Source organism: Typopeltis vanoorti, chromosome 11 (assembly GCF_054136105.1).
Source record: "Typopeltis vanoorti isolate ZY-2024b chromosome 11, IOZ_Tvanoo_1.0, whole genome shotgun sequence".
NCBI classification, from domain to species: domain Eukaryota; kingdom Metazoa; phylum Arthropoda; class Arachnida; order Uropygi; family Thelyphonidae; genus Typopeltis; species Typopeltis vanoorti.
In genome coordinates this window covers 126165050-126391738 of record NC_143559.1, presented here as the reverse complement: position 1 = coordinate 126391738, position 226689 = coordinate 126165050, and the positions used below count along the sequence as shown (strand labels likewise).

The following is a 226689-nucleotide window of genomic DNA, read 5'->3' as shown; positions in this document are numbered from 1 at the left end:
AGATGCTTGACATACCTAAATATATATCTGGCTACTATATGTAAAAGGGATGCATGCCAAAGTCATCTTATATGCAGAAGCATAGGAACGTTATGGAATTGGGCTGCTGCCAATGGCGCTAGTAACTGGATATTTTATCAGTTATGGAAATTGTCACACTGAAAAAAAAAAGTTTGTACCTACGAATTTGTCCAGCATCTAAAAAAATTCGTAGGTAAAAAAAAAAAAATAAGCTAACACCTTTTTGTTCCCATATAGGGAGTAGGCGAGGCCGTTTTTAAGCCCCATCTAACTTTTGGAGACAGAGTGAGCTGTTCAATCTCTACTGGTAGCCAATCAGAGATAACTGGCTAATTAACAGGCTATCACTAATTAATCGGCACGCAGTGAAGAAGGCGGCTAGTAAGTGCCGACATCTGGTGGTCCTTAACCCTAACACAATATATTTAATGTCTGAAAATGGTGTGGGTTCGACGGCCGATTTTCTTGAGTTTACGGGACGAAAAACCCGAGTTTCCAGGAGGAAAAACCTGCTAGCCCGTGCCAGAGCTCGACAAATTCGTAGGTACTCACCAGTAACCTAGCAACAGCAGTGCTTATATGTTATATGCGCATAAATATAGTAAAGTTAGAACACTCACTCACGTAAAAAAATACAGTTTAAAGAATATATTAAATTTCCATATTTATTAATAATTCCAACTGTGTTTTTAAATTTTTAGCATCCCACGACAATTTCCTGAATCAAGGAAATCTGATCCCAGTTGCATTTCAACCAGGCATCCCTAAAATATTATTATAGGAATATAAAAAATTCCTAATCTTGGTGTTTTATGAATGGATTATGATTAGTTTATAATCGTAGAGTATGAATTCATAATAGGCAAAGGTGTAACATTTGTTCGTATATATATATATATTTACTTTTTTATCGCTACCATTCAGCTTGAAATATGAGGATTTTTAAGATATATCAATTATTACTGTTTATGTTTCTTATCAAACGATGAAATTACTAAATTTATAGCCTTATGTTAATTTATAGTTTAATTACGTAACCAGTTATTTTTGTAACGGACCGTTCTTTCTTGCCATAAGCTAATACTTGTGACGTTTCCTGACGTCATGGATTTCTCTGCTGGTAAGTCAGTTGGAGGATATAGAGGTATAACTTACTTGGCCCTGAATAAAATGGCGTCGATGCAGGAATTGTTTCAACTAGATATTCCAGAGAAACAAAATAGTGAGCAGCAAGAAGATGAACTGTTGGTGTTCGGCTACTCGTGTAAAATATTTCGTGATGATGAGAAGGCTGTATATATTGAGCAAGGGAATCATTTAATTCCCTGGATGGGCGACGAGAAACTGATGATTGACAGGTCCGTTCCAGTGAAACAATGCATCTCATCTCTTGTGGAATTGCGATTTTTCTCAATTTGAATAAGGTTTTTACCAATTATCATTACGATGCATTAATGTATTATTGGATGTATTTTATTGCTCCTCGCTTTTAATCTCTGTGTAGTTCTAGCACCTTCACAGGTTTCTGACTTTTGAGCGAAGAAATTGAATTGGATCTTCACGATACCTTGGACGGCACCTCGTGTACCAAGATGGCGTGCCTGCAGACTCCGGATCGAGCCTTGGGCAATGAAGCTGCTAATCTCAGAGAAATCACAATTGGAGGGGTTTTATATTAGTTATTAGAATTTTTTTCCCTAAATTTATTTATGCATAATTAACATAAATGCATTGTCCTTAGTAATTAACTGTATGGCTTTTTTTTTTTTTTTTAATATAAGGGTTTCTTTCTGATATAGGCTGTATACACATTCTCCTTATTTTTGTGTATCTAATAGATTTTTGCCTGTGCTGGTAACAACATTTTGTCCAGTATGATTATGATCGCTGCTGATTAGTTATCTATGTTTATTCCTTTGAAATGATTATTATTATTATTTTTTTTTTAATTTTGTTTTGCTCAATGAAGCATTGATTGGATCGATCTTTATTTTTATCCCCCCCACCACCACCATATTGCGCAGCTCATATCAGTTAGGAACCATTTGAAGTAATATATATTTCCAAAATTGTAGACCTTAATGATATAAAGAAAAATTACAAAATACAGTAATATGCAGTTGGGCTGCTGCCTTAAATTAACCACTATATTTCTTTCTTTAGATGTAAAGTAGAGTTAAGTATTCATTAATACGTTTAGTTTGTTTTTATTAGTTAAATAAATGGTAGGTTGGTTGCAAATAACATTAGTCATGCATTTATATTTTTGAGTACTTTTTACTCCATTTAATCAAAATGTGCACATATTCTTGAATGCATAATCATAAGGCTGCGTATTTATTTCAGTTATATAATATATCAGAACTAGAGCAACTGCAGTTGTAATAGGTCACAAAAAACGGCTCCACCAAATCACCCTCAACAGTGCCCGAAGATGTAAGATTTAGTTATATTTTAAAGTCTGTAGGAAGGTTAATTTGAAGGGCTTCACAAAATAAATAAATGGTGGAAATATCTTTTGTATCTTCACTTACTTGCTGTAAGTAAAGATAGCCTCATATCATGCAGTTACTGTATTATAAATAATTTTTTTAGAGATGTTCTGTTTCATTAAGAATTCACTTACACTGATATAACTGATTTGTATAATGGAAAAATTAAATATGTACATTTCTAAATTTGCATAATTTATAAATGCATTATTGTGGTCATTTTTTTATATATATAAAAAAAGGGGCTCAGTTATTTAGGATTATAAACGAAATAAAGCTCATAAATGGAGTTTCCCTCTATTTAGGAAAGTTATAGAGATATAAAGAATGAAGGAAACATTTGACATGGGATTTACATATACTTTTGTATTATTATTATTATTTTTTTTTTTTCACCAGTTGCATTAACATTAGGCAGTGACAAAACTGAAACGCTTTCGTATTAGGAAATATTTTTAATGTTCTGTGTAACAGAGAATAACATGATCATCAAAAGATAAATCATGCTAGAATCACTTCTATGATATCTATTAGTATCATTATGACATATATAATGATACTAATAGATGATTAGTATCATTATTATTTTATTCCAAGCTCTTAACTAGTTTGAAGGCAGCATAGGTTTTTTTTTCCCCTGAATATACCCAATATTGCCTTATTTTTGGTACTATTTTATGGGTTAATCATTCCTTAAAACTTCTGTGGGGTGCTTAAGGGTCAAAACTGTATAACTGAGAGGAGACCTCCACATAATCTTCAGAGGAATGCAGAGAACCGACCTGGGCTTCTGACCTAAAGTCCAATCCTCATCTTCTCGTGGTGCACGAGGATGGGCTGGCAATTTGGGATTTAGCTGACCAAGTTGTATTCTTATTGGTTTAAACCAAAATTTCAAATGATGGTACAACATGACAGAATTTCATGCCGGCTGGGGCATCACTCAGTTAAACAAGGCCTCTGTTGTTTTCACCCGGGAACCAGGGCAAACAGCGAAAAGTCAGCTACTGGAGCAAATCTGAAAACACACCCCAACTCAATATCACCAGAGCTAAAGATCAGTGCTATCAACATTAGAAGCCTGAATCACAAACAAATGGAACTAGCTGAGGAATTAGATAAGTACCAGATCGACATAAGAGGGGTGACTGACACAAAAAAGACAAAAAATGGTGAGATCCTTCTGAGCAATAAATACAAAATGTTATATTCAGGCAATGAATATAACAATTTGTATTTATTCATTCAAGGAAAAGAAGGAGTAGCCATAGTGTTCAACGCTAAATACGAGGCTAATCTTCTTGAATGGCAGGCAATTTCAAGTAGAGTGATGTGGGACATATTTGTGTCTATGGTCCCACAGAAGATTCTACTAAGGTAGAAGTGGAGGAATTTTTTGAGGCTTTAGAGAAAGCAACTGACACAATGAAAAAGGAAAAGTTGGTCCTTGTTGGGGATCTAAATAGCAGAGTAGGAAATGACTGTCAGACATACAAAAATATTTTGGGAAAATTTGGAGAAAAGAGCAAAGCTAATAATAATGGTAAATACCTGTTGATTTTCTGCTCAGGACATGGACTGGTTATTACTAACACAAGAGGAGAGAAGAGGTAAGGAATAAGAAAAGTCTCATTGACTATGTTATTGTTGATAGTGATGTTTTCTCCCTGTACAGGACATCAGAGTGTACAGAGGATTTGAAATTAGAAGTGATCACTATTTAGTCTTGATCAGGATAAAATTGAATTTCATATTGAAAAGAAGAACATGTAAGAAAGTTTTAAAGCAAATAAAAGTTGAGCAGCTCTCAGATGTGAACTGTAGACTAAAATACAGAAATATTATTCATGAAAAAATGAAGGAGTTTGAGAGCATTAATCAAACCTTGGAGATTCAGTGGCAAGTCTTGAAGAAAACACTGATTGATTCGGCCAGAGAGGCATGTTGCGAGATTGTGTGCAAGGATAAGAAAAACCAGAACTCCATGGTGGACACAGGAAGTTAAAGAGGCAGTGAAAGAAAAGAAGAAAGCATATCAAAAGCTCCTGGCAAATAAGTCAGCTTATGATCTTAGAGAATACAGAGACAAATATACGAAAGCTAAACACTGTATAAAACTGGCTACACAAAAGTCATGGAAGGACTTTGGCAAGAACATAGAAAATAAATATCAAGAAGGAGGCTGTTGAAGAAGCTCAGAAAGGGAGGAAAGAGTGCTGCAAAAGGAATTCGAGATGATGAAGGTGACACGAAAACAGGAGAAAAAGATATCCTTGAAGTATGGAGTAATTACTTTGAAAAACTGCTAAATGGAACAAGCAGTGATGACAGCACAGTTGTAATAAACAGTGACCAGGCATGCAATCAGGAATACATATCCATACTTGAAGTAGAAAAAGCCATCAAAAGCCTGATATGTGGAAAGGCAGCAGGAGTAGATGATATTCGACCAGAAATGCTCAAGTATGTTGGTATAAAAGTCTTACAGTGGCTGCACTGCATAGATCAGAAAGCCTGGACAGAGGGACGAATTCCAAATGATTGGAGTAAAGCTTTCATAGTACCCATATATAAAAAGAGAAATAAAACTTATGTGAGAATTACAGAGGTATTTCCTTATTGAGTGTTCCTGGTAAGATATATGCAAGTATACTTGAGAAACAGTTGAGAAGGATTGTGGAAGAGAAGCTTAGTGAAGAACAAGCTGGATTTAGGCCAAATAGAGACTGTCAGGATCAGATCTTCAATTTACGACAAATAGTCGAGAAAGCATGGGAATATAACAAAGATCTGTATTTAAGTTTTGTCGATTTGGAAAAGGCATATGACAAGTGCCAAGAGAGAAGCTATTCAATACGCTGCAGTTATATGGTGTCAATGGGGCATTATATCAAGCAATACTTAGTCTTTATTTGAGTTGTAAGTCAGCAGTTAGAATTGTAGGAAGTACAGGAAGATGGTTTAATATTAAATCAGGTGTCGTGTCAGACAAGGATGTATATTATCCCCTCTGTTATTCATTATCTATATGGATCACATTATGAAGGAAAGTGGTATTAAACCTAATATCAAAATTGGAGGTGTTAATGTCAGCTCTTTGCTTTATGCAGATGATGTTCCACTACAAGTCTGCAAGGTTCCCTGAGTAAATTGAATAACTGTTATAGGTATGGTATGAAGGTCAGCATTAAAAAGACAGACAATGAAAATAGGCAGAAACATTGAAAATATCAACTGCATTGTGAATGGAGAAGGTATAGAACAAGTAAAACATTTCAGTTACTTAGGCACGATTTTTAGTGAAAATGGTGAGTTAAATATGGAAATAGACAACAGAATCAACAAAGCTGGTATGGTAGGAAGTCAACTGAATAAATTTATATGGAATTAGAGAGAAATTAGCCAAAACACTAAATTAGCTGTATACAAGACTATGTTTTAACCAATTTTAACTTTTGGATCTGAGAGCTGGGTTAAAGTAAAACACTTGACCAAGGACTGGATACTGCAGATATGAGAGTCCTGAGAAAGATTAGGGTCATGAACAGATTTCATCAAGGGAATATCATATTAAAAACAAGGATATTAGGAAAGAACTTGATATTGTCAGCATCCAAGAATACATTAGCAGAGCTAATCTCAGGTGGTATGATCACTTAAGCAGAATGGGAGAGGAAAGATTAGCAAAACAAGTGTTTTCTGCGAGGTTGGCAGGAAAAAGACCCAGAGGAAGACCAAGATATAGGTCGATTGATACAATAAAAAGTGCCTTAGAAGACAGAAATATGAGACCTTATAATATTCTAGTCTTGACATTTAACAGAATGATTTGGAGGAAAATTGTAGATAGGAAGTTGGTAATGATGTAAATTTTTCATGTAGTACTATCATATCCTGTACACCCCTTGAGGGTATATATTAGGAATTTGATGATGGTAAAACCTCTGCTGGAAGGGTTCAAATTGTAGAAAATTAGGATTTTTCCTTCTGGTGTTAATTTTTAAAAAATGGCGTAGCTTTATTTTCTTTCGTATAAAGCAGTTGGTACTTATTTGGAAAAGGAATATCATATTTACATGGCAATAATATAAAGTATTTTATGTAATTTTCTGTTGAATAGTTTATTTTGTAAATATAATATCCCTATATAGAATTTTATTCCCTCCCTTTTATAGTTTCTTTTGGATAATAGTTGCCAACTTTTAAAAATAAAACCTAATATAATCTTCTTTGAGGGAACTCATTCATCATACTTAATTATAGGATTATAAGATTAAATTTTAAATTAAAAAAAAATTGTTGTTTTGGTTGTAGTTTGAATCATCCGGTTTCCTTCTTTCTCCCTGTTAAATCTCATTAAGTAGTAGGGTGAATTTTCATGTCAATTTTGTACCAGAGATGTGAAATTTTTTGCTAACAAAGCAAGTATATCTTTCCTGTCTTATATATTTATTATTTCATTTCATCTCTACATATTTTGTGTGGACCTTGAATAGTCTCAATGCAGAGATAGCTTTTAAAAACTAATTTTCTTTGTAGTCTTAGTGTATATGCAGTGTAAGTCTACATGTACACAGAAATATTGCTTTGTGAATTTGAAGCTAAGTTTTTTTTTCTTCTTTCAAATGGTATATAAGTATTTTTTTTTTTTTTTAATTTCAATCTAATTTACTTGTCATATTTGCTTTATTACTTTAGCCACATTCACTTTAAAATACACTTTATCAGTCATTTTCTTGTGTAGACCTTTTGACAATGGAAAAAACTTGTATAAATTGCAAGGACATTTGACCACCAAATTTTTCCAGTGATTTTTTTAAGTACCTAAAAATGTTTTTCTTTCACTTGTTTGAGATAGTCTCCCAGTGTCCTAAATTAAAATTAGTTAAATGAAGCCATTATTCTTTTATTTATATTTGATTGTTAACAAGAAAAAGCTTTATTTATAGAACATTTTAGCTGCTTTATGAGAATATAGTTTTTGTTTTGAGTAATTTCACTGATTTCAGGTGAGCTATTTAATATAGATAGAAAATACAGATGGTAATTGCCCATCCAGTTGAAAGGACATACTTTATTAATTTGTATTAAAGGGAGCACAAAGTTGTGGTTAACAGGCCCCTAGATTATTATTATTAGTTATTTGCTCTGTGTATTAGTCAAGCTCTTATATAAGTAAAAACGTTATTTTATAAATTAATTTGAAAGTGTTTAACATTTTTTAATATATTTTTATGTATACAACATATTAAATAATGAATAGAGATTATGTATAGTTAAATGTTTCATCTTGCATATGTAGGAAGCATAAATGTTTTTATTCTAGTTGCTTTATTTTTTTTTAATATTTACATATGCATATTGTAGTATTTTAAGCACCTTAAATATAAAAATAGACAAGGTTAGTGTGTACATGTTGAGCAGCATGGTTATTGTATGATAAGTTCTATGCGTTTTAACATAAAGCCTGAAGTTATTTCACTCTCATATTGCACAAGAATGTAGCGCACAATATAAATTAAAAATACAGTAGCAAAATTTTATTATTTGCTATTCCTGTCTCTTTCACATGCTAATTATTGTATTAATTCATAAATGAATTATACATAATTAATATATTCCTGTCGTTACTGCCAGATTCTGTTTGAAATGAATTGTGGCTCAGGTCAGTTAGGGCTAGTAGGTCGGAACAGTGATTTATGAAGAATGAGCAATTCAGATAAGAACTGATTAGAAATTTTTGATTTCATATCTTTTCACTTATTTAACTTTTCTTTTCTAGTTGGATATCAACATTCTTAAGTGCATTTTGCAAAATTCTTAGATGTCCTGTCTGTTTCTCATTCTTCTTGGACTGACTTGATAAATTTTATTCAAATTTGATATATGGATTACACAATTTTTCAAGATAAATCAGGCAATTTGCAGGATCAAAATATATCAGTTATATATTCTAATAACTGATTGACTGGATAGAATTAATAAAATTTGGGATTTAGAATATACACAATTAGTGCCTTTATGGATCTGTTTAATCATTTGTCTCAGTGGAATTTAAAATTTGATAATTAGAATCTCTATTTGAAATGTTGGTTTTATAAATTTTGGATTTAGTCATACTGTTTGCAGTGTGCTATGCTAAAACTGGGTTATGTTATCTGCTCTATAACTTACAACACACATTAGGTTTTTACAAAAGCTCATTTTTTACATTAGAGTTTTACACTACTGCTCAAGAGATTTCTTCAAGTAATATAAATTATTGCATATATCATGATAGTTCTCATAGAAAAACAATGAAATATTGTCACTTAAAAATTGAACTCTGAATTATTTCAAACTGTATTGGAAATAAATGATAAGATTCTGTTAATCTATTGATTTTGATGAAAGTTTTTATCACCTCCTACCTACAATAGTTTTTTTTTTTTTTTTTTTGTAGCCTATAGTACAATAGGACTGTGGATTAGACTCTTTTGCTAATTTTATTACTTTTTCATGATTTTTGTTTTTTACATAATCTGGAAGCCCTGCTTTTAGAGACCAAACATGAAAAATTTTCAAACCACTTCAGGCCTCCAATAAGCTGGGAAGTGGTCTCACATTTGGGTGATGAAATTCATCATGAAGTTAGATAGCTAGGTTTTCGCTCTTAGGCCAAGGTGAGTACGGGGAGGAATACAATCAATACCATGAGTTTTACCTGTTTTGTTTTGAGGACTGCATCAACTCTAAAAGCCTGGATGGCTCTGTTCATATTTTACTAGAAGGATACTACTTTTGGATGACCAGTATGGTGTGTAGGTCTTTCTGAATCCTCTGTGTTTGTCTTTTGCTATTTGCGATGAGAAGTTTAGTGAATTTTTCATAGTTATCAACTGTAGGTGGAATTATGTTGTTTCAATGAACTCGGTGAATTTTGGTCACTTGGGTTTCCTGAGATTCCATCAGTTATTTGGACATCGTTAATTCTGGGAATTATAAGTCGTATTGTAATTAGTTAGTTTCTATGCTGGATGTTGGGAAAAGGAGGTAGTACTTGATCACTTGAGGTGATAGATGCTCCTTCTGTATCAATGGTGGTAAAACAGAAATCAGGAGTTACCTCTGATCCTCATCTTCCAGATTTGAAAGTTCTAGGTTGTTTGCTGCGAGAGAGAGAAAGGTGGCAGTTGTATTGCAGGCCTGGTTTGTTGTTATTATAATATTCTCATAATATAATGTGTGACTTAAAATCCCTGAGGATGTGCAAGACATGGCCAGTTGAGTAAAGGAGGCTTATATATATATTACAGATGAATGCCAGTGGAAAAGTCACTTTTTTTTTTGGGTGTTCCAGGGGATCAGAGATGCTTTCTAAATTTGCTTTTGCACAGATTGCTGATGTAGCCAGGAATGGCAATAGCAAATTCCTCAACATACAGTTGGAGGATAGTCAGGCAATTCCTATTGTTTTTGTTCAATTTTTAAGTGATTAAAAGTAATTTGGCGACTGTAGTAAACTACAGGAACATTGTTGTTCCTAAAAACTACATACAGAGTACTCACAAACTTATTAGCTACAAACTCCCATTACTATTATGCGAAATTGATAAATACAGATCATTTGACACCACATTTTGTGATGGGAACCAAAAAGAGTTTTAAGCTTTTTTGATAAGCAGGCCAAGAAGTTACTCCCTTTATTTGTATATATTATGAAATAATATATACAAATTGAATTAAACCAAGAACCAGTAAGAGAAAAAATTAAAAAATATAAACATAAATGGATGGAATACGTTCAAAGAATGAAAACAGAAAGATTAGCAAAACAAGCCTTAAAGTACAAGCCATTAGGAAAAAGAAAACCAGGACGTCCTCTTAAACGATTCAACGATGACTTCTAAGGCTGGAACAGGCCATGCTAGGCCTAAATCCTTGATACGTATGATGATGATGATTTGTATATATTTATATATATATACTTTTTTATTTTATAAATCATATAGTTGCTTTTCTATGTTTAGTAATAAGAGAGAAGGATAGGTTGCGGTATTGCAAGGTACATACAATAAAATCTCACTCAACAATGGCTGAACCACTAGGTTGCTATGAATGTTTGAAGATACAGGAAATTGAAAACTAAACTGAGAATGGATAATGATTGGCATCTCATCTGTGGAATTATAGATGATTATAGATTATAGTGAATGGAAGTATAGCAGGTATCTGCTTAATGGGTTATTACTTATTATGACAACAGCATCACTTATGATGTTTCTTTTGAAGTGTATTAAAACAAAGCTGTGGTCAAAACAAAGCTTTGCTTGCCTGTGATTTTCTGAGGCACATTTTTTAATGCTCTACCTCAGAAATTAGTGCAGTTTCATGCTGCCTGTTAGTGACAAACAGACATTGTGGAATAAAGCACTGAACTTGCTGTATTTTGAGCCACTTTTTTGTGTATCATGGTCAAGTGCAAAAGACATTATCATGGTTAATAAGGACTTGCAAAGCATGCCTAAGAAATGAAAACAGCTTATCATAAGTGGGTTGAGACAGAATCTAAAGCTTCATTCATAGCCAATGCTAAAACCTGAAATACTTGCAGAATCATCATCGACAGGGCTAAATCTGACTTTGAAAAGTGAAATGTAGGAAAATAGCTACTTGTTCTTTTTACCTTTTGATATGGTAATAGCAACCTAGTCACTTTCATTGCTTTTAAAATAGTTTTATCCTTTTTTTTCTCTCTGACAAAAAGCCTTGGTTCTTCTCCCCTTGCATTTTTAATAATGCTGAAGTTAATAGTCTGTACCAATCAAGTCTCTCTTCACAGACTGACTCAGCCTTTTCTGACATAATCATATCACTTCTGGTGCATCCTCAGTTTCCAAAAAAATTGGCATCCTTTTTCATTTGTCCTTACTTTTCAATACATGAAGTATTCAGACAAATATTTATGCAGGAGTAGCTATGGTATTTAACACTAAATACGAGGATAATCTTAAGTGGCACACAATATCAAGTAGAGTGACATTGAGAAAATTGAAACAAGGTATTAGACACTGAGACTTATTTATACCTATGGATCGCTAAGGAAGAATCAGAGGAATTTTGTCATTAGAGAAAGCATCTGACACAAAGTTAAAAAAAAAAAAAAAAAGTTGCATGAAAATAAATGCTTCACATCTATATTTCACCAAATTTGGAGAAAAGAGTGAACCAAAAAAATAATGGTAATTTTCTGTTGGTTTCTGTTCAGGACATGTATAGTAATTACTAATAACGTGTTCCAGTATAAACGTGCACAAATTCATGTGACATGAAGATATCGCTATTAGCAATAAAATCAGTGAAACTTTTCTTATATCTTCTGTCTACTAGGGTATACACAAAGGTATACAAGCTAATTGAAATAGGATTTGATTCCCACGTAGTTTTAAGCTGGATAAAATTAATATCATATTGAAAATAAAAGTAAGAAAGTTATATAAAAAAAATCGGAGCTGAGCAGCTTTCAGAGATGAACTGTAGACTAAAGTATGTAAATGTTATTCAAGAAAAAAATTAAAAAGTTTGATGATGAGAATCAAACCCTGGAGAGTCATTGGCATACTCTGAAGAAAAGATTAATTGATTCAGCAAAGAAAGCATGTGGTGCAGTTGTCTGCAAAGATAGAAAATCAGAACCCCAGCATTAACTCATAATGTTAGAGTTCTTCAAGAAATCGTCCTTTTTTTTTAAAAAAAAGGAAATTGATAGAACAAAAAAGCATATCTAAGATTCCTAGCAAGTAAAAATCAGCCTGTGCCCTAAGAGAATACAGAGAATAAGAAAGTGAAGCAATGTGTAACAGCAGCAGAATGTAAGGAATGGAAGACTTTAGTAAGAATATAGAAGATAAATATTGTTCATATGACAAAATGTTCTGAAGGCTATTGAAAAGACTTAAGAATGGAGGTAAATAATCGGGGTTTTACTGTGATGCATCAAGCATCACAGTAAAACCCCGAAGTTACGCGGTAAGTGGGACCAACAAAAAGCGCGTAAGTCAAATTCGTGTAACTTTGGGTATAATTTTGCATGTAATTTATATGTACAAACATACAATTGGGATCAAAGGTTTACAAAACCTCATATTTTTTAAGAAATATAATCATAATTGTAGTTTTTCATACATAAAAAAAAGAAAGTTATTTCGATGTCAATGGTTTCATAAAATCTAATAGATTCGTCTGATAGCATAATGTCTTTTTCTTGTCACGCAAAATTTCTTCATAGCAAGCTAATGATTTTTTTATTCCTTGCCTTATGGCTACAATTCGTTCCTCGTTAGAATCTATGTCCTCCAAAATCTGTAAACCTTTCTTTTATGATTGTTCTTACTGTGGATTCCTGTAGATCGAACCTCTTTGCTAGCTCACAAGTTTTCATTCCGCCTTCAAAATCCTTAATAATGTTGAGTTTTGTTTCCAAAGTCAAAGTTTTTCTTTTCTTGCTAGCAGTAGAGGAATCGGACTTGCTTCTTTTGGATGACATTATTATTTTTTATGTGATAAAATTTTTATCAAAAGCATAACGTTAAACAATCGCAAGGTTTGTAGACTATAAAAATCATGTATGAATGGAGACCGCGTGAAACACGTCAGTGCTTGTTCACAGCATGTGTGGCACTGGCGAATGCGGCCGGCACCTGAAAGATATGACTAGTGGTGAGGCGTGAAGCGGGATGGGAATACGTACATATAAGAAACCGTGTAACTCTGGATTCGTGTAAGTTGGGGTATGACTGTACTGTAAAAGGAATTGGAGACTGCAAAAAAGTACACCAAGTTGTTTGGTGGCTGCAGAAGCTGTAGTTGAAATGTGGTTGTGCCAGGAAAGATTCGAGGTGCAGGTCAATCTAAGAAGAGAAATCTGTTCGTGTTTTTCTCAGTATTACTGAAGATAAGGGGAAGGGATTCAAGCTTGCGTTGAAGTTTTCAAGGTTGTCCTTGCCCCACTGGGATATAGTTAGGAGATCTGAGTTCAGGTCACTGGTTGTGGTAGATCTTGAGAATTCTAATACTTGAGTAATACAAGGTTTGTCGAATGAAAAGGAGGAATGTAGTGTACTCTCATCAGCAAAGCTATGGATAGGATATGAAGTCTGAGAGCAGGTAATTTATATACAAGAGGAAGGAGAGTGAGTGAAAGAACAGAACACCTGTTGTGCTATCATAATATCTTGTACACTCTTCAGAGTACATATCAGAAATTTGAAGACAACATTACATTCCATTTATTACTCTACAAATCCCTAAACCTTTGAATTTTGCTCTCATATTTGGGATGATGCACCTAATATCTCTAAAAGTGCTTGATGCTGTTCCAAAGAGAGTGGTTCAGTGGATTGACAACTTTTCTCTTTCTGTCTCTCTCTCAAAATCTCTTTGGCCACTGTCTCATGTAGTCTCAGATAGTTTCCATTTTGTCTCTTACAGATATTTTCATAGGTGTTTAGCAGAACGTGCATCATTTCTGCTAAACTTACAGTAGCATGAGCAACAGCTTCCCACCACCATTTAGCAGTTGAACTGCTGACTCACTGAACCTTCTACTCCCAGTCATTTTTATTCATCTACCTCAGTTCTGTAGAACAACCTTCTCCATGAGATATTCCCTGACAATTGTAACCTGCAGTCTTCAAGAGCAACATTAGATTACTTGCTCTCCCACACATTGCATTCATGTGCTTATGGCCTTTCGTGCAGAAAACTCCATTAGTTTTTCAGCGATAGAGGCATATTTTACTGTTTAATGAAAAGAAACTGCTGAAGTGGTCTGCAGACAGACTGAAAAATATATATAATTTGTCAGCAAAAATGATTTGTGAGAAGAGAATAAACATTCTTTGGTCACATCAGGCATTGCGCCCAATAGAGAGAGAGAGAGAGGCAGGAATTGCATTTATAGAACACAAGTAGATATCCAATTTTAGGATTTCAGAACATTTGAACAGTTATTATTCTTAAAAATGAGCTTTTAATGATTTAGTACAATTGTTTTGAATCAATGAACTCCTCACCTAGTTTGACATTTCCACGAAAAAGGAAAAGTGATGTTTGTGAAATTATCAAAAAAAAAAAAAAAAATTAGTGAGCCTAAAAACTTTATATGGATTTGAATACAATTTTTTTTTTTTTTTATCATTTAACAAGCTGAAAGAGATTAATGTGCTGTTATTGCACATTGAATTAACATATCATAGTCATCTGTAAAAAATATTACTGTTCTTGTACATCACCACCAACAATATCGGAATAGAGGTAAGTGCTCTGCTTTTTCCATCTAAAAATAAACAGAGTGATTTTGATCCCCAAGCAACTACAAAAATGACTGAAGGACTTTGTTCATTAAAAGATTTTATAGGGAATAGTTCTCACCAAAGGTGCCCGCACTATTCGAGTTAATAAATTGCGATTTCATGCCAAAAGAAGCTTTTTTTTTTTTTTTTTTTTTAATATTTATATTCAAGTTTTGTTTATTAAATATAATGGTTGGTAGTGTTATTTTGTGTTTTGAGCAGATTTTCAAAAAAAAAAAAAAAACGTAAGTTTTTTCTTAAATTGTGAACAATTTAAATGAAAGTATAATTTACAGTTGTCTATTGTAACATTTTTGGATAAAGAAAGTCACAAAAGCATTTTTGCAAATTTTTTATTACAACACCATTTGTTTATTGTATCATTTATAATAGCAAACATTTAGATAAATTTGTGGGGGAGAAGGGCTCTACTGCTTGCCAGTTGCAAAATTTGGATATCACTTTTTTTCTTTTTTTCAGTCTGTTCATCACAGTAAATGGACATCTACTGTATTTGTAAGAAAAAACACATTTCATAGTGAGCATGTATGTGCTAGAGAATGGCAGGAATTAGTTGAAATGAGATAATTAGTTAGTCTGATTACTCTGAAGTTCATTCAGGATTTTTAAAGTTACTTTTGGGAAAAGTAACTACCAAATTATATTATTATTATCCCAAGACCTCATGGAGTCAAAGACTCATCTGGGAGGTCCTTTTATCACACACAGCTCATCATACCTTGAACACATTCAAACTCCTTGTGGACACACTCTCAGGCTAGGAATTCCAATCATTCACAACTTTGCATGAAAAAACCTGCCTCTCACTCCCCTGCTCTCACCCTCTTTATACAGTTTCCAGGGATGACCTCTGGTTCTCCCCTGATCTCCCACTATTTTCTGTAGAACCTCTCCAGCATTGATCATATAACAACCCTTAATAACTAATAGGTCTCTATCATATCTCCCCTCTTCCTCCTGTCCACAGACTCTGCAAGTTGCATCTTCTCAATCTTTCCTCATACTCGACATTCCAGAGGTCAGAAACTACCTTAGTCAATTGCCTTTGGACCCTTTCCAACATCTCTTCATCCTTCTGAAAACCAGGTGACCAAATCTGGGCAATAGTCCATGTGTGGCCTAATCAAAGCCTTATACAATGGAACAAGAATCTCCCTACTTCTACATGTCAATGTCCTCCGCATCATTCCCAGAAGCCTTTGGGTTGTCTTCACAATTTTGGCTATGTGTCCCCTAAATTTCAGATCTGTATCCACTATCACGCCAATTATTTTACTTTGAAATTCATTGAGGTTTTGCTTTTAAATGGTCTCCCTTTGATTCAAAATTGAAATAGCATTTCAAATACCAGATTTTATCAGAATCAAGTCAAGTGTTTGCATGTACAGATCAATGTTTGAAAATCTGCTTTTGCTTGAAGTAAGATAAGGTAAAGGATTGACAACAGTTGAAGATGACTCATTCATTCTTTTTTATTTATTTAATTTTGTCTATTTATATCTTGCATCGCTTTGATAATTTACAGAGGTTTATTTCATAATGCCAATACTTTCAAAGCATCCTCTAATCTGGTTATATCAAAATTTTTTTTCTAAGGTCAATGAAATATGTAAATATTGGTTTATTATATTCTGCCGATTTTCTACTTTTTTTTTTTGTTTTACAACAAATATGGCATTAGTATGTAACTTCCCTTATGGAATCATTATTCATCATTATAATTCAGTTGTGATTCTAATTCTTGATCATTTTTATGCATATATTTAAGGTAGCACAGTAAATTTATTCCTCGGTAATTTTTTGCATTCAGAGTTTACTTTTTTTATTTATATATTGGTGTTGTAATCTCCATCTTCCATTTGTCAGGGATTCTGTCTTTTCTTAAAGATAACTTTTTTTTTTTTATGTTTTCATTCATTTATTTTTAAATTCATATTTTAGTATTTTATTATAAATAAAATCATTTCCATTTGATATCCTTTTTTTAGTTTTGAAATGACCAATTCTATTAAATTATTTCAATTTCTTCTGTATTTTTTGGCTTTAATATTTGTAACATTTTTCTTTGTCTTCATATAATTTGGTTGTGTCTCTTTCAGTAACTTGTATATATATTTATCTACATTTTGTTTCTTTGTGCTCGCACTCTGCAAATCTTCATCTGAGATTTGCTCTACTTACACATACCTGATTGCTAGCAATGTCAAGTTCCTGCCTAGTATCTTCATTTTTAATATAATTCTGCCATGGATGCTATTTCTTCCGTCTTCAATTTTTTAGATTTTCATCTCTTTTAGATCCATAAATTAAAACTGGTTTGATGACTGCCATGTATACAGTTACTTTAATGTTTTGAATAATTTCTCTCTTACTCAATATAAATTTATTCATTTGACTTCCCACCATTTCTAGCTTTGTTAATTCTATGTTTTGGTATTATTTAATTTGCTATCTTCACTAAAAATTGTGCCTAAATATTTACTGAAATGTTTTACTTTCTCTACAGGTTTCCAATTTCAGAATGCAACTAATGTTTAATGTTCCTGCCTTTTTCGTAGTCTTTGCCTTTTTATTGTTGTTATCCTACTACAATTTTGCGGCAGTTATCCAGTTTAGTTAAATAAGCCTGAAGACTTGCATTGGATTTATTTAATAGTATACCATCATCATCTACATAAAGATAAGAGCTGAGATTAACATCTCCAGTTTTCATATCAGGCCTAGTACTACATTCCTTTGTAATTTAATCCACATGCATAACAAATAACAGTGGAAATAACGTACACCCTTGTCTTACACGTGATTTAACATCAAACCATCTTCCTTTACCTTTTTCATTTAGAACTGAAGGAGGTATAGGGAGATGATTTACAACTCAAATATTGACTCTCTCTCTCTCTCTCTCTATATATATATATATCAGTGGCGTCGCGTGCCCATTTCGGTTGGGTGTGCTGTCATGTGGGTTATGCAACCCGCACTACAAATTTCACGTTAGTTTGGCTGTATGCATGGGCGTGCATCTACAGAAAATTTTCTGGGGGGAGGAGCTTGGAGACAAATAATTACATCGATAAATTTTTAGAATTATTGATTTAAGTAAATAATTACATCGATAAACATCTTTTAGCTTTTTTTTGATGTAATTTATTATTTGTCGATGTAAACTATAAATACATTATTTTCATTTTGCATCGATTTTAATGATCTTTAATTCTTGGGGGGGGGAAAGGTATTTATAATTAATAGTTTTTAGCACAATTTCATATATTAAAAAAATTGACTGGCATATTTTATTAAAAATCAACTAATTAATTAATCCTAAATTAAATTGTTTCAGTTTAAAAGCAAAAACATCATAAAATTAACAAGTAAAATAATATTAAATTGCATACACTTACCTTTTAAAAATGTATTTTTTTTTGTTTAAATTTGTTTCACTATAAATTTACAGTTCACACTTCACTCTGTAACTCACTAGACACAGAGGGCAAACTAACCGGTCACTGTTCACAAATCAGAAAAAGATGAACCAAAAACAGGAAGATGTGTTTTATTGCTGTAATAAAACACGTGTTCTGTGGCTACCCCGCAACAGGCCAACCCATAATTAAATTTTAGATCCCGGGATCTACTAAACATATATCAGATGAATTCTGAGACAAGCAGGCAGTTGGATTGTAGTTCTTTTGAGGCAGTCTGGTTGAGTTAAGACCAATAGGACAAAATATAGTTATCGCTGCTATAGGCCAGGGGATTCCAGAGATGATGTGGAAGACATGGATCAGCAAATCAGTACAATGAGTGCAGGTCAAATAATTGTTATGGGGGACTTCAACTATGGATACATAGTTTGATGACTGCCATGTATACAGCTAGGAGGAAATGGAATTTTTACATGTACTTAGAAATAATTACTTGATGCAGCATGTGATGGAGGTGATAGGATATGAGAATGTTTGATCTAGTCATAGGATTGGAAGAGCTATCCTTAACCAAAATGCCCACATTACCTCTGATTGTGGAGGATGATTATGCAGTCTTGACTTTGGGATTACAAAATGTGAAATTTTCTATCAAGAGGGGATATATGGAGAACTACGGGCAGGTCATTATGACAAGCTTAGAAGGAAGCTTGAAGCTGTGCCATGTCATAAAGCTTCCTTCTAAGCTTTATGGACTGCTGACATTTGTCCCTTGCAGGTCAAGGGGTATCTAGAGGAAGTAATATCAGATTGTGTACACCAGATTAGGAGGGTTAATCAGGTAAGGGTTAGGTTGATTATTAGTATCATTAAGCAAGAGCTCAAAAAAAAAAGTGTTGTGGAAAGTATATACAGAGAAAGGCAACCAGCAGTACAAGGGGGTCATGAAGGAAAGGCAACCAACATTGCAAAGTAGGCAAAATCAGATTATGAGGAGACATAATCAAGCAGGCCAAAGAATTCTTTAGCTACATGGGAACTAAGAGGAAGAGTGGCGATGGAAGAATAACCTCTTTTTAATTTCCTTCCATAGTCCTATTGCTTGGCTGATGGTAGTGAGGTGAGAGATGCAAACAAAATAGTTGAGTTACTGATTGACCAGTTTGCAAGGGTATATCACCAAAGTGAGGCTACTGATGTGAAAACAAAGGTGAATGAATTGGAGGTTCTCGGGATATTGAAGAATCTCAATATAAATATATGGCTGTGGAATGTGCAAGGAAACTGGCAGTGCCTTGGAGGTAGCTTGTTAATTGAAATCTCAGCTTTGGTAGACTCCCAAGAGAGTGGAAAGAGGACAAAATAATTCCTTTGCATGAAGAGGCTCATCCATGGAGTCAGACTCATTGCAGGAGACCCAAACTATCCACACAATCATCTGTCAAACCTCTCCTTGTACCTGTTAACAAAGTTCTAATAACTTGCTTGGTAACCCATTCCATTCATTCACAACTCTCCAAGCAAAAAATCTAGTCCTCTACCTCTGCTAACCGCACCTTTTATTCAACTTCCAGGGATTACCTCTTATTCTGCCCCCTCTAGCTGAGTGCTGAAGCATTTCCCCTACATCAGTCCTATCAAACCCTTTAATTAACTTCACATCCCCCTCTTTTTTGCAGTCCACACCTTCAGTCTATCCTCATAGGGAACATTCTACAGACCACTCACCATCTTGTTTGCTAACCTCTGAATTCTCAACCTCCCAGTGATGGGAGCCATCTGCTCTTATTCTGCAATTGATCTGACAATCTGATTCTCCACCATTTTTTGCTGCTCACTTGGGATGTTGATGAAAACATATGGAAGCAATCATTTTTCTCTTATCAGCACTATGTCTTCACAGGCACCATGTCCTCTTACATGGATACCAATGTGGAAAATGGACCAGGCTAACTGGAATACATTTGCTCACCTTGCAAAATTTAATACTGAAGCAGTCATCCAAACACCTATTAATGAAACTGTGAAGTATATCACAGATTGTATTGTCCATGCAGCCACTGTAGCAGTTCCAAAAACATCATCCCAATTTCCACTCTATCCAAATTCTTGGTGGAACCCAAGTGCCAAGCAGCCAAAACGAAAGATCAGGATAGAGCATGGGATATATTTCGTAGATATCCTATCACAATAAATTTAATAGCATTTAAACATGCTCAATCCAAAGCACGTTAATGAGATGTCAGAGTCAAAAGCAATCCTGGATTAAATTTACATCATCTAATCAAACAACCAGTGCAAAAACTGTATGGGATAAAATCTGGAAGATGAAATGATATAGAACACACCATTTATCTACCTTGGAACATAATGGATGTATTGTTGTTGATCCCAAGCTATTGCAGACGCTTTGGGAGAAAACTTTGCCAGTATCTCAGTAAAAATTTTCTTTCCTCCTGATTTTTTTGATTTTGAAAGAACAACAAGAGAAACAGTGGCTAAGCTTTTGTACTGAGGAGATTGAGCCATATAATTGACCATTTGTTAAGGATGAACTGAAAAGACCACTCCTCTCTTACCCTAGCACAATTGGCCCTCATGGCATCCATTATGAGATCATAAACACATCTTCCATCATCTTCTATGGATCTCCTCCTCTTACTATATAACCAAATATTTATAGAGGAGGTGTTTCTGGACTCTTGGCATAAGTCAGTTGTCATTGCTCCAAAGCCTGGCAAAGATCTGGCCCAGGCCAACAATTATTGTCCCATTGCTCTGACAGCTGTCTTTGTAAAGTCTCAGAAAAAATGGTAAATTCAAGGCTTCTCTGATACTTAGAAAGCAACAAACTTCTTTCCAACACACATTGTGGCTTTTGTAAACACTGAACATCTCTGGCCCATTTTGTCCATTTTGAAACATGTTTAAGAAACACTTTCCTGAAACAAGAACATGTGGATTCGGTGTGTTCTTTGACATGGAAAAAGCGTATAACATTGCTTAGAGATATGGCATCTTAAAAGGCACATTTAATCTTGATCTGAAGGGAACCTTCCTGTTTTTATTAAGAACTTTCTATCCAGCTGTGTGTTCCAAGTCCAAGTGGGAAGCACGTCATATCATCAAGAAGAGAGAAGGTTCCTCAAGGCTCTTAAGTGAACTCAGTTACTGAACAGCCTCCTTTCACAGTAGTGAACACTTTCTTTCACATGTGAAATCATTGACAATTTCCTTTATGTCAATGATTTCACAATTTACTGCCATTCCTGCAATATAAGGTCATTGCAATCAACAAGCGATCGATCTTGTCTCTTCAGGGGGATCTTTGACATAAGTTCAGGTTATCTGCAGATAAAAGTGTCTGTGTACACTTCTGGAAATGCACTCCTCACCCCGATCCTGATTCAAGTATGGAGCAAACTATTATCCCCATAGTTCCATAGGCCAGATTTTTGGGACTTGACTGATAGAAAGCTAATTTTCTTTACACATATTTGTCATCTTTGGGGTAAGTACAAAAAAGCATTGAACATCCTCTGCACTCTATCCTCTATTGAATGGGATTCTGATCTATGTTCCTTGTTTGTATCATACACTTGTATGTTCAAAGCTTGATTATGGGCCCCAGGTTTACTGTTCTACAAAGGCGAGCATGTTCCGGGTGGTTGGCCCTGATCCACCATCATGGTATCTCTTGTACAAAATAAAGATCCTTAATTTTAATGTTTGATTGTGTTGGATTCCCAGCCACAGTGGAATTAAGGGAAAGGACATCACAAGTGCATTTGTTAGATCAGCTCATACTTTCTCGACATACTGTTTGGTGGTCTCTTATACTAACTAACTACACACAGGTTATAAAATCAACGTTAATTGCCCAATGGTTATACTCCTGGCCAGAACCACTGACTGAAAAATTCATGAAATTAAGCACTGGCAGTCTAGTCAACAGAGGAAAGGAAGTTGTTCTTGCTAGGCTCTGCATAAGTCACAGTCATCTCGCAGATTCTTATTTACTGAGGACTGATGACCCACCTGTATGTAAGAAATGTAACACCTCTCTTACCATTAGTCATATTCTAATGGAGTGCGAGCACTTCACACAAGAGATTTTTACATTATCTGGCCTTTACTTATATATGCTCAGGTAAATGTTATCAGACTCAGACAAATTGACATTTTTACAAATCATTAATTTATTTGCATTGTAATGCAAATTTTGATGCATTATAATTATAATGCATTGTAGATACTAAATCTTGTATATACATTTTATTTATTCATTTATCTTTTTATAATTTTGTACATATATTTTATATTATTCATTTATTTATTTACCAATCAACACCCCGTGTTCGCTATAACCTATGTCCTGGCACAGTATGACCTTTGCTGCCCTTGTACTATAAAGCTGCAAAACAATCAATTAATCTGAATCCTCTCCTACACTTCCTCATCCTCAAGAAACCCAGGAGACCAGACCTGAGCATAGTAATCCAGATGTGACATATCAAGGCCTTATAAAGAGGAATAACAACGTCCTTATCTGTCAGTGTGTTCTTCAATAACAAAGTAATCTTATGAGTTACCTTAGCAACCTCAGCAATATGTCCTCTAAACTTCAACCCTCTGTCTACCACCACCTCTAAATCCCTAGTTTCATGTATTTTCTGAAATACAGTTCCATCGTAGTGATACATAGCTTGTAATCTATTTATCCGAAAATTCATAACTTTACATTTTTTCACATTAAACTGTTAACCATTATTTTTGTCCATACTAATTAGCTCTCCACATTACCTTGATTCACTATTACTCTGCATAATTTTGCTTTATCAGCAAACAACTGAATATTTCCTTTCAGAGTATTGAACTTTTGTGGCACACCAACTTTTGCCTGGATTCTGCTTTTCTGTATACTACTTTTTGATATATGTCCAGCTATCCACTCATTTTTGAATTTTTTTTTTTTTTTACCAATTTTTCCAGTACTTTTATTGCAACTCCTGAGATTCTGATTTGCAGGTCTTAGAACCTCCCTTATCTAAGAGAATTATTTTTCTCTCTTTCCATTCCCTTGAAACTTTATCAGAGCTGAGATTTAAAGAGCCTTGCTCTTTCCTGTAAAACATGAACTGATATGACATCTAATTCCCACAGTTGTATTTACATTGAGATTTCTCCAGTTCATCCATCTCTGTTTCCACATTAGTCTTTGTCACATATGTCAGAGCATTAACCTCACTTGTATGATATGTCCTTGCGAAGTGGTCAATCAGTAACTCAACTATTTTATCCTCTTCTGTCACCTCATGACCATCAGTACTCATTAAAGTTATTCTTCCATAGTCATTTTTCCTCTTACTTGCCACAGTGAAAAAAAAAATGTTTCAGGTCCAATACTCTAACATCCCTAGTCCTGTCCATTACGTGCTGCCTCAAGTAATTATCTCTCAGTAAGTGTATAAATTCTCTTTCCTTCCTACCATGTTATCTCTCTTCCTTTCAATCTATATCTCCATAGTTTAAGTCCCCTATAATAATCGCTCAACCATGTCTTATTGGTCTTGATCTCACACCAGACAGCTTCAAATGGACAACCCATCTGCTGCTATCAGCTATACCCCCATCTGATCTTCTCTGGAAATACTAAACCCTTCATATTCTATCCCTGTAACTACATCATATGCCATTATATAAGTCTCACTAATGCCTATAACTTTTGGGGAGGTTGCATTAACTGATGCCAAAAACTCCTCCCTTTTGCTCCTGATGCTTCTGGCATTAGTATGTAGAAATTGCAGCATCCATTTAGGCCCCCAGCCACCTTTACTTCCTGATTTGACTACCTATTCAATATTTTTGTTTGAGGGACTAGATTCTGCACTTGTTGGTCATTTTCACACTCATTTGCCTCATTGGATGCCTTCACACACACATTCACTTACATCCACTTAGCGTGGATTAAGTTTTAATGAATTTGCACTTTAGCATGCTCAGTGAACAAAGCTCTCTGTAGACACTTAACACTAAAATCATTTAGATGCAGTCTGTCCCATTCAAGTGCCATCTATTTTGGAGGTTGACTACCATGATGTGACTCATGGCAGACATGTGGTGAAGCCCCTATCTCGTCCACATATTGTTGTAAGTATTCGTGACTGTAAATTCGTATGTGTGTTCACGGAGCCAGTTTGTCTGTTCTGGGGGATGAAAACCAGAGTTTCCAGGTGAAAAACCCCCTACCTTCCATATGAAACCAGCTCCTCACGACATGGACAGGAATCAAACCCAGGTCTTTCCGATTCCAAAGGGGCTTCGTGTATACCAACTGAGTTGTGCAAGCTCTCTACACTGTTAAACATATTAGTGACTGCCTTGTTGGAACTGATATGGACTTTTTTGATTCTAAACCTGAATCTTTATTATTAAATAGTTTTCACCTGTCCATGTCTACTTAACCCCAAATACCTATAAGTCTCATTTTCAGATTTCCCATTTTGAAATTTGCCCCCCCCCCCCCCCATACCGCTTCAAACTGTCTGCCATTCCAGAAGTTTACCTTTCTCTTATTGCTGTGGTCTAAATATTACATATTATTTAGCACAAATTCATCTGTCTTACTATTCTTTGTTTCAGCAGTAACACTATGTTGACATGCTACTCCTTTAATTTTTCTGATGTTGAGTTTGTTCCACTACTGACTTAAGTGTTCTCCTTGGTTACCTGAGGAAAACAGTAGGGCCTTGCCTAACTGGTATCCAAACCAGCATGATTGATCATGCTGTACCAGCATTTTGTTTTAAGCTAATACAGAATACAGTATAGTCAACCAATTTCCAAATTGCCAGCCCATCCTGGTTTGTTCACTAGCTAGGTAGATACTTACTAATGGAGCACTATAAGAAGGCAAGAATCAGACATTACAGGTTATGTGAAAGTCTCTTCCCTATCTACCTTGGCCCCTTTGATGACATATCTGATAGCTCAAAATTTACTTTGAAGCACATTTATAAGTGAAAATAGCATTTGATTCAGAAATTCATCTCAAAGAATGGAAATTTAACTCTCAATATGAAGAAAATCTCAATAAAAAGAAACAGACATATTTATGGAAAAACTTTTATTGGGATTATGCTGATCAAGTGTATATAATAAACAAATAAGTTATTTGTTTAATATAATTGGAATCGGTTGATTTTAGTTTGTAACAGTTTTTTACTTTTTAGTGTCTTATATCAGTTATGTACCCTGAAGATGCCAACAGACTTAGTTGGTGAAACTAGTTGGTATAACTTACTTGTTTATTATATACACTTGATCAATATAATCCCAATAAAAGTTTTTCCAGAGCTTTTTGGTCAAGAAAATTAAACGTTTTTTAACAGACATATTTATTCTGAAAAATAGTACAGATGACCCCAACCCTTAGTTCAGTATATGCAGGATCTGGATGTAGGAAGCATGCAAGTTAATTCAAGTTATTTTCCTAACTGCCAAACTTTCAAAAAAGTCTTATCCCAGTGTCGCAGAAAGCTTGTACTATAAAGATGACAAACAGAAGCCCATGCAGGATCTGGATGTAGGAAGCATGCAAGTTAATTCAAGTTATTTTCCTAACTGCCAAACTTTCAAAAAAGTCTTATCCCAGTGTCGCAGAAAGCTTGTACTATAAAGATGACAAACAGAAGCCCCCATGCCCACACACACTTATATTACAGAATTTGAGAAAAGATATATAAAAAAATTAAAACGTCTCAACATGTATGTTTATGGTAAAACATGCAAATTAGTAATATACGTTATTTATTTTTCATTTTATTTTGTGTGTATGTGTGTACACAACATAAAGTTGCATATATAAATATGCAGTTTAATGTAATAGATTTTCATTCTCATATTATTATCATTTCAGCCTGGTTGATTGGGTAACACAGCCTTTGCTCTCCAGTCAGTAGGTTCTAGGTTCAAATCCACTGTAGACATTGATATCTTTAAGTTTTTTTTTTTTTTTTTTTTTTTTTTTTTTGGCTCATGCACCAAGGCCTATAAGCAGATCAGTGTAAGACCACTTCTGCTCATTGTCGTCCTGAAGTGACTTAAAGTTCCATATTTGGTCTTTAGAGCAAAATATCCAGCTTATACCCAATCTTGCCATAAATGCTGTTACAACTTTTTCCCCCATTTTTTCTGTCAAACTCAGGCCATAGGTCCATAAACTCTACATCATTGCTTTTGCAATGATGTAGAGATGCAATATGTCCTCTAAGTTGAAGCTTAGAGGGCATATTGATTTGTTTGCTATCATTTGTTTGTGCTGTGTAGCTCAGTGGATGTGGCATTTGCACACCATGGCGCTTGACTGCATGAAGGAAGACTTTGTTTCGAATCTAGTCGTCGACTAGAGGAAATTTTTCTAAGCCTTTTTTCGATCGGTTCCTGAGTTAGTTGATCTCTGGCACGGGCAAGTGGGTTTTTTCCCTGGAAACTTGGGTTTTTCATCTCATAAACTCAAGAAAATCGACCGTAGAACCCACATTATTACAGACATTAAATATATTATGTTAAGGTTATGGACCAAGAGATGGTGGCACTTGTTGAGCCGTCTCTCTTCACTGTGTGCCGTTTAATTAGGGATAGCTTTGGGCCAGCTAATCTCTGATTGGCTGCCAGTGGAGATTGAACTGCTTACTCAGTCTCCAAAAGTTAGATAGGCCTCGCCTACTCCCTATACGGGAATAAAGAAAGATGTTAGCTGATTTTTTTTATTTGTTTTTGCCCCCCCCCTCCTCCTCCTCAATTCACCTCTATCATAGTGTGGCATGAGACTTACAACCTTCATCTTCTCACTCTTAATTTTTGCTTCATTCAACAACTCTCACTTGTTAGGCAGGCAGGGTCCAGTATGCCTGCCTAACAAGTATATATTCTGTTGATTAGAGAGCATTTATGCTATCTGCTCAGCCACACATATTGACAATATGATCCTTTGTGAGGAGCAGCATGACATGGTGAAAGTTGGTCATGCTTTAGTAATCTACTAACTTTTTATTAATAGTGACAGCTGAGTTAGTTAAAATGAATGGCTATATAACGATACTGCAAGAATATGCAAAGTTCATTTGAAAATATCCATGGAACTCTGTTACATAAGTTAGAACACATTGAGATGAATGTGAATCTGTTTATATACATATGAGGTTGGCTGATGGATAGATATGAAATAGTAATCTATGGAGGTGCAGAATCCAGAAGAAAGCAGGTGACTAGTGGTCTGCCACAAGGCTCTATGCTCAAACCACTACTGTTTATTTTGTACATAAATGATGTGGCTAATAATTTGAAAGGAAATATTCAGTTGTTTGCTGATAATGCAAAATTGGGCATGATAATAGGTAATTAAGGCGATGTGGAGAGCTTGCAGTATGATTTATATAACCTCTCATTATGCACAGAATATAATAGGTGTCAATTTAATACGGAATAATGTAAAGTTATAAATTTTGAGATAAATAGATTACAAGCTGTGTACCACATTGATGGAATTGTACTCCAAGACATAGATGAGACTAGGGATTTGGGGGTGGTAGTAGATAGAGTTGAAGCTTTGAGGGCATATTGAGTAGGCTCCTTTCATAGGATTACTTAGCTATTGAAGAACACATTAACAAGCAGAGATTAGGAAGTTGTTATTCCTCTTTTTAAGGTCTTGGCATGAACACATCTGGATTACCTCTACTCATTTCTGGTCATCTGAGTTTCTTGTGAGATGAGGAAGTGGTGGAGAGGATCCAGAGGCAAGTGATGAAGATGGTAAGTGGCCTGTAGAATGCTCTACATGAGGATAGATAGAGGGTTTGTGGGTTGTAAAAGTTGGTTGATAGGTAAAGAAAAAAGAGGGGATATGTTAGAAACATTTGGGGTGCTCAAGGGTCAAAGCTGTATAACTAAGAGGAGACCTCCACATAACCTTTAAAGGAAGGTGGAGCACCGACCAGCGCTTCTGACCTAGTGTCCAATCCTCACCTTCTCATGGTGCACCCTACTGTTCTACCTGGATACTGAATGAACGAGGATTTGGGATTTAGCCGACGTATAACATAATACAAAATGATCACAAAATTTCATGCCAACTGGGGCATCGTCCGATTAAACAAGGCCCCCATTGTTTTTGCCAGGCGAACAGCAAAAAGTCAGCTACTGGAACAAATCTGAAAACACACCCCAACTCAACATCACCAGAGTTAAAGATCAGTACTATCAACATAAGAAGCTTGAATGGCAAAGAAATGGAGCTAGCTGAGGAATTAGATAAGTTCCAGATCGGCATAATAGGGATGACTGAAACAAATAAGACAAAAACTGGTGAGATCTTTCTTAGTAATAAATACAAAATGTTATATTCAGGCAATGACAATCAAGGAAAAGGAGTAGCCATAGTATTCAACACTAAATACGAGGATAATCTTCTTGAATGGCAAGCATTCTCAAATAGAGTGATGTGGGCAGATATGACAATGGGGAACTGGACAATGAGGCTTATTTGTGCCTATGGTCCCACAGAAGGTTCTACTAAAGTAGAAGTGGAGGAATTTTTTGAGATTTTAGAGAAAGCAACTGACACAATGAAAAAGAAAAAGTTGGTCCTTGTTAGGGATCTAAATAGCAGAGTAGGAAATGACTGTCAGACATACAAAAATATTTTCGGAAAAATTTGGAGAAAAGAGCAAAGCTCTAATAATAATGGCAAATACCTGTTGGATTTCTGCTCAGGATATGGACTGTTTATTATTAACACCATGTTCCAACATAAAAATGCACACAAATTCACATAGAGAGAAGAGGCAAGGAATAAGAAATGTCTCATTGACTATGTTATTGTTGATAGTGATGTTTACTCCCAGGTACTTAACATCAGAGTGTACAGAGGATTTGAAATTAGAAGTGATCACTATTTAGTCTTGATCAGGATAAAATTGAATTTCATATTGAAAAGAAGAACATGTAAGAAAGTTTTAAAGCGAATAAAAGTTGAGCAGCTCTCAGATGTGAACTGTAGACTAAAATACACAAAGAGTATTCATGAAAAAATGAAAGAGTTTGAGAGCATGAACCAAACCTTGGAGATTCAGTGGCAAGCCTTGAAGAAAACACTGATTGATTCAGCCTGAGAGGCATGTGGTGAGATTGTGTGCAAGGATAGAAAAACCAGAACTCCATGGTGGACACAGGAAGTTAAAGAGGCAGTGAAAGAAAAGAAGAAAGCATATCAAAAGTTCCTGGCAAATAAGTCAGCTTGTGGTCTTGGAGAATACAGAGACAAATGTAAGAAAGCTAAACACTGTGTAAAACTGGCTAAACGAAAGTCCTGGGAGGACTTTGGCAAGAACATACAAAATAAATATCAAGTGGCAAGATATTCTGGAGGCTGTTGAAGTAGCTCAGAAATGGAGGAAAGAGTGCTGCAAAAGGAATTAGAAAAGATAAAGGTGACATGAAAACAGGAGAAAAAGATAAATGAAACAAGCAGTGATAGCAAGTGGTAAAAAACACACAACAGGCATATAGTCAGGAATACATACTTGAAGTAGAAAAAGCCATCAAAGGCTTATAATGTGTTAAGGCAGTAGAAGTAGATGATATTCGACTAGAAATGCTGAAGTATGGTAGTATAAAAGTCTCAAAGTGGATGCACTGCATAGCTCAGAAGACCTGAACACAGGGACGAATCCCCGATGATTAGAGTAGAGCTCTCACAGTACTCATATATAAAAAGGGAAATAAAACTGCATGTGAGAATTAGAGATATTTCCCTACTGAGTGTTCCTGGTAAGATTTATGCAAGTATACATGAGAAACTGTTGAGAAGAATTGTGGAAGAAAAGCTTGGTGAAGAACAAGCTGGATTCAGGCCAAATAAGAGGCTGTCGGGATCAGATCTTCACTTTACGACAAATAATTGAGAAATCATGGGAAGATAACAAAGATCTGTATTTATATTTTATCGATCTGGAAAACGCATATGACATGGTGCCAAGAGAGAAGCTATTCAATACGCTACAGTTATTATAGTATATATTATAGTATACTATAGTATATAAGGTCAGCAATAAAAAGACAAAGACAATGAAAATAGGCAGAATCGTTGAAAATGTCAACTGCATTGTGAACTGAGAACTTGTAACAAGTAAAACATTTCAGATACTTAGGTATGATTTTTAGTGAAGATGGTAAATTAGATATGGAAGTAGACAACAGAATCAACAGTCAGAAGTCAATTGAATAAACTCATATGGAATAAGAGAGAAATTATCTGGAACACAAAATTAGCTGTATACAAGACAGTGTTCAAGCCACTTTTAACTTATGGATCTGAGAGCTGGGTCAGAAGTAAAACACTTGCCCAAAGACTAGAGACCGCAGATATGAGAGTCTTGAGGAAGATTAGAGGCATGAACAGATGGCATCAATTGCAATATCATATTAAAAACAAGGATATTAGAAAGAACTTGACACTTGTCAGTATCCAGGAATGCTTTAGCAGAGATAATCTCATGTGGTATGGTCACTTAAACAGAATGGGCGAGGAAAGATTAGCAAAACAAGTGTTCTCAGCGAGGTTGGCAGGAAAACGACCCAGAGGAAGACCAAGATTTGTTGGATTGATACGTACAAAGTGCCTTAGACGATAGAAATATAAGATCTGATAATATTCGAGTTTTGACAGGTAAGACACTGAAAGTTATTGTTTGGTGTACTTGGTCCTTTTCATTAAAAATTGAAACATACTTTTTGATTTTTAACACCATGGATTTAATAAACATTTATACAAATCATCTACTAGTTTAGCTAGCTGTAACTGTTTAGCTTTTTCAAGATGAGAAAGGTTATGCTAGTATCAAATGTAAACAACAAAAGAATGAAGTAATGGTTTTAAAACATTTAGAGCTTTTTTCTATAAATATGCAGGTATTTATAGCATACCATGTACGTGTGGACTTACTTACATAGTCGAAACTTCAAGAATCCTTGAAATTCAAAAGAAGGAACATGTTGGAGATGTCAGTCATAATAGAACAGGCACCTCAGGGTTAGCACATCATTTCTCAACTTCAAACCATTCAGTAGATTGGGACAACAGTTCCATGCCATACATCGAAGAGGATTTTAGATGTAGAACCTTTAAAGAAGCTGAAGTAGTCCTACAAACAGGAAATAATCTCAGTAGAAACCAGGGAGTAATATTAAAAGACATGGAAAAATCAGTTAAATTCATTAAGTTTAACGGAACTAAATTATGCGAAAAATTATAAAACTCGACTTAATAACAATAACAATAACTAAGTCTTCACGTGAGCCTTATGCGTGTGATGTTATGCATGCTCTCCAATTTGTCTGTTTTTTAAACCGTTTCTTCATTCTTTTGTTGTTTGCATTTAATACTAGCATAATGTTTCTCGTCTTGACAAAGCTAGATAGTTACAGCTAGTGAAACTAGTTGACGATTTGTATAAATGTGTATTAAATCCATGATCTTAAAAATCAAAAAGTATGTTTCAATTTTTAAGTAACAGACTGATTTGGAGGAAAATTGTAGGTAGGAAGTTGGTAATGGTGTAAATTTTTCATGTAGTTCTATCATATCCTGTACACCCCTTGAGGGTACATGGCAGGAATTTGATGATGATGAAGTTACTTAACATGCTTTATAGGATTGATGTAGGAGGGAAAATACTTCAGCACTTGGCTAGAAGGGACAGAACAACAGGTTATCCCTCGGAGTTGAGTAAGTGTAGTTAGTGAGAGTGTGAGGACTAGATTTTTCGCCCAGAGTGAGTGAATGAATGAATGAATGGAATTGACAGCTAGAGTCATGGAAGTGCTCATACAATAATAATTCTCTATATTTGAGGAATTTTGGTCAAGTATCTTCTACTGTAGTTGTCTCACCAGATTTCAGATGTTAAATGGCTTTTTCTACCTCATGTATTGATACATGTATTCCTGATTGCATTTCTCTTGAATATATTCTTCCGCTGTTCTATCAGAACCTTTGTAACTCAGTTGGTATAGGCGAGCCCTTTGGTTGGAAAGACCTGGGTTCGAATCCTGTCTGTCAGATGAGTAACCTTTATCAGGTATTTTTGATGAAATGTTCAGTTAGCAAGTCTCATACAGAGGTGGAGTGTTCCCCTCCTGGAAACTCTGGTTTTTTCATTCCTTAAAACAAGCAAACTGGCCTTGTGAACACACAATTCTACAGGCATAAATATTTGTCCTTAGGGGCTGCAGCAAAGGAGTGGCAAACCAGCTGCATTAATTTGCCTTCAAACTCCTAATTTGGGGCCTCAACCTGCCTTGGGTGGATGGGAATTGATGATGACTTCTGTTACTTGTTTCATTTTAATACTGTTTTGTGTTTATATCCTTTGTGTTTGGCAATATTAGTTTTATTTTGTAAATGTTTGTTAAATCTTATGTTTTGGTTTCTGATAGTGATTTTATTTTTTTCATATACTCGAGTATTATACGATTTTTCTTTTTTTTATCCTATTATTTCAAATGTGGTGTTTTAAATTTTCTAATGGTAATCTGTATCTTGGTAGAGTATTGAATGAATTTTTAGTGTTTGGTAAACTATTATACTGTTTTCTCATAATTTGAATTCACATTTCCTGTCAGTAATTCCTATATCCCATTTCTATTCAACTCCTGTTCATCAGCAAAGACATTCCTGTCTTTGCTGTTGAATACCATCGCGGACATGTGTGTTGATGAATATCTAAGTTGGAAATGAATTTCATTACCTGGTGTGAGATCACCACCTCCCAATTACTGGAGGTTTAAATGCTTAAAAAAGTTCCTAGTTTGGTCTCTAGATTATGTGTGTGTGTGTGTGTGTATGTATATATGTATATGTAGAAAGTTTTTTACCTTGAGTATAATATATGTTAAAGATACCAAGTTATTTTAAATATAAACGTTTTTTTTTTTTTTTTTTTTTTTTTTTTTTTTTTTTTTTTTTTAACTCCATTTCTCAAGTAAGCAAACAGACAAGTCAGTCCAGTTTGCACCTGCAAGTGTTGCAAGTCTAGCTGACCCTGCACGTAGTGCAAGTCCAAGGCAACTCGTGGTAAAGATAGAATAAACTCTGATCACCGTTCTTAATATTTATCCTTAATGCAAAGCACATCTCCTCGAGGAGATGTATGATGCTATGTATTAAAGGCAAGGGGCCACTACCCAGACCGGTTTCGACCTTTATTGAGGTCTCATCAGTAGGAGCCAGGCTTAATCATACCAAGATTTAAGTAATACTGAGCTTATAAGTATTTTGCCAAAACAAGTTACCATAAGGTGCTTTTGACCTTATTAAATAAAAATCTCAGGATGAGAGATAGATATAGAAAGTTTTTTACCTTAGGTATAATATATGTTAAAGATACCATGTTATTTTAAATATAAACCTGTTTTTATACTCCTTGAGGAGACATCTCCTCAAGGAGATGTGCTTTGCAATAAGGGTAAATATTAAGAACAGTGATCAGAGCCACGAGTTGCCTTGGACTTGCACTATGTGCAGGGTCAGCTAGACTTGCAACACTTGTAGGCGCAAACTTGACTGACTTGTCTGTTTGCTTACTTGGGAAATGGAGTTTAAAAAAAAAAAAAAACCAGGTTTATATTTAAAATAACTTGGTATCTTTAACGTCTATGTATATACACACACACGCGCGCGAGGGGACGGGTCTGGAAAGTTCTGATAAACACCTAGAACAAAAATGATATTAAAGCAACTGACACAACCACAAGAAAGAACATACTAGTAGCAGAGTTATGAAGGTGACTTATATTCTTATATCCTCGTATGTTCTTTTTGCTTTGATATCATTTTTTGTTCTAGGTGTTTATCATAACTTTCCAGATGCATGCGTGTGTGTGTAAATAAATAAATAAATTTTCAGCCTATTTTTCTACTCATTGCATGGTGAAGGCATCTCCCATTGTGGGAGATTTTGGGTCTATTACTCCCATGGTGACCCAGTCCATATTGGGAGAAGACACTCACAAACATCCATGCCTATGTGGGATTCGAACCTGCAGCCTCTTGGCTGGAAAGCAGATACGCTAACCACTCGGCAAACCAGGCCGACTGGCTATATATATATATATAAGAGCCTGTGTAGCTCAGTGGATGTGGCGTTTGCACACCACGGCGCTTGGCAGCACGAAGGAAGACTTGGTTTCAAGTCTAGTCGGCGACTATAGGAAATTATTCTAAGCCTTTTTTTGACCGGTTCCCGAGTTAGTCGATCTCTGGCATGGGCAAGCAGGTTTTTCCTCCCGGAAACTTGGGTTTTTCGTCCTGTAAACTCAAGAAAATCGACCGTAGAACCCACATTATTTCAGACATTAAATATATTGTGTTAGAGTTAGGGACCATGAGATGGCGGCACATTTGAGCCGTCTCTTTTCACTGCGTACCGCTTAATTAGTGATAGCCTTGGGCCATCTATCTCTGATTGGGTACCAGTGGAGATTGAACTGCCCACTCAGTCTCCAAAAAGTTAGATAGGGCTAAATGGCCTTGCCTACTCCCATATACGGGAATAAAAAGGCATTAGCTGATTTATTTATATATATAAATAAATAAATAAAAAAAATGAAACAGCCCACCCACGTTACTAGTGTACTATAAGTTTTCAACTTTGTGTGGAGTTACAAAAAAAAATTTTAGAATCTAATATAGAATATTTTATATAGTTTTACTGTTTTAATTATTATTATATATTCTCGAGTAGAGATATATCTTTATTCTTTCTCTGCATCATTTTGTGTGGGGGTGGGGGGGGGGGGGGGTGGGGGGGGGGGGGGGTGGGGGGGGGGGGGGGTGGGGGGGGGGGGGGGTGGGGGGGGGGGGGGGTGGGGGGGGGGGGGGGTGGGGGGGGGGGGGGGTGGGGGGGGGGGGGGGTGGGGGGGGGGGGGGGTGGGGGGGGGGGGGGGTGGGGGGGGGGGGGGGTGGGGGGGGGGGGGGGTGGGGGGGGGGGGGGGTGGGGGGGGGGGGGGGTGGGGGGGGGGGGGGGTGGGGGGGGGGGGGGGTGGGGGGGGGGGGGGGTGGGGGGGGGGGGGGGTGGGGGGGGGGGGGGGTGGGGGGGGGGGGGGGTGGGGGGGGGGGGGGGTGGGGGGGGGGGGGGGTGGGGGGGGGGGGGGGTGGGGGGGGGGGGGGGTGGGGGGGGGGGGGGGTGGGGGGGGGGGGGGGTGGGGGGGGGGGGGGGTGGGGGGGGGGGGGGGTGGGGGGGGGGGGGGGTGGGGGGGGGGGGGGGTGGGGGGGGGGGGGGTGACTGCAGGAAGTGGATGAGATCCAATATCTGAGGGTGATGGTTTATGGGAGACTGAAGTTTAGAGAGCACATTGCAAGAACTGCAAAGACTGCACATCATATTGCTGAGGTGGTTGTACCACTAATTAAAGCACTGGTCAGATCACACTTGAACTTTTGTTCTTGATTTGGTCACCTAGTTTTCATTATGATGCGGAAACATTAGATAGGCTCCAGAGACAAGTGGCTAAGACAATATCAGGACTTTGTAATATTGGCTTTGAAAAGAGGAATGTAAATTACAGAGTTTAGGGGATAGGAGGAAAAGAGATTGATATGATAGAAATGTTTTTAGGGAAGGAATTTTATATGAATAACAGGGGGGGGGTATAAAAAAGAGCAGAAGGTGAGATGGGAAGAGCTAGAGGCCATCCCTAGAAGTTGTTTAAACGTACACTGAAAAAGGATGTGAAGAGTATGTTCTGAATTCAGAGTGTGTTATGGATTTTAAGGTTCAATATGATAAATATGTTGTTAGTTAATAAACCTCTCACATTGAGTGCTGACTTCATGAAGATGTAATGATGATTATAATATATTGTTAAATTCTGCTATGGTATATTTGTGAATGTCTTCAGGGTGGTAGATAAATTTCATTGCCCAGCATGAATGAGGCTAACATCCTTTATACAGAAATATTCCATGTTTGGTATGAAGCAGGGTTTCCAGATTATTTAATCCTTAAATTACAGAACTAATGTAAAATAGGTTTATGCTCTTCTGTTGCTGGAAAATATCTATACAACCTGCAGTTTGTTGGAAGAGACTTATTTGTCGAGCTCTTTTTGATAGAATGTTGTTTAATGTCTGAGGACTTCAAAATAGTTATTTTCCTTGTTTCACTCTTGAACCATCTCGCCTTTTCAACAAAATATATTATTGTAAAAATTTTATCTGCATGTTTGCATATATATATATATATAATCAACAATGCAGTTAAGGCTTACCATATAGCAAATTACATGATATCCAACTTCTTGTGGGAGTGGGTGGGGTTGTTATTTGGCATAAAATAAAATTTGGAATTGGATGTCTTATAACACTCATAACTGTATTTTGATGAAATGTAGTATTTGCATATCCTTACAAAAATTTACTGACAGATGGCAGTTTAGTCCACTGAACAATTGCTATACCTCCTAAAATGGCTCCAATTTATTAAATAACTATTTCTGGTATTCAATTTATTTTTCTATTGATATATTATTTACAGCTTGCTGTTATTAGTTTGGATATTGTTCTAGTTACTCTGGCAGTATTCACCTCGCTCAAAAAATTATTGTATGTCTAGCTCTTTGACTTTTGGGATTCAGGTGCATTATATTAATTTGTTTTGCAAGTGAAGATTAAAAGTTAGTGATATCTTGTAATTGTAGTTTATTTTTTTAATAATTTTTAATGGTGAGTTGGCTTAAATTTTTTTAAGCCAACTCACCATATACTTTTGACATTGGAATATATGCCACTAAAACTATAAAGATAAAAGTGGTAGTTGAATTGGAAGTAGGTAGGGAAATGGATCAAGGGACTTGTCTCCTTCAAGTTAACATGAACATTCTCCATCTCATATTAGATTCGTATTAGACAGCTCTACTAATGTATCTTTCGAAAGAGAAGAGCCTAATGTCTTCTCTCTTGCTTTTCTTGGCCAGTTCAGTTGCTAAACAAAACTAAGTTCATTTTTCCCAAATGTGTCTGACAATACAGTTGACATTTTTTTTTTGGAATGCAGGTAAATTTTTGGAATGCATCATTAGAATGTCAGATCTCTTTGTTGAGGAGGTATTAACTGATTACACAGGGTTTCAGAATTTAAGTATCTTTTGAATTAATTTCCTTCATGATGCTTTATATAGTTGTGCATGTATAATGTATTTACAATATTTATAAGTGCACATGTATAAATCTGGAATAAAATGTGCATTCAGTGAGTTGACTCCCATTCCCCCTCCCCCTCAGTTTCTTGGATGTTCACCTAAAGAATAATTATTACAGCAAATTTGAATTTAAAATCTGATTTAGACACAGTTTTGGATGCGAAGAATATTAGCAGTATATTTAATATCTATGAAAGATATCAGATTTTCTATAGTGGATTATGTTAAAAAAATAAAATATTCTAAATGTGAAAAGTCATTATAGGTTGGTTGAATCTACTGTTCTTCTTGTTCTTTAGTCTATTTTCACCCACTGCTGGATATAGGCCTACCTTTAACTTTGTCAGTTATTGTGTGTGTGGGTGGGAGATGAAAGAAAAAAAAAATTTCTTATGTGTTTTCCCTGCACCTAAAGAGGTTAGGTTCATATCACGAGGATTATTTTAGTATTTCTGATTTCTTTTCAATATATTTATTTACTTTAAGAGTATAGGTAACTCTCATTAATCATGGGGGGTTGCGTTCTCGAGAATATCAGCATGTATCAAAAATGCGTAAAATGGTAGGCTTATAACATGGGATAATAGATGTGTTCCCAAGCAAGCTAATTCCAATTTTTCAGGATAAATTTAATAAAAATGCATCTGGTTTTCATATGTATTAAGGCATAAGAATATTAAATAAAATATTCAGTGCCTATAAAACAAATAACAGGAGGCTGAAGGCTACTTTTTCAAGAACCTTTCAGTTGAAACCTGACTCGCAGTTTTCAACTTCTGATTATAACCTCTCGGTGTATAACCTATTTCTTCTATATTTGCTATGAAAAATCATAAAATTCTTTGGTGGCAATGTGATTTGCAGCCGCAGCCTTGCCAGGCATATTGAGATTGTGGAATAGTGACTTATAGTGGTCAAACCATCTACAACTTCCAGCAAAAGGTGTTGGTTGTTTTTTTTTCATCTTTTGTCAGATCTTAATAGAAATATTTTGCCTTCTCTTGTATAACTGCTTCAGACAATCATATGCTCTGCTAGTTCTGATACTCAATTCTTATAGCTAGTATCCTTTCCATTTTCTGAACTTGATGACATAGAAATTTTGTTATTCTGGTCATACTGTGATTCATGGATGATCGAGTGCTCTTGTGAATTGTATCATCCATTATCACTGTAGAATCACTCAATCATGTGGTCCTTTTGAATGTCAGTATGTTCAGCTTCAGAATGTTTAACTTCATTGCTGAATAATGGGATTTCCTAGGTCTTTTCTTCACTTGGTCTTAATTCACATTCTTATTTTCTTTTGTGTTTTCTGTTAGACATTTTGCTCAAAGGGTATAGAAGTTTTTTTTTTACAGATCTGTATAGACCAATAAGGAAGTAGGGACACAAAATGGATACTGAGCTACTGAATACAGCGAACAGAAGTAGAAAACAAGATGCATGCATGGAAGATTCCAGTAGTCCTTATGTACATAATAATAAAACCACACATATGCAAAAACATGGATAATAAAATTGTGTTTTAATGAGAGTTGCCCATACTAGTTCCCCCCAAACCTTAAAATAAATCTTATATATTACATTCACTTATCTTAGTCTCATAAATAATACAAGAGAATTGTAATAATAAAAAAAAAAGAGATTGTTTACTAATACTGTTTGTAAATTCAGATTATCTCTTTCCTCCTTAGAAGGGCTGTTCTTTATTTATTATACAAATTCTGTGAAGAATCATATTAGTGCGATTATGATTATAATAATTAATATTGTAATTTATCGTAATCATGGTTCTAATGCTCCCTTTTTATATGAATAAATAATCTGGTATTGCTGTTTGTGGTTTTCTCTAAAGCTGTGAGCAGTAATTTCTTTTATTTATTAAGACTATTTTAAAAAAGTCAAGGCATATTCCGGAAACACAATCTTAAGTGGTTCATTCTTGTCATTCATAAACTGTACAAATATTGCATGTTAATATTCATTCTCAGGTAATCTGTTTGCCTACTTGTTTGTGAAACTATATAAAAATTTAAAGTTTGAGGGATTTTCAAGGATACATTCAATCTGTTTAAATGAAGCCTAGATTATAGTCTAATATATTTTTTTTATTTTTTATGTAAAAAATGGAATAAACAACATTCAAAAGTATTACTTTTATGTAACATAAATTATATTGTCACTTATTTTCACATTGGATTAGAATAAAAATATTAAAAAAAATAAATGTGGCAATTTTTCTTATATCGGCAGTCATTTTAGATTTGCTATAATAAATGATTGCTGAGTTTTAGCTCAAAAAAAAAAATCAATATTCTTTCAGAAACTCTAGATATTTACTTTAAACACTATCCTTTTTTCTTTTTCATTTTTTAAGTAGAAGTTTATAGGCACTTTACTTTAAAAATGAAAATTGAAAATAAGTCCTTTTCTTTTAACATGGCTTTAAACCCATACCTTGCAATAAAAGAATCCCTTATTTGAACTCTTTTTGTTAATTGTTTCTTAACTTTTAATGATCCATTCGAGATTTTATCATATTGTGATAAAAGTATCTAAAAATAACATTTTTTTGTATTATCATTTAACTTCACAAGTTAAATGATAATACAAAATGTGAAGTGTTATGAATTCTATGCAGATTGATGTATACCTTTCAGAACAGCAATAAAAATATAGAGCACCAACTAATCCACATTATTTAACCATACCCTCAGTGATGGTAGTTAACCATACCATCAGAAAATGATTTCCTGCTGTGAAAGGGTAATTGAGAGATCATTGTAAATGAATGATTTCACGTGTATATTTGTTATATACAAGCACTAAATCTTTAAACAGAATTGGGGATTTGTTTATAATGTTTTTGTTTTGTCAACTGCACTATGGAAGCAGTGCAGTGTCTTTCTAGTATATTCAAATTCCATTATGAATGAAAGTATTTGCTAAGGCTTTCAAGCAGACCCAAGTTAATTTGTCTTGAGCCAAAGCAGTCCCCCCCCCCCCCCATAGAAATTGGTCCCTTTGAGACAAAACTGTTCAGCATTAAACCTGCAATTTAGAACCCTAAATGGATTAATAATTCAGTAAGCAGTTTCTCTGACTGCGGATAGAAACTAACTTTTCCTGTTTATTTAAAAAGTACATTCTGAATGATAACAGTATATCTGTTGGTTATAAAATTATATTTACAGGTGCTCATAACTAATTATGGAAACCAGAATAAAAACTTGTGATAAAAGATAAATTTCATTGTTAAAGGAATATAATGGAAGATAGAATTAAAGTTGTGAAAAGTTTTTTACCTTGGGTATATATGTTAAAGATACCAAGTAATTTTATAATCTTGGTTTTAATCCTTTTTCCCAAGTAAGCAAACAGACAAGTAAGTCAAGTTTGCACCTGAACGTGGTTCAAGATGACTTGTGGTGGTGCAACACTAAGGCAACTCGTGGTAAAGATGGATTAAGTTCTGATCACTTCCCTTAGTATTTCCCATAATGTAAACCACATCTCCTAGGAGATGTATGATGCTATATAATGTATAATATCATACATATTATATAATGTATAACATCATACATCTCCTAGGAGATGTGTTTTACATTTATGGGAAATACTATGGGAAGTGATCAGAACTTAATCCATCTTTACCACGAGTTGCTTTGGTGTTGCACCACCACCATAAGTCTTGAACCACGTTCAGGTGCAAACTTGACTTACTTCTCTGTTTGCTTACTTGGGAAAAAGGATTAAAACCAAGGTTATAAAATTACTTGGTATCTTTAACAAGAATTAAAGTTATTTTGTGAAACCCTTTTAACATTACTGTATGATACTCAGTTTTTCTTATTTTTTTATTAGAAACAAACATTTAGATAAATAGGACAAGTTTCAGATTAGAATTGAATTAACTGTAGCAAAAGTGTTTTTTCCTTTATTTTTAGACCACCAATTTGTAGGTTAAGTGTTTGCTAATCAAATAAGCAAAAAATCAATTTAATCTTTAAGAATATTGCATTTAGCCTGTAGTTTACCTTTTGTAAAACTTGGTTTCCATAGTTATCTACTATATGTACACAAAACTTATGAACATTAAGAAAATATAATTTTGCTGTGTATACCAAACCTATTTAATTTTGGAGAACATATATTCTGTTCATTCATCATAGTGATTTTTAACTAGTGTTCAAGATAGGATGTTATGCATTTTAAAAACTCATTTTGTTTTTAGAATGCTTTTTAATGTGGAGCGCTTAGTAATCTGCATTTTAATTATGCTGCACAGGTATGATGCTCGTGGCTACCTGCATGATCTGCAGGAATATGAAGCCAAACCTGATACAGATTATTTGGAACACTTCACTGAGGAGGAAAAAAGAATGGAGGAATTATGTGAAGAAGAAAGATATCTTTCATTGCACAAAGATATTACTGAAGAAGAGATGTACCATGGTAAGAACTAAGCATTACATTTACATCTTTGTTTTAAATGTTCATCTTTCTGAGCAATAATTTTTAACTAAGAGCAATAATATTGAATTTGCTTGTTTCCCAGTCTCTTTATATGATGTTTAAAAAAATATTTTATTGAATATTTAGCTCATTTGACCTAAATTATCCATTTCTTTGAAGTGTGTGCATTTTTATTTAATTTGAATTTCATTCTTGAGAATTGAACAGTGAACTAAAACATTCCACCAAAAATTGACTAGAATATCTTTCACGGTTTGAAAAACGTGGTTTGAAAAAAGACATCATCATTATCATTATATGCACCACCAAGGGGTGTTCAAGTTACTGTGACAGCACTATATGAATAAGTTTACATTATTATTAATCTCCTATCAGCAGTTTTCCTCCAAATTAGTCTGTTACTTGTGAGAACTCCAATATTGTCATATTTAATATTTTATGCTTCTAAGGCACTTTTGACTGAATCAATCAACCTAATTTAGCCAATTCAGTCAATCAACCTAATTATTGCAGGAAAGAGATCCAGAGGATCTCTTTCCTGCCATTGTGACATCAAACACCTCTTTTGCTAACCTTTTCTCACCCATTTTATTTAAGTAGCCATACCATCTTAGATTAGCTCTGCTGAGACATTCTTAAATGCTAATAATGTCAAGTTCCTTTCTAATATCTTCATTTTTAATATGATTCTGCCATTCATGCCATCAGTTCACTCCTCTATTTTTTCTCAGAATCCTCATATCTGTGGTCTCTGTCTATGATCAAGTGCTTTATTTCTAACCCAACTCTCAGATTCATAACTTAAAATTGGTTTGAACACTGTCTTGTATACTTCTAGTTTGGTGTTTTGGTTAATTTCTCTTTTACTTCATATATATTTATTCAACTGGCTACTCACCATACCAACTTTGCTTACTCTGTTGTTTGCTTCCAGATTTAACTTCTATCTTCACTAAAAATTGTGCCTGAATAGCTGAAATATTTTACTTGTTCTATAGGATCTCCATTCAGAATGTAGCTAAATTTTTCTATGCTCCTGCCTATTTTCATAATTTTGGTCTTTTTGTTGCTGATTTTCATGCCACATTTGTTACAGTTGTTATTCAGTTTAGTTAGAATCCTGGAGATTTGCGTGATATGTGTTAGGAGTACAACATCATCTGCATAAAACAAAGAGCTAAGTTTGATGTGTTCAGTTCTAATATCAATGCCACTTTCTTTCATAATGTGATCCATATAGATGATGATTAACCGTGGAGATAATATGCATCCCTGTTTTACCCGTGATTTTACATCAAATTATCTTGTGTTTCCTTCAATTCTGGCTGCTGACTTACACCATGAATATTCTATTTACCCCATATAATTGTAGTATTTTGAAAAGTTTTTCTCTGCTCACCTTGTCATATACTTTATTCAGATCTAGAAAAACCCAAGTACAGATCCTTGCCCAATTTCTCAATTATTTGTCTTAAGGTGAAATCTGATTTTGACAACCTCTATTTGTCCTGAATCCAGCTTGTTTTTCTCCAGGTTTCTCTTCCACAATCTTTCTCAACCTCTTTTCAAGTATGCTTGCATAAATCTTACCTGGAACACTTAATAAAGAAATTCCTCTGTAATTCTCACATTCAGTGGTGGGAAACATGGTGGGAAAAGATACCATCATGACCACAAGATTTTTCTGATGAAAAGCCATAGGGATTATGACACATTGCTTCTGATATGGTCGAAAATAATTTATTGTGGTGATCTATGTAGGAGTTTGGGGGGGGGGAAATGATGCCAGCAGTCAACTCTGTCTTTAGGTGTTGTTACATTAGTGCCATCTAAATAATCAGGTGGAATTACAGATGGACAGAAGTTTCACCTAATGGCCTCTACAGTGGACCAGAAGGCATTACTGGAGTTTTGTACAGTAGGTTTGTTTTTACATTTTGACCTTATTTGAGGTTTTATGTAAGATGACACTGAAGTTGGAGTTCAAGCTACTTGTAATGTGCTTATTTATGTGTGTGCTTTTATTATTATTTTTATTATTTTATTTAATTTATTTATTTTACTGTCTGGCACACTTTTGTTAGAAAACTAATGTTGGTAATTGGCTGATAATTTCAAATCAAGTAAGGAATGAATACCTGCAGTAGTATCATTTGAATCTGGAAAGCAGAAATAGTAGTTAGGTCTACTGGGTGATAATGTTATGCTAAAGGACATAAGGTTGAGAGCAGCTAAGAGAAGGTCATTCCACGAGTGATAATGTACAAAATTATGTTCTGAATTACTGAAAGGAGAAGTGACTTCTGCAGTATGCTTGCAAGGAGAACTGGTTAAGAAAACTCTTAACCATTTGCAGCATTGATCTCATGTTAAAGACTTAATGGAGTGAAAAACAACACAAGTAAAGACCTATAGCTGTTGAATGCTTCCACTATTTCACCTGCCACAGAGACATTATCAAGTAGTGTAGTATGAATTGTAACACATGCAGATACAAGCAGCATTAACTTAGTAGACTAGGTCTTCTAAGACCTTCTAGACCTTCCCAATTAGGCCTCTAATTGGGAAGGGGACCTCTCTGTGGGTGCTAGTCAGAAGCTGAGGTCGTAATGTGGGATGCCTAAGAATTAATGTTTTCCTTATTTTCAGAAGTTTAATGCATCCATATTTATTTAAATTAGGTTAGTTTATAATGCCAACTAAGAATTCTAAGAAAGGTCTCTTTTGAACTCTGCTTGATGAAGCAGTTTTTTTTAGTGTCCAAGGCATAGTCCACCAGACCTGACTACTCAGTCATGATGTATTTTTATTTTGTTTATTCATATGAATGGCGACTGATCCAATCTGTTTGTAGCAGGCCAACTTGCAGGAACAAGAAACTAAGAGAGGAAGCAGTTGGTCCTTAGGGGACAGAATAAGGGAAGCAGGGGGTTGAAGACAGTTTTTAAATTTTGACTCTTTTTTTTTTCTGATGTATCGCAGATAAAGGAATAGTGATTGCATTTGTATAATATTTCTGTAGAGAAGACCTAGGATTAGATAAGGATTAAGTATTTTTTTTTTTTTATTTTCTTGGAATTGTAACCATTAAATAGGAAGGTATGAAGTATATGGTTAAGTGGAGAAGCCTCATTGTAACTAATTGATGGCTCTGTTGGTTAGTTTCTTAAATACCTTATAGTTGGGGGGGGGGGGAGAAAATAGTTATAGGAAAGTTGGTGAATATTTCTAACTGTGAGTAGGTTTTCTATACTATAAAAAAAAAAAAAAGGTTAATATTAGGGGTGTGTCTAGAAAGGTCAGTCTATTCTTGTTCTTTTTTCATAGTAAAAGAGATTCTTGGATATTGACTATCAGGATGGAGGAATGAGTCTAATGTTATAGGCCATGAGACCAAATAGGAAACACATCATCTATTGATCTTATCCAGATAGAAAGCTGAAGAGAGGCTGAACCAAGAACATCCTTTTCATAACTTTCCATGAAAAAATTGGCAAGTGTGTGAGGGTGAGAACATTGCAGTATCCTATATCTCTTTGCAAATTTTGTTCTTCCAAGAGAGGTAACCATCTGGACAACTAAACCTGTAGACAAGATTGATATTTCTCTTATTGGGATTATCTTAACTGTCCCTCTGCTTCCACAAACATCATCATCAAATTCTTGACATGTACTCTCAAGGGGTGTACAGGATATGATAGCACTACATAAAAAATTTACATAATTACTAACTTTCTATCTACAATTTTCCTCCAAATCAGTCTGTAACCTGTCAAGACTCCAACATTATCAGATCTTATATTTCTATCTTCTAAGGCACTTTTCACTGTATCAATCCACCTATATCTTGGTTTAACTCTGGATCTTTTTCTTACCAACCTGGCAGAGAACACTTGTTTTGCTAATCTTTCCTCTCCCATTCTGTTTAAATGATATACCACCTGAAATTAGCCCTGCTAATGCATTCCTTGATGCTGACAATGTCAAGTTCTTAAAAGTTCTCCAAGGCTCTCAAAAGCTCTTAAAAGTTCACAAAGCTATATAACTGAGAGGAGACCTCCACATAGCCTTTAAAGGAATGCTGAGAACCGATCAGGGCTTCTGACCTAATGTCCAATCCTCACCTTCTCATGGTGCACCCTGTTAGGTATCTACCTGGATACTGAACGAATGAGGATGGGCTGTCAATTTGGGATTTAGCCGATCAAATTGTATTCTTATTGGCTTAAACCAAAAAAAAAAAAAAATGCTGGTACATTTCAGATTTTTAATGGCTATTTTCTGTCTCAAGTATTGATTGCATTCCTCTTGAATATTTCTACCACTGTTCTGTTTTGTTTCGTTTAACAGTCTTTCAAATAATTACTCTAAAAATCTCAGATGTCTATCTTCACTTTTCATGTTATCCTTATCATCTCAGATTCCTTTGATTATGCTTGTTTTTCCTTTTCTAAGCTTTTTCAATAGTCAAAATGTTACGGAATATTATGCCACATTCCTAATTGTATCTTTAAGAGTACAGAAGATACTCTTAATAAGAATAATCAGTGTTCCCAAGACTTCTTTAGCTACTTTTTTACATAGTGTCACTTCTTACATTTTTTCTCTCTATACACATATGGCATCTGACAACTTACATACTAGGAACCATCGATGTGCTTTCTTCTTTTTCGTGATTGCCTCTTTCACTTTGTCTGCATTGGTGTTCTGATTTTTCTTCGTTGCAGACAGCTTCACCACATGCCTTTCTGGTTGAATCAATTAATGTTTCCTTCAGAGTCAGCTATTGCATCTCCAAAGTTTGATTATCGTTATAAAATTCCTTCATTTTTCTTCAAATAATATTTGTATTCTTTAGGCTACAATTTGCCTTTGAAAACTGTTCAACTTTAATTCTTTTTTTTTTTCCAACTTTTTACATATTCTTTTTAATTGAACTTTATTTTGCTCAAAACATAACGAATCACTTCCTATTTCAAATTCCCTATATACTTTTGAATCAGCGTGAAGATATCACTATAAATATAACTGATGACTTTTCTTATTTCTTGAATATTTGTGCACATCATCAAATTCCTGACATGTGCCTCTGTTATCTGTCAAGACTTACCTTTATATTTAAGTCATTATACCACATGAGATTAGGTCTTCTAACACATTTCAGAATGCTGACGATGTCAAGTTCTTTCCTAATATCCTCATTTTTAATAATACTATATCATGTGTTAACTCCTTTAATCTTTTTGAGAATGCTCATATCTGTAGTCTCCAGTCTTTAATTAGGTGTTTCATTTCTAACCCAGTTCTTAGATTCATAAGTTAAAATTGATCTTGTATACAACTAGTTCAGTGTTTTGACTAATTTCTCTTTTATTCCATATAAATTTATTCAGCTGTCTGCCTAGTATGGTAGGGAGTATTTACTAATTTTCATATTTAATTTCCCATCTTCACTAAAAATTGTGTTTAAATAGTTGTAATGTTTTATTTTTTTTATACGTTCTTCATTCAGGATGCTATTGTTTTCGATGTTTATTCCAAATTTATTGCCACAGTTATTCAGCTTAGTCATACAATCCTGCAGACTGGTACTGGATTTATTTAGCAGTATCTGCATAAACTAAAGAGCCGAGAACCTCCACCTCCATTATTGATATCAGGTTTAATACCACTTTCCTTCATTATGTAATTCATATAGATGAATAACAGTGATGATAATGTGCAACCTTCTCTCACACCCTTCAGTTCTGACTGCTGATGTACAACTCAAATACAGACTGTGTATTGCTTGATATAATGTCCCATTTACACCATATGACTATAGCTCTTGAGTTAAGCTTATACGTTGGTAAGACATGGCTTCTAATTTTTTTAGGAAATGACATCGTAAAACTAGATTATTATTATAAAAAAGTTTAATAACTACCTATATGTCTGCAATGCTACATTGCCATCTTCAGGGATCACAAAACAATGATATGTGCACTCAGACACTCACATTTGGCAAATGAAGCTGAATAAAGGCAACAGAAGTCGGGCCTAGAGTCCTAAATGAGCGGAATTGGGTTGTCTTGGCCATTGGGCTGATGATCTTGTAATATATGCTTCCCAAATTTGGAGATCTCATTCACAAATTTGTTGATGTTTGAAGAGTTTTTCAGAGCTGAGACAGATTCAAGGAATAGTCATATTTTCATATATGAGTTGCCAAAAAGTGTCACATCTTTTTATTAAATTACTCTGGATTAGAGAAAGATGTCAGAAGTTTTTTCACTTGGTTATACAAGGGTAGTCTGAAAAGCTCTCAGCCTAACAATGAAAAAACAATTTATAATTTCAAAATTATTTTTATTTTTCAACATAATCTCCCTTAAGACTAATACATTTATTCCAGTGATGCTCCAGCACCATTATCCCATCCCTGTAGTGGTTCTCATTAAGATCTGCAAAATACCTGTCTACTGCTGCAATCACCTCTTGATTCAAAGAAAAATTCTGACCAGTGGGGAAAAGTTTTAGTTTTGGGGAAGAGATAGAAGTCAGAGGGAGCCAAATCTGAGGAATAGGGTGGATGTTCCAACAATTCATAGTGCAGACAAATTCCTTAATTTTCCCATTCTCAAAAGACTTGATTTTTTGCCAGAAAAAGATGATTTTTTTTCTTCTGCAAAATCTGAAAAGGCATATGACAACATGCCAAGAGAGAAGCCATTCAAAACACTACAGTTATATGGTGTCAATGGGGCATTATATCAAGCAATACTTAGTCTTTTCTCACAAATTTTTTTGTCTAGTCTTGTTAAAAGATCAGAATAATATTCCCTGGTTATTGTTTTACCCTTTTCAAGATAATTAATAAACTAAATGCTTTTAGCATCCCAAAACACCGATGCCATGACATTTCCTGCTGATGGAACCAACTTTGTCTTCTTTGGTGCTGAACAACCGGCTTGTGTCCACTGTTTTGACTGCTGTTTGGATTCTGGTGTGTAATGGTGAATCCAAGTCTCATCCATAGTAATAAATGGATGCACAAAATCAGTTTTATTCTTGTTAAATGCTCCAAGCACTATTCAGAGATTTTCATGCAAGTGCGTTTTCGGTTGCTGTGAGCAAGTGCAGCACCCATCATGTGCAAAGCTTTTTCATATGCAATTCTTCATGCAAAATATATCCTACACGTTCTTTTGAAATGCATATAGTCTTAGTAATTTCACACACTTGGACTTGCTAGTCATTCAATACCATATCATGCACTTGATCAATGCTTTCTGGTGTTGTTACTTTTTGGACGTCCTTCACGTGGTTCATCTTCAAGGCTGGTCCGGCCACGTTTAAACTCAGAAGAACATTTCTTAATTGTCGAAAATGAAGAAAGAGTGCCCATAAACTTTCATGAACTTTGAATGAATTTCTTTTGCTGTTAAACCTTCTTTTATAAAGAATTTTATAACTGCACAATACTCAGTTTTATCCATTTCAAGCTATACAGACAATACTTTTGCTTCAGACAGCTGTATAAAACAAACTGCTTGATAGAATGACTTGCGATTTCATATGGATGCTTATGACAGATGTACCAACTTAGAAAAAAAAAATCTCTTGCCGATAGTGTTGCCATCTATGGTCGAGGCCAGAACTTTTCAGACCACCCTCATACTATAAATTAAAGATACCAAGAAATTATATACTTGGTTTAATCCTTTATCCAAGTGTAAGCAAACAAAGCTTGCACCTGAAGTATTTTCAGGACTGGATTAACTCGTGGTAAAGGTGGTATGACTTCACATCACTTTCCTTAGTATCTCATAATGTAAAGCACATCTCCTTGTGGATATGTATAATATATGCATTATGGGAAGGGTCACTACCCAGACCAGTTTTGACCTTTATTTTGAGGTCTCTTCAGTGGAAGCCATACCCAGAAGTGATACTTGAAGTAATGCAGAAGTCACATTTTCATATACGAGTTGCCAAAAGGTTTACCAAAGTATTCCTTGTGAGATTTTTATTCGAACTCGGGACATTTACTTGCAGATGACTCTCTATAAGTCTCTCATATACAGTTTTGCTGAAGTAGGTGTTGTTTATGATGCCTACTTGCAGATGACTGACTATGAGGGCTTCTCATACAGTTTTGCTGGAACTGAAGTAGGTGTTATTTCTGACTTGCTTTCTTTAAAACATCATGCCATCTTTATTTCTACCCAAAGTGTGCCCACCTCAAGTTTGCAAACAAATGGAAGGATTGTTTCAACCTATGTAAGGGTTATGGTTTTCCTAATGTATGTAGGAGGACAGATGTCGGATTTTTATGACTTGTCAGCTGGCTGACAAGTTTATTTGGATGTTTGCTCGGGTAGTGCTTAGCAATATGAATGGCTACCACAGTGGTGTCAGCTATTTATTTGAAATTTTGCCTCTGAGAATTAGCTGTTAAATGTCATGCATGTAGATGTTGAAGAGAGAGAAAAGTTGGTGTGTGTGTGGGGGGGTACTTCCCTGTGGTATTCAGGTTATTGTTAACTGGAGGTAGACAGGTCCTTAAGACAACTGCGATGATTTTGTTTTTATCTGAAGCAGTGCTGATTAGATCTGTAAAATCCTCCAAGAGAGATGTTTCCTTACTCTTCTGGAAACCAAATTATGTTTTTGGATTGAAATTAAGTTTTTTCTGTATATGTTGCAATTAAGAAAGATCTACTCCATAATTTGGTTGATAATATAGTGTTGCTGTGAATCTAGTAACTAACCTTAATTGAATATTATTAGTATTATTGCACAGGAACTGCATAGGGTCCAAATGCTCATCAGTGGAGACCTACACAATATCTCTTATACCCCTTATTGATGCACTGACTGACAAAGTACTCACGACAGACTCTGGGAACCCATTCTACTCATTCACCGCTTTCCAGGTGGAAAATTTTAATTCTCATCTCATACACTGCCATCACACTCTAACTCGATTTCTAGAGATGACTCATTTTATACTGAGAAAATATTTCAGCATGTTTCTGTAATATTCTCCTTCTTTTCCATCTACCAACTTTTACAACACAAACAGTCTGTCATCATAGGGAGCAACTCTCCTGCACCACTCTCTCTTCCCCAGGTGATCAGACTTGAGCATAGTAATCCAGATGTGGGCATATCAAGACCTTATAAAAATGAATAATAACTTCCTTATCTTTGCTTGTTAGCATACTCTTCATTAACTGAGTAATCCTATGAGTTATCTTTTCTCTTATAATAATTTAGCACCTCTGTAGCATAATTGGAAGAACAATAGTATCTTGCAACCTTCGATTGGAAAAAGGTTAAGTTCGATTCTCGTCGTGATGAGAGGAATCTTTATGAGTTTTTTCGATTGAAGGTGAGTTAACTGATCTTGTATGGAGGTAGCAGGGTTTTTCCTTTGGAAACTTGGGTTTTTCATTCTGCATGCAGAATGAAATACCCAAGTTTCCAAAGGAAAAACACCCAATTTACAGACAAAAAATACTAGTGGTGGTGGGCAGTACATGGCATTGGTGTAGATGATAATGGTAGTTGTGGTTCACTGTAATTGGTGGATTTAAGTGGTGGAGATGGAGAGCTGTAAAGTAGGTGCCCTCCCTTAATGAGTCTTTGGACTCCTTGCAGGTGTCACATAATAATAATTTTTTTTAGTTATGGTTTTTCCCTTTCAGTCGTTTCCAACCATAGGAGACTTTGTAGGCATTGCCCACAAAGTATTCCTGGTGAGATTTTTACAGGGTAGTTCACCATTGCTTCCCCCCCTCCCCCCCATTTTATCTGAGCTCAGGACCGGCATATAATTGGGAATTATTCATGACTGTAATCCATGTGTGTGTTCCTTGGGGCCAGTTTGCCTGTTCTTGGGGGACAATAAACCCCCGACCTCCGTACGAGACTGGCTAACTCACGTTTAGTCGAAAGAGACCAGATAAGGGTTCCTCATGTCACTGATGGGAATTAAACCCAGGTCTTTCTGACCAAAAGGTTTTATCTATACTGACTGAGCTATGGAGACTCCTTTGGGACCATAGGCATAAATAAGTTTCATTTTCCAGTTCCCCATTCTGATATTTGCCCACATCACTCTACTTGAAGACTGCCTGCCATTCAAAAAGATTAGCCTTGTATTTAGTGTTGAATACCATAGCTACTTCTTCTTTTTTCTGAATCCAATCCCTGTCCATTATGTGCTTCACAGAATTTGAACACTTCATATTCACAAGAACTGAATTCATTCTTACTCTGAGTATGATGTGGCTTGTTGTTGAATAGTGCATTAGTTAATCTGATTAACTAACTTCAGATGTTTTTACACTTCAGGTATTGCTGATTTAAGGTTCTTTTCTATCTATGGATTTACCTTTTAAATTTTAATAAATTTAAATGAAGTTTCTTCAACGATTAGAAAATGTCTTTTATTCTATGTGTAATTTCAGTTTCATTCAAGAGATTTGATTTTTTTTTTTTTTTTTTAATCATAATTCATATTTTAGACTGATATATTCTTAGATCTTGAATCTTTTTTTTCAGGAAAACAGAAATATGTAGATTTGGTGTTAATTTGGTTCATTTGTTTGATGCAAGGTTAATCAGATAATAAAGCAGATTAGGTGTTGACATACCATTAGTAGGAAAACTGGATTTTATTTTGAAAGAAAGAATAGAACCCTGTGGTTCAAAATTCATTAATTATAAAGTTTGAAGATCAAGCACCTGGAAAGTAAATCAACGGCCCAATCGCAAAAAATTAATTGTCTTAGAGATATCAACAGCAATGTTGCATTTCTAAATGAGCAAAACAAATCTGCCTTGTATACATATTCTGTGGGAATACATATTGGCAAAGTGTACTGAGTATTGGCTAATTTCCAAGCTGTTTGATAATGCTAGTGGTCCTTTTTTTTTTACTGCTACCCTCAGTTTCAGAAAAAAACATTAGAAGAAATGAACAAAGAAGAAGAGTTTTGAATTGAACTGTAAAGGAGTGTTCAATAGCTGATGCATGTGTTCAATGAATTTAGAAGGGTGAGAAACTTTATGTTAGTTCAGATGAACTAACAGTATTTCATGTTAGTTCAGATGAACTAACCATGACATAGAACTTACTTGTACCGGGAACAGAATCCCTGTATGAAAGTGGGTTGAGTGAATTGCTGATAGAGAGGCCATTAATCAGTCTAATTGCCCTTTTTCATAATATTTTTTTTTTTTGCTTAGGCACCATCCCAAATATATGAACTACAGGTATCCTTTGCTTAATGCGGGATTTGATTAACTCGAAGAAATTAATTGCGAAAATCCCTTTATATACGTGGCAAGAGAGTTTTAATTAGCGCGCCTTTAAATTTACCAAAATTCCATACCAAATATGGCATCATTGCTACAAACCATAGATGTGAGCCTCACTGCAACTTTCAAAGCCTATTTTCTTAAAAAAGACATTCTTAGAGGCAGTAGAAACAACAACAATGGGAGAAAATGCGATTAAGCTCCAAGAATTTTGGAAAAATTTTAACATTAAACACGCAACTGAAAAACATTCATGACTAGTGGGAGCAAGTGTGGTGAAGACGTTGGTTTTGATGGTGTTGATGCAGAAGATGTTAAAGAATTATAAATTTAGTTTAGTTCTTTATCCAAGTCTAAGCAAAGCAAACAAAGTTTATGCCTGAAGTATCTTCAGGACTGAGGCAACTTGTGGTAAAGGTGGGCCAAGCTCTCATCACTCCTTGTCTTAGTATCTCTTGTAATGTAAAGCACATCTCCTTGCGGACATGTATAATGCTATACATTAAGGGAAGGGCCACTACTCAGACTGGTTTCGACCTTTATTGAGGTCTTGTCAGTGGTAGCCAGACCCAGAGGTGGTGATACTAAACTGGAAGTATCACCACCTCTCCATTCTCATTCACATTCTCCATTGCTTCCACTAGAGGTGGAAGCAATGGAGAATTCATATTTACCTATACGAGTTGCCAAAAGGTGTTTCACCTTATTATTAAATTATTCTGGATTTAGAGAAAGATGTTGAAAGTTTTTTCCTACTTGGTTAGTCTATAATAAATTTAGTTTAATCCTTTCTCCCAAGTGTAAGCAAACAAAGTTTGCACCTGAAGTATCTTCAGGACTGAGGCAACTCGTGGTAAAGGTGGACCAAGCTCTCATCACTCCTTGTCTTAGTATAATATAATATAAAAAACTTTCAACATCTTTCTCTAAATCCAGAGTAATTTGATAATAAGGTGTACCTTTTGGCAAGTCATATTTACCTTTGTATAGGTAAATGTGACTTCTCCATTGCTTCCACCTTAGTATCACCACCTCTGGGTCTGGCTCCCACTGACGAGACCTCAATAAAGATTGAAACCGGTCTGGGTAGTGGCCCCTCCCTTCATGCATAGCATTATACATGTCTGCAAGGAGATGTGCTTTACATTATGGGAGATACTAAGACAAGGAGTGATGAGAGCTTGGTACACCTTGGATAAAGAATTAAACAAAATTTATAGTCTAACCAAGTGGGGAAAAAACTTTCAAAATGTTAAAGAATTATTGGATTCAAATTCAAAAGATTTCAGTGACAACGATCTTGAAATTGAACAACAACGTGCATATGAGGACACCGAACAAATGGAATGTGAAGATGAGGTTCCAAAGGAGATAACAATCAAAGAACTGGATGGAATATTTCACAGTTTAGAATCACTTAAGCAGCAAGTAATGGATGTGGATCCAGATGTTAATCTAAGAATGCTTGTTTGCCTAGGTCTAGAGAGTCATTTTGCTTGTTATTGTAGAATATATGCTTATAAGAAAAAAACTAAAATGACTCTTGATAACTTTTTTGATAAAAAAGTGCAGTAACCAAGTACAAGCATTTATTAAACATTTACTTTGCATTCATTTTTTATCTCTCCTAAAAGAGTACTATATAAAACAAACTATTAAAACAGTAATCAATCATGGACGAATTGTAATTTTTAGCATTGATTATATTTGATTAACGCGATTTTGATATACGCGGTGACATCAAGGGATTAATTAATCACATTAATCAAGGGATACCTGTATATTTATTGGTTGGCTGGATTTGTGTTAATTTAGCTGTATACAAGACAGTGTTCAAACCAATTTTAACTTATGGATCTGAGCGCTGGGTTTGAAGTAAAACACTTGATCAAAGACTAGAGACCACAGATATGAAAGTCCTGAGAAAGATTAGGGGCATGAACAAATGGCATCAATGGCAATATCATATTAAAAATGAGGATATTAGGAAAAAACTTGTCAGCATCCAGGAATGCATTAGCAGAGCTAATCTCAGGTGGTATGGTCACTTAAACAGAGTGGGCAAGGAAAGATTAGCCAAACAAGTGTTCTCTGCCAGGTTGGCAGGAAAAAGACCAAGATATAGGTGGATTGATACGATAAAAAGAAGTGCCTTAGAAGGTAGATATATAAATATAAAATCTGACAATATTGTAGCTTTGACAGGTAACAGATTGATTTGGCAGAAAATTGTAGGTAGGAAGTTAGTAATGATGTAAATTTTTCATGTAGTACTATCATATCCTGTACACCCCTTGAGGATACATGTCAGGAATTTGATGATGATGATTGTGGAACAGAGGAACAGTTAAGATAATCCCAACAAGAGAAATATCAATCTTGGCTACAGGTTTGGTTGTCCAAAATAAAACTGGAAGAAGAGGATGTTTTATTTTGTGAAAAATAAAGCAAACCCCCCCCCCCCCATTGAAGTATGGTTCAGATATCGGAATTTAGGGCAGTAGATGTTGAAATTCTACAGTTTTTGTCTAGTGAAAGTGAGGAGCAATGCAGTGCGCTGTTATTAGCAAAACTACTGGGTTGTTGGTCAGCTGTAGTAAATAATTGATTTATAGAAGGAAGAGGACAGGTGACAGAACAAAGGCTTGCAAAAATTCAGCATTTGTTGCAAAATTAGAACATAAGGAACTGCTTACCACCATGCATGCCGTACATCTAATCATCAAGCTTCAAATTGCTGACATAGTCAACAATCTTGTTCCTACTTCCGGCATTAATGGACAAGCTTCTGAACAAAGGTAAACATCTGGCCAGGCTCATATGCATGATAAGGGAAATGCTTTCAAAGTTCTTAAACAAAACATCATGAATTCAGATCTCATTATTTATCACAGGTCATTCCCCAGTGCAAACGTAGGACATAAGAAATCATACATAATTTTGTGTGATTTCTTAAATGAGAAATCACAATTATGTATCCTTTCTTATGTAAGAGTATTACCAGGCAAGATGTACAACCTGCTGAAATGCAAGGTGTACATTCTGTACTTGACATATCTAGTCACACCTTGCATATCTTATTGAAATATTTCCTGATATATGGATGGCATGTGAAGAATGTATAGTATTTTGTAGTTAAGGAGAGTAGTAGGTCTAATTTCAGTTATACTATAGAAAAAAATATTTTTTTTTTAAAACTTTTACTCTAAACTAATTTTGTTCCTTTTAGGAAAAGGATTCAGCCTGATTACACAATGGAAAAATCTGTGTGCCACAAAGTGCTTTTCTTATGTTTTTTATTAATTTTAAAAACTGTCTGAACTAGTTAATAAGAATGTAAAAATTAATTTCTTTATACTTCTGTGAAATAGTGACAGTATGCAAATAGAATACATATAATACCAATAATAATTAAATACACACACACACACACACACACACACACAGTGATTTTTTTAAAAAAAAATTTTATATTGATCCCATACATGAGGACAGCCTGTTGCACTTCAGCACTGTGATTGGGGTACAGATGAAAGTTTGGAAAAAAAACATTTAAAATGTTTAAATAAATGAGCTAATTTGCTATTATTGCAATGTAATAGTATGTTTATGTAATCAGGTTTGTATAGCCTATTAACCAGACATATACATGGAAGCCACAGAAACCTAACATTAAACTTATTTACAACTTGCTGAATTGCCAGTATCCATTGATTATTCATTATTCATTTTTTAGAGGAAGAAATGAAAAGATTGAGAGCAGCTCTTGCAAAAGATGGAGCTTATCATGAAATTGGTTTTAGTTATGAACAAGATGATAGTCTCGACAGTCCATCATCACAGAATTCAAAAGGTACAGTTTTTATTATATTTAAAATACTTAGAAATATTTTGCTATATATTCAAATTTGTGTGTATATGAGAAAGAGCGAGGAAAAGATAATCACTTTCTGGTGTGAAATATATAGGGTAGATGGTTTTGGGGAGGGGGGGGGGATTATATCAAAGTTTAGAAAGGCGGATCAGCTAAAATGTCCTTAGATCTTTACTGAGCATGATGATGTAATTAATCTTTTCTCAGTGATTTGGTTGTTTTAGTTTAATCTTAACTGATAACACTTGGCATACAGAGGGTTTTTCTGAATATCGATCAGACAAAGTTCAGTAAACTTTTCTAACACTGATGATAGCAGTGGGATACTACTTTATGGGATAATGTCTGTTCTTAAGTCACAAAGAATTTTAAAGGCTTTTTCCCCATAAGACCATCTATAAAGTGAGCTGGCTACTGAAATTTTCAAAAGACAAAATTTGTCCGTTATTTATTCATTTCAGGTTTCTTAAGAACTGGAAGAAAGACTGGATCAAAATTAATATAAAATATGCCAGAGAATTTGAAATAAGAAATGTTATCATTTTTAGCTTTTCTTCTTTTTCACCCATAGTCTATGTAGACCATTGTAACACTATAAAGGCATCAATCCTAACATAATCTCTCTGAGTATTCCTGTCTTTGATTCTCCTACAAATTAGAGAATCAAAGAATTAGTCCAGTTTCTAATATTATCTATCCAGGTGATTCTAGGTTGCCCTCAGCATTTTTTACCAGACGTCAAGCCCTCTAGTGCTATTTTAGGTAAGTTGTCTGATCCAGCTATGGCCCAGCCACTGGTGCCGTTTCCAATGTATTTTAGTGACATTTTCTTGTGTGCTAGCAATGGAATGTATTTTCCTTCTAACTTTATCATTTGTAGCCTGTGACGTGTATGGTATCTTCAAAAGTTTTTCTGTAGCACTTCATCTCGAAGGCAAATAGTCTTTGCTCATCTTCCTTTAGGCGTGGCAACTCTCAAATCTGTATAGTAAGACAGAATTAACAAGGGTGTATATGTGTATATATATATGAGGTACAGTCTTGTAGTTATCTGTATTTTATTATCCTCCCAAAGTTGCTGTAACCTCTGAAGGACATCAGTAGCTTTAGCAGTGTGTTCTTTCATGTAATGTTTAAACTGGCCAACTCTGTATTATACGCTTTCCAAGCAGGTGACTTTTTTTTTCCAATTTTTCATTGTTCACTGAAATTTTCATAGGCAATGTCTTCAGACATATTGTCTGAAGACTGTTTTTGATTTGTGGATGCTTCTCTTTAATCCTTAATCACCAATGCCTTAGAAACTGTCTGTTAATTCTTGTAACTGACGTTTGTTCTCTGCTATTAGGTAAGTGCCATCTTCATATCTGAGATTATTGATTTATTTGCTACCAACTATAATTCCATTACCACTGTTTTCCAAGGCTGTTTATTATATATTCCTAATAAAGATTAAAAAGCATCATTAAAAGTATGCAGCCTTGATGCACACCTCTTTCCATTTTGAAAGGGTTGCTGTAGTTGCCATTGATTTCTGTTAACATTTCTGAGGAACGGTAAGGAGTTTTAATTAGTCATACTATTTTATTATCTTTAAAGATTGTTCAGTATTCTCCACAGTGCCTCATGCCATACTGAATTGAAGGCCTTCTGTATATCTATAAAATTTTGACATGGTATTTTATTATGTTTAATATATATTTCTCCAGTGAGATGTAAATAAGTGATGTACTCATGTTTTTATGGACTCCTGCTTGGTTCTCTGAAAGTGCGCTTTCTATTTTCCCCTCAGTCCTAAAGAATAAGATTTTTAAGAAAATTTTGCTTGGATGACTGATTAAACTGATAGTTCTACAATTGCTGTATTTTGTACTATTCTTATTTTAGGATTAGGAATCAGAACAGAGGTACACTAATCTTTAGGCCATGATTCATTGCTCCACACATCTTAACAAATTTTATGCAGGCCATCGATGATAGGCCCTCCACCCTTCAGTAGTTCTGAAGTTATTCCATCTTTGCCTGGTGATTTTTTTCCCATCTTCAAAGAATTAATTGCTGTTTCTACTTCTTTAAAAACAGGGAAGTCTCCTTCGTCCAATGTCATTTCTATTATGTCTTTAAGGTTTAATTATTAAGGCTGCTGTCTTCTGAGAAAAGGTTAGTTGAGTGCCAAATCATGCCAATGCTGCAAGAATATTTCAACCTTTCCAGTCAAAAGCTTGCCATTTTCATCCTCAATTGACCAATTTTTGAAGGGTTTGTTAATCTCCTTATTTGGAAAGTGCTTCTAGGGTTGTTTCTTTATAATTCCTCTTCAGTCTTTCTATATTCATTCAGAATCCATCTGGTTTTTAGCTGTTTTAATTTTGTTTCTTGTTATTTCATTTAGTTCTTTCTTTTTCTTTGCTATTGTTATCTTTGTTTATAGAAGAATTTAAGGTTCTTCTTTGATCACATAGTTAGTTATAAAACACCTGGTTTGATTATCCTACTAGGTTTTCCTATTATGGTATCAGTTGCTTCTAAAATAGGTTTGAAAAATAGTTTGTATTCATTATCAAATTCTCATGAATTCTTCTAGGAAGGTATTCAAGGAATTAGTAATGTAGGGTTTGTATTATTCTCTTATATGAGGTGATTCCAACTTCTCAACATGATATCTTCTTTGTTTTTGGTTCCCTTTTATTTGTTTTAATTTTAGATTCAAGGTGGCAATTACCATGTTGTGGTCACTACCAATATTGGCTCCTGGGAAAGGTCTGGTCTTAGGAAGGTTAACTGATGATTTATGTGTTGTCCAAACAAGTATATCATCAATTAAAATGTATGAAGGTCCTCATTAGGTGAAGTCCATGTCCACTATCTGGATGACTTATGGGAATGTAAAGTATCAATAATTGTTAAATTATTTTGAATGACAAAATCAATAAGTTTGTTTCCTCTGTCATTGGTTTCACCAAAACCAAATGCACCACAATGGGTGAGAAAATTCCTTCCATTATCTATACCAGCGATTTTCAACAGGTGTGCCGCGAGATTTATGAAAACAAATAGAAAGAGATAATGTCGTAATTTGCACATTTATTTATTAGTGTCTGATCTTCCATTTTCTTGTGTGTGTAAATCAATCAAAATTATGCCTTTTTTTTTGCCACATCAAAAAAATTAAAAGAATATATTTTTAGTGTGCTGTAGAATTTTAATAATTAGTCTAGGTGTGCCGTGTTATGAAAAAGGTTGAAAATCACTGATCTATACCAATTTTTGCATTCCAGTCTCCTTAAGACAGTGAGATAATTTTTCTTTATTTGGAATTTATTTTATCACTGAGTTAATTTGTCTGTAGAAGTCATACACTCTTCATTGTATAGTGAGGTAGGTGCATAGACTTTTATTATTCATACATTTATTGGTTTTTCCTTTCGGTCTGACAAGTGCATTTCTGCTATTTATAGGTTTAAAATCCATCACATATCTTTTCACAATTTTATGAATCAAAACATTAACTCCCTCTTCTCTTCCTCATTGTGTTCCTGAATGAAGCAAAAGGTTTCCCTCATGTCACCAATTCTCCTTTCTTGTGGCCATCTGATCTCACAAAGTCCCATGACAGACCAATGATAGTGTGAGAATTCATATTGTAGTAGCTTAAGCCGATCACCTTTTTGAAGTGTTTTGACATTCCAGGTATCAACTTCTCCTGAGCTGTAGAGCATTCTCTTTGTTGGTCTGTATACTACCATTAACACTTTCCACCACCTTCCCTGGCAGTCCCAGAAGGTGGCATGGTCCTTATTTGTTGACACAGAATGCTGTAAGATAAGACTGTCTCCATAGTGTGGCAGCACTCATCTCATCTTCTGTCTTTAGCCTACTAGGTAAGGCAGATAACTGGGAGAGAAGCAGACAAACTCCCACTGCATGATAAAAATAGTAAAATAGGAAACATTCACCCCAGCCCTTGAATACACGAATAGCATTGGGGGGTAGGAAGAAGGAGCAAGAAGAAAGAAAAGAAGAATAGGGACCAATCTACAGATAATTTAACAGATGTATATTACATGAAGTAAGGTATTGCACAATCAAGTAGCTTTCAGAGATATACAAAAAATAATCGGAGAAAAAATGAAACACTTTGAAAACAACAACTATCATATAATCATACACAATCACATAGACAAAATCCAAAGAAAACTAATTCAGGCAGAGAAAATTGTCTGTAATGATGGAAAAATCAGAACTTCTTGTTATAGTAAAGTGGTAATTTGGAAGCATGCTTGAAAAGAGACCAAGAAAAATTCTTAAAGAGAAAGTTGCAAAAAGCAACTGAGTTCATGCCAAATATAAGTTATCATGAACAGACTTTCACCACTTTAAGACAAGTGGTGAAATCATGGGAATAATATGAGGATTTAATGATATAATCACGTAACCACAAGAAAGATATTTATTTAACCAAATATTTCGGTCTGGAAATAGCAGACCATCTTCAGTGGTATTACAAGAACAGTTTAAAAAATACAAGCTAGAATACTAACAATAGATCATTAAAATTAGAACATGCCGCGTGATGTTATATCACTAAGTATGAAACGGAATATTTTGAAGTAGAAACATGATTGAATTTGCTGTTTAAAAAAAAAAAAAGTTAATGAAATAATTAATGAATAATCTTGATTAGACTTTCCCAGATTTTTGATATAGATATACAGTCATTACGATTCAGGTTTGGGGCGATGGAGCAAGGCCTCCACGCTTTCCTTGAACAAACGTTCAAACCTATAACGGAATCTATGTAAGAGGCGAGTCTTGGACCAAAAGATGCTGTGGTCAGTTTCAATCCCGTGCTGAGCCAATCCAGACTTGTCAGGTTTGTTGTGAAGAATGGAGGATTTATGTTCTTGGATTCTTTTTTTAAGAGAATCCAGTCTGTCCAAAATAAGAGATCACAGTTGCACGGAATTTGATAAACTCCAGGAAGAGATAAAGTTGAGTGTTTGTCTTTAGACAAACGCTCAAAGTTTCATTGAGAGGTACATTGGTATATAAAGATTCTATATCAAAGCTAACCATGAGATCTGTAGGTTGTAATGAGACATTTTTTAATTTTTCTAAGAATCTGAGGAGTTTTTTAAAAAAGAATTTGAGTTGCCAATGTAAGATTTCAATAATTTAGCTAGATATTTGGCTATACGGTAAGTAGGAGAATCAATACAATCTACTATTGGACGAAGAGGATAGTCAATCTTATGAATTTTTGGAAGGCCATAAAATCTAGAAGGTCTTGCAAAATGAGTTTTAAGTCTTTCAATTGTGTCTTTATCCAAACTGATGACTTCATCTAAGAGAGAATTTAATTTCTTTAGATGTCTGTTGGTTGGATTATAATCAATTTCTTGATATGTGGAGTGATCTCGAAACAAAAGAGAAAGTTTTCTTCTGTAATTTGCTGAGTCCATAACTACTGTTGCTTTTCCCTTGTCAGCTTTAGTGATAATGAGGTGATTATTTTTTCTCAAAGACTGTAAAGATTTCATTTCAGAAGGAGATATGTTGGAAGGAGGAAGTTTGGCCTTAAGTAGAGACGAAGCGACTTCTAGGCGAAGAGCATTAGCTTTATCACTGGTTAAGATTCCTTTCAATGTTAACTAGGAAATCTAGATATGGTATCTTATTTGGAACAATAGAAAAATCATGTCCTTTTGACAGGATGAGGGTTTTGCTTTTAGTCAAAGGACGTCTGGATATATTTACAATCCAATTATCTGGAGTTATGAATGGCTTGGATCTGGGAAAGTCTAATGAAGATTAGACTTTCCCAGATCTACTTTCCTTTCTACTACATTCTCAACACTCCACTTCATAAAATATTAAATCTCATAATTGCAACCCTCTCCAGAACAGACTACATATAGAGGTTATTCCTCAAATCTACCTCAGCCCTGAGAAACTTCTAAAGCCCAACAAATTTGGGTGCATGAAACTGCCCCAAATTTGGTTCACACTCATCATCCTCAAATCTTCAGCCTCATTTACCAAGTGTTAGTGCCTGCCAGCTTGCACATACCATTGTTCTATATTCCTGATGATGGATTTGACTTTGCTGAAATATTGGAAGTATTAATTAAAGTTATAATTAATATTCAGCATATGTTGTAATTTCCTCAAAAATAATAGACATGATTGCCGTGTTTGAGCAAGTGCAATAGTTATTTGTACTTGGTCATTTCTGAATGATTTGGATTGATTGTCTTGCAGCTACAGCATAATGAGTAAGTCTATTTTGAGCCACTTCTTGTATACTGAATATTTTACTTGGATTGCCTTGGTAGTTTGGATGATCATATGATGACCCTTTTCTTCACAAAGAACTCAAGTGTGTTTAACCACACAGTAAATACTATGAAAACCAACAGTAAAAATTCTGATGCATATAAAAATATGCTGAAAAACAGAAAAAAAATTTATCCCTGTTTTCAAGTAGCAAACCTGTAGAACAGGTATTGCATATTATTTAGACATAATCTTTAATGAAGATGCATTTAATTGCATATTTAATTTGTTAACACCATTCATTATCTCAGCAGTGAACTTTTAGCTATTTTTAGGATGTTTTGGTACTAGTTTCCATTCAATGTAGATATCTTACTGCAATGCATTGTCATAATTTTTCTTTTAGAATTCATTATAAAAAAAATTTCAATCAGATCTGCTTAATCTTGATTTTTAGAGACATATGTTTATTTCTTCACATGAAATACATCATATATATTCCATGTTTAGTCTGTAGAGCAGGGTTTCTGGACCATGTAAAAAAATTAATTAAAAATAGAAAAATTATATAAAATTGATAAAAAAAAAAAATAGAAAAAAAATCCCTTAGCCCACCAGTACAAAATGTACTATAGGATTGCATATAACCTTTCACTGGTGAGAAGAAATAAACAGTAAGGATTGGACATTAGATCAGAAATCCCAGTCAGTTCTCCACACTACACATTTCTTAAAGATGATGTGGAGGTCTGCTCCCAGTTATTTTGCATTAATCCTTGCTGTTTATTTCTTCATGTGAAATATATTAATATATATATATATATATATATATATATATATATATTGATGTATGAGGAGGCAGGTCTGGAAAGTTTTGATAAACACCTAGAACAAAATGATATTAAAACAACTGATATAACCAAGAAAGAATACTAGTAGCAGAGTTATGAAGGTTACTTATGTTCTTATATCCTTGTATGTTCTTACTTGTGGTTATATTATCAGTTGCTTTAATATCATTTTTGTTCTAGGTGTTTAGCAGCACTTTCCAGACCCTCACATATTTCAGAGCCAGCATCCAGTTAATCACAGCTAATACTTGTAACATAAAATTCCTCATGCTACAGTTAGATAGATCATCCTGCCAGTTTCTCGTTCATTGTTGTTTGAACTTCTCATTCATTTAGAGAAGAGGATGAAGTATGACTCTAGTTTTATAATTTCAAAGCTTCCTGTAAGTTTGCTAGCCTGGTTGGCTAAGTCAGTGCTTCCCAAACTTCTGGATGTCAAGGCCCCCTTTGCAAAAATTAAAAATTTCACGGCCCCCTCGAAAAAAAATCGTAATAGAGAGATATAGTATTATAATATTTATTGTATTTATATTCAATACAAAACATACACAGTGAATATTGCAAAAATCAAATGCATATGTTACATTTTTTGCCTCTTACCGTTTGGTTCTGAAAACGATGCTGGCTGTTCTGGTAAAATATGAAATACTGTCCTTTTTTTTGAGTCTGTTTCTGCTTCTTCTGATTGCTCGTGGGAATTTTTTTTTTTTTTTTTATTTATTTTTTATCAGCCACTTATCCATCTCAGGGTTAAATTTTTTAACTTAGAATAGATCAAATAATATCACCACTTACCGATACTGGCACACCACAGACTGATAACATGAAATTAGTGAATATTACCTGAATAAGGAAATCCCTGGACCAGGAAATTTTTCTCCCTTTAAGGTAATTAAGCCTAACACGAAACAGACAGCAAAGGCAGGTTATTAAAACGTGCATATGATTGGTGCGGTATTAACAAAAGATCGCACAACCGAAAGATAAAAGCATAGCTGACAATTGAGTTGAAATGCTAACTCTCTTCAACCGAATTCCATATGTGAAACTGCCATAACATTCATTATATATATATATATATATATATATATTTTACTTAGTTTTAACACTTTTACGAATTTTAACACATTCGGTTGAATTTTATTGCTGCCTTGGGAAATCGAACTCGCACACATCTAATTAATAACAATAGTTTTTAGTTAGATACTGTGTTTGTCCATGCAACATATGGTTTTGTTTCAGTCTATACAGCATAGTTTCTGTATGAGGGGACATGTGATTCATTAATTAGTGTGTTTTTATCCCAGTTGTCTCTAATTGAACTATTTGTTGAGAAATATATTACACAGACTCCTCATACCTTATTCACTGGCATAATAAAAGTACTTGTTTTTATTGCCTCTGCAGTATAGTGGCTGTTAGGGAGGACCTGTTATTTACCACTGCAAGTGAGTTACTATCTCCCCACATGAACTTGTTTAAGCTTTTTTTTTCATGTGTGAAGTATATGGGAAACTTTTATTGGTAACAGAAAACTAGCTCGGATGACAGTGATAATATAAAACGAGTTTTGATATGTATATAAAGTCAGTATCAACAGTCCCAGATTATGAACGCATGATAAAAGGGACAGGAAGATTTGGAGCTTCCCTGGAGAGCATTTGAAGTAAATACAATTAACCACTGCTTTGAAATGAAACATATGAATAAGCAATATTTACTAATATTCATTAAGCACTGAAATATGTAGGAAGCAAAGTTTGTGAACCAACACCAATGTGTGAATTTTTCCATTAAAATATAAAAAATAACAAAAAAGAAATAAAAGTTAAATAAGTTTCTTTTAAAATAAAAAAAATCTACTTAGTCTTAAAGCATTTAAAATTTGTTTTCATTATTTCATGGCCCCCTTGGGGGCCGTGGCCCACAGTTTGGGAAGCGCTGGGGCTAAGTGGTCCCCTCTCAAATCATGAAGGCTACAGGATTGAATCCTGCCATGGGCATGTATGTTTGTCGTCATCAAATTTCTGACATATTCCGTCAGGGGGTGTACAGGATCTTATGATAGTACTACATGAAAAGTTGCAACTTCCTATTAACAATTCTCCTCCCAATTAGCTTGTTATATGTCAACATTCTAATATTATCAGATCTTATATTTTGTTCTTCTAAGGCACTTTTTACTGTATCAATCCACCTACATCTTGGTTCTGCTATTGGTCTTTATCCTGTCATCTTGGCAAAGAATACTTGTTTAACTAATCTTTCCTCTCCCATTCTGTTTAAGTGGCCATATCACCTGAGATTAGCTCCGCTAACAGTGGTAAAATTTTTCCTAATAGCCTCGTTTTTAATATGATACTGCCACTGATGCCATCTGTTCAGTCTCCTAATCTTTCTCAGGACTTTCATATCTGTGGTCTCCAGTCTTTGATAAAGAGTTTTATTTCTAACCCAGCTCTACGATCCGTAAGTTAAAATTGGTTTTGACACTTTCCTGTATACAGCTAGTTTAGTGCTTTGACTAATCTTTCTCTTATTCTATGCAAATGGGTGTTTGTTGATTGGTGAGAGATGAACTTCATCACTTGGTGTAATTGGAACCACTGACCCAACAAAAGCTTCTTGCTTATGAGATGAACTTCATCAGCAGTTGTGAAATTACTATCCTGTTTATTGGATGTCTGAAGTGCCATGTAAAGAATTTCATTTGGTCTCTCAAGCAGAATTTTCATACTTCGTTTTAAAAAAAAAAAAACGCTAAAAATGGAGTGGGGGGTCTTTCCTTGTGGACTTGATCCACACGAAAAAGCCATTTCGATTAGGAAACAATTTTTACCTGTCATGTGAGAATTACAGGAATGAAGGTTTATGTATTTGAGATCTGAAGTACAGTTGTTGATAAGACTGCAGAGTAATTTCATTGAAAACTGAAATAAAGTTTTGTACTGCAGTGATGGGGTGAAAGCTATCAAAAACAGTCCAGTGAATGGGATCTCTTAGGAAGATTCACCTTGATTTTTGAACTAGTAAATTAAGTTATTACAAAATTTCAGGTTTTAAGCAGTTGTGTCACTGTCTGTCAGTAAAGGATCACTTCATAAAGGAGTACCATACGAAGATGCTATATTACTTTTTTTGTATTCTTAAATTATCAGACATTTTTATAATTTAGTGTATTTGGAATCACTGTCCCAACAAAAGCTTCTTGCTTATTGGAGAGTCCTGAAGTAGCTTGAAAAGGTCCTGGTTTGGCCTACAGAAAAGAATTATATAACTCATATTATATGCTGTATTAATGTATTATATTACAGGTTTAACTCGTTAAAGGGGGTTACAGGAAAATTCATTAAAAAACAGTTAATCGAAAGACAATTCATCGAAAAAGCAATTTGCTGAATAAACAATTCATCGAATGGCAATTCATCGAAAATATTTCGATGAATTGCTTTATAATTCATCAAAAATTAATTTTTCTTGCAAAGTATTGTTTAAAAATGTTCATTAACAATGCGGAACGTTACTCATGATACAGACAACATATTGAAGTGGTCATTGAAACGTAATAATTATTTTCTTGCATTCATTGCTTGCATACTGCTTCATTGTGCAGGTAGAGAAGACATTTCATTCTACCAAATTTTGTCACAATAACTAGTCCGACTGAAATTATAAATTTCATCCAGTCAGAGCGTAATTGCTAATATCATTTCGGAACTTTTTTTTTTTGAAATTTTCCTGGAAATAGGCAAATCAGTCCCATGAACACACACACACACACACACACAGAACATTCCAATATTCCAATTGAGACTGGTGTCGAGGCTAGCTGGGGAAAGGACATACTGTCGGAGAGCTCCTGAAAGATTTGTGATTTTTGTTGATTTATTAATATTTTGTTAGATTTAATTGTGTAATTTTAGTATATTATGGTAGTTTTATTAGTGTAGTTAGCGTACTAAAGTGTTTTATAACATAATCTATGTCAGGAAGTCGCCTCTAGAGGGATTCGTAGTGTGTAGTGTTCGTGAAAGCTCCTGATAAGATAAGCGTTATTTTCAGTTATCATTGATAAATTTACTTTAATATTGCATAGTTTTGCTTGCCTTGCTTTGTTAGTGCATTTGTTTGTGTGTTTTTGGTGTTTATAATTTATAATTTGATAAAATACATTACTAGTATGGCTCCAGTACGAAGGAAAATGGCGGCCAGTAATGATGGTTCACCATCTTTTTTCAAGAACAGTAATGTAAAGGAGATGATTCAGTGTACTATCTGCGAAATGTACGCTTTGCGGAGTGCGGTCAGAGTGTGGTTAGATGATAATAAAGGAGTGAACGTGTGTAGAAGATGTAGGGAGAATGAGGAATTGAAGTGTATTTCGGATCGTGAGTGTGATATTTTTGTCAAACTTCAGAATGAAGAAAATAGGGATATGACAAGAAATGGCGAGGTTGTACCAGAGAATTGTGAGAGTGTGAATGTAGAAAGTGTGAATGATAGTATTAATGGTTTTACAGAGAATAAAAAAGATGAGATAGATGCAATGAGTGAGATCGCGTTGTTGAATGGTGCGATACAAAGGGCAAAACAGCAGCTAGAGCGTATGAGCAAAAGTCGACTGAATGAACCAGCCAATAATAAAAAGTATGACAGGAAAAATAGGCGTATGAGTGTGAACATGAACAAAATGAAGGATAGAGCGCTGTATGGAGACTCGTTAGTACTCGAGGTGTGTTAGTAGAGGATTTGACAAAATCATACCAACCTGGTGCGACCATAAAGGATGTAACTGAGTCTGTTAGAGAGCAAAAGGAAAGGGTGAAAGAAATGATTGTTGTGGCAGGTATGAATGATTTGAAAGGAGATAAAATGGAAATGATAGAAGACCTGAATGAATTGTTTGAGGTAGCAAAAGAAAAGAGTGAGAGAGTTAGAATGATTAGTCTTTTGCCATGGTATGACAGTGAAATGTTTAAAAGGAGGGCCATAATTGCGAATGACTTTATGCGTGGGTTATGTATAACAAGTGGTGTGGAATTTGTGGATGTGTGGAGTGAGTTCGATGGGCGAAAGGATCTATATAAGATGGATGGCTTGCATTTAAATGGTTACGGTGTAAGGAGACTTGAGAAAGTGTTGCTGAATGTAGTGGATGTGCAAATTCAGGGAAACTAGATTTATTAAGTGGGGGGTAGATATACAGTCCTTAGGGAGGCAGTTGAATGTAAGAATGAATATAATATGTCCGAGCAAACAAGGACAACAAATCAGAGTGGGATAGTTAATATAAGGCATCGAGGTAGGGTTGGGGCTAATGGGGGTCTTAAATTCATGTACACTAATGCTAGGAGTATTAGGAACAAGAAGGGAGAGTTTTTGGTCATGGTTGGCACTTCCAGACCACAGGTTATTGGTATTAGTGAAACATGGCTGACTGTAGATGATATAGCTAGTGGGATTGAATGTGATGGGTATAGTGTGTTCAGGAATGACTGGGAGAATGAAATGGGGGGAGGAGTATTGTTGATGATAGCTGATGAGCTACAGCCAAGGAGAATAGAAGTTGAATTGCAGAATAGAGAAAAGAGCACATTTGAGGCCATTCGGTGTGAGATTGTGGCTAGCAGAACTAAATATACAATTGGGTGCTGCTATAGACCAGGTGATGGAAAAGATGGTGGTGACAGTATGCACAAGCAAATAGAAGAAAAGAGTGGAAGGAGGGTAATTATTATGGGAGATTTCAACTATGGTTGCATTGATTGGAGTGAGGAGAGGACACACGGGAGGAAGGAATTGGATTTTATGCGGTTATTAAGGTATAACTATCTGCGACAGCATGTAATGGAAAATACTAGGGGTCAGAGAGTGCTTGACCTAGTAATTACATCTGAGGATTTGGCTGTAACAAATATGACCACATTCCCACCATTTGGTGAGAGTGATCATAGGGTCTTGTCTTAGGAGGTGGCTAAAGGTGTGGAATTTTCATTTAAGACAGGGTACATGTGGAATTATCGGGCTGGAAAGTATGACAAGCTTAGGAGTTTGATTGGTTCAGTGCCATGGCATGTAAACTTCAAGGACTAGAAGTTGATAGTGCATGGGAGGCAGTTTGCATGAAGCAATGGCTGACTGTATACCTAGAGTCCGAATAATAAATCAAGTAGGGGTTAAATGGATGAATAACACCATTAAGCTTGAGCTGCAAAAAAAGAAACAACTATGGAGGGAATTTAAGGAGAAAGGTGACCGGCAGGCACATGAACAGTATAAAGTGCAGGCCAGAAGGGTAACAAGTGTGGTAAGAAAAGCAAAAAAGGATTACGAAAGAACATTGGCCATGCAGGCTAAAGAGAATCCTAAACAGTTTTTTAGATATGTAGCAAGTAAAAGGAAAAATGTATATGGCAGAATGATTTTAAAGAATGCCGATGGTAGGGAGGTAACTGAATCATTTGATATAGTTGAGTTACTGAGTGATCACTTTGCAAGTATATATCATCCAGGTGGTGACATTGCAGAAACGAATAAACCAGTAGATTATAGAGGAATTGTGGTGAATGAAGTGGAGGTGAGTAGTCTATTGCATAACCTCAATGTCAATACATCTGTGGGATTGGATGGTATACCAGCTCATGTTGTACGAGAAGCAGCTAAAGAATTGTCAGTACCCTTGACCATTTTGTTTAATTTGAGTCTCAGATCTGGGTTAGTCCCGAGGGGGTGGAAAGAGGGGAAAATAGTTCCACTGCATAAAGGTGGTTCCAAGACTGCTGTTGTAAATTACCGACCGATTAGCATATCAGGAATCATTGTGAAGGTCTTAGAGAAATTAGTCAAGAAAAGAATACAGGATTGGATAGATGAAAATGGGATATTGTATGGGGGACAACATGGTTTTGTGAAGGGTAGATCATGTCTCAATAACTTGCTCACGTTCTATAACACAGTGACACCTGAACTGGATAGTGGTAATGGGTTTACAGTGATACTACTGGACCTTGCCAAGGCCTTTGACAGGATACCACTTGAAACCCTAATCAATAAATTGGAGCAGATGGGGATAGATACAGGGTTGGTGAGATGAATAGGAGGGTGGTTGAAGGAGAGATACCAGAGAGTGGTTTATGCAGGAGTGGAGTCTAAAAGACGGCTTGTGACTAGTGGTGTGCCGCAGGGCTCTGTTCTTGGACCACTGCTTTTCAATTTGTTCATCAATGATATAGGAAAGGATTTGAGAGGAAGTGTTCACTTGTTTGCTGATGATGCAAAGTTGGGTAGAGCAATTGTGAGTGCACAGGATGATTTGGATAGTTTGGAGGACTGGGCTAGGAAAAATGAATGTCAATTTAATGTGGCAAAGTGTAAGGTTATGCATTTTGGAGTGAAAAGATTAGCAGCAGTATATCACACTGGAACTGTGTTCCAGGAGATTGATGAGGCCAGGGATTTGGGAGTGTTGGTGGATAGGGAGTTGAAGTTTAGGGGGCACATTACAAAAGTGACTAAATCAGCTCATCAAATCACTTGGCTTCTGAAAAATACTTTAACATGCAGAGACAAACAAGTTGTTGTTCCTCTGTATTAAGCCTTGATAAGACCCAATCTGGACTACTGTGCCCAGTTATGGGCACCAGAGTTTGTTCGTGATGGGGAGGAAGTGGAGAGGATCCAGAGACGAGTGACCAAGATGATAGAAGGTTTGTGGAATGAACCTTATGAGAATAGGTTGAAGATTTGTGGGTTGCAGAGATTGGACGATAGGTGAAGGAGGGGTGATATGATTGAGACATTCAAATTACTGAAGGGTTTCTACAAGGTTGATCCAGAAGATATTTTTGAAAATATGACTGGTGGTGGTGGTGGGAGGACTAGGGGGCCATGCATGGAAGCTGGGCAAGAGCGTGGTTGACAAGGGTGTTAGAGCTAGGTTTTTTACTTGGAGAGTGGTGAATGAGTGGAATAAGCTTCCAGAGTGTGTTGTGGGTGCTACGACCGTGAATGAGTTCAAGGCAAGGTATGATAGATACTGTGTGAATGTCGAATAGTTGTTCTTGACATGATGTTAGGGCCTCCCGCGATGAGTTTGTCGACTCCTTGGAGTTGCCCGGAACAATAATAATAATAATAATTTTCACAACAGTTATAGACAAGAAAGACGATAAGAGTCCATATTGTACTATAACTATTCCTTAGTAAAGGAGCATTGTTATACCAACAGTCATTATATTGAGGAGGATGACGGAAAATAGTATTAATCATTAATATTATTACTACTAATAATAATAACAATAAATTGATTCTTTGATGTAAATATTTTTCACAATATAATAATAAAATATACAGGAATTCAGAGTAAAAATATTGGAAAACTTGAAAAAAAAATCTTCAGGAATGATTATTTACACCTGTTTCTGTTATTCCTCAACGACAGGAGTGACACATGCACTTATCTCCCGAATAACCTAGAAAGCAAGTAATTGCAGTTAATAAGGGGAGGATTAGGCTACGAATACTGATGAGTATATGCGTGGGTATATTTCTGGGTTTTGAGGAGGTGATCGGTGCAGTTTGTTAAAAAAAAAAAAAAAAAGGTTAAAATATTCTCTAGATAACTAATAAAATAGGAATGATGAATAAAGAACCTATAAACCTCTTTGAAGCATACTCATCTTTTGTAATATTTAGATGAGCAGTAGTTGGAACTCTTATTCAACTTCTGAAGGATGCCAGTGGTCGGCAGATCGCAGTTAGAAAACACAGTGCTAAAGGAAATTGGAATTGGGTTAAGTTGTTTTGAATTAAGGCCAAAGCAACTGGCCTTAAATCACTGCATGTGTTTTCCTATTTGGTTCCATTGTTTTTCGGCAAGAAAAACCTAAGTTTCAGGGAAGAAAAAACCTTCCATCCTCATATGATGGAAAGCAGGCTGCATCGAACTAAGTCAGATAAATAGTAGTTTACTGTATATAAGTGACCTGAAAGATATATCCCTCTCAAAACAATTGAGATTGAACTAATTAAAACAAATTGCTTTTTCGATTAACTGTTGTTCAATGAACTGATTTTCAATGTATTGTCTTTTGGTTAACTGTTTTTCAGTGAACTCTCCGGATACCTTTAAAGGGGAATACAAATCAGCTTATTTAATGCTAAATTAAAGCAATCAAAAGAATTTTTTTTGTGAAATTAAGATATTGGTAAGTTTTAGCTTACCAATATCATAATTGTTATATTTAAGATGAGCATTCTTGTCAACTCATGATAGAAACTTACATGATTGCCTTTTGTGTGTATTTGTATTACTGTAATTTAAAGACATGGTATATGAAATGGAAGATTTAATTACTTTATTGTGGTTCTTAAAAAAAAAAAAAAAGACTAATTTATATCTAGTTTCGTTTCGTCTAGAACAATATTCTTTATGAAGTTTGTCATATTGTAAAAGGAAATCTTTTCTTTTAGCTGAAGAATTTGATAATGAGCCTTACCAACTTCCTCCTGGATTGGAGGTTCCTTCTGGATTATTGCTTGTAAGTTGCCTTTAAATGTTCAACGTTTTATGAATTATACTTTGAATTTTTATTAAACTGTATTACTCTTTTAGTTTTAATAATTTGGGTGTTCTAAATTTAGATCTGTTCGTGACTGCATAAAAAAGTAGAAAATTTGGGGGACCACAAATACATTGAGAACAAAAACACAAAAGAAGAATTTAACAAGAATCACCATATTAACCTGAATCGAAAGAGCTGAAGCATTTTAAAATGCAATAGCAACATAGTTATCACAGATGCTGACAGTGGATACACCACTGTATTAGATGCCAAATCCTATGAATATAAAATGAAATTGTTCCTCAGAAATGAAATACATCCTCTCAGATTAGTAAAGCTCCCAGCAAAAGTCAACTTAATAACCTTAGTAAATCATTGGATGATACTACATCCATAGATCAAGAAACCATTAAAAAACTCAGAACCTACTATGCAAGGCTCCCAACAATATAGGCACACCAAATTACATAAAAGTAATTGTCCACTCAGACCTGTTGCTGATTCCATAGTTGTCCCACTTACAAAATCTTGAGATTTCTATCTTAACCTTCTTCATTCTCCCATTGGCAACTCAGCTTCTTCGATAAAATATTCCACAAAATTTTGCAGAAGAATAAAGCATTAAACTGACATCTTCAGATATGATGGTGAGTTTTGACATCACCTCTCTCCTCACAAATATTCGTCCTACTGAAATAATTTCTAGACCAATAATTTTCATCAGAGATTGTGGACTTTTTCAATTCACAATCACTCTGGTTGCTTCACATGGAAGGATCATCTATACCAACAAGTAGGAGGGACTGTTATGAACTTGCCACTATCACCTAACCATACTAACTTTTATCTAGAACACCTGGAAGGAAAGAATCTTTGCTCTCAACCCAAAACCATTTATTTAGCTTCAGGATATAGGAGGTATCTTTGCAATTTGGAATCACATAAAACCAGAACTCCATTTCTACGAAAAATCAATAATTTACATTGGAATGTAATCATCAAGAGGAATTTTCTTTCTGAACATGCACATCAGATGGGAACAGAATGAATTACAGTACTTCTGTCTATTGAAAACAGAATTTTACAGGACACTATGCTCATAATACATCAGTTCACCATCCACCTCAAAAGTATAGTATCATAAAATCCTTAGTGTCAAGAGCACACAAAATTTGTTCCCCCCCCCCCCCCAAATCGCTCAAGCAAGAACTGGTAACTATCAAACATACAGCTTTACTAAATGGATGCAACCCAGAACATAAAATATGATTGATATAAAATAAAATATAAAAGAACATAAAATATGATTAACAACCCTCTTAGACAGTATCCAAGAAAAGGAGAATTCCGCTGGACTCCATACCTTATTTAGAGAGTGGTCTATTCAGGAGTGGAGTCAAAAAGACGTCTTGTGACTAGTGGAGTGCCGCAGGATTCTGTTCTTGGACCACTGCTTTTCAATTTGTTCATCAATGATATTGGAAAGGATTTGAGAGGAAGTGTTCACTTGTTTACTGATGATGCAAAGTTGGGTAGAGCAATTGTGAGTGCACAGGATGTCAAAATTTTACAGGATGATTTGGATAGTTTGGGGGACTGGGCTAGGAAAAATGGATGTCAGTTTAATGTGGCAAAGTGTAAGGTATGCGCTTTGGGGTGAAAAGAATAGCAGCAGTATATCGCATTGGTGGAACCGTACTCCAGGAGATTGATGAGGCCAGGGATTTGGGAGTGCTGGTGGATAGGGAGTTGAAGTTTAGGGGGCACATTGCAAAAGTGACTAAAACAGCTCACCAAATCACTTGGCTTATGAAAAATACTTTAACATGCAGAGACATACAAGTTGTTGTTCCTCTGTATCGAGCCTTGATAAGACCCCATCTGGACTTCTGTGCCCAGTTATGGGCACCAGGGTTTCTTCGTGATGGGGAGGAAGTGGAGAGGGTCCAGAGACGAGTGACCAAGATGATAGCAGGTCTGTGGAATGAACCTTATGAGAATACGTTGAGGATTTGTGGGTTGCAGAAATTGGACGATAGTCGAAGGAGTGGGTGATATGATTGAGACATTCAAATTACTGAAGGGTTTTTATAAGATTGATCCAGAAGATATTTTTGAAAATATGACTGGTGGTGGGAGGACTAGGGGCCATGCATGGAAGCTGGGCAAGAACGTGGTTGACAAGGGTGTTAGAGCTAGGTTTTTTACTTGGAGAGTGGTGAATGAGTGGAATAAGCTTCCAGAGTCTGTTGTGGGTGCTACGACCATGAATGAGTTCAAGGCAAGATATGATAGATACTGTGTGAATGTTGAATAGTTGTTCCAGACATGATGTTAGGGCCTCCCTCGATGAGTCTGTCGACTCCTTGGAGTTTCCCGGAACAATAATAATAATAATTTAGATTAAGGGCATCTCTGAACATGTGGCAAAGATTATGAAAAAATACAAACTCAGCGTTACCTTCAAACCATCAACCAAATTCACAATCTGTTACCTTCTCCAAAGGACAAATTTCACCAATGATGCTACTTGGTGTATACCAAGTACCATGTTCATACAACTTGTCTTACTATGGACAAACAGGAAGATAGTCAAGAATCCCAAGCCCATATCTGACTTATCACACCACACAAATATGACCCAGTACAACATGAAATTGAAAACACTAGCCACAGGATCCAGTGGGAAAATACCAGATTCTGCATATAAATATGAACATTTTTTCAAAGAAAGTGCTGAAGCCTTACTTCTCCGACTGAACCATAATCATAATGACTGCCTTGTCATCCCTATAGTTTATTTGGGAAATTGTTATTCTCAACTGTATTAAATAGGTTGGTTTTATTTTTAATTATTATTATTTTTCGTCCAAGTATTTTTAACCTAACAAACATGCAATGCAGAGAGAGATTCTAATTTATCACATTGTTGTTCTTCTCTCATACTGATTTTGTTATGATATGTAAGACGAAATATTTGTACAGTAAAGAACTTTTACTTTGGTACATATATGATTTTATAATTATGGAAACTCCAAAGGTAATCACTATATAAGGCATTTAATATAATGTATTATATTAAATTGCATGCAATTTGAGTAGCTTCCAAACAAACTGCAGTAGATGTGCTATAATGAAGTATAGAAAAGTCCCTATCTAAATATCATAAAACTAATGCTATTTTAAGCTTGCTTTCTGTAAAACTCGATGTAGCTTTAAAATACCAAAGCGCATTACATCGATTTTTACAGAGGTCAAATCTCATGAGAACTGTAATAAAAATAACCTTGTTTGTCTCTATGTATTTTATATTAAATATTAATGTACATAACCCTATGGGAATTGATTGTATTTACTATTTTAACTAAAGTTTCTAGAATGTCAAGAACAAAGGCAATGCTTTGCTATCAGAACTTTGTATAATTGCTATGTATAAGAGCACAAGAAAGTTGTTTACGATTAAGTGTGTGAGAAAGTTGTTTGCGAGCTCTGCGCATGAACACCTTCAAAGCTTGTATCAAAGAGGTCCACTAGTTTCAGAGAAGTTTCCACTGCCCGACAAGACAAGGAAAAAAGAGTATACGGAAGAGATGAAGGAACAGGTTGGCCTTAACAAAAGGATCAAGGAGAACTGCCGATTTCTTCGGGGTTTACAACCCTTGGTGCAAGGTCCTGAGAAGGCGAAAATAAAAAGGGACTGAGCTGAACATTGAAGTGGGCAGCTTTCGGCAGAGAACCAGAGGTAGTCGAGAGGAGAGGACAGGTCCAGTTGCTGACAGAAGGATAGGTGAGCTCCAGTCACCGAAGCAGGAGAGGTGAAGCACTGTTACCAAAGAGAGCCAGAGGCATTTTGCAGAGAACCTGAAGTAGTCTGACCCAGAGGAACAGACTTTATGGCGAACCCACACCAGAGGAAAAATTGGGAGAACAGCCGATGGCAAGTGCCGGTTGGATGCCTTTTTGCTGTGGGAAGTCAACTGAAGCCAAAAGCCATAGAACGATCTTCAAGCCTGTATGCTGAAACTTCTTGCATGAGCTTTTAAGTACCGGGAAGATTGCAGTCCAAGACCACCAATACTCCGACGAAACGCCTCCTGAAGCAAGACTCTCCAGGCGGAAACCTAAGGCGAGATGAAAGAAAAACCATAGAGACTTTGATGCAGGACTTTTGGAAGGTGTCATGACAAAGAGCCTCTGTAAGTGTGTTACGTCCTTTAATGTACATTCTTTTTGTAATCTAGGAGATATGTCATAGATGGACTGATAAGAGATAATAATAAGAAATATCTATAAGAGAGTCCTCTGATTTGTTGTTAACTGGAATATAAATTAAATTAAATTAAGGGAATAAAAATCCCTTATTATTTTACAGCCAGTATGCGAAACTCTGAAATCGAAAACTACGATCTAAGAGTTTCATGCCAAAGAACTATCAGCAAATCCAAGCGTAAGTGAACACCTGGTAGTACAACACCAAGGCAACTCGAAGCAAAGGTGGAAACTCTTAGATCGTAGTTTTTGATCTCAGAGTTTTGCATACTGGCTGTAAAATAATAAGGAATTTTTATCCACTTAATTTAATTAACTTCGCCAGAAAAAATGGCCGTTTGGCTTTTTATCTTAGTTATAATATATTATATGGGCACACCTTTCTGGCATTCGTATAGTGAAGGTATGTAAGTTCTTTTCACTTAAACTTTGATATCATCCAAGTCTACTTACTCACTGATGAGACCTCAAAAAAGATTGAAACTGGTCTGGGTAGTGACCTCTCCTCATAATGTAAGGCAGTATTACATCTTCTAGGTGCTGTGTTTTACATTATGAGAAAATATCAAGGATAGTGAGGGAGCTTGCTCCACCTTTGCTTCGAGTTGCCTTAGTGTTGCACTACCAGGTGTTCACTTACGCTTGGATTTGCCGATAGTTCTTCGGCATGAAACTCTTACATCGTAGTTTTCGATCTCAGGGTATACTGGCTGTAAAATAATAAGGGATTTTTATCTCCTTAATTTAATTTAATTAACTTCGCCAGAAAAAATTGCCGTTTAGCTTTTTATCTTGGAATATAAATTGTAAGATAACTTGCCATAGCTAGCTAATCTCTTTATGAGTAAATTAGTCTCGGAAATTTGGTTTTCTTAAGCAGAGAAGTAACAGAGTAATTTAATATTGAATGGGGAAAGTTTGTTTCTTTATGCCAAAAGGATAGGTAGAGAGAGAGAGAGAGTAACCTCCTTATCACTTATTTAATGTACTTTGTTTTTAATGTAAATAAATGTGTTTTAATTATATGTCTATAGAGTGCTGTCTGATTGTTTATTTTACGATGCACTATTCCTAAAAAAAATATCAGACTTGTGAGCGGGAAACAACTAAGGCATTAAAAGTGCGAGAACCATGGCTGTATATGTAAACTTTGTTGAAGAAATATTACGCTAGTTAGAGAGAGAAATCTACCGGTCGTTTTACCGAGTCTTATGCCGATAAAGATATACTGGCGGTGCAGTCACAATTAAATAAATTTTTCAGTGTTCATAGGCATACGACTAGTAAAATACGAAAAGTGGATAACCATAGTACGCAACAGAATAAGCAAGAAAGGTTACGAGAGAGAGAAAGCACGCTCTGCTAATTATAATAACAGTATTACAAAGGCGCAGTAACCAAGCAGGCGCAATGCTAATTATAATAATGGTATTACAAAGGCAGCGTAACCCAGCAGGTTTATACATAGTAAGAAATAGCACACAGTTTACATTACGAAGTAAAAGCTCAGAACCATCATGATGGTGCATTGAACTGTTAAATGACATCTCACAATCCAGTAGGCAAAAGGAATGTTGGGGAATTATACATTGATGCCACAGGATTAACAAGAACCAAACATAAAACACACAAAACAATAAACTGAAAATGTGCAACTGCAAACAGTAATTGGAGAAATAAATAAGAACTCCAAGACTATGAAATTATAAAAATGAAAATGTAGAATTAACATTTACATTTCAAAACATTGCATTGAAAAAACAACGCTTAAATCTTATTGCTGAAATCTTCATAATGAACTAAAATGTGCAGACTCTTCCATTAAAATCAAAAATTTAGATAAAAAAAATGAAACTCTAAATCATTGTTTTTATTTATTATTTTTTGCCCTTTTCTACTTTATGTATAAAGAATCTTTTATACACAACATTAGTTACTTATACATGCTTCTTTTCTTTTTCTTCATGTAGCTTTCTCAGCGAGAGGGTGCAGCACCATGTCCTTCCGGTTCTCTCTTTGTTGGTGGCTTTCCTTTTTGTTTCTGCATAGCTATGTGATCCTGTTCATGATCTTATATCTTCAAGCCATGTCTTTCATTTTTTACCTCTTGATCCTTTTCCCATAATTTTTCCTTCTAAAACTGTTAGTATCCTCTGTCCTGCTGAACCTCTTGGTACATGTCCCGCCAATCTCGTCTTTCTCTGGATCATTTCCTGTAATAAAGATCTCTGTGTTCTCATTCTCTGTAGGACATCTGTATTTGTCACATGTTCTGTCCATGGGATTTTCAGAGCTCTCCTATAGCACCACATTTCAAAGGCCATTATCTGTTGCCTTACTCTCTTCTTGAATATCCAGGTATCACTTCCATATGTGAAAATTGGCCACACTAATGTTCTTAATCATTCTTTTCTTTGTCTTGATACTCAGAACTTCTGAGCAGGTCTTTATTTTTCCGGAATGCATCTTTAGCTATGGCTGTTCTTATTTTTATTTCTTTATCTTGCTTTCCATCTGCAGTAAAGTAGGTGCCTAAATATTTGTATTCTGTTGTATGTTCAATTTTCATATTGTTTATGGATATTTCTGGCTTGGATCTGCTTTCTTTTGAGATTTTTATAAATTTGGTCTTTTTTTTGCATTTATATCTAATCCAAATTCTTTACCTTCTTCAATTAGTAGCTGCAGTAATTTGATTAATTTGTTTCTGTTTTCTGCTGTTAGAATGGTATCATCAGCATATCTAAAATTGTTGTATTTTATACCATTGATACTAATTCCTATTTTTTGTTTTTCAATATTTTTCATCACTGTCTCACTATAGATATTAAATGATTTGGTGAAAGGATACAACCTTGTCTAACTCCTCTTTATGCTTCATAACTTTTAATTAAACTTCAACTAAAAATACTTAATGTATGTTGGGTCATATTTCATTAATTTACAGTTCTAAGAGAAAAGTATCAGTTTTTCAGTGTGTTAAATGCTGGGAGGACATGTTGGAGAATTAATGGAGTATTGACAGCACTAAGAAAGGATTAAAAACTATCTTTAATGCTTCCAGTATTTTGTCTCTCTCACTGAGACATCTTCAGGGAGTACAACTAACACTTGTAAAACACACACACACACAAAGGCAACACGATAATACTCAATGAAAAACTGGCTATGCCTCTGAAGTCGTATTTAGTTGGTGCACCCTCTATGGGCATTTGTAGGAGGCAAATTGAGACATCTGACAATTAATGTTTATCCAATTTTGGGAAGCTTTTTGCACCCATATTTGTTTAAATTCAGTTGATTTCTGAGTGCTGCTGCTGCAGATTCCTGTGCATAGATAGCACTCACAGCACTTACCAGAAGATACTCTGAATGTATATCCAATACATGGTCTGCAAGACCAGATTGACCATAGTCATGATTGCAGATGTAAGTTTGTGTTCTAAATGGAGGGTGACTGATCTACCTGTCTGTCTTTAAGATGCCAACTTTCAGGAACAGGGCATTTTATATACTTCAGGCACTAAGAGAGGAGGGAGCTGATCTTTCACTAGTCATACCACTTCCTAATATAAGAAAAAACCACCCATTTTAAAACCTCAGTTGAACCTACTTTAAATAATACATCTATATTCATAAATGTTGACATCCCTTGTGTACCAATATTCCTTTGAATGACACTTGAATACTCTTTAAAAACGTTTTCCCTTCTGATATCTTGGATCTCTTTTCCTTTGCCATCAGTTCTGGTTATTTTTCTTGGAGGAACAAAATCTACGAACAGAGGAAACTGCTATGTGTTCTCATCTCCACTTACCAAATTTTATATGGAAAATTTAGAAAAAACAAACCCTAGAATCAGCCCCACTTCAAACCTTCTATCTAGCTAAGATATATATAAATTATTTGTTCTCTGTGTGGCCTCATGGCCCAGACACATTAGACTCCTGCCTCTGTCACTTCAAATAATACATCTATTATTTGCAGGAATATAAAATAATACATCCAAGAATCCAGTTTACAATAGAAAAGGAAAATAACAATAATTTACCCTTCCTAGACACCTTAGTTGCAGGCCTTCTGAATGGTAACCTCTCCTTCACTGTATACAGAAAAGTCCCTTACACAGACAGATACATTCACAAACTTTCTAACCACCTCTCCTCTCAACAATATGGCATCATTAAAACTCTAACTAATAGAGCCTGCAATCTTTGTTCCAGTGGAACCTCTCTTTCAACAGAACTCGACCATATACACAACACCTTCCTATCTAATGGCTATAGTTCTTACAGAATTAAAAAAAAAAAAAAAAAATAATAATAATCAGTACTCCCACAACCCTCAGCCATCCCTTCAGAAGGATTTCAGAAATGCCATCACCATCCTTTATGTCCAGGGTACATCAGAAAAAATAGCCAGGTCTTTAAAAAGGTACAACCTCTACATAAGCATCACCAGAAATTTGCTACCTTTAACTGTTCTACCAAAGCTGAGTTCCCTCCACTCTCAGTGCCTGGAGTATGTAAAGTACCCTGTTCCTGCAAGTGGCATACTTCAGACATACAGGTAGATCAGCGACCATGCATTTAGATGAACACAAAACTTACATCTGCAATCACGACTATGGTCAATCTGGTCTTGCAGACCATGTATTGGATACCAATCTCAGCATCTTCTGGAAGAATACCAGAAGACGTAGGCCTCCTACAAATGCCCAATAGAGGGCACACCACCATCTAGATAGGACTTCAGTGTCAGGTTCAGGTTTCATTGAATATTGTGTTGCCTTTGTGTGTGAACATGTTAGTAGTACTCCCTGAAGATATCTCACTGACTGAGATGAAATATTAGAAGCAATAAAAATAGATTTTTATCCTTTCTTAGTGCTGTCAGTTGTCCATTGGGTAGCTGTCCAATTAAGAAACTGACTAATTATAAAGTGGACTCATTGCTGAGGTTTCAGGCTATTTTTAATTTTAATGGTACAGATTGCACATATTTACTTTATGAAAATTTCAGGAAGTGACATTAATTTTGGATGTTTATAATTTTATAATTTCATATTTTTCTAGGTCTTTGTTATATGTCTTCCAATATTATTTGCATTTGTTATGTTATTGTTTTATATGCTTTAGGCATGTTTCCTGGTAAGCCTTTGTGTTCTTTTGTCATTGTACAGTTTCCCCAACTAATTCCATATTTTCTCCCTTCCACTCCATTTCCATGAAACAATCTTTTTTTTCCCTCTAAATTCATTAAATTCAGTATAGCAAACTTTGACACACTTTAACACGTTCATTGCCAATCACACAATATCGCGTGATGCGAGTCCTCACCAAACGGCCGATCACGCGTTATCGCGTGGACGTCGCTATCAAGTAAAAAAAAATTGGCCACCACACAAAATTCCAATTTTCAGCTTGGCAATGAACGTGTTAACAAACTATTTCTGTGGTTTAAGGGGTCTTTAGTAAGTATCTACTAAAATGAAAGCATTCTGAAGAAAACAGATCAATTTCATATACAATGAGAGCTGTTTTAGATAGTAAGTTGGTTAAAATGGCATGCATGTCTATAATATATCTGGTTTAATGTGACTTTTGAACCTAGTGGGTGACAAGTGTTAATGCCCGCTGGCTTGGTGAAATACATGAACTAAAGTCTTATATTTCATTCATTACTAGCCAGCTAACCAGAAATAAACAATGGAAGATGTTATACTTTTTCTCAAGAACTTAAACTTCATTGCAGTTTTACTTATCAGAAACAAACTAGACCAACTTTAAACTTACTAGCAGCAAGAACAATGACAGAGTCATTAAACCTAACACATTACGATGATGAAATATGTCCCAGTGCCTGGATTTCATCTTCTGAATGCAGTTAGAAGTAGTCAGGGTCTTTGTAAGTTATTTTCTGAAGAGGATGGCAGTCTGCCAGATTCTTTGTCAGTTTTTTGTAGCCATATTTAATTAGGAGTACTCTGTAAAACATATGCTGGTTACCAATAGTCTTATACTTTTAACCTGCCTTCTTTACTTTATCTTGCTGCATAGGAATATTGAGTATGTGGTTGTCCACTTTTTAATTTTATTTTTTTATATCATAACTGTAATTCTTGTCTTACGCTCTTCTTTTTGATGCATATGTGCCAATTGTACATAATAACCACGATGCAAAGATGAAATCCACTCATCTTTCAGTGGATTTCATCTTTGCAATAGTGGATAAAGGAAGGGATCCTCAATAGCCCAGTCAATATCAGCAGTGTCCTTTGCTCAGAAAGACAACTTTAATAAGGGCATTTCGTTTAAAGGTCAGGTATATGGCCCCATATTAAAATAGCAGGGTGATGAAACACTATGCCTTGTGCTTAGTGTTTCATCCCACATCACAGAGAAACTTTCCAGAAACTATACACTTTGTCATAGTAGACAATATAGATTGGATTAACCAGCCAACCATGACTTTGCTTACAAGACAAAGTTATTTTGCACTGGCAAGCAGTTTATCCTAGGTAGCACATTAGGGGGAAGGTGAAAGGTGATTTGGGAGGGGGGAGTTAAACAGTGGTTTGTAACTAGTATATGTTGAGAATTTTTTTTTTTTATTCTTTCAAGGTTCCCTGAATGAAAGGAACTACATATGTCTCTCACTATAGCAAACTATACTTACTCAGAATACCAAAAGTTCTCATATGCACAGTACTATTCTAAAAGAAGTTCAGTGTAATAATACTGTTTCTCTGGAACCTTTGAATTTGCTGTAAGGAGAGTTGAATCAAACAGTTGTCCCGAATCAAAGTAGCATTGAGAGTAATCATTATGGGAAACTTAGATTGGAAGGGAAAAAGAACACATGCAGAAGGAAATGGAATGTATGCAGCTATTGAGAAAGAATTATTTAAAACAGCTTGTAATGAAAGGAACCTGATGTTTGAGAATATTGGATCCTGTGATAGCAAACAGAAAATAACCAAGATGAATACCACTTTGTCTTCAACTGGTGAGCATGATCATGTAGTCCTGACTTGGAAGTAACTAAGCATGTGCAATTTTTAATTAAAAAGGGTTGTATGTGAAACTGTATAGCTGACAATTATGAAAACTCTGGAGGGAGTTTGTAAGAGCTGTGGTATAAGCAAGCGTAAGGGAAAGATGTTAATAGTGTATTGGAAATGGTCAAGGAGTATTGAAGGAAAGCAGTATCATTTGTATACTCAGGGTGAGGAGGATAAATTAGGTAGGAGTAAAATCACCCATACATGGTACTAATGTACTGTAGGTTGATCACCCGACTTCTCATGTATGGGCTCAACATATAAAAAAAAAAAGAAGAAAAAGGCTGAATAGTTTCATTAAGCAGGCGCTGCAAAAATATGCTGTGGAGGATATAAAATCCTCAGGCCCGTGAGCAGTAAGCACGGGCAAGAAGGTGACCGGCATTGTGAAGTCAGACTTGATGGAAATTAGAGAAGTCCTGGAAGAAATCTGAGTTATTTTGCTATGTGATGAGTAAAAGGCAAAAAGTTATTATGAAAGTATAACTTTAATGAGCTCTGATAGTAGGGAGTTGATAGCAGAAGAAATAGTTAAATTACTTCAACATTAGTTCGATAACAGCGCCCTCTAACGACATAATGTCCAAACAAGGTATAGATCATTTACTATTTCAAGAGTGGTCAGGTATTGGGAACGTTGGTTAAGGACAGATTTCAGGAATAAGATACTCTGTGGGAGAGCATCGTTTTGTAAAAGGCAATGACTTTTGCGATTGCAATAACCGGTAGCAAATGTGGGTGGACATCAAGCTGGTGACATGCATATGAGGGTGGTTGATGGATATATATATCTGGAATCAGGTCAAAGAGAAGATAGATGACATTGAGTGACACAGGTTTTGTACTTTGGCTGCTGCTGCTGCTGTTCAGTTTATGCATCAGTGATATTGGAGATGGGGGGGGGGGTATCCCAAAATCTGTACAAACCCAACATCAGAATGATTGAAGATAGGAACCATCAACATAAGTAGCATCAGTGGAATGGAAATTGAACTTGCTAACTGGAAAAGTACCATGTAGACAAAATTGATGTTACTGAGATGAAGAAGATTTAAATAGGTGAGATCCTACTAAATACAGTAACCCCCTGAGTTACGTAAGTAATGCATTCCGTAAACCTTTACATAACTTGAATTTGTAAATTGCTCAAGTGTAACTTCGGAAGAAACTGCAATATTTATTATTATTATTATACGTATGTATATATACAGTATATTATTTACACAGTATTATTTTATAAATAAAACATCATGCAGTAGTATTTACTCGGATATAAACTATAAAAGTATGAAAAATATATAAAAGAATATAAAAACAAACTGAAATAACACTTTTCAAATAAAAAAAAGTCTTGTGACAGCTAATTTAGCTTTGTGGTGGGAGAGTCGGAGCTGGTGGTGGATGGTTGTGAAGAGAAATGCTGTTCTCTGGCAACTTCTACCCCTCTGGATGTTGAAGGCTGAGTGTAGTCGGGGTTGTCTGAGTTGTCATCTTGACGTTGTTGTGAGCGGCATCTCACAAACATGTCTAAAGTAGATTGTGTGGTCACATGCTTTTTGTCATTGTAGATGGCCTTGTAGCTGGACATATCAGAATGGATACGGCGGCTAACATTCTCGAACCGCTCAGTGTTCAGATCCATCGATTCTAATTATGCTTGCACCATGTCTATCAAGTTAAAAGCCTCAGCTAGTCTCTTTGTAAAGTTCTTAACGTCTGGAGTTGGCAGTTCAATCGGCATATTATTTTCTTCGGAATTTCGGAATGCCTCCAACTGAATAAGGTCATCATTAGTAAGCTCTTCATCGTGACTCAAAAGAAGCTTGTTAACGTCAACGTTATCCACTTCCAGCTCTAATTGCTTTGCCAGTTGCACACACATCTCCGTCGCTTGCTGTAATTCTTGTGTTGTCAACTCAACAGCCGTATCAGTCATTGTCTGCTCTCCTTCCTTTAAACGATTTTGCACCATTTCTGGGCAGAGTTTCTTCCGCACAGCGTTTATTGTTGTCCACTTGACTTTATCCCATGCCACCCTGATGTTGTTGATAGCATCAAGGATATTATAATTCTTCCAGAAATCACATAGAGTAATGCCCTCACCACTATCAATGGCCTTGATTGCTTGGGAAAAACATACGCCACAGATAGTAGGCTTTGAAAGGCACAATAGCGCCTTGATCCATAGGTTGCAACAGTGCGGTGGTTCTAGGAGGCAGGTAAACAACTTTTACGTCAGAATGAAAGTCGTCCAACTCTTCCGGGTGGCCGGGGACATTGTCCAGGAGGAGAAGCACTTTAAACGGGATTCTTTTCTTGACACAATATTCCTTCACCTGGGGAATGAAGTGGTTATTGAACCAGTCTGCGAACAGCACACATGTAACCCAAGTCTTGGTATTGGATTTCCAGATTACAGGCAGCCTACTTGGGTCAATGTTCTTAAAGGCTCGCTGTCTCTGGGAATAGTACGCTGTAAGCGGTTTAAGTTTCAAGTCCCCTGAAGTGTTGCTGCCAATCATAACAGTGATCCGATCTTTTGCGACCTTGAATCCAGGCATAGATTTTTCCTCTTTTGCAATAAACGTCCGTGTTGGCATTCTCTTCCAAAACAGAGCCGTTTCGTCGACATTAAAATTTGCTCAGGCAAATATTCCCCTTCCTCAATTATTTCTGCCAGAAGTTCAGGAAATTTACTTGCCGCGTCTGTATCTGCACTTGCTCCCTCACCCGTGACTTCGATGCTGTGTAGATTCGTATTCTTCTTAAATCGTTTGAACCATCCAGCACTTGCTTTAAATGCACTCTCCGTGTTCGTGATGCCGCCCTTCCTCTTATAAATCTTTATGTAAAGACCTAGCCTTCTCCTGGATAATCAGAAAACTCAACGGTATCCACTTCTGTGTTAGATCCTTGATCCAGTGAGACAACAATTTCTCCATCTCTGAAATTGGGCCCAGCCTCTTCTTGGTAATGATTGTGTCCTTCAACATTACCACATCTTTCATGCTTTCAACAGTGCGAAGTTTATTCTTCACTTCGTATTCACTGTCGAAATAGGTCAGTTTATATCCCGAGCTATTGTTGATATAATTTTCCCGTCTTCATACATACGAATTATTTTCAACTTTTCTTCTAAAGTAATTGCAGACCTTTCGAATCCATTTTAAGGGTAAATAAACAACAAACACTAACGGTGATAAGCATATGACTAAACTAATCGTGCGAGGTATGGACTACTGACAGGTCGGGAAAGGAGGAATTGTTTATGGAGTCCTTATTTCTAATTGGTAGGTTTCAATTTGAATGTTACAGTTTTTGCACACTTGCCCTCTGCTGTCTTGATGTTTGCCGGTAACCTGTCACTGCCTGTTACTATTCGTTACATTTGCTGTGAATGCCGATCTAGTTAACATTATGTCGTTGCATACTGCAATGTATGTCAAAGCTGCAAACATGTTCATACGTGCTAGTAGTTGTAATTTTTTAGATTTATTATGTAACTGCGAATTTACGTAAGTCGAGGGTTACTGTACATAGGCTGTTACATTCTGGCAATAATGATCAATGAAATGGGCGGGGTAGTAGCGATAGCTTCAGTACTAACATAAAGATAAAACTTCTTGTTGGAAGTTTATTTTTCACTTGGTTAGACTGTAATAAATTTAGTTTAATCCTTTATCCAAGTGTAAGCAAACAAAGTTTGTGCCTGAAAATATCTTCAGTACTGAGGTAAGGTGGTGCGATATGGGAGATACTGAGACAAGGAGTGATGTGAGCTTGGTCCACCTTTGCTACGAGTTGCCTAGGGATTGCACCACCTTACCTCAGTCCTGAAGATATTTTCAGGCGCAAACTGTGTTTGCTTACACTTGGATAAAGGATTAAACTGAATTTATTATAAAACTTCTTGATTGGAAGTCAACTTCAAGTTATGTTGGCAAACTTCAAAATAGGGAAAATGGACATTGAACTTTAATTGGATATGATTGTGCCTATGGTAACATAGAAGTTTCTCTTAGGAAAGAAGTGGAGGAATTTTTCGAATCATTAGATCAGATAGCAAGAATGCGTCAAAAGACCAGTTTGGATTATGTGGATGCTTGGAGGTACATTTGAGGATAGAAGAGAGCTGTATATGAGAGATTGACTGCATTTGAATGAGGAAGGTTGTAGGCATCTGGAGAGAGAATGCTGTTGTCGGGGCAAGTGAGAGAGTATTAATGCATAGAACCTAGAGTTGTCTGGGTGGATGGAAAGAGGAATGGCCTCTTGTGGAATAGACACTTGGGAGAAACTATTCCACAAGAATGGAATAGACATTCCAAGGGAAATTATGTATTTTCCCGTTGACTGCTGACATAAAGAAAATGGGAAAATTTGGTGATCTAAACAGGAGAGTAAGTAACATCATAGTAAGTACCAGCATATTTTTGTTTAGAATATGAACCATCTTCTAGCATAAAGATGTTCACAAATTCATATTGAGAGAAGACACAAGAAAGAAGAAAAGCCTCATTGACTCTGCCATTGTGGATAATGCTATCTTCATGCTGGTCCAGGATACAAGAGCATAACAGAAGATTTAAAATTGAAAGTGATCATCACTTAGTTTCAAGTAGGATAAAAAATTAATACCATTTGAAAAGAACAGTAAGAAAGTTTTAAAAAGAATTAATTGAGCAACTTTTACAGGTGAACTGTAGACTCAACTATACAAACATTATAAGGAAAAATTAAAAAGTTCAAAACATGAACCAAACCTTAGAATCTCACTGGCAAAGTCTGAAGAAAACATCGATTGATTCAGTTAGAGAGGTATATGGTGAAGTTGTCTGCAAGATTAGAAAAATAAGAACATCCTGGGTGGGGGCAGCACAAGAAGTTAAAGGAGCAGTCCTGGAAAAGAAGAAAAAACATACGAAAAATTCCTAGCAAATAAGTCAGCAAATGCCCTAAAAGAATACAGAGAAAAATGTAAGAGAGCTAAGCTGTGTACTAAAGTAGCTAAACAAAAGTCATGGGAAGATTTTGATAAGTATGAGGAAGGTGGCAAAATGTTCTGGAGGCTATTCATAAAACTTAGAAATGGACAAAAGAATACTGTAAAAGGAATCGAAGATGATAAAATGGTGACGCGAAAATTGAAGATAAAGATAGTCTAGATTTTTGGAGTATTTTGAAAGACAGTTAAATGAAACAAGAGACAGAATAGTAGTACAAAATATTTAAAAAAAAAAATGCAAACACAAATACATATATACTTGAGGTTGGGAAAAAACCCATCAAAAATTGAAATGTTGGAAAGTCGTGATATTTGACAGGAATGCTCAAATATGGAGATATAAAAGTTTTACAGTGACTTAACTGTATAATTCAGTATGCCTGGTCAAAAGGTCAAATTACAGTTATTAGAATACATCTCTCATAGTTGCCATCTGTGAAAAATAATAAAACTGAATGTGAGAATGTTCCATCTAAGATTTATGAAAAGCATATTTGAGAAGAAGGCACCTTCTCATCTACCTTTTCAAAGCAATATATTGTCTATATTTATGGTGTATTTATATATATTGTCTATATATATGGTGTAAGTCAGCAGTTAGAATTGAAGGAAATACAGGTTTGATGTAAATCAGTTGTATCCCAAGGATTCGCATTATCTCCTTTCTTATTTATCGTCTATGTGGATCACATTATGAAAGGCAGCGACTTTAAACCTGATATTAGAATTCAAGATATCAAACTTAGCTCTTTACTTTATGCAGATGATGTTGTACTTCTAAACAAATCCTGTACAAGTCTGTATTCAAATTGAAGAACCTTGAGAAGTAAAATATTCCAGTATTTTGGCACAGTTTTTAGTGAAGATGTGAAATTAAATATGGAAATAGACAACAGAAGTTGGTGTGGTCAGGAACAAGTTAAATAAATTTATATGGAATAAGAGAGAAATTAGCCATAACACTAAATTAGTAGTATACAGGACAGTGTTCAAACCAGTTTTAAGTTTTGTATCTGAGAGTTGGATTAGAAATAAAGCACTTCATCAAAGACTAGAACACAAGAATTCTGAGAAAAAATTGGAGTTGAACAGATGGCAGAATCATATTAGTAAATATGATTCTTAGAAAGGAATTTGACATCATCAACATTCAAGAATGTGTGAGCAGATCTAATCTATCATAGTATTGTCACTTAAACACAAGACAGGTGTTTGATTAAGATGGTAAGAAAAAGACCCAGAGGAAGACTAATATCTAGATGGATTGATTCAGTCAGAAGTGCTTTAGAAGACCAAAATATTAGATGTGACAGTGTTTGAGTGCTGATGAGTAATAGACTAATTTGGAGGAAAATTGATTATAGACTAGTAATAATGCAAAATCATTTAGCACTGTCAGAGTATTCTATGTATCCCTTGAGGATACATATCAGGAAATTGATGATTGCTGAAGTATATCCAATGATTTTATGCTAAACTTGGGGGGGGGGGGGGGCAGTAGTTCATAAATGTGATGCAGAGGTCTTGTAGAATGATTCATCATCATCATCAAATTCCTGCCATGTACCCTGAAGGGGTGTACAGGATATGACAGTACTACATGAAAAAATTACATCATTACTAACTTCCTATCTACAATTTTCCTCCAAATCAGTCTGTTATGATTGATTTAAGTAGAATAATTTTTTATTATTCTGAATGATTTAAGTAGAATAATAATTTGAACTTGTAACCATTATCTTTGGCCAATAATGGATGAAAAACTACAAGCATTATTGATTAGAAGAGTGAAAGAAACTGGTGAATCTGGGTATTTCAAGTGATGATTGGTTGAAGTAGTAAACATTCTCTCTCTCTCTCTCTCTCTCTCTCTCACACACACACTGACAGCCATGGATAAGTAAATTATTCCATCTTTATTAAGGCAAATCATGTTGTGCACAGATTTGGTCAGCTAGGAGATGAAGTGTGGGATGACCAAAATTGTAACTGATTGTGGAGTTGTGCTTCCTGTGAAGATAGACTGCAGGTCTGTGGGTTAAAAAGTTTAGCTAATAAGCCAAAAAATAAATTACTAAAAGAATTTTATATAGTAAATGTGAATATAGAAACTTTTACAATGCATGATTGAGTTGGAGAGAGAACATGTGATCGCTCTTGGAAGACATGAGTGTGGCTAGCAAGGACATGGGGATTTTTGCTTGGAATGTGGTGAATGAGTGGAATGGGTTGGCAAATGCAGTCATGAGTCATTGAATGGGTGGATATGATTAAGCTCTGTGTTTGAAATGTTTAGCATGGGCCATCCATAATGAGCCATTGGACTCCATAGGAATGCCTGTGAAATAATAAGGGTGCTAATTTCATTGCACTTCATTTCTCTCAGAAATATCAGTGGTCATGAGTAGTCTACTTCATCATTTGGAATTGAGTCTACCACTTAAACAGACACCACCAATGTGAATTTTTACTCTCATTCCTCAACAAAGCAAATATTGTCCTCTGAACACAATCCATGAAAAGGTTTAGAAAAACTTGTGTAGTTGCTCTTATTCATGTTGAAGTTTCTGAAGCAGAAAACATGTGCATGTGGAATGTAAATAAATAATATATTAGCTAAAATTGTTTATTTACAAGCCAACATTTGTATGTTTGCTCTTGGCATTTCTAGATCATTTGATCAGGTCTATCGCAGCAAACGGGCATACTATGGTTTCCCTTCTACCATTTGTAATTGGGTAGGCAATCTCTTCATTTCTTAGCAATACTGAAGTTCTTCAAGGGCTCCATAGCTCCCCCATTCCACCCACTTCTTCCCTCCTGTACATAAATGATCTGCTGTTGTTGGTGTGAAATCCTATCCATAGTTTTATTATGACAGTAAATTCATCCATCCATTTCATTTGAAAAGTTGAAGCACTCAACATGCCTTGCTTGAGGTCTTTTAATTACCACATTTAAAAATAAACTTGCTTACCATTCTTTAGTGGTTAATGCCTTGTTACATTTACATGACGAGAACATAATACTTTCTTTCTTTGCAAGAAAGATCTCATGTTACACTTTCTTCTTACCTATTGATAATGCCCTGATCTTCAAACAAGATCAGATTTCTCTTCTCAGGTTCAATACACCTCTAGCCTTTCTTGATATGAGCATGCTACATACAACACTCACTATACCATACATTATTATTATAAAGTACAGTCACTCTCCAACTTGTGTGTAAATTGACTTCACAAAAATTTGGTGAGTGATGCAAAAACTTTAAAAAAAAAAATCATGGAAATGTATTTTGCATCCTGTAGGAAATAACTGGAGGACTCAACTATGCCAGCAAAAATACACAAACTGCGTAACTTCGTAAGCGTCCAGTAGTTGGCCCTGATAATGAATTGCGGTAATTGAATGGATGCTTACTGTACATCATTACTATTTCAGATTGGAAACCTGATGTTGTGCCATCAGTATTCTTTTTTAATCCCATGTCAGGCATTGCCAGTGTTTTTTAAATTCTTATTGCAATGATGAAGGGAAAGTAACCAAAGGAAAGTGTAAGTGGTGGCAGTGCTAGAAAACAATACAGAATTGATTTAGAAATGAAGATGAAAATGATTAAGAACTGTGAAGCAGGACAAATATGTGTCATTGCAGAAATTAGATCTTGCTGCTTCAACAGCAAATACTATTTTAAAGAATGGTGCATTTATAAAGAACATGTTTAAAGGATCAATGCATTTTAGATCAGCATCGAGGTGCTATATAGATGGAATAGCTATTAGTGTTATGGATGGAAAATCAGATTCAGAAGTGAGTGCTTTAAAGTCTAGTGGCCATCCAGGCAAAAGCAAGAGCCTATCCCACAGAATAGAAACAAGCATATATATACAGCACATAAAAAAGGAGATATTGGGGATAAGTATAACACACAGTGGGAGGTTATGCATCACTTGCATAGCTGCAGGTGATGCACAAGCATTTAGGGAAATTCTGACATAAATAAAATTCAATTTGTGTACATACTTTGGAACCTAACCCTTAATGCAAGTCAGAGAGTGGCTGTATTAAATGTCCTGGCCACAGATATATAATGCTATACTAAAAGGAATTCACTAACTACTATAACAAACTTCCTATGGTTCCTACTAGTTTGTTTTGCTAAGGATCAACTATGCTTACAGCTAGTTAATCACCAATAGAGTACAGCGCACCCATGGTCATTGCAGTTATTCACCCCATAAATGTGGAATGCAGATTTCTCCAGCATGTGATTGTAGGTTAGAAAATCAGTGACTATCACATTATTGAGTGTCCACTTAAAGCATTCAGAGGCAAGCAAGAAGACTTCCTTACTACTTCTCCTGAGGCAATTCAGTGACTGCAACATTTAGACCTGAAAATTGGACTTATGTTCTTATTTTGTGATTTAATTTCTTTTTTAAATCTTGTAAGTTTTGTGTGGGTATGAAATCGTTTGAAACCATATAATTTTGTATGTGATGACATAAGCTAAGTAAGTAAATAAATCGCCAATCGACTTGGTGTCCTTTTCCATTTAGAATATTACTCATTTGTACAAACTGCTAATCCTACACAAGTACAATGTGAAGATGTTAGAATATTATCCTACCAGTTGGGATAGTGCACTAAAAAACTCCCTAAAAATTGTTTCTGAAATCCGGATTAGGCCATCTGGTTAATTGGCAGTTCCTCTTTGTTTTACAGATTCATTTCATCCACTTTCTCAGAGGTCTCCCCCACCCTATTCTTATATATTGTCCTGTCAGAAGTGCTTAGCTTTACATGGATACAGACTGCAGTCATATGTAACTTGAATTTGTGTTGGTTTTGTTTCTTTTAGCCATCAACAATGAAAATTCATACTATCATAGAGAAAACAGCTGTTTTTGTCAGTCAGCATGGTGGCCAAATGGAAATAATAATTAAAATGAAACAGTCATCTAATCCACAGTTTAACTTCCTTTCCTTTGATGATCCTTTAAACCCATACTATAAACATCTTGTCAGCAATATCAAATCAGGCCGATTTAAGCCCCAGCCTTCCAAGCCTAAAGGTAAGCAATTCAATGTTATAAGGTTTTATAAACCTTTTAAAAAAAAAAAAAAAAAATTGTACATTATTTTATGTTATAGTTCATTAGAAATTTGAAATTTGAACACTCAAATTTACAGAGGGTTTGTAAATTTCACAATGAAGGCTACGTACTTATTTCATGCTTAGATAGATCATAGGTATGCATTTCACTCATGGGCATAATCGAATGCAAGCAACTCTTTTAGCCCTTATTCTCAGAAATCAATAGGTAGCTGTTCCCTCCCCTTTTAGTTGTCTGCATGTGGAATCCTCACTGTTTCCTTGAAATAGTGTTGAGTTCTACATCTGGTTTTTCTGGAATGCAGGATTAAAGCCCCCAATAACAGCTAACTCAGAAACTAAATGAAAAGGGGAAAGGCCTAGAAAAAGTTCTACTTGCTGACTAAAATCTCACCTATTAAACTATTTGTTCTGCCAGAGTAATGGAATGTAGCATAAATCTACATAGGCACTGCTAATATTCAGTCATTGCCTAAATTTTTCGGGTCTTATTTAGTTGAGTCATGATCTTTATGATAACTAGCTTTTGTTTTATTGGCATAAATAAGTGCAGCAGGAGCAGTGTGTAAGTGAAAATGAACTGAAATTCATCCACAGTGGGTGCAGCAGTAGTGCACATGATAAGTAGAAAAATATGTGAGATAAGCATAATAAATTATAGCCTTCCCACCCATGGAGTTTGTAAACCTCCAATACACAAGTACCATTCGTGAATTAAGGATTATTAATTTCCAGAAACCATACTCTAATGACCAAACATGAAACTTTATCAAGCTACTTCAGGCCTTCGTGAAGCAGGATTTGTGGTCTCTCACCAGGTGAAATTCATAGACATAGCTGAATCAACTAAAGACAGCATCACTTAAATAGAAGTGCTGTTTCATTCTTCCTAATCAGTTTAAGAATGAAATATCACTTCTATTTCAACAAAGTTTTGCATGATATTTCCACAAGGAGTTGAGATAGGAACACAACATTTGGAGACATGCCAGTTCCTCTAAAACTAAAAAAACGAGGGAAGTACATTTTATATCTAAACCTTATCTTTATCCTTTATAACAGTGGTTCTTAATTTTTTCCACTTGTGTACCCCTTTTAAATCCATTTCTATAAATTGTACCACTTGTTTTTAAAATAGCTGTTTTTAAATACTGACACTTTTTTTTCAGTGCCTATCATAATGTAAAATAGTGGAAATGAGGTAATGAGTTGGGAAAGGAAATTATTACACTAAAAGTACAAACCACAGATTTAATTTTACAATATTCGTAACACAGAAATAAGTATAGCTTCATTTTAAATATTGATAATGTTGATAGAGTATTTAACAAACTTTTGATTTATTATTATTAATAATATTTGTGTTATCTGAAAAGTTTGTAATAATTGGTATACAGATCACTAGCTGATTGAAACATTGTTGGTGAGATCGTTGAGGATGCACTTAGTTTCTTGAAATCAGGCTCAAAAGATGCAAGATATAGTCTTAAATCCAGACTTGCATTAAGCTTGTTGCGGTACTTATTTTTTTTGAAGGTGTAAGAAGAAGCCATCTCCAATAGTTCAGTATTAGTAAATGGCAAGAGGTTTTGAAATGTCTCCATTAGCAATGATTCAAACTTAACATTTATTGTTCCCTAACTAATGTTTTGCATTTTGTTTACTTTACTTTTTCTACCATTGCTGATTATTTTTCATGTACCACTGGTTGGAAACCGATGCTTTATAAGATAGATTCTTCATTCTGAGTGAAAGTAAGATTTCTTTATAGAATGGTAGCATACAACATACAAAATACAACACTGAATGTTGTTGTTGTATGTTGCCATTGAACTTTCCTTGAAGATATAATCTTCAGGAAAAGTCCTTCAACCATGATTTGGGAACTGTTTTGATGCTCTTAATAAGCAAGGATTTGGCAAATGCTCTAAGTTACTTAAGTATACTAGATAGTGATTAAAAGCCAACAGTTTAAACAGTTATTCTTTCACAAAGCTCTTATACTTCTTGTCAGTCTTGCACAGTTGTCATTCCACTTATTTATTTTGCGTGCAAACTACAGAAAATGTAAGAGCATACATATAAATGATTAAACGCATACATTTAAAGATATAGACTTTAAAGAATAGGGATTAAAAGCATACATCATCATCATCAAATTCCTGCCATGTACAGGATATGATAGTACTACAAAAAAAAAATTACATCATTACTAACTTCCTATCTACAATTTTCCTCCAAATCAGTCTGTTACTTGTCAAGGCTCCAACATTATCATATCTTATATTTCTATCGTCTAAGGCACTTTGTACTGTATCAATCCACCTATATCTTGGTCTTCCTCTGGGTCATTTTGCTGTCAACCTGGCAGAGAACACTTGTTTTGCTAATCTTTCTTCGCCCATTCTGTTTAAGTGACCATAACACCTGAGATTAGCTCTGCTAACACATTCCTGGATGTTGATGATGTCTAGTTCTTTCCTAATATCCTTGTTTTTAATATGATATTGCCATTGATGCCATCTGGTCACCCCTATAATCTTTCTCTGGACTCTCATATCTGCGGTCTCTAGTCTGGTCAAGTGTTTTACTTCTGACCCAGCTCTCAGATCCATAAGTTAAAACTGGTTTGAACACTGTCTTGTATACAGCTAATTTAGTGTTCCGACTAATTTCTTTCTTATTCCATATGAATTTATTCAACTGACTTCCCACCATACCAGCTTTGCTGATTCTGTTGTCTATTTCTATATTTAATTTACCATCTTCAGTAAAAATTGTGCCTAAGTAGCTGAAATGTTTTACTTGTTCCACAGGTTCTCCATTCACAACACAGTTGACATTTTCAATGATTCTGCCTATTTTCATTGTCTTTGTCTTTTTATTGCTGACCTTCATACCATATCTATTACAACAGCTATTCAATTTAGTCAGAGAATCTTGCAGACTTGTAACGGATTTATTTAGAAGTATAACATCGTCTGCATAAAGCAAAGAGCTGACATTAGCATTTCCAATTCTGATATGCTTAATACCACTTTCCTTCATAATGTGATCCATATAGATAATGAATAACAGAGGGGATAATGTACATCCTTGTCTCACACCAGATTTAACATTAAACCATCTTCCTGTACTTCCTTCAATTCTAACTGCTGACTTACAACTCAAATAAAGACTAAGTATTACTTGATATAATGCCCCATTGACACCATATAACTGCAGCATATTGAATAGCTTCTCTCTTGGCACCTTGTCATATGCCTTTTCCAAATCGACAAAACTTAAATACAGAACTTTGTTATATTCCCATGCTTTCTCGACTGTTTGTCGTAAAGTGAAGATCTGATCCTGACAGCCTCTATTTGGCCTGAATCCAGATTTTTCTTCACTAAGCTTTTCTTCCACAATTCTTCTCAACCGTTTCTCAAGTATACTTGCATAGATCTTGCCAGGAACACTCAGTAGGGAAATACCTCTGTAATTCTCACATTCAGTTTTATTTCCCTTTTTATATAGGTACTATGAGAGCTCTACTCCAATCATCGGGAATTTGTCCTTCTGTCCAGGCTTTCTGGACAGAGGGACGAATTCCTGCTCCATTTCTAGGACGAATTTCTAGCTCCATTTCTTTGCCATTCAGGCTTCTTATGTTGATAGTACACATCTTTAACTCTGGTGATGTTGAGTTGGGGTTTGTTTTCAGATTTGTTCCAGTAGCTGACTTTTCACTGTTCGCCCTGGTTCCCTGGCGAAAACAACGGGGAGGCCTTGTTTAACCGGGCGATGCCCCAGCCGGCATGAAATTTTGTCGTGTTGTACCATCATTTTTTATTTTGGTTTAACCAATAAGAATACAATTTGGTCGGCTAAATCCCAAATTGCCAGCCCATCCTCATTCGTTCAGTATCCAAGTAGATATCCAACAAGGTGAACCACAAGAAGGTGAGGATTGGACATTAGGTCAGAAGCCCTGGTCGGTTCTCTGCATTCCTTTAAAGGCTATGTGGAGGTCTCCTCTCAGTTATACAGCTTTGACCCTTAAGCACCACATTAAAAGACAAAAATGCCACTTGCGTGAAATATTAAGCAAAAACATAAAATGTCAAATTTCACTCATCCAGTGACTAATATACTTTAAAGCTGTTTCATTACACTGCATTAAATCTTCTCGGATACATATATTATTAACACCCCAACAGGTCATGACGTCTATAGACGTCGTTCAGAAAAATCTGGATACGATGCTGTAAAACCTATTGAATAACATGGATAAGAAGTGCAATTTGATCTCACTATTTCATCCACCACAGCTGGTAGAGAAGTTAATGTTTATTAAGCAGCATTGCAGAAGATGATCCATGGTTTTTGTTTCACCACATGAGCAGCTGTCATAGTCTGTGTAGCCCCATCTGACCATATTCTGCTTTGATCTGCCCATTTGGGACGAAGTCTATTCAATGTCTTCCATCTTTGCCAGTCAAGATATAAGCCAGAAGGAAGAGATTCGTTTAAGTTCAGCGCCTCTGGAGATTGTTCTTGCTGCATTGTTGACCTTGTAGCTTTTATGGAATCAACCAACGGTTCCAATGAGTGAATAAAACTTTTTCTTGATTTTAGCCTCTTATGTACTGCAACATGTCCATACAAAGGATGTCGTTCATCATTTAGTTGTTTCTGCTCATATCTACTCTGTGTAGTCCTTCTGATGTGAGGAGGTGCAATACCAGACAGTGAGCATAGATGATCAATTTTTGTATGCTTAAGGCAACGGTAATATGCTGACATGTTTCATTAAGATCCTTATCAATAATTTTGACGTGATGATCTTTCCCAAGCAGGGCTAGCATACTCGGCTGTCGAAAAGCAGACTACCAGTGCAGAGGTGCGCAGTACTTGTCGATTTGCACCCCATCGAGATGATGTTAATTGGCACAGAATATTATTACAAGTCCTGTCATTCCACTAAAATTGTATAATGCTCTGCCATCCCTCTTGCTCATGATAATTCTTGTAACATAATAACTGTGAAATTTGATTTTTTTTAAAAAAATAACCTTTGCAGTCTCCAAATTAGTAATACAATTTTTTCATATTTATTTTCTATAAAATACTACAATAAATGTAAGTGTATTAAAAATTACTCTGTTGTATTATTTAAGTGGTTTCGTATAATTAGCTGTAGAGCCTCCATAGCTTAGTTCATATTGACAAAGCCCTTTGGAAAGACCTGAGTTCAAATCCTGTTGTGGATGTGAAAAACCTTTATTAATACTTTTCAATTGAAGATGAGTTAGCTGGTCTCATATGAAGGTTTTAGGGGTTTTTTCATCCCACAAAACATACCAACTGGCCAGAAGAACACATGCAATTTACAGTCATAGCACACAATGCAGATAGAAGTAACTGCCCTATCATATGCAGTATCAAGTTTCTATGAAGTCAAGTTACTTGGCCATTGAGCCTAACATAAATAGGAAAGATGAAATAATAGCTATCCAGATATATATAGGTACTTTTAAAAGTTAGGAATTTACTTTTGTGTTTTACTCACTTTATAAGTGATTGAAATTAAGTATTGTTTTTTTTATACAGAGCCAAAAGATGAAGACGATGAAGATGGTGATGATCATTATCTGCACCCTAGTTTGATGTCTGGTCAAGCAGAGTGCACTCCAAAAGTAAGATTTGAAATTAAATTGGAGTGTTAATAAACATGTAGTTTATTTTTAAAACCAGTTCTTTACATATACAAGTTAAATTTTTGTCTTTACATAAGAACGTCATAAACATCTATATATTCATCTCTTCCCCATAGTTGAACATGTAGGGACCAAAGGAATGCGTAGTTTGATAGCCTTGATGTTATGGGATTTTTGTTGGGACTTTTCAATAGTTGGTAAGTGATCACTATGATGGTGTTTGTCATCGTGATAGTTGACTATATTGACAGGCCTTGTTGATGCTTTGATTATTTCTTGTTTCTAGGGTAGGGATTATCAAACTTCTGAGAGATTCACTTTTGGTGAATATTGTGAATGTGACATTGCATTGATTTTTTTTGTGTGTGTGTGGGGGGGGAGTATCAATTCTCTATTATGGAAATAGAGAATTGATACGCAGTTTAATTACTAAATATTTACCAGTGTTGGACTAGCTCAAGCTAGTGCTATCCAAGCGATTAAGACACATACAGTTAACAAAGAAAGATATGTGCTTGATGCTAGGTGTGACTATTGCAGTCCTTGCAGAATTTTCTCCAAGTCTGGAGAGAAGTTCATGTAAATAACTAGGCTGTGAATCTGGAGTTTTTGTCTCAATCCATTTACAGTAAGCTGTTTTCTTTCCTTGGACTGCCCAGTCACCCTTTTATGGGAAACCATAGCTTTGAATATAGGAGAGGAATTTTGAGGGTAATGAAGGCTTTCATTCTAACATGGATAACTTCTGTAACAATATCACAAGGATCCAGAAAATGGAAACAGTAAGCTGATTATGGAAAGGAGGAATAAAAAAAAAAACTTTGGAATTGTAATGCCAAAGCACACGAGGCTGTAAGTTGAAACTTTGCAGAATTACCAAGAGGAACTGTCACTCTAGAGTGTAGTGTACCTAGAAAGAGGATGACTTCACTGTTAGAGAATTTGGATTGTAGGAAATCAAAATTCAAGGATAAGAAGTCAGAATGATTTTCAGAATTGGAGATAAGGTAGAGACAGCAAGTGAATGATGCATAATAAGGCATGGAAATCTTAAGCCACAGAAGGTCAAAAAGAAGAGCTTTAAGATTAAGCATCCTCTAGCAAGGAATATTGGATACAAATCACAAATACTATCCTTGTGATAGAAGGAATCATACAGGGTGTAGTTTGGGTTAGATAGGCAATGGCTGTTGTTGCAGAGATTTAGGGTTTTGTCAAAAACAGATGATCAAGTTGGGATTTTTGTAAGTGATGATGTACATCATTTAGGTTGGTGTTTATATTATGAATGAGAATAATAAGAAGAAAAAGCTATAGATCTAACATGAAGCCAGGAATCTTATCATGCTTGATCACAAATGTATGAGGAACTCTTTAAATTCCCTTGAGGCAAATAAAGCAAGAGCTTGAATGGTAAAGCTTGTCTGAATATTGTTGCCACTGAAGTTGATCATTTACCCCACAGATGATGTTCACTCCCAAAAGGAATTAATGTATTGTGTCACAGGGCACATATCATACACGAATAACAGAACATTCTGGTTGCACTGTTGAGACATAATAGAATAAGATGGAATATGAACAGGATATTCATGATAGGGACTTTCACCATCAAATCCAATGAAACTGCAGAAATTCATCACATCCACCTGGAATGTATGTTGGCTTGTGGATATGTGTGTGTAAGAGAAAATGTAGATTATGATATAAAAGAGAAAATATTTTTTAATTATATCCATTACCCAATCATGAGCAAACTTTGTGTGAATTATCTTCTCGACTGGTGTACTTATGTAAAGACTGACTTCACATTCATAATCTCATTATTCCATAATTGCAAAACACACTACCTTTTCTGAAGCTGACAGTCATAATTTGAGGTTATAATCCCTCGACTCTTAGAGCACCGGTCCTGGTTCTGGTCTTCCCTGTTGCGGAGTTCTGTTTACCAGTTTGGAGCCGTGAACACCACATGACTCTCGTGTATACATAGCTTAACAATGAAAAGCATCTCTGGTACTTCTACTTCTCTCCCATGGTTACCTGTTCGTTCCCACATCACTCTTCCATGATTCAGAAGAAAAGAAGTTACCATCAAAAAATAAAGAAAATCAGAAATAACATGTACCTTCCTATACATCAAGATATCTTTCCACCTCCAGCTTGCCTCCAGATCTCCCATATGGAAGTACCAGATGATGGTACTGGTGGAGAAGAATCTGGAATTAACTGGAAACAAGTAAAAACGGATCCAGCTATCAAGCTTCCAGGATTCAATCTACTGTGAGGCCACTGTGTTCATTTGTTGCATTGGGGGGGGGGGGGGTCACCCTTTTATGTGTGTGGTGCTGTGCAGACAGCATCATATCACTAATGACTACTGCACACGCACACACACTCCTTCCCTGGAGGACTCAGGAACTTGCATTTACTCTCAGATAGTGCAATCGATTGGTTAACTGAAATCTTAATCTGTATATAGTTTTCCTCATTAATTTCTTGTATTTTTCCCAATATGCTAAATAATAATTCTCATAAGAAAGTAAATAGAGTAGGAGTGAAATGGATGAACAGTGAAATTGAAAAGGAAGATAACAACTCAAAAACAACAACTCTCTTCCTTTTCTAGACAGTGTCACACGGGGGTGCTTAATGATCATAGCTGTATAACTGAGAGGACACCTCCACATAGACTTTAAAGAAATGCAGAGAATCAACGAGAGCTTCCAACCTAATGACCAATTCTCACCTTCCCATAGTGCACCCTGTTAGATATTTATCCAATCTACCTGGATACTGAATGAATGAGGATGGCCTGGCAATGTAGGATTTAGCTGATCAAATTGTATTCTTATTGTCTTAAATCACAATATAAAATGATGGTACAACATGACAGAATTTCATGCCGGCAGGGGTGTCACTCAATTAAACAAGGCCCCATTGTTTTTACCAGGGCAAACAGCGAAAAGTCAGCTACTGGAACAAATCCCAAAACACACCCCAAGAAAATAAACATCGCCAGAGTTCAAGATCGGTATCTACATAAGAAGCCTGAATGGCAAAGAAATGGAAATAGCTGAGGAATTGAATAAGTACCAGATTAACATAATAAGAATGACTGAAACAAAAAAAGCCAAAAACTGGTGAGATCTTTCTGAGCAATAAATACAAAATGCTATATTCAGGCAATGACAATCAAGGAAAAGAAGGGGTAGCCATATCTTTGGAAAATTTGGAGAAAAGAGCAAAACTAATAATAATGGCAAACACATGTTGGATATCTACTCGGGACATAGACTGGTTATTACTAACACAATGTTCCATCAAAAATGTGCACAAATTTACATGGAGAGAAGAGGCAAGAAATAAGAAAAGTCTCATTGACTATGTTATTGTGGATAGTGATATTTTCTCACTGGTGCAGGACACTAGAGTGTAGAGGATTTGAAATTGGAAGTGATCACCATTTAGTCTTGTACAGGATAAAATTGAATTTCATATTTTTTGAAAAAGAAGAAATGTAAGAAAGTTTTAAAGCGAATAAAAGTTGAGCAGCTCTCAGATGTTGACTGTAGACTAAAATACACAAACATTATTCAAGAAAAATGAAAGAGTTTGAGAATAGGAACAAAACCTTGTAGATTCAGTGGCAAGTTCTGAAGAAAACATTGATTGATTCAGCCAGAGATACCTGTGGTGAGGTTGTCTGCAAGAATAGAAAAATCTGAGCTCCATGGTGGACACAGGAAGTTAAAGAAGCAGTGAAGGAGAAGAAGAAAGCTTATCAAAAGTTCCTAGCAAATAAGTCACATTGTGCTCTTGGAGAATACAGAGACAAATATAAGAAACCCAAACACTCTGGATGACTAGCTAACAAAAGTCATGGGAAGACTTTAGTAAAAACATAGAAAATAAATATCAAGAAAGTGAACAACTGCAAATCAGAAAGATTACGTGGAGAAAATCAGAAGCAATGCTGCCAGAAATGACAAGAGAAACTACTATCTGCTGTTGGCTGAGGAAGCTTAGTGAGCGAATGATACTGGGAATCTTGGAGAGGTTTATAAAATTATAAGACAACTTGGAGGAACCTATCAGATCAATGAATGTGGAGTTAAAGATAAAAATGGTCAACTACTAACTCAAGAGCAGGAAGTCCAACAAAAAACTGTTAAACACAACTCTATAAATCAAAATATCAAATCCCCTTTCGAAGAGATGCCAAATCAATTCGAATTTCATGTAAACATGGAAGAGATCACAGCAGTGCAAGAAATCATGGAAGCAATCGAGATCCAAAAGAATAGAAAAGCAAGTGGGAATGATAACATTAGCGCTGAACTGCTCAAAGCTGACCTAAAAACATCAGCAACTATATTGTATAAACTGTTTAATATCATATGGGCATCTGGGAAGGTTCTGAGTACCTGGAAAGAATCACAAATAGTAAAAATTCCCAAAACAAGGTGATCTTACAGAATGCACCAATTGGAGAGGAATCAGCCTATTGTCAGTACCATCAAATATCTTCAGTAGAATATAAAATAGCATTGAGAAAATTCTGAGAATAGAACAAACAGGCTTTAAAAATGGAAGAAGCACAATGAATCAAATTTTTACTCTTAGAAACATAATTGAACAGTGTTGAGCTAAACTCAGCTGTGTATCTCAATTTTATTGATTTTGCCAAAGCTTTCGACAGCATAGACAGAGAATGTCTATGGAAAATCCTGGAAATTTATGGATTTCCTGACAAAATAATAAATATTATAAAAGATTTGTATGATGGAAGTAAAGGACAAATTCTGTTGAATGGAACAGCTTCCGAAAGTTTTTACATCAAACTGGTGTTAAGTAAGGTAGTGTCATGTCTGGAACACTTTTCATCATTGTCATAGATTGGATAATATGGCATACCCTGAAAAACCTGAAAATTGGAATAAAAAAAACACTATTTAAATACAATATTAAGACAACCTTCAAACCACTGCAAAATTAAGAAATATACTTATCTCTTCCAAAGATCTTCCATACCTTACCCACCCAGGGGTTTACAAAAGTCAGTGTACCTGTAACCTATTTTACATAGGGGAAACAGGACGCATTATCCCAATTAAAAGAGATGAACACAAACACCACATTAAATACCTCCATTATGATAAACAGGCCTGTCAGACCACGCACTCAAAACATGTAACAGAATTGACTGGAAAGGCACCAAGTCCCTACACTGCACCAAAACCTAGTTTGAAAGAAAATTCAAAGATGCTTGTAAAATGCTGAAACATCTTCCAAATCTGAATGATGGATTAACTATTCCAAAAATTTGGAGGACCTATCTTCAATCCATATAGCATCCAGAACAGAAGAAAATCTTAATACAAGAGACTTCAGAAATTTTTTAATGTTTTTTATTTTTTCTCCCACCAGAGGACAGACTAGGGTAAATGATTACCAAAAATTTAGATTCATCCTAATTTTGTGTAGTGTAGTGTCATGTAGCTTGTAACCTGTACATATGTATATTTTCCTGATGATGATCTCTTTACAGAGGTTGGATCGAATGTTACTTTTTTAATGGTAGGTAAAGTAATTTTTTAACCATGTGTTGTGTCTCCATAAATTCTTCAATATGAAAGTAATTTTTTTTTTTTTAAATGAAGATGGCAAATGAAATTTTGAAATAGATAATAGAATAAACTATGCTGATATATTGGGGAGCTGGTTGAATAAATTTACACTGCTAGAAAAAAGTCAATTGACACCATAGTGTGAGGAAGAAACAGCCATGGTGCCCATCTTAATATGATGTAGGACCTCTTTTCACTGCACTGACTGCAGCAATCATACAGAGCATACTTTGCATAAGGGTACAATAGTGATCAATGTGAATTTTCAACCATTCTTCCTGTAGGCATATAATGAGGTCCTGAACTGCTGTAGGGCAGACTTCCCTTGACCTCACTAGATTATTTAGTTCATATCCAGATATCACACAGTTAACACCAGCCATATGATGTGGTGCATTGTATTCTTGAAAGAGACAATGGTCAGTTCTGTAGAAATGCCACAAAAGTAGGAAACAATGCACTCTCCAGAATGTTCAGATACCTCTCAGAGTTTACTGTTCATGCAACATCACAAACAGAGGTCTTGGGCCAAACCAGATTATATACCTATTGAAGGTTCATCTCAGGAATTTAATAACAAGGTATGGTTTATGAAAGATATGCCTACTTAACTGAAGTGCCTCCAAACAATTTTCACTGGCTGTTAGTATCCGTCAATGATTTTACATTAGTATGGAAGTCAAAAATAGCCCATCTTTGGCTATTTTCAACATCGTTACCATGCTGAGGAAGTTGCATTTCATGCAGTCGTTACTAGATCAGTTGCTTGTTAATAATTGCTATTTCTGATTGAGTATACTTTCATTTTATGCTGTAGAGTGCAACTCATTCCATAATATAGGCCTTCGTTAAATGTTGAAATAATAAGTTTGACAGCAGCTAAGTTCTGAAACATGGTTTGTGTTATGCAGATCAAAATTATTTTTACTCATGGAGGATCCTAGATTTCCATGGATAAAAGAAAAGCACATGTACTGCATATTGGGCTCTAGAAGTCACCATACTTAGAGTAACTATGAGACAAATTCTCTAATTCATGTTTTAGACTTAAATTAATTTTAGATAAATTATGGACTCTACAATTGTGTTATAAATAACTATTTTAATTTCCCAATGTTTCAACCTTCATATTCTGGAGTACACATACACACACACACATATATATATATATATACACGCACATACACAGAGACAAGCTAAATTACATTTCACACAGTATGCTAAAGAGACAATGATTTGATCAATGGTTATTCTACTGACATGACCTCTAGTGAAAATAAATTAAAATAAATAAATAAATAAAATAAAAAAACTACATCAAAGCTATATTGTATTTAAGGTAACCTCAGAGAAAATTCTTTCATATAGATAGTTTTATTACAGTAACAATGATGTCCTAATTTAACATGACAATTGTTATATTAGATTTAAGATTACCTTTGGTCCTATTTATAGTTAACTCGTAGGGAGAAACGTGAAGTGAGTAGAATATGTGCCTTCCATATTCTTGATTCTTGGGAATTTTAGACCATCATTATTGTTAAGATTAGGGTGGCTGATAAGAATCTCACAGGCTTCCCTAAATTTACGTTTTGGTGGGATGTAAACAGCAGGTGCTTTTCCAGTCAATTCTATGTAAAGTGTTCAGGGTATGATCAGAAAGGCCAGCTTCACCATAGTTATTATATTTAATGTGTCGTTTATGTTCCTTTTGTCTGATACGAATTGTGCATCCTGTTTCCCCTATATAGGGTAGATTATAGGTGCAATAAATACTTTATACTCTAGGGTGGGCCAGTGGAGTGAGTGGGTCTTTGGATGAGTTGAGTAAGTTCTTTAATTTTGCAGAAGGGTTTAAAAGTGGCTTTAAGGTTCTATTTTTGCAGTATTCTGTTTATTTTATCTGATGTCCCTTTAATGTATGGAATGGTTACAGTTTAATTGTAGTCTAGTTTATTTTTGTTTTTAAATGAGGTCTTGTAGAGAATTTTGTTGATCGTATTTTGGCTGTAACTATTTTTTAGGAAAGTATTGCTAATAACTTTCAATTTATCTTTGTGCTTGTTCATTGGAGTAAATCTTCAAAGCCCTGTTTTTTAGCATATTAATGACACCTAGTTTTTGTGTTGGGTGGTGGTAGGAGTTTATGTGTATATATTGGCCAATATGTGTCGATTTTCGGTAAACAGTGAAGAAAAGACTGTCAGAAGGAAGGCATGTGACAAGTGTATCTAGAAACAGAAGTGTGTTCTGCTTTTCAATCGTGAATTGTATGTGTTTGTGTTGTTTGTTTAGGTGTCTGAAGAAAGTGTCTAATGCCTGGTGGCCATTGGGCCAGGTAGTGAAAACATCTTCAACATATCTCAGTCAGACTTTTGATTTTAAAGGTGAGGAATCTAGAGCATGTTGCTCAAAATATTCCATGTAAAAGTTAGCAATAAGATGGGACAATGGTGAGCCCATGGCTGTGCCTTCTCTTTGTAGGTAGAAAGTGTTTTGCCACACAAAATAACCAGAATGCAATACATGCGCAAAGAGTGCTGTGATATAGGGAGGGAATTTGTCCTGTATAAGAAGGATTGTGTCATTGATATTGGGACATTCATGAAGAGGGCAGAGATTCTGACTAATAAATCATCTTTTTTCTAGTGTGATGTCTTTGATTTTGTTTACAAAGTGTTGTGTGTTTTTAATATAAGAGGGAGAATGACTTACCAACTCCTTGAGTGTTGACACTAGTTTCTTGGCTAGGTGATAATTAGGGTTGCTGTATACCCTCAACTATTGGCTGGTGTGGTGCGTTTTGTTTGTGAATCTTTGGTAGACCATAAATTCTCGGAGAATGAGTGTAGTGTGGAAGTAATTTTTTGACTGTATCTTCGGACCATGTAGTGACTGATTTAAGTAGCTTCTCCGTTTTCTTTTTTTTATTCGATTGGTTAGGTCATAGTTAACAAGATGATAGGTACTGTTGTCTGAGCCTATTAGATTAGTTTTTTCTAAATATGTAGTTCAATTTATCGGCTCTAGTAATTATGATGTCCAAATTTGATTTTAGTGATTTCAACGCTATTAATTCAGGTTTCGTTAAGTTGCTCGTTATTGTTTTCTTATAATTTAAGTTTAAAATGCTACAGGTTTCTAAACATTTTATCAGCTATAGTGGTTGGGATGAATCTTAAGCCTCTTTCAATATGATAAATGAAATCCAGTTTGTTAATCGATTTTGGTGCTACAGCAAAGTTGAAACCTTTGCTGAGTAGTGAGAGTTCCTCTTTGTTCAGGGCATGGTTGGATAAGTTGACTACATGACTGTTAGCTGAAGGCAATTGGTGGCTCCTGTTTTTCCTTGCTTCTGGTTGGTTGTTGTTATCACTGGCTTGTGGTTGGCTGTTTTAGGTCACTGCAGAGAAATTCAAATATGTTGGTTGGTTTTCCGAATATTGTTGATATTTTAGTCTAAGAAATTTGGATATGAGTTTTTCTTTCTTTGTTTGAAGGATATGGTTAGCCGAGTTGTCCATAATTCTCTCGAGGATATCCCAAATATCTGCATTCAAGTTACTTGGAAGTTCAGATTTTAAATTTTGTACCTGGTTTTGAGCAAAAACTAAGTTTTTTCGAGTAGCCTCTGTTCTGAGTAACGCCTTCTCCATACGGTGGTATAGTTGTTGTGCCTTTATCAATGAATTTTCTTTTCAGTTTGATGCGGCTCGGAATGATATTGCTGTCTCTACAACGTTTTAAAAATGCCAGTTGATTAATCAAACCAGAAACACAAATCTTCAACTTACTGTAGTGATTGCATGATTGCAGATGACCTTAATATAGTAATGTAGAGTCCATAATTTGTCTAAAATGAATGCTGATCACCTTGTAACACTAAAGGAAAGGATTTTAGACTTAAATGTTTCTTTTATTGAAAATTTTATTTTATTTTATGCCTTACATATCACTATCACTTTTTTTTTTATTCAAGTTTGTAGTGCCATCTATAACGTTTCGTCGATCCAGTGATGATTCTTATGCAGTTCTTGTCAAGAATCTACAAGATATGGTTGCTGAATCTCGGAGTAATTCTCCAGCTCCCAAATCTTCTCGTCGCAATCAAAAAAATAAGAAAAAAGATGATCACATAACAGGTATTAACTATGATTAAATTGATGTAACTAGTCTAGTATGAGAAGCTGTTATTTTCCTGGTAAGAAATGGAAAAGAAGTGTGTGCGTGTGTGTGTGTGCGTGCGTGTGTGCGTGCGTGCACGCGCGCGCAACTCAAGAAAAGTTTAACTGAATAATTCAGTTAACAAGATGTTTTCACACAATCTTGCTAGCTGATTATCACACTTCTCTATATTATTATTATTATTATTATGAGGACATCGAGGGAGTCAGAGACTCATTGAGGGTGGCCACATAGTACACACACACACCAGCTATCATACTTATTCTTGAATTCATTCGTACTGCTTGCACTCACAACATCCAAAGGCAATTCATTCTAATCACATCACCCTCTGAGAGAAAAATCTAGCCTTCACACCCTTCTTGGCAGCCTTCAGTTTCAGCTACCAAGGATACCCTCTCGTCCTTTCTCCACCCTCCATAAATGGAAAATTTCCATCAGTTGAAATCCTGTATGATCCTTTCAGAAGTTTAAGTCTCAATCATATCATCTCTCATTTTCCTGTTTACTAGTGTCTGCAGTCCACAAATTCTCAATCAGTCTTCATAATCAGTATTCCACAATCCTGGTATCATTTCTTAACACTCTCCTTTGTACTCTCTCAAGTATATCAGAATCACAACGGACACCAGGAGACCAGACCTGTGCACAGTAGTCCAAGTGAGGTCTTATCAAAGTCTTGTAAAGAGACAAAATAACATCTTTATCTTTACATGTGTACGTTGTTTCAGCATTGCAGTTATCTTTTGAGTTGTATTTGCAATCTTTGCCACATGGCTCCTAAACTTAAATTTCCTATCTATTAACACTCCAAGATCCCTAGCCTCATCAGTTTCTTCTAGCTTAATCCCATTAATATAATATGACATTGAACTGACACCCATTTTCCATTAGATTTATTATAGAGAAAATGTGTAATAAATGCATAGCAATTATCAACATAATAAGTAATCATTTCTTGATATATACTCTCAGTTATGTCCTAACAGAACAGTATCGTTTGCAAAATGTAAATTAGATTTCTTTCATCGATGTTAATTCCATAGTTTTCCCATGATATATTCCTGTATGTAGCAGAAAACAATTTGGGGTGTTATGAAATCTCCTTGTCTCACTTCTCATCATCATCAAATTCCTGACATGTACCCTCAAGGGGTGTACAGTATATGATAGTACTACATGAAAAATTTACATCATTACTAACTTCCTATCTACAATTTTCCTCCAAATCAGTCTGTTACTTGTCAAGACTCCAATATTATCATTATCAGATCTTATATTTCTATCGTCTAAGGCACTTTGTACCGTATCGATCCACCTATGTCTTGGTCTTCCTCTGGGTCATTTTCCTGCCAACCTGGCAGAGAACACTCGTTTTGCTAATCTTTCCTCAACAATTCTGTTTAAGTGACCATACCACCTGAGATTACCTCTGCTAACGCATTCCTGGATGCTGACAATGTCAAGTTCTTTCCTAATATCCTCATTTTTAATATGATATTGCCATTGATGTCATCTGTTCATGCCTCTAATCTTTCTCAGCACTCATATCTGCGGTCTCTAGTCTTTAGTAAAGTATTTTACTTCTGATCCAGCTATCAGATCCATAAGTTAAAACTGGTTTGAACACTGTCTTGTATATAGCTAATTTAGTGTTCTGACTAATTTCTCTCTTATTCCATATGAATTTATTCATTTGACTTCCTACCTTACCAGCTTTGCTGATTCTGTTGTCCATTTCCATATTTAATTTACCATTTTCAGCAAAAATCGTGCCTAAGTAGCTGAAATGTTTTACTTGTTCCACAGGTTCCCCGTTCATAACACAGCTGACATTTTCAACAATTCTAGCTATATTTATTGTCTTTGTCTTTTTATTGCTGACCTTCATACAATATCTATTAAAACAGTTATTCAGTTTAGTCAGGGAATCTTGTAAACTTATAGCGGAGTTATTTAGAACTATAACATTGTCCGCATAAAGCAAACAGCTGACATTAACATCTTCAATTCTGATATCATGTTTAATACCACTTTCCTTCATAATGTGATCCATATAGATAATGAATAACAAAGGGGATAATGTACATGCTTGTCTCACACCAGATTTAACATTAGACCATCTTCCTGTACTTCCTTCAATTCTAACTCCCAACTTACAACTCAAATACAGACTAAGTATTGTTTGATATAATGTCCCATTGACACCATGTAACTGTAGCATATTGAATAGCTTCTCTCTTGGCACCTTGTCATATGCCTTTTCCTGATTGACAAAACTTAAATACAGATCTTTGTTATATTCCCATGCTTTCTCAACTATTTGTCGTAAAGTGAAGATCTGATCCTGACAGCTTCTATTTGTCCTGAATCCAGCTTGTTCTTCACCAAGCTTTTTTTCCACAATTCTCAACCGTTTCTCAAGTATACTTGCATAGATCTTGCCAGAAACACTCAGTAGGAAAATACCTCTGTAATTCTCACATTCAGTTTTATTTCCCTTTTTATATGTGGGTACTATTAGAGCTCTGCTCCAATCATCGGGAATTCGTCCCTCTGTTCAGGCTTTTTGAACTATGCAGTGCAGCCACTGTAAGACTTTTATACCACCATACTTCAGCATTTCTGGTCGTATATCATTCCACTCCCATTGCCTTTCCGCATTTCAAGCATTTGATGGCTTTTCTACTTCAAGTATGGATATGTATTCCTGACTTATGCCTGTTGAGTGTTTTTTACCACTGTGCTGTCATCACTGCTTGTTTCATTTAGCAGTTTTTCAAAGTAATTACTCCATACTTCAAGGATATCTTTTTCTCCTGTTTTCATTTCACCTTTATCATCTCTAATTCCTTTTACAGCACTCTTTACTCCATTCCTAAGCTTCTTCAACAACCTCCAGAATATTTTGCCACCTTCTTGATATTTATTTTCTATATTCTTGCCAAAGTCCTCCCATGACTTTTGTTTGGCTAGTTTTACACAGTGTTTCGCTTTCTTACATTTGTCGCTGTATTCTCTAAGAGCAAAAGCTAACTTATTTGCCAGGAACTTTTCATATGCTTGCTTCTTTTCCTTCAGTGCCTCTTTAACTTCCTGTGTTCACCATGGAGTTCTGATTTTTCTATCTTCACCACATACTTCTCTAGCTGAATCAATCAGGGCTTTTTTCAAGGCTTGCCACTGAATATCCAAGGTTTGGTTCCTGTTCTCAAACTCTTTCATTTCTTTTTCAATAATCTTTGTGTATTTTAGTCTACAGTTCACATCTTAGAGCTGCTCAACTTTAATTTGCTTTATAACTTTCTTTCATGTTATTCTTTTCAATATGAAATTCAATTTTATCCTCCTCAAGACTAAATACTGATCGCTTCCTATTTCAAATCCTCTGTACGCTCTGGTGTCCTGCACCAGGGAGAAAATCACTATCAACAATAACATAGTCAACGAGACTTATTATTTTTCGTTGCCCCTTCTCTCCATGTGAATTTGTGCACATTTTTATGTTGGAACATGGTGTTAGTAATAACCAGTTCATGTCCAGCAGAAATCCAACAGATATTTGCTATTATTATTTGCTTTGCTCTTTTCTCTAAATTTTCCCAAAATATTTTTGTATGTCTGACAATCATATCCTACTCTGCTATTTAGATCCCTAACAAGGACCAACTTTTCCTTTTTCATTGTGTCGGTTGCTTTTTCTAAAGCATCAAAAAATTCCTCCACCTTAGTAGAACCTTATTAGAACAAATAAGTCTCATTGTCAAGTTTGCCATTATCATATTTGTCTACATCATTCTACTTGAGACTGCCTGCCATTTAAGAAGATTAGACTCGTATTTTGTGTTGAATACTATGGCTTCTCCTTCTTTTCCTTGATTGTCATTTCCTTAATATGACATTTTGTATTTATTGCTCAGAAAGATCTCACCAGTTTTTGTCTTTTTTGTTTCAGTCACCCCTATTATGTTGATCTGGTACTTATCTAATTCCTCAACTAGCTCCATTTCTTTGCCATTCAGGCTTCTTATGTTGATAGTACCGATTTTTAACTCTTGTGATGTTGAGTTGGGGTGTGCTTTCAGATTTGTTCCAGTAGCTGACTTTTTGCTGTATGCCCTGGTTACCGACCAAAAAAAGGGGGGGCCTTGTTTAACCAGGTGATGGCCCAGCCGGCATGAAATTTTGTCATGTACCATCATTTTCTATATTGGTTTAAGCCAATAAGAATACAATTTGGTCGGCTAAATCCCAAATTGCCAGCCCATCCTAGATACCCAACAGGGTGCACCACGAGAAGGTGAGGATTGGACATTAGGTCAGAAGTTGGTCGGTTCTCCGCATTCCTTTAAAGGCTATGTGGAGGTCTCCTCTTAGTTATACAGCTTTGACCCTTAAGCACCCCATCTCACTTCTCTCAATGCCAAAATTCCTTTCCTTAATGTTCTAGCTTTGTACTGGTTTTGAGTTCTGATATACTGGTTCTAATAATCTGATATATTATCTGGGATGGTCTGTTGTAAGTTGTTTATTATTTGTGATTAATGTAAAGAATCAAAGGCTTTCTCAAAATCTACAAACACTAAATATGTGCGAAGGCGGTATCATGTACGTTTTCTATGTTTGACTTACAGTGTGGATATGATCTATTGTAGAGAGACTAGTGTAAAGCCTGTTTGTATATGGTTGGTATCATCCAAAAAATCTTGTGATTTTTAAAATAATGAATATAAAAATTTTGTAGTCACAGATTGGCTCACACTTATTGATATCATTTCTGTTCCCCTTTTTATATAAGGTAATTTTTGATTTATGGCATTGCTGTATTAGTTGATTCTCAGTGCCACACTGTGGGTAGGAGGCGCCCTTGTGCAAAACTTTTTTTCAGCACCCCTATAAAATAATTTTTCATGAAAAATTTTACTTTGTTAAAAGTACAAAACAGTTTATACGCATATATAAAAATGAATGTTATTTAACAGTAGTAGAACATTGTAATCACTGAAATTCATTAATAAAGAATTTTTAATAATAAAAATTTTCAAAAATGTTTATTCCTTGATATATAAATACAACAATGTGTGTGTGTGTGTGTGTGTGTGTGTGTGTGTGTGTGTGAGTGAGAGTGAGTGAGTGAGTGAACAAAAATTACTTTTATTTTAATATAAAAAGAAATATTACTTTAATATATTACCCTGAGATATGCTTTTATCTATATGACAATTAGGATAAATGTAGATTTATTTTACATATTTATCCGTTTTGCTTTAGCCGCCACAAAAGTTTTAATGATATCTTTAATGTCTAATGAATCCATAATATTATTTTCAATTGATATAATTGATAATTCCGTTAGATGCTTTCCGGACATTGTTGACTGCAATTAATTTTTTATTAATTTCAGTTTTGAAAAACTTCTTTCCCCTGATGCTACAGATATTGGTAATGTTCAATAAATATGCATCACAATCGCAATATTCAGAAATGTGCCGGTTAATTTATTTTATATATATAATTTAAAACATCCTGAGGAGCTGACTCTTTTTTAATAAAACATTGCAAAGTTTTTAATTCCTCAAATACAGTCATACCATCAATATCGCAATTGTCAGAATCTTGATTGTCGCTCAGTTTTAAGTGCAAATCTTTACAATGTTTCATTAAATCTTCATCGCTCCAATCTTTTAATTTGCTAATGTCTCTTATAACTTTAAAGTCCTCGCTATGTTGTTTTAAGAGTATGAATCTTTCCGTGACTGAAGTTATTGTCGTGTCTAAAATTGCGAAGAAAAAATTTATTTTAAAATTTTGTTTAAGATCAACCATTGTCTCATCTGATGGTTCGTAAGCAAATATTTTTGTTTTTGTTCTTTTGCGAATGTCTGAAAAAATAGGATCAATATTAAGATCGTTTGCTACTTCTTTTGCTGTTCTAATAATATTTTCAAAATATTGGTTTGTTCCGTGAGTATTTAATTCTTGTATAACATAATCAAGATTTTCTGTAATTTTTCCTATATCAAATGTTGGATTCTGCATTATTTTGCTTGCAACATTTACGAGACTTAAGATTTCGTACCAAACATGAACAGAGCAAATAAATTTAAACGAATAAATCTTTGAAATTAAGTTGTCTGCCTGAACTCTAGAATCAATATCTTTAGGTTCATCTTTCGTAATATCAAAAAGAGTCTGATAAATTTCCTTGCTATTATTTTTAAGTGGCTTTATTACTTCTACTCTACTTTCCCAACTAGTAACAGAAAGTGGTTTCACATTTAAAACACAAATGTGTTTTTTAATATAGCCCAATGCTTCACAGATATTGAAAAATAATTATATAATTCCTGTATTAGCCCAAAAAAATTTAGTTTCACATGGCTTTCTTAGCTGCATCATTAACTATCAAATTTAATGAATGAGCAGCACACGGAATAAAAAAAGCCCTTGAATTTATTTCAAGGATTTTTTTCTGCAGTCCATTATGTTTGCCTCGCATATTTGAACCGTTATCATAAGCTTGGCCGCGTAAATCTGAAATGTTAATATTCAGTAATTTTAAATAATTTTTTATAAATTGAAATAGTCCTTGCCCAGTGGTATCTTCTACAGATTGAAAACCCAAAAAATGTTCATGAATTTCTGCTATATTTGTATCTTTTTTTTGATTAACAAATCTAATAACAATAGGTAATTGTTCTGTGTGGCTTATATCTGGAGTAGTGTCAAGAATTAATGAATAATATTTCGCCTCTTTAACCATTTCTAAACCTTTTTGTTTTATAGTTTCAGAAATTATACGGATGATTTCATCTTGTATTTTATCACTTAAATAATGAGCAATGTTCCTTTTTAGTGATGTTTTGGATGCGATGCAAGTGTTCTGCCATTATCCAATCAAATTTAGCGACAGTTTCTACTAACTTTAAAAAATTGCCGTTATCATTTCCAAAAGTTTTTGTGAAGAACCTCTAAAAGCTATACACTGTCTCGATAAATATTGTATTATGTAGATTAACCGTTCTATAACAGATTGCTAATATTTTTTCTCAGTTTCGTATAATCTTTATTATGTGCAATCAATAATGCAATTTTTAATCAATGGCATTTTAAGTTCGCTGTATTTTGAACAGTTTTTAATGTGTGCGTAACTTGTCTCATGTATTTTTAGTATATGACTCACATGTTGCCAATCGTTACAACCATATTCGTTAGTAAGTTGGAAATTTTGACTACCAAATATTTTGCAATAATAACAGAAAACCGAATTTCGTGATTCTAAATAAACTAAATAACTTCGTAAAAGTTTTTCTCCATTTGCTAAAGTTCAGTAATAGTATGAATCAGAAAACTTGTGGCTGGATTCTTCATCTTTGCGAAATTCTTTATTAACTACTTGACACGGGCAATGCTCAACTATCATCATCATCAAATTCCTGCCATGTACCCTCAAGGGGTGTACAGGATATGATAGTACTACATGAAAAAAATTACATCATTATTGCTCAACTAAACAATCTCTAACTTTGGTAGTTATATGATTTGGCCAAGTACCTGGATCATTAACATTAAAATTTAAAAGTAAAATTTGAAGTTTCATATTTCGCTGAATCGGAATCCAGTATTTCTTCTGCTGTAACTTCTGTAGACAGTCTTGTCAGGCCAGTTTCATATTTGCATATAACATTTTTCTTCATAGTTATCTTGTGTCCTCTCTTTTTCTGTAGTAGAACTACACAGAGTACTTGCTTCGTCAGAACTTTCTGTTCTTCGTTTTTTATGTGGTCCTGAAGTTAAAAATTTATTCAGCGATCCACTCAATTTATGTTCCAGTTGTACTCGTTGCAATTGTCTTTTCCTGTTTTGTGCACCATATAACTTCTTTGGCTTTTTTTTCCGACATCTGGGGGTTAACATACTTGATTAGACTTTAAAATAAGAAGAGCGTTAAAAGTTGTCCACCAAAATAAATAAATAATTGCTGAAATTTTCCCTTAAACTTATTTTTTAACTCCTTAACCAACTATTATTTTTAAGGTGAATGGCCCAAAACGGACTATTTTTTTTTTTTACTACAGAATTTGATTTTTCAGATATTTTGAATAATAAATATGCTTACATTTTAGGTATTTTTTTGAAAATTAACAAGTAGAGATATTAGGCACTGATTGATTTCTCAGTGATATTTATTTAATATTTTTTTACATTCTGGTAATTGTTTAATAATTAAGAAATTAGTAAAAGGACCCCAACCCTAATGTCTTCCAACCAGAACAAGAACAAATATAAATAAATATCTTATTGAAAATATTTGTTGGAAACAAAAGTTGAAAACCTTTTGTTTTCAAAATAAGATAATTAACTAAAATGAAACAACGAAACTGATTTTCAAACTTAGCAAAAATATAATAGACGTACTTATTTTACATGAATAATCCAAATTCACAAAAACAAGTCAAAAATTGTCCAAAAGTCACTTAAACACAGAATACACAATACACTCAATATGTTTCACATTCAAAATTGAAATAACACTGAAAAATATGTAAGTGCATATTTGGATAGACGAAATAGCGTCTATCCAAATTTGAAGCTGAATTTAAGAACACAAACGTCACGCTATACACCTATGAGACTAAATATTTGGATAGATCATTGTTTCTGAAACTTCAGATATCTGTGTACCCCTTCTTTAATTTTCATTATTACCAAGTACCTTTTCAAAATACCCATATCAAAATAATAATAATAAATAAAAATATATTTCATTTTAAATGTCTGTTTTATTTGAATTTAGATATACATTTCAACAACAACAACAAAAAAAAAAGCTTTATTTTTAATAGAACAAAATTTATAAAGATACTATACATTTTTACTTAATATAAATAATTTATCATCAGTGATGCAAGTGGAATTGCCTCTTTCTATATCTGCTATATTGCTCTCTTTTGTGTGTTTTATAAATACAGTCTTTAACCAATGATCCATACTTAAGAATTTGAAAGCTAAAAAAATTACTGTATTTACTCGACTATAACTCGCACTTTTTTCCCAAAATTAAAGCTAAAAAATCGCGGTCTGAGATATATGCGGGGATTTTCGGAAACTAAAATTTTCAGAAGAAAAAAAAACTGAAAATGGTTATGACTTACCAAGAAGCTTCTATTCTCCATCACTTCTTCTGTCCTCGAGAGCAGTTTCCTTGTGTGCAATCAAAGTTATCTACCCAAATAGAGTCATTTTCTTTCCCATTATATCAAGCAAAAATTATCAGTAATTTAAGATTTGAGTTACGTAATGAACAATCCTTGACAAATTACTAATGATAAGTGAAAGATGCGCACGATTGTACGACAGTAGAGAAAAAGCAACTATTAAGAAGTGCATATGATTGGTGGGGTATTAACAAAAGATCGCACGATCCAAACAAAACAAGCTAACAAATTGAAATGCTAATTCTCTTAAACCGATTTCCATAATATTTCTTAGTTTTAACACGTTCATGACTGGGTAGTATCAAGCAAAACCATATGGTTTGCTCCAGTCTATACAGCAGAGGAGATGTGATTATTAGTTAGTGTTTATATATTCCCAGTTGTCTCTAATTGCACTGTTTGTTGAGAAATACATTACAGTCTGCAAATATCTGTGAACCTTATTAAACTAAATGCTGTATTTTTGTAAAATATCATGTTGCCTTAATACAGCTGAATGAGCGCCGTTAGGCAGGCTACCTCTATGCTACACCCTGTCGACGGTGTGAATTCACTGTCTGTCTTAAAATTAACAATTTCCACTAAAAATATAATAAACAATCAAGAATATTTATACAGTTTTCACTGAGTCGATGCTTACTCTGTGAAATAAAATCTGTGGTAATATTGATATCGTTTCACTTCAAACAAATTATAAAAAATTGGTGATGTATTAAGTTAAAAATGTTGTTAGATTATTTAGAATTCATAATAATTTGACTGATTTAAAATTTCATTTTTATTGCGTTCACTATAATTTGTAATTGTGATATTTATATAGTACGATATAATTCAAGAATAAGAAAATTTATATATATTTTTATTATTATTTCCCGTTGTGAAATGGCGCCCCTATCTTCAAGCGGCGTTGTGCGGCGCACAATCTGCACAACCGCACAGCTCAACCCTGGTTGTTCTGTAAATTAAGATATCAAACACATTCAGTATGACCTTGTCCTATCCTATTTTTTTTGTACATTAACTACTTATATATTAATATATTTATCAATCTGTATAGAAAAAATTCATGCATTGTATAAGTGATATAAGACAATTTAATTTTTTATTAATCATACTATTTATTACATTTTCATTATAATATATCTGGAATCACTTTATGGAAAAAAATTGATCAATTTCTCTTCTTCCATTATACACAAATTTTGAAAATATGCAGTAACAAAAATTGTCAGTAAAATAAAACTACACATAACTTTATTAATGCATTTCTGAATTCTTGGCTCCAAAACATCATCGGATGGACAGGGCAAGCGATTTGATAAGTCACGACGGCAACTCGACAACATGTAGGTTAGAATCAATATAAAGAAATATTTTAGACAGATAAATACTTCTATCTCAGCTTTCCAAATTTTAATATCCACTATTAACTGCTAATTTCTGCATATTCCATCACAAAGTAAGAAATAAGCTGTTTACCATATGATGATTAATTGGTTACTTCAAGGTACTAATGAGCACTCTCTAAAGATAAAATAATGCGCCCATATCATATCCTGTCATTGGGCATATTTTCTTAGAACAAAATCTGATGATCATTATTTGATATATAAATAAATTTAATAAATAACAATTATTTACATGATAATCACATAACATTGATAATTAACAATAAGGCATTTGTAATGATCAACATTTCCCAATTAATGCTGTTAGTATGGTAAACATCCAAAATCTTATTTATGACATAAAACAGAAACAGAATTGACACTACATGAACTGTCAATTAAACTGAAACTCCTCTTCTGCTTTTTTACTTTGACTAAAAATTCTCACTAGTCATGGACGATCAGACAAGCATATTTTTCAAGCCCTGCCTATATATGAACCTGACTGTCTGCAAATTCAATTATGTAGCCTTCTATTAACAGAAGTATTGCCTTCTATTAACAGTAGTATTCTAATTACAGAAGTATTGTCACTAAAGATTCAAATATATCGCGTGATGAAGGCAAGCCACCAATCGTGTAAATAACATTGATAATTAAAATTTAAATTCATTCATTTTATAAAGTGAGCAGTTATAAATTATAATGAATACTGAGGATTTCATTATAAACGTCGATTTAGTTTTTCCTGAAAAACTTTAGTTTCTGAAAATCCTTGCATGTATCTCACACCACGATTTTTTAACTTTAATTTTGAGGGAAAAAGTGAAAGTTATATTTGAATAAATACAGTATAAGCATCTATATCCCCCACCCCAGAGGAAATACAAGCATCTGTGATACTAGGCAGCACTACTAAGTAGTAGATGAGTGTCATGCTACCACTTAGGTTATTGTAAGCTGGAAGCAACTAAAAACCCTGTTTGACCTCCAGTTCAGAGACTCAGTTTATTTTTTTCACCATTTCTTCTTCCAAGAATACAGCTTTAAAACAGTTATTCTGCAGACCATCTACAAGGAATATATTCTAAACATAACAGTAACAGAGATTTAACTATTTTCTCATGCATTCACAATTAAATTTTCTGTAATATAGTATGCTTCCAAGTCAGCTTGTTAATGTTGTTATTAACAAGCTGATCTGCCAGCTAAATCTGGATTCAGAAAGTCTGGGCAGTGGTGCATGTGGGGGGGGGGGGGGGGGGACTAAAGCGATATGATATGCAGAAGATTTACACAAAATTCTCCATGGGAGTGACTTAGTGCAGAATGCATTACTGTCTGTTCTATGTTGTTCCTCCCAATTTCAACTCACCGTAACACATTCGTTTTGGATGTATGTGGGAAGCTAACTTGACTTTGACCATGTAACATGTCCTTTCTGTGTTGTGTGTGTGTGTGCATCGTCAGTTGTGGTTACACCAGTTTTTGGAACATCAACAGATGATCAAATTTTTCATGAAGTAAAATTTACTACTTTGCAAAAATCATTGCTGTAGTTTGGAAGAAAATTATTTTAAAAGAATGTCCTTGTTCACCTTTTATATTTTAATATAAAGTAATCATGATTTAGGAGCTAATTAAGTGCTTAAGTAATAAATAATTAAAGGATAAATTCATAAATAGTAAATAAAACAAAAAATAAATTGGCATTAATAATAAGAAAGTGAAATATAATGTAAAATACATGAGTTCATCAAAATTTAAGTATTTGTAACTTCTGAAGTCCCAGCAGTTTCTGTTTGCTGGAATTTTGTTATGGTGGCTGAAGCAGCTAACATGATTGTCTTGTATACTTAGAAGAGTTTTTTTTTTATTTTTATTTTTATTTTTTATTTTTTTTTTTAAATACTGTTTTACCTTTACTCGTAAACTAATTACACTTTGTTCCTTGAATAGGTTTTTATAATTATCATTAATTTTACTGTGCCATATGCAATCTGTTCACTAATGAAGAAACTCTTTCTGTGAAGCAATGTAACCAGTCGGTGTCAAAATAAATTAAACAACATTCATATTCTCAGAAGGATTGTTTTCATTATGAAAATGTTGGAAAGAAGTCTGAATTCATTAAGTAAATTATCTTGGTCTACAACTTGTGCTAATGTGGAATCTGAATTTATAGTTATCAAGATAGTGATGTTTTTCAATTCTGTTTTTATTTAGTGCTGCCAGGACATAGACTTAAATTATTCAAATGGTTGAGTTTATTCTTGTATCTATTTTGTTACTATATTATAGAATTTATCTACAGAAAATTTAATTGTGAATGCATGAGAAAATCATCATTAATCAAATTATGCAAACAACTCTTTAGTAGTAGCAGGTAAATATTCTGTGTTATTTTATTTTATTTGTCAAAGATTTCAGTCTCTGTTCTTACTTCAAATTCTAATACATCTTGTCTTTTAATTCTCTGAAGTGTAGATAAAAAGAGTTTAATTGTGTAAGAAATTTTGTATTATTGGAAAGAAAAGCAGATTAAAAAAAAAAAAAAACTTGGTTAGTACAGTTGCACATTTATTGGTGGAAGTAAAATATGATTTTAGTCTTAAGTATTGTATTCTAAGGCAACTCCAATGTCTAAGGTTATATTCTCATAAGCTCTGGTAAATTTTCAAAACTTTTTTTGAATGAATTCATAATTCATAATATTCTCCATTTTGATACCAAATTGAAGCCTTGATGCTCTATATTTTAGTAATGATTGTCTTTCTCTTTCCAAAATAGGCAACAAAGATACCAACATGTTTTTCTGTGTTCTACTAGTTTTATATTCCTCATCAACAAATTCTCAGAACGATTTTAGTTATTCAACCCTAATGGTATAAATGCAAAAGTGTTGATAAATTTTCACAAGGATTTACTTTGAAAGTTGATTAGCAAACAATCAATCTGTGGCATTATGCATGCCTTTGTTTGTAACATGAACTGTTACTAACAACGACAAGAATACATACAAGAATGAACTCAACTGTATGAATAAATTTTATGTTGTTACTTATTAATAAGTTGTTTATAACAATAAATTAAATTAATGTTCATAACAGTAAATTGAAATAAATTATGCAATTTTTTATATCCTTTACTTAATGTTATCAGCTGATTATTGTTATAGAAAAGTGACTGTCCCATTCCAGTGATACTTCTCTTTGTAGAATTTTTATAAAGAGAAGTTTTTTTTTTTTCTTTCCCTTTCATGTTGAATCACACTGATGTATTATCCACTCCATTAAGACATGATAAATTTGTCCGATAACTTGAATTTATCCAAAATTATTAAATCAGATATTTCTTGAAGTAAATCAATAAACTTAAATACAGTAGAATCTGCTTATTGTGATCGTGGATAATATTATCAGTCGGCTATTGTTATCAAAATCAGTTGGTCTCAAAACACACCATTTAAAATGAATGAAACAATCGGTCTATTATAATCAGAGTTATTGTTATCAAAATCCTTGAATGTTTAGCCTTTTGCGTCTCAGAATGCTAAGAAATAAGGTTAATAAGGAGAAAATTTAACAAAGAACATTTGTCAAAATCTGACTTCCTTGCTAATCTTCTGTAAATCTTAAATCTTCCAGACAAATGTGTCTGGGTGGTGGTGGGGGGGTAAATACAGTCTAATTGTGATTTTTCGAGTTTATTTTCATGCACTCTTTCAGTAAGTGAATTTGACTTTAAGTCCTCGTTAAAACAGCCCCTAGCATTATGGCAGAAGCAATTAAAAAAGTAAAAATTTATCTTTTCAAGAAAAGCAAAGAATTTTGAGTGTTATGGTAAGTTGCTCAAAATGAGTCAGCATAGTGTGGCTATAGATTTAAAAATTTCACAACCATCCTTATGTAAGATCTTAAAAAACAAATCAAACATTGAAACTTCAGCTCTTACTAATGAGAACATGGAATGGAAGGGAGCCTGATCTGGTAAGGATACTCAAGTTGAATCAGCATTAAAAATTTGATTTAGTAATGTTCGCGAAAAGAATGCTTCGATTAATGGGCCATTGATGCGTCAAAAAGCAGAACTTGCAAAAACAATGGGCGAAGAAAATTTCACTGCAACTGAACGATGGTTTAACAGGTGGAAAAAGTGAGAGAATATTGTGTACAAGCATATTCATGGTGAAGGAAAAAGTGCTGATTTTTTAACAACAGATGCATGGATTAAGACCGAGTGGCCAACAATTACTGCTGAATATTCTTCCGAGGATATTTACAATGCAGACGAAACAGGACTATTTTTGTGCAATGCCTGAGCATGCTTATTTGTTTAAAAATGAAAGTACTGTACTAAAGGATTTAAATCTTTAAAAAGAGTGAGTGACAGTTCTTTGTTGTGCTAATATGAAAAGTGAGAAACTAGAGCTCCTAATGATTGGAAAAAGTAAAACTTCTCGGTGTTTTAAAGGTGTCAAAGGTTTGCCTGTTGACTACTGTTCTAGTGCAAATGCTTGAATGACTAATGACATTTTCAACAATTGGTTAGTTAATTTGATCTTAAATTAAAGAACATCCTCACATCACCGACAGGAGCTGAAGGATCTTCCTCAGTCATAGCCAAGTTAGCCGGTCTTGGGCATGGACAGTAGCATTTTTTCCCCAGTTTATCCTGGGGTTTTTCATCCTGCAAAGCAGGCAAATTGGCCTCGAGAACCAACGCTACAGACATGGGACACACTGGGGCGTTGGGTTGACCACCTTATCCTGTGAACGGTTTGAGATCCGATGATTAATAAACCCTCGACATCGCAAGGTAAAAGAGGGAAAGGAAGATGAGATTATCCGATTTAATATAGGACACTCCTTCACCAGGCATATGGTTGCGAAGCACACAGCCACTAGGCTAACCATGCAGACTTTCTTAACGAATTAATGTACACTGCTTACAGAAAACTATGCCGAGAGACATTTCAGTATGAAATATGTCCACCCTGAATTGAATGCACCTCTTACAACACTACAGTGCTCAGCACCAAGTGATTCAGGAGTTCTTAAAGCAAACTGGCCCACTCCTAATTCCAAGCAAGGACCTTGTTTGTTTTCAGGAGGGAATTTCGAGAAGCAGTGTATTTCCCTATTGCGTCACAAGCATGTTCTGTGAGGTTAAGATCTGGGGAGCATATTAGCCACTCAATTCATATCCTCAGTCTTCATAAGTATCTGCACTGCTCATGTACGATGTAGTGTGGCATTGTCATCCATAAAAATGAATTCTTTGCCTGCAGCACTACAGAACAATCAAACTTGACATTGAAGAACTGTGTTGCAATATTATTTACCAGTCATAGTCCCTTTTTTCAGCACTTCTAGCTTGGTGTGTCCATTAAACATAATACCTAAACACATCATAACCCCAGTACCACCCTTTCAAGAACATTCTCATGATGGTAAGGAGTACTACTTTCACACCAAATCAAATGCCTTCTAGACGGAAGAAAGATTAAAATTACTCTCATCTGTGAAGTGTACATTAGCTGCCCATTGGTGTCTTGTCCAATTTTTATGGATACAACACACACTGCTGAAAACGTGCTCTACGATGAGCTGTGGATAAATAGATGCAGGATAAATTGTCCCAAAAATCCCAGAAGCATTTCTGGGATTTTTGGGACAATTTTTGTGAAAACAGAATGCATGAGCACACTGTTCTAAAACCACATTTACCCTGGCATTTCTTAATTAACTTTGTTTTTATCTTGCTCTTATGAGTGCATTAATCAGACATTACTTCCTTTTCAGTTACAAATCGAATTGTTTCTACAGCCACCTAATCAGGTGCTATATATATATACTACATTTGTAATTTTGTGATCTGAAGCTTTTGCTGGAAATAAAGCAAAATGTTAGTAAGTTCAATAAACTATTTATTTTCCTCTGGTTTTAGTCATCATCATCAAATTCCTGCCATGTACCCTCAAGGGGTGTACAGGATATGATAGTACTACATGAAAAATCTACATCATTACCAACCTCCTATCTACACCTTTCCTCCAAATCAGTCTGTTACTTGTCAAGACTCCAACATTATCAGATCTTATATTTCTATCGTCTAAGGCACTTTGTACCGTATCAATCCTTGGTCTTCCTCTGGGTTGTTTTCCTGCCAACCTGGCTGAGAATACTTGTTTTGCTAATCTTTCCTTGCCCATTCTGTTTAAGTGACCATACCACCTTAGATCAGCTCTGCTAACGCATACCCGGATGCTGACAATGTCAAGTTCTTTCCTAATATCCTCATTTTTAATATGATATTGCCATTGATGCCATCTGTTCACGCCTCTAATCTTTAAGTTAAGGGGATAATAAATCCCTCATTATTTTAAAGCCGGATATGAAACTTAGAGATAGAAATCTAAGAGTTTCATGCCGAAGAACTATCGGTGAGTCCAAGCGTAAGTCAACACCTTGGTGGTACAACACTAGAGCAACTTGGAGCGAAGATGGAGCAAGCTCCATCACTATCCTTAATATTATCTCATAATGTAAAACGCAGCTCCTAGGAGATGTATTACTGTTTTACATTATGAGGAGAGGTCACTACCCAAACTGGTTTCGACCTTTATTGAGGTCTCATCAGTGAGTAGGTAGACCTGGATAATACCAAGGTTTAAGTGAACCGAACTTACATATACCCCTACTAACGAATTGCCAGACCGGTGTACCCATATATTATTATTACTACGATAAAGAGCCAACGCCTTCTGAACTATGCAGTGCAGCCACTGTAAGACTTTTATACCACCATACTTAAGCTTTTCTGGTCGAATATCATCTACTCCTGCTGCCTTTCCACATTTCATGCCTTTGGTGGCTTTTTCTACTTCAAGTATTGTCAGTAGCAGACTGGAAGTGTCTAATTATAGGCCTGTTTGTGTGTCATCAGTAGTAGTTGTTAAGGTCTTGGAGAAATTAGTGAGGGACTATATACAGCATTGGGTAGATGATGGTAATGTTATTTGTGAAAATCAACATGGATTTGTTAAGGGGCGCTCTTACTTTAGTAATATGATTGTCTTTTATAATAAAGTGACGAGCAGTTGATGAGGGGAAAGCCATATACTGCCATTTTTTTTGGATTTTGCAAAGGCGTTTGACAGGGTGCCTCGTGATAAGCTGATATTTAAGTTGCAGCACATGGGTTTAAATGTCGGGTTAGTCACATGGATTCAGGATTGGCTGACTGATAGGTATCAGAGAGTTGTGTGTGATGGGGCAATATCAAGGAAGCAGAAGGTTACAAGTTGGTTCCACAGGGCTCAGTACTGGACCTGTATTGTTCAATCTTTATATCAATGATATTGTCAATGGCTTGCAAGGGGACATTCAGTTGTTTGCTGATGGTGTGAAGTTGGGAAGGGTTATCAGTAATAATGCAGATGTGGCAGCCCTGCAAGAGGATTTCCTAAAAACTAGACAGATGTGCAAATAAATGGGATTGTTGGTTCAATGCATCAAAATGTAAAGTCTTGAGGTTTGGGATCCATTGATGGGAGAATGTGTACTCGATTGGAGGAACTGTACTGGACGAGGTAGGGGAGACGAGATCTGGGGGTGATGATTAATAGAAAATTGAAATTCAGGGAGCATATTGCGAAGGGGGGTGAGGGTAACTCAGAGGATTGCTGCAATACTGAGAAGGACATTGACCTGCAGATATAAAAGAGTTATCATTCTGTTGTATAAGGCCCTGATTAGACCACACTTAGACTATTGTTCTCAGATTTGGTCCCCAGGAATTGAAGGGGATAAATTGACCGTGGAAAGGGTACAGGGGCGGATAACAAAATGGTTTCAGGACTGTAGAATGTGTGTTATGAGGATCGACTGAGGGAATGTGGACTGTGAGTTTGGTCGATAGAAGAAGGAGAGGTGATATGATTGAGACTTTTAAACTGTTGAGAGGTGGTTACAGTTCTTTCACTTGGTGGAATGTAGGGAAGGAACAATGACAAGGGGCCATGCAAGAGGGTGAGGGGTGGTTGAACCTTGGAATGCATTGCCTGAGAAAGTGGTTGGAGTGGGGACGGTTAATGGGTTCAAGGAGTGATAGACTTTGTATTTCCTAAAAACGACCTCCCACGATGAGTCTTTTGACTCCATGGAGGCCTGGATGATGATAATAATAAAAGTATGGATATGTATTTCTGACTGTATGCCTGTTGAATGTTTTTTAGCACTGTACTATCACTGCTTGTTTCATTTAGAAATTTTTCGAAGTAATTACTCCATACTTCAAGGATATATTTTTTCTCTTGTTTTCATGTCACCTTTATCATCTCTAATTCCTTTGAGATGGAGCACTCTTTGCTCCATTTCTGAGCTTCTTCAACAACCTCCAGAATATTTTGCCACCTTCTTGATATTTATTTTCTATGTTCTTGCCAAAGTCCTCCCATGACTTTTGTTTAGCTAGTTTTACAGTGTTTAGCTTTCTTACATTTGTCTCTATTCTCTAAGAGCACAAGCTGACTTATTTGCCATGGACTTTTGATGTGTTTTCTTCTTTTACTTCCTGTGTCCAATGGAATTCTGATTTTGCTATCCTTGCAGAAAACCTCACCACATGCCTCTCTGGCTGAATCAATCAGGGTTTTCTTCAAGGTTTGGTTCTTGTTCTCAAATTCTTTCATTTTCTCTTCAATAATCTTTGTGTATTTTAGTCTACAGTTCATATCTGAGAGCTGCTCAACTTTTATTCGCTTTAAAACTTTCTTACATATTATTCTTTTCAATATGAAATTCAATTTTATCCTGCTCAAGACTGAATTGTGATCACTTCCAATTTCAAATCCTCTGTACACTCGGTGGTGTCTTGCACCAGGGAGAAAACGTCACTATCAACAATAACATAGTCAATTAGACTTTTCTTATTCCTTGCCTCTTCTCTCCATGTGATTTTGTGCACATTTTTATGTTGGAAGATGGTGTTAATAATAACCAGTCTATGTCCTGAGCAGAAATTCAATAGGTATTTGCCATATGTCTCAATCACTTCCTACTCTGCTATTTAGATCCCCAACAAGGACCAACTTTTCCTTTTTCATTGTGTCTGTAGCTTTCTCTAGAGCTTCAAAAAATTCTTCCACTTCTACCTTAGTAGAGCCTTCTGTGGGACCATAGGCACAAATAAGTCTTGTTGTTCAGTTCCCCATTCTGATATTTGCTCATATCACTCTGCTTGAGACTGCCTGCTATTCAAGAAGATTAGCCTCATATTTAGTGTTGATTACTATGGGTACCCCTTCTTTTCCTTGATTGTCATTGCCTGAATATAGCATTTTGTATTTATTGCTCAGAAAGATCTCACCAGTGTTTGCCTTTTTTTTTTGTTTCAGTTATATGTCGATCTGGTACTTATCTAATTCCTCAGCTTGCTCCATTTCTTTGCCATTCAGGCATCTTATGTTGATAGTACTGATCTTCAGCTCTTGTGATATTGAGTTGCGGTGTGTTTTAGGGTTTGTTCCAGTAGCTGACTTTTCGCTCTTCGCCCTGGTTCCTGGGCAATTCCCTCAGCCGGCATGAAATTTTGTCATGTTGTACCATCATTTTGTATTTTGGTTTAAGCCAATAAGAATACAATTTGTTCGGCTAAATCCCAAACTGCCAGTCCATCTTTCATTCAGTATCTAGGTAGATACCCAACAGGGTGCACTACGAGAAGGTGAGGATTGCACATTAGGTCAGAAGCCCTGGTCTGTTCTCCACATTCCTTTAAAGGAGACCTATGTGGAGGTCTCCTCTCAGTTATACAGCTTTGACCCTTAAGAACCCCTCCTAAAGCACTTATGAATAATACCTATGCCTAGCTGAATGTATCCAAGGGAAACAATGTGATAATTTTTCATTCCTTAGCTTCAAATTAAAGTAGGTTTACTGTAAGATGTATATATATGCATAGATTTGCCATCCTGGTTAGTCCAGTTGTTATTTTTTGAAGTGCCAGTCAGATAAGTTTGTTTTAGGATCACATTGATTTTGATAAAGATATGGATAAGAATAATTTCTTTGTTGTATATGGCTTAACCATTGTATATGTGCTCTCCAACCAGCTGGTTGCAGGTTTGAGAAAGTTTCATGTTTGGCCTCTATAGCATGGTTTCTGGATTATGTGAAAAATAAATAAAAATAGAAAAAAATTCCTAACATGGCCCACCATTAGTACTATCGTGATGTAGGTTTACAAGCTTTTGTTGGTGGAATTCACATGAAGAGAATTAATATTCTCTTAAAATATTAAAAGTAAATACGCTTTGAATTGGAAATCAGTTTTATATTTTCTTTCCTTTTACACCATTCATAGAATTAATAAAAATTCTGAAATTGTTCATGGGCATGTTTGAATATGATCTCAGTTCATTTTTGGAATGTATCACGGTGATGTTATTTTTCGTGAAACCTGTAGTTTATCTACAGGTTTAAGAGTGCATTTTTTGAAGTGCCAGTCAGATAAGTTTGTTTTAGGATCACATTGATTTTGATAAAGATATGGATAAGAATAATTTCTTTGTTGTATATGGCTTAACCATTGTTGTGAATTATACTAGGTGAGTCACCTCCAACTTCTTTCAGGATGCCAACAGAATCCTGAACATTGATAACAATGTTCAGGATTCCTTAACAAACCACACTTTAGTTTTTTTGCTAACTAAAGAGAAAACTGCCAGAATTAGTAATCCTAGTTTGATGGTTAAATAAAATGCACTCTAGTTTATTGGGCTCCCAGGTGGTAGGAAAATACTTATCCAAACACTTATATTGCTTTAACATTGAAACAGTTTAAGAAATAAAGAGATGGTAATTAAAGTTAAAGGTAAGAAAAAAGTAGAAAAGCAGTACTTATGACTTGTGCCCCCCCCCCCCCCCCCCAAACAAACAGACACACACACACATTGCAAATGTCTGTTGGTTTGCCAGTTGGTTCTCTCTTGGCTACTGACCAATGCTCTTCTTACAGTTACTAATGGTAATTGGAATACCAACTAGGACCATGAGACAATGTATTAGTCTGCTAAATGCATGATGTGCTCTCTCTCTAGTTCCCCTGTTTTCCTGATGCAAAAATCTTGACCTTTGTATGAGATCTGCTAACTCACCTTCAGTTACTTAAAAGTAAAAGAAAATTTGATTTTAATACATTACTTATGTTCAAATGTAATTCATGAGAAAACAAAACTTGCAGGAGGAAATATTTGCTTTCTTTTCACATCTCTCATTCTAAGCAATTCTTTCATAAACAAAGCAATGTGGCAATTTTCTTAACTTTGATGTGACAGGTGGATAATGTTAGCCAGCTAACTATGAAAATCATTTGTTTATACAGAAAATACTGCATAAGAGAATAAATCTTTTTTTTTTTTAATGTCTTATAGTTTTATTGTATAACTTGGTTGACTCACTATAGTGAATTTTTTATATACCTGTGAGCAGAGCTCCAGAAATCCACTCACCTGCTTGCTATAGGCAAGTAGTTATCAGAAACTAGTGGAGAGTGAATTTTTAGTCTGTCCCTAAATGCATTGATGTATTACTTTATTTTCTTTGCATAATTTAAACTTTTTTTTTTTTTTATTTTAAAACATCTCATTCACTATCTAGTTATTCAATTTTCCAGTGAATGCAATAAAGAAATTTATTTTGAACCAGGGGAATTAATTCTTTTATAGCTTGTCTTTGCCAAAAAGTGCAAACCTTGTAAACATGTTTCACATTAGTATTATGGGCAGATCAAGGGTTCTATAATCCAGAAACTCTATTTTAAACAACAAGGTACTTTTTTTTTTTTTTTTAGCCCCCTGCCATTAATGGTATATCTAGGAGCACCTCTTTGTCATAACTTTTTCTGTTTTTTGACGCTGATCCAGCTGCAAAAGTTTGGAAAGATGTATTGCATTAATAACATGTGCTGGAGATTAGATAATCCAGAAACCCTCTTTTAAAAACTGGACTTAGTACTTTTTAGTCCCCTTAAGGGTCCAAATTAACAAGATCTCAAGCTAGGCAGTGAAAATCAACTATACGCTACCACTTTGTAATGGAAAAATAGCTTTTAACACATTTTCAATTTCTTTGTGTCTTCCTTGTGAACCAATATGTTATAACTGTAGTTATTGAAAAAAATGTAGTAAGATAAGTATTATAATAAAATGGGATTACATTATTATGCTTGACAAAAAATATTCTTGTTTTATCTATATTTTATCTTAGCATAAACAAGGAAAAGTTTGCATGTGAAATATCTTCAAACTGTTAGTTTATGAAAAACATATTGAGTTGCTCTTTGCATCCCAAATTGCAGCATTCCTTCCCAGAGTATGTGTATATTATTATGAAAGTCACTTCCCAGACTGGTATTCATCAGTAGGGACCTATTGCCATGCCTCAAATTCATAATCTAGTAATATACACCATTTTACTACTTTGCGTATGAGAAATGTGATTTTCAATTGAGATGGAAATCACATTTGGCTCTCAATATCTCTAATGGATTTCGCTGATTGAGAGCTCAAAGGGGGAAACTGGTCTGGAAAGTGACTCATCTTCAAGACCTATAGGTTATTAGGTTATGAGTCGCTCCCTTCACCGATGTTATACATGTTCAGCGAAGAGAGTGTACTGTGCATTGTAGAATACAAATAATGAAAACAAAAAAAATAATTTGTCAAGTATAATATACTTTTCAACCCATCAAAAAAAAAAAAAAACTTTTATTCCAAAGAAATGTTTATGGAAAGTTAATTAACAGATACAATTTGGTCCCATTAAACCTAGCTGTTCTGCTGCTACAAATCCACACACATATTTGTGTGTACATTATGTGTATAATTTATATTTCATCAGAATTGACTCTTTACCCACCTCCTCTGCCACATTTTGTAGATGCCAGTGACTCTCCGGGCACTTCAAGTGAATGTATGTCTTTAGTCCCCCCTCCTCCTGGTCTTGAGCCTGTGGTACTTCCATCATCTGTGTCTTACAGTCAGTTTACTCCAGATGATCCTGCCTGTGTTCTTTCAGGTCAGGAAGTTAATGGTAATTATGGGGATGCCAGTGACCAGAATTCCTCTCAAGCAGCTGCTGTATCTCCTTTGCCTCCTGCATTGCTTGATTTACGACAGATTATAGACAAGATGGCAGAATATGTTGCAAAGAATGGAGAAGACTTTGAAACTATTGTTAAAAGTAAAAGTAAGTTTCCTGAAATATCATTACATTAAAATAATGTTAATTGTATATAAAGAAATATATATATCCTAAATAATATATACTGAGCCAATTAGGTTAATTTACTAAATATAGAAAACATAAATAACAGCCAAACTGATTACCAAGTTTGGTAAATGTATTAACTGGTAATTAGTTTACAGAATTAACAATGCATATAAAGTATATTAATTAAAGGCAACTTTAATGAATAACTTCTATATTTCGGCAACGTCACGTTGCCATCTTCAGGAACATAAAGATATGGTATGTGCACGCAGGCACTAACAAAAGCAAAAAGAAAGCAAGAAACTAATATTGTTCCTAAAGTCCTAATGGTGCCCTCTGGCAGGCTAATTTGGTTGTCTTGGCAGTTGGGCTGAAGTTCTCATAATGTAAGTCTCCCAAATTTGGGGTAGTTTTGTGCACCCAAATTTGTTGAGGTTAGGAACGTTTTTTAGAGCTGCTGATGATTCCTTGAGTAATCTTTCATATTTAAACTTGCTGCAGTGTATTATTTTAGTTTTCTTCCAACCAATTCTATGGTGGGTATCTAAGGCATGGTCTGCCAGCCCAGAGCGGCTGTACTGGTGAAACCGGATGTAGTCTTTGTGTTCTGAAATCCTGATATTTGCTGTCCTGCCTGTTTGGCCAAAGTAGAACAATTTGCAGCTGCAAGGGACCTGGTATACACCAGGTAGGTCTAGGGGAAGTGGTTGGTCTTTGGTAGAGCAGATAAGGGATGCCAACTTTTTATATGGTCTGTAACAAGAAGTAAGGTCATATTTTTTGAGGATATTGGTTATTTTCTGAGAGGTGCCCTGGATGTAGGGGATGGTGATAGATTTGGTGTAATCTTTATTGTGGGGGGGGTGTGTGGTTTACTGGTTTTAGTATATTTTGGGGTTATAGCCATTGGCTAAGAAAGTGTTGAGGATGTGGTTTAGTTCAGTAGTTAGGCCTTGTCATCTGAGCAGATTAATTTTGCCCTGTTATATAGTGTTTTTATAACCCCATATTGTTGTGTGTGTGGGGGGGGGGGGATTGCTGGTGAATGTATCTGCCAGTATGAGTGAGTTTTCTGTAAACAGAGAAAACCAAAGATCCATCAAGCTGGCGAGTGACGAAGCCAAATAGTGGGTTTTTGTGGGGCAGAGTTTAACGCTTTCTCTTCAGAGGTCTCCATAAAGAAATTGGCCAAGGGTGGGGAAAGTGGTGAACCCATGGCTGTCCCCTCTATCTGTTTGTAGAACTTTCCTTGCCAAACGAAATAGCCTGAGTTCATTGTGAACTGAAATAGGGCTGAGATATCGGGAGGAAACTTGGCTTGGATGAGCTCTAGGGTTTCTTTGAGTGGGACATTAGTGAATAGGGAGGAGACGTCAAAACTGACCATTATGTCAGTGTGTTGGAGTGAGAGGTTTTCTATGCTGTCTTTAAAGTGGGCTGAGTTTTTTATGTGTGATGGTGTGTTGCCAGTGTAGTGTGTGAGCGTTTTGGCTAAATGTTTGGCTAATTTATATGTGAGGGAATCAATGCCATCCACTATGGGACGTAATGGCACATTTTGTTTATGTATTTTTGGGAGTCCATATAATTAGGGGGAACTAGAGTTATAAGGTTTTAGTTTGTTAGTGACTTTCTTAAGGAGTCTGTGGAGAGTTCTAATCTGAGAGCTGGTAGGATTATATTCAATAGGGAGGTAAGTAGTACGGTCTAGTATTAAAGCATTAAGCTTACCTTTGTAGTCCTTTTGATTGAGCACCACAGTGGCGTTTCCCTTATCTGCTTTGGTGATTACTATTTTTTTTTTTTTTTTTTTTTTGTTATTCTTCATTTCTAGTAGGGCTGCACATTCGTCTTTGGATAAGTTGGTTTTTGGAGGTTTGGCTTTAGTGAGAATACCGGCTGCATCCAATCTGATGTTGTTGGCGATATGGTTAGGAAGGTTGCGAAAGTTGCCTTTAATTAATATATTTTATATGCGTTGTTAATTCCGTAAACTAATTACCAGTTATGTATGACCAACGTATAAGCCTTGCTACTAGAATGTATTAACTGTTCATAACTTTCATGCTCAAAGGGTGATGGATGCTATAAAAGTAAAAAAGAGTTTCTTATTGCTAATTTTGCTGCTATCAACAGTTTTCTTCCAAATCTATTATTTTTGTGGTTTCCAGTGTAGTCAGCTCTTACCTAAAGCATTTTTAACTACATCACTTCATCTACAGCTTGGTTTATTTCTGATTCTTTATCTTTCATTTTCATTTTTAGCATCTGCTTACGCATTGTTGTCAAATATTAATAATCTCAGATTCCTTTCTAGTGTCGTGATGTGTAAAATATAGTTCTCCGACTGATGACATCTATTCGCTTTCCTATTTTCCTCACAATGTTCATTGATCCTCTCTTCAATCCCTGTTTTATTTCTAACCCAACTGTCTGATCCATATATTATTGAAATTGGCTGTTTGGTGTCCCTCCATATCCGTAAATTATATTCTTGTTTAATCATTTAATTATTACTGGCCTAGTTGGCTGAGTGATTAGTGTACCCACTCTCCGACCAGTAGGCTGCCAGCTTGAATCCTGCCATGGACATGGATGTTTGTGATTGTCTTTAGGTTGGGGTGAATTTCATTGCCCAGTATGAGACTACTGTCCAGTTTATTTGGAGGCCTGAATGGCATGAAAAAGTTCCATGTTTGGTCTCTAGAGCAGGATTTCTGGACTATTTAAAAAATAAATTAAAAATACAAAAAATATCCCTAGCCCATCCATGGTACAAAATGCACTGTAGATTTGCAAATAACCTTTCATTGGTTTGAACAACATAAAAAAAAAAAAAAAAAAAAAAAGTGTTAGCAAACAAAGTTTATTCATGACTAGGCTACTTTATATATAGAGGCCAGTGACTTTACACCAATTGCCTTAGTATCTCATAATGCAAAACACACCCTTTCAAGTGCGTATAATGCTATGCATTATGGAAAGGGCCACTACCCAAACTAGTTCTGACCTTTATTGAGATCTCAATTAGTGAGAGCCAGACCCAGAAGTCTTTAACTGCTTCAACCTTGATATCTCTTTTGGGTCTGGCTCCTGCTGATGAGATCTCAGTAAAGGTCAAACAGCGGTCTGGATAGTGGTCCTTCACATAATGCATAGCATTATACACATATCTGAATGGATGTGCTTTGCATTTTGGGATACTAAGGCAATTAATGTGAAGTCATTGGACTCTATACACGTAGCTTGATTGTGACGATATTTCATGGACAAACTTTATTTGTTTACACTTGGATAAAGGATTACACAAGAATATAATTTCTTGGCATTTTTAATTTAATTTATAACCAAGTGGAACAACTTTCAACCTGTCCTCTTGCTTATTCTGTTATCTATTTCCACATCTGATATGCCTTCCTTACCTGGTACCATTTTTTTCCCTTAATGTTTGGAGAACTGTGACTTTTCATTTCCAGTATCTTGATTTCATATATATTTACATAGTGCTATGATAAGACAATTAATCTTAACTGCACAGTTCTGTCTGGCAGTTGCATGTGTCACTGGATCTGTTTTGCAGAGATTGAAGGATCCATCTAACTCATCTTTGGTTTAAAGTACTCATAAAGATTCCTTGCTTCGTGGACATGATTCAGACCCAAAACCTTTCAAACTAGAAAGTTCTGAGAATAGAATAGATGTTTTCATATTAACTCCTGGTGACCTGCCCCCACTGTTTTTAATGCCTTTGGAATGTGAGGCAGGTATTCATGACGGGGAGGGGTGACATCCCAGTGATGGTACTGGCCATTTCATTTTTCCTTTATTTTTTCTTATACTTCCCATATTCTTCGCTCTGCTTCTCCTGAGTCTTTTTTCATCTTCTAGATTTCCATCATTGGGATCCAATCCCTTGCTGCTGTGTTTGCTGGAGGGGAGAAGGACCCTTGCTACTTTGGCTCCTGCTTTGACAAGACAAACAGTTCTGAATGGCTCGACCAGGACCAGTCAGCTTATAGGTTTAACTTTAAAGGTTATCAGTGTTGCTGTAAATGTCCTTCTCCATCTGGATAGGGTCTAAAGCTTGCTGTTGTATCAGTATGGCATCTGGGGTAGCCGTATTGTTTTCAGGTAGCATTACTAGACAAAGAGTGAGCATCCATGTCTGGCTGCACGGTGGGTGGGGGAAGCTCTGGTGCTGAACCTCCACACTTTTGAGAATGAGTAATTTTTATGTTTATTAAGACAGGGTCATCAGAATTCCCAAAATCAATGAAAAAACTCTTTACGAATTTCTTGTTTCGGGCATCCTTTCAGAAATATTCAATTCAGAGAAACTCCTTCATGTAACATCAGTTAAGAAAATACTGATCACAGACAGGTTCATCATCCTCTCCTTACTGAAGATGTTAAGTGACAACTGCTCCATACACAACTTTGGACTTTTTTGCAAGAAGTAATATCAGAATGGAATCTCCTCTGTTTCCGATGGGATTTGCTCTGAATCAAAGGACCAATCAGTGATGGCCTAAAACACAGGGATAGACACCTAGTTCCAACCAGAAATATCATCCTTATATTTATCATTCTGAAATCCTCAACACTGATTAAAGCATGGTATCTCAATTGTTCTGTTAAGCTCTGTATCCAGAACCCTTTGTACTGATTTAAGTGTCAGAAATAAGTTATTCTCACACTGACTCCTGTTATGGCTTTTCCATCTGTGCCCAGTGTGGCAGTAAAGAGCACGAGAACAAAGACTGTTAGCGTAAAACATCAAAATGTCATAATTGTGTGAGAGAGAGAGAGAGTATCCAGCCTACTCTTCACCATCAGGAGGTGAAGAGCAGAGTATGCCAAGTCTCTTCAAGTAAACAAAACCATTATCCTGGATGGAATTCAATTTGATGACATGGATATTTTCCCTGAGATGGACAGTGACTGTCCACAATTCCATAGGAAAAAAAAAATTCAAGGTTGATGATACCAAGACTTTGCAGCTTTGGAAGCCAGGTGGATTCATCAAAAATCAAGAAGGAATTTATTTTTTATTGTGTAGTTTTTGTAGATTCTGTCAAAACATCAATGAAATGAAGACGACCCTCTTGTAAGCTGTTTGTTTTTGTGTGTTTTTTGTCTCCAGTTGACATACTAAAAGCCTGGTAATAATCCCACATTATGAAGGTGTGCTGAAAAGTTGTGATAATCACCATGAAGGAATTGAGATAGAACTGTGTAGCTTGCATGTTATTCTACATATTCCCCATGAAGTGTTACAACGCTTCATCAGATAATAATAAACAAATTTGCAACACGATTTACTGCAGTTTCTTTGTTTGATAACTTGAAACATCCATTTAAGATTGCAGCTAACAAAAGCTTTCTTGGTTTAACATTTTTGCTAACAGTTTACTGGGCTAGGACATCACTTAAATCATATTACAGAGTATATCATTGCTGTATAACAGATCAGTTCTGAGCTGTATTTTTGGATGAGGAGGATTCATCCCTTAAATGCTTCATTTGCCATTGCTTCGCGCCTCCACCTGATGCTTGTGTATGTGTGGTAAAAGAGAATGAATATCTTTGTTAGGAATTGCCTTGATATCCACTCTGAAGTAGTATAGGCATGGACAACTTGTGACAAAGCTTAGTAATACTGTCATTATCAGAAACATCAGCATGTATGTTAATTTGCATATCTGTGTATTAGAATAGGATGGTCACAGATATGCAAATTAACATTCATACTGATTTTTCTGATAATGACAGTATTACTGAGATTGTATGTAGTTTTAAGTTATGTAGGAAATCTAAATGTTTCAGAGTTGTTTGTGCAGTTACTTCTTTTGAGGTTTTCATATCAAAGTAATTTTGCCATATATTTTGTCTGGAAATAAAGACTTTGGTTTGTATTCCATCAGTGACAGAGGAATCTTTATTTCGTCTTTTTCATGCGAAAAATTAAGTCAGGCAGTAGAGTTGTCCTCCTACAAACAAACAAACCTGACAACTGATAGTGTAGCAGACTAAATAAAATTTGCTAACAGGCTGTTTGAGTTGAATGCATGAATGGAAGATGAGGCTAATTTAAAAATTTTATTCTGGGAATCTTTGGAATAGGTTTCTACTCTTCGGTGGCATGAACAACGTTGTATATATGTTACTGTGAAAGACCGATATCTGGCAAATGTCAATATTCTCCGGTGAATGTCAGCATTCACATAGTCGCTTGGTGTATGTACAAAATATTTACTAAATATCATTATTTCTCACTTACACCGGCAAATGTCGACATTCAGCATGCACTGATGGTGAATGTTGAATAAAAATATTTTTATTACATTAAGACAAAAATGCAACTTTTTAATATATGATATATGTCAAAATAGGAGAAAGCTTAAAAACAGCACGTTGCTTCTCTCTGGCTGTGTCTTCTTGGCTTGTCGTCTTGACCCACACCAGAGCTTATCTGTGCTTGTCGACATATACCGGCGATGGTTCAAATGTATAATAATATAACCAAATACGTCGGTCTTTCACCGACATATTTGGTGTGTGTCGACATTCTCTAATTTCGGTCTTTCACGGTAACATATACACAATATTTTCTATGATGACAGGACAAGTCACAAGCTAATCTAATATTTATATAATATACTAATATAGAACATAGCATTCATACCGAGTTCTTACATATTTCAAGTTAACAAAATTGAATTTTCATCATGTTAATATTGCATATCAGAAATATATTTTTTTTTTTATATTTACCTGTTTCTAAATAGCATAGCTGAAGATTTTCAGTTATTTTTTGTTAGCTACATTTTATTAATGGCTCCCTAGCCTAGTCCTTCTCAAAATTTTTTCTGTTGCTTTCCCTGAGTTTTATCATCTAGGAAGATCAGAAAATAACGTCATATAAGTTGCACAGAAAACTGTAATACTTAAAGTATCAGAATGGTTTATTCAAGTATCAATAGAAAAATATATGCTTATAACAATAACTCATGGAGTTTTTCTGTTTTTTGGTTATACATATGCAAAAAGAATTTTGCTTATGTATAACCAAAACTTGTTGGCCTTCCTGTTTTTCTGAAGAGAGCAAGAGCACTGAACATGTGAATGCTTAGATTGGTGTTCCAATCTAAGCATCCACTCACCAGCCACTCATTTGACTTCTGAATTATTTCTGTTAGAGATTTTTGCTGGAATCTTCAAAAATTACAATATTAGGAATGATCTTTCCTTGTATATCCTAATGTTGATTGAAGACATATTGTCCCAGAGCTATTAATAACATATTAATTGCACCTTTGAGTTGTGATGTGCCATGTCCATGAACCACATATAAATATGTCTTGACTGATGGTGATTTTGTATAGGCAAATTTTCACAAATCAGTGGGAAAGAAATGGAACTAGCAGAAAAATTGGATAATTAACGTAATAGGTGTGACTGAACAAGAGAAGAGAAACGGTTGAGATCTTTCTATAGTGATCAACACTGAATCTTGAATAGCAGGCAAAATCGTGATGTGAGCAAATATCAGAATGGGGGATCAGAACCACGAGACTTATTTGTGCCTATGGTCCCACACAAGGTTGTATTAAGGAAGAAGTGGAGAAATTTTTTGAGGCATTAGAGAAGGCATCTGACACAACGAAAAAAGAAAAGCTGGTTCTTGGTAATTGTTGGAGATCTAAACCTCAGAATAGGAAATGATTACCAGACATATAGAAATGTTTTCGGAAAATTTGGAGAAAAAGCAAAGTTAATAATAATGATAAGCACCTGCTCGATTTCTGTTCAGGACATGGACTAGTTACATTACTAAAACTATGTTCCAGTATACAGATGTGCACAAATTCACATGGAGAGATGTAAGAAATAAGAAAAGGCTCATTGACTATGTTATTGTTGATAATATTGGTAGTAAGAATAACATTGTTTTTCCACTGGTTCAGGGACACAAGAATATACAGAGGATATGAAATTGGAAGTGATCACCATTTAGTGTTGAACAGGATAAAATTGAATTTCATATTGAAAAGCAGAGTGTGTAAGAAAGATTTAAAGCAAATCAAAGTGAAGCAACTTTTAGAGGTGAACTAGACCCAAATACAAAAGAAAATAAAAGAGATAGAAAAACAAGAACCAAACCTTGGAGATTCACTGTCAAACCATTGTCAAACCTTTCACCACATGCCTGTCTGGCTGAAGTAAACAACGATTAATTCAGCCAGACAGGCATGTGGTGAAGTTGTCTGCAAGGATAGAAAAATTAAACTCCGTGGTGGACTCAGCAAGTTAAAGAGGCAGTGAAGGAAAAGAAGAAAGCATATTGAAAGTTACCAGCAAGTAAGTCAACTTGTGCTCTTAAAGAATACGAGGGGAAAAAACATAAGAAATCAAAGTACTATGTAGAACTAGCTAGACAAAAAGTGACAAGAAGATTTTGGTAAGAACATGGAAAACAAAAATCAGGAAGGTGGCAAAATATTCTGGTTGCTATTGGAAAGACTTGGAAATGAAGGAAAGAGTACTATAAAAAGAACCAGAGATAATAAAAGATGACAACTGAAAATAAATATATTCTTGGATGTCTGGAGTAATTACTTTGAAAGAGTGCTAAGAAAAATAATACAAGCAATGGCAGCACTGTAGTAGAAAACATTCAACAGGGATTCATATCCTACTTGAAGTAGAAAAAAAACATCAAAAATCTGAAATGTGAAAAGACAATGAGTAGACAATATTCATCCAGAAATGCCCAAATATGGAGGTATAAAAGTTTTACAGTGGCTGTGCTGCATAATTCAGAAGGAATGGTCAGAGGGTCAAATTCCAAATGATTAGTAGAGTAGAGTTCTCATACTACCTATCTACACTCTCTGTCCAAAAAGAAACCGAACTTTTCGAAAATATAAGAAACTGTTGTGCCATCTTTTTGTTGTCAAAAGCGGCAACCTTCATTAGTGTTGTGTCAACCGTTTATGGCATTTGTTTCATTAGAAGCTGAGTTATAGTGCCAAGAGTGACAGTGTGTTTTGATGAACGGTCGGAAAATGAGTTTCAAACAGATAGCTGCGATTGACTTTTGTGTTAAACTTGGTAAAAGTTTAACACAAAACGAAACGCATCGAATGCTTCAAAAAGCATACGGTGATGAATGCTTATCCCGTACTCAAGTTTACGGGTGGTTCAACGATTTCAAAGTGGCCATGAGACGCTTGAGGACGACGAAAAGCTGGGCTGTTCAAAAACTGGACTGAGCTAAGTTAACATCCAAAAAGTTTCATTAAAGAAAACTCGAAATCGTTTTCGAGTTTTCTTTGATGAAAACCCGAAAACAAGTTGACCAATGACCAAAAAATGTATCGAATTGAACACTGCAAGGGCCTCATTAAAACTGCTCATAAGGACTCGAACTTCCTTGAAATGATCATTACTGGTGACGAAACATGGTGTTTTGAGTATGAGCCCGAAACAGAGTGCTGAGTGGAGACCACCAGAAAAGGGGCATCCAAAAAAAAGTCGCTTGTTGAAGTCAAAAGTAAAGACAATGCTGATTTGCTTCTACGATTCCAAGGGCATTATCCACAAAGAATTCGTTCCACCTGGCCAAACAGTTAATGGTGAGTTTTATCGCGAAGTTTTAAAATGATTGATAGCAAGAATTCATCGCGTACGCCATGAATATCGTGATGCAGGCAGCTGGTCGCTTTTGCACGATAATGCACCATCTTATCGTTCGAACATTGTGAGACAGTTTTTGAACAAAATCCAAGTTTGTGTGTTGAATCACTCACTGTATTCACCTGATTTAGCACCCTGTGGCTTCTTTCTCTTCCCTGACTTCATTTGCCAATGAAAGGAAAGTGATACGACATTGAAAACGTTCAAGCGGCAGTAACTGCGACCCTCAATAGTATCCCAAAAACCGATATAAAAAAAAACTTATTTAACGAATTAATTGACCATGCCAAATGCTGTATCGAAGTTGAGAGAGAGTATATTGATTGAAATAGATGATTTCCATAATTATAATTGGCGTGTTGTTTATTTTCTATCAAAAGTTCAGTTTCTTTTTGGACAGAGGGTGTATAAAAAGGAAAATAAAACTGAATATGAGAATTACAGAGGTATTTCCTCACTGAGTGTTTCAGGTCAGCTTTATGCAAGTATACCTGAGAAACAGCTTAGAGAAATTGTGGAAGGGAAGCTGCGAGAAGAACAGGTCTTCAGTATCACATTTTAAGACAAATAGTTGAGAAATCTTGGGAACATAACAAGGATCTGTATTTAAATTTCGTAGATCTAGACTAGGCATAATGGGAACTGCCAAGCTGTTCAAAACACTACAGTTGTATAGTTAAATGGGAGATTCTATCAAGCAATACTTAGTCTATATTTGAGTTGTAAGTCAGCAGTTAGAATTGGAGGTACAGGAAGATCATTTGATGTTAAATCAGGTATGAGACAAGGATGTACGTTATCTCTACTGTTATTAATCTTCTATATGGATCACATTATGAAGGAAATGGTATTAAACCTGATATCAAAATTGTCTCTTTACATTATGCAGATAATGTAAATGTTATACTTCTAAATAAATCTAGTATGAGTCTGCAAGATTCCCAACTTAACTAAATAACTATTGTAATAAATTGGGCATGAAAATCAGCAATAAAAATGTAAAGAAAAGTGAAAATAAGTAGAAACATTTAAGATATCAACTGGATCTTGAACAGAACATATAGAACAAGTAAACCATTTCAGCTGTTTGGACATTTTTTAGTGAAGATGGAATTAAATATGGAAATAGACGACATAAGAAATTAGTCAAAACACCAAACTAGCTATATATAAGACAGTATTCAAACCAGTTTTTTAACTGATTTATTTTATTTATTTATTTATTCTTATAGCAATAGGAATACAGAACAGCTACAGGTCACTGTCCAGTCTGGAAAGCCTAAGAGAAATTTATCCTTTACATCCTGTAGGCCACCACCATGAAATTGTTACCTTGGGCAGTCATTCACAATATGAGTGATCGTCTGAGCCATGGGAGAACACTATAAGGGTGGTCTAACAGCCTCCATTTATGTAGCAGGTAACCACTGCCCTGGTTAATTCTGATCCTGTTGATTGATGACCAAATTTTTCTAGGAAGAGCAAAACCAGGCTGCAGAGCTCAGGAATCTTCTACCAGGAAGCCATTTGTTGGGAGATTGTTGGACCAGTATTCTCTCCACATGTCAGATGTTGATGGCAGGGCATCTGAAGAGAGTTTGCCCATGGACCAGAAAGGCTTTCTAGATTTTAGGCGAAGACCAGGTGGATTTTAATAAATTTAGTTTAATCCTATATCCAAGTGTGTGCAAACAAAGTTTGTGCCTGAAAGTATCTTCAGGACTGGGGTAAAGTGGTACAACACCGGGCAACTCCTTGCAAAGGTGGAGCAAGCTACCAACATTCCTATCTCAGTATCTCCCATAATGCAAAACACATCTCCTTGCGGATATGTATAATGTTATGCATTAAGGGAAGGGCCACTACCCAGACTAGTTTTGACCTTTATTGAGGTATCTTCAGTGGGAAGCATTAGCAAGGTCATCTCTTCCTATAGGAGCTGCCAAACGGTGTGCCACCTTTATTCATCACCAGGTGGATTTATGAGAGTCTGGTGCAGGGGCAGGAAATCTGGGTCCATATTGGCAGAAAAAAGAGCAGGCCGAGATTCCTTCACATGGTCTCTCACAGTGCTCTCTGTTATCCCTTTACTCTTTAACATCTACATGTACGACTTACCACATACCAGCTCAAGTAAGTATATGTACGTTGGTGACCTAGCAGTCCTACATCAATCTGCCTCCTTTGCTGACCTGGAATCAACCTTGAACACAGACCTGAACATCCTGGAAGAGTACTTGAAGCCAAATCCAACAAAAACTGTGTCCATAGTATTTCACTTGAACAAAGCAGAGGCAAATCGACACCTTAACCTTTCTTTCTGTGGAAAAATGGTTGAACTTGAGCCTCACCTGAAATACCTTGGAGTGAGCCTAGACAGAAACCTAACCTATAAAAGGCACATCACCAACCTGTCCAACAAAACTAAAACGAGAAACAATATCATTTCAAGGCTTGCTGGAACAACCTGGGGTTGTGGTGCAGGAGTCCTAAGGTCGTCTGCACTAGCCCCTGCATTCTCTGCAGCAGAATATTGTGCCCCTCTCTAGGAAAGAAGTGCACACACACTAACGTTATAGACTGATTGATTTGAGAGTTAGGTTAGAAATAAAACACTTGATGAAAGACTGGAGACCTAAGGCTTGAGAGTCCTGAGAAAGATTAGGGGACTGAACAGGTGGCATCAATGGCAGTATGATATTAAAAACGAGGATATTAGGAAAGAATTTGACATTGTTCGCAGGAATGCGTTATAATCACTTACACAGAATGGGAGAGGAACGATTAGTTAAACAATTGTTCTTTGCCAGGTTTGCAGGGAAAATGACCAAGATATGGGTGGATTGATATAGTAAAAAGTGCCTTAGAAGACAGAAATATAAGATCTGATAATATTGGGGTCTTGATAATATTAAAACTGATAAATTATTAACTTAATTTAATTAACTTAAAGGAAGGAATACTGTCAATTGGAATTTTTGGAACTATCATGATATGTTAATATGTTAAAATATGTTAGAATTGTTCTGTTTGTTTAGGACTTCAGTTTTTAGGTAGCTTTGGGTCCTCTGAATCTTAATTGATTAGCACAACATCATTATCTGTGAAGCAGAGACTTCTTATGTTTGACCTGTTGAATCTTCAGGAATTATTCTGTACCCTCAAACTGTGAATCTGAAGATGTAGTCATGGGTAATAATAAAATGATATGTGCTAAAGGGCCTCCCAGAAAAACTCCAGTGTGAAATAGGAAAGCTCTGGCAATTCTTGTTTTCAAGGATATGCCATAATAACTGTGAATTATGAACATCCTTTGTATATGGATAGAATTGGAGGCTTTGAAAAAAAATGTGCTATTTAACAGAAAGTTTCTCTTTTGCAGTGGATTTCAAGAATCTGCTTACCTTTAATAAAGCAAAGATATTACATATGGTATAATTTGGTTTAGAAACATTCTGATATAGATTTTTTCCTCTAATGTTCTGAGTTATTTAGATGGCCTTTCTTAGGCACTAGTGTTATTGGACATTCCCTTCATTGTGATGGGATGTTGGATGTAGCTAGAGCTGTACTGCAGATATTTCCAAAGCTACTTTCCTCTTTTTAATAGCCTCTGCCATTATGCCTCCAATTGCTTTCTCATTTTCTTTTGAATTTTTAGTGCAGTTTCTTTTGTTGTATATTGTTACACATAATGAGAAGTTCTTTTCGGATTATTATCTTTGGCAAAGTATGACTAATAGAGCTCTTGGATAACGTATTCAACGGTTTTTCAAAGTAGTTCTTCATTTTTGTATTCAAATATGTCATTTTTATCTTTTGATTCTTAGTCTTACATTCTTTGGGTACATTCAAATGTACTCAAACAGAAACAATACTACTGCAAGACTTATTCCCACCAGATACTGTGAAGTTATTTGAATACTGCATCAACAACACTTTTTTTCAGTTGCATGGCCAGATTCTGTGAACAGAAAGAAGGCCTAGCAGTGGGTTCATTACTTCCAGTGCTTTTAGCTAATCTCTTCACAGAAATATTTGAAAACCAGTCTCTGGGAAATTGCAAATGATGACCTAAACTATAGCTACAATACATGGATTATAGGTTCATCATATTGTCCTGCTTCAAAACACATCTACCAGACTCTGTTGAATTAGATTCGCTATCAAATTAGAAAACAACAGATTCCTGCCTTTTTTTCTTAGACATGCCCCTTGAAGACCTGAACAAAATAAACTTTAGGTTCTTCCATCCCATGACATATGCAGATCTTGGACATTCTCATGTAATTAGTCATCAGAGTACAACGTGAATCATGTGTACTTACCGTTGATTTATTTTTTGCTTAACTCAGTTTTTTGTCATTTCTTTAATGGAGTATACTATAATGTACTAGTAGAAGTTTAAACTCAATTAAATTTGTCAACAGTCTTTATGTGGAATTTCTACTGCATTTAAAAGTTTACTGTATGCATTTCTTTGGTTTTATATTCTGGTTTAGATGTGTCATTTTGAAAGGCAGCCATAAATATACTTGATCATTTAGTTCATCTAGCTGTTTATATAGATCATGAGCCACTTTCCTTCCTAATGCCATGTTATGAAGGAAAGTAGCATTAAACCTAATATCAAAACTGAAACTATTAAACTCTTTGCTTCATGCATCACAAATCTAGACCAGGTGGCCTGTTTCAGTCTTGATGAAACAGTCCTTTTTATGAGCTTTTGGTTTGTAGTTCAATCTTCCTAATGTTCTATCATATGCCATTATTGGTGTTTGGTTCAGGACACAAGCTACATGACTCGACATTACACAAAAGTAAGATGAATCTAAATGCTTTGTTAATTATTTACTCTAGCATGACCTCTGGTGGAAAAAAAATTAAATAAAAATATTACTAAAAATATATACAAAAATAAAAATTAATTCACAAAATAAAATATATTTTTTATCATCATCATCATCATCATCATCATCAAATTCCTGCCATGTACCCTCAAGGGGTGTACAGGATATGACAGTACTACATGAAAAAATTACATCATTACTAACTTCCTATCTACAATTTTCCTCCAAATCAGTCTGTTACTTGTCAAGACTCCAATATTATCATTATCAGATCTTATATTTCTATCGTCTAAGGCACTTTGTACCGTATCAATCCACCTATATCTTGGTCTTCCTCTGGGTCGTTTTCCTGCCAACCTGGCAGAGAACACTTGTTTTGCTAATCTTTCCTCTCCCATTCTATTTAAGTGACCATACCATCTGAGATTAGCTCTGCTAACACATTCCTGGATGCTGACAATGTCAAGTTCTTTCCTAATATCCTCATTTTTAATATGATATTGCCATTGATGCCATCTGTTCACGCCTCTAATCTTTCTCAGGACTCTCATATCTGCGGTCTCTAGTCTTTGGTCAAGTGTTTTACTTCTGACCCAGCTCTCAGATCAATAAGTTAAAATTGGTTTGAACACAGTCTTGTATACAGCTAATTTAGTGTTCCGACTAATTTCTTTCTTATTCCATATGAATTTATTCAATTGACTTCCCACCATACCAGCTTTGCTGATTCTGTTGTCTATTTCTATATTTAATTTACCATCTTCAGAAAAATCGTGCCTAAATAGCTGAAATGTTTTACTTGTTCCACAGGTTCTCCATTCACAACTCAGTTGACATTTTCAATGATTCTGCCTATTTTCATTGTCTTTGTCTTTTTATTGCTGACCTTCATACCATATCTATTACAACTGCTATTCAATTTAGTCAGAGAATCTTGCAGACTTGTAGCGGATTTATTTATCAAGGATTATTACATTAAAAAATTTCCACCAGAGGTGAGAGGTAAATGATTAACTAAGCATTTAGGTTTATCTTTTGTGAGTGTAATCATGTAGCTTATGTAGGTATTCTACCTACACAAGCTATATGATTACACTACACAAATGATGACCTCAATTATTTTCTTAGTGGCAAGCCTTAAAGAAAACACTGATTGATTCAGCCAGAGAGGCATGTGGTGAGATTGTCAACAAGGATAGAAAAATCAGAACTCCATAGTGGACACAGGAAGTTATTTTCAGGAAGAAAGTATATCAAAAGTTCCTGGCAAATAATAAAGCTTTTGCTGTGAGAGAATACAGAGTCAAATGTAAGAAAGCTAACCACCGTGTAAACCTAGCTAAACAAAAGCCATGGGAGGGCTTTGGCAAGAACATAGAAAATAAATATCAAGAAAGTGGTAAGGTATTCTGGAGGTTGTTGAAGAAGCTTAGAAATGGAGGAAAGAGTGCTGTAAAAGGAGTTAGAGATGATAAAGGTGACATGAGAAAAAGATATCCTTGAAGTATGGAGTAATTACTTCGAAAAATTGCTAAATGAAACAAAAAGTGATAGCACAGTGGTAAAAAACACTCAGCAGGCATACAGTCAGGAATACATATCCATACTTGAGGTAGAAAAAAGCCATCAAAGGCTTGAAATATGGAAAGGCAGCAGGAGTAGATGATATTCGACTAGAAATGCTGAAGTATGGTGGTATAAAAGTCTTACAGTGGCTGCACTGCATAGTTCAGAATGCCTGGACAGAGGGAATTCCTGATGATTGGAGTAGATCTCTCATAGTACCCATATATCAAAAGGAAAATAAAACTGAATGTGAGAATTACAGAGGTATTTCCCTACTGAGTGTTCCTGGCAAGATCTATGCAAGTATACTTGAGAAACGGTTGAGAAGAATTGTGAAAGAAAGGCTTGGTGAAGAACAACCCGGATTCAGGTCAAATAGAGGCTGTCAGAATCAGATCTTCCCTTTACAACAAATAGTTGAGGAATCATGGGAATATAACAAAGATGTGTATTTATGTTTTGTCGATCTGGAAAAGGCATTTGACAAGGTGCCAAGAGAGAAGTTATTCACTACGCTACAGTTATAAGAATGGGGCATTATATCAAGCAATACTTAGTCTTTATTTGAATTGTAAGTCGGCAGTTAAAATTGAAGGAAGTACAGGAAGATGGTTTAATGTTAAATCTGGAGTGAGACAAGGATGTAAATTATCCCCTCTGTTATTCATTATCTATATGGATCACATTATGAAGGAAAGTGGTATTAAACGAGATATCAAAATTGGAGATGTTAATGTCAGCTCTTTGCTTTATGTGGACAATGTTATACTTCTAAATAAATTCGCTACAAGTCTGCAAGATTCCCTGACTAAATAGAATAACTGTTGTAATAGATATGGTATGAAGGTCAGCAATAAAAAGACAATGAAAATAGGCAAAATCATTGAAAACGTCAACTGTGTTGTGAACGGAGAACCTGTGGAACTAGTAAAACATTTCAGTTACTTAGGCACGATTTTTACTGAAGATGGTAAATTAAATATAGAAATAGACAACAGAATCAGCAAAGCTGGTATGGTGGGAAGTCAATTGAATAAATTCATATGGAATAAGACAAAAATTAGTCGGAACACTATATTAGCTGTATACAAGACAGTGTTCAGACCAATTTTAACTTATGGATATGAGAGCTGGGTCAGAAGTAAAACACCTGAACAAAGACTAGAGATCGCAGATATCAGAGTCCTGAAAAAGATTAGAGACGTGAACAGTTGGCATCAATGGCAATATGAGGATATTAGGAAAGAACTTGACATTGTCAGCATCCAGGAATGCATTAGCAGAGCTAATCTCAGGTGGTATGGTCACTTAAACAGAATGGGCGAGAAAAGATTATCAAAACAAGTGTTCTCTACCAGGTTGGCAGGAAAATGACCCAGAGGAAGACCAAGATATAGGTGGATTGATACGGTACAAAGTGACTTAGATGATAGAAATATAAGATCTGATAATGTTGGAGTCTTGACAAGTAACAGACTAATTTGGAGGAAAATTGTAGATAGGAAGTTAGTAATAATGTTAATTTTTCATGTAGTACTATCATATCCTGTACATGCCTTGAGGGTACATGGCATGAATTTGATGATGAATTATTTTCTTAATTATAAGTAATTACTTCAACACACATGTTTTTGTCTCATAAATTCTTCACTATAAATCTGACCACCGTGTAACCTTAAAAGAAATTATTTTTCTACTATGGGGTTGATTCTTATCTTTAATATTTTGGCATATATATGATAAATTGTATTTAATAAATTTAATTCTCTGTAGTTGTCAGTTATTCTTACTTCCTTTTTTTTAAAAATGAGAATCAGTTACATGGTTCCAGCCATTGAGTATTCTTTCAGTAATATATATTTTATTTCAGTAATATATATATATTGGTGGTGAAATTTATTTCTTTTATATATTCTCCTGGTGATTTTTGATTTCTTTTAATACTTCATTTAATTCTTCTGCTGTAATGTTATTTGGGAAACTATTATCAGTTATATTTTCTAAAAATCTTTTAAATAGTAATTCTAACTGCTTATTTCCTTTCCAGCTTTTATAATAATTTTATCCATTGTTGGTCATCTGTCTTTCTAATATTTGTTATTTCTTTTGTTTTTTTCTGTAACAATAAAGTTAGTTCACTTTATAGATTTTGGACTACAGTTTATATATGTTTTTCTGATTTATTAATAAAATTATCCCAACTTTTTCTATGAAGTTTTCTTGTCTCTATTTTTGCTATTACTCTTTTCCTCTTATATTCTGTTTTCTCTTCCAGTTTTCTTGAGGTAAGCCCTTTAATTCTTGATTTCATCATTCCATATTCAGAGTCCTTGTTTTGTTTTCCATTTTTTTCCCCTTTTTTTTTCGTTAGTCCTTTAAAACAAGTAGCATGCTTCAGTTATTTAGGCAAAACTTTAAACAAAAATAACCACTGAAACCAGTTTTTAACTATGAATTCCTGAGAGTTTTGTGAAACAAAACATTTGATCAAAAATTAGAGATCATAGGTATGAAAGTTAAAGAAAATTTTAAAAAAATGAACAGATGGCAATGGCAATTTGGGATTTAGCTGACCAAATTGTATTCTTATTGGTTAAACCAAAATAAAAAATGATGTACAACATGACAGAATTTCATGCCAGCTGGGGCGTCTCCCGGTTAAACAAGGCTCCCGTTGTTTTTGCCAGTGACAGGGAACTAGGGCGAACAGCAAAAAGTCAGCTACTGGAACAAATCTGAAAACACCCCAACCCAACATCACCAATGTTAAAGATCGGTACTCAACATAAGAAGCCTGAATGGCAAAGAAATGGAGCTAGCTGAGGGAATTAGATAAGTACCAGATCGACATAATAGGGGTGACTGAAACAAAAAAGACCAAAACTGGTGAGATCTTTCTGAGCAATAAATACAAAATGTTATATTCAGGCAATGACAATCAACGAAAAGAAGGAGTAGCCATAGTATTCAACACAAAATACGAGGCTAATCTTCTTGAATGGCAGTCAGTGTCAAGTAGAGTAATGTGGGAAAATATGAGAATGAGGAACTGGACAATGAGACTTATTTGTGCCTATGGTCCCACAGAAGGTTCTACTAAGGTAGAAGTGGAAGAATTTTTTGAGGCTTTAGAAAAAGCAACTGACACAATGAAAACGGAAAAGTTGGTCCTTGTTGGGGATCTAAATGGCAGAGTAGGAAATGATTGTGAGACATACAAAAATATTTTGGAAAAATTTGGAGAAAAGAGCAAAGCTAATAATAATGGCAAATATTTGTTGGATTTCTGCTCAGGACATGGACTGGTTATTACTAACACCATTTTCCAACATAAAAATGTGCACAAATTCACATGGAGAGAAGAGGCAAGGAATAAGAAAAGTCTCATTGACTATGTTATTGTTCATAGTGATGTTTTCTCCCTTGTACAGGACACCAGAGTGTACAGAGGATTTGAAATTGGAAGTGATCACTATTTAGTCTTGATCAAGATAAAATTGAATTTCATATTGAAAAGAATAACATGTAAGAAAGTTTTTAAGTGAATAAAAGTTGAGCAGCTCTCAGATGTGAACTCCAGACTAAAATACACAAAGATTATTGAAGAAAAAATGAAAGAGTTTGAGAACAGAACCAAACCTTGGAGATTCAGTGGAAAGCCTTGAAAAAAGCCCTTATTGATTCAGCTAGAGAGGTATGTGGTGAAGTTGTCTGCAAGGATAGAAAAATCAGAACTCCATGGTGGACAGAGGAAGTTAAAGAGGCAGTTAAGGAAAAGAAGAGTGCCTATCAAAAGTTCTTGGCAAATAAGTCAGCTTGTGCTCTTAGAGAATACAGAGACAAATGCAAGAATGCTAAACACTGTGTAAAACTAGCTAAACAAAATTTTCATTGTCTTTGTCTTTTTATTGCTGACCTTCATACCATATCTATTACAACAGCTATTCAATTTAGTCAGAGAATCTTGCAGACTTGTAGCGAATTTATTTAGAAGTATAACATAGTCTGCATAAAGCAAAGAGCTGACATTCACATCTCCAATTTTGATATCATGTTTAATACCACTTTCCTTCATAATGTGATCCATATAGATAATGAATAACAGAAGGGATAATGTACATCCTTGTCTCACACCAGATTTAACATTAAACCATCTTCCTGTACTTCCTTCAATTCTAACTGCTGACTTACAACTCAAATAAAGACTAAGTATTGCTTGATATAATGCCCCATTGACACCATATAACTGCAGTGTATTGAATTGCTTATCTCTTGGCACCTTGTCATATGCCTTTTCCAAATCGACAAAACTTAAATACAGATCTTTGTTGTATTCCCATGCTTTCTCGACTATTTGTCGTAAAGTGAAGATCTGATCCTGACAGCCTCTATTTGGCCTGAATCCAGCTTGTTCTTCACCAAGCTTTTCTTCTACAATTCTTCTCAATCGTTTCTCAAGTATACTTGCATAGATCTTGCCAGGAACACTCAGTAGGGAAATACCTCTGTAATTCTCACATTCAGTTTTATTTCCCTTTTTATATATGGGTACTATGAGAGCTCTACTCCAATCATCGGGAATTTGTCCCTCTGTCCAGGCTTTCTGAACTATGCAGTGCAGCCACTGTAAGACTTTTATACCACCATACTTCAGCATTTCTGGTCGAATATCATCTACTCCTGCTGCCTTTCCACATTTCAAGCCTTTGATGGCATTTTCTACTTCAAGTATGGATATGTATTCCTGACTGCATGCCTGGTCAGCGTTTTTTATCACTGTGCTGTCATCACTGCTTGTTTCATTTAGCAGTTTTTCAAGGATATCTTTTTCTCCTGTTTTCATGTCACCTTTATCATTTCTAACTCCTTTTACAGCACTCTTTCCTCTATTCCTAAGCCTCTTCAACAACCTCCAGAATATTTTGCCACCTTCTTGATATTTATTTTCTATATTCTTGCCAAAGTCCTCCCATGACTTTTGTTTAGCTAGTTTTATACACTGTTTAGCTTTCTTACATTTGTCTCTGTATTCTGTAAGAGTAAAAGCTGACTTATTTGCCAGGAACTTTTGATATGCTTTCTTCTTTTCCTTCACTGCCTCTTTAACTTCCTGTGTCCACCAGGGAGTTCTGATTTTTTTTATCCTTGCACACAACCTCACCACATGCCTCTCTGTCAGAATCAATCAATGTTTTCTTCAGAGTTTGCCACTGAATCTCCAAGGTTTGATTCCTGTTCTCAAAGTCTTTCATTTTCTTTTCAATAATCTTTCTGTATTTTAGTCTACAGTTCACATCTGAAAGCTGCTCAACTTTTATGTGCTTTAAAACTTTAGAACTTTTTTTTTTAGAACTTTCTTACATGTTACTCTTTTCAATATGAAATTCAATTTTATCCTCCTCAAGACTAAATAGTGATCACTTTCGATTTCAAATCCTCTGTACACTCTGGTGTCACTTAAATTTGACATGAATACTATTCATGTCAAATTGCATTAGAATGCAATTTGACATGAATAGTATTCGAGGATTTATGAGCACAACTAATCTTATATAGTAATGGTCTTGTAAACAGAATGGGAAAGAAATAATTTTCAAAATAGGTATTTGATGGCATGAAAAAAAGCCTAGAGGATGGTGTGTAAATGAATTAGTTCATTTAATAGTTCTTTAAATATGCAGATCTGATATCAGAAACCTGACAAATAACAGATTTTGAAGAAAATTGTTAAAGGAGACCAGTTATAATGTAAACTTAATTATGTAGTACTATAACTTCTGCTTCTCAGGAAGATATAATATAATCATTACTTTGCACGATACTCAAACTCTCATTGGATATAAGGAGGATAGGTAAACTATGTTTAGCTTCTATAATATATTGAGTTATTCAACATGGAATGTATGTTCCATAGAATTGCAGCTTTTCATGATATGATTAATAAAATAAATTAATGTTACTTGATTATATTCTCATATATTTTTTATTTGTTTTTATTATTTTCATTATCATTTAGGTGATAAAAGATTTGATTTTCTCCATCCATGGAATGAATACTATCCATATTATATGTATAAGAGAACTGCATCTATAGTACATAAACAGTCATCAGAAATTTCTCAGCCTTCCTCACCAACTGAACATACTGATCCAGTGTTACAAGAACAAGAAATGGAAACTACAGATCCTATTCTAGAAGAAATAGTAATACCTGTGCAACAGAAGGAAGAAGAGGAAGATGAAGAACAGCAGCAAACTGAGGAAGAAAAAGATTTGGTAGAACAAGGGAATCAAGATGATGATGATGATGATGAGAAAGCAGTAACACCAAAGTCAACACCACCATTACCACCTGCTGCAGCAAAACCATTAAAAGGTAAATCAGTTATTCTGTTATTTCTTAATAGTGCCGACTGAACAAGATCCATTAATGATATGGCTGTTCAGACCAAGCATTAATGCATCAGTGCTTGGTTGGTTGGTACAAACCAGTCATCTGGCTGCTATTTCAAATATATCACAAATAATATTGTCTTTGTGGTAGACATCATTGTTTCTTTTGCATATTCCTTAACTTTAAAATAATCAACAGTTTTATAGCATATTTGTCAGTGATGCCTCATTCACAGTGTAGCTAGCTGAGAAGACGATTCAACATACTCTGCCACTCATATGTGAGGGTTCTGTAGTAGTAATCATCATCATCAACAATGAAGATTGTTGTACAGATTGCATACCTAGCTAGATTGGTTGGCAGAGTTGGTCCAAATCACATCACACATGGATGTTTGTTGAGTGTCTTTAGGTAGAAGATGAATTTCATTGCTTCTTTGAGACCAATACTACCCTGCTTATTTTGGAGGCCTTGAGCTGACTTGAAAAAGTTGCATGTTTGATCTGTGGATCAAACTATTTAACCCTTAGTCCATACATAGTACTGATGCACTGTAGGTTTACAACCTTTTGTTGGCAAGCTTTCTGTAGCATAAGTAAAAAGAAAAGTTCATATAATTTGCTTCATGATTGAAATGCTTAGAAGTGTAATTGTCATACTAACTTGTATGTCGAAACAGTTTCAAAACTACAATGTATATCTTGTGTGTTCATTATCATTAATAAGGGTTTAGTGAATTTGCCTTGGTTGAGGTTTGTGATTTTAAATGAATTGCCTATACTTAACAGAGTTAATGATGCTAATGCTAATAAGTTCCTTGAGGCAAGTTTGATAAAACTGGAGAAATTATGATTGAGTTGTAGAATAATGATTCCCAGCCTAAAAGTAATTGTAAGTAATAATGGACATTTTGTTATCTAAAGAGTTATATAATTTCTATCTAAAATTTAATGTAACTTTGAGATGTTGTATTCATTATGTCTTTTAAAAAAAAGTGTCTCACATGCCTAAAATATTTCTGAAATTACATCTTCATATGCTATTTTTTCAGTATAGTTGTTGTTGGGTTGAGTTTCAATCATGATGCAGGTTTTCATTCATTTTATTACAAATAAAGTTTTTAACTCAAATGCATAATATTTACCTGAATATAGATGTCAATATTAGAAGTATTATCAGAGTTAGTTTTATTATTATTACAGAATACATTAAAACCCCGAAGTTACACGGTAGGTGGGACCAACAAAAAGCGCGTAAGTCGAATTCGCTTAACTCGGGGTATAATTTTGCATGTAATTTATATGTACAAACATACAATTGGGACCAAAGGTTTACAAAAACACCTATATTTTTTAAGAAATATAATCATAATTGTAGTTTTTCATACATAAAAAAAAAAAGTTATTTCAATATCGATGGTTTCATGAAATCTAATAGATTCATATGACGGCATAATGCCTTTTTCTTGTCACACAAAATTTCTTCATAGCAAGCTAATGATTTTTTTATTCCTCGCCTTTTGCCTTATGGCTACAGTTTGTTCCTCGTTAGAATCTGTGTCCTCCAAAATCTGTAAACCTTTCTTTTATCATTGTTCTTACTGTGGATTCCTGTAGATCGAACTTCTTTGCTAGCTCACAAATTTTTATTCCGCCTTCAAAATCCTTAATAATGTTGTTTTGTTTCCAAAGTCAATGTTTTTCTTTTCTTGCTAGCTGTAGAAGAATCAGACTTGCTTCTTTTGGATGACATTATTATTTTTTGTGATAAAATTTTTATCAAGAACATAACATTAAACAATAGCAAGGTTTGTAGACTATAAAAATCATGTATGAATGGAGACTGCACGAAACACATCAGTGCTTGTTCACAGCATGTGCGACACTGGCGAATGCGGCCGGCGCCTGAAAGATACGACTAGTGGTGAGGCGTGAAGCGTGACGTGAATATGTATGTATAAGAAACTGCGTAACTCCGGATTCGCGTAAGTCAGCGTATGATTGTACTGGTAATGACCCGTACACAGTACTATGTTACAATAGTCGTTTGCGCCATTGAATTTGGGGGGGGGCTCTTTATTACTAGTGTTGCAGATATCAATTCTATTGCGTATATGTCTCTATGTTGAATAGACGCGTTGTAGTTATGGGTTCCACATTCGTAATAACAAACTAAGCCTTATATCGCATTTTCTTTTATGATTTTCTTACTTAACTTAATCTTTAGGGCCACCAGAAGATTATCCATTCCCTAAATCCTATATATTATCCTTATTACTCAAACAAATTTATTTTTTGCTGCGCCAGCTTGAGCATTAAAGTTAGGGGAGAGACTCTAGCTTTAGGTTAACTATAGAATCACAGGTGTTACTAGCAATATAATTAAATTCCTAGAAACTCGGAATCTCTGGCATAATCTTATTCTTGTTTGCAGTCGTGCCCTTACTTTCACTTGGGGTATTCCCGCGCACTCACACTTACTCAGGTTCGATTTTTATGAAGGGTCAGTCAACATGATCAGATACACATAAATTTAAAGAATCAAACATTTATTAAATCCAATTGATTTAATAAATGTTTACACAAATTAAATTGATTATCAAATTCTAAAGAAAATTCATTACCTCTCATTCACTCTCTCAGTCATTAATCAATTTCAGTATTCTACCTTAAAGTATCAGCAATTCTATGTCTCAATATCTCAGTACATAATACACTTACGATTACAATTCATTATTAGCACTAAGTTCAGAATACAAGCAAAATTTCAATAACTCAGAACATGTTACTCTTAAAGTTTACAATTTACTTTATACATAAAATTCAGATTATCAGTAAAACTCATTAACTCAGCATACATTTCATTTAAATTTACAATTCATTTTTCTCTCTAAGGCACACTCTTCGAATTCTCTTAGAACAATCAATACAGAATCTTTATCCGGTTGAAAGTTCGTCTCAAGAAAACGTAATCATTTATATTCAGATCTGAACTTTTCACTCTTTCCTGTAATACAATCTTAAATTCCACTCTCTTAAATATAAGTCAATCTCAAAAGGCTAGAATAAGTGAGAGTACTTATCTAATTCTTTTGTCTTCGGTTCTTGCTGTCCTTTGTTTTCGAATCTGGATTTCTCGATACCAATGCCACGTGGTTTACACGTGCTCGTTGGGCTGGACGCTAGTCTCCTGCCTAGATTTTACGTAGTATGGACTTCTACTACGGCCTGCGATTTTATCTTGCCGATTCTACTACGGTGGCATACTGCACTCTGTCGTAAGTCAGCCCTCAAATATGGGAGCTGAGCCGCGATGATTTCTCGAAGCACTCGGAGAGAAATTTCAGGAACAAGAAAAAATGGGGGGGGGGGATTTCCTTCCGTGTTACGGGTTATATACCATCTTCAAGAGCACCACCTTTTCGCATTTGAAATTTTCAACCGCTTCACCATTGGTCTACGTTCTGGTGACTACGCCTATTTACATATGGGACTTCTTGGTTCAGGGAACATGTGAGTCAGCATGCTTTCTAAGACATATTGCCCTCAGGTATTTTTCTGACCTTACTGCATTTAGGGTGATCTTTGCCCTATATCGTTGAAATAGTTCGCATTCTTTCTTTGCATTATTTTGGTAATAATTCTCTCTTTTTCTGACCTATATTTATTCTAGACACCCATATATAAGTTTCAAAATTCACAAAATTATTATACAGAGAGTGTTACAAACAAGAAACACATTTTTTCTGCTAAAGGATAGGTATGTAACTTTGATTTAATGTAAATTGTTGGATTCTGGAATGGTGACATCAGAAAATTCTGAAGGTGCCAATTTCAGATCTAACAACTAACATACTATAGGTTGATTAATCCACTTCTTGTGTATGGGCTCAACATAAGAAAAAAAATTATACTGAATTGCGATTTCATTGTGGCCATTCTGAATACCTGAAACCAAGGACTCTGTGAGAACAATAAATGAAAACTACAATTGCAGGATTTACTCATAGATGTATTGTAAAGATAAACTAAACTTCTAAATCAGGGGTCGGCAGACCACGGGCCACATGCAGCCAAAACTTACATATTTGGCGGCCCCATAAAAGGTTGACAATACTTACATGGCATGTGGCCCATTGTTGAATTATTTAAATAATACATTTTATAATATGAACAATAAATTTAAAATAATTTTATACATATACATCATGATATCGCCGTGCAACTTGCACGAATCAACCTTGTGACGAGTGGGTATAACAAAGGTGACTTCATCCGACGACGACAGAGATTTTGGTGCACTTTTGCAGTCGCGTTTCTGTGTCTGTCTTTTAATATAATTCAACAATTCAATAACATCAACTATTGTTTTCAGAGGGTTTTTTTTTTTTTTTTTTTTTTTTTTTTTTTTTTTTTTTTTAAATTTCAAAAGTGGGTTCAAGAAAATGTAAAATGTTATGTCTGCTGAGATTAGAATCTTACATGAATAATTTTTCTGACATGATTTCTCTATTCGTTATAATGTAACCAATTTCCAGATTTTTTTCCCTCCTGCAGACTTCATGTTATATGCAGTGATTTCTTCTTTGTACTACAAGAAAAAAATCAGATAACAGGAGAAAAATATGTAGTATTTTCTTTTCCACTGGCTGAATTTACAATGTTCTTTCTTTGTGTTTTGAAGAGAAAGTGCAAATGACTTTTTTCTTACTATTTTTGCCATTATAACATCTCATATAATTATAAGAGTGACATTTTACCGTTTTTCTCCCACACGAGAAACAGAAATAAGGTAGTAATAATATCGTTGATTCTGCCAAACTTCATTGTAGCAGAAATTTTTATTACAAAACTTTGTAATATATATATATCTCCGAAACAAAAAATTTGGAACCCATATCACATCAATGTTGACTGTTGGCAAGGTGAAAATGTTCCCGTTATTATTTATATATTTCATTTAGTAACTAGGGGGCTATGCCCAACCCCCCCGTGTTCCAGTATGGTAGACCAGTTCTTCTTCAATTGTGATAACTCGAAAGGGGGTTCTGCCCCTGAATTCTGATGACTCGAATTTTGAAGACTCGACACTCAGGGTAGCCCCTGAGTTTCAAAACGTTTCGATAAACATGACATAAAAAGGCTTATTTTATATATATATATATATATATAGGGTAGATTTTATTTCATTATTTTTTATTGTTTTGATGAAATACTTTACCTGGAATACTCTTTCCAGTTTCTCTGTATCATAAAAAGAACTTAAAAATTAGCCTTCAAGATGAAAAAGAAACAGTGCATTCGGGTATCCCTCTATCAATATTTGTAGTCCTGAAAAGGACTGTTTTGATGGCCTTGAAAACAAACCTTTTTTATTTCATACTGTTCAGAATTTAAAATTCTTGAACAGCGTGGAACACCTTGAAGCAAGGGTAAACACACAAAGCAGTTTTACACTCAGGGCACCAGATTTTTTTTTCCTTTCTGATATTTTTTTTTATTACATACATAATATTTGCATGCAGGTTTTTTTTTAATTAGCCGTTGGTGGTAGATTTTCGGGATAATGGTTGGAGTTAGCAGCGTTCAACCTCAGATGTCTGGCAGGATTTCCTGTTTTTCTGCTTGCTGAAGACGGTGCATGCAGCAATGCTTTCGCAATTTCTATTCTGTATTCTAGATATGTTATGGTAGACAAACATTTTTTCTTGTACAGGAGGAAACTGTTCCAAATAACAAAATCCAAACACTTCAAAATTCAAATAACATGTCCAAACACTTTTTTGTAATATTTTTTATGCTGTTTCCTCATTACAGAGTAGAATGATAGCTGCTGATCGCACCTGTCTACTCAACCCATAGTGTCGTTGTATGCACACACACACAGCAATGGGTTTTTCTTTCTTCAAACCATGCTTCTCCACGGATTCCGTTGATGGATTGTGCAGGGAAGATAGCAGAAAAACATCTTTTTTGGCTTTCCAATGTAGTGCAAGGACTTTCCCTCACTGATAAGTTCGGATTTCCCCCTTCGATAGCTTTCCTGAAGCCAGATCTGGAGGCATATCTCGCCTTTTTGCATTTACAGTACCATAACTATCTGTACGATGCTGTAAAAGCAAATCAGCGAGTTCAGGACACATATATAGTAATTATCCATTATAATGCAAACCTTTCCCCAGTAAAGGGTCTAGTAACTGCATTACTGCACGCATCGACAAGGGGAGATCCAAATATTTATCGTGCTCGATTACAGTTTGCTTTCCCGTATAAAGTTTGAAATCCCAAAGATATCCACTTTCCGATTCGCAAAGCATAAAAAAATTTTACTCCATACTTCGATTTCTTTTTGGGAATATACTGCTTACATTTCTTCCACCTTTGAATGGCATAAGGTTTCATCGAAACCTTTGCCATTCAAAGGAAAATCATAAATTTTGTTGAGGACTGGGCAAGGATGTGTTGCCTGATCATATTCCTCATTATTCTGAAAATGCAAATACTTCATGATGAGACTGAATTGTTTTTCAGTCATAACATCACGAAACATTGGCGTGTTCTGAATCCAGTCTGTAGACCAATACATTTCGAAAGTGGGCTTTTAAAATGTATTTCGAAACTCTGGGGTTTCCACTTTCTTTATTCTGATATTGCATTTGAAGGATGACAATGATTTTAAATATTAATTTCACCTATATTCGAATATCACATAATTTCCTGATTTATAATAATCAGGAAATATGTATATTGTCTGATTTATAATTTGCTAATTTATAATAATCACTACATAGTTTCAGTATCGAAAAATTAAAGATATGTGGAACAATTACTAGAGAAAAATAACGAATTAAATAAAAACTGTACCTATGTTTCATAACAGTTTTCGGGTGTGTGATAGTAATGCGATGGGGGGGGGTTAAACTATCAGAGGCAAAATAAAGTTCAATTCTATTGTAAAAATATGGAAATGAAATTTCACATTTGATATACATATTTTGAATGATAAAAATAAGCAAATGTATCGCTTACTTTAAAAATTGGAGAATAAAATATCTGAATTATGCAGAAAATATAAATTAAATCATAACTGTTAATTTCATTTTGTAATGACCAATTATACAAGGAAACCAAGAAAGTGAAAGTACAGATTACTATACAACATGAAGAAAAAATTTAGTAATATGATTAAAGAATTTCATGTTATTCTCTATAAAGCAAAGTTGCTCAAGCGTGTCCTAAAGGAAATCTGTTAAGTATTATTCGATTTCGATGGTTTTGTACAAAAATAAAATTAATATAATCTGGAACGTCAGCAGCCGGTTTTCTTTTCTTTTTTTAAAAGAATATTTCAAATAATTATCGTGAATTAATTTCTTCGAAAACAAAGAAAAATCTTTTGTCTAGTAAGCGATCAGAAAAAAATTAGCGCAAAAAAATAAAAAATTAAATTGGTTCTCCAAGGTAAGGCAATATTTAAGTGAAGAAATTATGCAAGACCTTTATTTTGTCCAGAAATTAAAATTGTATTGTACAATAAAAAGAGAAAACAAAAATATAAATAATTTCTCTATTTTTAGTCTATCATATATAACTAAAATCCAGTTCACCAGCATAGAACAAGAAAGTCCGTTTCTTGTTATAGGCAACTGAGAGGCAGCTACGAACGGGAGATAATCCGATTAACCGTTCTCTTCAGCGTGAGGGTTTATCACACCTTCTAATGGACATGACAGTCAAATTGCACTTCTTATCCAGGTTCTTTAAACAGGTGGGCTGAATCATACCCAGATTTAGTTGGACGTCTATAGACATCCTAGCCAGTAGGGAGGTTAAACGCTTGCGGCCCGATTATTAAAAATGAAAGTTGAATGTGGCCCACGAGTCTGAAAAGGTTGCCAACCCCTGTTCTAAACTGTTGTAAAGATTAAACTAAAACAATAAATGTTTTACTGTCTCCTGACCAACAGCTTCAACAGAATGTACTAGAGAATATACAAAAAATTCAGAAAACTTCTAACAGCAGGATTTTTTTTTTTAATGTGTAACATTAATAATAAGTAAATTAGTCACATGAATTGTTACACTAGGTTTGTAGCTTGTTGTTGGTTATCATAAGTTACATAAAGATAAGCGACTTCTATAAAAGTGATCATCTTCTACATAAGCCATCAAGTCAGGTGGCCAATCCATTTCTTATTGTCCTGAGAAAACACATACAGTGAGGTCACTTTTATCTTTTAAAGTTTTAGAGTTTAACAATATGCCTATGTTAGCAGCTTCAAAGAAACTGTTAATAGAAGTTCTTAGATTTTCTAATATGGTCATCTTCTTGATGAAGCTGTTGATTAGTAAGTAGTGAATACTAGAAGTTTCATTTATTTTTTTATAATATCTCTGAGTAAATCCTGCAATTGTAGTTTTTGTTACTTATAGTCATCTTACTTTTTGATTTTAATATGCTTACATCTCTTCAGTTCTCTTAAAGTAAAATCGAGTAGAAATTATAACCACTTTTACTGCTCAAATTTTCTTTTCACCATTTTCTTTACTTCCATGTCACCAATTATCATCTAATCCTAATGCTTGGAAGTTTTAATTTTTCATTCTTGAGGTAATTATGTAAAAAACTTAACTGCTGCACAAAACAACAACAAAAGTTATCCAGATCATTCTTTGTGATTGATAGTTTTTTTTTAAAGCAACATTACCAAACACAAAATCATTTTTGTTTAGAGAAAGTACCAATTGTTTTGTATGATGTTTGATCTATTTCTGTTGGAAAAATGTATTTCTTTGATCAAAAAATAACTTGAAATTAATAGTGATAATAATGAAAATGCTTGTCATATTTTAAACATCAAGTTAATTTTTTTTTAGTTTTTTTTTTAATACTCTGAAACAGTCATCATTAAATTTATGTTAATTTTCTTTGTACTAGTTTTAAAGGGTCCTATTAGTTTCTCAATCAAGCCTAAAGATGGAGATAATCTTCATCTGGAAAAGAACAAAAGAAAGGTATTGCTGTTAGATGATTCTGAAGATGAAGAAGGTGAAGAAAAGAAGGATCAAAACACACAAGTTGAAAAGGATAAGGTTGAACATAAGGAGGTATCACTCCCAACTTGCACTTTAAAAGAATTTATACCTGCTGTTGTTGCAGAAAAGAAAAGGAAACTAAAACCAGAGGAGTTGCAAGCAAGATTAGGTATGTCTAATCAAAAGAACTGTATAAATAATTACTTAACTAATACAATAAAAATAAATTTTGATATGTACCATTAAGTTGGTACAAGACAGTATAATAACGGGTAAGTTTTTAATGTAAACTTGACTTCCTCTTAGCAGTTGCCTTCCACATTAATCTTTGTCAGGTTTCTAGTGTGATGATATCTTCTAAACACTACTGACTATCAATTCACTTAGATCTTTTTCTTCCTTCCATTCTTTTTACATGATCCTACTACCTTAGATTAGTTTGCCCATACACATTTTTGTATGCTGATAATCTCATATTCAGTTTTTAATATCTTCATTTAATGATTCTTCCAGATATCCATCTGTAGACTATTTTTATCCTCAAATGTCAGCTGTGGTCTCCAGTCTTTAACAATTTTATTTGTAATATGACTTTCAGCCAGTTTTAATAGGCCTGTTAAAGGATGCAGTCAAAATTTTCTGAGTTTCTACTATTCCTTAGTTTTAAAAACAGGTTTTACTTAGATCTAAGTATTCCAGGAATGGATCACTCATATTATGCGATAAATAAAGACATACGAGAAAAATCAATAAACTTAAAACATTCAGTAATTATTAACTTATTAGGAAATGCCATTATCATAGCTATTAAACTGGAACCCATATGTATATAAACATGAGTCCAATTTTGATATGGGAAAAAAATCATTACTAACTTCGTATCTACAATTTTCTTCCAAATCAGTCTGTTACTTGTCAAGACTCAAACATTATCAGATGTTATATGTCTATTGTCTAAGGCACTTTGTACAGTTTCAATCCACTTATATCTTGGTCTTCCTCTGGGTTATTTTCCTGCCAACCTGGCAGAGAACACTTGTTTTGCCAATCTTTCCTCGCCCATTCTTTTTAAATGACCATACCACCTGAGATTAGCTCTGCTAACACATTCCTGGATGTTGACAATGTCAAGTTCTTTCCTAATAGCCTCGTTTTTTAATATGATATTGCCATTGATGCCATCTTCACGCCTCTAATCTTTCTCAGGACTCTCATATCTGCGGTCTCTAGTCTTTGGTCAAGTGTTTTACTTCTGACCCAGCTCTCATATCCATAAGTTAAAACAGGCTTGAACACTGTCTTATATACAGCTAATTTAGTGTTCCGACTAATTTTTGTTTTATTACATATAAATTTATTCAATTGACTTCCTACCATACCAGCTTTGTTGATTCTGTTGTCTATTTCCATATTTAATTTACCATCATCATCATCATCATCATCAAATTCCTGCCATGTACCCTCAAGGGGTGTACAGGATATGACAGTACTACATGAAAAAATTACATCATTACTAACTTCCTATCTACAATTTTCCTCCAAATCAGTCTGTTACTTGTCAAGACTCCAACATTATCAGATCTTATATTTCTATCGTCTAAGGTACTTTGTACCGTATCAACCAACCTATATCTTGGTCTTCCTCTGGGTCGTTTTCCTGCCAACCTGGCAGAGAACACTTGTTTTGCTAATCTTTCCTCTCCCATTCTATTTAAGTGACCATACCATCTGAGATTAGCTCTGCTAACGCATTCCTGGATGCTGACAATGTCAAGTTCTTTCCTAATATCCTCATTTTTAATATGATATTGACATTGATGCCATCTGTTCACGCCTCTAATCTTTCTCAGGACTCTCATATCTGCGGTCTCTAGTCTTTGGTCAAGTGTTTTACTTCTGACCCAGCTCTCAGATCCATAAGTTAAAATTGGTTTGAACACAGTTTTGTATACAGCTAATTTAGTGTTCCGACTAATTTCTTTCTTATTCCATATGAATTTATTCAATTGACTTCCCACGATACCAGCTTTGCTGATTCTGTTGTCTATTTCTATATTTAGTTTACCATCTTCAGTAAAAATTGTGCCTAAGTAGCTGAAATGTTTTACTTGTTCCACAGGTTCTCCATTCACAACACAGTTGACATTTTCAATGATTCTGCCTATTTTCATTGTCTTTGTCTTTTTATTGCTGACCTTCATACCATATCTATTACAACAGCTATTCAATTTAGTCAGAGAATCTTGCAGACTTGTAGCGGATTTATTTAGAAGTATAACATCATCCGCATAAAGCAAAGAGCTGACATTAACATCTCCAATTTTGATATCAGGTTTAATACCACATTCCTTCATAATGTGATCCATATAGATAATGAATAACAGAGGGGATAATGTACATCCTTGTCTCACACCAGATTTAACATTAAACCATCTTCCTGTACTTCCTTCAATTCTAACTGCTGACTCACAACTCAAATAAAGACTAAGTATTGCTTGATATAATGCCCCATTGACACCATATAACTGCAGCGTATTGAATAGCTTCTCTCTTGGCACCTTGTCATATGCCTTTTCCAAATCGACAAAACTTAAATACAGATCTTTGTTATATTCCCATGCTTTCTCGACTATTTGTCGTAAAGTGAAGATCTGATCCTGACAGCCTCTATTTGACCTGAATCCAGCTTGTTCTTCACCAAGCTTTTCTTCCACAATTCTTCTCAACCGTTTCTCAAGTATTCTTGCATAGATCTTGCCAGGAACACTCAGTAGGGAAATACCTCTGTAATTCTCACATTCAGTTTTATTTCCCTTTTTATATATGGGTACTATGAGAGCTCTACTCCAATCATCGGGAATTCGTCCCTCTGTCCAGGCTTTCTGAACTATGCAGTGCAGCCACTGTAAGACTCTTATACCACCATACTTCAGCATTTCTGGTCGAATATCATCTACTCCTGCTGCCTTTCCACATTTCAAGCCTTTGATGGCTTTTTCGACTTCAAGTATGGATATGTATTCCTGACTGCATGCCTGGTCAGTGTTTTTTATCACTGTGCTGTCATCACTGCTTGTTTCATTTAGCAGTTTTTCAAAGTAATTACTCCATACTTCAAGGATATCTTTTTCTCCTGTTTTCATTTCACCTTTATCATCTCTAATTCCTTTTACAGCACTCTTTCCTCCATTCCTAAGCTTCTTCAACAACCTCCAGAATATTTTGCCACCTTCTTGATATTTATTTTCTATATTCTTGCCAAAGTCCTCCCATGACTTTTGTTTAGCTAGTTTTACACACTGTTTAGCTTTCTTACATTTGTCTCTGTATTCTGTAAGAGTAAAAGCTGACTTATTTGCCAGGAACTTTTGATATGCTTTCTTCTTTTCCTTCACTGCCTCTTTAACTTCCTGTGTCCCCCAGGGAGTTCTGATTTTTTTATCCTTGCACACAACCTCACCACATGCCTCTCTGGCAGAATCAATCAATGTTTCCTTCAGAGTTTGCCACTGAATCTCCAAGGTTTGATTCCTGTTCTCAAACTCTTTCATTTTCTTTTCAATAATCTTTCTGTATTTTAGTCTACAGTTCACATCTGAGAGCTGCTCAACTTTTATTCGCTTTAAAACTTTCTTACATGTTATTCTTTTCAATATGAAATTCAATTTTATCCTGCTCAAGACTAAATAGTGATCACTTCCCATTTCAAATCCTCTGTACACTCTGGTGTCCTGCACCAGGGAGAAAACATCACTATCAACAATAACATAGTCAATGAGACTTTTCTTATTCCTAGCCTCTTCTCTCCATGTGAATTTGTGCACATTTTTATGTTGGAACATGGTGTTAGTAATAACCAGTCCATGTCCTGAGCAGAAATCCAACAGATATTTGCCATTATTATTAGCTTTGCTCTTTTCTCCAAATTTTCCCAAAATATTTTTGTATGTCTCACAATCATTTCCTACTCTACTATTTAGATCCCCAACAAGGACCAACTTTTCCTTTTTCATTGTGTCAGTTGCTTTTTCTAAAGCCTCAAAAAATTCCTCCACTTCTACCTTAGTAGAACCTTCTGTGGGACCATAGGCACAAATAAGTCTCATTGTCCAGTTCCCCATTCTCATATTTGCCCACATTACTCTACTTGAGACTGACTGCCATTCAAGAAGATTAGCCTCGTATTTTGTGTTGAATACTATGGCTACTCCTTCTTTTCCTTGATTGTCATTGCCTGAATATAACATTTTGTATTTATTGCTCAGAAAGATCTCACCAGTTTTGGTCTTTTTTGTTTCAGTCACCCCTATTATGTCGATCTGGTACTTATCTAATTCCTCAGCTAGCTCCATTTCTTTGCCATTCAGGCTTCTTACATTGATAGTACCGATCTTTAACTCTGGTGATGTTGAGTTGGGGTTTGTTTTCAGATTTGTTCCAGTAGCTGACTTTTCGCTGTTCGCCCTGGTTCTCTGGCGAAAACAACGGGGGCCTTGTTTAACCGGGCGACGCCCCAGCCGGCATGAAATTTTGTCATGTTGTACCATCATTTTTTGTTTTGGTTTAACCAATAGGAATACAATTTGGTCGGCTAAATCCCAAATTGCCAGCCCATCCTCGTTCGTTCAGTATCAAAGTAGATACCCAACAGGGTGCACCACGAGAAGGTGAGGATTGGACATTAGGTCAGAAGCCCTGGTCGGTTCTCCGCATTCCTTTAAAGGCTATGTGGAGGTCTCCTCTCAGTTATACAGCTTTGACCCTTAAGCACCCCATTTAATTTACCATCTTCACTAAAAATCGTGCCTAAGTAGCTGAAATGTTTTACTTGTTCCACGGGTTCTTCGTTCAAAACGCAGTTGACATTTTCAACGATTCTGCCTATTTTCATTGTCTTTGTCTTTTTATTGCTGACCTTCATACCATATCTATTACAACAGTTATTCAATTTTTTAGGGAATCTTGCAGACTTGTAGCGGATTTATTTAGAAGTAGAACATCATCCGCATAAAACAAAGAGCTGACATTAACATCTCCAATTTTTATATCATGTTTAATACCACTTTCCTTCATCATGTGATCCATATAGATAATGAATAACAGAAGGGATAATGTACATCCTTGTCTCACACCAGATTTAACATTAAACCATCTTCCTGTACATCCTTCAATTCTAACTGCTGACTTACAACTCAAATAAAGACTAAGTATTGCTTGATATAATGCCCCATTGACACCATATAACTGTAGCGTATTGAATAGCTTCTCTCTTAGCCACCTTATCATATGCCTTTTCCAGATCGACAAAACTTAAATATTTGTCAGATCTTTGTATTATTCCCATGCTTTCTCAACTATTTGTCGTAAAATGAAAATCTGATCCTGACAGCCTCTATTTGGCCTGAATCTAGCTTGTTCTTCACCAAGCTTTTCTTCCAAAATTCTTCTCAACCGTTTCTCAAGAATACTTGCATAGATCTTGCCAGGAACACTCAGTAGGGAAATACATCTGTAATTCTCACATTCAGTTTTATTTCCCTTTTTATATATGGGTACTATGAGAGCTCTACTCCAATCATTGGGAATTCGTCCCTCTGTCCAGGCTTTTTGAACTCTGCATTGCAGCCACTGTAAGACTTTTATACCACCATACTTCAGCATTTCTGGTCGAATATCATCTACTCCTACTGCCTTTCCACATTTCAGGCTTTTGATGGCTTTTTCTACTTCTAGTATGGATATGTATGCCTGTTGACTGTTTTTTAACCACTGTGCTATTACTACTTATTTTATTTAGCAATTTTTCGAAGTAATTACTCCATACTTGAAGGATATCTTTTTGTCCCATTTTCATGTCACCTTTATCATCTCTAATTCCTTTTACAGAACTCTTTCCTCCATTTCTAAGCTTCTTTAACAATCTACAGAATATTTTGCCACCTTCTTGATATTTATTTTATATATTCTTGCCAAAGTCCTCCCATGACTTTTGTTTAGCTATTTTTTCACAGTGTTTGACTTTCTTACATTTGTCTCTGTATTCTCTAAGACCACAAGCTGACTTATTTGCCAGGAATGTTTGATATGCTTTCTTCTTTTCCTTCACTGCCTCTTTAACTTCCTGTGTCCACCGTGGAGTTCTGATTGTTTTATCCTTGCAGACAACCTCACCACATGGCTCTCTGGCTGAATCAATCAGTGTTTTCTTCAAGGCTTGCCACTGAATCTCCAAGGTTTTGTTGCTGTTCTCAAAGTCTTTCATTTTTTTCTTGAATAATGTTTGTTTATTTTAGTCTACAGTTCGCCTCTGAGAGGTGCTCAACTTTTATTCGCTTTAAAACATTTTTACACATTCTTTTCAATATGAAATTCAGTTTTATGCTACTCAAGACTAAATGGTAATCACTTCCAATTTCAAATCCTCTGTACACTCTGGTGTCCTACACCAGGGAGAAACATCACTATCAACAATAACATAATCAGTGAGACTTTTCTTATTCCTTGCCTCTTCTCTCCATGTGAATTTGTGTACATTTTTATGTTGGAACATTGTGTTGGTAATAACTATTCTATACCCTGTGCAGAAATCCAACAGGTATTTGCGATTATTATTATTAGCTTTGCTCTTTTCACCAAATTTTTCCAAAATATTTTTGTATGTCTGACAATCGTTATCTACTCTGCTATTTAGATCCCCAACAAGGACCAACTTTTCCTTTTTCATTGTGTCAGTTGCTTTCTCTAAAGTATCAAAAAAAATTCCTCCACTTCTGTCTTAGTAGAACCTTCTGTGGGACCATAGGCATAAATAAGTCTCATTGTCCAGTTCCCCATCTTCATATTTGCCCACATCATTCTACTTGAGACTGCCTGCCATTTAAGATTAGCCCCATATTTTGTGTTGAATACTATGACTACTCTTTCTTTTCCTTGATTGTGTTGTATGATACAAAGTTATATTTTACTCATACTCATTTCAGATTTTGAATTATATTTTTGCTTCTTTCTTAAGCAGAAGCCTACCATAATAATAAAAGTTGAGCAGCTCTCAGGTGTAAACTGTAGACTAAAATACACAAATATTATTCAAGAAAAATGAAAGAGTTTGAGAACAGGAACCAAACTTTGGAGATTCAGTGCCAAGCCCTGAAGAAAAATTAATGAATTCAGCCAGAGAGGTATGTGGTGAAGTTGTCTTCAAGGATAGAACAATCAGAACTCCATGGTGGCACTGAAGGAAAAGAAGAAAACTTATCAAAAGTTCCTGGCAAATAAGTCAGCTTGTGGTCAATAATATCTGAACTCTTGTACCTTCCATGTGATGAAGGGGACTAGGATCGGATAGTATTGGACCTGGTCATAGGATGAGAAGAGCTATCCATAACCAAGGTGACAACATTGCCTCCAATTGGTGAAAGTGACCATGCATCTTGACTTGGGAAAATTTTAAAACATGGGGAATATTCTATTAAGAAGGGATATTTGGGGAACCACAAGCCAAGTGATTATGACATGCATAAGAAGAAGCTTAAATCTGTCATGGCATAAAACACTGCAGGTTAGTAGTGCATGGGAGATATTTAAGGGTCATCTAGAGGAAGCAGTATTAAATTGTATACTTAGGATAAGGAAGCTTAATCATATAGGAGTTAGGTGAATGAGTAATATTAAGCACGAGCTGCAAAGAAGAAAATGCTATAGAAGGTTATAAAGAGAAACGTGACCTGCAAACTTATGAACAGTACAAGGCTCAGGCAAGAAAGGTAACCAACATGGCAAAGAAGGCAAAATCAGATTATGAGAAGAATTTAGCCAGGCAGGCCAAAGGAAATCCCAAAGAGTTATTTCGTTATGTGGCAAATAAGAGGAAGAATGACTGTGGAAGATTAACCTTACTGAGTGACCAAGAATATATCTTCCTAGTGAGGTTATTGCTTTAACCTATGTGACAGACACTAATGTGGGAACAGAGGAGGATGAATTGGTGGTTCTTAGGATATTGCAGAATCTCAATATAAATACAGCTGTGGGATTAGATAGGATATCAGCTAGGGTTTTGCTAGAATGTGCAAGAGAACTGACAATGCCTTTGATTAAGCTGTTTAATTTAAATCTCAGCTCTGGTAGAGTTCCAAGGAAGTAAAAAGAAGGCAAAATTCCTTTGCATAAGGGAGGTTATAAGACTGCGGTAGCAGATTATAGACCAATCAGTCTCTTGGGTGTGGTGGTAAAAGTACTAGAAAAATTGGTAAAAAAAAACAAAAAAAGAGAGAGAATTCAAGAATGGGTAGATAAAAATATGATACTGTATGAGGGTCATCATGGCTTTGTGAAGGTCAATCATGCCTTAGGCATGACTGACCTTCACAAAGCCTAAAATTTTAAGTCTTATGTAACAGCTGCATTGGGGGGGGGGGTCAGAGGAATTAGAAAATTTATAATTTTTTGATAATAAAACAACTGTTATTACAAATTAGAAAGTTCTGTGGTCTTCAGAGCAGTTAAGCAAAATTTTGACAAAATTATCAGTTTAGAAAACAATCAGCATTTCTGTTGGGAATATCTGCTAATCAGTCAAAAGCATGAAACTAAAACAAAATTGCTGGCTTTTTTTTGACTATTCCTTCTGGAACATGTTCCTTCTCAACAGAAGTGAATAATTTCAGCTTTCAGCCGGTTGCTAGTAGAGCGTTATTAGGTTGTATTTCTGAGATGACTTATTCAAAAATGGCAATCAGCATCAGTAACCATACAAACTATTTTTTAAAAGAAAAAAAAAACATTAGTAATACTCAAGCAACTTTTTGGCATACAGGATTTTTATATTGGAAAAATATATTAGTAAAAATTATTTCTGCTATTTGCTATTCCCTAAACAACTGATGCCAGGCCTAGAAGGAAAAGAAGGGATAGAATAATCAAATTGCAAAAAACTAGTTCTGATTTTAAAATCAGACTAGTTAAATTGAAACTATTTAATTTATTTTTGCAGAGTGGTAAAATAAAGTATTCATACTTGAAACATTTCTTGTGGAAATTAAACAAAATAATAATAATCCATTTTTAAGCTAAAGATGTCGTCTGAAATATTTAAACAAAGTGTACATAGGTAAAACCGTATGCCTAACTGGTATTGTGACTCCATGGAGTAAAACAGAACATTGTAGAGTGATATAGGGATATAGGAATCTTTGTTTTTTGTTTTTTTTCCCCTGTGAAAACACCTCTGTATAATACAGCATGACTTGATATTAATGTTTTAGAGGAACAGCATGTTGTGTTTGTGATATTTTAATTTAAATGTCTCTCAAATGAAAAACAAGTAATGCAATTTTACATATTTATTCATAAAAATGGAACAGCAGTGCATCTAACTGTAAGCTTGATTGATAAGCCATATATTGGAATGTGATTTTTTCAACCAGAAAGTTAACCCAAGTACTATTTTGGTATATCATGTGGATTGTAACATAGCTTGTTTCTTTGTACATATATGTGTGTACTCCAGATGATGATCTTTATATGAAGATTGAAACGTTGAGAGATTATTTTAGTTTATATTAAACATAAGTTTTACTATAACACAGCAGTTGTTTCCATAATTTTTTAATAATGAATGCTAATCACTGTAACTGAAGGAAATGATTCTCATAATCCACGGAGATGTTACTCACAAGTGTTGCAGTTATTACAGCAAGCTAAAGATATGTGTTTCACTTTATATTTGCATTATACAAAAACCTGGTATGGATGCAAATTTAAAGAAACCTGTCAAATTTTGATCAACCATCCTAACTTAACAATAATGGTGGCATAAAAATCCCAATAATTTGGATGGCACACATTCAGCCCTTGTTGGCCACCGTCTGTACTGTTTTGTCTTTATGTGAGTAATTATATGAGAGCATGTTGCTCTCTAGCTTAATATATTTCCAAATTGATGATAATAATAACAAGACTATCTTTGGAGTAAGGCTTTTTTTTTCTCACCAGAGGTCAGGCCAGTAGTACTACTGGTTAACCAAATTGCTGTGACTGGCATGCCATGCAGATTCTAATGTATCTTTGTTTCTTTGTATATACTGTATTTTCTTGAATATAGCTCACCCTCACATATATCTCTCACACAAAAAAAATTCAAAACCATTAAAAAATGGATAGTGAATGTTATGGAAGTTTCAGATATTTTGAAATTTGGTTGAAGAGAATCAGCGTTTCAACTTAACAATTGTCAGTTTGCCTTTGTTGTTGAGTTGCGCAATCTTTTGCTAATACTGCTCCAATCATATGTGAGACTGGAAGTAGTGATAGCGAATAAATTACAGAAGCATTCACTATACAAATATATTGCATAATGAAGGTGAGCAACCAATCAGGTAAATGACATTGACTGTTAAAATTTAAATGCATTCATTTTTATAAATGTCAGCAATTATAATGAATACTGAGAATTTAATTTTTTTGTGAAAAATTGTAGTTTCTGAAAATCCCTGCATATATCTCACGCCACAATTTTTTAACTTTAATTTTTGGGAAAAAAGTATGAATTATATTTGAGTAAATAAGGTATGTGTATACTCCAGATGATGACTTTGGTATGAACATTGAAATGCCAAGTGATTATTTTGGTTTATATTAAACTGAAGTTTTACTATAACTCGGGAATTGTTTCCATAATATTTTAAATAATGAGCCTTTGTAGTTTAATCAGATTACCTTGAAGAGCCACTACATCAGCATTGTATCTAGTAAATCTTCTCCAAATTTAAACTAAATATTCAGAATATTCTGTTACCTAGTGATAATAAACTTGTAATTTTATTGTCATCAAATAACATTAAAATTTATCCTTCCTTACTAAAATTCCTGACAGTGGATGCAAAGATTTTGTATAATAAAATTTTTGCATTCCTATATCTTATCTATTATTATTACGGGCGACTCCAGAGAGGCCTTAGACTCATCGAGGGAGGCCCTAAACGTCATGTCCACACAACTATTCAACATTCTCACAGTATCTATCATACCTTACCTTGAACTCACTCACTGTCATAGCACCCACAACAGACTCTGGCAGCTTATTCCACTCATTTACCACTCTAAAAGTAAAGAACCTAGCTCTACCACCCTTGCTAACCACACTCTTGCCCAGCTTCTATAGATGTCACCTAGTTCTCCCACCACAGTCCTGATCTCAAAAATATCCTCTGAATTAATCCTATAGAAACCCTTTAGCAATTTGAATGTCTCAATCACATCTCTCCTTTTCTGCCTATCAACCAATTTCTGCAACCCACAAATTTTCGACCTGTTCTTATAAGGTTCATTCCATAGACCTGCTATCATCTTGATCACTCACCTCTGGATCCTCCACCTCCTCCCCATCAAGAAGAAACCTAGGTGACCAAATCTGGGCACAGTAGTCGAGATGGGGTCTTATCAAGGCTCGGTACAGAGGAACAATAACTTGCTTGTCTCTGCTCATCAAAATATTTTTCAACAACCAAGTGAGTTGATGAGCTGATTTAGCCACTTTTGCAATGTGCCCCCTAAACTTCATCTCCCCCATCCACCAACACTCCCAAGTCCCTGGCCTCATCAATCTCCTGGAGTACAGTTCCATGAATGTGGTATACTGCTGCTAATCTTTTCACCCCAAAATGCATAACCTTACATTTTGTCACATTAAATTCACATCCATTCTCCTTAGCATGGATGTCATTGCCCAGGACTCCAATCTATCCAAATCGTCCTGCAAGATTTTGACATCTTCTGCATTCACTATTGCCCTACCCAACTTTGCATCATCAGCGAACAAATGAACTGTTCCTCTTAGATCCTTCCCTATATCGTTAATGAACAAATTAAACAGCAGTGGTCCAAGAACAGAACCCTGTGGCACACCACTAGTCACAGGCCGTCTTTTGGACTCTACTCCTGAATAAACTACTCTCTGATATCTCTCCATCAACCACCCACCTATCCATCTCACCAACATTATATCCATTCCCATATGTTGCAGTTTACGGATTAGAATTCCATATGGTATCCTGTCAAATGCCTTAGCCAGGTCCAGCATTATCACTGTAAACCCATTACCCTTATCCAGTTCAGCCGTCACTGTGTTTTAAAACTTGAGCAAGTTACTGAGGCATGATCTACCCTTCACAAAGCCATGCTGTCCCCTGTACAGATCTCATTTTCATCAATCCATTCCTGTATTTTTCCCTTGACTACTTTCTCCAAGACCTTGACAACGACTCCTGATATGCTGATCGGTCGGTAATTTGCAACAGTAGTCTTGGATCCTCCTTTATGCAGTGGAACTATTTTCCCCTCTTTCCACACCTTCAGGACTAAACCAGACCCAAGACTCAGATTAAATAACATGGTCAAGGGCACTGATAATTCTTTAGCCGCTTCACGTAAGACCCATGCCAGTATACCATCCAATCCCACAGGTTTATTCCTATTAAGGTTCTGTAATAGACTATTCACCTCCACTTCATTCATCACAATTCCCATATAAACTAATGGTTCCTTCATTTTTTCAATGTCACCACCTGGATGATATACTCTTGCAAAGTGCTCACTCAGTAATTCCATTATATCGACTGATTCAGTGACCTCCTTACCATCGGCATTCCTTAAAATCATTCTGGCGTGTACATTTTTTTTTTTTGCCTGCAGCATATTGAAAGAACTATTTGGGATTCTCTTTAGCTTGCATAGCTAGTTTCCTTTCATAATCTGCTTTTGCTTTTTCTTACCATTCGTTACCCTTCTGGCCTGCGCTTTGTACCGTTCATGTGCCTGCAGGTCACCTTTCTATTTAAATTCCCTCCAGAGTTATTTTTATTTATTTATTTTTATTTTTTATTTTTATTATTATTTTTTTTTTTCAGCTCGAGCTTGATGGTGTTATTTATCCATTTAACCCCTACTTGTTTTTCTATTCAGATGCTAGGTATACAATCAGCCATAACCTCCTGTAAACGCTGCTTGACCACATATTGGAACCACATGAAAAAAATTACAAGTCAAAATTTTCAGGGAATTCAAATATAAAACAGTCGTTTTAGAACATTTATTGTATAATTTTTATGTTTTTTTATATGGAGAATATTAGAAAAAAAGTCAGTTAATTGCTTGATAGAATAACGAAAAGAAGGGGGGGGGGGTAAAAAATCAAGTAAATCAGCAACTACTTGCAAACCTCTTTTTCCAACTCTTTAGATGGGTTTGGTAAAATTTTCATGGAAGCCAGTATTTATTAACTATTTCTTTCTTGAACAATGCAAAATAATTTTTCTAAGGAGTTGGAATTTCCCATTTGATTGGGAGTAATAAAAAAAATTGGGGTTTTTGTTAGAAACAGTAAGGGAAACCAAATATAGAAAGTGAACCTAACATTCTTGTTTAGCACTTCTTTCCTCCTCTGTCTTCGAGAATCGTCAAGATGCCAGTTATTATTTAATAATTTTTTTTTTTTTTTTTTTTCAATTGAATGAAAAACCAGCAATGGATTTCACTTATTACATAATAGAAAAGCATCTGTTAGTACCAGGAATGGTCCTACTCTCTGCAGCATTCCTCCAAATCTGTGAACAAAAAATTCAATATCCCAGTGCTCTCAGATAAGCAGTGGGTTACTCTACCATGTTCCAACATGATGATTAAAATTAAGAAATGTTTAACTGTTTGTTCTTGTTGATAGCTTCACAATGGTTCAGAATATGAGTATTTGTATATTCAAAATAAAAATTATAAAATGAATCATAGTCAAGAAACTTTCACAGATGAACTGTAGACTCAAATATACAAATGTTATTCAAGAAAAAAATGAAGGAGTTTGAAAGCAAGAACCAAACTTTTGGAAACTTGTGGTAGCAAAATTTGGGGAAGGGGGAGGGTTGATTGATTGATTCAGCCAGGGAGATGTGGAAAAGTTATTTTCAAGGATGGAACAATTTGTGGTGGACTTAAAAAGTTAGAGGCCCTGAAACGAAGAAGAAACCATACTGAAAAGTTACTGACAATTAAGTCAGAAAGTGGCCTCAAAAAAACACAGAGAAAAAATAAGAAAGCTAAGTAGCTAAATTAAAGTCAGGGGTAAACTTGAATAAGAATAGAGAAAATGAATATCTGAAATATTTTTGCTACTTTTGTTGTAAATATCAAAGATGTTCTGAAGACTTGAAAAATCTTAGAAATGGGGGGAAGGGTACTGTAAAAGGAATTGCAGATGATATAAAAGTTCAAGATGAAGATATTTTGGATATCTGGAGTGATTTAAGTGGGATGCAGTTGGGAGTAAAAACTATCAGGAACAGAATAATTCAGCACAGTACAGAAGTTTGAATTTCAGATGATTGGAGTAGAGCTCTCAACCCATCTATATAAAGGGAAACATATGAGAATTACCTGGGAAGAAGATGAGCTAAATTCAGACTAAATAGGGGTTGTCGAGACAATATTCTTATTTTACAACAAATGGTCTAGAAAACATGAGAATATAACAAGGATATGGATTCTTGTGGGAAAGGCTTATGATAAGGTGTCAAGAGAAAAGCTGTTTAAAAGACGTGAATAGGACTTTTTGCAGAACAGTATTAAATCTGTAAAATTGTAAGTCAACAGATTGAAGAATATATAAGAAGATGGTTAGGTGTAAAATCAGATAAACACAAGGATACACACTATGTTCACGATTGTTCGTATTCTGTGTGCGGATCAAGGCATGAAGAAAAGTGCCATTAGACCATGATATCAAAATTGGAGATATTCATCTTTACTTTATGCAGATGTGATACTTCAAAATAAATCTGGTACAAGTTTCAAGATTCTTTATCTAAATTGAATAGCTGCTTAGCATGAAATCATTCATTAAAAAAATAAGTAGTTTGAAAATAGGCAGAAACGCAGAAAACATTAACTGCATTCTTAATGACAAACCTGTATAACTCGAGTAAAATACACTGGTTGGAAAGAAGTCAGTGGACACCATACTGTGAGGAACAAACAGCCACGGTTCCCACCTTCATAAGATATAGAACCTCTTTTTGCTGTGATGACCCCAGTAATCCTATGGGACATACTTTCCATAAGTGTACGATAGTGATCAGTGGGAATTTTGGACCATTCTTCCTGTAAGCATGTAATGAGGTCCTGGACTGGTTATGGAATGGATATCTCTTGACCTCATATGAAACTCTCTAGTTCATCCCAGAAACAAACTGCACTACAATCTACATAGTTTGCTAAAGTTACTGACCAACTGTTACAACAATTATTGGCCTGACCTCTGGTGAAAAAAAAAAAAAAAAAACCTTTACTACATCAAAACTGTAGCCCTATTATTATCTATATTAGGTTACAAAATAAAATTGAGCTGGAGAGCAATGTTTATATGTTGCTCTCCAGCCCAATTTAATTTTGTAACCCAATAGATAATAATAGGACTCTAGCTTTGATGTAGTAGAGGTTTTTTTTTTTTTTTTCCCTTCACCAGAGATCAGGCCAATAATTGCGGCAACGGTTGGTCAGTAACTTTAGCAAACCATGCAGATTGTAGTGCAGCTTGTTTCTCTGCATATATGTGTATGCTTCAGATGACCTTGATATGAAGGTCGAAACTTCGAGCATTTTGGTTTATATTAAACTAAAGTTTTGCTCTAACACAGTAGTTCTCCATAATTTTCCATAATGTACTTTCACTCTTATTGCACATGGCAGCTATTGTACTAAAGAATTATTGTTTTCTTTTCTATGATGATCGAAATTGTTTTCAAGACAATAAAATGCCTTATTTTTCCTCATATTTTGAAAACTATATCTTTGTATATTTAATAATTTTGAGTAGATTCAATTTCTTCACTGGTGAACAAGTATATATATGTTATAAACAAATATAGTTATATAATACCATTATATCAATGTTGGATAGTGTTGAACTCTTGAAATGAGTCTTTGGAAGATGCCTATATAATAATAATAATAGTTTCTTAACTAGATTTATTGAAAAAATGCAATAACATTATTATTTTATTTATTCTTTTTTTTGTTTTAATATTTTTGTTACTTTTTAGCTAAAATACGATTAAAAGACAAGCTGGCAGCAGCAGCCAGGGAAAGATTGGCACAACAGTCTAGAGAAAGACAGCTGCAGCAAGAAAGAAAACGCAAAGCTGCTCTTTTTCTTACAATGCTCAAGAAAGCACCACCTGTGACTACCTGTGACATGGATGAGTTGAATGAACATTCTCTTCCTCAGCCTGAACCAGGAACAAAAACTGAAGCAATTTTTGGACCAATGCCAAAGCCTGATCATGATATAGATCATGAAGTAGAAAATCAGAAAGAAAGTGAACCTGCTCATTCACCAAATGCCTTGTCCATTGGATCAAGTTTAGCGGGCTCACCTACTCTGAGGTAAGAATCAATCCTGCTCTGTACTATGTTAGTGTGATTTTCATTTAAAAAATAATGGAACAGTCTTTGGAACTACTTAGGAACAGTCAGTTTTTTCACTATATCATTCTGCCCTTCTACTTTATGAATAGAAAGTTATCCAGATTTGATCCTTACCCCCCCCCCCCCCAGCTTATATAGTGTTTTTATTTAGGCTGCCGTAAGGATCAAAGCTGGATAACTAAGAGGAGACCCTCCATATACCCGTTTAAACCAGGAATTTGGACCTAATGTCCATTCTTCTTTCTGGTGGTGCACCCAATTAGTACATACCTACCTCAATGCTGAATGTATGAGGGTGGAATGAATAGCAATTTGGTGCTTAGCTGACCAAATTGTATTCCTTTTGGCTTATAATGTACCATTATAATATCATGGTACAACATGATAGAATTTCATGCCAGCTGGAGCATCATCCAGTTAAACAAGATCCCTATTGTTTTCATCGGGGAACCAGAGCAAACATCGAAAAGTCAACTACCAGAACAGATTCCAACTAAACATTAGCAGAGTTAAAAATTAGCACCATCAGCATAAGAAGAATCAATGAATGAGAAATGGAACTAGCAGAAACATTTGATAAGTAACACATCAATATAATAAGTGTTACCAAAAGAAAGAAGACAAAAATAGATCAAATCTTTCTAAGCAGGCAGCAAATACAAGATGTTATATTCCAGCAACAATGATCAGGAATAAGGAGTAGCTATAGTGTCCAAAACTAAATATAAAGATGATGATCTTAAATGGTAGGCAATATCAAGCAGAGTGATATGGGCACTATCAAAATGGGGAACTGGACAATGACACTTATTTGTGCCCATGATCCTACAGAAAGTTCTCCAAAGGAAAAAGTGGAAGACTTTTTCAAGGCAAAAGAAAATGTTTGTTCTTATTGAAGATCTAAATAGCAGAATAAGAAATTAATACTAGATGTATAGAAATGTTTTGGGAAAATTTGTAGAAAAAAGCAAAGCTAATAATAATAGCAAGTACCTGCTGCATATTTGTTCTGTTACTAACACTATGTTGCAGCATAAAGATATACAGAGATTCACCTGGAGAAAAAATGCAAGAAACAGAATCTCATTGACTATGTTATTGTTTATATGAAAGAACTGTGTAAGAAAGTTTTAAAACAAATCTAAGTTGGGCAGCTTCAAATGTGAACTGTAAACTCAAATACAAACATTCTTCAAGAAAAATAAATAAAAGAATTTGAAAACAAAAATCAAATCTTGGAGATTTAGTCAGAGAGGCATGTGATGAGATTGTCTGCAACATTAGAAAAAAAATCAGAATCCTACAGTGGATTAAGGAAGTTAAAGAGACAATAAAGGAAAGGCACATTGAAAATTCCTGCCAAATAAGTCAGCTTATGCTCTGAAACACAAAGTAAAGCACTGTATAAAACTAGCTAAACAAAAGTCAAGGAAAGACTTTGGAAAGAACATAAAGTTTGTTGGTTTTTGAAAAAGCTTAGAAATGGAGAAAAGAGTACTATAGAAGGAATCAAATATAATAGATCTTTAGTTTCTGAAAACTAAAGATAAAGATATTCTAGATGTCTGGAGTAATAATTACTTTGAAAAATTGCTTAATAAAACAAACAATAATAGAACAGTGGTAGAAAATACAGGGGAATGCAATCTGGATTACATATCAATTCTTGAGGTAGAAAAGCCATCAAAAGCCTGAAATGTGGAAAAGCAGATGGTATTCAACCAAAAATGGTAAAATATTGGGAAAATTTTGAATTAATCTGGATTATTGGAGTAGAGTTCTCATAGTATCCATCAGGGACACCTAAGGGTCAAAGCTATATAACTGAGAGGAGACCTTCACATAGCCTTTAAAGGAATGTGGAGAACCGACCAGGGCTTCTGATTTAATGTCCAATCCTCACCTTCTCATGGTGCACCCTGTTGAGTATCTACCTAGATACTGAACAAACAAGGATAAGCTGGCAATTTGGGATTTAGCCGACCAAATTGTATTCTTATTGGTTTAAACCAAAATACAAAATGATGGTACAACATTACAAAATTTCATGCCAGCTGGGGAGTTGCCTGGTTAAACAAGGCCCCTGTTGTTTTTGCCAGGGAACTAGGGCGAAAAGTCAGCTACTGGACCAAATCTGAAAATGCACCCCAACTAAACATCACAAGAGCTAAAGATCGGTACTATCAACATAAGAAGCCTGAATGGCAAAGAAATGGAGCTAGCTGAGGAATTAGATAAGTACTAGATTGACATAATAGGGGTGACTGAAACAAAAAAGACAAAAACTGGTGATATCTTTCTTAGCAATAAATACAAAATGTTATATTCAGGCAATGACAATCAAGGAAAAGAAGGAGTAGCCATAGTATTCAACTAAATATGAGGCTAATCTCCTTGAATGGCAGGCAGTCTCAAGTAGAATGATGTAGACAAATATGAGAATGGCAAACATGACAATGAGACTTATTTGTGCCTATGGTCCCACAGAAGGTTCTACTAAGGTAGAAGTGGAGGAATTTTTTGAGGCTTTAGAGAAAGCAACTGACACAATGAAAAAGGAAAAATTGGTTCTTGTTGGGGATCTAAATAGCAGAGTAGGAAATGATTGTCAGACATAAAAAAATATTTGGGGAAAATTTGGAAAAAACAGCAAAACTAATAATAATAATGGCGAATATGATGTAATTCTGCTCAGGACATGAACTGGTTATTACTAACATCATGTTCCAACATAAAAATGTGCACAAATTCACATGGAGAGAAGAGGCAAGGAATAAGAAAAGTCTCATTGACTATGTTATTGTTGATAGTGCTGTTTTCTCCCTGGTGCAGGACACCAGAGTGTACAGAGGATTTGAAATTGAAAGTGATCACTATTTAGTCTTGAGCAGGATAAAATTGAATTTCATATCGAAAAGAATAACATATAAGAAAGTTTTAAAGCGAATGAAAGTTGAGCAGTTCTAAGATGTGAACTGTAGACTAAAATACACAAAGATTATTGAAAAAGAAATGAAAGAGTTTGAGAACAGGAACCAAACCTTGGAGATTCAGTGGCAAGCCTTGAAGAAAACTGATTGATTCAGCCAGAGAGGCATGTGGTGAGGTTGTCTGCAAGGATAGAAAAATCAGACCTCCATGATGTGACACAGGAAGTTAAAGAGGTAGTGAAGGAAAAGAAGGAGGCATGTCAAAAGTTCCTGTCAAATATGTCCGCTTGTGCTCTTAGAGAATACAGAGACAAATGTTAGAATCCTAAACACTGTGTAAAACTAGCTAAACAAAAGTCATCAGAGGACTTTGGCAAGAACATAGAAAATAAATATGAACATTCTGGAGATTTTGAACAAGCTTAGAAATGGAGGAAAGAGTTCTGTCAAAGGAATTAGAGATGATAAAGGTTACATAAAAACTGGAGAAAAAAATATCCTTGAAGTATGGAATAATTACTTCGAAAAATTGCTAAATGTAACAAGCAGTGATAGCACAGTGGTAAAAAATACTCAACTGGCATACAGTCAGGAATACATATCCATACTGGAAGTAGAAAAAGCCATCAAAAGCCTGAAATATGGAAAGGCAGTAGGAGCAGATGATATTCGACCAGAAATGCTGAAGTATGGTGGTATAAAAGTCTTACAGTGGCTGCACTGCATAGTTCAGAAGGCCTGGACATAGGGACAAATTCCTGATGATTGGAATAGAGCTCTCATAGTACCCATATATAAAAAGGGAAATAAAACTGAATGTGAGAATTAGAGGTATTTCCCTACTGAGAGTTCCTGGTAAAATTTATGTAAGTATACTTGAGAAATGGTTGTGAAGATTTGTGGAAGAAAAGCTTCATGCAGAACAAGCTGGATTCAGGCCAAATACAAGCTTTCAGAATCAGATTTTCAATTTAAGACAAATAGCCGAGAAATCATGGGAATATTACAGAGATCTGTATTTAAGTTTTGTCAATCTGGAAAAGGCATATGACAAGTTACCAAGAGAGAAGCTATTCACTGTACTATAGTTATATGGTGTCAATGGGTCATTATATCAAGCAATACTTAGTCTTTATTTGAGTTGTAAGTCAGCAATTAGAATTGAAGGAAGTAAAGGAAGATGGTTCATTGTGATCTATATGAAGGTCAGCAATAAAACGACAACGAAAATAGGCAGAATCGTTGAAAATGTGAACCTGTGGAACAAGTAAAACATTTCAGCTGCTTAGACACGATTTTTAGTGAAGATGGTAAATTAAAGATGGAAATAGACAACAGAATCAACAAAGCTGGTATGGTAGGAAGTCAATTGAATAAATTCATATGAAATAAGAGAGAAATTAGTCAGAACACTAAATTAGCTGTATACAAGACAGTGTTCAAACCAGTTTTAACTTATGGATATGAGAGCTGGGTCAGAAGTAAAACACTTGACCAAAGACTAGAGACCGCAGATATGACAGTCCTGAGAAAGATTAGAGGCATGAACAGATGGCACATCAATGGCAATATCATATTAAGAAAGAGGATATTAGGAAGGAACTTGACATTGTCAGCATCCATTCAGGAATGCATTAGCAGAGCTAATCTCAGGTGGTATGGTCACTTGAACAGAATGGGAGAAGAAAGATTAGCAAAACAAGTTTTCTCTGCCAGGTTGGGTGGAAAATGACCCAGATATAGGTGGATTGATGCGGTACACAGTGCCTTAGACGATAGAAATATAAGATCTGATAATGTTGGAGTTGACAAGTAACAGACTGATTTGGAAGAAAATTGTAGTTAGGAAGTTAGTAATGATGTAAATTTTTCATGTAGTACTATCATCCTGTACACCCCTTGAGGGTACATGGCAGGAATTTGATGATGATGATAGCATCCATCAGTAAAAAGGGGAAATAAACCTACATGTAAGAATTACCAAGGAATTTCTTTTCTCTACTGCACATTCCTGACAAGATTTATGCAAGTATACTTCAGAAAAGTGTGGAAAGGAATCTCTGGATCTTTTTCCTGCCAACCTGAAAGAGAACACTGGTTTTGCTAATATTTCCCCTCTCGTTCTGCTTAAGTGACCATGCCAACTGAGATTAGCTCTGCTAACACATTCCTGGATGCTGATAATGTCAAGTTCTTTCCTAATATCCTAGTTTTTAATATGATATTGTCATTGATGCAATCTGTTCATGACCCCTAATCTTCCTCAGAACTCTCATATCTGCTGTCTCTAATCTTTGGTCAAGTGTTTTACTTCTGACACAGCACACTGTCTTGTCTACAGCTAATTTAGTGTTTTGACTAATTTGTCTCTTATTCCATATAACTTTATTCAGTTGACTACCTACCATACCAACTTTGTTGATTCTGTTGTCTATTTCCATATTTAATATACCATCTTTACTAAAACTCGTGCCTAAATAGCTGAAATGTTTTACTTGTTCTATAGGTTCTCCATTGACAATGCTTCTGCCTATTTTCATTGTCTTTGTCTTTTTATTGCTGGCCTTCATACCGTATCTATTACAACAGTTATTCAATTTAGTCAGGGAATCTTGCAGACTTATAGCGGATTTATTTAGAAGGATAACATCATCCACATAAAGCAAAGAGCTGAGATTAACATCTCCAATTTTCATATCAGGTTTAATACCACTTTCCTTCATAATGTGATCCACATGGATAATGAATAATAGAAGAGATAGTTTACATCCTTGTCTGACACCTGATTTAACATTAAACCATCTTCCTGTACTTCCTTCAATTCTAATTGCTGACTTACAACTGAAATAAAGACTAAGTACTGCTTGATATAATACCCCATTCACTACACCATATAACTGTAGTGTAGTGAATAGCTTCTCTCTTGGCACTTTGTCATATGCCTTTTCCAGATCTACAAAACTTAAATACGGATCTTTGTAATATTCCCATGATTTCTCGGCTATTTGTCATAAATTGAAAATCGGATTCTGAAAGCTTTATTTGGCCTGAATCCAGCTTGTTCTTCACCAGTCTTCTCTTCCACTTCTCAAGTATACTTGCATAAATCTTACCAGGAACACTCAGTAGGGAAATACCTCTGTAATTCTCACATTCAGTTTTATTTCCCTTTTTATATATGGGTACTATGAGAGCTCTACTCCAATCATCTGGAATTCGTCCCTCTGTTCAGCCCTTCTGAACTATGCAGTGCAGCCACTGTAAGACTTTTATACCTCCATACTTGAGCATTTTTGGTTGGATATCATCTACTCCTGCTGCCTTTCCACATTTCACGCTTTTGATGGCTTTTTCTCCTTCCAGTATGGATATGTATTCCTGACTGCATGTCTGTTGAGTGTTTTTTACCACTGTACTATCACTGCTTGTTTTATTTAGCAAATTTTCGAAGTAATTACTCCGTCAAGGATATTTTTTCCACCCATTTTTATGTCACCTTTTCCATTTCTGATCTTTAACAACCTCCAGGATATCCTGCCATCCTCTTGATATTTATTTTCTATGTTCTTACCAAAATCTTCCAATGACTTTTGTTTAGCTAGTTTTACACAGTATTTAGTATTCTTACATTTGTCTCTGTATTCTCTAAGAGCACAAGCTGACTTATTTGCCAGGAACTTTTGATGTCGTTTCTTCTCTTCCTTCACTATCTCTTTAACTTCCTGTGTCCTGATTTTTCTATTCTTGCAGACAACCTTGCCACATGCATCTCTGGCTGAATATCCAAGGTTTGGTTCCTGTTCTCAAACTCTTTCATTTCTTTTTCAATAATCTTTGTGTATTTTAGTGTACAGTTCACATCTTAGAGCTGCTCAACTTTCATTCCCTTTAAAACTTTCTTCCATGTTATTCTTTTCAATATGAAATTCAGTTTTATGCTACTTAAGACTAAATGGTGATCACTTCCAATTTCAAATCCTCTGTACCCTCTGGTATCCTACACCAATGAGTAACATAGTCAGTGAGACTTTTCTTATTCCTTGCCTCTTTTCTCCATGTGAATTTGTGTGCATTTTTATGTTGGAACATTGTGTTGGTAATAACTATTCCATACCCTGTGCAGAAATAACAGGTATTTGCCATTATTATTATTAGCTTTGCTGTTTTCTCCAAATTTTCCCAAAATATTTTTATATGTCTAACAATCATTTCCTACTCTACTATTTAGATCCCCAACAAGGACCAACTTTTCCTTTTTCATTGTGTCAGTTGCTTTCTCTAAAGCAGGGGTCGCCAAGCTTCTTTGACCGTCGACTCCCTTGAAGAGTTTCTTGACTTTTCCTTGACCCCCTGTATTTTACTATTACGTAATTATAATAGGACAAGCAAAAAAGACGCTCCTGTGAGATTTCATCATCATCATCATCATCATCAAATTCCTGCCATGTACCCTCAAGGGGGTGTACAGGATATGACAGTACTACATGAAAAAATTACATCATTACTAACTTCCTATCTACAATTTTCCTCCAAATCAGTCTGTTACTTGTCAAGACTCCAATATTATCATTATCAGATCTTATATTTCTATCGTCTAAGGCACTTTGTACTGTATCAATCCACCTATATCTTGGTCTTCCTCTGGGTCGTTTTCCTGCCAACCTGGCAGAGAACACTTGTTTTGCTAATCTTTCCTCTCCCATTCTATTTAAGTGACCATACCATCTGAGATTAGCTCTGCTAACGCATTCCTGGATGCTGACAATGTCAAGTTCTTTCCTAATATCCTCATTTTTAATATGATATTGCCATTGATGCCATCTGTTCACGCCTCTAATCTTTCTCAGGACTCTCATATCTGCGGTCTCTAGTCTTTGGTCAAGTGTTTTACTTCTGACCCAGCTCTCAGATCAATAAGTTAAAATTGGTTTGAACACAGTCTTGTATACAGCTAATTTAGTGTTCCGACTAATTTCTTTCTTATTCCATATGAATTTATTCAATTGACTTCCCACGATACCAGCTTTGCTGATTCTGTTGTCTATTTCTATATTTAGTTTACCATCTTCAGTAAAAATCGTGCCTAAGTAGCTGAAATGTTTTACTTGTTCCACAGGTTCTCCATTCACAACACAGTTGACATTTTCACTGATTCTGCCTATTTTCATTGTCTTTGTCTTTTTATTGCTGACCTTCATACCATATCTATTACAACAGCTATTCAATTTATTCAGAGAATCTTGCAGACTTGTAGTGGATTTATTTAAAGTATAACATCATCCGCATAAAGCAAAGAGCTGACATTAACATCTCCAATTTTGATATCAGGTTTAATACCACATTCCTTCATAATGTGATCCATATAGATAATGAATAACAGAGGGGATAATGTACATCCTTGTCTCACACCAGATTTAACATTAAACCATCTTCCTGTACTTCCTTCAATTCTAACTGCTGACTCACAACTCAAATAAAGACTAAGTATTGCTTGATATAATGCCCCATTGACACCATATAACTGCAGCGTATTGAATAGCTTCTCTCTTGGCACCTTGTCATATGCCTTTTCCAAATCGACAAAACTTAAATACAGATCTTTGTTATATTCCCATGCTTTCTCGACTATTTGTCGTAAAGTGAAGATCTGATCCTGACAGCCTCTATTTGGCCTGAATCCAGCTTGTTCTTCACCAAGCTTTTCTTCCACAATTCTTCTCAACCGTTTCTCAAGTATACTTGCATAGATCTTGCCAGGAACACTCAGTAGGGAAATACCTCTGTAATTCTCACATTCAGTTTTATTTCCCTTTTTATATATGGGTACAATGAGAGCTCTACTCCAATCATCGTTGATTCGTCCCTCTGTCCAGGCTTTCTGAACTATGCAGTGCAGCCACTGTAAGACTCTTATACCACCATACTTCAGCATTTCTGGTCGAATATCATCTACTCCTGCTGCCTTTCCACATTTCAAGCCTTTGATGGCTTTTTCGACTTCAAGTATGGATATGTATTCCTGACTGCATGCCTGGTCAGTGTTTTTTATCACTGTGCTGTCATCACTGCTTGTTTCATTTAGCAGTTTTTCAAAGTAATTACTCCATACTTCAAGGATATCTTTTTCTCCTGTTTTCATTTCACCTTTATCATCTCTAATTCCTTTTACAGCACTCTTTACTCCATTCCTAAGCTTCTTCAACAACCTCCAGAATATTTTGCCACCTTCTTGATATTTATTTTCTATATTCTTGCCAAAGTCCTCCCATGACTTTTGTTTAGCTAGTTTTACACACTGTTTAGCTTTCTTACATTTGTCTCTGTATTCTGTAAGAGTAAAAGCTGACTTATTTGCCAGGAACTTTTGATATGCTTTCTTCTTTTCCTTCACTGCCTCTTTAACTTCCTGTGTCCACCAGGGAGTTCTGATTTTTTTATCCTTGCACACAACCTCACCACATGCCTCTCTGGCAGAATCAATCAATGTTTCCTTCAGAGTTTGCCACTGAATCTCCAAGGTTTGATTCCTGTTCTCAAACTCTTTCATTTTCTTTTCAATAATATTTCTGTATTTTAGTCTACAGTTCGCATCTGAGAGCTGCTCAACTTTTATTCGCTTTAAAACTTTCTTACATGTTATTCTTTTCAATATGAAATTCAATTTTATCCTGCTCAAGACTAAATAGTGATCGCTTCCAATTTCAAATCCTCTGTACACTCTGGTGTCCTGCACCAGGGAGAAAACATCACTATCAACAATAACATAGTCAATGAGACTTTTCTTATTCCTACCTCTTCTCTCCATGTGAATTTGTGCACATTTTTATGTAGGAACTTGGTGTTAGTAATAACCAGTCCATGTCCTGAGCAGAAATCCAACAGATATTTGCCATTATTATTAGCTTTGCTCTTTTCTCCAAATTTTTCCAAAATATTTTTGTATGTCTCACAATCATTTCCTACTCTACTATTTAGATCCCCAACAAGGACCAACTTTTCCTTTTTCATTGTGTCAGTTGCTTTTTCTAAAGCCTCAAAAAATTCCTCCACTTCTACCTTAGTAGAACCTTCTGTGGGACCATAGGCACAAATAAGTCTCATTGTCCAGTTCCCCATTCTCATATTTGCCCACATTACTCTACTTGAGACTGACTGCCATTCAAGAAGATTAGCCTCGTATTTTGTGTTGAATACTATGGCTACTCCTTCTTTTCCTTGATTGTCATTGCCTGAATATAACATTTTGTATTTATTGCTCAGAAAGATCTCACCAGTTTTGGTCTTTTTTGTTTCAGTCACCCCTATTATGTCGATCTGGTACTTATCTAATTCCTCAGCTAGCTCCATTTCTTTGCCATTCAGGCTTCTTACATTGATAGTACCGATCTTTAACTCTGGTGATGTTGAGTTGGGGTTTGTTTTCAGATTTGTTCCAGTAGCTGACTTTTCGCTGTTCGCCCTGGTTCCCTGGCGAAAACAACGGGGGCCTTGTTTAACCGGGCGACGCCCCAGCCGGCATGAAATTTTGTCATGTTGTACCATCATTTTTTATTTTGGTTTAACCAATAGGAATACAATTTGGTCGGCTAAATCCCAAATTGCCAGCCCATCCTCGTTCGTTCAGTATCAAAGTAGATACCCAACAGGGTGCACCACGAGAAGGTGAGGATTGGACATTAGGTCAGAAGCCCTGGTCGGTTCTCCGCATTCCTTTAAAGGCTATGTGGAGGTCTCCTCTCAGTTATACAGCTTTGACCTTTAAGCATCCCTCGTGTGAGATTTTAGATTGTTTATTTTATAGTTACAGTGTTTATTGTATGTATTATATAGTATATATTATTATATTGGCTTAACGTCAAAGGGATACGTTTTTGTTTTTGACGTACTTCTTAACATTACATATTTGATAGGAGGGATAAATAATATATAAAATTTAATTTAGATAACAAAATTACAATAATACAATCTTCCTTATATATATATGTGTGTGAAAATAAAACTTTTATCAAATTAGTATACAATTTACTAATGTTGTCAATGTGAAGGGTGTGCTTAGTTGCCGGGCAGGAACCACCGACATCCATTTATTGGTAAATACGTTATTTTGGCCTACTTGATTGGCTTCCGTAACTATTTTCATGACCTTGCTCCATCTTACAGGTCCTATTCATGTCACTGCTCCCACGATTCACTCTTAATTGTGTTGTCATTCAGGATGAAGGTAATCCAAGTTAACCGAATTAAATATTACCCGTAGATTGATGTCTTATAATTTTCTATCGACCCCCAGGGGTCAATATTGGCCACTTTGGCGACCACTGCTCTAAAGCCTCAAAAAATTCCTTCACTTCTACCTTAGTAGAACCTTCTGTGGGACCATAAGCACAAGTAAGTCTCATTGTCCAGTTCCCCATTTTGATATTTCTCCAAATCACTCGACTTGAGACTGCTTGCCATTCAAAAAGATTAACCTCATATTTAGTGTTGAATACAATGGCTACCTCTTCTTTTCCTTGATTATCATTGCCTGAATATAATATTTTGTATTTAGAAAGATCTCACCAATTTTTATCTTTTTGGTTTCAATCACTCCTATTATGTCGATCTGGTACTTATCCAATTCCTCAGCTAGCTCCATTTTGCCATTCAGGCTTCTTATGTTGGTACTACCGATCTTGAACACTTGTGATGTTGGGTTGAGGTGTGTTTTAGGATTTGTTCCAGTAGCTGATTTTTCACTGTTTGCCCTGGTTCCGTGGCAAAAACAATGGGGCCTTGTTTAACTGTGTGACGTTCCAGCTGGCATGAAATGCTGTGGTGTTGTACCATCATTTTATATTTTGGTTTATACCAAAAAAAAATGGGGAGGTTGATGCTGGACATCACATTAAAAGTAAGAAGCAAAACACCTGGATAAGAAGCCAGACTGACATCTTTCTTCACCACGAACGACTAAAATGGAAATGGGCCGGACATCTATCCAGAAGAGAATATGAGCGATGGACCAGCATACTAATGAACTGGATTCCTAAAGAAGGGAAACGAGGACGTCCTAAAAGAAGGTGGAGTGATAAATTGTCAAATTTTGTTGCGGACGATTGGTCAACCATTGTCACGTGCAGAGAAAGGCAGAAAGAACTGGAGGAGGCCTTTGTCCAGCAGTGGACAGAAAATGTCTGAAAAGAAGACGAAATCAGTAAGAATACAGATTGGTCGGCTAAATCCCAAATTGTCAGCCCATCCTCATTCGTTCAGTACCTAACAGGGTGCACCATGAAAAAGTGAGGATTGGACGTTAGGTCAGAAGCCTTGGTCATTTCTCTGCATTTTATTTAAAGGCTATGTGGAAGTCTCCTCTGTGTTATATAGCTTTGACCCCCATCTCCTATCAACAATTTTCCTCCTATAAATTAAAGATACCATTTATAGTACAACCATGTGAAAAAACTTCCAGCAATTTTCCTCCTAATTACTTGTCAGCACACCAACATTGTTTTATCTAACATTCAAGGCACTTCTGACTGAATCAATCCACCTAGCCCTTTGTCTTCCTATGAGTCTTTTTCTTGCCAAACTGGCAAAGAACATTTTGTTTTTTCAATCTTTCCTCTCCCATTCTATTTAAGTGACCATACCACCTTAGATTAGTTCTGCTAACAATGCCAAGTTTTTTCCTAATGTCTTCCTTTTTACTTTCTGCCACTGATGCCATCTATTCAGACTCCTGATTTTTCTCAGAATTCTCATATGTTATTTGTGATCTTTTGATTAAGTGCTTTATTTCTAACCCAACTCTCATTATAATAACTTAAAACTGATTTGATCACTGTTTTGTATACTGCTAATTTAGTACTTTGGCTAAATTCTCTCATAACTGACTCCCTGCCATGTCTACTCTGCTTATTCTGTTATCTATTTCCAAATTTAATTTGCCATCTTCTCTAATAACTGTGCTTAAATATCTGAAATATTTTACTTGTTCTATAGGTTCTCCATTGAGAATGCAGCTTTCTGAATTTCTGTATGTTCTTGCATTTCATAGCATTGGTCTTTTTGCTGATTTTCATGCCAAATTTTTGCTCCTGTTATTCAGTTAGATAATCCTGGAAACTTGCACTGGATGTGTTTAGGAGTACATCATGTCATAAAGCAAGAACTAAGTTTGATATCTCTGATTCTAATGTCAGGTTTAAATGACACTTTCTTTCATAATACAATCAGCATAGATGATAGTTACGCTTGGGGATAATGTGAATCCTTGTCTTACACTGATTTTACATCAAGCCATCTTCCTGTATTTCCTTCAATTCTAACTGCTGACTTACAACTATAGACAACATATTGCTCTTTATAATGTCCATTTATAGCATTTGAAAACTTATCTCAGAGCGTTTTGTCATATGCCTTTTCCATTTTCCAAATCCTGGTTATATTCCCGTGATTTCTTCTCCATTTGGCTTGAACTCAGCTTGTTCATTCCTAAGTTTCTCCTCCACAATTTTTTTTTTCTCAGTCCCTTTTCATGTATGCTTGCATAAATCTTACCTGGAACACTTAGTAGAGAAATTCCTCTGCATTTCGCACATGCAGCTTTATTCCTTTTTTTGATAAATGGTAATTATGAAAACTCTACTCCAATCATCTGGAATTCAAACCATGCCTTCTGAATTATGCAGTGTTGCTGCTGCTAAACTTTTATCTCTCCATATTTGAAAATTTCTTGTTGAATATTATCTACTCCTGCTACCTTTTCACATTGCAAGTTTCTAATGGCTTTTTTCAACTTAAGCGCATGCACGTGCACACACACACACACACACACTGTAAAAGGAATCAAAGATGGTAAAGCACTCTTTTCTCCATTTCTAAGCTTTTTTTCAGTAGTTTCCAGAACAATTAGCTCTTACATTTTTCTCTGTATTCTTTTAGAGCATCTGTTGACTTATTTGCTAGGAAAACTTGTATACTTATTTTTCTCCAGGACAGACTTCTTTTTAACTTCTTGTGTGCACCATGGTGTTCTTATTTTAATATCCTTGCAGACAACTCCTCCCTTATAGACATGAAAAAGTCTATAATCAGTCGATGGTTTCTTCAGGACTTGTCACTGAGACTCCCAGGTTTGGTTCTTGTTTTCAAACTGTTTGAATTTTTCCTCAATAATGTTTGTATAGTTGAATCTACAGTTTACCTATAATTCTTTTTAAAACTTTTTTACATACTTTTTTTTTTTTTTTCACTGTGATATTCATTTTTATAATAGAACTTAGAACTAAGTGATTGTCATTTCCAATTTCAAATCGTGTGCACTCTTCTATCCTGAACCAGAATGAAGATATCACTATCCACAGTGGCATAGTCAATGAGGCATTTCTTATTTTTTGTGTCTTCTCTTCACTCTAACTTGTGGGCATCTTTATATTGGAACCTGGCATTAATAATGACTAGTCGGTATCCTGAGCAGGAATTCCCTTACTTTCAAATTTTCCCAAAATGTTTCCACAAGGTAGTCCATAAGTCACAAAGGGGTTTAAACGTTTTATTATTATTTTTTTTTTTTAATAAAATACAGAACCTTCAGTTTTTTTTTAATTTTATTTTGGAGATTTTTCACTGATCACACTGCTAGAGCCAAAATGAAACTCCTAAGGAATACATTTTTGGCAAGGGAATAATTTTATGAAGATCTGCAATTAATTGGCCATCACAGCTCCCAACTATTTTCTGTGCAGTTTCCTTAAGAAAAAGGGATGTGTGTGTGTGTGTGTGTGTCTGTCTGTCTACAATCCAACAACTGAAGGAGAATATTCATGCAGAAACTAAGGTGTAGTAACCAGAAATGTTAACAGCTGTCATGAAACATAGAAAGGGTTCATCTTTGTAAAGCTGAAAATGGAAGGCATTTATGTGGTGTAGTTTTTAACTAACAAAAAAAATCTCCAGGTTCTGCATTTAAAAAAAAATAATAAAAATAATAATAAACTAATGCCTTTATACCCTTATAGGGAGTAGGCGAGGCCTTTTAACCATTTTTAGCTTTTGGAGACTGATTGGGCAGTTCAATTCCATTGGTAGCCAATCAAGGATAGTTGGCCCAAGACTATCATTAATTATAAGCAGCAGCCTATGAAGGGATTGGCAAACAAGTGCTGCAATCTCTAACATAACCCTAATAGGATATATTATTGCCTGAAATAATGTGGGTTCTACAGTCGATTTTTTTGAGTTTACCCGGTCAAGGAGAAAAAAAAATCCACTTCATCCTGCCAGAAATCCACTAACTTAGAAACCAATCAAAGAAAGACTTAAAAAGTTCCTCCAGTCAGTGATTAGACTTGAACTTAGTCTTTCTTCGAGCAACCTGGTTCAGAGAATGCAAGTTCCACCTGCACTAAGCACACAGGCTGTGCATTCTATATTTTATTGTAACAAAAAAAAAAAAGAATAAAAATAATTAATAAACAAAAAAGTTCTTGAATGTTTAAACCCTTCGTGACTTATGGGCCAACCTGTATTTGCCTGTCTGGATTCATTTCCTACTGTGCTGTTTAGATTTCCCACAATTTGTTCATTCATGCCAGTGTCTGCACATATCATCTTTTTCATGACTCCTGGCAAAATTTTAGTCATGTGCAACGCATAGTTCTCGTTTGGCAAACATTTAAAATAACTATTTTTGCATTTTTTGTAAAAATGGCAAAAAAGCAAGTTTCGTGCAGTGATAAAGCACTTTTATTTGAAGAAGTGGACGGCTGTGCAGATAAAAGGAATTAGATGCAGTTTGTGGGAACTCTGCACCATTAAAGACTATTTATTTTGGGATAAATGAGTTTAAACATAGCCATAAGTCCATCGAAGATGAACGTGTTCAGGATACCCGACTGAGGTCACCATGAAGGAAATGATTGACAAAATCCATGATATAGTTATGGAAGACCACCGAGTGAAAGTGCATGAGATTGTAGGCATCTCAACTGAACGGGTGTATAACATCCTGCACGAAAAATTGCACATGAAACAGCTGTGTGCACGATGGGTGCAGCGATTGTTGACTGTCAATCAAAACTGTGCGAAAAGACATTTTAGTGCAAGTTGGTGATGTTTAATCACAATTTGCAGGATTTTCTGTGTCAATTCGTGACTAGATGAAACTTGGATCTGCCACTACACACCTAAGTCCAAGCAGCAGTCAAAACTGGACAATTCCCGGTGAAAGAGCAAAAAAGTGAAGACCATTTTGTCAACTGGGAAGGTGATGGCCACTGTTTTTTGGGATTCCCAGGGAATTATCATGATAGACTATTTGGAAAAGGGTAAGACAATAACAGGAGTTTATTATGCATCACCGTTGGACCATTTAAAAGAACAACTGAAGGAAAAACGACCAAGATTAGCACAAAAAAGTGCACTTTCATCAGGACAATGCATCATTGCACACATCGGCTGTCATACAGTGGTTGTGGAATTGGTTCCACAACCACTGTATTCTCTGAATTTGGCCCCATGTGACTACTTCTTCCTCCCAAACTTAAAAATTTGGCTCGGGAAAATTTTTCTTCTAACGAGGATGTCATCAAGGCTGTCAATGACTATTTTGCACAATTTGACAAATCCTACTTTTTAGATGGGATGAAAAAATTGGAAACTCGTTGAACCAAATGTGTAGACCCCGATGGAGACCATGTTGAGAAATAAAGGTTATTTTTTCCAAAAAAAAATGTGTTTAACTTAATTTTTTACCAAACTTTTCAGACAACCCTCATAGTAAGAAAGAAGCCAAATATATTCCTCAAGTGTTTTAAGAAAAAAGCGAGCAATTAATAGAATTGTAAGTCATTAATTTCACATATTATGCAAAGTTCTGTATTCTAGTAGCAAGTTTTGGATATCATTGGACATTTATTTCCCCCTATTAAATTTTTCCCTTTTCTGACAGTATTTTTAACTCTGGAATCAGAGCACATTGATGGCCAATAAAATTATATTGGTATTATATATAATAAAAATAGAAAATAAATATCACAAAAGTGGAAATTGTACTGTAGGCTGTTGAGAAAGTTCAGAAATGGAGGAAAGGGTGGGTACTGTAAAAGGAATCGAAGATGATAAAAGTGACATGAAAACTGAAGATAAGGATATCCTAGATGTCTACAGTAATTACTTTGAAAGACTGTTAAATGAAACAAGCATTGACAGAACTATACTAGAAAATTTTCAAGAGGAATGCAAAGAGGAGTACATATCAATACTTGAGGTAGAAAAAGTCATCAAAAACTGAAATGTGGAAAGGCAGCTGGAGTAGATGATATTCAACAAGAAATTCTTAACCTCATCCATCCATCCATCAGTGGCTTTAACAAGCACTTAAGCACCCATAGCCTTCCAAGTATCCTTGGACTTCCCAGCCATAATATGAGGCGGCTAACCGTATGCCTCTGAGTATTCTTGTTTGTAAATTGTGTGTGTTCTACTGGCCAGTTTGCCTGTTTTGAGGGACAAAAAACCTGAGTTTCCAGTTGGGAAAAAACCCTCTACCTCCGTATGAGACAGGCTAACTCGCCTTTAGTCGAAAGAAACCAGATAAAGGTTCCTCGCGTCATGGACATGGATCGAACCCAGGTCTTTCCGACCAGAGGACTTCGTCTATACTACTGACTGAGCTACAGAGGCTCTAATGCTTAAGTATTGAGGTATAAAAGTTTTGTAGTGACTACACTGCATAATTCAGAGGGCCTGGTCAGAAGGTCGAATTCCTGATGATTGGAGTAAAGCTCTCAGAGTTGCTATCTATAAATTGAAATTTTTGGAAGTTTAATACAACCATATTTATTAAGATTAGGCTAGTTTTTTTTAAGTCTGCTACTGATTCTGAAAAGTGTCTTTCAAGTTTGTAATTGCTATGATGGAGCGTGGTGGTTTTCTTCCATCTGATTCAGTGCAAAGTATCCAAGAAATGGTTATCTAGACTTGATTGACCATAGTTGCTTCAGAGATTACATTTCTTTCAAGTTCTGGCTATTTTTTCCTGAAGTGTAATAATGACATTAATGTAGTCTTTATGTTGAGAGGGAGGTGGAAGGAACACATAACTTGTCTTTTTTTTTTTTTGTAACCATTGGACAAGAAAGTTTGATAAGTTCTACCGTAAGAGAAGCTTAGGACGGAAAACCAAAGTTGAAAGCTCTGTTGAGAATGGTTTGATGATCCCACATTGATGAGGAGGAGGATGGTAGGAAAGTTTGTAATATATCTATCTGTGTGGGTTGATTTTCTGTAAATTGAGAAAGAAAGGTTACCATTAAGCAGGCATGTGATTAGAGTATCTAAAAAAAAAGATAACTTTTTTTCAATAGTGAGCTCGTTGAATCGTTAAAGAGAACATCCTGGTTTTCTTTTTCCTAATGGCTTGTTTTGGTAATCTTTCTGTTTTCATTTTTTGAACATGTTCCATCCATTTATGTTTATATTTTTTAATTTTTTCTATTACTGGTTCTTGGTTTAATTCTTTCATAATTTCTTCGTTTCTTTTGTGATCAAATAGGGTATACTTTGCAGTTTTTCTCATAAACTTCATTTCTGCTGTTGTCAATCTTTGTTTGTCTTTTTGTTTTATTGTCCAGATTTCGCTTCCATACATTAAGACTGGTAGGGCTAATGTATTGTATACTTTTAGTCTGGTTTGTTTTTGAACTAGGTTTGATTTAAATATAGAGTTAATTACACCTGTTATTTTTAAATATTTTGCAATTTTTACGTTTATATCTTTTTCATTTTCATATGTGATCGTATATCCTAGGTAGTTAAATGAATTCACCTGTTCTAAGATCTTGTTATGTATTACTATTTTAGTTCTTGCTGGATCTTGTCCTTTAAAGGCCATAATTTTTGATTTTTCTGTTGATATTATCATACCATAATCTTTGGATATCTGATTTGATAACTAATATTTAAGGAATTGACAGCGTATACTAGAAATATAGATTAAATAAACTTTAATATATACTTTCCGATATTTCGGCAAACGTCACGTTGCCATCTTCTTGGGAACTTACTACAAAGACACGTGCACACAAGTACTAATAACAGCAAATGAGACTGAAGCTAGGAAGCTAGCGTTTTCCTAAAGTCCTGATGGTGCCCCCTGGCGGGCTATATTGGTAGTTATTGGGCTATATTGGCTTTTGGGCTGAAGTTCTTCTGATAAAAGTTTCCCAAATTTGGGGCAGTCTCATGCATCCAAATTTGTTGAGGTTTGGCATGTTCCTAAGGGCCGAGGCTGATTCCATGAATAGTCTTTCATACTTGAACTTGCTGCGGTGTATTACTGTGGCTTTCTTCCATCTTATTCTGTGGCGAGTATCCAGAGCGTGGTCTGCAAGCCCAGAGTGGCTGTACTGGTGAAATCGGATGTAATCCTTGTGTTCTGAGATTCTGATATTTGCTGTCCTGCATGTTTGGCCAAAATAGGACAGCTTACAGCTGCAAGGGACCTTGCAAAGGTAGGTCTTTGGTGGAGCGGATAAGGGATGCCAGTTTTCTACGTGGTCTGTAACAAGTGGTCAAGTCATGTTTTTTTAAGATTTTATTGATTTTTTCTGAGATGCCTCGGATGTAGGGAATGGTGATGGATTTAGAGTAATCTTTATTGTGAAGGGGAGGGGGTGGTGGGTTGTGGATAACTGGGTTAAGTATTTTTTGGAGGGGGTAGCCGTTGGCTGAGAAAGTGTCACGGATGTGATTTAGTTCAGTGGTTAGGGCTTGATCATTAGAACAGATTATTTTTGCCCTGTTGAATAATGTTTTAATAACTCCATATTGTTGTGAGAGGGGGGGGGGGGGATTGTTGGTGAATGTATCTGCCTGTATGGGTGGGTTTTCTATAAACTGAGAAAACCAAGGTTCCATCAGGTTGGTGGGTATACAATATCGGAAAGTATATATTAAAGTTTATTTAATCTATATTTCTAGTATACGCTGTCAATTCCTTAAATATTAGTTATCATGTTTAACCAGCGTATAAGCCTCTCAACAAGAATAATGATCATCCACGGAGATCTCTTCGCACGCAAGGCCCGCCATTACGGCAAACTGAAGCTGAAATTATCCAGACAACTTAACCGTCTGGCATTCCTAAAACGCTGCCAGGATAATCAAGTCATCCCGAACTGTGTTAAATTTAAACACTGCTTCATCTCACAGAAAGCTCTCCGTATTTACAACCGCGCTAGCCAGGCATTACTTCGGGAGCAAATTACCGCTACACGCGGTTCCCTAGCTGACATAAACAGAGCTATTTCAATGCTAGAAAATGAGCTTTCACTTACGCTGAATCATGAGCTTTGGTCGGTCCTACATGACGTCTCGTGTACGGCAGCTAAAAAAGAATTTGAATGAGTACGGAGCCGACATATCAACAAGTTTGATAAATTAATAAAGAACTCGGTGTCCAAACCTAAACTACAAACCAACACTGTTGTTAACCTTTCGTCAGCTACCTTAAAGCCAGAAGCACTCCACGCTCTGTCACGTGGTCACAACTTCTCCATTGCTCCTAAGAAATTACCGGCCGAGGAATTAATGATCCAAATTGAACGCGGGATTCGCCAACGATATTAGATTGGATGTAGCCTGTGTTCTCAATAAAGCAAAACCTCCAAAATCCAACATATCCATTAGTGAATACAAGGCACTACAAGAATTGAAGAGAAACAAAAAAAATAGTGATCACCAAAGCAGATAAGGGGAACGCCACTGTGGTACTCAATCTTAAAGACCACAGGTAAGCTCAAGGCTTTATTATCAGATCGTTCCACTTACCTCCCCATTGATTACAATCCCACCAACTCACAAATTAGAAAACTCCATAGGCTCCTTAAGAAGGTCACTTCTTGGCCTGTGGAGATTACCAACAGACTAAAACCCTATAACTCTAGAAGACCCCCCCCCCCACATATATGGGCTCCCAAAAATACACAAAGAAAATGTGCCATTACGTCCCATAGTGGATGGCATTGATTCCCCCACTTACAAACTAGCCAAGCATTTAGCCAAAGCGCTCTCACACTATACTGGCAATAAACCATCACACATAAAAAACTCAGCCCACTTCAAAGCCAGTATAGAAAACCTTACACTCCAACATAATGGTCAGTTTTGATGTCTCCTCCCTATTCACGAATGTCCCCCTCAAAGAAACCTTAGAGCTAATCCAAGCTAAATTTCCTCCCGATATCTCAGCCCTATTTCAGTTTACAATGAACTCAGGCTATTTCGTTTGGCAGGAAAAATTCTACAAACAGATAGAGGGGACAGCCGTGGGTTCACCACTTTCCCCACCCTTGGCCAACTTCTTCATGGAGACGTTTGAAGAGAAAGCCTTAAACTCAGCCCCACAAAAACCTACCATATAGCTTTGCTACGTTGATGATGTTTTCGCTATTTGGCCACATGGCCCAGATTCACTCCTCTCCTTCCTAACACACTTAAACAACCAACACCCTAGAATCAAATTCACCCTGGAAAAAGAGGAAAACAATAACCTCCCCTTCCTAGACACACTAGTCACCCGCCAACCTGATGGAACCTTGGTTTTCTCAGTTTATAGAAAACCCACCCATACAGGCAGATACATTCACCAACAATTCCCCCCCCCCCCTCACAACAATATGGAGTTATTAAAACATTATTCAACAGGGCAAAAATAATCTGTTCTAATGATCAAGCCCTAACCACTGAACTAAATCACATCCGTGACACTTTCTCAGCCAACGGCTACCCCCTCCAAAAAAAATCCAAAAAATACTTAACCCAGTTATCCACAACCCACCACCCCCTCCCCTTCACAATAAAGATTACTCTAAATCCATCACCATTCCCTACATCCGAGGCACCTCAGAAAAAATCAATAAAATCTTAAAAAAACATGACTTGACCACTTGTTACAGACCACGTAGAAAACTGGCATCCCTTATCCGCTCCACCAAAGACCTACCTGGTGTATACCAGGTCCCTTGCAGCTGTAAACTGTCCTACTTTGGCCAAGCACGCAGGACAGCAAATATCAGAATCTCAGAACACAAGGATTACATCTGATTTCACCAGTACAGCCACTCTGGGCTTGCAGACCATGCTCTGGATACTCGCCACAGAATAAGATGGAAGAAAGCCACAGTAATACATGGCCGGGTCTATACATGATTGTCCTTTTCTAAATCCATTCTGTACGTATAAAATAAAGTTTTCGGAATATTTCATTAGTTTATGATTTAAGATTCTGCTATATATTTTGTAACAGGAACTTAGTATACTGATACCTCTATAGTTTTTAGGGTCATCTCTATTACCTTTTTTAAAGATAGGAATCACAATTGCTTTTTTCCATTCTATTCGGGGGGGGGGGATACCAATTGAATAAATTTTATTTAAAAATAATAAGAGTCTTTCTTTGAATCTAGTTCCTGCATATTTATATAGTTCTGAACCTAGTTTATCTTCTCCAGGTAATTTTCCGTTTCTTGTTTCTTTCAGACTGATTTCTAATTCTTCTTTAGTTATTTCCTTTTCATTTTCGTTAATTGTTTGCCAATTGTCTTTTTTAAAATATTTGTCTGTCCACAATTCTGTGCAGTAATTTAGAAATTTTTCAAATCTCAATTCAGTGTTTAATTTTATGTTTTCTTTGGTATCTGCATTTAAGTGTTTTAAAATTTTATATACATTGGGTCTTATTTTATATAAATCATGTTCTAAATTAGAAACAAATTTGTTCCATGATTCTCTGTCTTTTTCTGACTTCTCTTTAACTCTGGCTCTTATTCTTTTATATTCTATTTCATCTTCTAATCTTTTACTGCTTAATCATTTGTGATAGGCTTCTTGTTTCTTTTTAATTATTTTTTTCATTGTATCATCCCAGATCTTCAATTTTTTTTCCTTTTATTGGATTTTTTGGTCTTTCCTAAGCTTTCATTTGCTGCTGCATTTAGTATCGTTTTTATATTAAGCCATTCTATTTCTTCATTTTGTTTTATTTTGTCTAGGTATTGGTTAATTCTTTGTTCATATAACCATTGTACATTTGTGTCATTCAATAGTCTAGTTTTATAAACAAATGTTTCAATTTTTCTTTCTGTTCTTGTTACTTGTAGCCATTTAGGTGTAATCTTAATTTTATTTTAACAAGGAAGTGGTCACTGCTTATTTCATATCTTCTGTGAACTCTTACATCTAGTGAAAATTTTGATGTCTTTTCATTTAGTATAAAGTAATCTAATATTGATTTCTGTCCTCTTGCTGTCCAAGTATATTTATGTATGTCTTTATGTTTATAGAAGGAATTCATTATTTTTAGGTTATTATAAACTACAAAGTCAATCAATTTTTTACCATTCCTGTTTAGAGTATGTTCTCCATGTATTCCTGTATTATTATTAATTTTTTTGTTTCCAATTCTTGCATTTAAGTCTTCTGCTAAAATTACATAATCATTTTTATTTATTTTATTATATATGTTTTGTAGCTGATTATAAAAATCAGTATTATCTTGATCTCTTCCCTCTTCTGGGGCATATAAACCAATTATTGTTAAATAGCTTCTATCTATTTTTATTCTAGCTTTTATTATTCTTTCATTTCATAATTTATAGTGTTTTAACTGTTTTGAAAGGGAGTTATGAATCCAAATCATGACTCCTGCTTGTGCTCTTTGGTCTCTGTCGACTCCACTGTATATCACATTAAAATTTTCAGTTCTCATAGTTCCTTTTAATTTCTTTTTTGTTTCAGTGATTACTGCTATTTTAAAATTTCTTTCATTTAATAGCTGGTTTAATTCTATTTCTTTATATGCTGTTCCTCTTACATTCCAGTTTTCTATGTGTATTATATTTTGTCATTTCCATTTTTGTTTTACCTTTTCCATTCCAGGGTTGATTCATATAGATTCAATCTGATTATCTTTTTCTGTCAGCTTACTAGTAGAATTATGTTCTCCATGTCAGGGGACTAGCCTGACGATGGAATAGTTCATTGGTAGGGCTGCTACCTTAAGGCTTCTGAACTAGCCTTCTTCCGAATTTAAACCCATAGGAGGAATAGGATATATTGAAGGGGGAAAGAGTAGATTATAGAGGAATTATAGTAAGATTTATAGAGAGGGCATAGTTGTAAGGCCAGAAATGAAAAGACCCCATGGCCCTCGAGTACTCTAATAGCAAAGGATTCATAAAATAGGAAGAGTTGGCTGATAAGGCTTTATAGGAAAGATTAAAGTAAGTGGATCTTCCTCAAAATAGTAGAAGGAGGAAAGATCCAGCTAGGGGTCCATGGGAGTGCTGCTTCCCTTACAATCAAGGTGATTGGGCCCTGTTGGTCTATGAGTCCTGATTCGGTATATTCGGACCATTCCACCATATACACACACACATATGGTGGGCTCCCCTATCCACCACCCAGGGGACGCACTCTCTAGGGGTTACAGGGTCCCCTGAGAGACCGAGAGGTTAAAATATATCATCAATATATCTTAACCAAATAGACTGGCAGTATCAAGAGCATGTTTTTCAAAATATTCCATATAAAAAATTGGCCAGAGAGAGTAAGAGGGGAAAAATCGTGGAAATATTTTCTATCTGTTTATATAAGATGGCCTTCCAGGAGAAGTAACTAGTATGGATAGCAAAATTCAAAAGATCAATAATGTAAGGCCACACCAATTATATACCAGTACATTATGATCTACTTGTGTATAAGTGGTGTGGTCATTGTAAATGTAATTGTAAAGATTTTAGAAAAGTTAAGAACATGCATACAGAATTGGGTGGACTAAAATAAGTTTTGCAAGGATGTGTTTACTAATGGAAGGTCATGTCTGAGCAATTTGCTCATATTTTATAATGTTAATAGTTTAGTTGGATAAAGGGAATGGATACTGACTTTGCTAAGGCATTTGATAGGATACCACATGAAAAGCTATTGCACAAAGTATAGAATATGAGATTGGAATATAAATGATTGTCTTGGATAAGTGGGTGGCTTATATCAGAAAGTAGTATATAAGAGATGTGAATCTCCTAGATTTAAGGTAACCAGTGGCATACTCCAGAGATCAATCCTTCAACCATTGTTGTTTCATCTATACATTAATATTGAAAAAGAGGCTGACATGAAATATTCAGTTGTTTGCTGATGATGCAAAGATAGGCAGGGAAATCAGAGATACTATTGATATACAGCATTTCAGAATGATTTGAATGGGCTGGAAATGTAGGCAAATGATTATGGCTGTCAACTCAATGTTTGCAAGTATAAAGTTATGCACATTGACATCATAAGATATCCAATGGCATATTGGTGGAATTACACAAGGAATAACTGATGAGGCTACAGATCTTGAAGTTACGATTGATAGAAAATTGAAGCTCACAGGTCACATAGTAAAAATTGCAAATACAACTCAGAAGACAATTGCAATGTTAAAATAAGCATTGACATGTAAGAATATGGAAGGTCGTTTTTCCTCTTTACAAGAACATAATACCATTGCATCCAGACTACTGTGTACAGATTTGGTCTCCTGGGTTCCAAAGGAATAAAGAAAATGTGGAACAGCTGTAGAGAAGAGTTACAAAGATGATATCAGGATTATGAAATGTAGATTACAAGGAGAGAATGTGGATTGCAGACACTAGTAGACAGAAGAAAGAGGGGTAATATGATAGCAGTCTATAAAATTTTGAGGTCCTTATAGGATATCGGTTGATAAATTTTTATTTTATGGAGGGTCTGAAGAGGAGGGGCAGGGACATACACGGAAGTAGTGCAATTAAGAAAGGAGTAAGTGCTAGATTTTTCTCTCAGAGCCATGAGCGAATGGAAAACAGTTTGCCTTTTGAAATGTTGAGTGCATCTGGTGTGAATGAACTAAAGAAAAGGTATGACATCTAATTTGGGTGATGTATGGCTTCCACAATGAGCCCTTGACTCCCTGTAGGTCTAATAATAATAACAGCTGCATACCATTTCACAAACATTTTGTAGTGGGAGATGGTTTCATCACCTGGTGTGAGCCATCACTTCACTTGGAGTCCTGAAGTAGGTAAAGTAGCTTGTCAGAGATGCATTTATAGAATAATGGAAGGTTGTAACTCTGAAGATACAGCTCAGAGGATAATAAAATTTATGATCCTTTGTATATACTGTAATTTACCTGCAGAATTTGTTGCTCATAATATCAAGTCTCTTTTGAATTTTTCCAAATACACCCGGGTCTCTTTTTATGCGGGGCATATTTCATGCAAATTCGGAGTTTCTCCGTTGTACATAATGAACAGCGTGTTGCAACACATCCTGGCGTAACGTGAGTAACATGTAAGCAGTGAGTGTCCGCTAAGTTTAATTTTGCATGTGAGTAAGTGTTTGTCTTTTCGTTATCATGAGTCTAAATTTTGCTAATTTTTATTTTAAAGATTTAATTTGGCCCACTGAAGAAAAGGAATACTTGTTTTGCTAATATTTCCTCTCCCATTCTGTTTAAGTGATCAATACTACCTGAGATCAGCTCTTCTAGCAATGCAAGTTCTTTCAGAATATACTCATTTTTAATATAATACTGCCATTCATGAACTCTCATGTGTGGTCACCAGTCTTTGATCAAGCATTTATTTTTAACCCACTTCTCAGATCCATAAGTTAAAACTGTTTGAACACTGTCTTGTATATAACTAGTTTCATTTTGCCTGATTTCTCTCTTATTTAGTTGACTTCCTACCATACCAGCTATCCATATTTAATGTGTCATTTTCACTAAAAATTGTGCCTAAATATCTGAAATCTTTTGCTCTTTACTGATCTTCATTCAGGATGTAGTTGATGATTTCAGTGTTCTGCCTGTTTTACATATTCTTTTTATTGCTGAGGTTCGTATCAGATTTGTTACAGCGGTTATTCAATATACACTATCTGATCAAAAGTATCCGGACACGTACTCGAAACTATAATCAGACTTTCCCTGTGACACACTTTCCAATACTGGACATTAATACAGGGTGGGTCCACCCTTTGCTTCTATGACAGCTCTAACTCTGCCAGGGAGACTTTCTGCCAGGTATTTCTGGAATGGAATGGACTTTCTGCCAAGTCCATTCCATGACTCCCCCCCACACACACACTGTAATGCTACCTCCTCCAAATTTCACTTTTGGCACTACACACGCTTGCAGGAATTGTTCTACAGGCATTTGCCACACCCAGACCCTCCGATTGGGCTGCCACATGGTAAAGCGTGATTCATCGCTCCAAATCGCACGTTTCCAGTTGTCCACTGTCCAGTGCTGTCGCTCTTTACACCACTGCAGGCAGCGCTTAGCATTCACCGGAGAAATGTTTGGTTTATCGGCAGCTACTCGACCATGGAACCTCATTCCTCTTAACTCTTGATGCACAGTCATGGTGCTGGCTGGACAATTAGCAGCACTGCAGACCTCCTAGGTGATTGTTTTACTTGATGTCTGTCGATTTCTACAAACCACCTTCTTCAACACTCTACAGTCCCTGTCTGTTATTAAATGCCACCTACCACCTGACTGTGGTTTTGTTGTGGTTGTGCCTTCACATTTCCACTTCACAATCACAACACCAACTGTTGACTTGGGCAACTTGAGGAGGGTTGAAATGTCTCTGACAGATTTCTTACTGATGTGGCAACCAAATAACTAGTCCACATTCGAAGTCACTGAGCTCCCTTGCCTCCTTTTATACCGATAAGTGAGGTCGTAGTGACATCTAGACATCAGTTTACAAATTACAGAGGGGTATCCAGATACGTTTCATCAGATAGTGTAAATTTTCATATCAAATCTGATGCCACTTTCCTTCTTAATGTAATCAATGATGTAATCCATAATGTGCATATCCTGTAAGAACAAGAGTTTACACTATCTCCACTATCATTTGAATTTATTATTCAAACTGCTGACTTGCAATATAAATATAGTCTATTTATAGTTTAACATTTTGAATAGCTTTTCTCTTGGCATCTTGCCATATATCCTTTTCCCAGTCTACAAAAGTTAAACACGATTCCTTGTTGTATTTCAGTGGTTTCTCAGCTGTTTGTTTCAAAGTAAAGTCTGATCCTCACAACCTCTGTTTGGCCTCAACCCAGTTTATTCTTCTAAAAGTCTCTCTATCTCTCCCAGTTTTTCTTTGCTGCTTCTGCATAAATTTTCCTGGAATACTCGATAGAGAAATTTCTGTGCAATTTTCACATTCAATTTTATTACCGTTTTTTTATAGATGAGTACTAGTCAGGATGAGTACTGTTATTTAAAAAAAGGAACAAAGAAGAAGTAAAGAACTATAGACCAATTAGTATTCTCTCCAATTTGTACAAAATTCTCACAAAAGTAATAACAAACAGGTTAGCCCTCTTCTAGACTCAAATCAACCAGTAGAACTATCAGGATTCCATAAAGGCTTTAACACAATTGATCATATTCATGCAGTAAAACAAATAATAGAAAAAGCAGAAGAAAGCCAATTGCCTCTCTGTTTAGCCTTTATTGATTATGAAAAAGCATTTGATTCCATCAAAACTAATGCAATAATCAAAGCACTCCAGAATCAGGGAGTTCCTGGAGAATATATGGACCTTTTCCAGGAAATATACCACACTGCAACAGCAACAATCCAACTTCACAGAAGTAGCAATAAAATATCAATTGAAAATGGTGTCCGATAAGGAGACTCTATCGACCAAAATCTTTACAGCAGTTCTTCAAGAAATATTTAATAATATAAACTGGACAAATCTTGGTATAAAAATTAATAACAGAAACTTAACACACCTAAGATATGCAGATGATATCATAATTTTTGCAAACACTCCAGAAGACCTTAATAGAATGATAGTAGACCTATATCATGAAAGCAGAAAAGTCAGTCTAAAAATAAACAGAGAAAAAACTAAAATCATGTTTAATCATTTTGTAATACCAAAAAACATAATAATAGAAAACAATTTCTTGGAAAGAGTCTCTTCATAAACATACTTAGGTCATTCATTGATCTAAACTGTGGACTCCAAAAGGAAATAAATAGGAGAGTTCAACTTGCCTGGGGTGCATTCAGAAAATTGAAAAGCATTTTTCAAAACAATGATGTCCCACTCTGTTTAAAAAGGAAGACATTTAACTAATGTATACTTCCAGTCATCACATATGGTTGTGAAACTTGGTCACTAACAAAAGCACTGGATAAACCAACAACAACTCAAAGAAAAATGGAGAGGTTGATGCTAGGCATCATATTAAAAGATAAGAAGCGAAACACCTAGTTGAGAAGCCAGACTCACATCTCTGACATCATTCTTCACCATGAGCGACTAAAATGGAAATAAGCCGGACATCTATCCAGGAGAGAAGATGCACGATGGACCACTATAGTAACGACTGGATTCCAAAAGAAGGTGGAGTGATGAACTGTCAAAATTTGTTGGGAAAAATTGGTCAACCATTGCCAAGAACAGAGAAAAGTGAAAAGAACTGGAGGAGTCCTTCGTCCAACAGTGGACAGAAAATGGCTGTAAAGAAGAAGACTAGTAAAGCTCTACTCTAATAATAATCTGTTATTCTTAAGGCTCATGACCAATCCAGATCAGCTTTCACAATCATAATTTTAGGATAAAGTGGTCAGTCTTACTTCCTAATATATATTTTTGTGTGTGATTACATGTGTTCTCTTAGCTGGTTTTCATGGGTATGGGAGGAAGAAATCTGCTATTCCTTCCATATGACTGGTTGGCTCACTTTTAGTTATTAAGGTTCTTCACATCCTAGATAGGGTTTAGACCAGAGCTCTGCTCTAATCATATGGAATCCAGCCTTTTGATTAGGTTTTTTGAATTAATTATATAGTATAAAGCACTATAAAACTTTTATATATTCATACTTGAGCATTTTTGTTTAATATTATCTACTCCAGCTCTCTTTCAGTATTTCAGAATTTTAATGATTTGTGTTTTATAAGGTATGGTTACATATTTTTGATTGTATTGCTTCCGAATATTTTCTACCACTATTGTCACTTCTTGTTTTATTTAATAATCTTTCAACTTAATTTCTCCAGATGCAGCTGCTAAATCAGTTGATAATTTGCTACATACTGTTTATCAGTTCTGTATACAGAATACAAACAGTTTATAAACCAAATCTAATAGTCCAGTGGCAGCCATTATAAGAGGAAACACTGACAAATAAATTGCTTGAGATTACAGTTACATATTGTGCATGAAATTAAGTACCGGTAGTCTAGCCAGTGTGTCTACATTTTCAGAAAGTTGTTCTTGTTAGGCATAATCATCTTATATATATTTACTGAGAGCTGATGACCTACCTATGTGTGAACAATACAACATGGTCTCACCATTTATCATGATTAACTTTTTAAAAATAATTTCTTTATAAAAGCACATTTAATTATATATTCTATTTATATGTAGATACTGGTTTGCTTTACTTAATTTTTTTTTTCAAATTTGGTTTTGATATATAACATGACATTTACTAATTTATATCTTTATTACTATTTATTACTACCTCAAGTACCACTCCAACCTTTGGTTTGGTGCAACATGACCTTTTTACCAATAAACTCCTAATCAACCAACTAACTTCAAGCTGCTATCATTATTTTCATTTCAGAGATATGGAATATATCTCTGAATACTTTTCCAGTACCTATTCCTCTATTTCTAAGCTTTTTCTTTAATAGTATCCAGAACATTTTTCCACCTTCATGATATCTATTTTTAATATGATATTCATTTTTATCCTGCTCAAACTAAAAGGTAATCACTTCCTGTTTCAAATCCTCTATACTCTTTTCACCTGAACCAGCATGAACAGTAACATAGCCAATGAGACCTTTCTTATTTCTTGTGTTTTCTCTCAATGCAAATTTGTGCACATCTTTATCTTGGAACAAACACTGTGTCCTGAACAGAAATCTAGCAGGTACTTACAGTTATTAGCTTTGTCCTTTACTGTGAATTTTTTTGAAATATAGGTATCCCTTGCTTAATGCAGTGAAAGTAATTGCAGCAATCCCTTGATTAACGTGCCTTTAACCCTGCAGAGATTGCAGTTGATCTGACAGATACATGCAAAATGTTTAATATAAATATTTTGCACTGTTTTTTGCTGTCGGTTTGGTTTAACGTATGTTATGTAAAGGTTTGTGATATTTGACAGTAAATTATATCTCAGAGATACCGCGACCTCCGATGTCAGTATAGTATGGTTTAGTTTTTTTGTTTTTTTTTATTCTTTGTTCAATAATTTCTAGATTGTAACTGAAAATAAATAAACTATCATGTATTACTGAAATAGAAAGCCAAAGGCTTATTTATCATACATCTCCTCTAGGAGATGTGCTTTACATTATGCAAAGTACTAAGGAAAGTGATCTGGAGCTTACTCCATCTTTACTACGAATTGCCCATAAGATTGCTTATGCTTGCATCTGCCGATACTTTTAGTTTCTATATATTCGGCTATGAAATAATGATGGATTCAATACCCACTTAATTTGTACCATCATGTATTATATTTGCAGTGTTTTTTCTTTATGTTTTATTGCTTGTAGTTAGCCTGTGTAGCTCAGTGGAAGTGGCGCTTGCATCATCTGTGCTTGGTCGCTTGAAGTCAGACTTAAGTTCAAGTCTAGTCGCCGACTGGAGGAACTTTTTCTAAGCCTTTCTTCAACCAATTCCTGAGTTAGTCTATCTCGGGCACAGGCAAGCGGGTTTTTCCTCCCGTAAACTCGAGAAAATCGACCGTAGTACCCACATGATTTCAGGCAGTAACATATCTTGTTAGGGTTAGGTACGAAGAGATGGTGCACTTGTTTGCCAGCCTCTTCATTGGTGGTTGCTATAATTAGTGATAGACATGGGCCAGCTATCTCTGATTGGCTACTGGTGGAGATTGAACTGCCCACTCAGTCTCCAAAAACTAGATAGGATATAAAGGCCTTGCTTACTCCCTATAAAGGAATAAAAGGCGTTAGCTGATTTATTTATTATTATTTATTGCTTGTGTGCCGAGGTCTGGAGAGTCATTTTGCTTGTTATGGTAGAATTTATGCCGATAAGAAAATAAACTAAAACTGTTCAAACGACCCTTGGTAACTTCTTTTGATAAAAAAAAATTGCAGTAAATAATGTAGGTACAACTATTTAATAAACATTTACTTTACATTCATTTTTTATCTTTCCTAAAAGAGTACCATATAAAATGAATTATTGGTACAGTAATATATCAGGGATGAATTGTAATTTTTACTATTGATTATTAGATTTGATTAACGCGATTTTGATATACGAGGTAACATCAAGGGATTAATTAACCACGTTAATCGAGGGATACCTGTATTTCTGTATTCATTTCCTGTAGTTCTGTTTAGATCTCTAACAAGGACTAGATTTTCCTTTTGCTATGTCAGCTGCCTTCTCTAATAACTTGAAATATGCTTTGTTCTCCCTTAGTAGGACCTTCTGTGGGAGTATAAGCACAAATTAGTCTCATTGTTTAATTCCCCATTTTGATGTTTGTCCGTGTCACTCTGATATTGTCTGCACTTCAAGGAAATTATCTTCCTCAAATACCATAGTGACTACCTCCTTTCCCTGATCATTACTGCCTGAATGTAACATCTTGTAGATGAAGATTCTTACCTACTTTTTTTTTTATTTTGGTGACACAAATTATATCAGTGTGATATTTCTCTAATTGTTCTGCAAGTTCCACTTTCTTTCAGTGGGTGTGCTGAATGTTAGATAATTCTTTGACCTGCTCTGAAGGCCAAGCACATTTTTTGCTTCAGGCCTCCACTGTTTCTTTTATATGTTTGAAATGAGTTGTTTGAAATTTAAATTTCAAACATCATTTATTATAAATTTCCACAGTTTGCACTAACCTGAGCTAATTCTGTAATGACAATGCCCTTAAATTGGAAATATCTGGTTTTGAAACCAGATGAATACAATCTGCAAATGTGCAGACTATTGAACCAGCTTGACTGTGACATGTTTTTGAACCTAACTTGTAAAAAAAAAAAAATAAAATAAAATAAATAATAATAATAAATAAATAAATAAAAATTATTATATTAACATGTTAGGTGTCACATTGATTTTTTTATTTAAATTTAAAAAAAATAAAAAGCTGAGCCAATTCCTTTTGTCTTAGACTTTCATTTATTATCCTCTGACAATTAGTCTAATAATTATAGGTGTTTAGTATTTTGCCATTGCATTTCACTTTTTTTTTTTTAAATTTGTTTTCACTTTTTTTAGGCAAAGTCCGACACCTATAACAGATACAGCCCCATTCTCATGTGTTATTAGGCCACAAGATGACATAGAAGCAAGGCTTTCATTGTCATCATTATCGTCCCCAGAAATGAAAGATATAGGAAGTGTCTGTAAAAAAAGGAAAAAATTAAAATCTAAATCTAAAAGTGTGAAAAAGAAGCATCTTCGTTCCAAATCACATTCATCTCGATCTTCTGATTCAAAGACTAAAATACGGTCAGGATCAAAAGAAAAAAAATCATCTGTACATAAGAAAAGGCATTCACGATCCAGGTCTGCTTCTAGAAGTTCCAGATCCCAACACCATCATCATCATTCTCGCTCACGGTCTAAGTCAAAATCTAAAACCGAGAATAAAAAAACTAAAACTTTACCTGCTGCTTATGCAGTTGTGAGGAGGTAAGTTACTGTTTACAAATCTTACTTTGTAATTTTTGAAAATAAGTTCTGAAATAGTAATTTCATATTTAATCCTCTTAGGCTTGAAAATCTGAAGTAACTCATTTGAAATAATTTTTAATCAGTAGTTTGGCAATTCTGGTAAACTAATTTAGTAAAATATGGAAATCACTGTGTAATAAAATTATTACATCCAAATTGTTATTTATTGAAGAGAAATATGTTTCTCATTGTCAGTATAATTTCATATCATTGCTTCATATTTATGTTGCTCTTTATCATGAAAATGACAATATGCATGACACTTAAATATGGACTTTGGATGATCAAAGACTAACTACAGTGTTCATTTTGTTGCTGTTTACAGATGGTTCAACAGAATCTTTTTTTATTTAGTTGATATATAATATATGTATATAAATCAGTGTTAAATCAAGTAAATCAGGAAGGAAACAGTTTGTTCAGATGATTATCTCGCATAATATCACTAGCTGAAATTTATTTTCTTATGTTTCTGAAAGTAACTTGATTATACCACAGCATTTGGAGGAAGCTCAACTGCAACACCAACATTAATAGATGTGAACTTAAGGTTTACTGAATTTCTTTTTTCTCTTTTACAGTATTGTTTTATTCTTCAAACTGAAAATGTGACATAATCTTTTGCTGAATAGTAACTGAAGAGTGCATACACACATACAGGGAAACCTCACTTAACGCAAATTCGATATGCGTGATTGAGCGAAATGATACTATTTCCCGCTTTAAGCGAGTGATTAATCAGTTAACACGAAATTTTTGTCGCCAATCTGCAGAGAGCAGTGGCACTTGTCAATGTGGTAGTGCTGCTGGCGGTGGCCAGCAACACTCGACAGTTGACTCAAAGCTATCATCGCAAGTGCACATGCAATCTCTGTTCTCTTGATCAATTGCTTTTTCTTCATTTTGCTTTAATTTAGATACCTATAATGCTTTATCATATGCAACCCCTGATATGGAAAAGAGAAAGACTGATAAAGATGGTGGCAGTAATAAAAAAAGAAGAAAAGTAATTAAGGTAGAGGAAAAGCTGGAAGTCATTGAGAAAGTGGCGCTAGTAATACAATGATTGTGCGAGACCTGAGAAACACAGAGTCTACAGTTCGGACTATATTAAATAAGAGAAAAGAGTACAAAAAACAAGTTGCTACTGCTTCTTTAAGCATCCAGATCATCAGAAATAGAAGCCATTTAATGATCGAGATGGAACGGCTTCTATCACTCTGGATTTAGGATTGTAACCAAAAAAAAACCTCTGAGTACAAGGAATATTCAGGAAAAATCTCTCAATATTTTTACATCACTTGAAAGAGACCAAGTTTAGGATGGTTTGACCATTTTAAAAATTGAGCTGAACTGCATACCGTAAGGATAACTGGGAAATCTGCTAGTGCTGATAAAGATTCTGCGGCCAAGTTTCTTGAAGAATTGCAAAGGATAATTCAGGAGGCTGATTATGACAATCGTCAAATATTCAACGTTAACAAAACTGGTCTGTTTTGGAAGCATATGCCAACAAAATCTTTCCTAGCTAAAACGGAAGCATCTCAACCAGGATACGATGTATCTAAAGATCGTCTTACCCTTTTATTAGTAGGCAGTGCAAAAGGTGACTTTAAACTCAATCTTGATAAAGCTATCGCAAATTGCATGGCAAGATGAAAAAGTTCGAGCACTATTTAAACATCTTTACTTAATTTTTTTTGTAATCAATCAAATGTTTAAGCATTAAATAAAAATGTAAGCAATTGATTTTTATTAACTTTGATTATTTTATCCTCTAATATAGCTTATAATTTTTTTTTAAAAATTTATGCTAGCTGATGGATGAATTATAATTATTCCTATTGTTTATTGTATTCGCTTAACGTGATTTAACTTAGTGCGCATTAATTGATGGATTAATTAATCACGTTAAGCAAGGTTTTCCTGTACATACATACATACATATATTATTATTACACATTAGAATCAGTCTTCAAAGAGAATCCAGTCCAGTCTGGTACTTCTTTTGTCTATCATTAGTTTGTTTCTTTTCATGCATTTCTGTTTTCCATGTCAGAGGCTTTGATTTCTTATCCAGGCATTCCTCTTGTGATCCTATGTCAATGTAGGGAGAATACACTGGTTTAAAAAAAAAAATTTTCCTTTTTAGGGACAGGGTTAATATATATGTGTGTGTGTGATTAATGTATTTAGACTATTAAGTTTTAGATTGAATGTCAAGTCCTAGTAAAAATGAGTATCCAGTATGAAGAAGTGATTTTTAAATGATTATTATGAAGAAGTGAGCTCCATCTCTCTCCCTCCCCATATTTTTTGTTAATGTGAGGATATGAGTTCAGTAGAATATTATATTGTGGTTTCATAGACACAACAGAAAACTTTTCATTAAAGTTCTCTCTCTCTCATTTTTAAGTAGTTTTACAAAGATACAAGGAAGAGTACTAGTTGGGCAAAATGTTAATGCAGCAGTGTGTGCACGAGATTCTGTGAATCTTGTGCATGTGGAGAGGCATTTTCTTCAGAGGAATGCAAAATTCAGTGAATTATGGTTTGGGGTATGTTCACTCTGCAGGATGCATTCCTAACTGATAACTGAAGACTGAACAGATTCTGTACTTTCTCATGCTGTCCTTGGGCATCTATATTTTTCTGTCATACCCAGATCCAGTTCTTTTCAATTTATTCACAATAAATATTTATATTCTGTATAAAAATATACATATAATCATGTTGTTAAGACATTTGTTAGAAATTTATCATATTTCACTGATACCTAGTGACCTTTGCAACAACCCTATTAGAATATGCAGAATTCACACACTGACATAGCTGATATAAATTAATTTTACCATGCCACAAGTCAAAAGTAGTACATGAATGGTACAAGAGCAACAGTTCTTTACAATGCCACAGCCAGATAATAAGGATTGTACAGTAGTATGTTATTTCATCATTTCCTGATAATACTATTACAATCTAACACAACTGATTGCTCATTACTACTTTCTTGTCAACAGTTTTCTTTCATTCTGATATTTATATGAATTCCAGCTATGGAAAGTTATAAACTTATCATATATAGTACATTTGTCAGATGTCTGTTGCGATCAGCTCTTATTCTTTCATCTTCTAAATCAGTCATAACTTCATTAACTCATCTCTTGCTCTGTTTAGTTGATCTCCATCTTCATTCTGTTTAAGTAATCATACTATCTTAGATAATCTCTGCTTAGACTACTTTAAAATAAATATAAATCCTGTTGCTTTGTTCAATGCTAATAATGTTTGGTTTCTTTCTAGTATCTTCATTTGTAATATTGGCATCTTATGTACCTCAAGAGATGTGCAGGATACTATGACAGTACTCAGTGAATAAGTCTACATTATTACTAATCTCTCATCAATAATTTTTCTCCAGATTAGTCTATCAATTGTTGGCATTCAGATCTTATGTTTGTCTTGGATACATCTGACTGTATCATTCACATAGACCGTGGGGTCTTTATCCTGCCAATCATCAAACACCTCTTCTAATTCCTCTCTCATTCTGTTTAAGTGATTATACTACTTTATATTAGCTCTAGTCATGCATTCTTGAATGCTAACAATGTCGCATTTCTTCCTAATATCTTCATTTTTAATATTCTGCCATTGGTGTGGTCTGTTGTCAGATCCATAACTTAAACTGGTTTGAATACTGTCTGGTATACTGTTAATGTAGTGTTTTAACTAATTTCTCTCTTATTCCATATAAATTTATTCACCTGGTTCTCCAGCTTTGCTTATTCTGTTATCTATTTCCATATTCAATTTGCCTTCTTCACTTCTTCTTTCACTACGCGTTATTCCCGCTTCCTATGCAGGGTCCACGTGTTACTTAGATGTGCGACTTCCTGTTAGTACCGCTCCCAACCGACCTGCCGCTGGGGGGGGTATATTTTTGACCGTAGAAGTATATGTTCATGGGGCTGGTTTGTCGGCTTGCAGGCTATGCCTGAGGAAGATCCTCAAGTTCCTCACCTCTTCGATGGGAATCAAACCTGGGCCACTCCTTCCTCTTAATTCCCCTTCTTCACTAAAAGTCTAAATAGCTGAAATATTTTACTTGTTCTGTAGGTTCTCTGTTGAAAGGGCAGCTGATGTTTTCTGTGTTCCCGCCAAATTTTATATCGTTGGTCTTTTTATTGCTGCTGTTCATACCAAATTTACAGCTGTTATTGAATTTAGTGAGAATCCTGAAGATTTGTCTCACACTGAATTTGTTTAGGAGTAAAACATTATATTCATGAAACAAGACAGTCCATTATACAGTGCGTGGCTAGAATATTTGCACCTACCTAACAAGTTGCATCCCCCTTTTCTACAGTGATCCTCACTTGTTGGAGCGCACATTCCATATTACCTATCTATGTATATATTACCTAGAACCTATCTGTGGATATCTGCTTGCAGGCTCAGTCATATTTTTCAGTTCTCACAGATACCTGTTTCAAATAGCTCAATCCACCTCAGCAATTGACATTTATTTGGATTTAGATCTGGTACCTGAGCAGGCCAGTGAAGTAATTTACTCCCTGGACCGTATCCTTAAAAAATATTTTACATTATTCATCTGGTACTTCCAATATGATATACAAAGTTCATGAGAAAGCTTCACTTTTATTGTTATGTTATTTTCTCATTTAAAATCAGCGTAAACTTGTTGTCTTAAATAAATAACAATTAGCATTTTTAATTAATACAAATAAGTCACTTTTGATCAAATTTAAATATTTTTAATAAGCAGGGAGATCTGTAGTCTCACATTGAAAAATCTCTTTTAACCTAGTATGTTGGGACTTGGATGGATTTTTGGAGGATAGTTGTTGGATTCATGTTACATACCTTCCATGTTTTCTGAATTTAAGACGTATATTTTTTCTCAAAATGTACATACCATATATATTTTTTGTTGAAAAGTAGAATGTGCACTTTAATTATTATAGTTTGTCTTGAACATGCAATCCTTGTTGTCCTTACTAGAATTGGTGAAATATACAGGATGATTCTAGATTATTGTCAGGGTTTCTGGCCTAAAATTTTCAAACTGAAAAAAACTAAATAAAATTGCTTACAGAATATGAAAATGTAACTCAAAAACTTTTATTACCTATAGAATCAATAGTTCAGAATACTAAACAACTTCACCATGTTCACTTTCATAGTATGTAAGATGTCCAAGTGTTCTCCATCATTTGCAGTGTAACTGTTTCTATTGCAGTACCAATTCTGGTCTTCAGTTCATCAAGGGAGGTCACAGAAATCTTGTAAACAATGTCCTTAACATATCCCCATAGGAAGAAATCAAGCGGCATAATATTGGGTGAGTGCAGAGGCCACAGAATTGGTCCAACATGCCCAACCCAGTACCCAGAAAAATGCATGTCAAGAAATACTGAGATAACAGATACAGCTGTAGAATGTCCAGATAGTCCAGATTTTCTTTGCTGCAAAGAAAAAGAGCCCCAAAACATGACAAAACACACCAAACATTCACCTTTGGATTCTATCTTTCGAATACGCCAATGACATGAGGCTTTTTTCTGATCCCCATATTCTGCAGTTATGACGACCCCCCCCCCCCCCACACACACACACCTTCAATATGCAAAATGTCACTAAATATCCATCTTCGAAGGTAATTTTCATCAGCTTTGACATTTTGACAACATGTCTTGGGCAAATTGGAAATGGCAAGGTTTATCATCTGGTTGTAAAGTTTGCACAATCTGCAGTTTGGTTTGTAGGCATGGAGTTGAAGGCGGTTATGAACATCCCTCCAAACAGTCATTTGTGGTATACCTAACTGCAAAGAAGCGTGTGCAGTTAATTTTTGTGTGCTTTGATAAAATGCTGGGTTCGATCAACATTTCCTGCAAAGTGCTTCGTCTTCCTGCTCCTCTTTGGTGCTGAACACTACTAGTCTCTTGAAATTGCTTTAACCCACATCGGATAGCATTATCTGGAGGTGGATATTTTTCATACTGAGTTCTGTAATGACATTGCATTGTGATAACGGACTTTCAAAAAACCAAAGTATGCACATTGCTCTCCCTTGAACAGTCACCATTTTGAAGTATGAAGTCACATTATCTTCCAGACATCAATGTGGCAAGTACATGTTGCCAAATAAAACTTTTTGAGTTACATTTTCATATTCTGTAAGCAGTTTTATTTTGTTGTTTCTGGTGTGAAAATTATCAGCCAAGGAAACCCTCACAATAATTTAGAATCGCCTTGTCCTTTGAAATTGTTTCCAATTACTGTATTTGGCTATTAGTGTGTCATATAGTTTAAAGTTGTAGTTTTCATTTTAAAAAACTGGTTGTGAGACTATCTGTTTTTGGAAAAGCAGGAATATGCTTTGCTTTTCACCATAAATATATATATATTTTTGGACTATTCTTTGATGCAGAATTACATCAAGTTCCTTACTTAAGTGTAGTATTATTCCAAATATGAAGTGTGTGTGCGTGTGCGTGCGCGCGCGCGCATGCATAAAAAATATATATGTGGGTTTTTTTGTTGTTGTTTTTTCCACCTCCACTATTCCTTGATGCAGAATTACATCAAGCTCCTTACTTAAGTGTACTATTATTTCAAAAAAACTATATTAATACAATTAACTACCATCCTTGTAAAAGAGATAGTACTAATATACAAAAAAATGTAGTGAACCAAAAAAATGCTAAAATGTAATAGAATAACCAGCTGGCCACTGCTTCATGTTACATAATGGTTTGCAGAGAGCCTTACTTGACCAACTTTTGGGTTGTAATTTATGTAAAATTAAGGTGGGAAAATGTTTTAAAATAAATTAGTTAAATGAATGCAAAATTTAAAATTAAAAAGTTTTTTATTCCTTACTTAAATGTACTATTATTTCAAAAAAACTATATTAATACAATTAACTACCATCCTTGTAAAAGAGATAGTACTAATATACAGAAAAATGTAGTGAACCAAAAAAATGCTAAAATGTAATAGAATAACCAGCTGGCCACTGCTTCATGTTACATAATGGTTTGCAGAGAGCCTTACTTGACCAACTTTTGGGTTGTAATTTATGTAAAATTAAGGTGGGAAAATGTTTTAAAATAAATTAGTTAAATGAATGCAAAATTTAAAATTAAAAAGTGGTATGAGAGAGACTTTCACAATTCCAAAATCTGAATTTTTAAATTCTACTCTTTCTACTATATGTGCTTTAAAAATAAGATTACTTGTGTGGTATAAGTAACATCAAAAACTTTATATATATGTTAGCTGAGAAGCCAAATCAATTGCAGAAATAATATAAGCCCAGGAATTAAAAACGAGTATATAAGGCAAAAATTAAATTTATAAAATAAGAATACATCCTGCAAGATGTGACGTGGCCAGGAATAAATAAAAATACAATAAGTGATCATACTTGTGGTGAAAAGGAAGATAAAAAAACTTCTTTTCCCCAAAGAACTAAATTGAAAATAAAATTGGATGACTGATGTTGAAAGGAATTAAGGATAATGGTGCTTCTTATATGGTTGGCATTGGCAAGAATGGAGTCTTCTGATTGGTTACAAGTTACAGGTTGATTATCTGAGTATGATTGAGATGCCAAATTTCTGAAAAAAATATATAGGCAGATTTGTGACATTGCTGTTGGTTTTGATTGCTAAAGTTTCAAATAAACCTTTCATTATTTTTTTTTTATATATATATTTATTTTTGTTGAAATCAAAGATCATAACTTTTTTTTTTTTTTTTTCCAGTTTGTGGAGTGGTTTTGCACAATAATGTGAGTAATGATTTTAGTCATTGCAGTTTTGGGATTTTTGTTCATTTGTGTCCTTTTCTTTTTAGTAATTCTGTGGTTTTAAACCATATTCATTTTCTAGAAAGATAGAAGAATTTGCTATATTCAGATTTGGAATTGTGAAGTGGGTGTTTCATTACACTTTCTACTTTTAAATTTAGATAAGATGCTTTCATTTGACTAATTTATTTTAAAACTACATTTCACACCTTAATTTTATATAAATTGCAGCCAGAAAGCAGGATAAGTAGGGTGTGCTCTTTAAAACTAAGTTTATGTATTCTTATGTATTATTTTCAAGGAGCAACATGAACCTGAGGTTCAGAATACTTTAAATTAAATTAATATTGGCTTTAAAAAAAAAGTAGCAGCTCTGATAGAAATAGTTTTCTCTTGATTTCCAATTGCATTAAGTGTTAGAAATAAGAATCAGTAGTGATTTCAAATATCCTTTTGTTTTCAAAATCCTAGGTTTTGAATCCTGGCTAAGGTGAGGTAGTCTCATAATAGGTGCCACCATTTTGCATGCTATGAAAAGAAACAAATTAGCCAGGATTTATAATTGTTGACAGACATTGAAGAATCTGCAAATTACAAACCTAACCATAGGACATTGAATCTTGTCTGCAGAGGTTTTAACATGTTATGGTCCACTGTCTGGTGTTCAAGCCATTGGATCCTAACTTATTCAAATGTAGTTTAGATTACTAAGAAGTATTTTATTTATGCTCCAAGTGTAAGAAATTAATCTTCAGAAAGCCATAAACATGCCAAAATTCTGTCATGTTTGTGGCTTTCTGAAGCTTAAATGAGGGTAAAATTTATTGATTTAAAAAATAATAATAAAGTTTACTCTCATAGCCAAATACCTTTATTATTTCTTAAATGCTGTTATTATTTTTTAAAATTTACTAAAATTACAACAGCTGTTTTATATTATAAATATAATTTTATATCTGTATATCTCAGTATGCATAGATGCAATGCAGTTATCCCTCACTGCAGCAAATGTAACACACACACATACACCACCACCACCAAAAAAGCCCAGCCAAAGTCCAGCACTGTGAATTTTATTGTGAAGGAAATTTGCTATTTCAGAAACTGTTCCTCTGGCTTGTGGTTTGCTGTAGTGAGAGTTGCTGTAAAATATTCTGTTTAGGAATTCTACACACTACATGCAGAAAAATATAACTTTTTTTTCTTAATTTTAGGTCACGTAGTCGTTCACCTTCACCTAAACATCACAAGCTAAATTCACGTCTGGGAACCCCACAGAAGTCGAAAAGAAGAAAATGAATGTTTATAAAATTGTTTTTTTCTGTATATGTGCGATTAGAATATGTGTTGACAATGTTAAATTATAGTATTTTTCCCCTCTTCATGCAGATGCTTTGTAAATAAACATTTTGCATATTTGTACGTGTAGCTGTTATTTGTTTTTGCTGAACATTTTCTGTTATTGAAAATTTTAGCCACTGTGCCAAAAGGCAAATGGGAATTGTAAGAGTCAAAACTGTATAATTGGGACACCTATAATGAATATGGAAAATTAAATAGGACTTAAGATACTTTCAAAAACTCGCCTTCCTAGTGTGTCCCATTGCTGAATGAATAATGATGGGCTGGCAGTTTGGGACAGCCAGTCGGATTGTATTCTATATTGGCTGAAGCTACATCTATGCATATGATGATACAATATAATCACATATCCTGCCATCTCGAACATTACCTGATAATACAAGACCACACTTTTCAGCAGAGAACAACGATAAACTGAAAAGCTAGTATGACTTTAAAAACAGAATTAAACGTAGGCACCATTAATTGAAAAGAAGTGGAGTTAGCAGATGAATTATAGAAACAAGCAGGTCAGGATTTGGTGTTAACAGTAAGAAGATCTAAACAGTGAGATCTTTCTAAATAAGTACAGTCATACCCTGAAGTTACGCGGTAGGTGGGACCAACAAAAAGCGTGTAAGTTGAATTTGCGTAACTCGGATATAATTTTGCATACAAAATATTAGTTAATTGGGACCAAAGGTTTACAAAAACACCTATATTTTTTAAGAAATATAATCATAATTGTAGTTTTTCGTACATAAAAAAAAAGAAAGTTATTTTGATGTCAATGGTTTCATAAAATCTAATAGATTCGTCTGACGGCATAATGTCTTTTTCTTGTCATGCAAAATTTCTTCATAGCAAGGTAATGATTTTTTTTTATTCCTTACCTTGTGGCTACAATTCGTTCCTCGTTAGAATCTATGTCTTCCAAAATCTGTAGATTTTGGAAGACATAGATTCTTTGCTAGCTCACAAATTTTCATTCCG

At 35.1% G+C, this 226689-nt stretch overlaps 1 protein-coding gene across 3 annotated transcripts; it reads left to right on the top strand.

Annotated features, from left to right (window-relative positions):
* Positions 1-1173: 1173 nt before the first annotated feature.
* On the top strand, positions 1174-225777 carry su(w[a]) (suppressor of white-apricot). Of its 3 annotated transcripts, none has more exons than XM_090400460.1 (13): positions 1174-1379; positions 41843-42009; positions 57077-57193; positions 73813-73880; positions 95103-95316; positions 100953-101038; positions 110669-110831; positions 134563-134733; positions 156889-157248; positions 166204-166470; positions 182390-182732; positions 216057-216473; positions 225570-225777. In XM_090400460.1, exons 1-13 carry the CDS (start codon positions 1192-1194, stop codon positions 225652-225654), a joined length of 2646 nt encoding a protein of 881 aa, XP_090256586.1. In that variant the 5' UTR covers positions 1174-1191; the 3' UTR covers positions 225655-225777. The 3 variants fall into 3 exon arrangements, with proteins under 3 accessions (XP_090256586.1, XP_090256585.1, XP_090256587.1); XM_090400459.1 differs by having other exon boundaries at positions 134425-134733; XM_090400461.1 differs by having other exon boundaries at positions 1240-1445; positions 134425-134733.
* The last annotated feature ends 912 nt before the right edge of the window (positions 225778-226689 follow it).